This window comes from Drosophila navojoa, chromosome 3 (genome assembly GCF_054131105.1).
Source record: "Drosophila navojoa isolate 15081-1374.11 chromosome 3, UAZ_NAV_1.0, whole genome shotgun sequence".
Lineage (NCBI taxonomy): Eukaryota > Metazoa > Arthropoda > Insecta > Diptera > Drosophilidae > Drosophila > Drosophila navojoa.
Window position 1 is genome coordinate 30289570 of NC_142891.1, and position 288358 is coordinate 30577927.

A 288358-nucleotide genomic window follows, 5' to 3' on the forward strand; every position below is an offset into this window, starting at 1 on the left:
GAAAAACACGAAGTTTTCAGATTGAGGCCACAAATAGTCAAAGATTGGCCCTGTGATTTGTTGATCGTCATGGCGAAGGCAAGACGAATCGGGAATTGAATTCGTTTAAACTCAAAGGGCATATCTGTTGGGATCATCGGAGTCCTAGGAATAAGAACTTCCTCATCTTTAAATTTACCTTTGAGTATCGACGCGTGAATCACATTGCTCATAAGTTTTCATTTCACCAAACGCGTTCCATTGCAGTTTTGGTTGGTTTAAATTTCTAAGCATGATAACTACCGAGCCAATCTTCAGTTGTAAATTGTGCGGTGGTAAACCAAGCTTATCCAAGGAGTTCAAGAATTCAGTTGGATAATTAGTGGCTTCTTCTTCGTTTGTTACACAGTCAATAGATTTGAATGAATATAGAGTACCAACGATTTTATTTTGAATTATAAAATTAAGGTCATCCACATCTTTATTTTTAGCCTCCAAAATTGCTCGCTCGCTTAACCATTTAGTATTTTTGTGGAAAGCAATGATATTCGGAAATACTTTGATGATAAGCTCATCTTTTAATGAGACGAAATTGCAAAAATTAAGGCCCTTCTTTGCTGGGTACTAACGCGGCGACTTTCTCGGGCTATTTCTCGTTCTTCGTCAAATCATTGACTTGCGTTATTCCGTTGCCTAATTGCATCATAGTAGTAATAGTATTAATAGTAATATGAATACCTGAACTTTCGAGATATTTAGCTTCTGGATGCACGCGTATTATTTTTATCAAATGTGTTTTTATACCCTGAACCCATTGAAAATGGGAAATCAGGGTATAATGGTTTTGTTAAAATGTATGTAACAGGCAGAAGGAGGCGTGGCAGACCCCACAAAGTATATATATTCTTGATCAGGGCGACGAGTTGTCTGTCCGTCCGTCCGTCCGTCTGTCCGTATGTATGAACGCGTCGATCTCAGAAGATATAAGAGCTAGAGACTTAAACTTTTTTTTAAAATGTCCGTACATATCACGCGCATATCGAGTTTATCACTAAATAACGATAACTCATTCCGATATTTTTTTATCGATAAAAACCCTTATCGAAGATCAGTTAAAAAATTATATCTCCTACATCTTTCAGGCTAGAGTCTCCAAATTTAAAATGTATATTAAATTAATTTTATACAATTTCGGTTTTTGTTAAAATTTACCCACCACCCCTAAATCCACCCCCTCACCCTCAACTTTGTAAAAGTCGTATATCAAATACTAGTGACTTGTGCTTCGGTATACACATACATTTAAACATTATAATTATGTTCGAAAGTTTCATTTCGATCGTACGTCTAGAAATTAAATTATTCAACAAATAAGTTCTGATTATATTGCCAACACTGCAGCGCAACCCAAGCGCAATCGCCTGTATATGTGCTCGTGTGTGTGTGTGCTTGTGTTTGTTTGCTGCCTGTGTGTATGTGTGTGCTTGTGTTTGTTTGTTTGCGTATGTGTGTGTGCGTGTGTATGTGCGAATTATTATTGAAATATCAGTTGCTCGAAGGGTTCAGGGGATCTCGTAGTCGAGCAGTCTCGACTAGAGCTTTCTTACTTGTTTTTTTATGAATAGTCAGGTTCGCCTGAGGCTGTGCCGTAGACTGACTGACTACATTTGTTTATTTACTTCTATATTATTGTATATAATATGAGAGCAGGACCGAAAACTGTCACTGTTATCAAGCCTACTGAGTATCAATAGAAATTTGAATCTTTAGGGAAAAAACCGCGTTTTTCAAGTATTCGTGAAATTTTTACAGTATTTTTAAGATCTACTATCCTACTCGTAGCGGAGACAAATCCAACAAATCAAAAACCATGAAAATTGGTCCAGCAGATCTCGAGTTATAAGTGTAGGAACACTTTTCACAACTCTCTATTATATATATAGATTTCAAATATTTTATTATTTAATTTTATCACTTTCTTTTCATTGTTTCATTAGTACCATATTTGGCTGTGAATTAGGGCATAGCTGGTTGATAAAAAAATATTTTTTATTTTGTGAACGTAGTGTTCTTTTATTAAACTCCAAAATCGAACTGATTACAAGATATGATCTTATGCTGCAAGTCAGCTAATGCTTATGCTAAAGCTTCCCTTATTAAAGCTCAAAGCTCAAAGGTTGGCTTACGTGATTTTATATCGGAATTGTGAAATTAAGAATTGTTTACAGCTGGGTTGCTGGCTCTATGGCTCATGCTTACTCTGTGGGAATAGTGCAAGAAGTTTTTATATCTGGGCTGAGTGACGTGATACTATAGGGGGAATTATGTTATTTAGTTGTTTACATTTGTCATAAGATTTGCCTGAGCAGCGTGGTGATAACTTGTATGCTGTGGGCGCAACGTACCCAGCGACCTCGAAAGCTACCAAAGACTTACTGCACGGCGGTTCATGGAATACCCAGTGGTGCAAGAGAGGGGGGCAATAGCGTCATTGTTTTGGCGTCAGGGCTTTTCTCTTTCCTTTTCTTTTTCAAGCGCGAAAAGTTTTGTCACTAGGCGTCACACTTGCGCAATTAATAAAAATCAGGTGCATTCGCTCTAACAGCTGTTAGTAGTGCTGGAAATTGCAGCGGACAATCAGCTGCTCACTAAATTTGGTGAGTTGTTAAGTCTTAGCAAAGACAGCAACCTAACATCTGGAGTGAAGACGCAGTTACTAAAAGTAGTGCATACTTTTGGGCTCTTGCTGTAGTTAAGTTGAGTTTAAGATACTGAGTTAAGCTACTGACTGCCTTATTTGGGGGTCAGCGGCATATTAATGCCCTAATGAGAGAGGAGCTGGCTAGGCTGGTCAATCTCCATAAGACGGCCGAAAAGCTCTACAACCGACCGGTTAAAAGCTGCAAGGTGCAGACCATGCCACTCCAGAAAGTAGTGGAGAAAGCGAGCACTAGCGCGATCTCAGGTAGCAATACGCCCAAGCGGTCGAGGGAAGTTGCCACCGATCAGAGGAAAACACCTTCAAAAAAGCCGAGGCCCAATAAAGGCGCAGAGAACCCAAAAGAACCAATGGCTCTACGGGCTACAGCTGAAAATTAAATCAGGCAGGTCGACAGACAAACTCGAACAGCTGGTCAGTCGTTAAAGGACGCAAGCCCATGCAAAAACGACCCAGTAGTGACGCAATCCCGATTTCAGGCGTGGGTAGTTGCAGCTATGCGGACATGCTTCGTGTAGTCAAGACCGACGTTCAAGGCATTAGGAAGACAGTTAAGGGGGACCTTTTGTTGCAACTGAGCAGAAAGCCGGAGCATAGTGCTGAGGCCCTTCACGAAGCTGTAGGCAAGGCCTTGGGTGACCGAGCGGTTGTTAAAACACTTACCGAATCGGTTCAAATTGAGATTCGTGACGTAGATGAGTTATCGAGCAAAGAGGAGATCTTGGAGTTAATTAGGGCGGAGTTGAAGGATAGCTCACTCCCCATTGAGGCTATCAAGTCGCTTCGACCAGCTTTTGGTGGACAGCAAAGAGCTACAGTTGCTCTTCCAATTGGAAAAGCCAAAACTCTGCTCGAGCTGTCCAAAATCAGAATTGGATGGGTTGTATGCCGTATCCGCGCCGTGGATCAGCCCAAACTCTGTTTCAAGTGCCTTGATTACGGTCATATGGCAGCAAACTGCGGCAGCGACTGTGACCTAAAGGGCGCCTGCTTCAGTTGTGGAGAGATGGGTCACAGTGCAAAAGCATGCACTAAGCCACCAAAATGTAGCCTCTGCATCCGGAAAGGGGAAAAGCAGACGGACCACTCAGCAGGCAGCTACAAGTGCCCACTCTACCGCGAGGCTGCTTGTAAAATGAAATGTTAAGGTTCCTCCAGCTTAATTTAAATCATTGTGTTGCTGCCTAAGATCTTCTAGAGCAGACCATAAGGGAAAAATGTATAGACGTAGCATTTCTCAGTGAGCCTCACCACAGTAGAACTAGCTGCCCTAAGACATGGGCAACAGATGCTAATGGCAAAGCGGTGTTGTGGGTATGTGGCAACACAACGAATGTTCTTTCGAATATTAAGTCATTTAATGGGTTCGTACGTGGCCAATACGGTAGCCTATGGCTCTACAGCTGCTACCTAGCCCCCAGCATGCAGCTCAGTGATTTCACAACGGCGCTTGACGAGCTTGCCGAGGATGCTAGAGGTGGGAAGGCCATTATAGCAGGAGTTTTGAACTCATGGGCGTTAGAATGGGGCACGCACAACAAATGCCAGAGGCCGTATCCTACTGGAGGTCCTCGCAACACTTGATGCTGCATTGCTCAACACGAGTTCTCTTTCAGTCGGGCTGGATACGGATATGTTATTGGCATTACTTTTGTCGCTTCATCCCTCTTTCGGGAAGCAACATGAAGCCACTGCGATAGCGATACAGGCAGCGATCATACGGCACTTCTGTTCACAATAGGTGAGGCACCTATCAGGGCGTCAACCTTGTGGAGAGAATCGTATCGGCTGGATACTTTTGATCCCCCGGCTTTTTCAGAGGCTATTCAATCTCTGAGAACAATTGGTAATGCTGAGGCCGGAGCATGCCAAATGGTGGTCCAAATACAGAGTGCCTCCAATAGCAGCATGTTACGTCGCGACAACAGGAGCCTATGTATTGGTAGAATGTAAAAATAGGTGACATTCGACGCAAATGCATCCAAGCGAGAAAAAGCCACCAACGGGCTCGCGGTAGGTCTACGTTTTTTTAATAACAATTAGCTTACCATGCAGCTAGAAGACAGTTGAAGAAGGCCATTCGGGCAAGCAAAAGAGAATGCTTTCTAGAGTTGTGCGACTCAGCCGAATATGACCCTTGGGACAGGGCATAAAGGACAGTAGTTAAAAGACTATACGCAGGTAAAAGGGTGCAGCCGACGGATCGTCTGGAGCTTAAATGGATTGTGGAAACGCTATTTCCAGAAAGATTAAGCTCCATTCATGCCCCGGAGTCCGAGTCTGCAAATCAGGGCTCAACGAGCATTTAATTAATTACAGACGAAGAAATCTTAGTAGCTTTCAGAGGTCTTAGAACCAACACAGCTCCAGGGCCGGACGGGATCCCAAATCGTGCGCTAAAGCTAGCCCTCGCCTTGCACCCTAGTACGTTCGCCGAATTATTCAACGAATGGAAAGACCCAGAACCTGGTATTGTTATCCAAGGCTGGCAAACCACCAGACGAGCCATCTTCATACAGACCGATCTGCCTCCTAGACACCATAGGAAAGGTGTTTGAGAAATTTATCTGCTCTAGACTGGAGACTGCTATTGCTAGCGCTGGAGGCCTATCACCAAATCAATTTGGATTCCGGAAGGCCCGGTCAACAACAGATTCCCTAGAAAAAGTTGTTGGCCTGGCAACTTCCGCCATCCAAGGCACCAGATGGAGACACGGGACGAAGCAATACTGCATCATCGCGACCCTGGATGTTAAGAACGCCTTCAACACAGCTAGTTGGGATATTATACTGAATGCGCTGTCACAATATAATATCCCTAAATATCTAAAAGAGATAATAAAGAGCTACTTCAGAGGAACACTGGTATACAACACGAGTGAGGGTCCCCAAACTCATACAGTGTCAGCTGGAGTACCCCAAGGCTCAGTGCTGGGGCCTCTCATATGGAATATCCTGTTCGACGGCGTACTTCGCTTGGAAGTACCAGCAGGTGCGCACACCATTGGCTTTGCTGATGATGTGGCTGTCGTCGCCATAGGCAAGGAGCTTAAAGATACAGAGGATATGTGCAGCGAAAGTATCAAACGCATACGAAGCTGGTTGACAGGAGCTGGGCTCGAGCTTGCGGCGCACAAGACGGAAGTCGTTCTAGTTATCAGTCGCAAGAAAGTGGAGACTGCCAATATTAGGATAGGCAGCGTCAGCATCGTGTCAAAGAGGGCGATTAAGTATCTTGGCGTCATGTTAGACACAAGATTAACTTTCCGCGAGCACTTAGAATATGTGCATAAAAAGGCAGCTGATTAATGTAGAGCTCTCTCAAGAATTATGCTTAACACGCGGGGACCTAAACAGCAACGACGTCTTCTTCTAATGAGCGTCATAAGGTCCATCATCCACTATGCTGCGCCAATATGGTCAGGAGCGATGGCAACGCCGAGCTACAGCCGGGACATTTGCGCGATCTACAGACTGAGCGCAATCAGAGTCTGCTGCGCATTCAGAACAGTCTCTGACGTCGCGGCGCTAGTCATAACCAGCATGGTGCCTTTGGAGGACTTAGTCACCGAATCCGTGGAACGGAGCTTATTCGACGCAACGATATTAGAGCGAACAACATTGCACGATGGCAAAGAAGGTGGAACAGCTCAACTAAAGGGCGGTGGACACATACTCTTATCTCTGAGCTTGAGCCATGGATAATCCGCAAATACAGCGAAGTTAATTTTAATCTTACGCAGATTGTATCGGGACATGGATGTTTTCGGAGCTACTTGAAGCGCTTTGGCCACGATGAAACCGACGAATGCTCTTGGTGCGGACGAGGTCTGGTGGAGGACGCCAACCACGTCTTATTCGAACGTGGACGCTTCCTAAAGGAGAGGCGTTGTCTGGAAGAAGCATTGGGCCGCTCCATTAGAGCGGACAACATGGTCAACGTGATGTTGACCGGAGGTAGCTTGGAGACTTATAAGCACCTTCGCGACCACAATCATGATGGAGCTTCGCAGAATCGAGCGAAGACGAGCTATCTCAAGCTTAGGGAGTGCAAAGTGCTTGCGAAGCAATGCTTTACGGCCGTCCCGCAAGCATCGTGCTCTATCCTTAGCCACCTAACACACTCATATTGTAAAAGTTGTTAATAATATATAAAAAAAAAAAGACACACACACACACACGCGCTCATACACAGGCGACTGCGCTGCAGTGTTGGCAATATTATAAGAATTTATTTGTTGAATAATTTCATTTCCAGGCGTACAATCTTAATGATACTTTCGCGTTTATACACACGGATAAACAGACGGACGGACGGACAGACAGACATACAGACAGACAGACGGACAGGACCAAATCGACTAAGCTCGTCACCCTGATCAAGAATATATATACCTTGTGGGGTCTGCCACACCTCCTTTTGTCTGTTACATACATTAAAAAAAAAAAACATTTTACCCTGATCCATTTTAAATGGATTCAGAGTATAAAAAAAAGATGCCGAAGCGTAAGGCGTCAAAATATGGCACGACAAAAAATGCACTGCGAGCGCTCAATTTTACATGGTCACATTTTCATATCCTATGAAGTGTTTGCGTTACTCTCGCCCAATTACTCTTTCTGTCTCTTTATGGTCTTAACTCTATGTGTGAAAACAAGCAATTTCGCATAAAGATTTAAATCTGTTAGCGACAAGCATCCACACACATTATAATCCTACATGTACATATCCGAGAGAGTTCTCAGTGAGAGTGTACGGTCGTTTTTATTTTTCTGCTCAGCAAATTTGCCTGATTTTTATAATTTATCGTTTTTATTAAATTGTTCACACAAATGCGTTCGGTTTGTTTAAATATTCCTGTGCAAGGTTTGAGCCGTGGTTTGCTATGTCTCTTTTAAAATTGCTTTTTAATTTGTTGAAGTTTGGTGCAGCGTCGTATTTGTTTGCATTTATTTTTCACTTTGCTATACTTTTCTATTTTCTGACGCTCTCCCTGTTTTTACACTTTACACGTTAGTTAGTGTAAGTTTAAGCATACTTGCTCTCTCGATTTCGTTCGTCGTGCTAACTCTCTGTGTTTCTTTCGTTACGCTCTGTAACGGCTATTTGTTGTTGACTATCCCTCTCAACATAATCTTTCGTTCTGCTCTTCAACGGCTGATTATTGTTGGACTCGCTCTGTGAACATATTTTAAACTCTCTTTGTTTTTCATTTCTGCTGCTTTTCTTTAATTTCTAATTTGATCTCAATTGCCAATATGAACTGCTGCTAAAAATCTTTCACGTCCAGGCAGGCAGTGGACTCTGCACAAGCGCAATTTTTCAATTGCTTTGGTTGTGCGATAATATGATGCATATTAAATGTGCAGGTCTCACTGGTCGTGATTATGACAAGATTATGTCCACGGCAAAAATTGGGGGTGTTCGCTGGTCTTGTTCGATTTGTTTTGGAAAACAGATCATTTTTTCTAAAATGTACAGCGCTGTAAGGGCTAAGTTTTTAAAACTGAAAAAGCAGTTATCCAGTGATAACCCAGTATAATTTCGAGAGTCCCCCTTCTTACTTGGAGTCTTCAACGTTGTTGGTACCTCCCTCTGTACCAACACCGTCACCTAATTTGCTTGCCCCTTCTCAACTTGCGCTTCAGTTTTGTCATCCGCTCCTAATTCACTTGATCCCATGTCACCTGTTCCTGAATATATTGGTTCTTCTGTCGAGGCTATTGAACCTCAGGTCTCTGTTCAAAAATTGGAATCTTCTCCAATTGTTGTTCAAGCCATGAGTGTCAATAATTAGCCACTTCCTACATTTCCTTATCTGTCGTCTCTTCTCGAAAGCAAGTTTTCTTATCTAGGCTTTCATCTGATACGACCTGTGAGACAGTATCTGCTTTTATTGCAGGCAAGACTTCGGCTAATTGTTTTTTTAATGAAGTGTAGTTTCGCAACTCCGCGTGAAATTGCCTCTTTCAAGATAAAGTGCCGGTAGAAATTTTTAAAACTTTAAGTGATCCAAACTTCTGGCCACCTCATGTAGTTGTTCATGAATTTAGACCTAAAAATCGTAACAGATCGACTCCTATTTCTTTAAATCTACCTTCGGTGCAATCGTCATCAAACATTGTACCAAAAACTAAATACTTTCCAATCTTCTTCGCAGCTGTCTCTGATCTATCAAAATGTACGTGGCTTAAATTCTAAACTGAAAATTCTATTTTTACACAGCTTTAGTGTAAAATATGATATTATTGCATTCACTGAAATGTGGCTATGTAATAATATTCATAATAGTGAAATCCTTTCAAATAATTTCACTATTTATAGACTCGATCGTTCAAAGCGCAGAGGGTGGTGTGTTAATTTCGGTTAAATCCAGTATCCTCTCCGAAGTGTTTACCTTTTCGTCCCTTCATGATGAGGAGATTTTAGGGGTTAAATTAACTCTCCCAACGCGCTCATTGTTTATCACATGTTCTTATATCCCTCCCTCTTTTGATGTACAAGCTTGTGCTCAACATATTTATTATATTAAAGAAATTTACGAACATGTGAATGCTAGAGACTTGCTTCTTGTGTTGGGGGATTTTAACATTCCCAACACTTGTTGGTCAGCAACTTGTAATACAAATTACTTTATTCCGACAATTGATCACTATCTTTTTGATGAATTGTTTAACCTGTCTCTGTTTCAGATTAACTCTATTTCTAATCATCTAAATCGCACTCTTCATCTTGTGTTTATTAGTCATGATTCGCTCTTTAATGTCGTGAGATCGACTCCTTTCTGCACACCTAAGGATATACATCACCCCACTTTAGAGGTATTATTAGCTGTTGATAATCATCTCAATTATACTCCTTTGCCTTCTAAACCAAGTCGTTGTTGTCGCAAATGCGATTTTGTTTTGCTTAATGAATTAATTAATTAAACAGACTGGTCTATTTTATATGAGTCGAATGATATTAATTTGGCAGCATCGTTTTTTTATTCTACCCTAAACTCTATTCTGGATGTTTGTGTCCCTCTCTGCCGTATATCGCCAGCTTCAAATGAGCCACCTTGGTTTACCAAGACTCCTTTGAACTTGAGAAACATTAAAACTAAATGTCTTAGAAATTATAAAAAGTCTGGTTCAAGTGTTGACTGGTCCAAATATTCCATTGCAATGGAGATGTTGAATTTTAGGGAGGGTGTTGTGGAATAATCTCGAAAAACTCATCATTAACATCATCAAGTAAGCATTTGACCTAACGGTAAACACAATCGTCGGCTGATCGCACATTTGTCTCTAGAATAAGAAATCGAATGTTATGGATTATGTACATGCATACATTCCATATGAAATGGACGTAAACATAGAAGCATAAGGAGACATCCATAACAAAATTTGTTCCTTACTCTTCATTCCTAATTTCTCTCTTAGATATAAAAATTTGGGCTTTGGCAAAGCTTTAGTAAAAATGTCAGCGATTTGTTCTTCACTCTTTACATATTTTACATCTATTTCACCTTTTTCAAATAAATCGCGTATAAAATGATATTTAACATCTATATGTTTGCTTCGTTGATGAAATTCAGGATTTTTTATTAGCTTAATCGCACTTATATTATCTATAAACAAGATGTAGTTACTTAAATTAATGTTACAATCAAAAAACAATTTCTTTAGCCATATCATTTCCTTACTTGCTAGAGCTGCACTTACATATTCGGCTTCTGTTGTTGATAAAGCTACACATTGTTGTTTTTTACTTTGCCACGTTATTGCAGCATTCGCATATTTACACAAAATTGCAGATGTAGATTTCCGAGTTTTCTTATCACCTGCATAATCAGCATCACTATATGTCTCAAAAATATTATTATTTTTATACCCTGAACCCATTGAAAATGGGAAATCAGGGTATAATGGTTTTGTTGAAATGTATGTAACAGGCAGAAGGAGGCGTGGCAGACCCCACAAAGTATATATATTCTTGATCAGCACGATGAGCTGAGTGGATTTGGCCCTGTCCGTCTGTCTGTCTGTCCGTCCGTCCGTCCGTCCGTCCGTCCGTATGTTTGAACGCTTCGATTTCAGAAGATATAAGAGCTAGAGACTTCAACTTTTTTTTAAAATGTCCGTATATATCGCGCGCATATCGAGTTTATCACTAAAAAACGATAACTTATTCCGATATTTTTTTTATCGATAAAAAACCTTATCGAAAGTCAGTTAAAAAATTATATCTCCTACATCATTATAGCGTCCAAATTTTAAATATATATTAAGACGTATTTTATACAATTTCGGTTTTTGTTCAAATTTACCCACCCTGTGCAAGGTTTGAGCCGTGGTTTGCTATGTCTCTTTTAAAATTGCTTTTTAATTTGTTGAAGTTTGGTGCAGCGTCGTATTTGTTTGCATTTATTTTTCACTTTGCTATACTTTTCTATTTTCTGACGCTCTCCCTGTTTTTACACTTTACACGTTAGTTAGTGTAAGTTTAAGCATACTTGCTCTCTCGATTTCGTTCGTCGTGCTAACTCTCTGTGTTTCTTTCGTTACGCTCTGTAACGGCTATTTGTTGTTGACTATCCCTCTCAACATAATCTTTCGTTCTGCTCTTCAACGGCTGATTATTGTTGGACTCGCTCTGTGAACATATTTTAAACTCTCTTTGTTTTTCATTTCTGCTGCTTTTCTTTAATTTCTAATTTGATCTCAATTGCCAATATGAACTGCTGCTAAAAATCTTTCACGTTCAGGCAGGCAGTGGACTCTGCACAAGCGCAATTTTTCAATTGCTTTGGTTGTGCGATAATATGATGCATATTAAATGTGCAGGTCTCACTGGTCGTGATTATGACAAGATTATGTCCACGGCAAAAATTGGGGGTGTTCGCTGGTCTTGTCCGATTTGTTTTGGAAAACAGATAATTTTTTCTAAAATGTACAGCGCTGTAAGGGCTAAGTTTTTAAAACTGAAAAAGCAGTTATCCAGTGATAACCCAGTATAATTTCGAGAGTCCCCCTTCTTACTTGGAGTCTTCAACGTTGTTGGTACCTCCCTCTGTACCAACACCGTCACCTAATTTGCTTGCCCCTTCTCAACTTGCGCTTCAGTTTTGTCATCCGCTCCTAATTCACTTGATCCCATGTCACCTGTTCCTGAATATATTGGTTCTTCTGTCGAGGCTATTGAACCTCAGGTCTCTGTTCAAAAATTGGAATCTTCTCAAATTGTTGTTCAAGCCATGAGTGTCAATAATTAGCCTCTCCCTACATTTCCTTATCTGTCGTCTCTCCTCGAAAGCAAGTTTTCTTATATAGGCTTTCATCTGATACGACCTGTGAGACAGTATCTGCTTTTATTGCAGGCAAGACTTCGGCTAATTGTTTTTTTTTTTAATGAAGTGTAGCTTCGCAACTCCGCGTGAAATTGCCTCTTTCAAGATAAAGTGCCGGTAGAAATTTTTAAAACTTTATGTGATCCAAACTTTTGGTCACCTCATGTAATTGTTCATGAATTTAGACCTTCAGTGCAATCTTCATCAAACATTGTACCAAAAAAACTATTAATTGCGGTTAAATCCAGTATCCTCCCCGATGTGTTTACCTTTTCGTCCCTTCATGAAGCGCAGATTTTAGGGGTTAAATTAACTCTGTCATCATGCTTGTTTATCACATGTTCTTATATCCCTCCCTCTTCTGATTTACAAGTTTATGCTCAATATTTTAATTGAATTAAAGAAGTTTATGAACATGTGAATAATAGAGACTTGCTTTAACACTTCTTGGTCAGCAACTTGTAACGCAAATTACTTTATTGGTACTGGTCTATTTTATATGTGTCGATTGATACTAATTTGGCAGCATCGTATGTGCGTACATTTTTATATTTTTATACCCTGAATCCATTGAAAATGGGAAATGTAACAGGCAGAAGCAGACGTGGCAGACCCCACAATATATATATTCTTGATCAGGGCGATGAGCTTAGACTATTTAGCCCTGTCTGTCTGTCCGATCGTCCGTCCGACCGTCTGTCCGTATGGTTGAACGCGTCAATCTCAGAAGATATAAGAGCTAGAGGCTTGAATTTTTTTAGAATGTCTGTATATTCAGCGCGGATATCGGGCTTATCTCAAAATATCGATAACTTATCCCGTTATTTTTATCGATTTCAAACCCTATCATAAATCATAAAAAATATGTATATATTATATATGTATATATTATATCTATGTATATATTGTATATAGTAATACTAGCTGGCCCGGCAAACGTTGCATTGCCCTATCCATTATTTCTAGGTAAAAAATTGTTGAAAGCTATGTTGTTCAGGTTGGGATACACTCTGATTAATTTATTAATCGGATTTTCATTCAAGCACCTTGTGGTAAACAACATTCTTTGTTTTTTGGTCAGGTGCAAGAACAAAAAATGCGGATGGTTTGCCAACACGTTAGCATGCCACGTACAATTGACCATGAGAAAAACACGAAGTTTTCAGATTGAGGCCACAAATAGTCAAAGATTGGCCCTGTGATTTGTTGATCGTCATGGCGAAGGCAAGACGAATCGGGAATTGAATTCGTTTAAACTCAAAGGGCATATCTGTTGGGATCATCGGAGTCCTAGGAATAAGAACTTCCTCATCTTTAAATTTACCTTTGAGTATCGACGCGTGAATCACATTGCTCATAAGTTTTCATTTCACCAAACGCGTTCCATTGCAGTTTTGGTTGGTTTAAATTTCTAAGCATGATAACTACCGAGCCAATCTTCAGTTGTAAATTGTGCGGTGGTAAACCAAGCTTATCCAAGGAGTTCAAGAATTCAGTTGGATAATTAGTGGCTTCTTCTTCGTTTGTTACACAGTCAATAGATTTGAATGAATATAGAGTACCAACGATTTTATTTTGAATTATAAAATTAAGGTCATCCACATCTTTATTTTTAGCCTCCAAAATTGCTCGCTCGCTTAACCATTTAGTATTTTTGTGGAAAGCAATGATATTCGGAAATACTTTGATGATAAGCTCATCTTTTAATGAGACGAAATTGCAAAAATTAAGGCCCTTCTTTGCTGGGTACTAACGCGGCGACTTTCTCGGGCTATTTCTCGTTCTTCGTCAAATCATTGACTTGCGTTATTCCGTTGCCTAATTGCATCATAGTAGTAATAGTATTAATAGTAATATGAATACCTGAACTTTCGAGATATTTAGCTTCTGGATGCACGCGTATTATTTTTATCAAATGTGTTTTTATACCCTGAACCCATTGAAAATGGGAAATCAGGGTATAATGGTTTTGTTAAAATGTATGTAACAGGCAGAAGGAGGCGTGGCAGACCCCACAAAGTATATATATTCTTGATCAGGGCGACGAGTTGTCTGTCCGTCCGTCCGTCCGTCTGTCCGTATGTATGAACGCGTCGATCTCAGAAGATATAAGAGCTAGAGACTTAAACTTTTTTTTAAAATGTCCGTACATATCACGCGCATATCGAGTTTATCACTAAATAACGATAACTCATTCCGATATTTTTTTATCGATAAAAACCCTTATCGAAGATCAGTTAAAAAATTATATCTCCTACATCTTTCAGGCTAGAGTCTCCAAATTTAAAATGTATATTAAATTAATTTTATACAATTTCGGTTTTTGTTAAAATTTACCCACCACCCCTAAATCCACCCCCTCACCCTCAACTTTGTAAAAGTCGTATATCAAATACTAGTGACTTGTGCTTCGGTATACACATACATTTAAACATTATAATTATGTTCGAAAGTTTCATTTCGATCGTACGTCTAGAAATTAAATTATTCAACAAATAAGTTCTGATTATATTGCCAACACTGCAGCGCAACCCAAGCGCAATCGCCTGTATATGTGCTCGTGTGTGTGTGTGCTTGTGTTTGTTTGCTGCCTGTGTGTATGTGTGTGCTTGTGTTTGTTTGTTTGCGTATGTGTGTGTGCGTGTGTATGTGCGAATTATTATTGAAATATCAGTTGCTCGAAGGGTTCAGGGGATCTCGTAGTCGAGCAGTCTCGACTAGAGCTTTCTTACTTGTTTTTTTATGAATAGTCAGGTTCGCCTGAGGCTGTGCCGTAGACTGACTGACTACATTTGTTTATTTACTTCTATATTATTGTATATAATATGAGAGCAGGACCGAAAACTGTCACTGTTATCAAGCCTACTGAGTATCAATAGAAATTTGAATCTTTAGGGAAAAAACCGCGTTTTTCAAGTATTCGTGAAATTTTTACAGTATTTTTAAGATCTACTATCCTACTCGTAGCGGAGACAAATCCAACAAATCAAAAACCATGAAAATTGGTCCAGCAGATCTCGAGTTATAAGTGTAGGAACACTTTTCACAACTCTCTATTATATATATAGATTTCAAATATTTTATTATTTAATTTTATCACTTTCTTTTCATTGTTTCATTAGTACCATATTTGGCTGTGAATTAGGGCATAGCTGGTTGATAAAAAAATATTTTTTATTTTGTGAACGTAGTGTTCTTTTATTAAACTCCAAAATCGAACTGATTACAAGATATGATCTTATGCTGCAAGTCAGCTAATGCTTATGCTAAAGCTTCCCTTATTAAAGCTCAAAGCTCAAAGGTTGGCTTACGTGATTTTATATCGGAATTGTGAAATTAAGAATTGTTTACAGCTGGGTTGCTGGCTCTATGGCTCATGCTTACTCTGTGGGAATAGTGCAAGAAGTTTTTATATCTGGGCTGAGTGACGTGATACTATAGGGGGAATTATGTTATTTAGTTGTTTACATTTGTCATAAGATTTGCCTGAGCAGCGTGGTGATAACTTGTATGCTGTGGGCGCAACGTACCCAGCGACCTCGAAAGCTACCAAAGACTTACTGCACGGCGGTTCATGGAATACCCAGTGGTGCAAGAGAGGGGGGCAATAGCGTCATTGTTTTGGCGTCAGGGCTTTTCTCTTTCCTTTTCTTTTTCAAGCGCGAAAAGTTTTGTCACTAGGCGTCACACTTGCGCAATTAATAAAAATCAGGTGCATTCGCTCTAACAGCTGTTAGTAGTGCTGGAAATTGCAGCGGACAATCAGCTGCTCACTAAATTTGGTGAGTTGTTAAGTCTTAGCAAAGACAGCAACCTAACATCTGGAGTGAAGACGCAGTTACTAAAAGTAGTGCATACTTTTGGGCTCTTGCTGTAGTTAAGTTGAGTTTAAGATACTGAGTTAAGCTACTGACTGCCTTATTTGGGGGTCAGCGGCATATTAATGCCCTAATGAGAGAGGAGCTGGCTAGGCTGGTCAATCTCCATAAGACGGCCGAAAAGCTCTACAACCGACCGGTTAAAAGCTGCAAGGTGCAGACCATGCCACTCCAGAAAGTAGTGGAGAAAGCGAGCACTAGCGCGATCTCAGGTAGCAATACGCCCAAGCGGTCGAGGGAAGTTGCCACCGATCAGAGGAAAACACCTTCAAAAAAGCCGAGGCCCAATAAAGGCGCAGAGAACCCAAAAGAACCAATGGCTCTACGGGCTACAGCTGAAAATTAAATCAGGCAGGTCGACAGACAAACTCGAACAGCTGGTCAGTCGTTAAAGGACGCAAGCCCATGCAAAAACGACCCAGTAGTGACGCAATCCCGATTTCAGGCGTGGGTAGTTGCAGCTATGCGGACATGCTTCGTGTAGTCAAGACCGACGTTCAAGGCATTAGGAAGACAGTTAAGGGGGACCTTTTGTTGCAACTGAGCAGAAAGCCGGAGCATAGTGCTGAGGCCCTTCACGAAGCTGTAGGCAAGGCCTTGGGTGACCGAGCGGTAGTTAAAACACTTACCGAATCGGTTCAAATTGAGATTCGTGACGTAGATGAGTTATCGAGCAAAGAGGAGATCTTGGAGTTAATTAGGGCGGAGTTGAAGGATAGCTCACTCCCCATTGAGGCTATCAAGTCGCTTCGACCAGCTTTTGGTGGACAGCAAAGAGCTACAGTTGCTCTTCCAATTGGAAAAGCCAAAACTCTGCTCGAGCTGTCCAAAATCAGAATTGGATGGGTTGTATGCCGTATCCGCGCCGTGGATCAGCCCAAACTCTGTTTCAAGTGCCTTGATTACGGTCATATGGCAGCAAACTGCGGCAGCGACTGTGACCTAAAGGGCGCCTGCTTCAGTTGTGGAGAGATGGGTCACAGTGCAAAAGCATGCACTAAGCCACCAAAATGTAGCCTCTGCATCCGGAAAGGGGAAAAGCAGACGGACCACTCAGCAGGCAGCTACAAGTGCCCACTCTACCGCGAGGCTGCTTGTAAAATGAAATGTTAAGGTTCCTCCAGCTTAATTTAAATCATTGTGTTGCTGCCTAAGATCTTCTAGAGCAGACCATAAGGGAAAAATGTATAGACGTAGCATTTCTCAGTGAGCCTCACCACAGTAGAACTAGCTGCCCTAAGACATGGGCAACAGATGCTAATGGCAAAGCGGTGTTGTGGGTATGTGGCAACACAACGAATGTTCTTTCGAATATTAAGTCATTTAATGGGTTCGTACGTGGCCAATACGGTAGCCTATGGCTCTACAGCTGCTACCTAGCCCCCAGCATGCAGCTCAGTGATTTCACAACGGCGCTTGACGAGCTTGCCGAGGATGCTAGAGGTGGGAAGGCCATTATAGCAGGAGTTTTGAACTCATGGGCGTTAGAATGGGGCACGCACAACAAATGCCAGAGGCCGTATCCTACTGGAGGTCCTCGCAACACTTGATGCTGCATTGCTCAACACGAGTTCTCTTTCAGTCGGGCTGGATACGGATATGTTATTGGCATTACTTTTGTCGCTTCATCCCTCTTTCGGGAAGCAACATGAAGCCACTGCGATAGCGATACAGGCAGCGATCATACGGCACTTCTGTTCACAATAGGTGAGGCACCTATCAGGGCGTCAACCTTGTGGAGAGAATCGTATCGGCTGGATACTTTTGATCCCCCGGCTTTTTCAGAGGCTATTCAATCTCTGAGAACAATTGGTAATGCTGAGGCCGGAGCATGCCAAATGGTGGTCCAAATACAGAGTGCCTCCAATAGCAGCATGTTACGTCGCGACAACAGGAGCCTATGTATTGGTAGAATGTAAAAATAGGTGACATTCGACGCAAATGCATCCAAGCGAGAAAAAGCCACCAACGGGCTCGCGGTAGGTCTACGTTTTTTTAATAACAATTAGCTTACCATGCAGCTAGAAGACAGTTGAAGAAGGCCATTCGGGCAAGCAAAAGAGAATGCTTTCTAGAGTTGTGCGACTCAGCCGAATATGACCCTTGGGACAGGGCATAAAGGACAGTAGTTAAAAGACTATACGCAGGTAAAAGGGTGCAGCCGACGGATCGTCTGGAGCTTAAATGGATTGTGGAAACGCTATTTCCAGAAAGATTAAGCTCCATTCATGCCCCGGAGTCCGAGTCTGCAAATCAGGGCTCAACGAGCATTTAATTAATTACAGACGAAGAAATCTTAGTAGCTTTCAGAGGTCTTAGAACCAACACAGCTCCAGGGCCGGACGGGATCCCAAATCGTGCGCTAAAGCTAGCCCTCGCCTTGCACCCTAGTACGTTCGCCGAATTATTCAACGAATGCTTACTACAAGAGACGTTCCCTACAAAATGGAAGACCCAGAACCTGGTATTGTTATCCAAGGCTGGCAAACCACCAGACGAGCCATCTTCATACAGACCGATCTGCCTCCTAGACACCATAGGAAAGGTGTTTGAGAAATTTATCTGCTCTAGACTGGAGACTGCTATTGCTAGCGCTGGAGGCCTATCACCAAATCAATTTGGATTCCGGAAGGCCCGGTCAACAACAGATTCCCTAGAAAAAGTTGTTGGCCTGGCAACTTCCGCCATCCAAGGCACCAGATGGAGACACGGGACGAAGCAATACTGCATCATCGCGACCCTGGATGTTAAGAACGCCTTCAACACAGCTAGTTGGAATATGATACTGGATGCGCTGTCACAATATAATATCCCTAAATATCTAAAAGAGATAATAAAGAGCTACTTCAGAGGAAGAACACTGGTATACAACACGAGTGAGGGTCCCCAAACTCATACAGTGTCAGCTGGAGTACCCCAAGGCTCAGTGCTGGGGCCTCTCCTATGGAATATCCTGTTCGACGACGTACTGCGCTTGGAAGTATCAGCAGGTGCGCACACCATTGGCTTTGCTGATGATGTGGCTGTCGTCGCCATAGGCAAGGAGCTTAAAGATACAGAGGATATGGGCAGCGAAAGTATCAAACGCATACGAAGCTGGTTGACAGGAGCTGGGCTCGAGCTTGCAGCGCACAAGACGGAAGTCGTCCTAGTAAGCAGTCGCAAGAAAGTGGAGACTGCCAATATAAGGATAGGCAGCGTCAGCATCGTGTCAAAGAGGGCGATTAAGTACCTTGGCGTCATGTTAGACACAAGATTAACTTTCCGCGAGCACTTAGAATATGTGCATAAAAAGGCAGCTGATTAATGTAGAGCACTCTCAAGAATTATGCTTAACACGCGGGGACCTAAACAGCAACGACGTCTCTTTCTAATGAGCGTCATTAGGTCTGTCATCCTCTATGCTGCGCCAATATGGTCAAGAGCGATGGCAACGCCGAGCTACAGCCGGGACATTTGCGCGATCTACAGACTGAGCGCAATCTGAGTCTGCTGCGCATTCAGAACAGTCTCTGACGTCGCGGCGCTAGTCATAACCAGCATGGTGCCTTTGGAGGACTTAGTCGCCGAAGCCGTGGAGCGGAATTCGCACGTGCATGTGCGACACAACGCTACCAGGGCGAACAACATTTCACGATGGCAAAGGAAGTGGAATAGCTCAGCCAAAGGGCGGTAGACGCACAAGCTCATCCCGGAGCTCGAAACATGGGTTAACCGCAAACACGGCGAGGTTAACTTCTATCTTACGCAGATCCTCTCGGGCCATGAATGCTTTCGGAGCTATTTGAAGCGCTTTGGTCACGAGGTAACTGACGAGTGCCCCTGGTGCGGGCGAGGACATGTGGAAGACGCCAACCACATCCTTTTCGTATGTGGAGAGGCGTCGTCTGGAAGAGGCACTGGGCCGCTCCATCAGAGCGGACAACATAGTCAACGCCATGCTGGAATCGGAGGAAGCATGGGAACTAACAAGCACCTTCGCGGCCACAGTGATGATGGAGCGCAGGGTCGAGCGAATAAGAAGACGAGCTGTACCAGGCTAAGGTAGCGCATAGTGCTTGCGAAGCCATGCTTTACAGCCATCCCGCAATCATCGCGCGCTATCCGAGCTAACTAACTCTTTCAACTTGTAGTATAATAAGTTTGTAAATAAACAAATAAATAAAAAAAAAAAAAAAAAAAAAAAACACACACACACACACAAGATGGATTTGTGGGTGTGGGGATTAAAGTTGATGTAGTGCGTTTAGCTGCAGAAAAAGTTGTAGGGTAATAGTTGTCGTTGGCTGCGTCTGGCCAGTTTTTGCAAAAGATGTTTGCGATTTCCGATCTGACGGTAGTGTGCTGTGATGAGGTTAAGTTGAGGATGCAATGGATGTTTTTGGAGGGATTGAGGCCGCAAAAGCGCCGAATGTTGAGCCATATTTTTTGTGATGAGGTTTGTGGATTAACTTCTGCAGTAAATGTGTTTGTGCTTGCTTCTTTTGCTATTTTTAAGGTGCGTCGGAATATGACATTTTAACAGGGACCGTAACGATTATGTTTATGGCAAAAAATTAAAAAAAAAAAAAATAATTTTTTGATAAATAAAAAAAAAAATTATATTTAATTATTATAAATGATTTTTATGATAAAAATCAAAAATAATGATTACAGAACAATTTTTATATAAAAATCAAATCATAACTCTTATTTTTGATTTTTATTATAAAAGTCGAAAAAAAGAGTTATGATTTGATTTTTATTATAAAAATTGAAAATAAAAATTGAATTGAAATATCCTTTGAACTAAAGGAGCTAGATCATAATAATATATGTATGTGTGATCTACGCATTAATACCTTTCATTTGATATATGATATATATACATGTACTTTTATAATAAAAATCAAAAATAAGAGTTATGATTTGATTTTTATATAAAAATTGTTCTGTAATTATTATTTTTGATTTTTATCATAAAAATCATTTATAATAATCAAAAATAATTTTTTTCAAAAAATTTATTGAATTTGCAGTACAAAATAACTTATGTGTGTTTTTCCCTCTCTTCTTGGGGCTTCCTAAGGGCCTCAATTTTTTTTTAAATTCATAACTCTTATTTGTGTTAATGTTGTGTTTTAGTTTTCTCCACGATCGTACCTTGTTGTTGCTATTATTTGTGTTTGTTCTTGTTTGGAAGTTTAGTTTTTAATTTTGTTAGAGGGAGCTTAGAGGGTTTAAAGTGAGTCATTAGGGTGTTAGCCTTATGTTTTGTGAATATTTCTTAGGTTTAGATCTTCGATAGGTTGTGAGGTATACGGTGATTTTCCCATATTGGAGAGGTTAGCGTCGGTTTCCATGTCTTCTTGTGTCGTTTGATGTAGTTGTTGTTGTGGGTTAATCGTTGGTCGGGTTGTAGCTGGTTGTGATGTCGCTGCGTTCTGTCTCAGGAGCTTGGGTTGGTGTATGGCACTAGTTTGAGTGTGTATATTGTGCAGTGGATGGTGCTTGGGTATGTAAGTGTGTTGTTGGCTGTGCAAGCGTTTTAGCATAAATATTTTTCAGCTGTGTGTTATGTCTTTTGTAGTATATATCAGTTGCCGTTTTGTGATTTACTTTTTCTGTTATTTTTATTGCTGTCACTTCTTCTTGTTTACGGAAAGTAAAGCAATTTCGATCAATTTGGCTGTGTTGGTGGTTAAGCCCTGTGTTATTTTTACAATTTATGCAGCTTTGTGCATTGTTGCATTGTTCCCCATCGTTAATATGTTTACTATCTTAGAAGTTTTAACGTGTTTCTTGGCTTTTGCAGATGCTAGTAGGGTGTCCAAAGCGGAGGCAGTTTTGCAACGTAGTGGAAGAGGGATGTAAGGTCGCACATTGACGGATTTGTATCCAATTTTTATTTTTTCGGGCAGTTTGTGTGATTCGAACGTAATTATTCGCTTGCCTGTTTAAGATTTTACGTTCTTCAGTTCCTTTTTGTGGTTTCAGCTTTTGTTGGATTATATTTTCACTTATGCTACATAAGTCATTAAAGTATATAACGCCTTTAGAAAAGCTTAATGTTTCATGTTCTGCTGCTGTACTATCGATGTCAATCATTTTGGTGAATTTGAGTAGTTTTGAGGCTTGCAAATTGTTTTCGGTTTTAATTAGTAGGCAGCCGTCCGTTGTATTTTTGCATGTTTCCGCTTCCCCTCCGCATGCTTAGTCTATAGTTTTTTTTTAATGATGAACGGTGAAACTTTTCCGAGCGATTCGTTGTCATTTTGTTTTAGAACAATGTATTTTGGTTCGCTTTTATGTGTGTTTTTATACCCTGAACCCATTGAAAATGGGAAATCAGGGTATAATGGTTTTGTTAAAAGTATGTAACAGGCAGAAGGAGGCGTGGCAGACCCCACAAAGTAAATATATTCTTGATCAGGGCGACAAACTGAGTCTATTTGGCCCTGTCCGTTTGTCTGTCTGGACGGACCGTCTATCCGTGTGTATAAACGCGAAAGTATCATTAAGATTGTACGTCTGGTTAAGTAAAAGAAGGCTCGTACACTACTCAGCCGAGCAACAAAGAATTGAAGGATTGGGAGTATAAGTGCGAGTAACATGAGTTGATAGGTTCGCACATATACACAAAGATGGTATTATATTTATTTATTTATTTCTTAAAGCAATTACAAAGACGAGAGTCAATTTAAATTAAAAAAAAGCCTAAACAATGTACAGGATATAATATCAATAGTAACACCGACCCGATGGGGGTATTTTATTTGCCAGTCCGGCCAGCTATACCCACCTCTCATAGCCAAATATGGTCAGTGAAACTAATGAAGCTATAAAAAGAGAGTGTTAGTAAGAAAGCTTAGAAAAAAATATTAAATGTAGATTTACGAACTATATCTAGCACGTTAAATAATGAATAATTCTTGAAATACAAAAAAATAAAAACAAAAATAATAAACAACCAGTAAGAAGGCTCTAGTTGAGACTGCTCGACTAGGAGATACCCTGAACCCTCCAAGCTGATATTCTTATCATTCTGCACTTCTTTAATGCACGCACACATACATCTTCTGAGATCTCGGCGTTCATACGGACAGACGGACGGACGGATGTACGGACGGACGGACGGACAGACGGACAGGGCTATACCGACTCAGCTCGTCGTGCTGATCAAGAATATATATATACTTTGTGGTGTCTGCGATGATTCCTTCTGCCTGTTACATACTTTTTCACAAAAACATTATATCCTGATTTCCCATTAAAAATGGAAGATCTGATATTCCCAACTATAGAGGCATTGCGAAATTATCTGCCATTCCGAAGTTATTTGAGAAAATTATAAAATCGGCCTTGCAGAATTTTTTCAAATCGATTATTCAACCATCTCAACATGGTTTTGTTCAAAATCGATCAACGTCTACTAATTTACTTGAATTTACTTCGCTTGTCAATGACAGTTTTTCTACAAAAATGCAAACGGATGTTATTTATACTGACTTCAGTAAAGCATTTGACTCAGTACATCATCACATACTAATTCTTAGGCTTAAACGCTTAGGATTTTCGCCTAGACTTGTATCTTGGATTTCATCCTATTTAATTGGTAGAACCCAAAGAGTCTTGCTCAGAACAGCTATGTCTAAAGTTATCTTTGTTTCGTCTAATGCACCTCAGGGTGGCCATTTGGGTCCATTACCCTTTTCCCTTTTTATTATACCCTGAGCCCATTGAAAATGGGAAATCAGGGTATAATGGTTTTGTTAAAAGTATGTAACAGGCAGAAGGAGGCGTGGCAGATCCCACAAAGTATATATATTCTTGATCGATTTGGCCCTGTCCGTCTGTCTGTCCGTCCGTCCGTCCGTCCGTATGTATGAACGCGTCGATCTCAGAAGATATAAGAGCTAGAGACTTGAAATTTTTTTTCCTAGGTCCGTGTATATCACGCGCATGTCAAGCTTATCACTAAAGATCGATAACTACTCCCAATATTTTATTATTGATTAAAAACCTTATCGTAAGCTAGTTATTTAATTATAGCACCTACACCTTTAGAGCTAGAGCTTCCAAATTTTATATGTAGATTCATGTCTATTTTATATAGTTTCGGTTTTTGTTAAAATTTACCCCCCAACCCTAAATTCGACCCCTCACCCTCACCTTTGTAAAAGGCGTATTTCAAGTAGTAAGGACTTGTGCTTTGGAATGTACATTAATTTGAACATTATGAGTATGTTCTGAAAGTTTCATTACGATTGGACGTCCAGAAAATAAATTATTCAACAAATAAATTCGTTTAATATTGAACACACTGCAGCGCAGCCCAAGCGCAATCGCTGCTTACTGCGCAGAGCGCGATCTAATACGTGCGTGTGTATGTATGTGTGCCTAAAAAAGGTGCAGAGTGATTGGAATATCAGACTGGAGGGTTCAGGGTATCTCCTAGTCGAGCAGTCTCGACTAGGGTCTTCTTTCTTGTTATAAATGACCTTCCTAGTTGTATCTCGTATTCTACTACATTTATTTATGCTGATGATGTAAAAATTTGCCTTCCATACTCCAATGCAAAAGGACATCATCACCTTCAAGATGACCTAAATGCATTTCAACTTTGGTGTGTGGCAAACCAGCTGGACTTAAATTGCTCAAAGTGTATCACAATGACCTTCAGTCGTACCGTTCCTTTAATTGTTGATTCTAAAATTAGCAATATTTCCTTACGACGCATCCTTACAGTCAAAGATCTTGGTGTTTCCTTTGATTGTAAATTAAATTTTGTTGTGGAATTATCTCGAAAAACTCATCATCAACATCATCAAGTAAGCATTTGACCTAACGGCAAACACAGTCGTCGGCTGATCGCACATTTGTCTCTAGAATAAGAAACCGAATGTTCTGGATTATGTACATGCATACATTCCATATGAAATAGATCCAAAACATTCGATACGTAATAGAAGTAAGTATATAAGCATGATGTAAATCGAGCCAGAGTTCATTCTGTAAGTTCATTGTGTAAGATCAATGTCAGTGTGTCGGCTCGGTACGTGAAGTAGTGTACTTTTTACTGAATATTGTTGTGTTAAATAAACTTATTGCGTTAAACCTACATATACCGTGTTTCATTTAAGATAACCCTCAACAGGTTATGGGCCCAGACAGTGCTAAACGTGTAATGTAGTGTGAAATCGAGTGCAAGTACAAAAGTGAATTAGTGGCAAATTTGTAACTGAATAAAGACAATGAAAATGGAGCCATTAAATATGAGAATTGAACGATTACGCGACAAAGACAATTGGCATTTGTGGTGTTTTATGATTCGTAAGCTATTGCAAGAAGACGACGATGTTCTTGCCGTTTGTGAAGGTAGTTTGACGTGTCCGACACAGGAGTCTGCAACATACGAGAGTGACTCGAAAAGGTTCTTGAAAGCTGATAAGACTGCAAGGAAAATAATTATTCATTCTATCGAGAGAAGACCGATGGAATTGATTGTGAGCTGCAAAACAGCAAGAGAAATGTGGATAAAATTTAACTCAGTGTATGATATGAAATCAGAAGAAATTTATCGGCTATTCAGAAACAGTTTTTTGATTTCAAATGGATTGAAAGTGAGAGTGTGGACTACAATATTTCAAAGTTGGAAGTTTTGTGGAGCAAGATGAAAAATCTTGGAAGTGCTGTGCCTGAAATAATGTTAATGTCGCGAATCCTGTCATCTTTGCCTCAAAAGTTTAACTATTTTCATAGTGCGTGGGATTCGGTCGAAAACAGCAAAAGAACATTGAACAATTTGACGACTCGTTCAATGACAGAAGAAATGCGGTCAAAAGAACAAGAAGTGGTACCTGAAGAGTCAACAGCGTTAGTTGCCGGCAACGGAAAAAATAAAAGAGAACATGAAAATAAGAAGAAAATTATGAAGTGCTATAACTGCGGCGTGATGGGACATCTGAAGAAGGACTGCTACAGGTGTTATACATATATGCAAGAAGAAAGGCCACAAGAGCAACACCTGTCACCAAAGGAGAAATGCAGGAAGTCAAGCGGAAAATAATCAAGGAGAATCGAGTGAATCATCGAGGAAAGGATTGATTGCGAGCAGGGACGGCAGAGAAGATGACGTGTGGGTGATCGACTCAGGAGCTTCTGATCACATGTCAAGGCGTCGAGATTGGTATTCTACTTATGAAGAATTTTTGGAGCCCCTGAGGATAGGCGTAGGTAACGGTAAATATATCACGGCGCACGGAAAAGGTAATATTGATATTAAAACTTATGTAAATAATAATAAAAGGGCGACGACAATGTTTGATGTTTTGTATGTTCCGGAAATAGTTTACAATTTATTTTCTATTATGTCAGCTGCAAAAAGGGGTGTTGATTGTCTTATTAAAAATAAAGGAACACAGTGTTTGTTGAGACGTGATAATAAAATAATTGCAACGGGTTCTAGGTTCGGAAACTTATTAAAATTAGATGCGAATGTTTTGATGCCAAAATTGTGTAATTTAACAAGAAAAGTAGAATCGAAAGAAAGTGATTCTTTACAAGTATGGCACGAGAGGTTTTGTCATCAAAACGTTCGACATGTTCGCGATTATTTGAAAAATAAGAATATTGATTTTCTAGAAAATGATTTCTTTTGTGAAGGATGTGCTTATGGGAAGCAGCATCGGCTAACATTTCACAAAAATATTGACCGTGCAACAAAGGCACGAGAGATAATTCATACTGATGTTTGCGGTCCGATAGAGGTAGAGTCTATTGGTAAAAAGTTGTATTTTGTTAGCTTTAAAGATGATTATTCAAGTTATCGGGAAGTGTATTTTATACGTCATAAGTCGGAAGTATTTGAAAAACTCCAAATTTGTATTCAGGCAGTTCAGAATCAATTTCATGAAAACATTAAAGAAATTCACAGCCATGGGGGTAGAGAATATATTAATAAAGAAGTTAAATTGTTCTTTAATAAGAAGGGAATAAAACATATTGTTAATGCTCCTTATACACCTGAACAGAATGGAGTTGCGGAACGTGAGAATAGAACTATTATTGAAGCTGCAAGATCAATGTTGCATTCTAATTCTGAGTTACCATTATTTCTATGGGCAGAAGCAGTAAACACTGCAGTTTATGTAATTAACCGCACAGGTCCAACAAAACATGGGAATAAAACTCCATATGAGTTGTGGTTCAAGAAAGAGCCAGATATCGGAAATCTTAAAATTTTCGAGACTGAATGTTTTGTACATGTACCAAAAGAAAAAAGGAGAAAATTAGATAAAAAGTCTATTAAAGGATTTATAGTAGGATACGTTGAAAATTGCAAAGGATATCGTGTATATGTTCCAAATATGAGAGATGTAATTATAAGTAGAGATGTATGTTTTAAAACCGGAAAAAAAAATTGAAGATGAATCAACTGAACATAATAATAGTGAAATGGGTCGGCAATTGCGAGATAGATCACAGATTCGTATGACAGATTTTTATGGTTGCCCTGTTACATTTATTACACAAAGCTTGCCTTTAAATTATAATGAAGCGTTAAAGTCTGATGATAAAGAGTACTGGCAAACTGCGATGCAAGAAGAAGTTAATTCTTTACATGAAAATAGAACTTGGGTTCTTGTTCCAAAACCTGAAAATAAAAAGGTTATCAATAGTAGATGGGTTTATACAAAGTAGCTCAATCCAGACGGCTCGGAAAGGTATAAAGCGCGTTTAGTTATTAAGGGTTATTCACAAAAGGAAGGGATCGATTATAAAGAGACTTTTAGCCCTGTAGTTAGATTTGATACCGTGAGATTCCTGTTAAGTGTAGCTGCTCAAGAAAATCTATTTCTTGGTCAGTTTGATGTAAAAACAGCCTTTTTATATGGTACTCTTAAGGAAAATATTTATATGCATCAGCCAGAGGGTTTCTCTTCTGTTTGCAAATTGTTGAAGAGTTTGTATGGGTTAAAACAAGCTCCGAGGTGCTGGACAGAGCATTTTGCAAATGTTATTAAAAATCTGGGATTTACACAAAGTATTGCAGATCCATGTTTTTATATATACTCTAAAAATAATGACAGAATTTTGTTAACGATTTATGTAGATGACGGGTTAATTGCTGCATCCAATGAATTTTTAATTGATAATCTATTTGAGAATTTGAGCAAGGAATTTAAAATAACAAATACAAAAAATGTAACATGCTTCTTAGGAATAGAAATACTGAAGCAGCCAAATGGTTCTATCTTCATATATCAAGGAAATTATATAAGGAAAATTTTAGAAAAATTTAATATGATAAATGCGAACATTGTCTCCACGCCAGTTGAATGTAATTATGATGAAAATGTATCTGAACAAAATAATTGTAATGCACCTTACCGCGAAGCAATAGGAAATTTAATGTTTTTACAAGTTGTTTCAAGGCCAGATATAAGTTTTTCTGTTAATGTAGTTTCCCGAGAGCTAGAAAACCCGAAGCAGCATCACTGGACGTTAGTTAAGAGAATATTTCGTTATTTGAAAGGAACGATGGATTTGGGAATTTTATACAGTAACAAGTAAGAAAGCTCTAGTCGAGACAGCTCGACTAGGAGATCCCCTGAACCCTACAGGCAACTGATATTTCAATAATAATTAGCACACACACACGCACTCACACATACAAATACACGCACACACAAACGCATGCAAACAAACACACGCGCACATACACACTCACATATACAGGCGATTGCGCTTTGGTTGCGCTGCAGTGTTGGCAATATAATGAGAACTTATTTGTTAAATAATTTAATTTCTAGACGTACGATTGTAATGAAACTTTCAGAACGTAATCATAATGTTTAAGTGTATGTGTATACCGAAGCACAAATCTCTAGTATTTGATATACGACTTTTACAAAGATGAGGGTGAGGGGGTGGATATAAGGGCGGGGGGTAAATTTGAACAAAAACCGAAATTGTATAAAATACGTCTTAATATATATTTAAAATTTGGACGCTATAATGATGTAGGAGATATAATTTTTTAACTGACTTTCGATAAGGTTTTTTATCGATAAAAAAAATATCGGAATAAGTTATCGTTTTTTAGTGATAAACTCGATATGCGCGCGATATATACGGACATTTTAAAAAAAAGTTGAAGTCTCTAGCTCTTATATCTTCTGAAATCGAAGCGTTCAAACATACGGACGGACGGACGGACGGACGGACGGACAGACAGACAGACGGACAGGGCCAAATCCACTCAGCTCATCGTGCTGATCAAGAATATATATACTTTGTGGGGTCTGCCACGCCTCCTTCTGCCTGTTACATACATTTCAACAAAACCATTATACCCTGATTTCCCATTTTCAATGGGTTCAGGGTATAAAAATAATAATATTTTTGAGACATATAGTGATGCTGATTATGCAGGTGATAAGAAAACTCGGAAATCTACATCTGCAATTTTGTGTAAATATGCGAATGCTGCAATAACGTGGCAAAGTAAAAAACAACAATGTGTAGCTTTATCAACAACAGAAGCCGAATATGTAAGTGCAGCTCTAGCAAGTAAGGAAATGATATGGCTAAAGAAATTGTTTTTTGATTGTAACATTAATTTAAGTAACTACATCTTGTTTATAGATAATATAAGTGCGATTAAGCTAATAAAAAATCCTGAATTTCATCAACGAAGCAAACATATAGATGTTAAATATCATTTTATACGCGATTTATTTGAAAAAGGTGAAATAGATGTAAAATATGTAAAGAGTGAAGAACAAATCGCTGACATTTTTACTAAAGCTTTGCCAAAGCCCAAATTTTTATATCTAAGAGAGAAATTAGGAATGAAGAGTAAGGAACAAATTTTGTTATGGATGTCTCCTTATGCTTCTATGTTTACGTCCATTTCATATGGAATGTATGCATGTACATAATCCATAACATTCGATTTCTTATTCTAGAGACAAATGTGCGATCAGCCGACGATTGTGTTTACCGTTAGGTCAAATGCTTACTTGATGATGTTAATGATGAGTTTTTCGAGATTATTCCACAACACCCTCCCTAAAATTCAACATCTCCATTGCAATGGAATATTTGGACCAGTCAACACTTGAACCAGACTTTTTATAATTTCTAAGACATTTAGTTTTAATGTTTCTCAAGTTCAAAGGAGTCTTGGTAAACCAAGGTGGCTCATTTGAAGCTGGCGATATACGGCAGAGAGGGACACAAACATCCAGAATAGAGTTTAGGGTAGAATAAAAAAACGATGCTGCCAAATTAATATCATTCGACTCATATAAAATAGACCAGTCTGTTTAATTAATTAATTCATTAAGCAAAAATCGCATTTGCGACAACAACGACTTGGTTTAGAAGGCAAAGGAGTATAATTGAGATGATTATCAACAGCTAATAATACCTCTAAAGTGGGGTGATGTATATCCTTAGGTGTGCAGAAAGGAGTCGATCTCACGACATTAAAGAGCGAATCATGACTAATAAACACAAGATGAAGAGTGCGATTTAGATGATTAGAAATAGAGTTAATCTGAAACAGAGACAGGTTAAACAATTCATCAAAAAGATAGTGATCAATTGTCGGAATAAAGTAATTTGTATTACAAGTTGCTGACCAACAAGTGTTGGGAATGTTAAAATCCCCCAACACAAGAAGCAAGTCTCTAGCATTCACATGTTCGTAAATTTCTTTAATATAATAAATATGTTGAGCATAAGCTTGTACATCAAAAGAGGGAGGGATATAAGAACATGTGATAAACAATGAGCGCGTTGGGAGAGTTAATTTAACCCCTAAAATCTCCTCATCATGAAGGGACGAAAAGGTAAACACTTCGGAGAGGATACTGGATTTAACCGAAATTAACACACCACCCTCTGCGCTTTGAACGATCGAGTCTATAAATAGTGAAATTATTTGAAAGGATTTCACTATTATGAATATTATTACATAGCCACATTTCAGTGAATGCAATAATATCATATTGTACACTAAAGCTGTGTAAAAATAGAATTTTCAGTTTAGAATTTAAGCCACGTACATTTTGATAGATCAGAGACAGCTGCGAAGAAGATTGGAAAGTATTTAGTTTTTGGTACAATGTTTGATGACGATTGCACCGAAGGTAGATTTAAAGAAATAGGAGTCGATCTGTTACGATTTTTAGGTCTAAATTCATGAACAACTACATGAGGTGGCCAGAAGTTTGGATCACTTAAAGTTTCAAAAATTTCTACCGGCACTTTATCTTGAAAGAGGCAATTTCACGCGGAGTTGCGAAACTACACTTCATTAAAAAAACAATTAGCCGAAGTCTTGCCTGCAATAAAAGCAGATACTGTCTCACAGGTCGTATCAGATGAAAGCCTAGATAAGAAAACTTGCTTTCGAGAAGAGACGACAGATAAGGAAATGTAGGAAGTGGCTAATTATTGACACTCATGGCTTGAACAACAATTGGAGAAGATTCCAATTTTTGAACAGAGACCTGAGGTTCAATAGCCTCGACAGAAGAACCAATATATTCAGGAACAGGTGACATGGGATCAAGTGAATTAGGAGCGGATGACAAAACTGAAGCGCAAGTTGAGAAGGGGCAAGCAAATTAGGTGACGGTGTTGGTACAGAGGGAGGTACCAACAACGTTGAAGACTCCAAGTAAGAAGGGGGACTCTCGAAATTATACTGGGTTATCACTGGATAACTGCTTTTTCAGTTTTAAAAACTTAGCCCTTACAGCGCTGTACATTTTAGAAAAAATGATCTGTTTTCCAAAACAAATCGGACAAGACCAGCGAACACCCCCAATTTTTGCCGTGGACATAATCTTGTCATAATCACGACCAGTGAGACCTGCACATTTAATATGCATCATATTATCGCACAACCAAAGCAATTGAAAAATTGCGCTTGTGCAGAGTCCACTGCCTGCCTGAACGTGAAAGATTTTTAGCAGCAGTTCATATTGGCAATTGAGATCAAATTAGAAATTAAAGAAAAGCAGCAGAAATGAAAAACAAAGAGAGTTTAAAATATGTTCACAGAGCGAGTCCAACAATAATCAGCCGTTGAAGAGCAGAACGAAAGATTATGTTGAGAGGGATAGTCAACAACAAATAGCCGTTACAGAGCGTAACGAAAGAAACACAGAGAGTTAGCACGACGAACGAAATCGAGAGAGCAAGTATGCTTAAACTTACACTAACTAACGTGTAAAGTGTAAAAACAGGGAGAGCGTCAGAAAATAGAAAAGTATAGCAAAGTGAAAAATAAATGCAAACAAATACGACGCTGCACCAAACTTCAACAAATTAAAAAGCAATTTTAAAAGAGACATAGCAAACCACGGCTCAAACCTTGCACAGGGTGGGTAAATTTGAACAAAAACCGAAATTGTATAAAATACGTCTTAATATATATTTAAAATTTGGACGCTATAATGATGTAGGAGATATAATTTTTTAACTGACTTTCGATAAGGTTTTTTATCGATAAAAAAAATATCGGAATAAGTTATCGTTTTTTAGTGATAAACTCGATATGCGCGCGATATATACGGACATTTTAAAAAAAAGTTGAAGTCTCTAGCTCTTATATCTTCTGAAATCGAAGCGTTCAAACATACGGACGGACGGACGGACGGACGGACGGACAGACAGACAGACGGACAGGGCCAAATCCACTCAGCTCATCGTGCTGATCAAGAATATATATACTTTGTGGGGTCTGCCACGCCTCCTTCTGCCTGTTACATACATTTCAACAAAACCATTATACCCTGATTTCCCATTTTCAATGGGTTCAGGGTATAAAAATAATAATATTTTTGAGACATATAGTGATGCTGATTATGCAGGTGATAAGAAAACTCGGAAATCTACATCTGCAATTTTGTGTAAATATGCGAATGCTGCAATAACGTGGCAAAGTAAAAAACAACAATGTGTAGCTTTATCAACAACAGAAGCCGAATATGTAAGTGCAGCTCTAGCAAGTAAGGAAATGATATGGCTAAAGAAATTGTTTTTTGATTGTAACATTAATTTAAGTAACTACATCTTGTTTATAGATAATATAAGTGCGATTAAGCTAATAAAAAATCCTGAATTTCATCAACGAAGCAAACATATAGATGTTAAATATCATTTTATACGCGATTTATTTGAAAAAGGTGAAATAGATGTAAAATATGTAAGGAGTGAAGAACAAATCGCTGACATTTTTACTAAAGCTTTGCCAAAGCCCAAATTTTTATATCTAAGAGAGAAATTAGGAATGAAGAGTAAGGAACAAATTTTGTTATGGATGTCTCCTTATGCTTCTATGTTTACGTCCATTTCATATGGAATGTATGCATGTACATAATCCATAACATTCGATTTCTTATTCTAGAGACAAATGTGCGATCAGCCGACGATTGTGTTTACCGTTAGGTCAAATGCTTACTTGATGATGTTAATGATGAGTTTTTCGAGATTATTCCACAACACCCTCCCTAAAATTCAACATCTCCATTGCAATGGAATATTTGGACCAGTCAACACTTGAACCAGACTTTTTATAATTTCTAAGACATTTAGTTTTAATGTTTCTCAAGTTCAAAGGAGTCTTGGTAAACCAAGGTGGCTCATTTGAAGCTGGCGATATACGGCAGAGAGGGACACAAACATCCAGAATAGAGTTTAGGGTAGAATAAAAAAACGATGCTGCCAAATTAATATCATTCGACTCATATAAAATAGACCAGTCTGTTTAATTAATTAATTCATTAAGCAAAACAAAATCGCATTTGCGACAACAACGACTTGGTTTAGAAGGCAAAGGAGTATAATTGAGATGATTATCAACAGCTAATAATACCTCTAAAGTGGGGTGATGTATATCCTTAGGTGTGCAGAAAGGAGTCGATCTCACGACATTAAAGAGCGAATCATGACTAATAAACACAAGATGAAGAGTGCGATTTAGATGATTAGAAATAGAGTTAATCTGAAACAGAGACAGGTTAAACAATTCATCAAAAAGATAGTGATCAATTGTCGGAATAAAGTAATTTGTTTTACAAGTTGCTGACCAACAAGTGTTGGGAATGTTAAAATCCCCCAACACAAGAAGCAAGTCTCTAGCATTCACATGTTCGTAAATTTCTTTAATATAATAAATATGTTGAGCATAAGCTTGTACATCAAAAGAGGGAGGGATATAAGAACATGTGATAAACAATGAGCGCGTTGGGAGAGTTAATTTAACCCCTAAAATCTCCTCATCATGAAGGGACGAAAAGGTAAACACTTCGGAGAGGATACTGGATTTAACCGAAATTAACACACCACCCTCTGCGCTTTGAACGATCGAGTCTATAAATAGTGAAATTATTTGAAAGGATTTCACTATTATGAATATTATTACATAGCCACATTTCAGTGAATGCAATAATATCATATTTTACACTAAAGCTGTGTAAAAATAGAATTTTCAGTTTAGAATTTAAGCCACGTACATTTTGATAGATCAGAGACAGCTGCGAAGAAGATTGGAAAGTATTTAGTTTTTGGTACAATGTTTGATGACGATTGCACCGAAGGTAGATTTAAAGAAATAGGAGTCGATCTGTTACGATTTTTAGGTCTAAATTCATGAACAACTACATGAGGTGGCCAGAAGTTTGGATCACTTAAAGTTTTAAAAATTTCTACCGGCACTTTATCTTGAAAGAGGCAATTTCACGCGGAGTTGCGAAACTACACTTCATTAAAAAAACAATTAGCCGAAGTCTTGCCTGCAATAAAAGCAGATACTGTCTCACAGGTCGTATCAGATGAAAGCCTAGATAAGAAAACTTGCTTTCGAGAAGAGACGACAGATAAGGAAATGTAGGAAGTGGCTAATTATTGACACTCATGGCTTGAACAACAATTGGAGAAGATTCCAATTTTTGAACAGAGACCTGAGGTTCAATAGCCTCGACAGAAGAACCAATATATTCAGGAACAGGTGACATGGGATCAAGTGAATTAGGAGCGGATGACAAAACTGAAGCGCAAGTTGAGAAGGGGCAAACAAATTAGGTGACGGTGTTGGTACAGAGGGAGGTACCAACAACGTTGAAGACTCCAAGTAAGAAGGGGGACTCTCGAAATTATACTGGGTTATCACTGGATAACTGCTTTTTCAGTTTTAAAAACTTAGCCCTTACAGCGCTGTACATTTTAGAAAAAATGATCTGTTTTCCAAAACAAATCGGACAAGACCAGCGAACACCCCCAATTTTTGCCGTGGACATAATCTTGTCATAATCACGACCAGTGAGACCTGCACATTTAATATGCATCATATTATCGCACAACCAAAGCAATTGAAAAATTGCGCTTGTGCAGAGTCCACTGCCTGCCTGAACGTGAAAGATTTTTAGCAGCAGTTCATATTGGCAATTGAGATCAAATTAGAAATTAAAGAAAAGCAGCAGAAATGAAAAACAAAGAGAGTTTAAAATATGTTCACAGAGCGAGTCCAACAATAATCAGCCGTTGAAGAGCAGAACGAAAGATTATGTTGAGAGGGATAGTCAACAACAAATAGCCGTTACAGAGCGTAACGAAAGAAACACAGAGAGTTAGCACGACGAACGAAATCGAGAGAGCAAGTATGCTTAAACTTACACTAACTAACGTGTAAAGTGTAAAAACAGGGAGAGCGTCAGAAAATAGAAAAGTATAGCAAAGTGAAAAATAAATGCAAACAAATACGACGCTGCACCAAACTTCAACAAATTAAAAAGCAATTTTAAAAGAGACATAGCAAACCACGGCTCAAACCTTGCACAGGAATATTTAAACAAACCGAACGCATTTGTGTGAACAATTTAATAAAAACGATAAATTATAAAAATCAGGCAAATTTGCTGAGCAGAAAAATAAAAACGACCGTACACTCTCACTGAGAACTCTCTCGGATATGTACATGTAGGATTATAATGTGTGTGGATGCTTGTCGCTAACAGATTTAAATCTTTATGCGAAATTGCTTGTTTTCACACATAGAGTTAAGACCATAAAGAGACAGAAAGAGTAATTGGGCGAGAGTAACGCAAACACTTCATAGGATATGAAAATGTGACCATGTAAAATTGAGCGCTCGCAGTGCATTTTTTGTCGTGCCATATTTTGACGCCTTACGCTTCGGCATCTTTTTTTTATACTCTGAATCCATTTAAAATGGATCAGGGTAAAATGTTTTTTTTTTTTAATGTATGTAACAGACAAAAGGAGGTGTGGCAGACCCCACAAGGTATATATATTCTTGATCAGGGTGACGAGCTTAGTCGATTTGGTCCTGTCCGTCTGTCTGTCTGTATGTCTGTCTGTCCGTCCGTCCGTCTGTTTATCCGTGTGTATAAACGCGAAAGTATCATTAAGATTGTACGCCTGGAAATGAAATTATTCAACAAATAAATTCTTATAATATTGCCAACACTGCAGCGCAGTCGCCTGTGTATGAGCGCGTGTGTGTGTGTGTGTCTTTTTTTTTTTATATATTATTAACAACTTTTACAATATGAGTGTGTTAGGTGGCTAAGGATAGAGCACGATGCTTGCGGGACGGCCGTAAAGCATTGCTTCGCAAGCACTTTGCACTCCCTAAGCTTGAGATAGCTCGTCTTCGCTCGATTCTGCGAAGCTCCATCATGATTGTGGTCGCGAAGGTGCTTATAAGTCTCCAAGCTACCTCCGGTCAACATCACGTTGACCATGTTGTCCGCTCTACGCCTCTCCTTTAGGAAGCGTCCACGTTCGAATAAGACGTGGTTGGCGTCCTCCACCAGACCTCGTCCGCACCAAGAGCATTCGTCGGTTTCATCGTGGCCAAAGCGCTTCAAGTAGCTCCGAAAACATCCATGTCCCGATACAATCTGCGTAAGATTAAAATTAACTTCGCTGTATTTGCGGATTATCCATGGCTCAAGCTCAGAGATAAGAGTATGTGTCCACCGCCCTTTAGTTGAGCTGTTCCACCTTCTTTGCCATCGTGCAATGTTGTTCGCTCTAATATCGTTGCGTCGAATAAGCTCCGTTCCACGGATTCGGTGACTAAGTCCTCCAAAGGCACCATGCTGGTTATGACTAGCGCCGCGACGTCAGAGACTGTTCTGAATGCGCAGCAGACTCTGATTGCGCTCAGTCTGTAGATCGCGCAAATGTCCCGGCTGTAGCTCGGCGTTGCCATCGCTCCTGACCATATTGGCGCAGCATAGTGGATGATGGACCTTATGACGCTCATTAGAAGAAGACGTCGTTGCTGTTTAGGTCCCCGCGTGTTAAGCATAATTCTTGAGAGAGCTCTACATTAATCAGCTGCCTTTTTATGCACATATTCTAAGTGCTCGCGGAAAGTTAATCTTGTGTCTAACATGACGCCAAGATACTTAATCGCCCTCTTTGACACGATGCTGACGCTGCCTATCCTAATATTGGCAGTCTCCACTTTCTTGCGACTGATAACTAGAACGACTTCCGTCTTGTGCGCCGCAAGCTCGAGCCCAGCTCCTGTCAACCAGCTTCGTATGCGTTTGATACTTTCGCTGCACATATCCTCTGTATCTTTAAGCTCCTTGCCTATGGCGACGACAGCCACATCATCAGCAAAGCCAATGGTGTGCGCACCTGCTGGTACTTCCAAGCGAAGTACGCCGTCGAACAGGATATTCCATATGAGAGGCCCCAGCACTGAGCCTTGGGGTACTCCAGCTGACACTGTATGAGTTTGGGGACCCTCACTCGTGTTGTATACCAGTGTTCCTCTGAAGTAGCTCTTTATTATCTCTTTTAGATATTTAGGGATATTATATTGTGACAGCGCATTCAGTATAATATCCCAACTAGCTGTGTTGAAGGCGTTCTTAACATCCAGGGTCGCGATGATGCAGTATTGCTTCGTCCCGTGTCTCCATCTGGTGCCTTGGATGGCGGAAGTTGCCAGGCCAACAACTTTTTCTAGGGAATCTGTTGTTGACCGGGCCTTCCGGAATCCAAATTGATTTGGTGATAGGCCTCCAGCGCTAGCAATAGCAGTCTCCAGTCTAGAGCAGATAAATTTCTCAAACACCTTTCCTATGGTGTCTAGGAGGCAGATCGGTCTGTATGAAGATGGCTCGTCTGGTGGTTTGCCAGCCTTGGATAACAATACCAGGTTCTGGGTCTTCCATTTTGTAGGGAACGTCTCTTGTAGTAAGCATTCGTTGAATAATTCGGCGAACGTACTAGGGTGCAAGGCGAGGGCTAGCTTTAGCGCACGATTTGGGATCCCGTCCGGCCCTGGAGCTGTGTTGGTTCTAAGACCTCTGAGAGCTACTAAGATTTCTCCGTCTGTAATTAAAACAATTTGAGTGCTCGTTGAGCCCTGATTTGCAGACTCGGACTCCGGGGCATGAATGGAGCTTAATCTTTCTGAAAATAGCGTTTCCACAATCGATTTAAGCTCCACACGATCCGTCGGCTGCACCTGTTTACCTGCGTATAGTCTTTTAAATACTGTCCTTTATACCCTGCCCCAAGGGTCATATTCGGCTGAGTCGCACAACTCTAGAAAGCATTCTCTTTTGCTTGCCCGAATAGCCTACTTCAACTGTCTTCTAGCTGCTATTGCAGGCACTCTGTATTTGGGCCACCATTTGGCATGCTCTGCCCTCAGCATTACCAATTGTGCCCAGAGACTGAATGGCCTCTGAAAAAGCCGGGGGATCAAAAGTATCCAGCCGATACGCTATGTGACGATATGCTACCATATTGGCCACGTACGAACCCATAAAATGACTTAATATTTGAAAGCACATTCGTTGTGTTGCCACATACCCACAACACCGCTTTGCCATTATCATCTGTTGCCCATGTCCTAGGGCAGCTGGTTCTACAGTGGTGAGGCTCACTGAGAAATGCTACGTCTATACATTTTTCCCTTATGGTCTGCTCTAGAAGATCTTGGGCAGCAACACAATGATTTAAGTTAAGCTGGAGGAACAATTTGGTAGCTTGGTGCATGCTTTTGCACGGTGACCCATCTCTCCACACCTGAAACAGGCGCCCTGTGTGTGTGAATGAAACGATTACAGGGTATTTTACAATATTCCACGCCTCTAAAAAGGCGCATCAATTAACAGAGTTGCCCACATTTACATGTGTATGTGTTTTTTATGAGCATGAGTACAATAACAGCATTATACGCAATGGAAATTTGTTTTTTGATTTTCAAATTACTCAAAACCTTTTGTTATTTTATTTTTGAGTTGACATCCTGTATATGCTCTTTTATTTAAAACAAGTAAGAAAACTCTAGTCGAGAGCGCTCGACTAGATACTACCCTGAACCAAACTAATAGAAAAACACATTTAGTATGGTTCAAATTTCAATTTCGATGTATTTAAAAATATAAATGAATAGAAAACTCATTTAATTAAATATATAAAAATTTTGAAACAATTAAAAAAAGAATTACGACACCCTCTGGGTTTGAACCCGAGACCTCGTGATCAAGGGCCGCGCTTTCTACCTTGAAGCCACCCTTCTGTTCTGATTTTCAATGTCAAAACTGAAATAGATTCACTGCTACAGCGCCATCTAGCAAATCTAAGCCAAACTAACTGCTGATGTGACTTTAAGAATGTGCAAGAACAACCAAACTAATAAAAACGTACATAAAGTATGGTTAAAATTTCAATTTCGATTTTTGAAAAAATATAAGAGAAATTTAATCAAATATATAAAAATTTTGAAGCAATTAAAAGAAAACTACAATACGCTCATCAGCAGGATTTGAACCAGAGACCTCGTGATCGAGCGCCGCGCCCTCTACCATGACGCCACTCCTCTGTTATTATTTGCAATGTCAAAACTGAAATAGATTCACTGATGCAACGCCATCTAACAGAACTAAACGAAACTAACTGCTGATGTGATTCTAAGAATGTGCTAGAAGATGTTTGAATGTATGTGTGCACACGTATTGGAAAACTGCTGTTGCTGCAGCACGTGCGTTTGTTAATTGGCCAAACATTTTGTTATTTTTTAACGTCGATTGACTAAACCGAATTTCATGAAACTTTCAGCATATGATCTACATATTCTATTGAATATTTGGCATTTAAAAAAAAACATGTCAAATCATTCACAATTAGCTATACTAGCATCTGACCTTCACTGGGGATTCTGGTGAATTTGGAGCCGGTATCCAAAATATAACAAAAACCGAAATTGTATAAAATGCATTGGAATATATTTTTAAAATTTGGAGACTATAGCTCTAAAAATGTAGGAGTTATAAATTTATAACCTATTGCTCTTGGGTTGCGCTGCAGTGTTGGCAATATTATGAGAACTTATTTGTTGAATAATTTAATTTCTAGACGTACGATCGTAATGAAACTTTCAGAACGTAATCATAATGTTAAAATGTATGTGTATACCGAAACACAAGTCTCTAGTATTTGATATACGACTTTTACAAAGATGAGGGTGAGGGGGTGGATTTAGGGGTGGGGGGTAAATTTTAACAAAAACCGAAATTGTATAAAATGAATCTTAATATACATTTTAAATTTGGAGACTCTAGCTTGAAAGATGTAATCAAATCTTCGATAAGGTTTTTTATCGATAAAAAAATATCGGAATGAGCTATCGTTTTTTAGTGATAAACTCGATATGCGCGTGATATATACGGACATTTAAAAAAAAAGTTGAAGTCTCTAGCTCTTATATCTTCTGAAATCGAAGCGTTCAAACATACGGACGGACGGACGGACGGACGGACGGACGGACAGACAGACGGACAGGGCTAAATCGACTCAGCTCGTCGCCCTGATCAAGAATATACATATATACTTTGTGGGGTCTGCCACGCCTCCTTCTGCCTGTTACATACATTTTAACAAAACCATTATACCCTGATTTCCCATTTTCAATGGGTTCAGGGTATAAAAAAACACACTTTTAAGAATATCAGACGATACAGAAGCAGCCCCACGCCATAATGTTTCCATCGCCATTCTTCAGATCCTTCCCAAATGATGCTATAAGCACAATTTTGCATCATCATACAATTTTTGGTGCGCATTAAACCATTTTTTCGATACAACCTGGTAGTGTAGCCATATGTAGTCATCTCCTAATTGAAGTCGCATAATTAATACTATCCATTACAGATGCAATGACCAATGACCCTTGCGTTCCTTGCAATTCCTTTAATGCGTTCTGGTTTGGTCTTCGATGGACATTTACGTGTTTCCTTTTTATTGTGCACCTTTCAAGCATTTTGCACAAAGTTAAGAGATTAAGATATTATCAGAGTCACAAAGATTTGCGTTTCCTTTTAGGGCTTTTAGAAACTCTCCGTTCCTCACATGAACAATGAATATTTCGACCAATACGATATTAATAATTTTTTTCCTACTTTCAACATACATATGTAGGAAAAATACCTTTTAATTGTAAAACAATAAAATAAACATTTCGTAATATAAACTTTTCAGGCTGAAGAATGAGCAATTATTTCAGCAAGCTCTTTACAATAAATTGTAATTACTCTAAATTTAGGAGGGAATGCAAAACTTTTTGTTGGCATACATCACATTGCCAGATTGCATTCTTAAAGTTACCATCCATTTTTTTGTTTTTTTCTTTTTTTTTTTTTAAATACCAAAAATAAATTAGTTATGACAAACAAAATTGTTGGTGTACTTATTATTTTCATCATGATCAATTATTGTTTAATTATATAATATTTTAATTGACTTTTCTATACAAATGAGTATACTCGTTTTAATGGGATGTAGAGTATATGAATGGGCGTTCCTATTTTGTACTTATATAAGATAATGAAAAAGATGGCAATAGCTTTAGCCACACACTAAATATTCTTATTTCATTTCGACTCAAGCTGTAAAACCGGATCTTGACTGGAGACTTGAGTAAAATTACGTCTTCGACAGTAGTTATGAATGGAAGTAGTAGTTGTAGGCCAAGTGTTTGCACCTGCTCCATCCAGAAGTCGAAAGAAACTCTTTGAGTGTAACTCAGTAGGCAGCCACTTGTTGTCGGTATGATGTTAGAGTGAAAGAGATAGAAGGGTGGGTCGAAAAGAGCTCAGCTCTATTCGGCTGAATTGAGTTCTCTCAATGGTCCTGAGTAGTTGCCGCTCACCCCGAAATTTCATTCAAAGCCTCCAGCTATAACCCTAATCGGTATGTAGAGTTTAACACAACTACAATAATACTAAAACAGCAACAACAACAAATGAAGGGAATGTAGCAATGCTGTAATGATAACAAGCCATTCGCTTACCTTACACTGCAACAGGTGATGAACGACAAAAGCCGTCTTCGGCTTAGAGTAAAGTCAAGTTGCTACCTGTTAGTGCATACATACATATGTACATACATATGTGTATGTACATCAAAAGATGCCTATAAACTAATACATATGAAAAAAAAAATATATTTAAGTGTAGTAGTACACATATGTATATATGTATGCGTGTGGCCAAAGGCGTACAGGTGCTCATACCCGTGCCCGAGCGTTCAAGACGAGTTTGTTTGAGATCAATTGATAGTCGTAGCGTTGTGTAATGTTGATCTTGTTTTGGTAACGTAGTGGAGCATTGAGTTAAATAAGCCTGACTCTTATTTTTTCTGGATGTCTGCCGGTCTTGTCCGCAAGACAACTTTTAGTATGAGTATGCTAGTGTGTTTTGTGAGTATGTTATATCTGAATGGTATTGGTATTTCAAGTGTTTGCAGTTTTTCATCAAGAAGGTCATGGCCGATTCAAGCGATCCTGATCCCGCAGTATTTCTTGAACAGTGAACGAAATGGGTGCGCAGAGTCACTCGTGAAATATTAAAATAATTTATCAGTTTACATTTATTCTCTTCGCTCAAAAACTGAATGCTAATTATTTTTTAAAATGGAATCATGCGTTTTGATACCAAAAGAGTTATCTTTAACCGGAATATCCCTACCAAATATAACAAACGAATTCGTATTAACTGTGTGCGCAACTACTAATATCAAAAAAGGAACTCTATTTTGTCCGTTTCAAGGTACTATTCGTACCGATAAAATTGAAAACTTAAAGTCTCCTGATGAAAATGACGTAAGTGCGCTTTTTAAAAAATTAAATCTTGTGCCAACTATTTTATTCATTAAACTTGAATTATCATGTAATTAAATTTTTTCTTTAAATGCAATAATTAATTTACATGATAAAGCTTGAAATTCATTTAAAAACAGTATTGTAATGTAATGTTTTAAATTAATAAAAAAAAAAGCTAGGAATTGTAATTACACTCCGTACTATCGATAATGAAAACCACGCGTTTAAACATGCGGACAGATAGGCAGAACTAAATCGACTCATCTTGTCCCTGATCAGGGTACGCCACGCCTTCTTCTACCTGTTACATAAAATTAGCCCAAGAATCAAATAATAACGTTGCAGTCGGGCGTTACCGACTGTGGAATTCTCATTCACACCCCATCAGCAATTTATTAGCTAAGTTTTGCTCTAATACTGTAAAAAACTAAATTTTTACTCGATTTTCCACGCCCCTACTGTTCGTAAACACTTTATTTTTGGCAAGCTAACGATAACCTAACTGCAAAATTTGGATGCTTACGTTCCAAAAATTAAGAAAAAATTACAGGGTATTTTTGATATGCCACGCCCCTAAAGAGGCGTAACAATATTAGTTGGGGCCTTAGGAGGTAAGCCCGAGTATATTCATTTGAGATCTCCAGCATCAACAGTGTCCAAAATATAGCAGAATTTGAAAAATTACTATATCTCCGGTCTGGTTTTCCACGCCCTTAAAGGGCGTAAACAGATCATTTTTTCATTAATATTGATAGAATCATAACATTAGCTTTAACGTTCTAACTTAAAACCTCTAGCAGATACAGTTTTATCCGATTTGCCACGCCTCCAATGGGCGTAGATGCATCCGCTATAGCACGTGGTCTTGGGTGGTCGATGCGGATCTACGTTCCAAAATTTAGCATTCTAGCTCTTCAACTATAATATAACTATATATAATTTCTGGCATATCGGAAAACGCATTTTCCACGCCCTTAGTGGGTCGAAAATTTTAACACTTTATAAATCGGAGATATACACGAGTATGTACTCCAAATTTTAAGTCTCTAGTCTTCAATACTCATAAATATAAAAATTCAAGTAACGTCATACAACTTCAAAATTATAATGTAAGCCTAAGCCTTTAGAAATCTGAAAAGAGGCATGGGCAAAAATCATTAAGGATTATTCTGGAAAACTAGTACTACCAATGCCTAACCCACTAAAAGCTGTTATAAACAATAAAGATTATTCTACAACGCTTGAATAATATAACTTTTTTGAAGCTCTGCATTTTTTTTAACGTTTAGCCCTATCTCCTAACTAAATATACATATATACATATATATATATATATATATATAATAAGAACTCAAGAACACAAGTTCATTTAGATTTAACTATATCGAATTAAATGCATCAACATTTTTTAAGTCCATGGGGTGATTACTCTCCCATGACGTTGGGAACTTTTAAAGATGGGCACAATGAATTTTAAAGAAGTTCTCACAGTTTTCTTTAATGCTTCAGCAGCTATTTACCACAACCCTGTGAAGGTACTGAATTATTATGTATATGTATGTATGTATTGGGATATACATATGTATGTTTATGAAAATATTTTGCGAAGCGGCGATGCATGAACATAATTCTTCTAATGTTAAGCAATGTCTGATAAAATAGTATATGGTATGATAATATTCGCCGTTGTGGTATTATTTCAAGTTCTGATTTCTAAATGAACTGTATTATTGGGATTTAATATAATTGGGATTTATCAGGGATTTAATAGTAGGAGTTGAAAATGCAAATGTTCACTTAATGTATTTGCAGAAAATAATTTATAGTAATTTCACGAAATAATGCTCTATATTATACTCTATCATGAAATTTAGTGAGTATATTGTTTTTGTGTAAAGATTGTCGTCTGCCCATAATAACGCAAAATATTTCGATATTAAATTTGAAATATATACTCGTGTGTATAGGCGGCACATATAGTGGCGTGCAAGATAGTAATTAATAAAATAAGAGATCAAGTCGGGTAGGCAAACGTGTCTTCATTAAATCTATAATGGACCAAAAGGCTTTAAAAGAAAATTTACACAATAGTTGCACAATACATGCATACATATTCGTCACTCCATTCAGCGTATTTAAGTACTACTCAGCAATTTTTTGATTATTTGGAGCATGCTCGTCCCAAAAAATGGCCAAACATTATGACATTATTATTATCGGAAAATTACATTAACATTATTATCGGAAAATGCATTTTTCGATATGCCAGAATTCATATTAGTTGAAGAGCTAGAATGCTAAATTTTGGAACGTGGATCCGCATTGACCACCCAAGATCACGTGCTATGACGAATATAAATACGCCCATTGAGGGCGTGGCAAATCGGATAAAATTGTATCTCCTAGAGGTTTTAAGCTAGAACGTTAAATTGCACGTGGCGCTAATGTTATGATTCTATAAAAATTGATGAAAAAATTTTATGTCTACGTCTACTAGGGGCGTGGCAAATCGAACCTGATTGTCATTTTTTAAATTCTGCTATATTTTGGACACTATTGATGCTAGAGATCTCAAATATATATACTCGGGCTCACCTCCCAGGACCAAAAAGTTTTAGTGGACATATATTCGCCCACAGAAGGCGTGGCAAACCGCAAAAGTTTATATTCCCAAAGTATCAGAGCTAGAAGCTTCAAATTTAGATAGTTTAGTTACTAGTAACCTCTTCTATCGATTCCCCAAAAAATATTGGTATGCCTGGGCGTGGGATATCGTAAAATACCCTGTAATTTTTTCAATTTGGAGCATGAGCATCCAAATATTGCAGCTAGGTTACCGTTAGCTTGTACCATGAGCTGGCCAATAATAAAGTGTTGATGTATAAATAAGTGCTGAAGGAGTGTGAATGAATATTCCACAGTCGGTAACGCCTGACTGTAACGTTCGCACTGGTTTTTCTAACATTTGCCAAATATACACTATTGAATTTAGATCATGACTTTGGAGGTGTTTTAATAGATGTGATGTATAATATGCCAAGAATACATTTTCCGATATGCCGGAAATTATATTAGTTAAAGGGGTAGAAAGCTGAAAATTGGTATATATTTTCGGGTTGACCCAAGACCAAAAAGCGGGCTCGGATAACATTAAAAGTTTTTATATCCTACAGCTCAAAAGCTAGAAGTTTAAAAAGAAAAACTCTTTTAGCTGTCTGCAAACCGGAAAAAGCTGGATTTTCTGGAGTATTAGACCTACAAACTCTAAACTTAACGATTAAATTGCGGTTAGCATCCTCTATTATCATCTATTATATTTTGGATATGGGTATGGTATTTTAGCATTTTCTAGGAATTGCGATTGATTTGTGACTCTCTGTTGTGATATCGTGTTGTCAAATCATGAACCCATAGAAAGCGTTTTTTTTTTTTTCTTTTTTTTTTTAAATATAATAGTTATAGCTAAAAGGAAGAATCGCTGACCCAATAAAGTACATATATGTACATATAATATTGATCAGAGCGACGAGCTGAATCGTTATAGCCATGTCCATCTGTCCGTCCGTATGAACGTCGTATACTCGTGTGCGAGCCCACCATATTTTTTCGATAGCCGATTTTTAACGATAATAATCGATAAATAGTATTCGTTTATTAAAGATATTCTGAATACTCTTAAGCCTAGCAACTTGGGATTACCTGTGCTTATATACTTTAAATTTCATAGTGAAAATATACACCAACTTTTTAAAATACTAAAAACGTGTGCTTTGGAATATACACACATTTGAACATTGGGATCACTTTTCGAAAGTTTAATTAACAGTAACAGTACGCAGTACGAGTTTATCATATATTTTCGATATTCATCCGTTTATCTGTTTTTTGAGCCTCATTACATCACTAATAGACGTAGAGACTTCAGATTTACTGTGTATATACATATTATACATATTAAATACATTTTGTAATAAACCGATTTTTTATACCACGCTCCCTTCGCCAGCAATTTGTAAAAACGTACTTCAAGTACTAGAGACTTGTGCTTTGGAATGTACATATATTTACCATATGATAACGCTCTAAAAATTGTATTAAGATTGTATGTCTACAAAAGAAGTTATTCAACAAATAAATTCTCATAATATTGCCCACACTGCAGTACTGCGCAGTTAGCAGAGCATGGGATTATACGCGAGTGTGGATGCATATGTATGTATGTATGTGTGCGTGCATAAAAGAAGTGCAGAATGATTAGAATATCATATAAATATTTATATATATAAATTTATATTATACATATTCATTTTATTTTTCAGTTAAGATATCGGTACGGATTATATCATGAAATTTCAGACAATTATGGAAAGCGCGTTGTTCATTGCAATTGGATAAGATTTCTTAAAATTGCCAGTTCTATCGACGCTAATGTAAATATAATTAGTTCCATGGTTAAAGGAGATCCATTGTATGAAGTTATAAAGCCAATAAAAATGTATGAAGAATTAGTTGCTTATTATATTCCGGAACCACCAGAGGACAGTATATTTCTGACTTTTCGTTCCACGCTTTATAGAAAAGCTATGGACTCGATTCTAAAGGGTATTTACAAACGGGGAAAATAAAAAATTGTTTTTAATTGCTATTTTACTTTTTCAGATACCCCCCTAGATTTGTCACTAGCATTAATGTATAAAACACCAAATTTTCCACTATCTCCTCCAGTAAGTGAGGACGAGCAAAAGTCAACGTTGAGTGACTCCTCTGGATCTTTATTATCACTTCATGACAGCACAATTGACAACTCAACTACTTCTTCATCTACGTCGATGGAAGAAATAAATAAATATGAATTTGAAGATATCACTTCAATCTCATCTATAAATAAAATTTACTTTAAAGCCTATCAATACGGACCAGAGAAAAAACGAATGGGTAAAAACGAAAGATCTTTACTTCCCTGTGAAGTCTGCAGAAAAGCATTTGATAGGCCTAGTCTATTAAAAAGACATATGAGAACACATACAGGTAATTTTATATATATATATATTGAGATTTTTTTTAATATCTGTAATATTCAGAAAATCTTGCTTATTACAACCACTGACCAGTTAACACATAGACTAGACATGTAGGATAAAGTTTTTCAACACCGAAAAATTTGTCTCGTAGGTCCCAATCAACTTCGTATTCGTTGCCACTTCACTTTCAGGTTCAGGTTACGAAAATATACGAAAGAACAATCATTTCGCTTCATGCGCTCGACCGAGATGGTCAAATGTTGATGTTTCTATGCTCAATTTTTGTTCTAGCTCTCTCGCTCTCTCTGCTCTCTGCTCTCTCAAATATGTACATGTATGTACATATGCATGTAAGCACAAACAGCAGCTCATGAAAATTGAAATTTCTTCTGTGTGAAGAGTATACCGAACTTATCAAACCGTTTGCCAAGCTCGTACAAAATCTGTGTATGTGTTTTCGATATTATTTGTGGTAAGGGTATGAAAGCGTTGGTGCTCATAGAGAAAATGCTTTCGCGACGAATGTGCACACACACACTCTCCCTTGCTACATGTATGACCATTAGTATGCCTGTGTGCGAAGGTCTTGCTGCCTGCGGCAATTTTAAGGCCCTAGCATTTGAATTTGGTCGATCTTGAGGAGTGCTCGCATGGCCGCACTCATAACCTAGCAAAATAGAGTCAATTCGAGATGAGACTGAGTGAGTGAGTGCGAGGCAGAATATGAGTTGAGTGAGCTAGAGTGTGCATGGACTCTATGACTCATAACCCTCTGCCTTCAGTATAATGAATAAGAATAAATAAGACCTAAAGAGGAATACAAAATTTATCCGAAGCATATAGGCGTCGAGTGACTCAAGTCTTTGAGTGAATATATCTTATTGTCAACACTTTGTATTTGCTCAGCTCCGTCGCTTGAGGCTCGATTAGTGAAAAAATCTCATACCAAAATAAGTGCGCTGCGAGCCCTCAAACGAAAATCATGCGTTTTTATATGAAGCTTAACTGCGCGCCTATTTTTTCACAATTTCTATTTTTCATAAAATTTCTGATTTGGCCTCGGTGCCGCTCAATTCTATATGAGCATTGTTAATTCGACTAGGTTTTTTTTTTTGGCACTCATGCAGTCCTCTAAAATGTATGTACATATGTACATATATAAGGTTGATTGTGTGGGTACGCATGCGATGCGATGCTCACAATTATAGAATAGCACTTGTAGAAGCGAGTGTGTGCTTATTTGCGTTTACATGTTCGTGTGTGTATGTGCATGTGTGTAAGCATGGGACGTGAACATTAGATGCCTACCTTATTTAAGAATTGTATGGACGATTTGATAGAGTCATTAATATATTATAATATTTAATATTATAAAATTATAAATCTTAACGCAAAAGTATTAGTAAAGAAGAAGGAAAGTAGTACAGATATTGCAAGAAATAGTGAAAAGAGCAAAGAATAAGAAATAAAAGTACATGAGTTAAACGAGAGACAAAAAGGAATATAGAATATAATCGAGAATTCACTATACAGCATTGGCAACGAAATGTATACCAGTGCTTATGCCTCGGCATTGCGAGTGGTTTCCCTAAGGTAATTTAATAGATAAGATTTTTTTTTAGAAAGAGAGAGCTCTAAGGAAAATACGTGATAATATTTATTGAAATTAACATATAGAACATAAAAAGCACTATGCAAAGAATAATCCGTAGTGCACACAGGTAAATGAAGCGGACGATAAAATTAAGACGCATCAACAAAGAGGACTGTCCCAACTGAGATCCCTTAAGGCAAAGAGAAGAAACTGTATTTGGACCGGTTCGATACGATCCTGATGCAGTTTGTGTTTAGGAGACCATCAACTGAACAATATCTAAGATAGGACGCACAAGCGAAATAAATAATTGCTTTGTAATAAACGGATCTTCAAATTCCTTAGCCCAACGTTTAATAAAGCCAAGCACACTTTTGGCTTCATTTATGATGGTAGAAATATGAAGAATAAAACTAAGTTTACAGTCGAAAAAAAAACCAAGAACTTTGACTGTAAAGATGCGTTTTAAGTAAATGTTATTAATTTTATAGTAAACAGTATAAGGAATTGTACGACTGAAAGTCACTGTCATACACTTTGAGCAATTTAAGTGCAGCTGGTTTGCCACACACCAATGCTGTAATGCGTTAAGGTCATCTTGAAGGTGTAGAACGTAATCATGATGAATAAATGTATGTGTATACCGAAGCTCAAGTCTCTAGTATTTGATATACGACTTTTACAAAGATGAGGGTGAGGGGGTGGATTTAGGGGCGGAGGGTAAAATTTAACAAAAACCGAAATTTTTAAAAAAAGTTGAAGCTCTTATATCTTCTGAAATCGACGCGTTCAAACATACGGACGGACGGACGGACGGACAGACAGACAGGGCTAAATCGACTCAGCTCGTCGCCCTGATCAAGAATATATATACTTTGTGGGGTCTGCCACGCCTCCTTCTGCCTGTTACATACATTTTAACAAAACCATTATACCCTGATTTCCCATTTTCAATGGGTTCAGGGTATAAAAAGAGAAAAGAAGAGAGAATGACCACCCTGAGGTCTACCAGACGAAAAAAAGATGAGTTTAGAAATAGCTGTTCTCAGCAAGACTCTTTGCATTCTTCCCATTAAATAGGATGAAATCCAGGACATGAATCTAGGGGTTCCAGCTTTAGAATTAGTATTTGATGATGTACGAGTCAATTGCTTTACTGAGGTCAGTATAAATAACATCAGTTTGCATTTTTTTAGGAAAACTGCCATTGACAAGGGAAGCAATTTCTAGTAAATTAGAGGACGTTGATCGATTCTGAACAAAACCATGTTGAGATGGTCGAATAATCGATTTGCGAAAATGTTGCAAGCCCGATGTTATAATTTTTTCAAATAACTTCGGAATAGAAGATAATTTTGCAATGCCTCTATGATTGGAAATATCAGATCTTCCACCTTTTTTATATAGTGGAATAATGAAAAATTCTTTCCAAATTGAAGGGAACACAGAGGTTTCCAAAGACAAATTAAACAATTTTAGTAATGATGACTGAAGAGACTGCACTCTTTAATCACACAATTTGGAATATTATTGGCACCAGGAGAGAAAGATGACTTCAATGTCCTAATGGCTGCAGCCAGAGAGGTAGCAGTGACCTTAGGAGCTTTAATAGACCCATATTCAGGAAGTCAATATGGATATGAGTTGTTATAGGGATCAGTAGAAGAAAGTGGATTGAAAAAAATCTGCAAGTAGATAAGAGGACCATGACCAGGATGACAAGTTTTTTCAGCGCCAAGCACAAATGTAGACGGCAAACCAGAAGACTTGCGCTTTAAGTTTACAAATGAGTAAAGTTGTTTAGGATCTCGAGAAAACTGACGTTTGCGCCGTATGAGATAATTCTCACAACAACGAGTATTTAAGAGATTGAAATTAGACTTGGCTATGGAATATCTGGTCTAAACCAGTCGACACTAGAACCAGACTTTTTATAGTTCTTAAAAAATTTAGATTTAATGTTTCTTAAATTCGAAAGAGTCTTAGTGAACCAAGACGGTTCGAAATACGGCAGAGAGGGACGCACACATCCAGAATACAGTTTAAAGTTGTATAAAAAAGCGATACTGCCAAATTAATATCAACCGACTCAAATAAAAGATGATTAGAAATAGAGTGAATCTGAAACAGAGACAGGATAAATAATTCATCAAAAAGATAGTGATCAATTGTCGGAATAAAGTAATTTTCATTACAAGTTGCTGGCTAAGAAGTGTTGGGAATATTAAAATCACCCAACACAAGAAGTAAGTCTCTATCATTTACATGTTCATAAACTTCTTTAATACAATTAATATGTTGAGCATAAACTTGTACATCAGAAGAGGGAGGGATACAGGAACATGTTAATTTAACCCCTTAAATCTCCGCATCATGAAGGGACGAAAGGTAAACACTTCGGAGAGGATACTGGATTTAACCGAAATTAACACACCACACTCTGCGCATCGAACGATCGAGTCTATAAGTAGTGAAATTACTTGAAAGAATTTCACTGTTATGAATATTATTACATAGCTATGTTTCAGTGAATGCCATAATATCATATTGTACATTGAAGCTATGCAAGAATAGACTTACATTTTTATTATTATTATTATTATTATTATTATTAAGAAGTTACAATTAATATAAAATTAACTCTAACTTAAGGCTAAGCACTGGCAGCAGGGGCCTTCGGCAGGATGGTGTTTATTGTGATTATATCTTATCTTAAATTAGTATATACAGATTTTATTTATAATAGCATTATTTCTATATTATACATTTCATTTTATTTTTATTTAATTTTCTTCATATGAGGTGGTATGTATTAGATTTTTTAAGAAACTCAATTATCTTACGGATGTTAATCTCGGTTGGGTTTGCTAAGATTGATAAGGGGCAGGTGTTTTGGAAGATTTGGGTATGCAGGTTAGAGGTTGCGGGGCAGTCGCAGAGAATGTGTATAATATTAAGGTTTGTGGTTGTGTGACAGTTGGGGCAAGGAGGGGTGTTGTCAGGGTTGTTATAGTGCTGTTGTGTCATTCTTGTGAGGCCTAGTCTTAGCCTTAGATGGCTAGGGATCCAAAGCAGTTTTATTTTTAAATCAGATTGGGTAAGCAGGGTTCTAATAGTTATGGGATAAAAGTTATTGTTATTAATATTGCGGATGGATTTTAAGGATGCGAGAGAGTCGGAGCAAATTATGTACTTTCCAAGTCTGTTTTTGATCAGATTTATTGCATAGAGAATGGCTATGGTTTCAGCTGATAGGATGGATGAATAATGGGGGAGGATGCATCTTTTCAGGATTTCGTTTTCGGTCGTAATTGCAAAAGTGGCTGTGTTGTTTTGTAGAGATCCGTCTGTGTATATGAATTTATGGTTGTTGTATTTCTCTTTGATTTCAAGGAATTGTTGTCTGAATGTGCTTGGTGGTGCCATTGGGGTGTGGTGGTTTTGCTTGGGAGGGGAAGGTAGGGAACGTTGGTTTCTTTACATAATGCTATGGTTTTTTCTATTGTTGACGTCAATTTGTTTCTTTTTTGGCTGTCCTCCTGTTTAGTGTATATGTGGAGCGGTGAGTTTGAGCTATGTAGGAGTGTTTTGTATGCTTTGGCTGTGTTCAGGTCTCTTTTTTGCTCTATTGTAGGTATGTTTTACGCTGTTGAGCGTAGTGCCCCCAGTGATATGCGGATTGCGGCATTAAATAAAGTTTTGAGTTTATTGAGGGTTGATTTGGGAGCATACCCGTAGATGAGCAGTGCGTAGTCGATTTTCGGAATTACTATAGATTTTGGTGGTTAGCTTAGAGCTTGCTAGGCATTTAATGATGTTGAGCTTGTTGTTTAAGGCTGGCAGAATTTGTTTGATGTGCGCGTCCCATCTATATTTATTGTTAATGGTGAGTCCTAAGATCTTTATTTCGGTGACTGCGGGGATAGGGGTGTTGTTGCATGATATGCTGCAGATGCAGTTTTGCTTGCGGCAAACATGAAGGTGTTGCCACTTTTCTACTGATAGTGCTGCTCCTGAATATGAACACCACTCACATATGTTGGAAAAGAGTTGGTCGAGGTTGTAGGATTGATTTTTTTGTTTGCTAAGAGGGATGATAAGGTAAAAGTCGTCGGCGTAGGCGGTGAAATGGATTTCGTTTTGTACGCTGATTATGTGGGAGAGTCTGTTGTAGGCGATTAGGAAAAGGATAACGGATACTGGCGATCCCTGGGGGATGCCGTTTTGAAGAGGATAGGGATTACTTTTGACATTTTTTATTTTAACTACGATTTTTCGGTTTGCTATGAAATTCCGTATAAACTGTATGATTTTAGGTCCAACTTTCCAGCGGTTTAATTGGTCTATTATTGGGTGGACACCGACTCTGTCGAAGGCTTTTGAGAAGTCAAGGGCAATGATAGAGGCGTGCTTCTTACTTCTTAACGACTTCGTTATCAGGTGGTCTGCAAAAACAGAGCGTCTGTAACGGATTTGTCGTACTTGAAGCCTGTTTGGTTGTTATGGATGTAGTTGTTTTTCGATACCAACCACCAAAGGCGCTTGGCTATTATTTTTTCTAAGGTTTTGGATATGCAGCAGTTAAGAGAGATGGGTCTATAGCTTTTATTATAGGAATGACAAGGCTGGTTTTGTAGGATTGTGGGATGGTGTTGTTGAATATAGTATTGAAGAGGTTTGTAATTCTGGCTTTAAGAGGTATTTTTTATCATAGGATAGGAGATTCTGTTTAGGCCGGGAGTTGTACCTTTGAGGGTGTGTAACGCTGCTAGTAGTTCAATCAGTGTGATGGCAGATTCTATTGCTTGTGCTCTAGGGCTGGGTGAGTAATTGATAGAGTTGTCAGCATATTTGCTGGTAATGAAGTTATTGCTAAAGTTTTGGTCGCTGGAGCAGTCGGACCAATGTTGGGCAAACAAAAGGGGGTGTTGGGTTCTATTTTGGATGTGAAGTGGTAGCTTTAGATTTGGATATTTTAAGTTCTCTCCGGAAGAGGGCGTTAGCTCTTTTGTAGTTGAGAAGGTTGTCGGTGGTGCTATTGCGTTTGAAATTTCGCCAAGTTATAAATTTGTTGGACCTGAGTTTGGTCAATGTTTTATTCCACCAGGGGGTGTTTTTGTTGTGGGTGTGGGGTTATTTGTGGTATACTATGGTGAGCGGATCGTAGGATTATTTTAATAATTATTGCAGCTTCTTTATTAATGTTAGAGGTTCTAGGTGTAAGTTCGTTTAGGTCGTTAGTTAGTTTGGTGAATAATGGCCAGTTGGCTTCTTTTATTTTGATGAGGGGACGGGAGAAGTTGTCTGATTGGGGCTGTGGGAACAAGGATAATAAAATTGGAAAATGATCGCTGTCATGAAGGTCATTGATTATTTTCCAATTAGTGAAGGGAGTTAGTTGAGGGGAGCATACTGAGATGTCAATATGTGTGAAGGTATTGTAAGTGGAAAAGTGTGTTGGTGATCCGTCATTAAGTATAGTGAGATTGGCGTTTTGGAGGAACTTCGATAGGGTACGTCCTCTCCGGTTATCTTGGGCTGATCCCCAGCTGTGATGGTTGCTGTTGAAATCGCCTAGGATAATTTGGTTGGTGCTGTTAGTGTGTGGTATATCATTAAGTGAAAATGTTTTGGTGGGAGGGATATACACTGCGCGTCATCAGGTTAGCCCCCCCCTTTACACTCAAAGCTAAATAAAATCTAAACCATCAGAGCTCCATCTTTGAAATTTTTTTATATTATACTCCATTTATTTCTCTTTAAAATACAAAAAGAATGGCTACTGTAACAATAAGGATTATTTTTTAATAATTTTTTTTGTAAAATGTACCAAAAATATGCAACAAAAATTTGGTCATCAGATTAGCGCCCCCTTTATTAAATTCAATTTATTTAAGCTAATGACCAAAAATAACACCGGTATTTTAAGCTATTGTTATTTTTAAGTAATATTAGTAGTGCGTAGTGCCGCCATTGTTTAAAATTACTTAAAAAATTCGATTAGGAATGGAATTATAAAGTTGTTCAATATAATTCAAGGATATGGTTGACCAAGCGTGTTCAATACCTTTGATTAACTCTGTCCTTGTACTATATTGCCTTCCGGACTCATATACTTTCCTGACCAACCATCCCCAGACATTTTCGATGATATTAAGGTCGGGTGAGTATGGTGGCCACTCCATGAGATCAACTTTTTGGCCCTGGATCCAGTACTTCACGGACCGGGCGGTGTGAATTGGGGCTTTATCGTGCTGGAAAGTCCACTGCATGTTTTGAAAAATGTTTTGGAAATGTGGAAAAGCAGTTTTTAAAACGATGTTATGGTCCTGTGCGTTCATACGCGATGTCAAAAATTGAAGCTTGCATGTGCCGTAGTAAGATATTGCTCCCCAGACCATAACCCCCAACACCCGGCTGTGTAACCGGTCCAAGTGATGTTCTTCTTTGCGTAGGTCATGGAAATAATAATTATAGCCATCAGGTCCTTCCAAATTAAATTTTTTTTCATCTGAAAAAACAACATACTGCCATTGGGTAGACCACGTCATGTGCGCTCTGGCAAAACTAATGCGAATTTTTTTTCTCAGCATATTGAGTGCTGGTTTTTTTTTTAATTTCAGTCTCTTTATGTTATTAGCTTTCTTAATTACTCTTTGGACCGTTGATAAGCTCGCCTTAACACCGGTTTTTTCCCTAATCTTAGTGGTTGAGTCATGGGAATTCGAAGCTTCCCGAACTATTGCTCTTCTATCTGCTTGTGAAATCACTTGATTATTGCCGCCTTTATAGTTTTTTCCATAGTTTTCCTTATTTTTAAGAAAATTGCCAATTGTTTTCCTGTGTCTTCCTGTTTTTTCAGCAATTTTATGGAAGGATAATCCAGAATCAAAGTATGCCTCAATCTTTGATTTTTCATCAAAAGATAAAACTGTTTTTTTACCCATACTGTACATTTATTTATTTAAAGATATTGAATACTATGAGCTTCCCAAAAAAATTGGTGACTGTACTTGGCAAAATAAGCAAGATAACTAAAATTGCATTTGGGGGCGCTAATCTGATGACGCAAAATAAATGCACGCATTCTTTGCGAAAATAAAGAAGAATAGAAAATAAAATATAACGGTTCTTCTCTCGCGCTTGATTTTATTATGAGAGACATCTCATATGTTGACAACAAAATCAAAACAAAAACTACGAAGTTGCGTGCAATAGGAAAAGAGAAAAAAGCAAAAGAAGATGAGTGTGAAGGGGGGCGCTAACCTGATGACGCGCAGTGTATATAGAAATAATGTTAATTTTCTTATTAGACATAATTTCGATTCCTAGCGTTTCTATGTGTGTAGGTTGAGCTAGTGTCATGTTCTATGGATTTGTGAACCAATATGGCTACACCGCCAAATCGGTTGGAAGCTGTATTTGTGTAAATTTGAAAGTTTACTGGAGTAGGGGTGGGGATAAATGTATTGTAAAAGTGGGTTTCTTGGAGACATACTATGTGTGGTGAGTATTTTTTTATTATAATTAGCAGTTCGTTATAGTTGTTTCTGTATCCTTTCATATTCCATTGTATTATTTTAAGCATTTCTATATTTTTATGACTTGGGGTCTTGGGTTGAGTATTTGGGTTTGTTTTGAGTTAAAGGTTAAAGTATAGAGTATGAGTTGGTATAAAGTTTGTTTCTATTTACTTGATTTGTTTTAGATGGATTCGCTGTCACTATTGTTTTTATGAAGGTTTTTGTTTGTGGATTTTGGTTTTGTTTTTGTTTTAGAGGGCTTAAAGTTAGTTGCTAATGGCAAATATTCTTAGTTTTAGATCTTCAGTTGACTGTGATAGATATGATTTGTTTTCCGTGTGGGGAAGGTTACCGTCTGTTTCCATATCTTCTGTTACCGTGGAGTTAGGTTGATGTCTTTTATTTATTTCTGTGAGTACCTTCTCCAGGGGGATGATCGTAGATGGAGTGCTTGCTGTTTGCTGCATAGTAATGGTTTGTGTATGTGAGCATTGTGTATTGGTTGAATTTTGTGTTGATGTTGATGTGTTTGGCGTTGGTTGTGCAAGAGTTTTAGCATAGCTGTTTCTCAATTGTTGATTCTGCCTGTTGTGATATATATCCAGTGCGGTTTTGTGATCAACTTTTTCGGTGGTTTTTATTGCAGTTAGCTCTTGTTGTTTGAGGAAGGTGGGGCATTTACGGTGGAGTGGGCTGTGTTGGTGGTCAATTTGTGGGTTATTTTTGCAGTTTAGGCAGTTAAGCGTATTTTTGCAGAGTTCCCCTTCATTTGTGTGTTTTGCTTCTGAGCAGATTTTGCATATTTCGGAGCTCTTGCAGATAGCGGTAGGGTGTCCAAAGCGGAGACAATTTCTGCACCGTAGCGGGAGGGGGATATATGGTCGTACACGGACGGTTTCGTAGCCAATTTTTATTAATTCGGGTAGTTTGTGAGTTGAAAATGTAATTGTTATGAGACCAGTTTTGACAAGTGAGATTAGTTCGTGGTTTGCGTTGTTTGTTTCTTTTTTTATAATTTTGCGCCCTTCAATTACTTTCTGTGGTTTTAATTCTTCAAGTATTTCGCTTTCAGATATATTTCGTAGTTCGTTGCAATATATTACGCCTTTGGTTGTATTTAAAGTCTTGTGTTCTGTGGCAGTGATATCGAGATTATTCATTTTTTTTTTGTCCAATTAGTTTCTGTGCTTGCAGTTTGTTTTTAGTTTTAATAAGCAGGGAGCCGTCTCTTGTTTTTTTACATGTTTCTACTTCTCCTCCGCATGCATAGTCTATATTCTTTTTTATGATAAACGGTGATACTTTTTCGAATGATTCGTTGTCGTTCCGTTTTAGTACAATGTATTTTGGCTCGCTTAGTTGTGCTTTGTAGGTTTTGCTTCTATCGGCTGGTTCGTTCATGGTTGTTGTTTTTGGGCTATTGCCCGGTGTAACTGTTTATGGTGTGGGTTTGTTTTTGTTTCTGTTTGCTTTTGCGATTGATTTTTGTTAGTCGCGCGTTTGCTGATAAGCTTTGCGTTTGCGTAGCGGGGTTTTGTTTTTGTTTTTTGATGCAGCACGTCTTATCTCTTGAGAGGTTGAAGTGATACTGTACATTTTTATAAATCAGAGACAGCTGCGAAGAAGTTTAAAAATTATTTAGTTCTTTGGTACAATGTTTGATGATTTACGGAAATAGGAGTCGATCTGTTACGATTAATGAACAACACGAATTCATGGACAACTACGTGAGGCGGCTAGAAATTAGGGGCTTGAGTTTCAATAGCAGCCTCGACAGAATAACCAATAGATTCAGGAACAGGTGATATGGGATCAATGAAGAATGAAGATAAAGTCTCCAAATGAGAAGGGGGACTCTCGAAATTATACTGGGTTAATATTTCTTTAACTGCTTAAAAATCTTCTTGAGTTCTAAAGATTGAGTCCTTACAGCGCTATACAGGTTAGAAAAATTGATCTATTTTTCGAAACAAATCGGACAAGACCAGCGAAATACGTCTTTTACAAAGGTGAAGGTGAGGGGGTGGATATAAGGGTAAATTTTAACAAAAACCGAAATTGTATAAATATACCTTAATATGTTTTAAATTTGTCTAGCTTTAAAGATGTATTAGATAAAATTTTATATTTAATTTCCAAAAAGTTCGGGACTAGAGGTTTCTAACTTGTTTTCTCTTGAAGAAGAAGACTTAAGAGCGTGGTTAGTGATAGTACAGGGGTGTGTTTTGCGATTTCATGTGAAAGAAAGTGTTAATAAACTTAAAGTTAGGCTATCAGACAAGATTTCCAAATATAGTTGACTTTCATACAAAGATTAACGCGGGATAATATGTTTTGTATGATTAATGATATCATTAATAATTAGTTACTGATTTTAACATGAATATGAACATTTGTTTTGCAGGGGAGAAACCTCATATTTGTTTGGTTTGTGGAAAAGGTTTCAGTACTTCGAGCTCTCTAAATACTCACAGGTAAAAACATATTATAAAGTACAAAATAAATTAAGTAAATAATATCTATAATATTATTATAGACGGATTCACTCAGGTGAAAAGCCCCATGAATGTCAAGTATGCGGTAAAAAGTTTACTGCCAGCAGTAACTTATATTATCATAGGATGACACACATAAAGGTAATAATTCAATTGTTTCAATAGCTTAATATCATAAATAGACTTAAAAAAAAAAAAAAAAAAAAAAAAAAAAAAAAAAAAAAAAAAAAAACAAGTAAGAAAGCTGTAGTCGAAACTGCTCGACTACGAATTCTTCTGAGCCTTTCGGGGAACTGATATTTTAGTAATTTCTTGCATCTTGCTGCTTACGTAAGAAACACACACATAGGCACACACATAGCATATATAAAGATTTATAGGCTGCGCCGTGTGCTTACTACGGAACTTAATTTATTAATGAGTTTTATTATCGATGGAAACTTTTAGAGAGTTCATTGTATTTTTGATATGTATGCATTTGCCAAAACACAGCTGCTTAGTATAAATAATACGCCTTTTACAAATTTATATTCGAGCGTGTGGGTAAATTATAACGAGAATCGAAATTCATCAACCGAGTTGACAATTAAAATATGCCAACTCTAGCTTTAAAGATTTAGGAAATATAATTTTGTAACTGATTTTTGATAAAGATTTTAATCGATAACAAAATAACGGGAAAACTTATAGATATTTTGAAAATAATCTCGATTTGCGCGTGATATATGCACACCGACCTAGAAAAACCAAATTTTAAGTCTCTAGTTCATATGTTCTGAGATCAACTCGTTCATACATACAGATAATTTTGGAATAAACTTTTTTCTCTCATAAAAAAGGAAAAACCTCATAAGTGCTCTTTGTGCGCCAAATCATTTCCAACTCCTGGCGACTTAAAGTCTCACAAGTACGTCCACAGTGGAACCTGGCCATATAAATGTACAATTTGCTTCCGTGGATTTTCGAAGCAGACGAATTTGAGAAATCATTTGTTTTTACACAGTGGTAAGTCAAAATATAATTAAATCAAGTGAGAACAACCCACCCATAATTTGGATCTTGGGTGCTCAACGCACATATACACTCAAAATTTCTTCGACTACAATGATTTCTGGCATAACGGAAAATGTATTTGTTAATGTAAATTAATTTAATATTTTCAAATAATTAAATAAGAACGTTGTGAGTAAGCACTACCAGCTTCAACATACCTGGCTCGGAGTCTGCCAGAACCGTTATATTATTTTTGTGAAAATCAGTAGATTTCAATATAGTCGTTGTACAAAAGAAATTGTCCCCAGTTCGTCACGGCTGACAAGTATACATACGAGCCCCAACCACTAATAATTCGAACAGCATGTTTTTTTTTTGCAGTGTGCAATGTTTAACATACTATATTATCAATACTACTAAAAACAACACGTACCAATGCATTTCGTCTTAAATAAATTTTTATTCTCTTCACGATGAAAAAAAGTTTTGCCCTTTTTCGAAGAACAACAAAAATATGAGTAATTTATTCAAACGGTTTACTTAAGAGATAAGAAGTAATTGACCACTATTAATTCGAACGCTGCGTAATGTGATTTACCATGATACTTAAAGCAATAATTAATATTAGAATTGTGTAACGTCGCCTTTGGCCTGCATTCGCATTTAACTCGTTTTGGCATTGATTTAAACAAATTTTTGCAATGCTCTTGAGTCCCACATCTCTTGCAATTTAATTTTCAAGTCAGAAATATTCCTTTTTGACTCATTTCGAAGCTGGTTTTTCATTATCCACCAAATATTTTATATATGATGGCATCCCAAGACATCCTTTGCCCACTGCAAACGCTTCTTTTTTTGACGAAGCGTAAGCAAGGGGTTTTCCTTGGCCTACGAGTAAGATTACGAGTAAGTTTTTGGGTACGATGCACAGGTAATACGTAAATAAGTGAGCGTACATTTTTAAATACTTAGGGGAAATGCTTAGAAAAAGTACCAAGAGGAAATAGACGAAATATGTAGAGAAAATACTTTAAAAACTTTTTAGAAAAAATCATAAACATACTTGAAGAAATACCTTCAGGAAATATTTAGAAGAATTACTTAGAGGAAACAATTGAAAAAATACTGGCATGTACTACTTGGAGAAATAAAAATATAACAAGTAAGAAAGCTCTAGTCGAGACTGCTCGACTACGAGATCCCCTGAACCCTACAAGCAACTGATATTTCAAAAATAATTAGCAAACACACACGCACACACACACACACACGCATACATACAAATACACGCACACACACACGCATACAAACAAACATTCGCATATACACACACTCACATATACAGGCGATTGCGCTTGGGTTGCGCTGCAGTGTTGGCAATATAATGAAAACTTATTTGTTGAATAATTTAATTTCTAGACGTACGATCGTAATGAAACTTTCAGAACGTAATCATGATGTTCAAATGTATGTGTATACCGAAGCACAAGTCTCTAGTATTTGATATACGACTTTTACACAGATGAGGGTGAGGGGGTGGATATAGGGGCGGGGGGTAAATTTTAACAAAAACCGAAATTGTATAAAATACGTCTTAATATATATTTAAAATTTGGACACTCTAGCTATAATGATGTAGGAGATATAATTTTTTAACTGACTTTCGATAAGGTTTTTTATCGATAAAAAAGTATCGGAATGAGTTATCGTTTTTTAGTGATAAACTCGATATGCGCGCGATATATACGGACATTTTAAAAAAAAGTTGAGGTCTCTAGCTCTTATATCTTCTGAGATCGACGCGTTCATACATACGGACAGACAGACAGACGGACAGGGCCAAATCGACTCAGCTCGTCGTGCTGATCAAGAATATATATACTTTGTGGGGTCTGCCACGCCTCCTTCTGCCTGTTACATACATTTCAACAAAACCATTATACCCTGATTTCCCATTTTCAATGGGTTCAGGGTATAAAAATGGAAGAAATACTTAGACATATTCCTACAGGAAATACTTAGATGAATTTGTGAAGAGCTATATAGGTGTACAATATTAATGTATATGTACGTATTTGCTGTGCGTTTATACCGATCAGCCTTACCGGCTCGCTTCGCACGCACGACGTTTATCGATGACCGTTAGCCGGAGTGCCGGTCGGGTCCAGGTGATAGTAGTGGACACTTTCACTTGCAGGGCAGCAACGGTACTTCGGCCAATGGAAGGTTACCACGGAATTTGGCGGGAATGTGGCGTCACAGTTTTTTTGAGCACGAGCGGCAGAAAGGCTTCGCTCCAGAGCCAAAGGAGCTCCATTAGAGCGCGAAGCAGGGGCTGTCGCTGGACTTTAAAAAGCCACCGGAAGCTCCAAAGGAAACCTTTTCAACGCCTACCAAAGTTAGTATAACAAAACATACTTTATAAGGACCATATCCAATATTTTTTAATTGCAGTCGCGTCCACTCTCGCTTGACAGTTTTGCCAATTATCTGCGACCACTCAGAAGCCAAACTTCGTAAGGATTGGCGACGATCAGCCTTAACAATTTAGGCCAGTTGTCCTTTGTCGCGGGGTGTTATTGCTGATGTTTGGCCTCTATTCGCAATATTATTTTCAGCATTCCCATTTTTTTTTTTTTAATTTGACTTAGGCAAATTTAATTTCTTGCTTATCTCCGTAAGCGTCTTTCCAGATTTAAAATAATCCCTAATCAATACTTTGATTTCTTTACAAATAGGTTTACCACGCACTATCGTTGTTAAACTTTCACTGTATTGTGACATTATTTGCAGATCATAACTAGATAGTGATTCCGTTACATTAGTTGCTTTTGTTTTGCTTTTCTTGAGATTAAGGTAAGCTTACGCAGCGTTCGAATTAATAGTGGTCGATTTTTTCTTATATCTTAAGTAAACCATTTGAATAAGAGCAAAACTTTTTTTCATCGTGAAGAGAGTAAAATTCTTTTAAGACGAAATGCATTGGTACGTGGTTTCTTTAGTAGTATTGATAATATAGTGTGTTAAACATTGCACACTGCAAAAAAAAAAACATGCTGCTCGAATAATTAGTAGTTGTGGCTCGTAGTTACAATGCACTGTAGTGAAGGAAAAAAGTCAACATACACTATCCATTTTACTATATTTCGGGGTTTCGAAATGAAAATAAACAAGTAAAAAGACTCTAGTCGAGACTGCTGGACTAGGAGATACCCTGAACCCTCCAATCTGATATTCCAATCATTCTGTACTCTTATGCATATACATACACTGCTAACTGCGCAGTAAGCAGCGACTGCGCTTGGGCTGCGCTGCAGTGTGGCCAATATTATGAGAATTTATTTGTTGAATAATTTAATTTCTAAATGTACGATCTTAATGAAACTTTCAGAACGTAATCATAATGCTCAAAAGTATGTACATTCAAGTCTCTAGTATTTGAAATGCGTTTTTTACAAATGGAGGGGGCGAAGGGAGGGGGGTGGTTGGTATCCAAAATCTGTAAATTACAAAATGTTTGTATTTATCATATGTACATATATACACGGTAAATCTGAAGTTTTCAGGTCTAAAAGTGTTCAAATGAGACTGAAAAAATAAAATCAATTTTTCGATGATTCTCGATAAAAAAGTTATCGGATGCTTTATCGAAAAAATAAAGGAAACGCGTACTGCGTATGGTATACACGAGTATGCATGCCAAATTTCAGCTCTCTAGCTTTTGTATCTTCTGAGATCGACGCACTCATACAGTCGGACGGACGGACGGACAGACGGATAGGGCTATATCAACTCAGCTCGTCGTCGTGATCAAGAATATATATACTTTATGGGGTCTGCGCTGATTCCTTCTGCCCGTTACATACTTTTACACAAAACCATTATACCCTGATTTCCCATTTTTAATGGGTTCAGGGTATAAAAAGTGGGTATAGCCATTAATAGTAAACATTATTTCCACAAACAAAATTTAAAACAAGTAAGAACGTTGCAGTCGGGCGCTACCGACTGCGGAATACTCATTCACAGTCCGTATACATGATGCTATGTTTACAAAGGGGTATTTATTCTTATTTCAAATTTAATTTGGCTTTTAAAAAATTTGGTACAAAACAATTATGCTTTTTGATTATATTGTAGCTTTTGGTAATTTTTATCGAGTAATCGATAATTATTATATTGATCGTGCACTTTTTGAGTACAAATGTATGGTAATTTTCGTTGATAGCTTTCGGTCACACCTATTGCAGATTCTTAAGCGTTTGCTTACATTACAAAAGCGCGCTTTTTAGCATTCTAAGAATTGCGACTGATTTCAGGATTTTCTAGCTGTTATTGTAGTTTTGTCAGATGACGCTCTGTTATTACCTTATTGTATTGTAGCTACCAGATTGTCAAGCAAAACGATAGCGTGGGTGATAGGGGCGTCGCAAGTGATGTTACAGCGGCGGAGGTTCAAAGCCCCTTTAATGTTGTTTGTTTTTTTTCATACATATTTCGATTTTTATAAAATAGATACTTATTTTATTCTTTTTTCTAATTGAAAAATTTTATAAGTTTAAATTTGTTTCTTCTTAAATAGCCCTCATATATGTATGTACACATTCATGCGTGTATTTGTATGTGTGTATGTATGTACACATAAATGCATACTCTAGCGTTGAAATGAGACTGATTTGTTTTTGCTTTGTTCTTGAATTCCGCTACTCTCATAACAAGAATCTTATTTTTGGATTTCATTTTATTTTTTAATTACAATCGTTGACAGTAGGTGGTGGCGCTGTCAGCAAAGGCGCCGGTTCAATTTGTTTTTGTTCTTTTGACAAACATGACTTGGGTGCGAGTTCAAATCCCGCGGAAAACTCTTTTTTGTAAATTGCAAATTTTGTTATTTTAGCTTCTTTTATATTTTTTAAATATTTAAATTTTATTTTTAAATTTTATAAAAATGTTTCCTTCCGTGTTATCAATGCTTATTAAGCCTCTTTGTATATACATGTACTTACATAGGTAGCTCAAGCATATAAATGTCGCAATTTGATAATACAAATGCCGATTGCCACGCCCCTAGTAGCCGTGGACACCTCATTTTTGGCCAGTTCTTAGAAAGAGCTAACGGTAACGTAAATGCGAAATTTGAATGCTTACGCTCAAAAAATGTGAAAATTACAGGGTATTTTTCGATATGCCACGCCCTCAAAAAGGCGTGGCAATTATTTTTGGGGCATCGATAGAGGAGGTTACTAGTAACTCAACTATCTAAATTTGAAGCTTAGATATATCCACCATAGCTTTTTGGACTTGGCGGATCTACATACCAAATTTCAACTTTCTAGCTCTTCAACTAACATGATTTCTGGAATATCGGAAAATGCATTTTCCGATTTGCCACGCCCCTAGTGGGCGGGTCGGGAAAATTTTAACACTTTATGAATCGGAGTTATACACGAGTAGGTTTTCCAAATTTCAAGTCTCTAGCTTCAATAGCGGCGAAATGAACTGCGTTCATGTGGACAGACGGACGGACAGCAAGACGGACATTGCACAAAACCAATATACTAATTCACTTCGTGAATGAGTATAACAATACTGCGGAATACTCATTCACACCCCATCAGCAATTTAGTAACCAAGTTTAACTCTAATACTGTAGAAAGTTAAGTTTTTCTCGATTTTCCACGCTCCTACTGGGCGTAGAAACTTCATTTTTGCTCAGCTCATGTAACAGGCTAATCGTAACCGTAGCTGCAAAATTTGGATGCTTACGCTCAAAAACTGAAAAAATTACAGGGCATTTTTTGATATGCCACGCCTCTAAAGAGGCGTAAAAATATTATTTGGGGAATCGATAGAGTAGATTACTGGTAACTTAACTATCTAAATTTGAAGCTTCTAGCTCTTAAGCTGTATGATATACATACAAACTTTTGCGGGCCGAGATAAATCCATCATAGCTCGTTGGACTTGGGAGGTCAACCTGCGTATATACACACAAATTTCAGGTCTCTAGCATCAATAATGCCTAAAATATGGCAGAATTTGAAAAATCACTATATCTTCAGGTCCAATTTGCCACGCCCCTAGTAGACGTAGATCTATAATTTTTCCACCTCTCTTTAAAGAATCGAAACAGCATTCTAGAGATACAGTTTTATCCGATTTTCCACGCCCCCAATGGGCGGAGATATATTCGCTATAGTTGGTGATCTTGGGTGATCGACGCGGATCTACATACCAAATTTCAGCTTTCTAGCTGTTCAACGAACATGATTTATGGTATATCGGAAAATGCATTTTCCGAATTCCCACGATCCCTAGTGGGCGCATTGGGAAAACTTTAACACTTCATAAATCGGAGATATACACGAGTATATGTTTCAGACGTACAGTCGGACGGACGGACAGATGGACGGACATTGCACAAATACCAATATACTCATTTCATAACAAGTAAGAAAGCTCTAGTCGAGACTGCTCGACTACGAGATCCGCTGAACCCTTCGAGCAAATGATATTTCAATAATAATTCGCGCACACACACGCACACACACTCAGTCACATTCACAGGCGACTACGTTTGGGCTGCGCTGCAGTGTTGACAATATAATGAGAATTTTAGTTGAATAATTTTCTAGCCGTACAAACTTAATGAAACTTTCAGAACCTTATAATAATAATGTATGTATGTATGTTCGGAAGCACAAGTCTCTAGTATTTGAAATACGCCTTTTTCAAAGGTGATGGTAAGGGAGTTCAGTTTGAAGTGCGGGGTAAATTTAAAAAAAAAAAATGTATATTGTATAAAATGCATCTTAATATTTGTTTTAATTGTGGAGACTCTAGCCTTAAAGATGTGGGAGTTATAATTTTATAACTGATTTTCGATAAGGTTTTTTATCGATAACAAAATAACGGGATTTTTAGCTATAAAGTCTCTAGCTCTTATATCTTCAGGAATCGACAAGTTCAAACATACGGATTGGACAGACAGGCGGGCAGGGCTAAATCGACTCAGCTCGTCGCCCTGATCAAGAATATATACACTTCGTGGGGTCTGCCACGCCTCCTTCTGCCTGTTACATACATTTTAACAAAACCATTATACCCTGATTTCCCATTTTCAATGGGTTCAGGGTATAAAAATCACATTTTTTTTAAATACAAGCTATCTTTAAAAAAGACTTAACTAATTTAATTAATGGCATAGACTGGGCAAAATCAAATACAATAAACTCAATAATATTAGCAGATATTATCAATAATATTATCAGAGCAGATACTAGAAAGAGAAAAAATCGTGTTTTTAAATGCAGAAGAATTGCTAGAATTCAGTCAAAAAACAATTTCAAATAACGGAAAGAATAATAAAAACACGACGTTATTCTTTGAAATTTTCAATTCAACTGAACTTGCAAATGAGTGTCACTTGCAAGCAGTGCAAACAAAAACAAAAAATGAAAACACGTGTAGACATTAATGCAATATATTGCACTAAATAGCCATGCAAAAGTTTGCGTGCAAAACAAAAATTGATTGAAGCAAGTAATTTGCATGCAATATTTGCATTGGTGTGAACATTTGTGCAAACTTTTGCTGCAAATTATTTTTAACTTGCTGCAAATTGTTTGCATCGTGTGTGCCTAGCTGTAGAGTCGCATGTTTTCTGTACTTAGTCGTTTTCTTCAATTTTAGAAACATTGTTTTTATACCCTGAACCCATTGAAAATGGGAAATCAGGGTATAATGGTTTTGTTAAAATGTATGTAACAGGCAGAAGGAGGCGTGGCAGACCCCACAAAGTATATATGTATATTCTTGATCAGGGCGACAAGCTGAGTCGATTTAGCCCTGTCCGTCTGTCTGTCCGTCCGTCCGTCCGTCCGTCCGTCCGTCCGTCCGTCCGTATGTATGAACGCGTCGATCTCAGAAGATATAAGAGCTAGAGACTTAAACTTTTTTTTTTTAAATGTCCGTACATATCACGCGCATATCGAGTTTATCACTAAAAAACGATAACTCATTCCGATACTTTTTATCGATAAAAAACCTTATCGAAGATCACTTAAAAAATTATATCTCCTACATCTTTCAAGCTAGAGTCTCCAAATTTAAAATGTATATAAAGATGTATTTTATACAATTTCGGTTTTTGTTAAAATTTACCCCCCACCCCTAAATCCACCCCCTTACCCTCATCTTTGTAAAAGTCGTATATCAAATACTAGAGACTTGTGCTTCGGTATACACATACATTTTAACATCATGATTACGTTCTGAAAGTTTCATTATGATCGTACGTCTAGAAATTAAATTATTCAACAAATAAGTTATCATTATATTGCCACACTGCAGCGCAACCCCAGCGCAATCGCCTGTATATGCGAGTGTGTGTGTGTGCGTGTGTGTTTTCTAATTATTATTGAAATATCAGTTGCTGGTTCAGGGGATCTCGTAGTCGAGCAGTCTCGACTAGAGCTTTCTTTCTTGTTTTATTTTGTCAATTTCTGGGCTCCACCACTATATGTGATGATTTTTCTTTCTGTTAGGATTGGATGTGGTTATGGCCTTGTTAGCTGGTGCATGACTATTTTGAGAAATTTGGCTGATTCATTAGTATCGTGTGTTATGTTAGTCTTGTGTTAGTACATCTATATTTTCCTGAAAAAATTCCCAGTTCGCTGAATGAAGTTTATATCTATGTACCCTGAACCCATTGAAAATGGAAATCAAATATAATGGTTTTGTTAAAATGTATGTAACAGGCAGAAGGAGGCGTGGCAGACCCCACAAAGTATATATATTCTTGATCAGGGCGACGAGCTGAGTCGATTTAGCCCTGACCGTCTGTCTGTCCGTCCGTCCGTCCGTATGTTTGAACGCGTCGATTTCAGAAGATATAAGAGCTAGAGACTTCAACTTTTTTTTTAAATGTCCATATATATCACGCGCATTTCGAGTTTATCACTGAAAAACGATAACGCATTCCGATACTTTTTTATCGATAAAAAACCTTATCGAAGATCACTTAAAAAATTATATGTCCTACATCTTTCAAGCTAGAGTCTCCAAATTTAAAATGTATATAAAGATGTATATTATACAATTTCGGGTTTTGTTACAATTTACCCCCTACCCTCATCTTTGTAAAAGTCGTATATCAAATACTAGAGACTTGTGCTTCGGCATACACATACATTTTAACATTATGATTACGTTCTGAAAGTTTCATTACGATCGTACGTCTATAAATTAAATTATTCAACAAATAAGTTTTCATTATATTGCCAACATTGCAGCGCAACCCAAGCGCAATCGCCTATGTATGTGTGTGTGTGTGTGTGTGTGTTTGTTTGTATGCGTGTGTGTGTGCGTGTGTTTGTTTGTATGCGTGTGTGTGCGTGTGTGTTTGCTAATTATTATTGAAATATCAGTTGCTTGTAGGGTTCAGGGGATCTCGTAGTCGAGCAGTCTCGACTAGAGCTTTCTTACTTGTTTTTAATTTTAGCGGTCAATTCTTTTTTTGTGGCAACGCCTTAAAGTCAGCTGATCTGTGGAAGCTATCAAGTATGAAAATTGGCGCGAAAATTTTTCTGCTGCTAAAAGTGCTCTAACTATTATTGTTTTCATTTTTAATATAACGATTAATATGGAAAACAAGTTCATGGTATTTGTAATGTGTAACAAAAATGATATGTTCATAAATATTTGTGTTTTTAATTGTCCAGTGTTATTGTTGATTGTATTTTTTGCAAATAATCTAACATATTAATTCTGTTCCTTGGAGTATTACTTAAAAAGTGCATATCAAAACATGCAACTAATAATGGCAAGTTACTCTCCAATATGTCTAGTTTATGGTAATAAAAACCTTTTTTGCTCCTTTTGAGAAAAAACAAGTAAGAAGACTCTAGTCGATGCTGCTCGACTAGGAGATACCCTGAACCCTCCAAGCTGATATTCTTATCATTCTGCACTTCTTTTATGCACGCACACATACATACATACACATGCATCCACCCTCACGCGCCTGTGCTCTGCTAACTGCGCAGTAAGCAGCGACTTCGCTTGGGCTGCGCTGCAGTGTGGGCAATAGTATGAGAATTTATTTGATGAATAACTTTTTTTGTAGACATGCAATCTTAATGAAATTTTCAGAGCGTAATCACATGGTCAAAATGTGTGTACATTCTAAAGCACAAGTCTCTAGTACTTGAAATACTTTTTACGAATTGGAGGCGAATGGGGCGTGGTATCCGAAATCTATTGATTAAAAAATGTTTGTATTCATTATATATATATACACAGTAAATCTGAAGACTCTATGTCTAATAGTACTCCGATGAGGCTCAAAAAACAAAATCAATTTTTCGATTATTCTCGATAAAAAAGTTATCGGATGAGTTATCGAAAAAATAAAACAAACTCGTACTGCGTATGGTATACACGAGTATGCACAAAAAATTTCAGCTCTCTAGCTCTTATATCTTCTGAGATCTCGGCGTTCATACGGACGGACGGACGGACAGACGGACAGGGCTATATCGACTCAGCTCGTCGTGCTGATCAAGAATATATATACTTTATGGGGTCTGCGATGATTCCTTCTGCCTGTTACATACTTTTACACAAAACCATTATACCCTGATTTCCCATTTTCAATGGGTTCAGGGTATAAAAATGCACCTATTGTTTGCTTTGCGTTCACCAACTGCACGCTTTTTGGTATTTGGAGCAACAACAACCGTAATGCTGATGCTGTCATAGCGTACATAGTTAAGGAAATTAATAAAGAAAGTTTAAGCAAATCAAACGTACAACGAATTAAAGCCAAATTGACAAATTTCGTTTATTATATAAAGCGTTATTTACGCCATTACAATGGAAATCTTGAACGATTTAAGTCGATTCACACAAAATGGCTTGCAAAACATATGGAAATAAAAATTGATGTGGAGGATTTAATAAAGCCATCACCATCCAAGATAGGTCGTCCAAAATTGGAATATGCAGAGGCCGGGCCTAGACTACGAAGGCAAATGGATTCACAAGTTGCCGTTGAAAATGACTGCTCTACTGCCTTACTTCTGCATGCCGTTTCAGCATCTGCGCGTAAAAGTAATGATACTAAAATGGTTGACGCACTGTAAAATGTTATGGCAGATAAAAATTTTGAAAATCACGATATGACAAAACAACCGAGGCAAGACCATATCTCTAATAATGAAGCATTAGCCTTTTTTTTATACCCTGAACCCATTGAAAATGGGAAATCTGGGTATAATGGTTTTGTTGAAATGTATGTAACAGGCTGAAGGAGGCGTAGCAGATCTTACAAATTATATATATTCTTGATCAGGGCAACGAGCTGAGTTGATTTAGGCCTGTCCGTCTGTCTGTCGATTTCAGAAGATATAAGAGCTAGAGACTTCAACTTTTTTTTAAAATGTCCCTTATTATAAGCTATGGGTTTGACGGATCGGCGGGTCAAAATTTGTATAAACAAAATTTTGATTCAGATGAGCCCGATTTCTTATATCAATCGCTATTCGTATCAACTGTAATATGGGTAAATAGAAATCCACAGTCAATTAGGTTTTGCAGGCCTTTAAAATACGCGAAAAGAAAGCTGCGAAAAAATCTTAGAAGAAAAAGAAAATTTACATATGCAAGTAGCGAAATTGGAAAAGTTCAAATGGCATCCTAAAAATATGTCTGTTGATTTTGAAGCATAGAATGATTGATGGAAAAGTCTTAAATGTAATAACTGTCACAAAATCTAATCAATCTTGTCCAATCTATGCTGTAAGTCCTAAACGCATGATCGACATCGCAAACTTTAATTCTGAAACCTTTCGACCTCAGCCTAACACCTTAAAGTACGGCGTCAGTCCATTGGATGCCTGGATTAGGTTTATGGAGTTTGTGTTGAGGGGGCTTGGCATATCAAGGGCGAAGATAAAAATAAAATATTGATAAGAAAGAAGGAAATTCGGAAACAAATATGGAAGAAAATGGGTTTGCATATTAGCGTACCGAAACAGAACGGAAGCGGTAACAGCAATGTGGAAACACAGCGAGACGAATCTTTACAAATACAAAACTCATTGCATCCATTACATCATTTTATGAGGTCATATTGAACAAACTATACTATATATTGATAGCAATATCGTGTGAGTTCGAAATCGACTCAGAAAAGTATATCCAACTGTACATAAAATATTAGTTCATGGAGCAGATATTATAGATCTGGGTATAGTTGGATGTTTAGGAGAAAATGCTTCGGAAGCAAGAAATAAACATTATAAAATGGACAGACGTTCTCATGCCAGGAAAAACTCTAGATTGAATAATATGGCTGACGTGTTTGATAGAGCTATGGATACATCTGATCCATTAATATCAAGCTACCACATAAATAAAAGACTAAAAAATTTGAAAAGAAAACCCCTCCTGATAAAAGTTATAAACCTATTGGAGATTCCAACACCAGAGTTGAGCGCATGGAATTTTTTTAATACTAATGATGATGAACAAACGGAGTCGGATGACGAAGCCGAAGGATGAGGAAGTTTTTTAACTCTAAGTTTTTATTAAAGTTTAGTTAAGTTATATTGTTAAAACATATCTTGGAAATATATTGAAAAATATATCAATTTCTTTTCTTGTTTTATTAATAATAATAATAAAAATTAAAAAAAAAGAAAAAAAAAATTAAATTTACATATACTTGAAAAGGGGCGAAAAAGAACGCGTGGTCCAATTGACGGGAAAAATCCGAAATTCTAGTAAAATATTAATAAAAAAATAAAAAAAAAAGGTTCTAAAAATTTATATCTCCCTAAAGTATAAGAGCTAGAAGTTTCAAATTTGGATAGTTAAATTTCTAGTAACCTTTTCTATCGATAACGAAAAATACCCTGAAATTTCATTCAAATTTTTCATTTAGGGTACCGTTAACACGTTCTAAGGACAGTCCAAAAAATAGGTGTCTACGCCTAGTAGGGGCAAATCGGGGAAAACTGAATTTTCTCCAGTATTGGAACTAAACTTAGCTACTGAACTGGTGATTGGATGTGAATGAGTATTCCGTAGTCGGTAACCTCCGATTTGAACGTTCTTACTTGTTTCTCTTGGATAGTTTGAGGTTGATTCCTAAAGAGAATGCCAGACGTTAAAGTCTCATAGCAATAAGACTGGCTTACTAAAACAGTCTATAAGGTTGTGAAGGTCTTGTCTCTGTGAATTTGCCCATAGGAGAAGGGTAAATATTAATACAAACGGTGATTTAGTTCGAATCGCGGTATATATAGCTAAGATGTTTGACTGTTGATGCTATTACATACTTTTAACAAAATTATTATACCCTGATTTCCCATTTTCAATGAGCTCAGGTTTAAAAAAATCTGTAAAATTACATTTTTCGACATACCATCATATCGCGGCAATGCGTTATTAAAATACAAATACAATTCACAAATGTATTTTAGTACATTTTTTTGCTTATAGTTTGAATTAAATACCAATTGTATATTAATTTATATTACATTTCTCATTTTATTAGGGGATAAACCGCATGGCTGTGCATTATGTGAAAAAAAGTTTGCATTAGCGTGCAACTTGAGAGCACACATGAAAACCCACGATGGTAAGTGAATATACAAAAATAGGACATAAATAACAAGAAAGCTCTAGTTGACTGCTCGACTACGAAATCTTCTGAACCCTTCTAAGAATTGATATTCCGAAAATTCTTTACATTTTTTCGCTTACACAAGAATGAAACATAAAAGGTGTCGAAAATATAATTTTTATAACAATTTCGATAAGGTTTTTAATCGATAACGAAAAAACGGGATGAGTTATCGATTTTTGGTGACAAAATCGATATGCGCGCTATATATACAGACATTACAAAAATTGTAGTCTCTAGCTCTATCTTTTGAGATCGACGCTTTGAAAAAAAAGGACAGACGGACGGGCCAAATCGACTGAGCTCGTTGCCTTGATCAAGAATATATACACTAAATGGGGACTGCCACGCCTCCTTCTGCCTGTTACATTTATTTAAAAAAAAAACACCGTTATACCCTGATAGTCAATCTACAAGGAAAGTTATTAAACAATTTAGTTATACATACGTGCTTGGCTATGTGTGTCTGTGAGAAAGAGTGTTTCTCGTGCGAGTACAAAGACGAAAGAAGTAATTCATATATAAAATTTTTAAAAGGGCTTAGGGGATTTCGTAGTCGAGAAGTCTCGACTAGAGCTTTCTTACATGTTGTTTTAAGCTTTATATTGATTTGCTTTAATAATTTTTGTTTTCAGGTAATCCCCAGGAGGACTGTATTAGAAGTGAGAATCCGATTATTTCTGAAATAGTTTACATAAAAAAAAAAACTTGCAACAAATGAAATAATCTGAACGAATCAACATGTGCTGGAATACAAATTTCTTTAGCATCAGTAGGTTTACGGAACAAGACGCTTCCGTAGAATACAACGATAAATAATTTGTACTCGTAGTTTTTATTTAATTTAATGAGGAACTAATTTATTTAAATTTATTATTCATTCCTTAAATTATTGCGACCAAATATTAAAAATGTTACAACTAAAAAACTCAATTTATTACTGGTTTAAACATTTTAATATTCCTCAAATAGTGCGCTCGGTAGAGAAGCATAAATTCACTGTTATAACTGTTTTTCTTAAGTTATAATTTTACGCAGCATTTTACTTAAATCTCGGATTTTACCCTTGTCAATTTTTTCACGGCTTTTTTCCGCCCTTATTAACCCTGAACCACCATTGTAATAACGGCTTGCAATGAATTTGTTACCGAGCATGGCGAATAGAAAATCAACTCAAATCTGGTCCAACGCTGACCAGGTGGAAGGTATACTCCAGCGAGTGCGACGGGACCTTTTGCTGTTTGCTGCTTTTATCGCGGGAGATGGCAGGCTGGAGGCAATGGTGGGGCGCACAATGCCTGTGGCGCGGTAAGTGGAATTTTTCAGGTAGCATTGGCAAGATCGACCAACTGCAAATGCTGGGCTTTAAAATTGCTACAGGCAGCAAGAGCTTCGCACACAGGCATACAAATACTCGTACTACATGTAGCAAGGGAGAGTGTGTGCGTGCACATTCGTCGCGAAAGCATTTTCACTATGAGCACCAACGCTTTCATACCCTTACCACAAAAAATATCGAAAACACATACACAGATTTTGTACGAGCTTGGCAAACGGTTTGATAAGTTCGGTATACTCTTCACACAGAAGGGAAGGCATGGGTTCTTGCTGCGAAGAAATTTCAATTTTCGTGAGCTGGCAGCTCAGAGCTGCTGCTTGTGCTCACATGCATACAGCACAAGTCTCTAGTACTTGAAATACGTTTTTTACGAATTGGAGGCGAATGGGGCGTGGTATCCGAAATCTATTGATTAAAAAATGTTTGTATTCATTATATATATATACACAGTAAATCTGAAGACTCTATGTCTAATAGTACTCCGATGAGGCTCAAAAAACAAAATCAATTTTTCGATTATTCTCGATAAAAAAGTTATCGGATGAGTTATCGAAAAAATAAAGCAAACTCGTACTGCGTATGGTATACACGAGTATGCACAAAAAATTTCAGCTCTCTAGCTCTTATATCTTCTGAGATCTCGGCGTTCATACGGACGGACGGACGGACAGACGGACAGGGCTATATCGACTCAGCTCGTCGTGCTGATCAAGAATATATATACTTTATGGGGTCTGCGATGATTCCTTCTGCCTGTTACATACTTTTACACAAAACCATTATACCCTGATTTCCCATTTTCAATGGGTTCAGGGTATAAAAATGCACCTATTGTTTGCTTTGCGTTCACCAACTGCACGCTTTTTGGTATTTGGAGCAACAACAACCGTAATGCTGATGCTGTCACAGCGTACATAGTTAAGGAAATTAATAAAGAAAGTTTAAGCAAATCAAACGTACAACGAATTAAAGCCAAATTGACAAATTTCGTTTATTATATAAAGCGTTATTTACGCCATTACAATAGAAATCTTGAACGATTTAAGTCGATTCACACAAAATGGCTTGCAAAACATATGGAAATAAAAATTGATGTGGAGGATTTAATAAAGCCATCACCATCCAAGATAGGTCGTCCAAAATTGAAATATGCAGAGGCCGGGCCTAGACTACGAAGGCAAATGGATTCACAAGTTGCCGTTGAAAATGACTGCTCTACTGCCTTACTTCTGCATGCCGTTTCAGCATCTGCGCGTAAAAGTAATGATACTAAAATGGTTGACGCACTGTAAAATGTTATGGCAGATAAAAATTTTGAAAATCACGATATGACAAAACAACCGAGGCAAGACCATATCTCTAATAATGAAGCATTAGCCTTTTTTTTATACCCTGAACCCATTGAAAATGGGAAATCTGGGTATAATGGTTTTGTTGAAATGTATGTAACAGGCTGAAGGAGGCGTAGCAGATCTTACAAATTATATATATTCTTGATCAGGGCAACGAGCTGAGTTGATTTAGGCCTGTCCGTCTGTCTGTCGATTTCAGAAGATATAAGAGCTAGAGACTTCAACTTTTTTTTAAAATGTCCCTTATTATAAGCTATGGGTTTGACGGATCGGCGGGTCAAAATTTGTATAAACAAAATTTTGATTCAGATGAGCCCGATTTCTTATATCAATCGCTATTCGTATCAACTGTAATATGGGTAAATAGAAATCCACAGTCAATTAGGTTTTGCAGGCCTTTAAAATACGCGAAAAGAAAGCTGCGAAAAAATCTTAGAAGAAAAAGAAAATTTACATATGCAAGTAGCGAAATTGGAAAAGTTCAAATGGCATCCTAAAAATATGTCTGTTGATTTTGAAGCATAGAATGATTGATGGAAAAGTCTTAAATGTAATAACTGTCACAAAATCTAATCAATCTTGTCCAATCTATGCTGTAAGTCCTAAACGCATGATCGACATCGCAAACTTTAATTCTGAAACCTTTCGACCTCAGCCTAACACCTTAAAGTACGGCGTCAGTCCATTGGATGCCTGGATTAGGTTTATGGAGTTTGTGTTGAGGGGGCTTGGCATATCAAGGGCGAAGATAAAAATAAAATATTGATAAGAAAGAAGGAAATTCGGAAACAAATATGGAAGAAAATGGGTTTGCATATTAGCGTACCGAAACAGAACGGAAGCGGTAACAGCAATGTGGAAACACAGCGAGACGAATCTTTACAAATACAAAACTCATTGCATCCATTACATCATTTTATGAGGTCATATTGAACAAACTATACTATATATTGATAGCAATATCGTGTGAGTTCGAAATCGACTCAGAAAAGTATATCCAACTGTACATAAAATATTAGTTCATGGAGCAGATATTATAGATCTGGGTATAGTTGGATGTTTAGGAGAGAATGCTTCGGAAGCAAGAAATAAACATTATAAAATGGACAGACGTTCTCATGCCAGGAAAAACTCTAGATTGAATAATATGGCTGACGTGTTTGATAGAGCTATGGATACATCTGATCCATTAATATCAAGCTACCACATAAATAAAAGACTAAAAAATTTGAAAAGAAAACCCCTCCTGATAAAAGCTATAAACCTATTGGAGATTCCAACACCAGAGTTGAGCGCATGGAATTTTTTTAATACTAATGATGATGAACAAACGGAGTCGGATGACGAAGCCGAAGGATGAGGAAGTTTTTTAACTCTAAGTTTTTATTAAAGTTTAGTTAAGTTATATTGTTAAAACATATCTTGGAAATATATTGAAAAATATATCAATTTCTTTTCTTGTTTTATTAATAATAATAATAAAAATTTAAAAAAAGAAAAAAAAAATTAAATTTACATATACTTGAAAAGGGGCGAAAAAGAACGCGTGGTCCAATTGACGGGAAAAATCCGAAATTCTAGTAAAATATTAATAAAAAAATAAAAAAAAAAAGGTTCTAAAAATTTATATCTCCCTAAAGTATAAGAGCTAGAAGTTTCAAATTTGGATAGTTAAATTACTAGTAACCTTTTCTATCGATAACGAAAAATACCCTGAAATTTCATTCAAATTTTTCATTTAGGGTACCGTTAACACGTTCTAAGGACAGTCCAAAAAATAGGTGTCTACGCCTAGTAGGGGCAAATCGGGGAAAACTGAATTTTCTCCAGTATTGGAACTAAACTTAGCTACTGAACTGGTGATTGGATGTGAATGAGTATTCCGTAGTCGGTAACCTCCGATTTGAACGTTCTTACTTGTTTCTCTTGGATAGTTTGAGGTTGATTCCTAAAGAGAATGCCAGACGTTAAAGTCTCATAGCAATAAGACTGGCTTACTAAAACAGTCTATAAGGTTGTGAAGGTCTTGTCTCTGTGAATTTGCCCATAGGAGAAGGGTAAATATTAATTCAAACGGTGATTTAGTTCGAATCGCGGTATATATAGCTAAGATGTTTGACTGTTGATGCTATTACATACTTTTAACAAAATTATTATACCCTGATTTCCCATTTTCAATGAGCTCAGGTTTAAAAAAATCTGTAAAATTACATTTTTCGACATACCATCATATCGCGGCAATGCGTTATTAAAATACAAATACAATTCACAAATGTATTTTAGTACATTTTTTTGCTTATAGTTTGAATTAAATACCAATTGTATATTAATTTATATTACATTTCTCATTTTATTAGGGGATAAACCGCATGGCTGTGCATTATGTGAAAAAAAGTTTGCATTAGCGTGCAACTTGAGAGCACACATGAAAACCCACGATGGTAAGTGAATATACAAAAATAGGACATAAATAACAAGAAAGCTCTAGTTGACTGCTCGACTACGAAATCTTCTGAACCCTTCTAAGAATTGATATTCCGAAAATTCTTTACATTTTTTCGCTTACACAAGAATGAAACATAAAAGGTGTCGAAAATATAATTTTTATAACAATTTCGATAAGGTTTTTAATCGATAACGAAAAAACGGGATGAGTTATCGATTTTTGGTGACAAAATCGATATGCGCGCTATATATACAGACATTACAAAAATTGTAGTCTCTAGCTCTATCTTTTGAGATCGACGCTTTGAAAAAAAACGGACAGACGGACGGGCCAAATCGACTGAGCTCGTTGCCTTGATCAAGAATATATACACTAAATGGGGACTGCCACGCCTCCTTCTGCCTGTTACATTTAATTAAAAAAAAAACACCGTTATACCCTGATAGTCAATCTACAAGGAAAGTTATTAAACAATTTAATTATACATACGTGCTTGGCTATGTGTGTCTGTGAGAAAGAGTGTTTCTCGTGCGAGTACAAAGACGAAAGAAGTAATTCATATATAAAATTTTTAAAAGGGCTTAGGGGATTTCGTAGTCGAGAAGTCTCGACTAGAGCTTTCTTACATGTTGTTTTAAGCTTTATATTGATTTGCTTTAATAATTTTTGTTTTCAGGTAATCCCCAGGAGGACTGTATTAGAAGTGAGAATCCGATTATTTCTGAAATAGTTTACATAAAAAAAAAAACTTGCAACAAATGAAATAATCTGAACGAATCAACATGTGCTGGAATACAAATTTCTTTAGCATCAGTAGGTTTACGGAACAAGACGCTTCCGTAGAATACAACGATAAATAATTTGTACTCGTAGTTTTTATTTAATTTAATGAGGAACTAATTTATTTAAATTTATTATTCATTCCTTAAATTATTGCGACCAAATATTAAAAATGTTACAACTAAAAAACTCAATTTATTACTGGTTTAAACATTTTAATATTCCTCAAATAGTGCGCTCGGTAGAGAAGCATAAATTCACTGTTATAACTGTTTTTCTTAAGTTATAATTTTACGCAGCATTTTACTTAAATCTCGGATTTTACCCTTGTCAATTTTTTCACGGCTTTTTTCCGCCCTTATTAACCCTGAACCACCATTGTAATAACGGCTTGCAATGAATTTGTTACCGAGCATGGCGAATAGAAAATCAACTCAAATCTGGTCCAACGCTGACCAGGTGGAAGGTATACTCCAGCGAGTGCGACGGGACCTTTTGCTGTTTGCTGCTTTTATCGCGGGAGATGGCAGGCTGGAGGCAATGGTGGGGCGCACAATGCCTGTGGCGCGGTAAGTGGAATTTTTCAGGTAGCATTGGCAAGATCGACCAACTGCAAATGCTGGGCTTTAAAATTGCTACAGGCAGCAAGAGCTTCGCACACAGGCATACAAATACTCGTACTACATGTAGCAAGGGAGAGTGTGTGCGTGCACATTCGTCGCGAAAGCATTTTCACTATGAGCACCAACGCTTTCATACCCTTACCACAAAAAATATCGAAAACACATACACAGATTTTGTACGAGCTTGGCAAACGGTTTGATAAGTTCGGTATACTCTTCACACAGAAGGGAAGGCATGGGTTCTTGCTGCGAAGAAATTTCAATTTTCGTGAGCTGGCAGCTCAGAGCTGCTGCTTGTGCTCACATGCATACACACATATACACATTTGAGAGAGCAAAGAGCATCGAGAGAGAGAGCAAGGGAAACTTTTAGCATAGAGGGATCTCTTGTTCAACCATCGACCATCACGGTCGAGCACATGAAGCGAAATGGTTGTGCTCTCATATATTTTTGTGGTCCGACCCCTAAAAGTGATGAGCCGAGCAAATACGAAGTTGAATGGGAGATTACTCTCGAAAATAAGTGTGCAAAACACTTTACACTACGTGTCCGGCCTATGTGTTCTCTGGTTAGTGCTCTAGCTTTAAAGATGTAGGAGATATAATTTTTCAACTGACTTTCGATAAGGTTTTTTATCGATAAAAAAATGTCGGATTGAGTTATCGTTGAACCCATTACCCTGAACCCATTGAAAATGGGAAATCAGGGTATAATGGTTTTGTGTAAAAGTATGTAACAGGCAGAAGGAATCATCGCAGACCCCACAAAGTATATATATTCTTAATCAGCACGATGAGCTGAGTCGATATAGCCCTGTCCGTCTGTCCGTCCGTCCGTCCGTCCGACTGTCCGTATGAACGCCGAGATCTCAGAAGATATAAGAGCTAGAGAGCTGAAATTTTTTGTGCATACTCGTGTATACCATACGCAGTACGAGTTTTGCTTTATTTTTTCGATAACTCATCCGATAACTTTTTTATCGAGAATAATCGAAAAATTGATTTTGTTTTTTGAGCCTCATTGGAATACTATTAGACATAGAGACTTCAGATTTACTGTGTATATATATATGATGAATACATACATTTTGTAATCAACAGATTTTGGATACCACGCCCCTTTCGCCCCCAATTGGCAAAAAACGTATTTCAAGTACTAGAGACTTGTGCTTTAGAATGTACACACATTTTGACCATATGATTACGCTCTGAAAATTTTATTAAGATTGCATGTCTACAAAAAAAGTTATTCATCAAATAAATTCTCATACTATTGCCCACACTGCAGCGCAGCCTAAGCGCAGTCGCTGCTTACTGCGCAGTTAGCAGAGCGCGGGCGCGTGAGGGTGGATGCATGTGTATGTATGTGTGCGTGCATAAAAGAAGTGCAGAATGATAAGAATATCAGCTTGGAGGGTTCAGGGTATCTCCTAGTCGAGCAGTCTCGACTAGAGTCTTCTTACTTGTTTAGTGATAAGCTCGATATGCGCGAATTACCAGTCCAGTCCTGTGAGTCTCTGGCTTCCTGGGTTGTCCCGAGTGTGAACATGGTTTGTAAGGGTTTTGTTATATTTTTAAGTAGATTTGACTTTACACTTGTACTGTGAGGAAAAAACACTTGAATAAAACACGACCGTTCTTTCTGTGAGTTCGCTTCCAAGTTAAGTGTGGTTTATTCAATCTTGCTTTATATATGCCTACGCAGAGGCTATGTATAGTAATGTACATTATGTATGAATTGAAGGGCTATGTAATGTGGGACCGCTGATTCGGTTTATTGCCGGATGTCGAGTCCCAGATTCAGAAATTGTTTACATCAAGTCTTTAGTTCGATTTCTGTTGCATCGGCTAAATATTGTCAAGTGCTGTAAGTGGAGCGGTCAACAATGTAAGAGTTCGATGACATTGTTGGTTAAGTCAGAATAGTACGAGCGGGTTTCGGAGGGGGCGATGTAGAGCCGTTGGCGATAACTCCTCCCCCCTTAACTTGGAACGAAGGCCATAACGACGGCATTTCCAAGATCGTTGTGGCTGGAGTGACAATTGGGTCCTGGATGGAGGGCGAATACATAATGGTTTTATGTTTATACGTTAATGTTGCAGCTATTGCTAATCCGATGATAAGTATGTAGACGGTTGTCAGATGTGTGTTAGCTTGATTTTTTATTTGAAGAAATATCTGGTCGTTTTGTAGGTCGTATAGATGTAGGTTGTGCAAGCTCAAGTTTTTTGTAGAAGTATTTATTGTCAAGTTGCTGATCTGTGGTAAGTTTATTTCAAGTTTATCTTTGACGGTGGTGGCGGCATCTACATACTTGATGCCATCCACAGTTATTGGACAGTTATCATAGTAGATGATCATGGAACCATCAAGAGTTTTATCTGGTATGCAAGTTGAAGTGAGGTTTATGTTCTTTGCATTAAATATTAGCAGCAGTCCTTTTATTGGTGTGAAGATTTGTTGTAGATGGCCAACGTCGACGATGTTGCGAGTTGCCATGCTATTGTTGAGTAGATTTGATAGGCAGAGCGGATTCAGCGGTACAGTAGGGGTCTCACATACATATACTTTGCCCAACTTAATACAAGGTGAATTTATTTCTTTAATTGTTAGCTCATTTCTAATAATGTGTTTTGGTAGTGTAACAAATTTCGTGTTATTAATTGGTAGGGCTATTGATTGGTCATATTCATAATGTTCTTTTGACAGTATAGGAATTTTTATCTTAAAAATAAGTGTTTTATTTTCTGTTACTGATTCTAGAGACAGAACATTGTACATTTCGTGATCTAAGTCTATTGTCACATTTTGTTGTTGAAGGATATATTTTATTTTTATAATTTCTTCTGTATTCAAGATATACTTAGGGATTATGTTTAATTTCGTGAACAATTTTATTCTGATAGTTATTAATAAAATCGCTATTCGTTGCGAGTTCTTTATTTATATGATCCGTGATATTCTTGAATCTAATAAATGTTTCTTTTTGAAATGACTGTGTAAGTTCGATGTTCTTGTGAAGGTCTATTAGTTTTTTATTTATATTTGTTTCGTCTTCAGCGTCCAAATTCCCGGTAACGAATTTCACTACACTACCTAGTCCGTTAATTAAACCTCTCTTAGACCTGTTGCTGTTAGGGAGTAAGGTATCTAGTCTATCGAAAACTTGTGTTATTTTTTTATGAAGTATGTCTTTTAGTTCGGAAACTTCTAAGTCATCGGGTAATGTTTTTATTACGTCTGTTATTTTGTTTGCATTTATTACATAGTCGTTTAAGTTTATTACGTGGTTTATTATTTTGAATGAATTCACTACCCTAGCTACCCCTATGTTAACTTTAACAAAAGGTTGGTCCTCGTCCAAACTGTTGATTACTAGGCGTTGTGAAACGCCTACAGACAACCTGTAAGTATTCAATTTATTGTAGGGTTAGTTACTGGTGGCAGGCTATGTGTTCGTGTGTCGCTTAAATTCTTTGTTATTTTCCTTATTTTCTGTTTATGTAGTTTTTTTCTTTTAGCTGTTCTGATTGTTTTACCGTTGTCCAGTATTATTTTATGTTTGCTGAATCTAGGTGTAAGTTTGTTTCTTCTATTTTCCTTACTAAATACTATATTGCCCGATGGTATAGAGGGAGGTTCTATCCTTGTCTCGTTCAATTTCTCGGTCCGTTTTGAGGTCTGTTGGTTGAGAAGTGCCTTGATAGCCGGGTATAATGTGTTTTGATACTGATTTAATTTTGTTAGATAATCGTGTTCGTTACTAAATTGGATAGTCTTGTCAAAAATATGTGTCCGTCCACTGAATAGTTCATAAAGAGTAAGATTAGTGCTTGAGTGAATGGCATTATTATAAGTTATGATAGTTTCGATTATTCGATTATTTCGTCGTGGTCTAATGTAAGTTTTAGTTCTTTTCTCTTATTGCTTGTTGCTGCTAGATTGTTGGAAGGAAGTAATGTGAAGCTCAATATTATATTGATCTATAAAGTCCTTAAACATTGCTCCTGAAAATTCGGCCCCCTGGTCAAGTATGATTTTCTTAGGTAATCCGAATTGCTTTATGAAAGTTTTAAGAGCTTTTACCACACTAATACAGTTCCTATTGGTCAGTTGGGTAGTTGTAGTTATTGTTTATAGTATAAATGTCGGTTTGGATAATATCTAACGGACCGTTCGGTATTTCTGGTAAAACAAAGGGTGGTTTCTGTGGTTGTCTGTCATACTTAAGTGTGAGACATATTTCGTATTCTCGAATAACCTGTGAGATTTTGTCCTTTAACAAAGTGTTCGTAAGTTTCATCAATTCCCCTGTGATTGTTATTAATGTGGTAAGTTTTGATTAGATTTGTAATCTCCTCTGGGTCCATGGGTTCCGATAAGAAGAGTAAACATCTAACTACTTTATAAATATTAGAGTCTGTAAAGTATTTCAGATAAGCTTTTTCTATTACTTCAAAGATTTCGTCTGGGGCATGAATTGCTAGGGTTTTGTTAGGTTTTAGCAAGGTCTTCAGGACATTGCTAGCCAATTCTAGTGTGAAATTTGCTTCCGATATGCATGTGCGTATTTTATGAGTAAACGTGGTAATTTTAGTAATGGAATTCGTTGAATCTATCTTAAAAACAGCTTGGATAGAGAAATAGTTTAGCGTTTAAGTTTTGGGACTCTTTTTTATATACTATGTCGTAGTCATATTCGGACAGCGTTAGTTTCCAGCGAAGAAGTTTTGGATTCTGGCCTTTGAAATTACCAAGCCACAGCAAAGGTTTGTGATCCGTGACTATCCTAAACTTGTTCCCATATAAGTATGGGCGGAAATATTTCACAGCCCAAATTATAGCCAACATTTCTTTCTCTATGGTTGAGTAACGGGTTTCAGTGTTTGTTAGGGTTTTGCTTGCGAAACAGATAGGTTTATCGGAACTGTCTGGGCCCTGTGACAGTACTGCGCCTATAGCAAAATTGCTAGCATCAGTTGTGAGAGTAAAAGGTTTTATGAAGTCAGGGTATTGTAGTATAGGGTCATTGGTAAGGAGTGTCTTACACATGTCGAAGGCTTGTTTGAATTCCAAATCTATTATAATAGATTTACCTCCTTTTAGTTGTTTTGTTATAGGTTTTGTGATTCTGGCAAAATCTCGGATGAATTTTCTATAATAGCCGATTAATCCCAAGAATGATTTTATTTGTTTCGTATTTTAAGGGTAAGGGAATTCCTTAATTGCTTTTATTTTATCGGGATTTGGCGTAATGCCCTCTTGTGTAACTATATGTCCCAAGAAGTCGATTTCCTTTCTGAGCAAATTTGATTTAGCTACATTTATTTTTAAATTTGCCTCTTTTAATTTTTGAAAAACGGAAGTCCAGTCTGTTGAATGTTCTTGTAGGGAAGCGGAGAAAACGATAATGTCGTCTAGGTAGACAAGGCAAATTTTTCCTATTAATTCTCCTAACACATTATCCATTACTCTTTGAAATGTAGCGGGTGCATTTTTCACTCCGAAAGGCATTCTTGTAAATTCGTAATGCCCACCTTCGACCGAAAATGCTGTCTTAGGCATATCCTTAGGGTGCATTTCTATTTGATGAAATCTACTTGCCAGATCTAGGGTAGAGAAGTATTTTGCCCTACCAATATTATCTAAGAGGTCATTTATGTTTGGTATAGGATATCTGTCAGCGACGGTTTTGTCATTTAGTTTTCTAAAATCGATTACAAGTCTCCATTTCTTCTCGTTGGACGAGTCGGTCTTTTTTGGCACTACCCATACGGGTGCTCCCCAAGGAAAAAACTATTCCTGATGATGTTTTGTTCTAACATTTTTGCAATTTTCTTGCGAACCTCTTCCTTGTGTATATATGGGTATCTCTATGTTTTAACATGAATTGGTATGTTGTCTGTAGTTGGGATTTGGTGTTTAACTATATTAGTAAAAGTCAATGCTGAACTATCATCATAGAAAAGGTTATGGAATTTTTTGCAAATTTTAAGCAAAATATCTTTTTTCTCTTTGTTTAAATGATTGGTTTGAATAAGGTCATGTAGGCGTGAGCCCCTCATGGTTGGTCTGGGCTTAGAGTAATGTTCTGGAGTTGGTCGTATGCTTCCTCGTTGTAGGGAGTTACTTCTAAGAGTTGGTCTAGGTTTGCGATTCTTCAGAGGTATTTATAATTTCAACGGGACTGAAGCCATCTGTGGCAGTGTACAATCCTCCAGAAATGGAGAGATTGGAGTCAATGATGAAAAGGTTACAGAGAAAATCTCCTTCATTAATGTTAACTGGAAGGTTGATTCTGTTTCTGGTCTGTGGAAGTATTAAGAGGGAGTCTGACGTACGATTAATTTCTGTATATATGTCTAAGGAAGCGAAAGATGTTTCGAGTTTGAAATTTTCTATATTTAGCCTTGTGTTTTGTTAGGAAATCCATTCCCAATAATCCATTAAAAATTGGGTGAAATTTGAAAAGTAAGATGTTTAATTGTCCTGTCTCTTGGCAAGATAATCTTGTTTTTTATTGTATAACTATGCAAGACTGTTGTTATAATGACGTTATCGTCTAAGTTTGAAATGCTGTTATTGTCCGCTAGGCTTGGGTCCAAGAATGAGAAGGTTGACCCAGTATCTATCATAAATTTTAAAGGTTTATAGGTATCGAAAATATTGAGAAGTACATATGGAAGTGTTTTCCCATGGTTTTTCCTATGGTGGTAGATTCAGGAGTTTTCTCCGGTAGGGTTTGAATTTCCCTAATGATCATAGGCTCAGTCTTCTTGCAAGCGTAGACTCGGCTTAAATTTTCTTTAATATTGTCCCATTCGAGTCGAGTACCTAGGTTGCTTAATGCCATGTCTGCTTTGCCCCTAATCTTATTACGAATTGTTCGCAGTAAGAGTTGCCCATATGGCGTTTGGTCGGTACCACGAATTAGCATTATTATCTCTTCTACACTAAGTATGAACCTGTCAAGGGTTTCGAAGTCCCCATCAAATGTAGGTAATTGCTTGACGAAAGCCAAAATGTCAGTTGGGCTAAGTGTCAAACTAAGGGAAGTGTTTAAAGAAGAACTGGCGGTCTCACCAATGGGTACTCCGCCACCAGCGGGGCTATTATTCCTAGATGGATAAAAAATATGTCTGTCATGTTCACGTTGCGTAAAATTTCGTTTTCTCTTTTTTCAGGCAGGCTGGTGCTACTTCTAAGACCTAATCTATAATCTATACTATGCTACTTTTAATATTTTTGTACATCTGCAGTGAAACCTATTATTCGTAAAAAAAAAATTTTTGTTCTGTGTAGTATTTTTACATAGAATAGTTTTTCTTTATGGCAACTACGTATTTTCTGTAGTGTAAATCTTTGTATATATATATATATATAATTAATAATTGTGTAATTTAATGTGGATAAATTTATGAATGGTGGGGCTTAATTTATTTTGTATGTTTAAACATTGATATTTTTCTTTTGTGTGTAATATAATTATAATTGTGTATATGTATAGTACGATATAGAAAAAAAATATAAAAGTGTTTGTGTGTTGTGTTTTTTTAGATTTACAAGGTGTCTTGTTCTTCTATGTTGTATCACTAACCAGAGAACACATAGACTAGACAACTAGTGGAAAGCTTTTTGCACGCTTTTTCTTGGACTTTAGCACCCCAGACTGCTTTGAATTCGCTCGGCGAATTACTTTTAGGCTCGAGCAACGAAAATATACGAAAGCACAATCATTTCGCTTCACGCGCTCGACCGAGATGGTCAAATGTTGAACAAAAGATCCTTCTATGGTCAATCTTTCCCTTGCTCTCTCTCTCTCGATGCTCTATGCTCTCTCAAATGTGTATATGTGTGTATGCATGTGAGCACAAGCAGCAGCTCTGAGCTGCCAGCTCACGAAAATTGAAATTTCTTCGCAGCAAGAACCCATGCCTTCCCTTCTGTGTGAAGAGTATACCGAACTTATCAAACCGTTTGCCAAGCTCGTACAAAATCTGTATATGTGTTTTCGATATTACTTGTGGGAAGGGTATGAAAGCGTTGGTGCTCATACTGAAAATGCTTTCGCGACGAGCGTGCACACACACAGTCTCCGTTACTATATGTATTATGAGCATTTGTGTGCCTGTGTGCGTAGCTCTTGCTGCCTGTAGCGATTTCAGAGCCCCGAATTCGCATTTGGTAGATCTTGTGAACTACTCACGCATGCATACATACATATGTTTGATTGTGTGTACGCAGAAGCCGCGATGCTCACAAATGATGGGGTGATCATTGTAGAAGCCTTTGACTGCCTTTGTGCCTTTATATGTGCGTGTGTGTATGTGCATGTGTGTAAGCATGGGACATGAGCATTGGCGTGTGCCTACCTCAACTTAAAATTGTGCGAACGATTTTGGGTTTTGAATTGAAGAGGCGCGCTTATATATCAGTAGCTGACTGACTACACTGACGAGTGCACTTGCATTTTTTACACTTTTTTTTACTTGCATGCACCTGTAAATTTATGTACATACAAATATGCAAGGGATCGATTATCGCATCCCATTTCGCCCACTGATCAGATACTACATTTTTTAAAAATGCATTCTGATAGGCTAACTCACGATCATTTAAATCAGGTGCTTAAATACATACATATGTATGTATATACCGCGAGTAACTTGGCTGTCCCTATACCACACACATATACATACATACATACATACATACATACACATGTGCGTGAGTTACTCTTCGGTCACAGTGCCACAAAGTATTGGGATGTGACAAGTGACAAGTGTGTTCTCTGGTTAGTGATGCTACATATGCGTGCAGACTTATGTACATACATATACATGCATAAATGCGTACATACATATATGAGGGCTATTTAAGAAGAAACAAATTTAAACTTATAAAATTGTTCAATTAGAAAAAAGAATAAAATAAGTATGTATTTTATAAAAAACGAAATATGTATGAAAAAAATACACAACATTGAAGGGGCTTTGAACCTCCGCCGCTGTAACATAGTAACTTGCGACGCCTCTATCACCCACGCTATCGTTTTGCTTGACAATCTGGTAGCTAAAATACAATAAGCTAATAATAGAGCGTCATCTGACAAAACTACATAACAGCTAAAAAATCCTGAAATCAATCGCAATTCTTAGAATGCTAAAAAGCGCGCTTTTGTAATGTAAGCCAACGCTTAAGAATCTGCAATAGGTGTGACCGAAAGCTATCAACGAAAATTACCATACATTTGTACTCAAAAAGTGCACGATCAATATAATAATTATCGATTACTCGATAAAAATTACCAAAAGCTACAATATAATCAAAAAGCATAATTGTTTTGTACCAAATTTTTTAAAAGCCAAATTAAATTTGAAATAAGAATAAATACCCCTTTGTAAACATAGCATCATGTATACGGACTGTGAATGAGTATTCCGCAGTCGGTAGCGCCCGACTGCAACGTTCTTATTTGTTTAATTAATCATTGTTATTAAATTGTTCACACAACTGCGGTCGGTTGGTTTAAATATTCCTGTGCAAGGTTTGATCCGTGGTTTGCTGTGTTTCTTTTAAAATTGCTTTTTAATCTTGTTGAAGTTTGGTGCAGCGTCGTATTTATGTTAGTAGCTGTATTGACTAGCTAAAGCGACAAGTGCATGTGTGTAGTATAGTGACTGGCGAGTAACTCGCGCTTATATTTAAGCACCTGATTTCATTTCAATGAATACATTTTTTATATATGTAATACCTTATTAAGCTCATTAAGCTAATGGAATGCAATACCTTGCACCTGTTATTATATATACATGCATGCAAGTAAAAAAAACTTTTAAGCTGTATTGATAAGTGCACTTGTCGCTTTAGCTAGTCAATACAGCTACTATTATGCATACATACATACATACATAAATACGCGCGCCTCTTCAATCGAGCCCAAAACCGTTCACATCATTCTAAGTTGAGGCAGGCATACGCCAATGTTCACCTCCCATGCACACATGCACATACACACACGCACATATGAAATCACATAGGCATACAAATGCTTCTACAAGTAATCTCCCATAATTGTAAGCATCGCAGCCCATGCGTACACACAATCAAGTGTATATATGTACATACATACGTATGTATGTATGTGAGCACTTCACAAGATCGACCAACTGCAAATGCTGGGCTTTAAAATTGCTACAGGCAGCAAGAGCTTCGCACACAGGCATACAAATACTCGTAATACATGTAGCAAGGGAGAGTGTGTGCGTGCACATTCGTCGCGATAGCATTTTCACTATGAGCACCAACGCTTTCATACCCTTACCACAAATAATATCGAAAACACATACACAGATTTTGTGCGAGCTTGGCAAACGGTTTGATAAGTATACTCTTCACACAGAGGGAAGGCATGGGTTCTTGCTGCGAAGAAATTTCAATTTTCGTGAGCTGGCAGCTCAGAGCTGCTGCTTGTGCTCACATGCATACACACATATACACATTTGAGAGAGCAAAGAGCATCGAGAGAGAGAGAGAGAGAGAGCAAGGGAAACATTGAGCATAGAGGGATCTTTTGTTCAACCATCTACCATCCCGGTCGAGCGCATGAAGCGAAATGAAACCCCTAAATGTGATGAGCCGAGCAAATACGAAGTTGACTGGGAGATTACCCTCGAAAATAAGTGTGCAAAACACTTTACACTACGTGTCCGGTCTATGTGCTCTCTGGTTCGTGGTATAACACTTTTTTCGTTATATATGTAGTGTTTCCATTACTAAACAATGATCTGCACTAGATCTTTGTCATAGCAATAATAAAGGAATATTTTATATATATTTTTCTGTAGAGTATAACACTTGTTTCGTTATATGTATATGTATATTTTTTTTCTCTATATATATATATATATATATATATATATATATATACCGTTTCCATTAGTACTAGGCACTGATCTGCACTAGATGCTCGCCATAGCAATAATAAAGGAATATTTTATATTTTTTTTCTTTTTTGTAGAGCGTAACATTTGTTTCGTTATATATGTATATATTTTTTCCTGTCTTTTTTTTTGTGTTAAATATATTGTTAAAAATAAGCAATGATGCCTGCCATACAAATCATTTTTACTCTTTTTATACCCTGAACCCATTGAAAATGGGAAATCAGGGTATAATGGTTTTGTTAAAAGTATGTAACAGGCAGAAGGAGGCGTGGCAGACCCCACAAAGTATTAATATTCTTGGTCAGCACGACGAGCTGAGTCGAGTTAGCCCTGTCCGTCTGTCTGTCTGTCCGTCCCTCCGTCCGTCCGTCCGTCGGTCCGTATGTATGAACGCGTCGATCTCAGAAGATATAAGAGCTAGAGACTTCAACTTTTTTTTTTTTAAAATGTCGGTATATATCGCGCGCATATCGAGTTTATCACTAAAAAACGATAACTCATTCCGATATTTTTTTATCGATAAAAAACCTTATCGAAAGTCAGTTAAAAAATTAGATCTCCTACATCATTATAGCTAGAGTGTCCAAATTTAAAATGTATATTAAGATTCATTTTATACAATTTCGGTTTTTGTTAAAATTTACCTCCCGCCCTTATATTCACCCCTCACCTTCATCTTTGTAGAAGCCGTATATCAAATACTAGAGACTTGAGCTTCGGTATACACATACATTTATACATCATGATTACGTTCTGAAAGTTTCATTACGATCGTACGTCTAGAAATTAAATTATTCCACAAATAAATTCTCATAATATCGCCAAAACTGCAGCGCAACCTAAGCGCAATCGCCTGTATATGCGAGTGTGTGTGTGTGTGCGTGTTTGTTTGTATGCGTGTGTGTGTGCGTGTGTATGTGCGAATTATTATTGAAATATCAGTTGCTCGAAGGGTTCAGGGGATCTCGTAGTCGAGCAGTCTCGACTAGAGCTTTCTTACTTGTTTTTTCTTTTCTTTTTTTTCTGTGTTATTCTTTTGCCAAATGAGTCTTCTTTCCCTACTCTTTGCCACTAGCTCACCTGTCTTTACATTATTTATATCATGGTGATTCCGAGCAGCATCCTTGCGATCCTTTGTTCTGAATGCCGGCTGCGCCAATTACCAGTCCAGTCCTGTGAGTCTCTGGCTTCCTGGGTTGTCCCGAGTATGAACGTGGTTTGTAAGGGTTTTGTTATATTTTTAAGTAGATTTGACTTTGAACTTGAACTGTGAGGAAAAAACACTTGAATAAAACACGACCGTTCTTTCTGTGAGTTCGCTTCCAAGTGAAGTGTGGTTTATTCAATCTTGCTTTATATAATCCTACGCAGAAGCTACGTATAGTAAAGTACATTATGTATAAATCTAAGGGCTATGTAATGTGGGACCGGACACATGATGCAATTAGGCAACGGAATATCGTGAGTCAATTATCTGACAAAGACCGAGAAATCGCCCGAGCAAGGCGCGTTAAAATTGCCATTCATTTTGGCAACTGTACGTGCGAGATCCGAAATTGCGCTAGCAATTGCTTCTGGAATACCGGCCACATTGTTAGACGGATGGCGTGCGGCTCACTCAGCATTCAAATTGCCATTAAATCTTCAAGCTACTGAACAACCGACATGTAACATTTCAAAACACTGCAATGGCCAAAGTTTTAGTAGCATCAAAAATTATCATGAGACGAATGCACAATGGCGCACAAACGCGCATTGGAAGCAGTAGACCGAACATTAAAAGATCTGCGCAATGACTCGAGATGTTTTGGTGGTTCAATGATTTTATTATCTGGCGATTTCCAAAAAACACTACCAGTAATTCCAAGATCTACTGCTGCCGACGAAATAAACGCTTGCCTCAAAGCATCAAATCTGTGGCGATATGTAACCAAACTTCAACTGTCTGTAAATATGAGAGTTGCATTGTTGAACGATCTATCTGCTGATGATTTCTCGAAGCAATTGCTGAATATCGGTAATGGCCGTATTCATGTTGACGAATCGAGTGGATTGATTTCATTTCCTCAAAATTTTTGCAATTTCGTCTCATTAAAAGATGAGCTTATCAACAAAGTATTTCCGAATATCATAGCTTTCCACAAAAATGCTAAATGGTTAAGTGAGCGAGCAATTTTGGGGGCTAAAAATAAAGATGTGGATGACCTTAATTTTATAATTCAAAATAAAATCGTTGGTACTCTGTATTCATTCAAATCTATCGACTGTGTAACAAACGAAGAAGAAGACACTAATTATCCAATTGAATTTTCGAACTCCTTAGATGTGCCCGGCTTACCACCGCACAATTTACAACTGAAGGTTGGCTCGGAAGTTATCATGCTTAGAAATTTAAACCAACCAAAACTGTGTAATGAAACGCATTTGGTAATAAGAAAACTGATGAGCAATGTGATTCACGCGTCGATACTACAAGGAAAATTTAAAGATGGGGAAGTTGTTATTCCTAGGATTCCGATGATCCCAACAGATATGCCCTTTGAGCTTAGACGAATTCAATTCCCGATTCTTCTTGCCTTCGTCATGACGATCAACAAATCATAGGGCCAATCTTTGACTTTGTGGCCTCAATCTAGAAAATGCGTGTATTTTTCATGGTCAATTGTACGTGGCTCACGTGTTGGCAAACCATCCGCATTATTTGATCTTGCCAGGTGGTCAGGACCAAAAAACAAAGAATGTCGTTTACCACAAGGTGCTTGAATGAAAATCCGATTAATAAATTAATCACTGTATCCCAACTGGAACAACATAGCCTTCAACAATTTTTAACCTAGAAATAATGGATAGGGCAATGCAACGTTTGCCGGGCCAGCTAGCTATTTAATATTTTCTCAATATGAACCGGGCGGTGAGCCCGCCACCCTTGGTCTCCATCCATGCAGCGTTTTTTTCCAGCTCTGATCACCATTCGTAACGCCAAAGCTCCCGCCAGCATACTACTCCCGCGTCGGGCCAAGATATTTTCCGTTGCAGCGCTGATCTCTTCGGTGATGGCGGCGTTGGCTCCGATGCTTAGCGCTGCAGCGTCGGCCTGGCGGGCAACCGAATAGGCTGCCATATCTCTTCGGTGTTCGCCGGCGACTCCAGTGGCATTTGACCTATGACTTGGTCCAGCGATCGCTGAAATGTTGCTGGCGCAGAATAAAGTTCAAATGCATCACCATCCACTGGTACAGCCCCTTTACTGGTACCGTGAATGCCGTCAGCGGTCTGCTAGCCTTTTCCATTGGTATCTGCTAATATTCATCCTTCAGATCCAAGCTGTAGCGCGCCTCTCGCAGCTAATCCAGAATGTGATGCACCCGCAGCAATGGGTACGCATCTTTAATGGATCCATTCTTCTTGCGAACCATGACAATCGGCGCGCTATATGGACTCTTCGAGGGCTCAATGCAGCCTTTGGCCAACAGTTCATCCACCTTTCTGTTGATCTCCGCCTGTATTTTCGAGAAAGTAGTGCTGCTTTATGGGCTTGTTGTCCTGCATCCTGATCCGGTGTTCCGTGATGGTGCCCTTCACATGCTAGAACTCAAAAAATCGTCCACCTCTGGGTCCTTATGCATTGGCTTTGGCTGCTCCATGCTCGCCTCCGATGGCCTCTCGGGTCCACTTCCACGCAGGCCACAGCCACTGGCAGCTTCTCCTCTGACTGTTCGCTCGACTGTGGGATTCTTGGCTCGATCCTCAGTGTCAAGCTGCCGCACACCAGTGTGGTGCCCATGCCGTCCAAGAAATCCCAGCCCTGCACCAGACCGTCGATCACTCCTGGCAGGATCAGCAACGAGATTTGGATTTGCTGATTCCCCAAGCTGATCGTCGTCTTCAGTTGCGAGTCCACACGACTGCAAGCGTATGCGCCGTCGTATAGCATTCACGCCCTCTCCTCGGAGTCTGTCAGCAAATTTTCCGCTGATAAAGTTGCTTGTGGCTCCCATATGGCTCTCTGTTTAGTGGCTCCAATGGCCACGATAGCCGTCATCTGGCTGACCTCGTCCATGGCCATCAATCGCGTCAGAATAGGTCGTGGCTGCTGCCGCAATCTCTCCCGATCACAAAAGAAATTTATTTTATTTTCTAGTTAATGTGGCAGGGAATAGGGGAGGGGGAAAATAGCACAAGCTATGACTCACGGTCACCATTTTTCTGTCGAGGGTCCGCCAGTTTTCGTCTCTTTCTTATTGTCCTCTTCCGCCGGTTTTCCGCATCTTCTCTTATTGGCCTCTTCCGTTAGTTTTCTGTTCTGTTCTTCACTTCACTTTTATTTCTCTTACTACTATTTCTATTATACTTCAGCTCACAGTTTTATATTCACATTAGTTCTTCAATTTTCAGCTTATGCCGAATTTCAATTATGTCCGCTCTTCGCGGCGGCCAGTTTTTAACTCTTCAATTTCAATTACGTCCGCTCTTCGAGGTGGCTACTCACTAACTACCAATCTACTCTTTTCATTTGAGCTTTGGCAGCCCTTTTAAATAAGCATTTGAAACTTTTCCCTCCTCACGGTTACCAACGATAAACTATGAATAAAAAATTTAAGCCTTCTTACAGCTACCAATTCTAAAGATTTTTAATCCTCTTCTTACAGCTGCTAACTATAAACTATAAATAAACATAAAGTATATTATTTTGAATAAATTTATAATTTGACACTTATGACTTATGGTACAATTATGTGAAGACTCGCATTCGCAAGGCAAACCTGCCACATGATGCCGGCTATGTGAACTTACTCACTGCTGTATCTGCAGGCCTCACTTACGCTGCTGCTGTTGTCCTCGTCCCCAGCAATGTTCTCGTTAGTTAGTGCCGCTGACGATATCCTGTTTGCCTCTTACTCATAGTACATGTAGCAAGGGAGAGTGTGTGCGTGCACGCTCGTCGCGAATTCATTTTCATTATAAGCACCAACGCTTCCATACCCTTTCCACAAATAATAACGAAAGCGCAAGTATTTTGTACGAGCTTGGTAAACGGTTTGAAGAGTTCGGTATACCCTTCACACAGAAGGAAAGACTTAGGTTCTTGCTGCGAAGAAATTTAAATTTTCGTGAGTTGCTGCTTGTGATCACATGCATATACACATACATTTATATTTGAGAGAGCAGAGAGAGAGAGAGAGAGAGAGAGAGAGAGAGAGAGAGAGAGAGAGAGCAGAGAGAGAGAGAGAGAGAAAGCAAAAAAAAAATTGACATAGAGGGATCTTTTGTTCAACATTTGACCATCTCGGTCGCGCGCATGAAGCCAAATGATTGTGCTTTCGTATATTTTCGTAGCCCGAGCCTAAAAGAAGAAGAGCCGAGCAAATACAGAGTGAAAAAAGTGGGCAAAAAGCTCTACTTTACTTGTCCGGTCTATATGTTTTAAAGAAATTTTTCTCTGGTTGGGGTAGAACTCTCGGCCTTCTCCAGGGTCTTTTACAAGAAAATTTAGTGAATAGCTGGGACCGAGGGATGAGAGTGAATAATGGGCCGAGATGGCCGAGCTATCCGTATATGGAGCACGAAATTTCTTGCTGGAAACCAGCAGTTTTCTATAATTAAGCCGCAATAACTACAATAGTTGCTGTTATGCGTCAGGGCATAGCCAAGTGAAGCTGCCATGACTCCACTCTGGCGTATAACGCCCAGACCCGAGTCACGTCGCACCACCCGGGTCCTCAAATGGGTGGCTTATCTGGCACCCAGCCCACCAGCCATCGTCGTCACGACTCAGTTCGGGCATATAACGCTCGGAACCAGTTCGCGCAACTCCTGCCGGGCTATGGCGAGACACCTGTCACCAAGTCAAAAAAAAACAGTGTGCCGCCTGTTTCCAGTGAAGCCTCTGGCGTAGAGCTCTCGGAGTCTTTGTGTGATGCACGCTGAGTCCCAAGTTGGCGGATCGCTCACCTCACCGTATCTGGCAAACTAACACCCGCCACCCGATGCGCAGCCAAGCGGGCCGTTTTCCTGTTACTGTCCGTTTGTCGTTGTTATTCTCCGTTGCTGCGGCGTTTCGTTACTCGCCGTTGTTATTGTTGGTGTTGCCTATATTGCTTAACGCAACTACAAAGGATCTTTTGGGGAGCAGGAAGATATGTGACACCTCACAGTATTCTCTGGTTAGTGATATTAGACTTGGGTAGCTCATAAGTGAGTGAGCTGAGTGAACTGAACTGAGCCACTGAGCTTGTTCCTTCAATATGACACATTTTGGTTTACTAGCTCGTTTTGGCTCACTAGCTCGTTTTTATACCCTGAACCCATTGAAAATGGGAAATCAGGGTATAATGGTTTTGATTCTGTTACAACCGGCAGAAGGAGGCGTGGTATATATATTCTTGATCAGGGCGACAAGCTGAGTCGATTTGGCCCTGTCCGTCTGTCCGTCCGTCCGTCCGTCCGTCCGTCCGTCCGTCCGTCCGTATGTATGAACGCGTCGATCTCAGAAGATATAAGAGCTAGAGACTTCAACTTTTTTTTAAATGTCCGTATATATTACGCACCTTATCGAAGATCACTTAAAAAATTATATCTCCTACATCTTTCAGGCTAGAGTCTCCAAATTTAAAATTTATATAAAGATGTATTTTATACAATTTCGTTTTTGTTAAAATTTACCCCCCACCCCTAAAAACACCCCCTCACCATCATCTTTGTAAAAGTCGTATATCAAAGACTAGAGACTTGTGCTTCGGTATACACATACATTTTAACATTATGATTACGTTCTGAAAGTTTCATTACGATCGCACGTCTAGAAATTAAATTATTCAACAAATAAGTTTTCATTATATTGTCAACAGCGCAATCGCCTGTATATGTGAGTGTGTGTATATGCGTGTGTTTGTTTGTATGTGTATGTGTGTGCGTGTGTTTGTTTGTATGCGTGTGTGTGTGTGTTTGCTAATTATTATTGAAATATCAGTTGCTGGTAGGGTTCAGGGGATCTCGTAGTCGAGCAGTCTCGACTAGAGCTTTCTTACTTGTTCTTTACTAGCTTGTTTTGATTCACTAGCTCGTTTTAGCTCATTCGCTCATTTTGGTTTACTAGCTCGTGTTTGCTTACTCGCTCATTTTGGTTTGCCGCGAAATGTATTTTTTATTAAACTTATCATGTCTTTAATAAGAAAGTACAGTGAAATGTGGAATCAGTTTGAGGAAATGGAATTGCAACAGGCTAAATGCAAGATTTGCAAAAATTGCTTCCGATCACTATTGGCTCATAAACTATCAGCAAGTGAGCCTGTGTGCCAAATTAGTGAGTTGGCTCACTTCACAAAAAAGATCGAGTGACCCGACTCACCTCAATGAGCTGTTTTTACCCAAGTATATATGTATATATGTATGTAGGCATATGCTTTGTATGTGCATCACTACTGTTAGGTTCGTCAACTTGAATAACATTGCAATGCTACAATTTTAACAATGCATTGTTGACGCAAAACGTTAGGCAATCTACGCTGCCTGCTGTAAAGTCACAAAAATGTAAGCGCTCAATATGGAGCAACTATATTAAAAGTACAGTCAGTGCTTACGCTACAGGATGTACTCTTTATTGTGAAAATTACAGATTAGGCACTTACCATAGAACACATAGACTAGACATCCAGAACAAATTTTGCTCTTCGCGGCGGCCAGTTTTTAACTCTTCAATTTCAATTACGTCCGCTCTTCGAGGTGGCTACTCACTAACTACCAATCTACTCTTTTCATTTGAGCTTTGGCAGCCCTTTTAAATAAGCATTTGAAACTTTTCCCTCCTCACGGTTACCAACGATAAACTATGAATAAAAAATTTAAGCCTTCTTACAGCTACCAATTCTAAAGATTTTTAATCCTCTTCTTACAGCTGCTAACTATAAACTATAAATAAACATAAAGTATATTATTTTGAATAAATTTATAATTTGACACTTATGACTTATGGTACAATTATGTGAAGACTCGCATTCGCAAGGCAAACCTGCCACATGATGCCGGCTATGTGAACTTACTCACTGCTGTATCTGCAGGCCTCACTTACGCTGCTGCTGTTGTCCTCGTCCCCAGCAATGTTCTCGTTAGTTAGTGCCGCTGACGATATCCTGTTTGCCTCTTACTCATAGTACATGTAGCAAGGGAGAGTGTGTGCGTGCACGCTCGTCGCGAATTCATTTTCATTATAAGCACCAACGCTTCCATACCCTTTCCACAAATAATAACGAAAGCGCAAATATTTTGTACGAGCTTGGTAAACGGTTTGAAGAGTTCGGTATACCCTTCACACAGAAGGAAAGACTTAGGTTCTTGCTGCGAAGAAATTTAAATTTTCGTGAGTTGCTGCTTGTGATCACATGCATATACACATACATTTATATTTGAGAGAGCAGAGAGAGAGAGAGAGAGAGAGCAGAGAGAGAGAGAGAGAGAGAAAGCAAAAAAAAAATTGACATAGAGGGATCTTTTGTTCAACATTTGACCATCTCGGTCGCGCGCATGAAGCCAAATGATTGTGCTTTCGTATATTTTCGTAGCCCGAGCCTAAAAGAAGAAGAGCCGAGCAAATACAGAGTGAAAAAAGTGGGCAAAAAGCTCTACTTTACTTGTCCGGTCTATATGTTTTAAAGAAATTTTTCTCTGGTTGGGGTAGAACTCTCGGCCTTCTCCAGGGTCTTTTACAAGAAAATTTAGTGAATAGCTGGGACCGAGGGATGAGAGTGAATAATGGGCCGAGATGGCCGAGCTATCCGTATATGGAGCACGAAATTTCTTGCTGGAAACCAGCAGTTTTCTATAATTAAGCTGCAATAACTACAATAGTTGCTGTTATGCGTCAGGGCATAGCCAAGTGAAGCTGCCATGACTCCACTCTGGCGTATAACGCCCAGACCCGAGTCACGTCGCACCACCCGGGTCCTCAAATGGGTGGCTTATCTGGCACCCAGCCCACCAGCCATCGTCGTCACGACTCAGTTCGGGCATATAACGCTCGGAACCAGTTCGCGCAACTCCTGCCGGGCTATGGCGAGACACCTGTCACCAAGTCAAAAAAAAAACAGTGTGCCGCCTGTTTCCAGTGAAGCCTCTGGCGTAGAGCTCTCGGAGTCTTTGTGTGATGCACGCTGAGTCCCAAGTTGGCGGATCGCTCACCTCACCGTATCTGGCAAACTAACACCCGCCACCCGATGCGCAGCCAAGCGGGCCGTTTTCCTGTTACTGTCCGTTTGTCGTTGTTATTCTCCGTTGCTGCGGCGTTTCGTTACTCGCCGTTGTTATTGTTGGTATTGCCTATATTGCTTAACGCAACTACAAAGGATCTTTTGGGGAGCAGGAAGATATGTGACACCTCACAGTATTCTCTGGTTAGTGATATTAGACTTGGGTAGCTCATAAGTGAGTGAGCTGAGTGAACTGAACTGAGCCACTGAGCTTGTTCCTTCAATATGACACATTTTGGTTTACTAGCTCGTTTTGGCTCACTAGCTCGTTTTTATACCCTGAACCCATTGAAAATGGGAAATCAGGGTATAATGGTTTTGATTCTGTTACAACCGGCAGAAGGAGGCGTGGTATATATATTCTTGATCAGGGCGACAAGCTGAGTCGATTTGGCCCTGTCCGTCTGTCCGTCCGTCCGTCCGTCCGTCCGTCCGTCCGTCCGTCCGTATGTATGAACGCGTCGATCTCAGAAGATATAAGAGCTAGAGACTTCAACTTTTTTTTAAATGTCCGTATATATTACGCACCTTATCGAAGATCACTTAAAAAATTATATCTCCTACATCTTTCAGGCTAGAGTCTCCAAATTTAAAATTTATATAAAGATGTATTTTATACAATTTCGTTTTTGTTAAAATTTACCCCCCACCCCTAAAAACACCCCCTCACCATCATCTTTGTAAAAGTCGTATATCAAAGACTAGAGACTTGTGCTTCGGTATACACATACATTTTAACATTATGATTACGTTCTGAAAGTTTCATTACGATCGCACGTCTAGAAATTAAATTATTCAACAAATAAGTTTTCATTATATTGTCAACAGCGCAATCGCCTGTATATGTGAGTGTGTGTATATGCGTGTGTTTGTTTGTATGTGTATGTGTGTGCGTGTGTTTGTTTGTATGCGTGTGTGTGTGTGTTTGCTAATTATTATTGAAATATCAGTTGCTGGTAGGGTTCAGGGGATCTCGTAGTCGAGCAGTCTCGACTAGAGCTTTCTTACTTGTTCTTTACTAGCTTGTTTTGATTCACTAGCTCGTTTTAGCTCATTCGCTCATTTTGGTTTACTAGCTCGTGTTTGCTTACTCGCTCATTTTGGTTTGCCGCGAAATGTATTTTTTATTAAACTTATCATGTCTTTAATAAGAAAGTACAGTGAAATGTGGAATCAGTTTGAGGAAATGGAATTGCAACAGGCTAAATGCAAGATTTGCAAAAATTGCTTCCGATCACTATTGGCTCATAAACTATCAGCAAGTGAGCCTGTGTGCCAAATTAGTGAGTTGGCTCACTTCACAAAAAAGATCGAGTGACCCGACTCACCTCAATGAGCTGTTTTTACCCAAGTATATATGTATATATGTATGTAGGCCATCAGAACCATCACTACTGTTAGGTTCGTCAACTTGAATAACATTGCAATGCTACAATTTTAACAATGCATTGTTGACGCAAAACGTTAGGCAATCTACGCTGCCTGCTGTAAAGTCACAAAAATGTAAGCGCTCAATATGGAGCAACTATATTAAAAGTACAGTCAGTGCTTACGCTACAGGATGTACTCTTTATTGTGAAAATTACAGATTAGGCACTTACCATAGAACACATAGACTAGACATCCAGAACAAATTTTGCCCACACCAAAAAATCTGTCGCGTAGGTACCAATCAAATTTGTATATGCTCGCCTCGGTATTTCTTGGCTTGGGTAATGAAAGATAACACGACGAAATTACTGCGCTGCAAAAACTCAAAGGAAATGGTCCCGTTCTATGCGCTTTGCGTTTTTTGTCCTACTTTCTCTCAGACTCTATCTTTCTTCTCTTTCTCTCTCTCTCTCTCTCTCTATGGGCTCTCAAATCATCAAGCTTAGCAGCGCACAAAATGATCTAAGCTCTTTCTTTTTGAATGAAGGGTATACCGAAATCTTAAAAGTGTTTTCTAATTATTTGTGGGAAGGGTATAAAAGCATTGATGCGCACTTGCAGCCTTACTATATATATGAGCATTTAGGTGCCTGTATGCGTAACTCTTATTGCCTGTGCAGATTGTACATTTATACATTTGCCGACATTTGTCTTGCGGACTGTAATAGCCACTTCATACCGTTGTATGTATATACGTACATTTGTGTTTTTATTATACTCATCCACCACCGTACATTTGAGTGCATTTTTTTGCACTCATTTACGAAAGTGAATTAGTATATTGGTTTTGTAAAATGTCCGTCTTGTCCGTCAATCTGTCCGTCTGTCTGTATGAGCGCAATTTTTTTCCACGCTATTGAAGCTAGAGGCCTGGAACACATTTATAAAGTGTTAAAATTTTCCCGATTCGACCACTAACGGCTTGGCAAATCGGAAAATTCATTTTCCGATATGCAAGAAATCATATTAGTTGAAGAGTGGATCCGTATCGACCACCCAAGATCACGTGCTATGTCGGATATATCTACGCCAATTGGGGCGTGGCAAATCGGATAAAACAGTATCTCGTGATGATTCCATAAAGATTAATAAAAAATCAAGTAAGAAGCCTCTGGTCGAGACTGCTCGACTAGGAGATACCCTGAACCCTCCAAGCTGATACTCTAATCATTCTGCACTTTTTCTGTGTACACATATGTACATACACATGCATACGCACGCATGTATAAAAACGCGCTCTGCTAAGCAGCGACTGCGCTTGGGCTGCGCTGTAGTGACGTATAGACGTACAGTCTTAATGAAACTTTCAGAATCATAATGGTCAAATGTCCCATACCCTGAACCCATTGAAAATGGGAAATAAGGGTATAATGCTTTTGTGTAAAAGTATGTAACGGGCAGAAGGAATCATCGCAGACCCCATAAAGTATATAAGTTAACGACAGACCCTACAAAAGGGCATTGCACCGGCCCAATTATATCGTAGCTCCAGTGCATGCACTTTTGACACGTGCGCTTTGTCAGCAGAATACAACAGCAACGCAACCGCAACCGTGGGAGCCTATCGTCAGCAATATTAATAAGATCAATGCACTTGGCCAAAACACATGCTGGTCAACGTGAGCATTTCCGCCACGAGCGCCGAGTCAGCGCACTGATCAGCACCACCGTGAGAGCCATCGTGTCACAAGACACCTAGCAGCAACAACAGCAGCGACCACGGCAGCAGCGACGCCAATAGCAGCAGCGGCAGCTTTAATATAAATAGTACTGTATAATTATTCTTAAGTCAGTTCTAATAAAACTCCGAAAGCGAATAAACGTTTTTTTTATATAAAAACCGCTTTCGCATATTTAATTGGCGCCCGAGCAGGGACCCGCGATTGTTATCCTAGAAAGTTTGCGCGTCGAAAAACGTAGTATAAACTATTGTTCGCGAGAGCACCTATAACGAAATATAGCTGCTAGTGAACGCGACGAAAAAATCCTTAGTGCCTAATCCGCAACTATCGAAACGTTAGTACCTAATCCGTAGCTAACGGGAGCATTCGAACGATCCGTAATAGTGCCTAATCCGCAGCTACACCGTGTTCGTGAAAGAGTGACTCTAAATACGTAAACGAGGTACGGTCGTGGGTCAAAAACATTGTTGCCACCCTATAAGTGTCCGCCCGTAGGGTACCGCGTAATCAGTGTGCGTCGCAGGATCTTTAGTAACGGAGACACCACTAATACTGGAATCCGACGAAAGAGAGCAATCCGGACCATCATCGCGGGAGTCAACGATGCTGATGATTATATTGTAAGCATAGTGAATAAGTTTTGAAAAAAGAAAAAAAAAAAAACAAATAAGCAACAAAAAATTAAAAAGAAAAACAAGAGAAATATTGAACCTTAACACCTAGCATTTAAGAAAACTCTGAAAATTGTACTACTGAGCGACATCTAGTTGCCCGGTATAGCGTATGTCCCATAAAGCCATACAATAATAGCCAGGAAGATCACTGCGTTGATCGCGTAGGAATTTACTAACATAAATTAAGATTCCAAGAACATATTCTGAAAACAAACCACCACCATTTTTCGATTCGATAAAAACTCTTTAAGTCTGTCCGTGACCATTGACGAACTAACGACCGCATTCTCTAAAATAAACATGCCACCACCAGAAAATTCACTCCCATCCACCAGTACAGGTGCCATAAAACCAACTTACTTGACCGAACCAATTGAGAGTACGATAGAGAGATACCTTAGGAAGATATTGTCTGAGAAAGGTGACGAGTTACTTAACCCAGCTACGACCGTCTCTGTCGAGCAAGATCAGACGATTCTCCCAGAATATATGGGACGAATCAACGAACTAGACAAGTTACCAGACGTTGTAAGAGTTTTAAAAGACTTTTCTGGGAATAGAGCAGAATTCACTTCATGGCGCAAAAGTGTAGACAGGATATTTGAGGCCTACTCTACTGTACAGGGAACACCAAAGCATTATGGTATCTTAATGGTAGTAAGAAGTAAAGTAGTTGGCGAAGCCGATGCAGTGTTAGAAGCATATAATACCCCACTAAATTGGAAAGCCATATCCCAATGTCTCACTGACCATTTCGCAGATCGCAGAGATCTTAAGACACTGGAGTACCAACTCTATACTCTTAGGCAAAATGGGCGATCAATAGACGAATTTTACCAAGCCGTTTATTATCATCTGTCTCTAATATTGAATCAGATAAATAACCATGATTCATCTGCAGAAACAGTAAGAGCTATTACCAAGATTTATAGGGACAAAGCATTAGATACGTTTATCAGAGGTCTCAACGGAGACTTACCAAGGTTATTAGCCATCAAAGAGCCAACCGACCTTAAACATGCCCTTCACCTGTGCCGACTGATCGAGAACCAGTCGATTAGGAATTCCGTTAACCCTATAAGAGCCCCTTCGCTTCCTCCGAGGAACAATCATCAAAATAGAACTACTCAATCTTCATTTCGACACAATAGCCCACACGTCTTAAATCAAACCAACTTTAATCCGAATCTGTATTATCCACCAAAGCCTAAGTTTAACCCCCAGAATTCAGGTTTCATACCTAGACCCATACACCAACAACCACTACAGTTCTTTAACGCACCACCAAGACCAATAGCCCCTAAACCACAACCGGCTCCACAACCAATGGAAGTCGACTCGTCTATCAGAACCAGGAATGTGAATTACATGAATAGGCCAAATAATAACCAATTCACTGGGAAGAGACCCTTATCCTCTAGGGCAGAAAACCCATTCAAACAACAACGACAATTTCATATCAATACTGGGGAAACCCAAGCGCAGAACGTAGATGACGAAGCTAACGCTTACGCAAACGCATATGCAAACGCATACGCCACCGAAGCTTATGCCGAGGCATACGAACAGTGTATGAGTGAACAGGCCTACTATGCTGCTGCAGAGGAGCAAGGTATCGTCGAAACACCATACGAGAATGAAGCAGCGACAGAAATTGCTGATATGTCTGATGTCAATTTTTTAGCTTAAATCGTTCCTCGTTACCCTACTTCCAATGCAAAACGAGGGACGGACAGGTACTGAACTTCCTCATTGATACAGGTTCCAATCAGAATTACATACAATCTTCCCTAGTAACCAACGCAAAAAAGAACAAAGAAACTTTTTTCGCTAATTCTATAGGCGGGAAAATAGCCATAACTCATCATGTATTGCTCAATCTTTTTAACCTCAACACTCCAATCAGATTTTTCGTATTACCCACTCTAAAAACATTTCATGGCATTCTAGGCAATGATACAATGAAACAACTCAATGTTGTTATCGACGTCAGGAATGATATCCTAATAGTAAATGGCAGTAATAAATTCCGAATCAAGCAATTACCTGCACAAGCAGTTAACAATATAAAGGTCCGAACAAATCATATGTCCGATAGCCAGAAAAACATAATAGATCGACTAATTCAAGAAGCTAAACCGTTATTTGCAGACCCAGAGCAGAAATTAACCTACACGACTAAAGTAGTAGGAGAGATCCGAACCAATACCGACACTCCGGTTTACAGCAGGCATTACCCATATCCTATTGCTCTAAAGCAAGAAGTCGAAAAGCAGATATCAGAAATGCTTGACGACGGAGTCATTAGACCCTCTAGATCACCGTATAACGCTCCAGTATGGATCGTACCAAAGAAAACCGATGCCTCAGGAAAAAAGAAATACCGACTTGTAATTGATTATCGCAAGCTAAATCTGGTCACAATCTCCGATCGATATCCCATGCCAGAAATAGGGGACATCATAGCCCACTTAGGGGATAATAAATTCTTCACGGTCCTCGACCTCAAAAGTGGTTTCCACCAAATTCCTTTGAAGGAGACAGACATAGAAAAGACAGCATTTTCTGTTAACGGAGGGAAGTACGAATTTACAAGACTACCTTTTGGTCTCAAGAATTCCCCTTCAATATTCCAAAGAGCCTTAGATGATATTCTAAGGGATCATGTTGGAAAAATCTGCTATGTCTACATTGATGACATCATTGTTTTCAGCAAAACTGAAAACGAACATGCCCATCACCTAAAACAAGTCTTCACGACTTTACTTAACGCTAATATGAAAATCCAAATGGACAAGTGTGAATTTTTCAAAAAAGAAGTAAATTTCCTAGGATTCACCATTTCAGACAGTGGCGTTAAGACAAATCCAGAAAAGGTTGAAGCGATTTCCAGATTCCCCATACCCAAAACACTTAAAGAACTACGATCGTTCTTAGGCCTCTCCGGCTACTACCGCAGATTCATAAAAGATTATGCAAAACTAGCTAAACCCCTTACAACTCACCTCAGAGGTGAAGATGGTCGTATATCAGCAAAAGCATCAGATAAAGTACAGATAAAGCTAGACAACAAGGCAATAGAAGCATTCAATAAAATAAAGCAAACTCTTTGTTCTAATGACGTAATTTTAAAATATCCAGACTTCTCCAAAGAATTCCACTTAACAACCGATGCTTCGAATTACGCAATCGGTGCAGTCCTTGAACAAGAAGGCAGACCCATTACTTTCATATCAAGAACATTGTCAAAAACAGAGGAGAACTATGCAACAAATGAAAACGAAATGCTAGCCATAGTTTGGGCATTGCAAAACCTTCGAATTTATTTGTATGGAACTGCCAAAGTTATTATATTCACAGACCACCAACCAATAACCTTTGCTCTAAGTAATAAAAATCACAACGGAAAACTGAAACGTTGGAAGAGTTACTTAGAAGAGTTCAATTACGAGTTAAAGTATAAACCAGGAACCACTAACGTAGTAGCAGACGCTTTATCAAGGAACCCAATAAACGAAGTCAATAGTACAGAAACCACAGTTATGAGCGATGAAAGTTCATCACACAACCTCATCCCCACAATAGAAACACCTATTAATGTTTTCAAGAATCAGCTATTCATAGTAATCGGCGAAAAGTACGATTATAAATTCGAAATTCCCTTCCCTACATACCATAGGCATACAGTAACACAACCCCACTTTACTGAAGACGAATTAATTGACATTTTTAAGAAACGACTTGACCCAAGACTTATTAACGGCTTATTTACTCCAGAACATATAATGGGCAAAATACAGGAATTCTACCCACTTCACTTTTCCAATTATAAAATACGATACACTCAAAGAAAGGTAGAAGACATTACGAGCGTCGATGAACAGTACAAAATTATAACACAAGAGCATAGACGAGCACACAGAAATGCATCGGAAAATAAAGCACAAATTCTAGAAAAATTTTTCTTCCCACAACTACATAAAAAAGTTAAAGAAATTACAAAATCATGCTTAACATGCAGAGAGTCAAAATACGATAGACACCCTCCACATCCCGCAATTCAAGCAACACCAATTCCCAAATTTCCAGGCGAAATCATTCATATAGATATTTACATAACTGAAAATAAGACTATTTTAACTAGCATTGATAAATTTTCAAAATACGTTCAAGTTAAGATTTTAAATTCAAGATCTGCAGAAGATATAAAAATCCCATTAAGAGAAATCCTAATTGCATTCGGCATGCCCAGAACCGTAGTAATCGACAACGAGCGAGCTTTAAATTCAGCCTCTATAAAGTTCTTGCTGCAAGACCAACTAGGTATCGAAGTTTATACTACCCCTCCCTATAACTCAACAAGTAACGGACAAATAGAGAGATTTCACTCCACCCTGTCAGAGATAATGACTTGCCTAAGACAAGACAATAAAGATATGAGTTTCACAGATACACTTTTCAAAGCAGTACAGGAATATAACGCCTCCTACCATTCAGTTACTAAAAGAAAACCAATAGAAATATTTTTCGGCACAACAGTTCAGGATAACCCTGAAAAAACAGAAGAGAATAGGAAAATAATATCCAACACACTACTAGATAAACAAAAATATGACTTAAATTACCACAATAAAGAGAGACAAGAAACTAAAACTTACGAACAAGGGGAGATAGTCTATGTAAAAGTAAACAAGCGCCTAGGTTCAAAACTCACACCCAAATACAAAAAAGAAATTGTAGCAGAAAACAGAAATTCAACCATTAGAACAGTTTCAGGAAAAATTATCCACAAAAATAACATTCGAACGTAACTTACAGGATATTCGCACCGCTATGTTTGGGTATAACCACAATCCTCGACTACTCACACTCTCAACTAATTCCGATAGAGACAGGAACTTCAGCAATACAGAACGGAACTTTCAAAATTATTCACATATTTGACATTTCAGAATACGAAAAAACCTTCGGAACTTTCGAAGAAACCCTTAACAATATAAGTACCTCACACCAGATGTACCCACTGCTAAATTATGAATTAAATAGCGTCAGAAATGACTTGCGTAGACTCAAACCCTCCATAAGAGTGGCAAGAGCAATTAATGCATTGGGAACAGCATGGAAATGGCTGGCCGGTACACCGGACCACAGTGACCATGAGGTTTTAATTTCAAAAATAAATGAACAATTAGAAAATAATAATAGACAAGTAGTCATTAATCGAGTATTGCAAGATAGAATCAACGAAATCACACAAACCTCAAATAACATAATGAAAATTGTAAAAGATCATTCTAATATTCAAGAAGAAAGAATCACGTTTTTTAAATACAAGCTCCAGATCTTTAAAGACGATTTAACTAATTTAATTCATGCCATAGACTGGGCAAAAACAAATACAATAAACTCAATAATATTGTCAGAATCTGAAGTTAATATAATAGAACAGATACTAGAAAGAGAAAAAATCATGTTTTTAAATGCAGAAGAATTGTTAGAATTTAGCCAAATAAAAATTGCAAGTAATGGAAAAAATATACTCTATATAATTAACATACCTTTAATCTCAAATGAAGTTTGTACAACCATGTTAATTAAGCCAATTAAAAGAAAAAACTATATTAATGAAATAAAATTCGAAAATATTGTAAAATGCGAAAATGCAATCTATGCTATAAGAGACTCATGTGAGTCACACAATGAAAAAACAATTTGTAATAAAAATAAGTTAGTCGATTTAAGAAATGATACTTGTACTTTTCCACTATTGAAAAGCCAACCTCCAAACTGCCGTGCTATCAACAATCAACACGTACCCAATCACGAACAGCTGTTTGTCGGAACAATATTGCTCAACGATTTCAATGGACCAATCAAGATCGACGAAGAAGAAGTAGAGCTCCACGGTACCTTCCTGGTACAATTCGAAAACTCCACGATACGCATCGAAGATGACGTATACGAATCAAAAGTAATGTCCTTCGCAGAAGCCACCCCACCGCTATTTCAAATCATGGCGGAAACAAACAAGATCGATGAAGTCCTCTCATTGCAAATGCTCAAGGAAATAAATCTAAACAACACAAGAAAATTAGAAACCCTAAAGAGCAGCAACGATACAAGAGCAGCAATCAATATAACACTCTCTGGAACTCTACTGATAATTATGGCAGTAGTTGGATACTTGCTGAAACGGAAGACCCCAGCCACCACAGGCCAAGTCACAACACCCGAAGCAGAAAAGAGAGAAAATGCTCAAGTTTTCTATATTGCGACCGAGGACGTCCGCATCTAAGGGGGGAAGAGTTAACGACAGACCCTACAAAAGGGCATTGCACCGGCCCAATTATATCGCAGCTCCAGTGCATGCACTTTTGACACGTGCGCTTTGTCAGCAGAATACAACAGCAACGCAACCGCAACCGTGGGAGCCTATCGTCAGCAATATTAATAAGATCAATGCACTTGGCCAAAACACATGCTGGTCAACGTGAGCATTTCCGCCACGAGCGCCGAGTCAGCGCACTGATCAGCACCACCGTGAGAGCCATCGTGTCACAAGACACCTAGCAGCAACAACAGCAGCGACCACGGCAGCAGCGACGCCAATAGCAGCAGCGGCAGCTTTAATATAAATAGTACTGTATAATTATTCTTAAGTCAGTTCTAATAAAACTCCGAAAGCGAATAAACGTTTTTTTTTTATATAAAAACCGCTTTCGCATATTTAATTTATATATTCTTGATCAGGACGACGGGCTGAGTCGATATAGCCCTGTCCGTCTGTTCGTCCGTCCGTCCATCCGTCTGTATGAGTGCGCCGATCGCAGAAGATACAAAAGCTAGAGAGCTGAAATTTTGTGTGCATACTCGTGTATACCATACCACTGACCAGAGAACACATAGACTAGACATGTAGAACAAATTTTTCTACACCTCGACACTGTTAAGTTGAGGTACCACTATTCTTCGTATTTGCTCGGCTCGGTCGCTGGAGGTTCAAGCAGTGAAAATGCTGCACGTCAAAAACAGTGCGCTATGAGCAATGGTCACGATTCCGTATGAAGCACAGCTATGTGCCATTTGTCCTACTCTCTCTCAGTCCCTCTCTCTCGCTCTCTATGGTCGCTGAAATCATCACTCTCAGCCACGAACAAAAATTTCAATTTCAATGAGCATCAACGCTTTCATAGCCTTTTTAGAAATTATCATGAAAAAGCTAGCATTTTGTATGAACGTGGCAAACGCTTTACAAATTTCGATATACCCTTCACACAAACGGAAAGAGCTGGGATCGTCGCGAACAAAAATTGAAATTTTTGTTCGCGGCTGAGAGTGATGATTTCAGCGACCATAGAGAGCGAGAGAGAGGGACTGAGAGAGAGAGAGTAGGACAAATGGCACATAGCTGTGCTTCATACGGAATCGTGACCATTTCGATTGAGCGCTCATAGCGCACTGTTTTTGACGTGCAGCATTTTCACTGCTTGAACCTCCAGCGACCGAGCCGAGCAAATACGAAGAATAGTGGTACCTCAACTTAACAGTGTCGAGGTGTAGAAAAATTTGTTCTACATGTCTAGTCTATGTGTTCTCTGGTCAGTGACCATACGCAGCACGAGTTTGCTTTATTTTTTCGATAACTCATCCGATAACTTTTTTATCGAGAATGATCTAAAAATTGATTTTGTTTTTTCAGCCTGATTTGAAAAATATTAAACCTGGAAGCTTCAGATTCACTGTGTATATACATATGGTGAATACAAACATTTTGTAATCAACAGATTTTGGATACCACGCCCCCTTCGCCACCAAATTGTAAAAATCGCATTTCAAATTCTACAGACTTGTGCTTTGGAATGTACATTCATTTGAATATCATGATTATGTTCAACAAGTATCATTAAGATCGTACGTCTAGAAATTAAATTATTCAACAAATAAACTCTCATAATATTGCCCACGCTGCACCGCAGACCAAGCGCAATCGCTGCTTACTGCGCAGTTAGCAGAGCACGTTTTTATACATGCGTGCGTATGCATGTGTATGTACATATGTGTACACAGAAGAAGTGCAGAATGATTAGAGTATCAGCTTGCAGGGTTCAGGGTATCTCCTAGTTGTGCAGTCTCGACTAGAGCCTACTTACTTGTTTTTCTTTTTCAAATTGGTGGCGAAGGGGCGTGGTATCCAAAAAATGTTAATCACAAAATATTTGTATTCATCTTATGTATATAAACCGTAAATCTGAAGTCACCAGGTCTACAAGTTTTCAAATGAGACTGAAAAAATTTAATCATTTTTTCGATTATTCTCGATAAAAAAGTTATCGGATGATTCATCGAAAAAATATGATTAACTCGTACTGCATAATACTCGTATGCATGCCAAATTTCAGCTCTTTAGCTTTTATATCTTCTGAGATCGAAGCACTCATACGGACGGACGGATAGACGGACAGGACTATACCGACTCAGCTCTTCGCCCTGATCAAGAATATATATGGTTCATGGGGTCTGCCACACCTCCTTCTACCTATTTTATACTGTTTCACAAAACCATCATATCCCAATTTTCCATTTTCAATGGGTTCAGGGTATAACATATAAGAGCGTTCTGGTCGGGCGTTACCAACTTCGGAACAGTCATTCACATCCCATCAGCAAATTTTTAGCTAAGTTTAGCTCTAATACTGTAGAAAATTCAGTTTTTCTCCTTTTTGGCCACTTCATAGAAAAATCTAATGGTAACCTAAATTAGGATGCTTGCGCTCCAAAAACGAGAACATCATAGAGCATGCAACGCCCCTAAACAGTCATAATAATAATTTTTGGTGATTTGATAGACGAGGATACTAGCTAGATACTTGAAGCTTCTACCTCTTATACTTTAAAAGATAATAACTTTGTGGTTTGCCCCCTATGGGCGGACATATGTGCTAATGCTCTTTATACCCTGAACCCATTGAAAATGGGAAATCAATGGAATTCTTGATAGGGACGAAAAGCTTAGTCGATATAGGTCTGTCCTTCAGTCCGTCCGTACGAACACGTATATCTCAGAAGTTATAAGGGCTAAAGGGCAATTCGGTATGCATACTCGTGTATACCATACGCACCATAGGATATATCATTCGATATCTTTTTTATAGAAGATAATCGATAAATTGGTTAAATCATAAACGTCCATTTGACAAACACTCTACAATTTACAAAAAGAGACAATTGTCCTCCCATTCCATACATACATACACATATGCATGTGCCGACTTCACAAGAGCAACCAACGGCAAATTTTGGGCCTTACAATCTGCACAGGCAGCAAGACCTTCGCACACTGTCATACAATTGCTCATACATGTACCAAGTGGGCAAATGTGTGTGTGCATGCTCGTCGCCAACACATATTCTTTATGCGCCCTTCCTAAATAATAAATGAAAATAATCATGAAAAGATTTTGTATGAGCATGGCAAACGCTTCTAAGATTTCGGTATACTCTTCACTCAAAAGGCAAGAGCTGGGATCGTCGTGGACGAATTTCAATTTTTGAGAGGAGAGGTAGAGTGAGAGAGAGTAGGACACATAGCGCACAGCCGTGCATCATATAACAACGGGACCATTTTTCAGAGCGCTCGCAGCGCCTCAGCGCCTCGCAGCCTCAAGAGACTGAGCCGAGCAAATACGAAGTTGAGCAGTCTCTCATCGACATATTTTCGGCGCTGAAAACGTTTGCTCTACATGTCTCATCTGTGTTGTCTGGTCAGTGCTTGAACACATTTAGAACTATAGACTTCAGATTTACTGTGTATATACATTAGATGAATACACTTTGTACTTTACAGATTTTGGATACCACGCCCTCTTCGCCCCCAATTTCAAGTACTAAGGACGTATGCTTTGGAATGCACATACCTTTGAATGCGTTTTTCATGTTTTGTCTCTTTCTATGCCCTTTCCTTTTAGAGAGTATATGTAACTCTTGAAAGGGGTTGCCATGCTCATGTATGTTAGTGTTTTCATTTCATTATCTTATATATCGATCTATACATAATTTTATTAACTTCTATATTAATTATGATTGCTTTATACAATATATAAATAATAATACTTTTAACGAGTTTATTGCATAACAAAATAACATTGGCTTCGTTTGCTCGTTATTTGTGTGAAGGGTATGAAGGCGTTGGTACGCATAAAGAATATGTATTCGCTACGAAATTGTAACGGCAAATTTGCCGTTGGTCGGCCGTCTGGCCTGCACACACACGATTACATTGCTCTTCGTTTTTTCGCTAATTTTTTTCTCTGCTAGCAGCGACGCCACTCATTAACTCAGTGAAGCAACTCATATACCCGGCCTCATATTTATTCGACCCTTTCTCGTTTAATAGAATATTGTGCCTCTGAGTCATATATGATATCTTGCTGTCACTCACAACAATGTACCGTTTTCTTGTCACCCAAGTATTTTTCGTCAACGCTTGCCGGTCCCACTTACACTTACAGCGAACGTAGAAAAAAAGCGTGAGTGTGAAAAGAGCAATGAGTAACAAGCACAAGTAGACAAAACACATGTATGACACCCAAGTGTTTTACAGGCACCATGGTGTAAGTGTCAAAGTAACGGTTGTTTTGATTTTGCTCTAGCTCCTTTCTTAGCTTCCTAGTTTACTTCGTGTTTTGATTTTGGCATCGAAATGACATCTGAAGAAATTAAAATTAAAATAAATCGTGGTGTTTATAAAATAGCCGGAAAACTTAAAGCATAATCTGGTCAATTTTGTATGATATATATAAAGAAGATGAAAGCGTCCTCGAAGGTTGGGTTTTTTTGCAACAAATGCGGAAAAGTCTTAAAATTTGTTGCCAACCAAACATCAAATTTGTCGCGGCACAAATGTTGTCTCTCAGTTTCAAACTTGGACAATATCACGGCAACAAAGAAGTGTCTGGAATGGGTAGTTCAAGATTGTCGGCCTTTTTCTGCAGTGAAAGGGATTAAATTTTTTGTGAAAATCGGTGCTACTTATAGAGCAAACGTCGACATTGACGACCTACTGCCCGACGCTACAACATTGAGTCGAAATGCGGAAAATGATGCAGAAGAGAAGCGAGCCATAATATCCAATAATGTTAAAGAAGCAGTAGATAATAATGCAGCATCGACTACCATTAATATGTGAACTGACCAATATGTAAATAGAAATTTTTTAGGTGTCACTCTGCATTATTTAAAAGATTTTAAACTGAATGACATCATTTTGGGCCTAAAATCGATGGATTTTGAAAAGTCGACAGGGGAAAATATATTTAAAAAATTGAAATCTATTTTCACACAATTTAATGTCGAAAACATAAACAACATTAAATTCGTGACAGATTGGGGCACCAGTGTAAAAAAATCTTTGGAAAACAATATTGGATTAAATTGTAGTAGTGACGAAGCATGTGAGCTTAAAGACATATTACACGCCTGCAAAAAAATAGTTAAATATTTTAAAAAAGCAAGTTTGAAGCACAAATTAAGCACAACATTAAAAAGTCCATGCCCTACTCGATGGAATTCCAATTACAATATGGTCAATTCAATAGTGAGTAACTGGTCAGCAATTAATAATATATTAAGCGAGACAGAGAGAGGTCAAAAACTTATAGTCGTAAATATATCCACTTTAAAAACAATATTATTACTTCTTGAAGATTTTGAGAGAATTTTTAAGGAATTACAAACGTGTAGCTCTCCTTCATTGTGCTATGTTTTACCCTCAATAGCCAAAGTAAAGCTTCTTTGTGAGCCAAATGCTGAAGATGTTTCGTCGATATCTGTTCTTAAATCAAGAATATTAGTAAATGTGAACACGATTTGGAAAGAAAATTTAAGTATTTGGCACAAGGCGGCTTTTTTTTATATCATCCAGCAGCAAAAATGGAACATGAAGATTTATTAGAAATTAAAAGCTTTTGCATTGAACAAATGAACAATTATGTTCGTTTTTCAAATCAACCTTCGCAAAATAATTCTTGTACATTAGAGTCAAACCACTAACCAGAGAACACATAGACCGGACACGTAGTGCAAAGCGTTTTGCACACTTATTTTCGAGCATTGGTTCCCAGACCGTTCGTATTTGCTCGGCTCCTCACTTTTTAGGCTAGTGCTACTAAAATATGGGAACACAAAATCATTTCTCTTCATGCTCTCGACCCTCTATGCTAAATGTTTCCCTTGCTCTCTCTCTCTCTCTCGATGCTCTCTGCTCTCTCAAATGTGTATATGTGTGTATGCATGTGAGCACAAGCAGCAGCTCTGAGCTGCCAGCTCACGAGAATTGAAATTTCTTCGCAGCAAGAACCCATGCTTTACGTTCTGTGTGAAGAGTATACCGAACTTATCAAACCGTTTGCCAAGCTCGTACAAAATATGTATATGTGCTTTCGATTTTATTTGTGGAAAGGGCATGAAAGCGTTGGTGCTCATAGTGAAAATGCTTTCGCGACGAGCCTGCACGCACACACTCTCCCTTGCTACATGTACTATGAGCATTTATATGCCTGTGTGCGAAGCTCTTGCTGCTAGTAGCAATTTTAAATCCCAGCATTTGCATTTGGTTGATCTTGTGAAGTGCTCACATACATATGTATGTATGTATGTATATACATTTGATTGTGTGTGTATGAATGGGATCTGAATCGAACAATTATGGGATATCACTTGTAGAAGCATGTGTATGCCTATGTGCTTTTACATGTGCGTTTGTGTGTGTGCATGTGTGTAAGCATGGGACGTGAACATTGGCTGCCTACCTCAACTAAGAATTGTCTGAATGATTTTGGGTTCGAATTGAAGAGGCGCGCTTATAACTAAAGTGACAAGTGCATATGCCAATTCTTTGTGGCACTGTGACATTTACCCAATATAAATTGCCCAATATATTGATATTTATCCATGCTATGGGTGCTAAGGAAGTTATGGAAGTTAAAAGAGGATTATTACAATATAATTAAATGAGTATTTTCCCTCTTTTTATACCCTGAACCCATTGAATATGGGAAATCAGGGTATAATGGTTTTGTTAAAATGTATGTAACAGGCAGAAGGATGCATCTCAGACCGCATAAAGTACGTATATATATTCTTAATCAGCGCGACAAGCTGAGTCGATTTGGCCCTGTCCGTCTGTCTGTCCATCCATCTGTCCGTCATACGTACGCGCATATCAAGTTTATCAGATCCATTTTACAACCATTATTGCCAACAGCTTCAGTGTCATACAAATCTGATGGTACAGTTTGAACCTACCACGCCTGTGCAATGCATTGCAATGGCACACGATTGGTAATTAAAAAATTCACCATTATCCGTTTTGAATGGTAAGTTTCAAGGCGAAAATGCATTGTTACCACGAATCCCTATGATACCCAATTAGATTGGCATACGCGATGACAATCAATACGTCACAAGGCCAAACGTTGCCTGTATGTGGCTTAGATTTGGAAACATCAGGTTTTTCCCACAGACAACTATATGTGGTATGTTCTCGCGTCGGGAAACCATCCAGTTTGTTTGTGTTGGCTAAAAATGGCCCAACAATTCGCTGAATTTCTTTGCTGAATTATTTCTTTTGCAGACATACAATCTTAATGAAACTTTCAGAGCGTAATCATATGCTGAAAAATGTGTACATTCTAAAACACAAGACTCTGTATACGTTTAAAGACGTTCATTTTGCAAATTGTTGGTGAAGAGGGCGTGGTATCAAAAATCTGTAAAATACAAAATGTCTGAACTCATCATCAACCAGAGAGCACATAGACCGGACACGTAGTGTAAAGCGTTTTGCACACTTATTAGCACTTGTCACTTTAGTTTGTCAGCTACTTAAATATAAACGCGCCTCTTTAATTCGAGCCCAATATCGTTCACACAATTCTAAGTTGAGGTAGAGACACGCGAATGTTCACGTCCTATGCTTACACACATACATATACACAAGTGCACATGCCATAATTCCTTCCGCCCGTTAAATACTTTTTCACAAAACCATTATACCCTGATTTACCATTTTCAATTGGTTCAGGGTATACAAATTTCCGTGGTACACTAATAAAATTAAATGCTAGCTCACTATAAGAACTTGAAGTAGAAAATAATACACATAAATATGTATGTATATCATATTTAATCAAGATGTACTCTGTATTGTGAGACAATTATACAATTATTCAATTTTTGTGCGTTGCTGAGTTGGATGATTTGAGAGACCATAGACAACTAACGCGTAGCTGTGCTTCATTTAAAAACGAGCCGCTTTTGTTAGAGCTTAAGCAGCGCACTGACTTTGTCGTGCCTTATTTTCACTGCTCCAGCCTCAAGAGACTGAGCCGAGCATATACGAAGTTGTCTGGTCTCCAGAGCATTGAAAAAAAAATTGTACTACATGTCTAGTCTATGTGTTCTCTAGTTGGTGTGTGTATATACATACATATGTACGTACATATATTTGATGAATACAAAGATTTTGTAATTTACTAATTCGCCCCTTATTTGTAAAAAACGTATTTCAAGTACTGGAAACTTTTACTTTGGAGTGTATACAAATTTTAACCATATTGCTGCATTCCCGCGAAATGAACACATATGTAAATACTTGCAAAAATTAAGAACTCAATTCAGCTGGAGGGATCTAGAGTCTTCTTACTTGTTTTTGTCGTGCAGTTTTTTCACCCGAACCTCCAGCGACCGAGCAAATACGAAGTATAGTGTTCCGCCAACTTAACAGTTTCCAGCTGTAGAAAAGTTTGTTCTACATGTCTAGTCTATGTGTTCTCAGGTTAGTGGTCGGATGCAACGTTAAAAACATAATTTTAATCGAATCGACTTTGCACATCACTTGCATTTCATTTTTTTTACAGAGTGATTGTTTTCTTGTGATTGGTATTATTGATAAGAAGTTGTAAGGCTATTAAAGTTTCTATCTCGCATAAGGTTGTATTTGTAACATCAATGAGCCTTTAAAACGAACTCAAGTTAATATTTTTCTTGTTCTACTTTGATTTAGCCAAACTCTAAAATTATAATTGATAAATAAATAAACATTTTTCCACAACAGGTAAACATATCACGCTAATCAACTTTCTATATTTAACATGGGTAAATTTTTTTGATTATATCTTTAGCTTTCAAACCGTGACACATAAACTTATAAAATTTACTATTTCGAAAGGATGATGACAGAAAAAATTGTACCCGGTCACCCAAGTTTGCTTAACAAAGGGTTTGTATATATTTACTCCATTTAAATATATGTATATATTCAATTCTTGCACCTCAATAAATAAATTTTTTGATTATACCCATGTACATACATATATTGTCCCTTACAAGTTATACAGAAAATAATTGCTTATTATACATACATACATATGTACCTTCTTTATGTGTTATTATTATAGTGTTATTATTTTATAGTTTTTTAGGTATTGTTAACTGTTGCTTTTTAACGTTTTAGTTTGTATTAGAGATTATTTCAATATGCAATTAGAAAATGTTAAAGTTAAAGTCAAAAGAAGAAATATTTAATCAACGTCCAATTAAATGAATTGTGAAATTGATTGATATTTTAAGATTCACTAAGCCATAAATATATTTTTAGAATGCTAAGTGATCATCAGACTGCCAATAACTTAGCCGACGACATGGGATGGAAATCGAAACTGAAGCTTCCTCCAAAGGACAATCGATTTAAAACAACAGTATGTATATTTTTATCTCATCAATAAAGTAGGCTGACTGGCGTATGGATGCTAGAGTCAATAATTTGTTTGCAAATATAATAATATATATTTAGGAAAATAATTTATAAATCCACTCAAATTATATTGACATGACATTTATGAATACGTACTAATAATAAAATATTTTCAATTGTGGATTATTTTATGCAACTTTCCATTTCTTGTATTAATGGTAAAAATTGTTTTTCAGGATGTGACAGATACTCGCGGCAATGAATTTGAAGAATTTTGTCTAAAACGAGAACTACTAATGGGAATTTTCGAAAAGGGTTGGGAACGTCCATCGCCAATTCAAGAAGCTGCTATACCTATAGCTTTAAGTGGTAAAGATGTTTTAGCTCGGGCAAAAAACGGCACTGGGAAAACTGGAGCATACTGTATTCCAGTTTTAGAACAAATAGACCCGACTAAAGACTATATTCAAGCATTAGTAATGGTTCCTACTCGAGAACTGGCGTTGCAGACATCTCAAATCTGCATTGAACTTGCTAAGCATCTTGATATTCGTGTAATGGTTACTACAGGAGGTACAATTTTAAAGGATGACATTCTTCGTATTTATCAAAAAGGTATTTTCCTCAAAAATTAAGCTTTAAATTATATTATATTATACTTTAAACTAATTGCATAAACATTTTTAACAGGGCTAAAAATCGAATTTATGTGCATTTTATGAAGTATTTCATCTAAGCTGTGAAGACAAATAGGGTAACTTCTATAGAATGGAGAAACTTAAGTTAGCTCCTCCTTTCTAGACTAGCGTTTTCTAGACTCGAGTTTGGCAAATACACATATATAACTAATATTGCCATATTAACGAGAAATGTTATTGAACAAATAGGTTGCCGTTATAGCCAATAATGCTATTTCAATATTTCCTCTTCAGATAGGATTTGGGCATAATAGTTTTAATCAAAGTATGTTGCAGGGAGAAGGAGGCTTGGTAGACCCAACAAAGTATACATATTGATCGGGGCGACAAGTTCAGTCGATTTAGCCCAGTCCAAACGAAGGATGAATGGCAAACCCCACAAAGTATATACATATATACTTGTTCAGAGCGATAGTCAATGTCCGTAAATATAGCGCGGATATTGATTCGATAACTCTCCGTTATCTTTTATCGATTAAAAACCTTATCAAAAATCAGTAATCTGATTATATCTGCTACATCTTTAAAGCTAGAGTCAAATTTTAAGCATATGTACATATATTCATTTTTACAAATTTCGATTTTTTATATAATTATTTATTGATTCATTTTTTATTTCGAACACTAGAGACTTGTGCTTTAGCCAATATAAGAATTTTAATAATATAATCACAATCATAAAGTTTCATGAAGAAAGTACATCCACAAGAAAAGTTATTAAACATTTATTATCCGCATGCAGTTCATGCGTGTATTCGTGAGTATGTGTGTGTGAGTGTTTGTATTTCTTGTGTGAGCAGGAAGAAGCAAAGAATTATTTAAATAAAGTTGAAGGGCTCAGGCCATCTCATAGTCGAGCAGTCTCTCGAAAAAATTGTATGTAGCAAGATGTAATTCACAAAAGTCTGCTTTATAAATAATTTTTAATTCAACTGAAACCTACCAGTAAAGAGTTTAAATTAAGACAATACTAACTTGTTAAAATATAATAATAAAACCTCTTTCATTTTAGTACAATTAATTATTGCAACTCCGGGAAGAATTTTGGATTTAATGGATAAGAAAGTAGCAGATATGTCCCATTGCAAAATATTAGTCTTGGATGAAGCTGATAAGCTGCTTTCATTAGATTTTCAAGGCATGCTGGATCATGTTATTTTAAAATTACCCAAGGATCCACAGATACTACTGTTTTCTGCAACATTTCCATTAACCGTAAAAAATTTTATGGAGAAACATTTGCGTGAGCCCTATGAGATAAACCTTATGGAAGAGCTAACGTTAAAAGGTGTCACGCAATACTATGCGTTTGTGCAAGAGCGACAGAAAGTACATTGCTTGAACACTCTGTTCTCAAAATTGCAAATAAATCAATCAATAATATTTTGCAACTCTACACAACGTGTTGAGCTCCTAGCAAAAAAAATAACTGAGCTCGGCTATTGCTGCTACTATATTCACGCTAAAATGGCACAAGCACATAGAAATAGAGTATTTCACGACTTCCGACAAGGTCTTTGCCGAAACTTGGTATGCTCTGATTTGTTTACTCGTGGAATTGATGTACAAGCTGTAAATGTTGTTATTAATTTTGATTTTCCGCGAATGGCAGAAACTTATTTGCATCGAATTGGTCGTTCTGGCCGTTTTGGACATTTAGGTAAGTAATTATTACTTTTCTAAAACCTTTTTTAGAACTCTATGTAAACCTACCTCAAAAACGCAATGTATGTTAAATAGCATTACATATATGAAATTTTAAATTCAGTCTTTGAATATGCTCCTAGATAGGAAATGCTAGATACAAATATTTGGAGAGGTAGGTGGAAAACCCCACAAAGTATATATCTCTTTGATGCGGGCGACTATCTGAGTCGATTTGGCTGTCCGTCCGTATGTATGAACGCGTCGATCTCAAAAGATATATATATATATATATTTAAGAGCGTATTTGTATTTCAAAGACTTGCGCTTTAGCACATGCACGCATTTTGTCATAATCATGGTCTAAGAGTTTCATGAAGTCCACCCACAAGAAAACTTATTAAATATTATTTTGCTCGAAGGGCTCAGGGGATCTCGTAGTCGAGCAGTCTGGACTAGAGCTTTTTTACTTGTTATACCCTGAATCCATTGAAAATGGGAAATCAGGGCATGATGGTTTTGTGAAAAAAATATGTAACGGGCAGAAGGAATCATCGTATAGTATATAATATATATATTCTTGATCAGGATGACGAGCTGAGTCGATTTAGCCCTATCCGTCCGTCCGTATGAGTGCGTCGATCTCAGAAGATATGTATCGATGAATCATCCGATAACTTTTTTATCGAGAATAATTGAAAAAACTATTCAATTTTTTCAGACTCATTTGAACAGTTTTAGACCAGGAGACTTCAGATTTACGGTGTATATACATAAGATGAATACAAACTTTTTTTGATTTACATTTTTTTGATACCACGCTCCCTTCGCCACCAATTTGAAAAAAAAAAAAAAAACATTTCAAGAATTAGAGACTTGTGCTTTGGAATGTACATACATTTGAACATTATGATTACGTTCTGAAAATTTCATTCATAAATTCTCATAATATTGCCCACACTGCAGTTAGTGGAGCACGTTGTTATACGTGCGTGCGGATGCATGTGTATGTATGTATATGTGCATGAAAGAAGTGCAGAATGATTAGAATATCAGATTGGAGGGTTCAGGGTATCTCCTAGTCGAGAAGTCTCGACTAGTTCATTCTTACTTGTTATAATATTATCTTTAAAAGATGTATATATTATTAAATTTGTTCTAGGTATCGCCATTAATTTAATAACCTACGAGGATCGATTTGACCTTCATCGCATTGAAAAAGAATTGGGAACGGAAATAAAACCCATACCAAAAGTAATAGATCCAGCATTGTATGTGGCAAATATTAGTGGGTCTTCAGGAGAAACATGCAACAATAGTGATCTTAATAATTCTACAAACGAGGAGGGGAATGTTAGTAAATAGATAATTAAAAAAATAATTTGAAAAATGAAAGTTTTGAAATATCCAAAAACATGAAAACAATAAACGAAATCAAATATGTCAGTAAATTTGAGTTTTATACTTTAATATTTAGTTGTTTTTTTTTTTTTTTTTTTTTTTTTTTTTCAAACCTTAAAGCCACTAGAACTACGTAAATATAAGTATATAATATAATATAAATAAATTTAACAGATGATAAGTGCGTCTATCTCGACAAATGTAATAATATGTAACCTGGCGGAAGTAATATGATGCTAAGGTTCTTAAGCTGGTTTTACGAAATCATTTAGAATTAAAGGATTTCTACTGGGTGAAACTAATCAGAGAATGTATCCCTTACCGCCTCTGTCCATATTCAAATTTATCAGTTTATCATAACATTTATTAATTTGATTGTCGCGCAGTAGCTGGCATAACTAGTATTCGTTTTGGCTCAGAAAAATCCATAATTAACTAGCAATTTATGACATTAGAAAGGCTTCCTATGATATCAAAGAGCCGCCTAGAAAAAAAAGGGTACATAATATTGATCGGAAGAATAAAGTGCTGCGGAAACTATATTTGAAGTATAAACTCAGCTCTGGCGTTCAAATGTATATATGTACATATGTATGTATGTGAACACTTCACAAGAGCGATGGGCTTTAAAATTTCTACAGGCAAAAAGAGCTTTGCACACAGGCATTATGAGCATCCACGCTTTCATACCCTTTTTATCTAAATCTAGCATGTTTTATGAACGTGACCAACGCTTTAAAAACTTCGGTATACCCTTCACTCAAAAGGAAAGGGCTGGGATCGTCGCGAAGAAATATTGTGATGATTTCAGCGACCATACAGAGCGAGAGAGAGGGACTGAGAGAGAGCGAGTAGGAAAAATGGCACATAGCTGTGCTTCATACGGAATCGGGACCATTTCGATTGAGCGCTCATAGCGCACTGTTTTTGTCGTGCAGTATTTTCACTGCTCGAACCTCCAGCGACCGAGCCGAGCAAAAACGATGTATAGTGGTCGAACAACTTAACAGTTTTGACCTGTAGAAAAATTTGTTCTACATATATATAATAAAAAGACCGACGTTATAGTTTAAATAATAAAAATATTTATTTCTTAAAAAAACTTATAACGGAGTACAATTATTCTTACGCGATGTAAGAGTGGTCTTAGATCTGAATTGAAACTGTACTACTGATTGAAAATTTGTTTGTCTTATATAGCTAGAAATGTATATCGATGGTGGCGTGATTTTGGTGAAGTGAGTGGCCTGATCGCTGCCAAATATGCTGAATATGCAGTTCCCACGAGAAGGGCTCGATGCGTTGGAGTGCGACTTGTTTATATGAATGGATGATCGGATGATTGTTTCTAAGCGGACGCTTGGGCGATTTGTTTATAAGTGGCCGATTTGTTTATGAGTAGTTGCTAGGGCGATCGTGGCTTTGGTGTTGTGTTTAAGTGTGGGTGAGTGCTGATAGATATATTACATATATATTTAACGTAGGAGAGTAATCTTATACTTTCATAGCAGGCTCATACATTTAAAACTGCATTACATATTTTTTTGGAGGGAATAGAAGATGCCATCAATGGAAAATATTTTATTGCAATTTTGAATATATTAGGATAGGTACCTTTCATACCTTTCCAAAAACAAAAATGGTTGCTTTCAAAAGGGGGTTAACTGTATTTGCAAAACATCGATGCCTCGCTCAACATCGGTATCAGCACTAACCAGACAACACAGACCGGACACGTAGTGTAAAGTGCTTTGCACACTTTTTTTTGGAGATTACGACCCACACAACTTCGTATTTGCTCGGCTCCTCACTTTTAGGTTCAGACTACGAAAATATTCGAAAGCACAATCATTTTGCTTCATGCGCTCGACCGAGCTTGTCGTTGGTTGAACAATGTTTCCCCTGCTCTCTCTCTCTCTCCCTCGGTGCTCTTTGCTCTCATAACTATGTATATGTATGTATGCATGTGAGTACAAGCAGCAGCTCACGAAAATTGAAATTTCTTCGCAGCTAGAACCCATGTCTTCCCTTCTGTGTGAAGAGTATATCGAACTTATCAAACCGTTTGCCAAGCGCGTACAAAATATTTGCATTTTCTTTATTATTTGCGATGGTTTTTCCCGATCTATCGATAGTTATGGACATATTGAAAAATTTTGCAACATTCCTTTCATTAAGAAATGAGCTTGTTAATATGTCGCAACTTTTTTAAATAATAATTTTTTTATTTTAATTCCGTTTGCGTTGGTGAAGAATAAGGGCAATTAGATTATTTATTTATTTAAAATCAAATCTTCCAATATGTTTGCAAACGTGTTATTTACATACATACATATGTACATACATAAATTGACATACATATTTATGTATGTTAATGTAATGTAAGTTAACGACAGACCCTACAAAAGGGCATTGCACCGGACCAATTATATCACGGCCCCAGTGCATGCACTTTTGACACGTGCGCTTTGTCAGCAAAATACAACAGAAACGGAACCGCAATCGAAAAGCTTCCTGGAAGGCAAGCCATGTTGATATATTCTATTGTTACAAGAAAATGACTGGATTGATTAAAAGTGCTTAATTCTATTTTTTGTCCTGAAAATATTTAATGCATCTTATTAGTTTGATATACATATATAGTTTTTAATTTATTAGAAGTTTGATGTGCTTTGTATTTTTTAAGTGTTTTGTAGCTTATAAGTTTTTTGGTTATTTACTTTGTTATAAGGTTCAACGAATGAATTAAATGTTGACTACTTCTAATTTTTATATAACCTATCCGATTCGCCTTGTGTTAAATAAACCACTAACAAGAGAATACATAGACTGGACATATAGAACAAACTTGTTCACAGTTGGAAACAGTTAAGTTGGCGGAACACTATACTTCGTATTTGCTCGGCTCGGTCGCTGGAGGTACGGGCAGTGAAAATACTGCACGACAAAAACAGTGCGCTGTGAGCGTTCAATCGGAATGGTCCCGATTCCGTATGAAGTCCCTCTTTCGCTCTCTATGGTCTCTGAAATCATAGCTCTCAGCAGCGCACAAAAATTGAAATTTTATTTGCGACGATACCAGCTCATTCCTTTTGAGTGAAGGGTACACCGAAATTTGTAAACCGTTTGCCACGTTCATACAAAATGCTAGTGTTTTCATGATTATTTCTAAAAAGCGTATGAAAGCGTTGGTGATCATAATGAAAAAGTTTTCGCAACGAGCATGCATACACACACTCCCCCTTGCTGCATGTACTATGAGCATTTGAATGCCTGTGTGCGAAGCTCTTGTTGCCTGTAGAAATTTTAAAGCCCTTCAGTTGCATTTGGTCGCGCTTGTGAAGTGCCCACATACATACATATGTATATACATTTGATTGTGTGTACGCATGGGATGCGATGCTCACAATTATGGAATAGCTTTTGTAGAAGCATTTGTATGCCTATTTGCCTTTACATGTGCGTATGTGTATGTGCATGTGTGTAAGCATGAGACGTGAACATTGGCTGCCTACCTCAACTTGGAATTGTGTGAACGATTTTGGGTATATATAACAGAATATAGCTGCTAGTGGACTCGACGAAATCCTTAGTGCCTAATCCGCAACTAACGGAAACGTTAGCAACGAATATTAATAGTGCCTAATTCTCAGCTAGAGATAGTTTTAGCAACGTCAGAACATTCGAACGAACAACGTTAGTGCCTAATCCGCACCTACGTCGAATTCGTTAAAGAGTGACTCTAACTCCGCAAGCGTGGTACGATCGTGGCCCAAAAAGACATTGTTGCAACCCTATAGGGTACCGCGTAATAGGTGTGTGTCGCAGGATTTTCAGTAACAGATAGACCACTAATCCTGGAGTCTGAGGAACGAGAGTAATCCGGACCATCATCGCGGGAATCAGCAATGTTAAAAATCATTTTTTAAGCTAAAAAAAAAAAATAATTTAAAAAAAAACGAAAGAAACTAAAAATAAAAAAACTAAGGAAGTATTAAAACGAATAAAGAGAAGAATTAAAACAAAGCAAGAAATAGTAAAGATTAATACTTAGTAATTAAGAAAAATTCTAAATTTTACTATATAATAATATAAAGTAAGATTTCAATAATATTTTCTGAAACCAAACTACCATCATTTTACGATTTGATAAAAACTCTTTAAACTAACGACCGTATTATTGAAAATAAACATGCCACCACCAGAAAAAACACTCCTATCTACCAGTACAGTTACAACAAGACAAACTTACTTGACTGAACCAGTTGAAAGTACGAATCAACGAATTAGACAAGTTGCCAGACGTTGTAAAAGTTATAAAAGACTTCTGGAAATAGAGCAGAATTCACTTCATGGCGCAAAGGCGTAGACATGATACTTGAGGCATACTCCGGTGTACAGAGAACACCAAAGCATTATGGTATTTTAATGGTAGTAAGGAGGAAAGTATTTGGTGAACCCGATGCAGTATTAAAAGCTTATAACACCCCACTAATTTCCTATTGGAAGGCTATATCCCAATGTCTCACAGATCACAGACCGCAGGGATCTTAAGACATTGGAATACCAACTTTATACTCTCAGCCAGAATGGACGGTCAATAGACGAATTTCGTCAAGACATTTATTATCATCTGTCTCTAATTTTGAATCAGATAAACAACTATGATTCATCTGTTGAAACAGTAAGAGCCATTACCAAAATTTATAGGGACAAAGCTTTAGACACATTTATCAGAGTTGTCAACCGAGACTTACCCAGGTTATTAGCCATCAAAGAGCCAGCCGACCTTAAACATGCCCTTCACCTGCCTGTACCGACTGATTGAGAACCAGTCGATTAGAAATTCCGTTAATCCCATAAGAGCCCCCTCGCTACCTCCGAAGAACAATCATCAAAATAAATGAATTTCCTCATTGTTACTGGTTCCAATCAGAACTACATGCAGTCTTCCCTAGTAACAAATCCAAAAGAGAACAAAGAAGCTTTTTTCACGAACTCCATCAGCTGAAAAATAGCCATAACTCATCATATATTTCTCAATCTTTTTAATCTCAACACTCCAATCAGATTTTTCGTATTGCCCACTCTAAAAACCTTTCATGGCATTCGAGGCAACGATACAATGAAACAACTCAATATTCTTATCGATGTCAGGGACGGACAGGTACTGAAACGACAGTAATAAATTCCGTATTAAGCAATTACCTTTACAAGCAGTAATATAAAAGTCCGAACAAATCATATGTTCGATAGCCAGAATATAACAATAGATAGACTAGTTCAAGGAAGCCATACTATTATTTGCAGACACAGAACAAAAATTAACGTATACTACTAAGGTAGTAAGGGAGAGTTTCGAATCAATACCGAGAATCCGGTTTACAGCAGGCATTTCCCATATACTATTTCTATAAAGCAAGAAGTCGAAAAACAGATATCAAAAACGCTTGACGACGGAGGTATTATACCTTGTAGATCTTCATATAACGCTCCAGTATGGATCGTTCCAAAAAAAATCGGAAGCCTCAGGAAAAAATAAATACTGACAAGTGACTAACTATCGCAAACTAAATTTGGTCACAATCTCCGTCCGATATCCCAGGCCAGAAATAGGTAAGAGCCTTAGATGATATTATAAGGGATCACTTTGGAAAAATCTGCTATGTCGACATTGATGACATCATTGTTTTCAGCAAAACTGAAAACGAACATGCTAATAACCTAAAACAAGACTTCACTCAACGCCAATATGAAAATACAAATGGACAAGTGTGAATTTAAAAAAAAGGCAGTCAATTTCCTAGACAGTGGCGTTAAGACAAATACAGAAAACGTTGAAGCAATTTCCCAATTTCCCGTAACTCTTAAAGAACTACGATCGTTCTTAGGACTTTCCGGCTACTACCGGAGATTCATCAGAGATTATGCAAAATTAGCTAAGCCCCTTACCACTCACCTCAGAGATAAAGATGGTCGTATATCAGCAAAAGTATTAGATAAATTTAGATAGCCAAGCAATAGAAGCATTTAACAAAATAACAACCGATGCTTCGAATTAGGATATCGGTGAAGTCCTTTAACAAGAAGGAAAATGCAAAACCTTCGAATGTACTTGTATATGGAACTGCCAAAGTTATTATATTCACAGACCACCAACCAATAACATATGCTCAAAGTAATAAAAATCAAATTAAAACGTTCGAGAAGTTACTTAGAAGAGTTCAATTACAAATTAAAATATAAGCCAGGAAACCCAATAAACGAAATTAATAGTACCGAAACGATAGTTTATAGCTATGAAAGTTCGTCACACAATCTAATCCCTACAATAGAAACACCCATTAATTTTTTCAAGAGCCAGCTATAGTAATCGGTGATAAGCCCGATTATAAATTCGAAATTACCTTCCCATACATTTTTAAGAAACGACTTGACCCAAGGTTTATTTACTACAGAGCATATCATGGGGAAAATACAAGAATTTTACCCACTTCACTTTTCTAATTATAAAATGCTATAAAATCGATGAACAGTATAAACTTATAAAACAAGAACATAGAGTCAAAACATGATAGACACCCTCCAAATCCCGCAATCCAAGCAACACCAATTCCCCAATTTCCAGGCGAAATCATTCACATAGATATTTACATAACTGAAAATAAGGCCATTTTAACACGCATTGATAAATTCTCAAAATACGTTCAAATCAAGGTTTTAAATTAAATAAAAATCTTAATTGCATTCGGCATGCCCAAAATTGTAGTAATCGACAATGAACGATCTCTAAATTCAGCCTCAACAATGTTCTTGCTGCAAGATCAACTAGGTATCGAAGTTTACACAACCCCTCCACAACCCCTTCACTCCACTCTGTCGGAAAGAAACGACAGTAAATATATGAGTTTCACAGATATCTTTCTATATATATACTAGCTGGCCTGGCAAACGTTGCATTGCTCTATCCATTTCTAGGTAAAAAATTGTTTAAAGCTATGTCGTTCAGGTTGATATTATCAATTTATTAATCGGATTTTTATTCAAGCACCTTGTGGTAAACGACATTCTTTGTTTTTTGGTCAGGTGCAAGATCAAATAATGCTGATGGTTTGCGAACACGTGAGCATGCCACGTACAATTGACCATGAGAAAAACACGCATTTTCTAGATTGAGGCCACAATCAAAGATTGGCCCTGTGATTTGTTGATCGTCATGGCGAAGGCATATCTAAAAGGGCATATCTGTTGGGATCATCGGAATCCTAGGAATAACAACTTCATCTTTAAATTTTCCTTGTAGTATCGACGCGTGAATCACATTGCTCATCAGTTCTTATCACCAAACGCGTTCCATTGCACAGTTTTGGTTGGTTTTAATTTCTAAGCATGATAATTACCGAGCCCACCTTCAGTTGTAAATTGAATAATTTCCGCATAAATTAAGTCATTTGGAAACAGGCATTGTATATTTAAGTGTTTTGAGTGTATTTGTCGTGATTCTAGTGCTTCGCCATAAAGCATGCAACGCAATGGCTCTGGACGCGGGACCACTAATGGCAATGTCACTTTACCACGAAGGTAGCACAAACCGAGCGTTTCACCAGCAAACTTCAATGCGCCACAATGCTCGCAAACAACGTCCATTGAACCAATGCAAACTAAACGATTCAAGCTGTAGTCAATGGTGCAATCATATCGAAACGCTGCTCGGTTCAAATCAATCCTTAAACCAGTTTCACGGGCTGCCTCTCTTTGAGAAGCACGAATTAAAGCCCTTCGCTGGGTACTAACGCGGCGCCTTTCGCGGGCGATTCCTCGTTCGTCGTCAAATAATTGAATCGCGATATTCCGTTGCCTAATTGCATCATGGGTCCGCCGGGAAAGATTAGATCTTCTAGGACACGGCATTTTTATTAATAGTAATACTGAATATGCCCTCGCACAAAACCTCATAAAACAATAGAGAAAACAAATACCTGAACTTTCGAGATATTTAGCTTCTGTATGCACGTGTATTATTTTTATCAAATGTGTTTTTTTTTTATGAATAGTCAGGTTCGCCTGAGGCTGTGCCGTATAATATGAGAGCAGGACCGAAAACAGTCACTGTTATCAAGCCTACTGAGTATCAATGGAAATTTGAATCATTAGGGAAAAAATGTGTTTTTCAAGTATTCGTCAAATTTTTTCAGTAATTTTAAGATCTACTATCCTACTCGTAGCGGAGACAAATCCAACAAATCAAAAACCATGAAAATTGGTTCAACAGATCTCGAGTTATAAGTGTAGGAACACTTTTCACAACTCTCTTTTATATATATAGATTATCTTATTAATATAAAAGGTAGTAAGATTATGGATAGATCATCCATAGATAAATGGATAGATCATCCATAATCTTATTACCTGTTATATTAATAATAAGTGCTTTATATAAAATATCAAATTATGTAAATAATAATACTGCTAACGAGTTTATTTAAGTATTGCATAACAAAATTACATTCGATTTCGGTTGCTCTTTATTTTTGGGAAGGGTATGAAGCGTTGGTACGCGTAAACAATATGTATTTGCTATAGAGAGCTGCATGAATGCTAAAAAAACATACTCGAATTAACAATGCTCATACTGAATTGAGTGGCACTGAGGCCAAATCAGAAATTGTATGAGTGAGTGAGTGCGCTCGTATTTGATTCAGCATATATACAACGCAATAGTGGCACCGGTCTTTACTTATGCAATGCCTTTATGGGGGTCTGCTGCAAAAACCCACATAAGCAAAATTCAAGTCATACAAAACAAAGCACTAAGGACTTGGACCGGAGCCGAATGGTACGTCAAAAACGAAACCCTGCACACCGACCTCGAGATGCCGACAATTGCTGAGTTCATTGGCCGACACAGCACAAGGTACGCGGACAGATTATCCGGCCACCCAAACCAGCTTGCTGTCAACTTATTAACGAACACCATCAACAGAAGGCTGAAAAGACCACACCCCCTGGACCTGAGAAGCGACCTCAATTAAAGTAAAATCTAGTAATAACAGCATAAAGCCAATTTAATAGTTACGGTACCCTTATACATGCGCTATAGAGTCAACAACAAAAGCTGCAATAAAACTATAATAGAAGAAAAAAAAAAAAATCAGATTAATAAATTAATCAGTGTATCCCAACCTGAACAACATAGCTTTCAACAATTGGATAGGGCAATACAACGTTTGCCGGGCCAGCTAGTTATATAAGTTAACAATTGCTACTGTCGTTCTAAGGATCGACAGTCGCAATCCAGGGTTCGTTGGCTGTGCCATCGCCATGTTACACGGGCGATGTCCACATCTTGGTAAATACTTATTAAATGAAGCTGGTTGGGATGAACATGATTGAAAGAATAAGAACTTCAAGTAAACGTTATAACTTTTAATAATCAAAGGGTTGTTAGTTTTTTGTTAGTTCGATCTGATTGATTCCGCGAGTCGTCTGGAACTGATCTTCCAGTTGCCCAATGGCTAACTCCTCAGTTCTTCTCTGGGCCATGGCGAGCTCGTCGCAGTGGCAGAGCAGCAGCAGAGGAGCAGCGGCGGCCGCAACGTCAGCGCCCTATTTCGGCTGTGTCGCATCAAACAACGGCGTCAGCGTTAGAGCGGATGTCGCACCAGCGGTTCTTAGCTGGCCGTCGCTGACCTCTTGGCAACAGTGGCGCGGGCGTAAGTGGTTTCCAATAGATGCCGCTGAGACTGCGCATTCGTTTCCGGTGTCGACTTGGTATTTTAAGTGTCAGCGTAACTGCAACTATGTTGCAATAGCTGGGTCGAAGTGGCGCAGTTGGTTAGATGTTAGCATAATTTGTTGTCAAGTGGGTGATCGAGGCGTGGGGCGAAGTCAAGTGGGTAATCAAGGCGTGGGGTCTGAGTGATCTGAGATTTGAGACGTTGAGGGCAGGGGCAGGGGATAAGAAGCAGTGCTGCGCACTAGCTGGTGTTAACTTATATAATATAAGATAATGACATGAAAACACTAACATTTTGCCTGAGCATGGCAAACCCTTTCAAAAGTTACATATACCTTCTAAAGGGAGGTATGAGGTTTGTTCACTGATCGAGCCTGAAGCGACGGAGGCGAGCAAATACGAAGTGTTGACATGAAGATATATGCAATCAAAAACTCGAGTCACCCGACGCCTCTATGATTCGGATAATTGTTTTATTCCTCTTTAGGTCTTATATATTCTCATTAATTATACTGAAGGCAGTGGGTTATGAGTCATAGAGTCCATGCACAACTCTAACTCTAACTCACTCAACTCATATTCTGCTTCGCACTCACTCACTAAGTCTCATCTCGAAGGGACTGTATTTTGCTAGGTTATGAGTGCGGCCATGCAGCCCTCTAATACATACAGTTTTGCAAGAAAGTGTTTTCACACGGAAAAAATTTTAAATTTTTGTTTAGAAGCGAAATAAAAACAGTAAGAATATTCATTTTCAAAAAATTTTTAATGCAAATAGGTAAATTAAACTATATACTGTATTGGTAAGTAAAAAAAAAAAAAAATAACAATATATTTTTATTATCAAAAGAAAATAACAAAAAACAAAAAAAATTAAGAAAAATCAGCTGACAAGTAAGTGTTTACACAACTCGCTTTTTCGTTTCTTTTTGTCGCATATTCTAAATTTACCGTTGTTTCCCGGAATTTTCCGATCGACAGCGATGACAGCTAAATTTTTTGTGTGGTTTCGTTATTCGTTGAAGCATTTACTCCGATAATAACATTATTTTCACTAAATAAAAATGCCAGGCAAACGTGTATCATTTGATATGTTGGTGTATTATAACCACACATGGGGTGGTTTTGATCTCTCAGAAAACGGTATATAATATACTAAACCGTGCAAAAAAAGAGAATAGGTTCGAGTCAAAGCCCGCAACAGGTCGGCCTCGCCTATTAACACCCATGACAGAGCGGATTATGTTGAGAAAAATCGAGAAACCAACTATTTCGACCAGGAAGCTTGCCAGTGAGCTGCAGGAGGAATGTGGCATAACCATTTCTCGGGAAAGTGTCAGAAGTGCACTAAAACGTAACGATCTATCGTCCCAAGCAGCGCGTAAAAAACCACTGTTGTCGGCAGATCACGATCAAAGGCGTCTAACATTTGCTAGAATGCATGGAAATCAGCCAGATTCATATTGAGATGATGTTATATTTTGCGATGAATCCAAAATGATGCTATAGCGATGGTCCAGCTAGAGTGTGGCGCAAGCCCCTAAAAGGCCTTGATAATAAAAATATTACACCGACTATAAAGTTTGGAAAACTTTCGATAATGGTCTGGGGGTGCATCTCAAGCAAAGGAGTTGTGAGATCTATGTTTTATTGAGAACACTATGGATGCTGGACAGTATTTGAACATTTTGCTCACACATTTAGTAGCCAGTGCCAACAAATTTGGGTTCTTTGCCAATGGTAAACTAACTTATAGGTTTTATCAGGACAATGATCCCAAACATAAGGCAAATCTTGTTAGGTGCTGGCTACTTTATAATTGTAAGAATGTATTGGATACGCCAGCTCAAAGCTCGGATTTAAACCCCATTGAGAATTTGTGGGCTTATTTGAAGAAAAGAAACGCCAAGAGGCATCCAATGAATAAAAAAGAGTTGAAAACCATTGTTTTGGAGGAGTGACAAAATATTCCACTGGAATATGTAAGAAACCTGGTCCACTCAATGAATACACGCTTGGGATAGATATAGATGCTAACGGTGGTCACACAAAATACTAGCTTTAACTACAAAGTAGTTAAAACACTATAATGAATAAATAGTTTTAGTTGTGTAAACACTTTCTTGTCAGCTGATTTTTGTTACTTCTTTTGTTTTTTGTTATTTTCTTTTGTTAATAACAATATATTGTTATTTTTTATACTTACCAATACTGTATATAGTTTAATTTACCTATTTGCATTAAACATTTTTTGAAAATGAATATTCTTACTTTTTTTATTACGCTTCAAAGCAAAAAATTAAAGTTTTTTCCCTGTGTGTAAACACTTTCTTGCCAAACTGTATGTACATATGTCAATGAATGTATGTATGTATGTATGTGCATAACACATTTGCAAACATATTAGACGTGATTTTAAATAAATAAATAATCTAATAAATAAATAATCTAATTAATTGCCTTTATTCTTCACGAAAGTTAAATTTAAAAAATGATTTTTTAAAAAAGTTCGACATATTAACAAGCTCATTTCTTAATAAAAGGAATGTTGCAAAATTTTTCAAAATGTCCATAGCTATCGATATTTTGAACGAGCTTGACAAACAGTTTTATGAGTTAGGCATACTCTTCATACAGAAGGGCAGACATGGGTTCTTGCTGTGAAGTAATTTCAATTTTCGTTAGCTGCTTCTTGCCACTAACCAGAGAACACATAGACCGGACACGTAGTGTAAAGTGTTTTGCACACTTTTTTTTTGACATTACGACCCACACAACTTTGTATTTGCTCGGCTCCTCACTTTTAGGTTCAGGCTACTAAAATATATTTTTTTTTTCACTATGACCGGCGAGTAACTTATACATACATATGTATGTGTGTAGAATAGTGACTGGCGGATAACTCGCGCTAATATTTACCTGATTTCATTTCAATGATCGTGGGTTACCTATCAAAAGGTATTTTAAAAAAAATGTAGTACTTGATTAAGCTCAGTATATAAAATGGGATGCGATAGTCGATTCTCTGCAGCTGTTATATATACATGCGTATACAGGAGCAAGCAAATAAAAAACCTATAAAAAGTATTGGCAAGTGCACTTGTCACTTTACTTAATCAGCTACTCAAATATAAGCGCGCCTCTGCAATTCAAACCCAAAATCGTTCAGACAATTCTAAGTTGAGGTAGGCAGCCAATGTTCACGTCCCATGCTTACACACATGCACACACACAAACGCACATGTAAAGGCACATAGGCATACAAATGCTTCTACAAGTGATATCCCACAATTGTGGGCATCGCGTCCCCTTCGTACACACAATCATACATACATATGTATATGTGCGCACTTCTCAAGATCAACCAAATGCAAATGCTGGGACCTAAAATTGCTACAGGCAGCAAGAGCTACGCACACAGACATACAAATGCTCATAATACATGTAGCAAGGGAGACTGTGAGCATGCACATTCGTCGCCAAAGCATTTTCATCATGAGCACCAACGCTTTCATACCCTTTCCACAAATAATATCGGAAACACATATACAGATTTTGTACGAGCTTGGCAAACGGTTTGATAATTCGGTTTACTCTTCACACAGAAGGGAAGGCATGGGTTCTTGTTGCGAAGAAATTTTAATTTTCGTGAGCTGGCAGCTCAGAGCTGCTGCTTGTGCTCACATGCATACACACATATACACATTTGAGAGAGCAAAGAGCACCGAGAGAGAGAGTAAAGGAAACATTGAGCACAGAGGGATCTTTTGTTCAACCATCGACCATCTCGGTCGAACGCATGAAGCTGAATGATTGTGCTCTCGAATATTTTAGTAGCCTGATCCTAAAAGTGAGGAGCCGAGCAAATACGAAGTTGTGTGGGTCGTAATGTCAAAAAAAAGTGTGCAAAACATTTTACACTACGTGTCCGGTCTATGTGTTCTCTGGTTAGTGTTCTTGCGCTCACATGCATACACACATACATATGTACACACATTTGAGAGAGCAGAGAGCTTCGAGAGAGAGCAATCATATGTTCAACAGTCGACCATCTCGCTCGAGCGTATGAAGAGAAATGATTTTGATATTTTCGTAGCACTAACCTAAAATTGAGGATCCGAGCAAATACGAATGGTCTGGGGACTATTCCTCGAAAATAGGTGTGAAATTAGTGATCACTCTTAAATATAACTTGTCGCCGATACCTTGATTCAAATTTTAGTGGCTCTCACATTGATTCCACGCCATAAAAAGCAATTTTGTGCAAAACTCAATACAAAAGTTATGTAGCAAACAGCATTTGAGCGTATGTGTCAGCCATATTGGCTATGGGAATCGTTGAAGGGAATTAATAAATAAAACAAACTATTTCTAGTATACTATAAGCGGACAATATCAGCTAAAATTTGTGCTATTAATAAAAAGTTTTAACAATTGCCATATTAGTTGAATTCATTACTTTTTTTCTGTGCTCGTAAACCAATTTTCAAAAGTGTACAATTTTTTTTGCTAAGCTGTGTATTTTTGGTGTGTATTAGCGCTGTTACATACATATGTATGAGAAAATAATAAATGGCTGCTTTGTGAACAGAAAGTGTACGAAGTGCATATATAAATATATATTATTATACATACATATTTACAGTAGATTGATGTCGGATCTACGTACATACATATATAGCATATCCCTACGAATTAGAATAATCAAGTTGTGTATCAGTACTACTTTCCCTTACAAAATCATGTTATGATTAGCTAGCTAAATATCTTTTGATTAATTTTGAAAATTGAAGATTAAATAGATGTAAATCACTCATTATTATATTACAGCTACATACAATCGGTCATTTATATATATTCCCAGTAATTGCTGATAAATTGAAGAACAATTATTGTGTCTCTCTCTATAATGGGGGACCGTGACATCCCAAGTGTTCCCGTCACAACATTAGCTGGCCTAACCAGCACGTCTGATTGTAAGTAAATTTCGGACTAAAATGTTTCTTTTTTTCCTATTTCATAATATGTTTATAAATTTGTAATGTAGTGCTCAGCGAGTTGCCTGTATCCGATTGTCTACAGAGCGCTACTTCTTTTAATAAATCGCTTCTGTTCCATTCGCTAGTGGCCAACGAATCCAATAATCTTCTATCAGTCCGTGATGAAAATTTAGTAAAACAGTTAGTAAATGCCATCGAGCAAACGAATTCTGACAATATGTAAGTATAATTCACGTTTGAAATACATAAACCATAAATGATATTATTTCATTGTAGAGAACTTAAGCCTCAATATGCCATACATCAACATGGTGCTAATATTAGTACGTACCCTGAATTACTTCAGGGTATTTACAACTATCGCCCAACTGTATTTAACACTCCAAGGCGGAACGGTAATTTGCTGTGCAATAATAACTAGTTACAAAAGAAATAAAAACTGCGGTTTTTTTTTTTTTTAGCAATAAATGATCACACTTTTGAAAAACACCTCACGGAACACTTAAAGAAAGAGCATCCAACGCATTCCAAGCAAATGGGTCTTGTGAATAATGTGAGCGATATTTGTCAGGAGGCATATATTTTAGATACTAACCATCAGCAACCCCATATCAAAGAATATGTTCATCAGTCAATCAGGTAAGAAAAAAATCGTTTACATGAAAGTAAAAATAAAATATATAACCATATTATGTAAATATAAAAAGTCGATAATCAAATCTCTAATCTGAATACTACAAATTAAAATTCAGTTAAATTCTTTGGTAGACACAAAAAAAAAAAAAAATAATAATAATAATAATAATAATTTATGCTTTTTAGCATTTATGAAATAGATGGATATTTCGAATTAAATCTGTGTTTCTTATTTATTTTCAGTGCTGTAGCTACAAGCAAATTAGCTGATCAACGTGATTCTACATCAAGAGTCCAGGTTGAATCCATGGCAAATATGATGATAGGACAAAACGTCGTACCAGAGACCGTAGTTTCCAGAGAAAATTTAGTAATGCAGGAGAAACAGACGTCCGGAATTCAATCATTAAATAGCAATCATCATGGAGAGCAACTCCAAGCGTACTATCATCAATGCCAACATAAAAACCCCATTGATCTACCAAAAAGCAAAACTACAAACTCATCAATTGACAATCACCAATTACATCAGAACACATTTCAAACTTCGTCAACAAATACATCGACAATACAAGGAAATTTTCAAAATGTATTGAACCTACAAAGACAGCAGATTACCGTTGGAGGAGTCGCCCAGCAACAATACAGCAAACCTCCTTCACCATCAACGTCGCTAATAATTGTGGCAAATAATAGTACATTTTCAAACGACTTTAACAAATGTACAAATCTTACATCAACTGCCACCTCAGCATCTACATCTTCAAGCGGCAAGTCCCAGGTTCGGGTATGTATAAATCGTCTTAACGTTGAGGATGCTCGTCTTATGCAACAGAGTATTAAAAAGTTTGTACAAAAGTCACCAGAAATGGCTAGAAATATGGGGTTACTACAAGAAACAAGCAAGCATCCTGTTAATGAATATCTGTCATTGGCTGGTATTCCGAAGACTGAGTCTACAGTCGCGAGCTCTCCCTCATCAACTGCAGATATGTTTGCTGTTATTAAAGCTGATGAGAAACGCACTGGAACTAAAAGAAAATTGGCCATTTCCCTCGGAGATATCCCTCCAGAGCAAATATGTAAGCATATATTAAATATACTTAATGACAGTTCATTGAATTCATGAAAATTTTCATTTTAAAAATCTATAGTTTCGAAACCCAAGCTTCGTCGAGTTGAACGCATAATGACCCTGCCATCACCAAAAGGAATAAAAGAAGAAGTAATTCGCTCCCAGACATACCAACAGTTTATGAAAAATATGGAACAAATAATTGAAATGCTAGATGATACGGAATCCCCAAACTTCGATACAGGTAGCAAATAATTCAATAATATAAAATAGTCCAAGGATCTGTATTAGTCTTTCTCAAAATTAATTAATTGTATGTATTTACAGAAGATGTAGATGATAATATAGAGTGCATTTCGCCAAAACTTCTGAACACAATGAGTGATGATGTGGCGAAGTTAAAAGCCAAGCAAGCATTGGATTCAATACCAAAAAACAAACTGACTCTTCTTATCAACTACGCTATGAGAAACGTTTATTTAGCAAGAAACTATTCTGCTGGACAGGTATGAGTTTTTATTAATGGTTTAATAACCGAAATACATACACTTATTTATTTGTTTTGTAGGAAGACGAAGATGATATAGTTGATGACGAAGTTATAGAAAAAATATTAAACGCCATGGATGCGTGCTTACTCATATGCAATATTTATTCAACAGTGAGCGACTTAAAGTTTTTGCAAGAAGATAATATATCACACATAATTAAATTTGCTCAATTCCAACTCCGTGAAACAATATTTCCATTACACGATCCTGTTTATACTGTAAAAAGTGTTAAGAAAACTAGTCAACGCAAAAAAGCTAAATCCCATCAAACTCACCATAGGAACTTGCAACTTTGTTATTCTAAAGTTGTTGAGCTTTTAAAGGTATTCGTGACACTCTTTGACAAATGTATATTTGTCGATACTATCGTTCTACCGTTATCAACGCTTGCAATCGAGCCATTTTTTGTAGACAACATCGAAACATTGCAGTTTGTTTGCTTGGAGCTGGTCACAACAGTAAGTAAACTTTTTTATTATTCAAAAAGCTGAATCGATTTTGCCCTGTCCATCTGTCCGTCCGTATATATGAAGGCGTCGATCTCAGAAAAGAGAGATATGAAAAATTATCTTCTCATGTTCATCTATATCACTCGAAAATAAAGATTTTCTTTCTAAAATGGAGGACAAACATAAGCTTCAACCGCTTATTTCTGCATGCAGGGTGAGATAACGGTACCAATTATATTTTTTAGAGAGAGCAAACATAAAAAGCTATAAATTCCCAAAATATTGCATTGATAAGATAACTCATTCTCTTTCCATAACTATTTGCATGGCAGATCGTCATTCTTTGGCTGAACAAAAGTATTTTGACATTAATATTTATTTAAAGTGAGACAAACACTTAACAATGGTGATAGTAACAAAAATATTTATAGGAACTAAACCTTCCTTTAACATCCGCTAGCGTCAATGGATCGATCTAACCAAATTTTGTAATGTTTCTATTGAAACATCCTGCTAAAGTCCTCAAACCTCAGCAATCCGTCTCCTTTGGCGTTCTTGATAAGTCTAAGCTACGTATTATTTTTGCTCTGAAGTGGCCAATCTAATGTATTGACTTAAATATTCCCCGAAAATTCGGCTATAATATGGACATTGTGGCATGGAGAATTGTCCTGTTGGAGTATACATGATCTTCCAATGAACAGCTAACCGGAATTCGATGCGTCGTCATTCAGGACACGTAAATATTTATCCTTCTTCATTTTTTCATTCATTAATATCAAATAGGAGAGGCTATTGACACCATGTGACACCCGTTCGCACACAGGCCTCTTCTTTGCTAACATTCTTTGGAAACCTGCTATAAATCGCTTTTTTTTAACCATGATATTCAAAAGAACTATCGTCCATAATAACTTTCCCCAGAATAAATGCGGCTTGCCTATGAATGTTTTAGCAAATCGTTACCTGTTTGATTTATTTTATAGTGATATTAAGGGTATTGCAAGATCGATAACCTAGAAAAATTGGCCTTCTTTCGCCGACTTGTGATAGTTTTCTACGTATTGAAAATTTATGATTTTTAAAAAATTTCAGTTATTCAAGGTTTTTGCCCATAATTTACCGAAAACTATGATCAAATAGTAGCTATTATTAAAGAGGACACCAAAAATAACTTAAAAAGTAAAAATACGTAATGTAATGCAAGCGAATTACCGAAAATGAATTTGACAAGGAATGTCAAAATACTTTTGTCCAGCCAAAGAATGACAATCTGTCATGCAAATAATTATGGAAAAAGTATGAATTATCTTATCAATGGCATTTATAGCTTTTTATGTTTCCTCTCTCTTCAAAAATATAATTGGTTCCGTTATCTCACCCAGCATCCAGAAATAAGCGGTTGAAGTTTATGCAATGTGTTGTCAAAATACTTTTGTCCTCCATTGTATTATCGATCAAAAGTGACGAGCTAAGTTGATTTAAGCCTTTTCTAACTGTCTGTTACTCCTTATTTCTTAACGCGACGATCTCAAAAGATTTAAGAGCTACAGTCTGTATATATCACGAGCAAATCAAGTTTGTTTTCAAAAATGTTTTTTTTTTTTTGGTATCGATTAAAAATCTTGTATTTTAGGATTTCGAATATATTCTTTGAAAAAAAAAAAAGTTTATTTATTCAATTATATTTAAATATATCCTTATTTATTTTCTAGATATTTAGAAAGGAAAGATACGATAAAATACGGAATAGTATTTTGAGCGATATTCTATCATCTATTGATCGTTTACCTTCATCAAAGAAGAATCTGCGTCCATATAAACTTACGAATAATGGTGGAAATATTCAAATGGTTACTGCACTTGTGCTCCAGTTAATTCAGTGCGCAACTATTTTGACGGATTCACTTTGGGAGAGCGGTAAAAGTAGTACGCAAATAATACATCTTATTGATGATGATGATTTACCAAGCAGTGCTACACAAATTGTTAAGCCTAATCAGGATATCCTTGTTCTAAAAAAATACGATGTCGCAGTTAGTATTGGTGGCAACTTTTTAACAACATTTTTAAATAAATGCAAATCTCGCACCAACGAAACTGACTTCCGTCCGCTCTTTGAAAATTTTATCCATGATCTATTGTCCACTGTAAATAAGCCAGAATGGCCAGCTTCAGAGTTATTGCTTTCCTTATTGGGAACAATGCTAGTGCGTTACGTATCTGATAAATCTATAGAACAGAGTATTCGCCTTGTTTCTTTGGACTACCTTGGCATCGTAGCAGCTCGTTTGCGGAAAGATACTGTTGAGTCCCGCTGTAAAGTAAATATCATTGACTCTATGATAAAGTCAATTAAAGCTGAACAAGAAAAAGAAGGTGATTTACCTATAGCAAACGTATGTATTACAATATTATTAATATTTATAATCATAACCAAAAAAGAAATTTAATAATTGTAGACAAAAATCGAACTTCATCCCGAAGAGCAGCGTACGGAGTTTCTTCAAAAAATTCTTCTGGATTTTCTAGCTGTAAATGCTCAAGAGGAGAATTTAATATGGGACTATGCGCGACATTTTTATTTGGCTCAATGGTACCGGGACATAATCTATCAACGACGCAGAATTAAAGAAGGCGACAAAGGATTCGCTTCAAAGAAACCAAAGTCTCGTTTAAAACAACGAGCAGGTAAGTGTTGCAAAATATACTGGTAATTATTCAATTCATTAGAAGATTCCTTTCATATAAACTGAGCCCATTGAAAGTGAGATGGCAGGGAATAATGGTTTTGTTAAAATGTATGTAACAGTCAGAATGCGTTGTTACAGACTTCAAACCCAGTGTTATTATTTGTGCGTACATGTGTGTGTATCTTGTGTATGCAAAAAATGTTCGGCTGCCGAGGTGCAACACGACCATGATACCCTGTCTTATTCCAGACGCCACAAACAGAACCGTACACAAAGCTTATATATGTATATATTCACGATCAGGGCGACGAGCTGTGACAACATAGTCCTGTCTAAACCAACGTCTAGATATCAGAAGTTATAAGAGCTAGAGACTTGAAATGAATTTGCATGCATACTCGTGTACGAGTATGTACTAGTAGTAAAGTATAATCGATAGCTCATTCGATTTCTTTATAATGTAAATAATCAATAATTGATTTTGTTTTTTTAGTTCTGAAGATTTTAGACTTAGACTTAGACTTACAAAAAAGCGGTAGGCAAAGCCCTCATAAGCCATGGCTCATGACTACAGCTCGAGAGTAGCCCTTGTCATCAAAAGCAAATATAGAAAGCGCTTATAGCGCTTAAATCTTTCTGTTAACATAGTTAGTCACTCCGCAGAATATTGGGATAAAACCACAATCTGAAAATTTCATGAAGAGTGTCTATCCACATGGAAAGTTATTAAACAATTAAGTTAAGCCCAATGCGCATAAGCGTGCGTCTGCCCGTGTGTGTGCATGTGCGAATGTGAAGAGGATCTCTTTCATTCCGCAAGGCCTTCTACGGGGCTTTCTCGCTGAGCTGACGACTCCGAAGCCAAGTGATGTCTTTATAATCCGTGAATATTTATAGATGCTTCCTGCATTTTTTCTCCATATTTTTTCCCCCGACTCCAAATTCACTGAAGGTCAGATGTAACTGATTTGGCATATTTTAAATCTAAATATTTTTTTCAAATATTCAATACAATGTGTAGATAATATGCTGAAAGTTTCATTAAATTCCGTTAAGTCAATCGACGCTAATAAATTAACAAAATGTTTGGCTACAACATTCAAACTTATTCTAGCATATTCTTAGAATCACATGGCGAATGAAGTGTTAGAGTTCTCAGTAGTTAGTTTCGCTTAGATATGCTAGATGCCTCTTATCAGTAAATCTATTTCAGTTATTCCATCATACTTTTAAAAAATTGAAGTGGCGTTGTTAATAGCAGCGGGGCACTCGATCGGAAAGTCTGGGAAAGTCTGTCGACTCCAGAGCGCGAAATTCCTGTTTATTTTAATTATTTCAAAATATGTAATTTTTCAATTGCAATTAGTAAGAGCACGTCATGTCATTTGTTTTGAAAATGCATGAATTCCAAAAAAAGTGTTTGAATTAAAAGTTCGCAGTATACATATGAAAGCATGTATGAAAGAGTGCGCTCATATATGACTATACGCAGAACATTCAGCCAAGGAAAAGAGAACTGAAGGAGGGGAAGTATGGCTCCGAGTACAAGAATTGATAAGTTCGCATACAGGCACAAAAAAAAAAAAATACGAAGTAGAAAATGCTTGCAAAAACTCGATTGATTCGACGCCTTTACATTTGGAATCTTTTTCATTCAATTTTAAGGCTTCATTTATTCTTGCTCATTTTATTGAAGATATGACGGCATGAGCTCGCTCCAATGTAAACTCACTCAATACGTTATTGACCTATTACGCACTCGTTCACTTTTTCTTTAAAATTGGAAGTCAGGGTATAACGGTTTTGTCAAAAGTATGTAAGGGGCAGAAGAAGGCGTGACAGTCCCCACAAAGAATATATATTCTTGTTCAGGTGGACGAGCTGAGTTTATTTAGTCCTGTCCGTCCGTCCGTATGAGCAAACCGATCTCTGAAGTCTTAAGAGCTAGAGTGTTGACATGCATAATCGAGTATACCATACGCAATATAAATTTTTCTTATTTTTTTGATAGCTCATCCGATATCGTTTATATCGAGAATAATCGATAAATTGATGAGATTCGCGTTATATATACATATGTATATTCCTTGAATATGAATATTTTGTAATTTACAGATTTTGGATACCACGCCCCTTCGCCCAAAATTGGTAAAAAACGTATTGCAAGTACTAGAGACTTGTGCTTCTTCGGAATATACATACATTTGAATATTATGATCAATATGAAAGTTTCGTGAAGATAGTCTTACTACAAAAGAAATTATTCAAAAAATAAATTCTCATAATATTGCCTAAACTGCAGCGCAGCCTAAGCGCAGTCGCTGCTAACTGCGCAGTTATGCGTGCGAGTGGATGCATCTGCATGTATGTGTGTACAAAAAAAGGGCGAAATGATTAGAATATTAGCTTGGAGGGTTCAGGGTTTCTCCTAGTCGAGCAGTCTTGACTAGAGTCTTCTTACTTGTTACTATTTTTAATTAAAATGGCTGTTCAGTTCAGAGAGTCAATATAATAAATTGTTTAAATCTATCTAATTTATAGTTTATAGTTGCTAAAGTGGTATTTTAGCGAGTATTCAGGAAAAGGAATTTAACTTTAGTGTGAATTTTTTCGTAGGTTTTATTTATATATTTTACACTGTATAAGTTGAGTTAATGAGTTCTTTATTTCATTTATATTTTAAGGATGGAGAAATTGAAAATTAGAACCGTACTAAATGTGCGTTTTTATTTATTTGGTTCAGTGCAGTGTTTTTCTTACTTGTTAGCAAAAAAAACTTTCTGCACAATATTATTGGCATGTAACGCTTTAGCTTTAATAATGGCTAACAAGAGGTGTGACATCGTAAAAAATTTTTTTTATTGATGTCTTCATTAATTTTTTGCTATTCTTCAATAAGAACTTGTTTTAGGTCCTTGTTTTGTTATTGCTCGTTTTGAGATGCGCTTATCAAATTCTTTGCACAAGTGTGCAATCGGATTTAAGTCTGAAGATTGTGGTGGGTGCGGTAACATATGGACGGTATTATACGCCAGCCAAATTTTGACGATATGGACATAATATGTTGTCATGTTGAAATGTGAGCAAACTTGATAAGTATAGCTTTTCGGCACTTTTTTAAAGGTTGTGCCTTGATTGTGAAAATGCAGGGTAGTTTTCTCTTGAGCTACTGATGTTTCTTTTAGCATAGGTGTCATTATTAAGAAAAGTAAATCCCTAGAACATTTCTTTAAATAAAGGAATAACATATGGTAAAATATTAAGAGTGTCAATAATTTCTTCAACAAAATCGAGACATGAGCATTTTTCCTAGATCCATGTATACCACGCCCACATCGAGTTTTTCTTTGAAAAACAATAATTTGTCTCGTTATTTTTATCGATTAAAAACATCGAAAATCAATAATAAATTTATATCTGCTACATCTTTGAAGCTAGAGTCGCCAAATTCTTAAATATTATATGTAAAAAAAAACAAAATCAATTTTTCGATTATTCTCGATAAAAAAGTTATCGGATGAGTTTTTGAAAAAATAAGACAAAGACTGCGTATACACGAGTGTGCAAGCCAAATTTCAGCTCTCTAGCTCATATAACTTCTGAGATAGGATTGCTCATACGGACGGACAGGGCTATATCGACTACATACTTTTCACAAAACCATTATACCCTGATTGCCCATTTTCAATGGGTTCAGGGTATGAAAATCCATAAAACTCTGATGTTTTCCATTGAAAGCGTATGATGAAATAGTGTATGAATTTAAATAGTAAATATATAACTGCAGTAGCTATGCGGAGTGTTTTTTAATTTTTTATTTAATTTAAAGATATTGACAAAACTAGAGTGAACTAAAATTAAATAGCCTATAAAAAGTACAACACATGACAATAGTATCACCAACCCGATATAGGTATTTTATTTGCCAGTCCGGCTACCTATGCCCCACTTCACAGCCAGTGGTCAGTGATACTATTGAAACTATGCAAACACAGTGTTAAAACGGAAAACTTAAAATAAGATATTAAAAGAGCTTAAATATAGTTAATCTAATTAAAATTATAATAAATCATAACGTAAAAGTATTAGTAAGGAAGAAGGAAAGTAGTATAAATATTGCAAGAAATAGAAAAAAAGCACAAGAAATAAAAAGAAATGAGTTAAACAAGAGAAAAATAGAAGGAATATCGGATGAGATTGAGAAATCACTGCACAACGTTGGCAACGAACTGTATACCAGTGCTTGTCTGAGCATTGCGAGTGGTTTCCCTAAGGCAATTTAATAGTAGAGATTTTATTTTAGCAAGAGAGAACTCTAAGGAAAATACGTGATAATATTTATTGAAATTAACATATAGAAGATAAAACGCACTATGCAAAGAATACTCCCTAGTGCACACAGGTAAATGAAGCGGATGATAATGTATAGTTGTTCGGGACGGAGCCGAAAAATTAAGACGCATCAACAAAGAGGACGAATCAATATAACAGTTAATCAATTTGAGCAGAACATATGAATCTTTGAATTCCTTAGCCCAACGTTTAATAAAGCCAAGCACACTTTTGGCTTCATTTATGATGGTAGAAATAAGAAGATTAAAATTAAGTTTACAGTCGAAAAAACACCAAGATCATTGACTGTGAAGATGCGTTTTAAGGAAATGTTATTAGGAGTTGTACGACTGAAAGTCATTGCAATTTATGTGCAACTGGTTTGCCACACAACAATGTTGAAATGCGTTAAGGTCATCTTGAAGGTGTACATGACCATTCGCACTGGAGTATGGAAGGCAAAGTTTTACATCACCCGCATACATAAATAGCTTAGAATAAGAGATATAGCTAGGAAGGTCATTTATAAAGAGGGAAAAGAGTAATGGACCCAAATAGCTACCCTGACGAAATAAAGATATATATTATTACTACAGTATATGTATGTTATTTATATTTAGCATTTCAGTTGCAAATCTATATCCTTCAAAATACAAATAATTCAATATATGATTTCATTTCTTTATTATGTTATTATTAGTATTGTTATTATATTATCTATTATGTTATTATTTAAGGTGACTATTCTGATACATCAGATTCTGGATCCTGTGATGAAAATGATCCTGACGACTCTAACAAAAATGGCAATCGACCTGTCGATGTTGTTGACTATGAACTAAATCTTGAAATTTTTAATGTATTAGAAGAACGAAAACGGTACTTGATTAGTAAAATTAAACCATATCCAGTGGGCGAGCAAAGTCATCAACATATAAAAACTTATATAGATTATAATAATGCACAGTTGATAGCTCAATATTTAGCTACGAAACGGCCATTTAGTCAATCATTTGATGGATGTCTTAAAAAAATTATTTTAGTCGTTAAGTAAGTATGCTTGGTCTACTTTAACATAATAACTGCAACCTTAACCTTCTGCCTAGTGAACCATCAATCGCTGTGAGAACGCGAGCAATGAAATGTTTAGCAAATATTGTTGAAGTTGATCCTCTGGTACTAAAGCGAAAAGATATGCAAATGGGCGTTAATCAAAAATTTCTAGATACAGCAATATCTGTGCGCGAAGCTGCGGTTGACCTAGTAGGAAAATTTGTTCTTAGTAATCAGGAATTAATAGATCAATACTACGATATGCTTTCGACTCGAATATTGGTAAACATCTTTTAAAGTGATAATATGAATCAATTATATATAAATATATTTCCTTGCAGGATACTGGTGTTTCAGTAAGAAAGCGTGTAATAAAAATTTTGCGTGATATTTGTATTGAATATCCTGATTTCGAAAAAATACCTGAAATTTGTGTAAAAATGATACGCCGCGTTAACGACGAGGAAGGCATTCAAAAGCTGGTTACGGAAGTTTTTATGAAAATGTGGTTCACACCATGTGCCAAGAGTGACAAGGTCTTTTTATAATATTTTTTAAAGGAATTTATAAATTAAATTTTTTTTGTTGTTCTTGTAGTACGGTATACAACGGAAAATTAATCAAATCATTGATGTGGTGAACAGTGCTCATGACACTGGTACATCGTGGTTGGAGGGTCTTCTAATGAGCGTATGTGACAAATAATTAGGTATATTGTTCAATCATTTTGTTTAATATTTTATTTTTTTTTTTTAGATTTTCAAGCCAAAAGAAAATATGGTTAAGCTTGATGGAAGTACTCAGGAGACTGTAAAAAAAAATACAGAGCCACCACAAGATATTGTATTAGCTTGCCAGCAATTAGCTGATGGTCTTGTGGACAGGCTAATTGAATTGGAGGACACCGATAATGCACGTATGCTTGGCTGCATAACTACACTTCATTTGCTAGCTAAAGTACGGCCTCAGCTGTTGATCAGACACGCTATGACAATAGAACCTTATTTAAATATTAAATGCCATTCAGCTTCTGCAGCAAAATTTATTTGTGCAGTGGCTGATATTCTCGAAAAGGTTGTACCTCTAGTTAACAATGCGAGCGAATCGTTTTTGGCATCTTTAGAAGAACATCTGATGCTGCTAGTAGTATCACGAAATCAAGCTGAAGTTACAAGTTGTGTTTCTTGTTTGGGAGCACTCGTAAATAAGATTACAAAAAATTTTAAATTGATTCGCGATTGCTTTCAAAAGTAAGTCTAAATGTACTTCAAATAAACATAATTTTTAAATGCATTTCTTATAGGTTTTACCGTGTTCTGGAGCTGTCTAGAAATCAAGTAGAACAAAATGCTTTTAATATTGACAATATTTACACCCCTAGCTTTCGGAGAAGTCTATTTACCATTGGTATTTTGATGAGATATTTTGATTTTAATTCCCCAATAGCATTAGGTAAATATATTGTCTCTTAAAAACTCCTTTAAACTAAACTTGAAAATACTCTTAGGTGATGCAAATAACGGACTTCCTCCAACAATATGCGATAACGTATTTGAGTGCTTAATGTTCTTTTGTGGTTGCTCCAATCACGAAATTCGCAAACAAGCACTTATATCACTTGGCTCCTTCTGTGTTATGAACGATGATTATCTAACTCGTTCAGAACTTAAACAATTTTACTGTGATTTACTGAGGTCATCCTCAAATGATGGCGGGATTAAAATAATTTGTATGCGCAATATTTGGATTTATTTGACTGAATCTGAAATGTTCATGCACAACAAAGAGAAAGAGTGTTAGTACAATATAATACAAATGAATAATAATTTTTCAATATTAAAAACAATATCTTCACAGGGGAAAAGCAATCAAAGAACGAAGACTTAAAAGAAATGAATGATGTTTCGTCTGGTATGGCTAGCCGCATCATTCAGCTGTATTTGGAAGAAATTCTCGACTGTTTTCTAAATCGAGATGATGCAGTTCGACTGTGGGCAGTCAAAGTCGTACAAATTGTTCTTCGCCAAGGCTTAGTACACCCAGTTAGAATGGTACCTTATTTGATATGTTTAAGCACTGATTTAAAGGTTGAGGTAAGTTAATGACCCTGCAAATAAATTAGTGATAAACTTGTATTATAAAGAATTCAAATTTTAGTCAGCCCATAGAGCAGATGCCTTGTTGAAAGATATTGATAAAACATATTCAGGGTTTGTGAATATGAAAGTTCAATTCGGACTTCAACTTTGCTTTAAGCTACAGGAAATATTACAAAAGAACAATAAGGCGAAAAATGAAATAATACGAGGTTATGCGTGAGTACATGATATATATAAAAGTGTGATTTACAAATTGAATGAAACCTTTTTTGCTCAGAAAACGAGGACCTGATCAAGTAACGACAGCTTTGAATGACTTTCTGTATACATTACTCCGAACCACAAAACCACAGAGACGCGCGTTGGTTCAAACAGTTACGAAACAATTCGACGATAATAAAACATCATTACAGCAAATGTTATACATCGCCGACAATCTTGCATACTTTCCATACGTGGTTCAAGATGAGCCTCTATATTTAATCCATCAAATTGATTTACTTATATCGATGGCTGGTACACATCTTTTAACTACTTTTAAAGAGCACCTTAGACCAAGTGACAAGGGTGGAGACGTTCTTGAAGACGATGATGATGAGGAGGACCCACATGTTCTTTTCAGTCGTCTTCCTGAGGATATGACCGAAATAAAAAAATGTATAACTTCTGCACAAGCGTGTATGCTATTACTTGTACTAAAAGAGCACCTAAAAGAAATGTATGGCTTAACTGACGGAAAAATATCACGTTATTCGCCTTCTGAGCAGAAGCTATATGAAAAGGCCGTAACGCGTAGGATCGTCGCAGACTTTAATCCAAGAACTACAATCGATGTGATTAAAAAGCAACCTCAAAATTTTACAAGCACAGATACTGACTGTTTTTCTAGAGAATTATCGGATGAGGAAAAATTAGATCTTGTTATAAAATATTTGGACGTAAGTAACCCTAAACTTCAGCTTTTCATTTCAAACTAATATATTTTAAATCGTAGTTCAAAAAGTTGATGCTTAAACTAGATCCTGAAGACGCCGATTCTGATGCAGATGAATCTCGAGACAAGACAAAATTAATTAATTCAGGGTTGACAGAAGATAGTTCACTGAATCCAACAACTCCAAGTCAAATTATTAATGACAAGCCAAACTCCGTATCTATTCCACCTGTGACTTACTGTAAAATCCAAACATCATCCACTACATTAATCACTGTAAGCTGATAATACTTTTATATTATCCACATATATAAAAAAATCTATAATATAGGAAACATCAAATATCGATACATTGACCTTTCGTACAGCGAAATCGGCACACTCTCCTGTGAAGATAAATGCGCGAAAACAGAATCAACAACGCAATAAAAAGAAACGACGCAAAATTATGTCATCTGACGAAGATGATGAATACAGCGGTAATGACTATTCGTGAGATGTTTTAGTCTTATTGGTTAAACCATATAATACAAAAGGGAACAGCAAATATATAAACGACTATTGAAGTTTAGGCTTAAAGAATCTTAATTAAGGCATATAATATATGTATGTATGTATAATTTATTGTCTAATGTTTAGTGTACAATAGTAAGTAATTAATAACTTAAAAGTTGAATCGCTTAAAGTAATCAAATTTCGTTTGTAGAATTCTGATATCATCTTAATGAGTTCTGTTGCAGAAAATAATTAAATAAAATACAGCTCATGTATATTTTTAGAATCGTACTAGAAATTTAGAAGCTTTCAAATATTATATGATTCGGCATAATGCAATAACTTAAGCTTTCGTAACAATTAACTATTGTATAATAATTTCTCAACAAATCAGTGGTGTAACAAGAGTATTGCAAGTAGGGGAGGCGCAAAGTGACATCTCAACTTTGTATATTCAATAAATATTTAAAATGGATAAAATTCTGGTAGTTCTTTAAGAAATTACCGAAGATAAGGATTAGTGGAACAAGAATGGATGACCAATAATTAAACAACTGAACGATTGCTTGATTTTTTCGGGATGTCGGAATGAATTACTAATTTACATTGACCTCGTTCAACGGTGCAGCAGTTTGGAACATTCTTCAACATTATTTCAAACAAGAAAGCTCTAGTCGAGACTGCTCGACTACGAGATCCCCTGAACCCTACAAGCAACTGATATTTCAATAATAATTAGCAAACACACACGCACACACACACACGCATACAAACACACGCACATACACACGCAACAAACAAACACACGCACACACATACACATACAAACAAACACACGCATATACACACACTCACATATACAGGCGATTGCGCTTGGGTTGCACTGCAGTGGTGGCAATATAATGAGAACTTATTTGTTGAATAATTTAATTTCTAGACGTACGATCGTAATGAAACTTTCAGACCTTAATGTTTAAATGTATGTGTCTCTAGTATTTGATATACGACTTTTACAAAGATGAGGGTGAGGGGGTGGATTTTGGGGTGGGGGGTAAATTTTAACAAAAACCGTAATTGTATAAAATGCATCTTAATATACATTTTAAATTTGGAGACTCTAGCTTGAAAGATGTAGGAGATATAATTTTTTAAGTGATCATCAATAAAGTTTTTTATCGATAAAAAAATATCGGAATGAGTTATCGTTTTTTAGTGATAAACTCGATATGCGCGCTGTATATACGGCCATTAAAAAAAAAGTTGAAGTCTCTAGCTCTTATATCTTCTGAAATCTACGCGTTCAAACATACTGACAGACGGACGGACGGACAGGGCAGGGACAGGATCAAGAATATATATACTTCGTGGGGTCTGCCACGCCTCCTTCTGCCTGTTACATACATTTCAACAAAACCATTATACCCATTTTCAATGGGTTCTGGGTATAACAAGTAAGAAAACTAGTCGAGAGCGCTCGACTAGGTACTACCCTGAACCAAACTAATAGAAAAGCACATTTAGTATGGTTCAAATTTCAATTTCGATGTATTTAAAAATATAAATGAAATAGAAAACTCATTTAATTAAATATATAAAAATTTTGAAACAATTAAAACAAGTAAGAAGGCTCTAGTCGAGACTGCTCGACTAGGGTCCCTCCAAGCTGATATTTTAATCATTCTATACTTAATTTATGCACATATACATACATACACATTCATCCGCACTCACGTATAAAAACGCGCTCTGCTAACTGCAGAAGCAGTAAGCAGCGACTGCGCTTGGGCTGCGCTAGAGTGTGAGCAATAGTATGAGAATTTATTGGGATGTGACAAGTGACAAGTGTCAGTGTAGTCAGTCAGTTACTGAAATATAAGCGCGCCTCTTCAATTCAAACCCAAAATCGTTCGCACAATTTTAAGTTGAGGTAGGCACACGCCAATGTTCATGTCGCATGTATACATACATAAACATACACACACGCATATATAAAGGCACAAAGGCAGTCAAATGCTTCAACAATGATCACCCCATCATTTGTGAGTATCGTGGCCCCTGCGTACACACAATCAAACATATGTATATATGCATGTGTGAGTAGTTCACAAGATCTACCAAATGCGAATTCGGGGCTCTGAAATCGCTACAGGCAGCAAGAGCTACGCACACAGGCACACAAATGCTCATAATACTTATAGCAACGGAGACTGTGTGTGTGCACGCTCTTCGCGAAAGCATTTTCACTATGAGCACCAACGCTTTCATACCCTTCCCACAAGTAATATCGAAAACACATATACATATTTTGTACGAGCTTGGCAAACGGTTTAAAGAGTTCGGTATACTCTTCACACAGAAGGGAAGGCATGGGTTCTTGCTGCGAAGAAATATCAATTTTCGTGAGCTGCTGCTTGTGCTCACATGCATACACACATATACACATTTGAGAGCATAGAGCATCGAGAGAGAGAGAGCAAGGGAAACATTGAGCATAGAAGGATCTTTTGTTCAACATTTGGCCATTTCGGTCGAGCGCGTGAAGCGAAATGATTGTGCTTTCGTATATTTTCGTTGCTCGAGCCTAAAAGTAATTTGCCGAGCGAATTTAAAGCCGTCTGGGGCGCTAAAGTCCCAGAAAAAGCGTGCAAAAAGCTTTCCACTAGTTGTCTAGTCTATGTGTTCTCTGGTTAGTGGTATGGTATACACGAGTATGCAAAAAATTTCAGCTCTCTAGCTCTTCTATCTTCTGAGATCTCGGCGTTCATACGGACAGACGGACAGGTCTATATCGACTCAGCTCGTCGTGCTGATCAAGAATATATATATTTTATGGGGTCTGCGATGATTCCTTCTGCCTGTTACATACTTTTTTACAAAAACATACCCTGATTTCCCATTTTCAATGGGTTCAGGGTATAAAAAAGAAATACGACGCGTTTTGGGTTTGAACCCGAGACCTCGCGATCGAGCGCCGTGCCTTCTACCATGACGCCACCCCTCTGCTCGAATGTTCAATGGCAAAACTGAAATAGATTCACTGATGCAACGCCATCTAGCAGAACTAAACGAAACTAACTGCTGATGTGATTCTAAGAATGTGCTAGAAGATGTTTGAATGTATGTGTGCACACGTATAGGAAAACTGCTGTTGCTGCAGCACGTGCGTTTGTTGATTGGCCAAACATTTTGTTATATTTTAACGTCGATTGACTAAACCGAATTTAATGAAACTTTCAGCATATGATCTACATATTCTATTGAATAATTGACAAATTTGAAAAAATTAAAAATCATTCAGAATTAGCTATAGTGGCGTCTGCCTTGATTAATAATGTTTTTGATCGATAACAAAATATCGGGAATAGTTATCGATTTTTAAAGATAAACTCGACATCCGCGCTGTATATACGGTCATTTAAAAAAAAAATCAAGTCTCTAGCTCATAAGATAAGATAAGGTTTTTAATCGATAATAAAATATCGGGAGTTATCGATTTTTAGTGATAAACTCGTTATGCGCGTGATACACACGGACCTAGGAAAAAGTATATATATTCTTGATCAGGGCGACGAGCTGAGTCGATATAGACCTGTCCGTCTGTCTATCCGTCCGTCCGTTCGTATGTATGAAAGCGTCAATCTCAGAAGGTATAAGAGCTAGAGACTTGAAATTTTTTTCCTAGGTCCGCGCATATCAAGTTTATCACTAAAAATCGATAACTACTCCTGATATTTTATTATCGATTAAAAACCTTATCGAAAGCTAGTTATTTAATTATAGCGCCTACATATTTAGATCTAGAGCTTTTATATGTAGATTCATGTGTATTTTATATAATTTCGGTTTTTGTTAAAATTTACCCTCCACCCCTAAATTCGACCCCTCACCCTCACCTTTGTAAATGGCGTATTTCAAGTAGTAGAGACTTGTGCTTTGGAATGTACATTCATTTGAACATTATGAGACTGAAAGTTTCATTAAGATTGGACGTTTTGAAAATAAATTATTCAAAAAATAAATTCGTATTCTATTGCCCATACTGCAGCGCAGCCCAAGCGCAGTCGCTGCTTACTGCGCAGTTAGCAGAGCGCGTTGTAAAACGTGCGTGTGTATGTATGTGTGCCTAAAAGAGGTGCAGAGTGAGTAGAATAGTCGAGCAGTCTCGACTATACTTTTTTTACTTGTTATAACCTGAACCCATTGAAAATGGGAAATCAGGGTAAAATGGATTTGTATGTATGTAACAGGCAGAAGGAGGCGTGGCAGACCCCACAAAGTATGTATATTCTTGATGAGGGCGACGAGCTGAGTCGATTTGGCCCTGTCCGTCTGTCTGTCCGTAAGTTTGTGCGCGTCGATTTCAGAAGATATAAGAGCTAGAGACTTCAATTTTTTTAAATGTCCGTATATAGCGCGCGCACGTCGAGTTTATCACTAAAAATCGATAACTCATCCCATTATTTTGTTATCGATAAAAAACCTTATCGAAAATCAGTTATAAAATTATATCTTCTACATCTTTAAAGCTAGAGTCTCCAAATTTTAAATGTATGTTACCACCCCTTTACCCTCATCTTTGTAAAAGTCGGATATCAAATACTAGAGACTTGTGCTTCGGTATATACATACATTTAAACATCATGATTACGTTCTGAAAGTTTCATTACGATCGTACGTCTAGAAATTAAATTATTCCACAAATAAGTTCTCATAATATTGCCAACACTGCAGCGCAACCAAAGCGCAAACGCCTGTATATGTGAGTGTGTGTGTGTGCGTGTATTTGTTTGCAGGAGTGCGTGTGTGATTGCTAATTATTATTGAAATATCAATTGCTTGTAGGGTTCAGGGGATCTCGTAGTCGAGCAGTCTCGACTAGAGCTTTCTTACTTGTTTCTTACTACTTTATTGTATGAACGTAACTGCCTTATATACTATTTCTTAGGTGGTAGGTATCAATACAAGATTAAGTATTTTAACTTATTCCATAAACCTAAATTAATATATAAAAGGTTTTATTACGGTCCGAAAAGGCTATCTTATAACGGATAGCCCAACCTAGCGATAATGATGGGTTATGTGCTTGTTTGTTTGGTACTGCAGATAACCATTTTATCTAATATCATAATTTTAGGATGAGTTATGCAGATTGTTGATTGTACATTGTTGGGTGAACACAAACTCAGACATACTCCCGGCCGTTGAACGATGGATCGATGTCGATCCGGAAATCATCTTGTCCAATTGCTGGGGCCGATATCCCGTCTGGTGTACTGGGTGTGGGTCCTGTTTGATTAAGCCATCTGTTAAAATATATAGCAATATACGACATGATGACGGAATGATTCATCTGTGAGATCCATTGTGGTAGTTGGATTTCAGTTGCTGGTATTAAGTGCATATTTTTAAGGTTTTTTGCCTCTAGTTGCTCTCTTGACTTATTTAGCGATGGATTTTGATGAAGTGGTTGTAGGCTTAAATTAGCGCATGTAAGGGTTAATAATCGCATGTAAGATGAATAAATGGTGCTTGTTGATGTGCTATGACCCGTTATGATCATATTAGCGTTACGGATATTACACCCTAACTTCATGATAAGGAGTCCAAACGGACAGGGCTATATCAACTCAGCTCGTTGCCCTGATCAAGAATATATATATTTTATGAGGTCTGGCACGCCTCCGTCTGCCTGTTACATACATTTTGACAATACCAGTATACCTACATTTCACATTTTCAATATAATTGAAAATAAACAAGAAAGAAAGCTCTAGTCGAGACTGCTCGACTACGAGATCCCCTGAACCCTCCAAGCAACTGATATTTCAATAATAATTAGCAAACACACACGCACACACACACACACTCATACAAACAAACACACGCACACACACACGCATACAAACAAACACATGCACACACATACACATACAAACAAACACACGCATACACACACACTCACATATACAGGCGATTGCGCTTGGGTTGCGCTGCACTGTTGGCAATATAATGACAACTTATTTGTTGAATAATTTAATTTCTAGACGTACGATCGTAATGAAACTTTCAGAACGTAATCATAATGTTAAAATGTATGTGTATGCCGAAGCACAAGTCTCTAGTATTTGATATACGACTTTTACAAAGATGAGGGTGAGGGGGTGGATTTAGGGGTGGGGGGTAAATTTTAACAAAAACCGAAATTGTATAAAATATATCTTTATATACATTTTAAATTTGGAGACTCTAGCTTGAAAGATGTAGGAGATATAATTTTTTAAGTGATCTTCGATAAGGTGTTTTATCGATAAAAAAGTATCGGAATGAGTTATCGTTTTTTAGTGATAAACTCGATATGCGCGTGATGTATACGGACATTTTAAAAAAAAGTTGAAGTCTCTAGCTCTTATATCTTCTGAAATCGACGCGTTCATACATACGGACGGACGGACAGACAGACGGACAGGGCCAAATCGACTCAGCTTCTCGCCCTGATCAAGAATATATATACTTTGTGGGGTCTGCCACGCCTCCTTCTGCCTGTTACATACTTTTAACAAAACCATTATACCCTGATTTCCCATTTTCAATGTGTTCAGGGTATAAAAACAAAATCAATTTTTCAATTATTTTCGATAAAAAAGTTATCGGATGATTTATCGAAAAAATAAGAGAAACTTGTACTGCGTATACTATTCGCACTATACACGATACATTCCAAATTTCAGTTTTCTAGCTTTTGTATAGTCTGAGATCGACGCACTCATACTAACGGACGGGTGGCCGGACGGACAGGTTATATCGACTAAGTTCGTCACCTTGATCAAGAATATTTATACTTTATGGGGTCTCCAACCCTCCTTCTGGCCGCTACATACATTTTCACAAAACCATTATACCCTGATTTCCCATCGATATTTGAAGTTAAGCTCTTGCCTTATATATTCTGAAATCGGATAGACACACAGTCGGACAGGCTGAACTCGTCGACCTGATCAGGAATATGTACAGCTGCGAAAAATAAAATAGCACCACTTGCATATTCAGAGTTTGAGGAGTTCTCCTGGACACATTTATCAATGTATTGATGTAATTTTTTCACTCAGATAAGCAGAAATTAATTAGTTATTACGGCAAAAAAGAATTATCACAAAAATATTCATAGTTTTTATATAATTCAAAAAATTCTCAAAAAAGCCGAAAAAATGCCGAAAAAAATAATAGCACCACTTTTTCATTTTGCGCTAAAAATTATTTAAAAAATTAAAATGAGTAAAAACTTTTAATTTATAGTTAATGACAAATGAAAATAAATATACTCCCTTAAGTTTAGCATTTATTTGATTTGCCTTTGCTAGCAATTAGGGCTGCTCAACGCCCAGACATGGATTCAACCAAGTCCTGACATCGTTTAAAGGGAATTTTAGCTCAGGACTCCTAAGCGACTTCCCAAAACTTTTTTGCATTGCTTGTATTACATTCAGAAACTATTTTCTGTCATCTGCCCACAAATTTTCGATTAGATTTAGGTCCGCCGGCTGTGCAGGTTAGTCGATTGAGTTCTCCTGGAACCATTCCTTGGCTTTCCTTCCGGTGTTTTTGGGATCATTGTCTTGCTGGAAGACCCATTTTAGTGGTATATTGTATCCAGCATCTCTTATTCCAATATATCAACATAAACATGTCGGTCAGTTATGGTTTTGATCCAATGAATTGGGCCTACACTATAGTACAAAAAGCAACACCATACCCTTACATTTGATCCTCCACCTTTAATGGTTTTTGTTGTACGTCTAGGGTTGAATTGCAAGTTCTGTGGACTTCTAACGTTGGACCGCGATCCCTTTCCACCAAACATTATCATCTTACTTTCATCAAGCCAAAGAATGTTGCTCTATTCCTGCGCAGACCAATATTTGTGATCCTTTGCCAATGCCATCCGTTTAGAAATGTGTTTTCTATTCAAATATGGTACTTTTCTTGAACGGAAAGCATTTAAATCGTAATGTTTTAAGTATTTCCGTACTGTTTGGTCTATTGCTGATATGTTTAGGTCCTTTTTCAGTTGAGTAGCCGACTTAAAAGGAGCTTTTTTACTCACGCGAATGAGTCAAGTCATCTGTTGCTAGGTCATAACTCAACGCTGTCCGCACTTTTCACCAAATTTTGTAAATTTTTTAATTAAAATAGATATATAAACAACAAATCTCATAAATAAGTGCTTTTGAAGATATGTAACTCTGCTAAAAATACAGGTTTTCACTCGAAAAGTAGTAGTGGTGCTATTATTTTTTTCGGCATTTTTTCGACTTTTTTGAGAATTTTTTGAATTATATAAAAACCATGAATATTTTTGTAATAATTCTTTTTTGCCGTAATAACTAATTAATTTCTGCTTATCTGAGTGAAAAAATTACATCAATACATTGATAAATGTGTCCAGGAGAACTCCTCAAACTCTGAATATGCAAGTGGTGCTATTTTATTTTTCGCAGCTGTATACTTTGTGGGGTCTGCCACGTCTTCTACATAGAATCCAAGAAAACCAATTGTTATTTTCAACGGGTTTGGCTTATAAAAATCGCAGACTATAGCTTTAAAGATATATTAGATACATAACGGATTTTCATATAGGTTTCAATCGATAACAAAATGACGGGAATAGTTGAGAGTCTTGGGTCAAAGATGGTGGTGTAGCGTGGGACCATATGAAATATGTCAGGCTGACGTCAGAGTAGCTGCGAAAAGCGATGCGATGCTATAAGCGAGAATTATCACAGCGATCTGCAAGGCTATGATTGCGAGTAAAAGATTTCCGCAAAGAGTTAAACATTGCGATGCTCTAATTTTAATCCCAATCGCAATCATAACCGCAATGGATTCAAATGAATAGATTTTCATATCAGCAGAGGTAAATGTTTTATAGAAAAAAAAGAAAAAAAAAAACAAGTAAGAAGACTCTAGTCGAGACTGCTCGACTAAGCGATACCCTGAACCCTCCAAGCTGATATTCTTATCATTCTGCACTTCTTTTATGCACGCACACATACATACACATGCATCCACCCTCACCCGCCCGTGCTCTGCTAACTTCGCAGTAAGCAGCGACTGCGTTTGGGCCGCGCTGCAGTGTGGAATTTACTTGGTGAATAACTTCTTTTGTAAGCACACGATCTTAATGAAATTTTCAGGGCGTAATTATATTGTGTGAGGAGCAATATAGGTATGCACGTATTAGTGTATATGAACGTACGTATTTGCTGTGCGTTTATATGCATATACGTGCATATATATGTTGCTCCACACAGCGACGCGAATACTGTAGGAGCGACTCTCGCACTGGAAAGGGGGTCAAAGTCCTGTTAGAGGCGGTCTCTTTCGCTCCTACAGATTCAGCAATGGGTTCGCTATAAAACCTAAATTCACAAGTGACTAATTATTATCGCAGGGGCTTCAACAAATAAATTTGTTGGCACGAGTCCACAGTCAGCTGAAACTAGCCCAGCTTAGACTCGGGATAAACCGAAGGTTCGTTACAACTGGCTATATTGCTCCTCACAACGCACACACATACACATACAAATAAACACACGCATACCCACACACAGGCATATACAGGCGATTGCGCTTTGGTTACGCTGCAGTGTTGGCAATATAATGAGAACTTATTTGTTGAATAATTTAATTTCTAGACGAACGATCGTAATGAAACTTTCAGAACGTAATCATAATGTTAAAATGTATGTGTATACCGAAGCACAAGTCTCTAGTATTTGATATACGACTTTTACAAAGATGAGGGTGAGGGGGCGGATCTAGGGGTGGGGGGTAAATTTTAACAAAAACCGAAATTGTATGAAATGAATCTTAATATACATTTTAAATTTGGAGACTCTAGCTTGAAAGATGTAGGAGATATAATTATTTAAGTGATCTTCGATAAGGTTTTTTATCGATAAAAAATATCGGAATGAGTTATCGTTTTTTAGTGATAAACTCGATATGCGCGCTGTTTTTACGGACATTTTAAAAAAAAAGTTGAAGTCTCTAGCTCTTGTATCTTCTGAAATCGACGCGTTCAAACATACGGACAGACGGACGGACGGACGGACGGACGGACAGACAGACGGACAGGGCTAAATCGACTCAGCTCGTCGCCCTGATCAAGAATATATATACTTTGTGGGGTCTGCCACGCCTCCTTCTGCCTGTTACATACATTTTAACAAAACCATTATACCCTGATTTCCCATTTTCAATGGGTTCATGGTATAAAAACAAAACTATGTTAATAAATAAATGAAAATTGTTATAAACAAGTAAGAAAGCTCTAGTCGAGACTGCTCGACTACGAGATCCCCTGAACCCTACAAGGAACTGATATTTCAATAATAATTAGCACACACACACGCACACACACACACACACACACACACACGCGCATACAAACAAACACACGCACACACATACACATACAAACAAACACACGCACACACACACACATACATAGGCGATTGCGCTTGGGTTGCGCTGCAGTGTGGCAATATAATGATAACTTATTTGATGAATAATTTAATTTCTAGACGTACGATCGTAATGAAACTTTCAGAACATAATTATAATGTTTAAATGTATGTGTATACCGAAGGACAAGTCTCTAGTATTTGATATACGACTTTTACAAAGATGAGGGTGAGGGGGTGGATTTAGGGGTGGGGGGTAAATTTTAACAAAAACCGAAATTGTATAAAATTCATCTTAATATATATATTAAATTTGGAGACTCTAGCTTGAAAGATGCAGGAGATATAATTTTTAAACTGATCTTCGATAAGGTTTTTTATCGATAAAAAAGTATCGGAATGAGTTATCGTTTTTTAGTGATAAACTCGATATGCGCGTGATATATACGGACATTTTAAAAAAAAGTTGAAGTCTCTAGCTCTTATATCTTCTGAAATCGACGCGTTCATACATACGGACGGACGGACGGACGGACGGACAGACAGACGGACAGGGCTAAATCAACTCAGCTCGTCGCCCTGATCAAGAATATATATACTTTGTGGGGTCTGCCACGCCTCCTTCTGCCTGTTACATACTTTTAACAAAACCATTATACCCTGATTTCCCATTTTCAATGGGTTCAGGGTATAAAAAAAACAAAAACTTTTCATCCACTAAATAAAAGCCGCTTGAAAGTAGAATTTCATGATGTGCAAATTTAAAACTTTGTCCTGAAAAATTTTTAATTACACTGGAATGTCCATCAATACATTCGATTCTTTTTTAAAGAAAATTTATAAGTGTTGGACAAATTTTGTTGTTAATCCCATAACGCCGTTTGAAAAACTTTATAATGAGATAATTTATAAACATTTATTTATTTTATCAGTAATTTTTTCAATTTATTTCTTAATAATTATTTTTTATTTTCTTGATCTTTTTGCTCTGCGTGGTGCAGAAAAATGGGAAAGAACAACCTTTTGAAATTCCATTCAGCAAATCAATTTTTTTTCTAGTCCATCGTGTTCATAAATAGGAGAAGGCTCTCAAAAAAAAAAAAAAATAAATAAAAAATAATAATAATAATAATAAAACAAGTCAACAAGGCCTTTGGTGCATTATTGGGTCTTTTTAAAACAATATTGACTCAAAATAAGGCTACGAAGTTTATGTACCAGTATCTGGTGCTCAATCTCTTCTTTTCAAGCGACCTTTACTTGTACCCGTTTCGGGACTGGCCCCGAAGATTTTTATATTATCTATACACTGAACCCATTAAAAATGGGAAATCAGGTTATAATGGTTTTGTTAAAAAGGCATCCGTTGGGGTCCGTGTCGCAAATATCCGTTGATTTTTAAAAAACATATTGACCCAACTGAGCGAGTGGTTTGTTGTTGAAGTTTTACAATTATCTGACGTTTTGTTGAACATGAGGAATTCACAGCATTGTTTCAATGTGATAACATATGTGTTCATATGTGTAAGGATCAGAATCCATCTTGATGAATTTTAATTGATATTTTTGTGATCAAGTTGTACACCTCCAGTATTTCTGTGGATATAATATATATATTGAACACAGCGTGAATGTTTACAATGGCTCCTTCGGCTTGCATCATTTTATATAATTGGAGTACATTTCCATTCGTACTAGGAGCTGGTTGTCCTATTTTTAAATGATTCTTCATTTGCTCCATTTGATCTCGGAGTTGGCCTGGTGATAGTAACAATGGGCTAAATGTGTTGTGTCGAAAATCCGTAAGTACCTTTATAAGTTCCCTTCGCATTCGTTAATGTTAGTTGCGTTTTCAGAAATATATATGTCGGAGACACATTTATTTTATTCGAACGATCTGTCATGATGACACTCTAAGAATGTAGCGAATCCCAACTTGCGCGTAACACTGTATGAGCTCAACTAACTCTTATTCTCGCATCAGTACCTGCTTGTGTTGCTTTTCAAACGCAAGTTGGACTACACTCAGCGACAGCGCGACACCGCCGTCGCCTCGCTCAAAGGGCGCCACCGATATTCATAATTCTTGGAATTTCTAAATAATTTCATAATAGACCAAATATATTGCACAGCAGCAGGCCAATCTTTCCAGGTTTTGCAAAGGTTGAGTCCGCCAGTGGTATGTTGCTTGGTACCCAAAATATGTTGTTTATTTTGTGGTTTGGTTGATCCGCCACAATATGTGGTAACACGAATGCCTCTACTCGTGTCGTGTAACTTTCGATTTGAGATTTTAGGAGGACTTCGACCCTGGATTTTATTGAACTAGGGTTTCCTCTGATCCCTTCGATTCGCATGGTTGAGTTTTTGATTGCAAGTGGTAATGTTTTTACAGCTTTTTCAGAAATCATGTTTATTTGAGAGCCTGAATCCAGGAGTGTTCTAAAGCTTCCATATTGGCCGTTGTTTCCATGCACTTCGACTCGAGCAGTGGCGAGCAACACATAATTATCTTTTGTACTTTGTGCTGCAGCGGTTATTTTTAACGTCATCTTTGTTCTCCAGATGTAGCAACGTATTATGTATTTTGTCGCACTTCATGTAGTTGCGTAGGAAGCATGATTTTGCCATATGATTGGGCCGCAGACAGTTTAAGCAGTTTACCTTTTTCTGTTGAGGCAGACGCACATATCCTTTGATTTTCTTTATTGATGTATTGCTTCCCTCCTATCACTTCCAGTGCCAATAATCTCTGTTCCAAGAAGTCTAGGAATTCCTTGATGGGTTGTAGTTTTCTTTTGCCTTTGATGGATTGCAAATATAGTACATGAGTAGTCCTTTCCAATTTTTCCGCCAGTAGCACTAGCAAAGGTGGATCCCAATTGCTGACTTCTATGCCACCATTTCTCAACGTTGCTAACGTTTCTTGAATAATGTGGTGGAAACTCTTTATAGATGATGCATGTCACTGGCGGTTGATCCAAAAGTTTGTGCAGAGTCGTTGTCGTCAAGACTCGCTTGTTGTCAAAGCGCTCTTCAGCATAGTCCAGTCGGTTTCATCGTTGGACTCTGTGAGATCCAAATGTCTGACCAGTCTTTCAGCATCTCAAGATATATTTGATTTTAAATACTACATTTTTGTACCCTGAACCCGTTGAAAATAGGAAATCAGGGTATAATGATTTTGTAAAAGTATGTAACAGGCAGAAGGATGCGTGGCACTAAAAAACGATAACTCATTCAGCTAGAGTCTCCAAATTTAAAATGTATATTAAGATGCATTTTATACAATTTCGATTTTTGTTAATACTCCTATGTCTACCCACTCACCCTAATATTTGTAAAAGGCGTATTTCAAATACTAGAGACTGTGCTTAGGAATGTGCATACATCTGAACATTATGATTAAGTTTTGATAGCTTCATTCGATCGTATGAACTGAAAATTTTTTAAAAATGTCCATGTATAGCGCGCGCATATCGAGTTTATCACTAAAAAACGATAACTCAATCCAATATTTTTTATCGATAAAAAACCTTATCGAAAATCAGTTAAAAAATTATCTTTAAAGCTAGAGTGTCCAAAGTTTAAATATATATTAAGAAGCATTTTATTCAATTTCGGTTTTTGTTAAAATTTACCAACTATATTCACCCCTTCACCCTCATCTTTGTAAAAGTATATCGTATATCAAATACTAGAAACTTGTGCTTCGGTATATACATACATTTAAACATTATGATTACGTTCTGAAAGTTTCATTACGATCGTACGTCTAGAAATTAAATTATTCATCAAATAAGTTATCATTATATTGCCAACAGAAATAAGTTCTCATTATATTGCCAACACTGCAGCGCAGCCCAAGCGCAATCGCCTGTATATGTGCGTGTGTGTGCTTGTGTTTGTTTGTATGTGCATGTTTTTTTTTTTTTTTATATTCGTTTATTGACAATTTTAATACAAGATGCAAGTTGCGTGGTGGCTAGGGTAGTGCGCGATGCTTGCGGGACGGCCGTAAAGCATTGCTTCGCAAGCACTGTGCGCTACTTTAGCCTGGGACAGCTCGACTTCTCATTCGCTCGACTCTGCGGAGCTCCATCATCACTGTGGCCGCGAAGGTGCTTGTTAGTTCCCAAGCTTCCTCCGATTTCAGCATGGCGTTGACAATGTTGTCCGCTCTGATGGAGCGGCCCCCTGCCTCTTCCAGACGACGCCTTTCCTCCAGGAACCGTCCACATTCGAAAAGAATGTGGTTGGCGTCTTCCACATGCCCCCGCTCGCACCAGGGGCACTCGTCAGATTCCTCGTGGCCAAAGCGCTTCAAATAGCTCCGAAAGCATCCATGTCCCGAGAGGATCTGCGTTAGGTAGAAGTTTACCTCGCCGTTTTGCGGTTGATCCATGGTTCATGGTTGTGCGTCCACCGCCCTTTAGCTGAGCTATTCCACTTTCTTTGCCATCGTGCAATGCTGTTCGCCCTGATAGCGTTGAGTCGCGCAGGCGCGTGCGAATTCCGCTCCACGTCTTCGGCGACCAAGTACTCCAGTGGTACCATACCAGCTATAAAGAGCCCCGCGTCATCGGAGATAGTTCTGAAAGCGCAGCTGACTCTAATTGCGCTCAGTCTGTAGATCGCGCAAATGCCCCGGCTGTAGCTCGGCGTTGCCATCGCTCTTGCCCATATGGGCGCAGCATAGAGGATGACGGACCTAATGACGCTCATTAGAAAAAGACGTCGTTGCTGTTTAGGTCCCCGCGTGTTAAGCATAATTCTCGAGAGAGCTCTACAACAATCAGCAGCCTTTTTTTGCACATACTCTAAGTGCTCGCGGAAAGTTAATCTTGTGTCTATCATGACACCAAGATACTTTATCGCCCTCTTTGACGCAATGGTGACGCTGCCGATCTTTATATTGGCAGTTTCCACTCTTTTGCGACTGCTGACTAGGACAACTTCAGTTTTGTGTGCCACTAGCTCGAGCCCAGCTCCAGTCAACCAGCTTCGTATGCGATTGATACTTTCGCTGCACAGATCCTCTGTATCTTTGAACTCCTTTCCTATGACTACGATAGCTACATCATCAGCAAAGCCGATGGTGTGCGCACCTGTTGGTAGTTCCAAGCGCAGTACGCCGTCGTACATGATATTCCATAGGAGAGGCCCCAGCACTGAGCCTTGGGGTACTCCAGCTGACACTGTATGAGTTTGGGGACCCTCACTCGTATTGTATACCAGTGTTCTTCCTCTGAAGTAACTCTTTATTGTTTCTTTAAGATATTTAGGGATATTATATTGTGAAGCGCATTCAGTATCATATCTCAACTAGCTGTATTGAAGGCATTCTTTACGTCCAGGGTCGCACTAATGCAGTATTGCTTCGTCCCATGCTTCCATCTTGTGCCACGGATGGCGGAAGTGGCCAGACCAACATCTTTGTTTAGCGCATCCGTTGTTGACCGGGCCTTCCGGAATCCAAATTGATTTGGTGACAGGCCTCCGGCGCTAGTAATCGCAGTCTCCAGTCTAGAGCAGATCAATTTCTCAAACACCTTTCCCATGGTGTCTAAGAGACAGATCGGTCTGTATGAAAATGGCTCATCTGGTGGTTTGCCAGCCTTGGGTAGCAACACCAGGTTCTGGGCTTTCCATTTTGCCGGAAACGTGTCTTGTATTAGACATTCGTTGAATAATTCAGCGAATGTATTAGGGTGCAGGGCGAGGGCTAGCTTTAGCGCACGATTTGGGATAACGTCCGGCCCTGGAGCAGTGTTGGTTCTAAGACCTTGGAGAGCTAATATGATTTCTTCCTCTGTGACCAAAACAATTTCAGTGCTCATTGAGCCCTGATCAGCAGACTCGGACCCAGGGGCGTGAATGGAGCTTAAACTTTCTGGAAAGAGCGTTTCCCCAATCGTTTTAAGCTCCAGACGATCCGTAGGCTGCACCTGTCTACCTGCGTATAGTCTTTTAACTACTATCTTATATGCCCTGCCCCAAGGGTCATATTCGGCTGAGTCGCACAACTCTAAAAAGCAACTCTAAAAAGCATTCTCGGAATGGCCTTCTTCAACTGTCTTCTAGCTGCCTGGTAAGATAGTTGTTTCTCAAAAAACGTAGACCTACCGCGAGCCCGTTGGTAGCTTCTTCTCGCCTGGATGCATTTGCGTCGAATGTCACCTATTTGTGCATTCCACCAATACGTAGGCTCTTGTTGTCGCGTGAACTGCTTGCGGCGTAACATGCTGCTATTGGAGGCACTCTGTATTTGGGCCGCCATTTGGCATGCTCTGGCCTCAGCATTACCAATTGTGCCCAGAGACTGAATGGCCTCTGAAAAGACCGCGGGATCAAAAGTATCTAGCCGATACGACTCCCTCCACAAGGTTGACGCCCTGGCAGGTGGCTCACCTATTGTGAATAGAAGTGCCGTATGATCGCTGCCCGTATAGCTATCGCAATGGCTCCATGTTGCTCCCCGAAAGAGGGATGAAGTGACAAAAGTAATGTCGATAACAGATCCGTATCCCGCCCGACTGAAGGTGTACTCGTGGCCAGTGCTGAGCAGTGCAACATCTAGTGTCGCGAAGATCTCCAGTAGGATACGACCTCTGGCATTTGTTGTGAGGCTACCCCATTCTAACGCCCAGGAGTTAAAATCTCCAGCTGTAATGGCCTTCCGACCCCTAGCATCCTCGGCAAGCTCGTCGAGCACCGTCGTGAATTCACTGAGCTGCATGCTGGGGGCCAGATAGCAACTGTAAAGCCAAAAGTTACCATATCGGCCGCGTACGAGCCCATTGAATGACTTAACATTCGAAAGTACGTTCGTTGAGTTGCCGCATACCCACAACGCAGCTTTGCCATTAGCGTCTGTTTACCATGTCCTAGGGCAGCTGGTTATACAGTGGGGGGGCTCACTGAGAAAGGCTACGTCTATACATTTTTCCCTAATGGTCTGCTCTAGAAGGTCTTGGGCACCAATACAATGATTTAAGTTAAGCTGCAAGAACCATAACATTTCATTTTACGAGCAGCTTCACGGTAGGATGGGCACTAGAAGCTGCCTGCTGAATGGTCCGTATGCTTTTCACCTTTCCGGATGCAGACGCTACATTTTGGTGGCTTGGTGCATGCTTTTGCACTGTGACCCATCTCTCCACACCTGAAACAGGCGCCCTTTAGGTCACAGTCGCTGCGACAGTTTGCTGCCATATGACCGTAATCGAGGCACTTGAAACTGCGTTTAGGCTGTTCCACGGCTCGGATACGGCATACTACCCATCCTATTCTAATTTTGGACAGCTCGTGCAGAGTTTTAGCTTTCCCAATTGGAAGAGCAACCGTAGCTCTTTGCTGTCCACCAAAAGCTGGCCGATGCGAAATCATGTTAGTTGAAACTCGAGTACAGCTACAAGAAGTAAGAAAGCTCTAGTCGAGACTGCTCGACTACGAGATCCCCTGACATGCACCCAATTGGGGGTACATGTCATAACGCCCAGTGTCATAAGGTCCATGGGCGCTAAGACACACATTTTTGCGACATAAAGCCCATGGGCGCAATGACACTTTTAAATGTGAACTAGCGCCCACTCCAAAAGCGAAATAGCGCCCGAGGGCGCTATGACACAATTGAAGAGTGTCATAACGCCCGAAATTTCTAAAAACTTGCAAAGCGCATTATCAATCGATGAAAGAACCGTACCAAAAGTACCGTTTAATATGTTATCTCTTCTGTTTTGGTGTTTTACACGTTCTTGGCGCATTTGCTACGAATAATTGGCATCAGTTTGTCAGTAATCTTCAGGCAAAGTGCACTTAAAATGGAATATGAATATAATTTTGTTGGTGGCTTGCGAAAAAATTCGAAGCTATTGCTTCTACCAAGCCAGCAACAATTATTTAAAATTAAAAGTACTTCGAGGAATAGTTCGCGGTATATTTGCTATATTAAAGATTGCAATGTGACCGTGAGCTTGTCCAATGCTGGCGCTTGCACTCAACTGAGTCTCGAGTGCAGCCATAATCATTCGTCTCCTCAAGATTTAATAAAAAAGCTCGAGCTAATCAATAATATAAAAAGCCAATGTGAGCTGTAGTATGCATACATATTCAATATCTACTGTAATAAGAGTACTTAAAGAGTACACACTGTAACACTTTGTTGCTGTGTTTATGTAAACAGAAACCCGGTCTTTAACCCATGACCGAAATATGGGTCGGTCGTCGCTCTCCCAGAATATGCAAGTGTCAGCATTCTGCTGAGACGCGTCGACCACTTGACAAAACTCAAGTGTATGCATATGCACAATCGCCCAACCTCAAGAGAGCATAATTATACATATAACACATACACATTCAATATACATATATAAGAAATATACATAACAGTCTCTCCGCTGCCCAAACCTATGTTTTCGCGGCAACGAGACTTAGGCTTATTTAAAACCTAAGTAGAATGTTTAAGGCCAGAAAGAACCAAGCGTTGGAAGCGGCAACACAGCTGCCTCCTCAAAGAATAAAATATATACTTTACATGGCGACCGTGACAGTTGTCACTATCGTGCCTGTTTTATATTTTGATTTAAAAACTATAAGTGCTATGTGACTGCATACCTTTTGGCTGTTCTCGGTGGACAAAATGGCTATAAAAAAAAAAAAAAAAAAACAAACAAAGAAAAACAACAACAGCAACAACAAAAACAAAAACAACAACAGCAGCAACAGTAGCGCAATAGCGACAAAAAGAGCAACACAGCTGCAGCAATAGCGCAATAGTGACAACAAGAACAACAGAAACGGCAGCAATAACAACAACTACAGCAGCAACTGCTAAAGCAACAACAGAAACTGAATAACAATAACAACCACAACAGCAGCAGCAGCAACAACAACTACAGCAGCAATTGCTAAAGCAACAACAGAAACTGAAAAACAACAACAACAAGAAAAACAACAACAGCGACAGCATCAAAAACAATGAGCAACAGTAACAACTGACATCTATATTCACCTATAATCATCAGCATCTATAAATAGGAAAAAGCCTGTGCGAAGACCTGCACTGGCCACGCCTAGCGCGCCAAGCTAGGCCAACGGATCTTCAAGGACCGACAGTGCTATAAAGAGCACACAACTTATGGACCGACAGCGTTTCCGAGGACGCCCAACAATATTTTTTTTTTTTATTAAATGAAAAATGCACTGCGCTGCATAATCTCTAAATTATAAATTGTAAAATTGTACTACTGAGCGACGATTGCGTTGCTCGGTATAGAGCATGGCCCGTAAAGCCATGCAAATATTAGCCAGGAAGACCACTGCGTTGGTCGATTAGGTATGAAAAGCTATTCAAGAAATACCAATTTAAACCAAAAAAAATTATGTCTTATTTGATTTATATTTGCACAACTCTGTTTTGATCCTTTTTCATTTGAAATTTTGTGTTCTTGCTGACTCGATATTGTCGATTTCAGCCCTGAACTTATTATCTATTTTGTCATAAAATATCTTGGCATAATAGCTACAATGGATATAATAATATCCAACATACAAAACAATTATGATTTAATATGTAACTAAAGCCAGACTAAGATCCAATTTGACAACTATTAGAGAAGAGTTCGACCTAGATATATCAATACCTAATATTCTCAATACCTCAGTAACAATTGAAACTGGTAAAGTACCAGAATCAAAAGAAGTTATTAATATCGACCAAAAGGATTTGAAAGCAGAAGAAATAAATAATCTCACTATCCCCGCTATATTAATGTCTGAGTTGGACGACTCCACAGATTCAGACACTAGCTCGAGTATAGTTGAAAGAAAATTGATTACAATGGCGCAGTCAAATACTGATTTTATTAACACTGCATCAAAACCCAGTATTTGATGGTAAAGCAGAAAACCTAGCAAGTTTTCTCGACGCATTAGAAATTATAGAATCAATAAAAGGCGAACACGAACAATTGGCTATTTCAATAATAAAAACAAAGCTAAAAGGTGTCGCCAGAAACCTAGTCGGAAATGAGACAACAATATCAGAAGTCATCTCCGGACTAAGAAGCAATGTCAAAGGCGAAACTGCAGAAGTATTATCAGCTAAGCTGATGAACCTACAGCAACGCAACAAAACTGCTAACCAATATACTTCAGAGGTTGAGCAGATGACACAAGCTCTAGAAAGTGCGTACATAACGGACGGACTACCCCTTGCATTAGCCAGAAATTATTCTACACAGGCTGCAGTTAGGGCAATGACGAAGAATTGCGCAATTGATAAGGTAAAACTTATTATGCAGGCTGGCACCTTCAACACCATGTATGATGCCATATCCAAATTCGTAAACAGTTGCACGGAAGCAACTGGACAACCAAATACTGTCCTTTATTATAGAAATTATCCTCAACGTAGTAGAAACCGCGGACGTGGAAATTTCAGAGGTAACTATCGTGGTCGTAATAATAATCACAACAACTACAATGGTACCAACTATAATAACAATAATGGACGAGGCCAATATAGAGACAACTCAAGAGGCCGTGGCAACTCGACAAGAGGCCACAACAATAACGTAAGAATTGTCAATGAAGCATCGGGAAACTCCCAAACGCCTCCAGATACTCAAAATTAACTAAAAACATTTTTACCGTTAATTTAAGTCTCAATAACTTTGTGTCATTTAAAAATGTTGCAACAAATAAAAACATAACATTTTTGATTGACACAGGTGCAGATATCTCAATTGTTAAAGAAAATTCGGATGTTTTTCAAGATATCGAAACCAATAGAATCATAGACATTCGTGGTATAGGAGAAGGAATAATAAATTCCAAGGGACTAGCCTCAATTGAACTACAAACAGACAAATTTATTATTCCATACAAATTTCACATACTTCGTTCCGACTTCGCAATCCCATGCGATGGAATAATAGGACTAGACTTCATTAAAAGATTTAATTGCAGATTAGATTATAATAGCTCAGAGGATTGGTTTATAATTAGACCACAAAACCTAACGTATCCCATTTATGTTCCAATAACATTTAATTCTGGCACTAACTCAACCCTTCTACCAGCCAGATCCCAGGTGATACGCAAAATAGAATTATCTTCAGTCGAAGAAAATATTTTAATTCCCAATCAGGAAATTAAACCGGGTCTATGTTGCAAATACAATTACAACAGCCCAGAATGCTTATGTCCGAATATTAAATACAACCAGTACATACCAAATAGTAAACATAGATAAATTGAAATTTGAGTCACTTTCGAACTATTGTAGTTCAAAATTCAAAAGATAATAGAACAGAGTCCGTACTTAACATATTTATTTAAAGAAAAACTTGAGAAAATTTGCACCCAATATAGTGATGTTTTCGGACTTGAAACCGAGCCAATCACAATAAACAACTTTTATAAACAAAAATTGCGACTTAAAGACGATGAACCAGTATACGTGAAAAATTATCGATGTCCGCATAGCCAGATAGAAGAAATCCAGCGCCAGGTTGGAAAGTTAATTGAGCAAAATATTGTTGAGCCGTCTGTTTCATCCTATTATTATACTTTACTTACTTTTATTAGTTCCCAAAAAGTACCTTTTATATCCCATTTGAATGGACAACGGAATGTGAAAAAGCATTCCAATATCTAAAAAATAAACTTGTTCAACCAAATCTACTACAGTACCCTGATTTTAGCAAAGAATTTTGCACAATCACAGATGCAAGCAAACAAGCATGTGGTGCAGTTTTAACTCAAAACTATAATGGACACCAGCTCCCAGTTGCATATGCATCAAGAACATTCACTAAAGGTGAAAGCAATAAGAGTACTACAGAACAAGAACTAGCAGCAATACATTGGGCAATAACACATTTCCGACCATATATTTATGGCAAACACTTCACAGTTAGAACGGATCACAGGCCTTTAACATACCTATTTTCTATGGTAAAATTAACACGCATGCGACTCGAATAAGAAGAATACGATTTCACAGTAGAGTATCTGAGAGGAAAAGACAATTTCGTGGCAGATGCCTTGTCAAGGATAAAAATATCCGAATTGATTGATATGAACAGAAAAGTCCTGAAAGTCACTACCAGGCAACAAAGTAGACAAAAAAATTTCTGCGCAGATAATAAAGAGAGACTGTTGCCAAGGCAAAGTCTGAAACAAGCTTCTAAGCCCAACGTATACGAAGTCATCACAAATGACGAGGTACGAAAAGTAGTGACCTTGCGAATAACAGATTCTACATGTTTATTAAAACATGGAAAACAAGTTATAGCAAGAATTAAAGTTAGCGATTTATACTCCAATGGAATCCTCGACTTAGGTCAGTTTTTCCAAAGGCTTGAACGACAAGCCGGGGTATCTAAAATCAGCAAACTAAGAATGGCACCGAGGGAAAAGATCTTTGAATCAATTTCAATAGAATCTTTTAAAAATATGGGCAATATTTGAGAGTAGCGCTACTCAAGCCGGTGACCACAATATATAATGAAAAAGAAAAAGAAGCAATTTTGTCTGCATTACATGATGATCCAATACAAGGGGGTCATACAGGCATAACGAAAACGCTAGCGAAATTAAAGAGACAATATTATTGGAAAAACATGACTAAACATGTAAAAGAGTACATAAATAAATGTCCAAAATGCCTGAAGTCGAAAACAACGAAGCACAATAGATCACCCATGATTATAACCGAGACACCAATAGAGGCTTTCGACAGAGTGATAGTGGACACTATTGGTCTACTACCAAAATCAGAAAATGGAAACGAGTATGCAGTCACTTTAATATGTGATTTAACAAAGTATTTAGTTGCCATACCTGTTCCGAATAAAAATGCTAATACTGTCGCTAAAGCAATATTTGAATCTTTTATTCTGAAGTACGGTCCAAAGAAGACGTTCATTACGAACATGGGTACAGAATACAAGAATTCAATTACAGACAATTTGTGCAAATATTTAAATATTAAAAATATTACATCTACAGCACACCATCACCAGACAATTGGAACAGTAGAAAGAAGTCATAGAACTTTCAATGAATACATACGCTCTTATATATCGGTTGATAAAACTGATTGGGACGTATGGCTTCAATACTTCGTTTTCTGTTTCAACACTACACCCTCAATGGCACATAATTACTGTCCATATGAGTTAGTGTTTGGTAAAACAAGTAATTTACCAAAACAATTTAAGAGTATAGATAATATAGAACCCATATATAATATAGATGACTATGCTAAAGAAAGTAAATATAGATTAGAAGTAGCATATAAAAGAGCTAGAATAATGTTAGAGAAAAATAAGGAAAATAATAAAATACTATATGATCAGAAAGTAAACAACATAGATATATCAGTAGGAGATAAAGTTTTGTTAAGAAATGAAACAGGTCATAAGTTAGATTATAAATATACTGGTCCGTATAAAGTAACGGAAATAGGAGATAAAAATAACATTATAATAACAAATAATAGAAACAAAAAACAAACAGTACATAAGGATAGGTTGAAAATCTTTATTTCATAATAGTGTTCAGTATGGCCATGCTTAAACAAAAACGCTATTTTAAATTTGAATATTATTTGTAATTTCATATATACAAAAAAAATGAATAAAAAAAAAAAGAAATAAAAACAAAAATTTACTTGTTAATTAAGAACTAATTTCTTAAGTAAAATAACTCCATAGATTACGTTATTTTTCAAAAGGAGGGAGATGTAGTATCCATACACATTGAATATCTACTGTAATAAGAGTACTTAAAGAGTACACACTGTAACACTTTGTTGCTGTGTTTATGTAAACAGAAACCCGGTCTTTAACCCATGACCGAAATATGGGTCGGTCGTCGCTCTCCCAGAATATGCAAGTGTCAGCATTCTGCTGAGACGCGTCGACCACTTGACAAAACTCAAGTGTATGCATATGCACAATCGCCCAACCTCAAGAGAGCATAATTATACATATAACACATACACATTCAATATACATATATAAGAAATATACATAACAGTCTCTCCGCTGCCCAAACCTATGTTTTCGCGGCAACGAGACTTAGGCTTATTTAAAACCTAAGTAGAATGTTTAAGGCCAGAAAGAACCAAGCGTTGGAAGCGGCAACACAGCTGCCTCCTCAAAGAATAAAATATATACTTTACAGAGCAAAAAAACTTAAAAAGAAAAGGAGTGCGTGAAATCTTTTATGAGGAGTGTCAAAAAAGTGGAGAAACTGGACATTCAGTTGCTTATCAGAAAATAAGACGGCAATTGTTTATACTTCGGAGTGAAGTCACGCAGAAAGGTCCAAATTCACCAATTGAAATATTTGACGATACCGAATTTCGGCAAGAATATGGCACTTCAAAGCACAACCAGCAACCCTTTTATAGGACAACAATATTGGAAGAAAAGTTAGCTTATTGTATTTTTTTATCGCCAAGCATTGCAAAGATGATTGAAAGCAGAGTAGGAGAGCGTCACTTTTTGATAGATGGAACGTTTATTATAACCCCTTCATGCGGCTTTAAACTACTTATTGTTCATTATCAATACAGAAACCACGTAAGTACATAAATACTTGTTGTGCTATATTCAAATTAGTTGCTCTCAATTAACATATATCTTTCTTCATGTTACAGACCTTTCCATTTATATACATTTTGATGACAAAAAAACAACTGATGCTTACGAACACCTTTTTGCATTTTTGAATGCAAACTACTTTAAGTTTCAGCCAAAAAGCTTTACAACTGACTATGAGATGGCCTTAAGAAAAGCGTTGAAAACTGTTTTCCCAATGGCAACATTTAATGGCTGTTGGTTTCACTATTGTCAAGCATTGAAGCGCAACAGTTGAAAGATATCAAATTTTCGAGCAACGATGAAAAATAATAGAGACTGTTATAAATGGTACAGAACTTTTCTCAGCCTCCCATTAAGTCAGCCTTGGCAAATTTCTGATATGTTTACCATTTTGAAGGACCAAATGCTTGAACTACCAAAAAGTAAGCATGATATTCTCAAACGGTTCTTGAAATATTTTGAAATGGAATGGATGGTCAAAGTAAGAATAATAACTTCGTTTCATCACCCTTTGTACGTTTTTTATCATTCACCAAAATATATTTTTCCAGATCGCACCTGATGTTTTCTCTGTGCGCTCACAGATTATGCGAACAACTAGCTCTTTAGAATCCTTCAACGCGGTATTATCGAGAAAATTACAGAAGAAGTTATTCGAGATGAGGACTATGCTTCGTCCGTTATGCTAGCTAGTGCTATTGATGGCGATATAACCGCTCTTAGCACAAAGCGCAAGAAACAAAAAGCAAAGGAAAATAAAATTGAAGACCTTCTCAAGGATTTGGAGAGCAAAAACATTTCCGAAATAGAATTTTTTAGTTGTCTCTTAAACGAAAATAATTACCTAATTAAGTGGGACACCAGCTTCGAAAATGAAGAGTTATCTTCAGATTCTGAAGAGGAGGATATTGATAGCAATTTGCACTTCAGTCAAATGACTGATGTATTAAAATGCATAATTTGGGTTTAGTTTAGTTGGGAATTCGTGTCAAATCGCCAGTCAAAATGTTTATTGCCATATTTGTTTGTTTCACTTCGAAGGCAGTGCATCTTGAATTAGTCACCGATTTAACCTCAAATTCATTTCTTATGTGTTTATCCAGGTTCGTTGGTCGACATGGGCTTGTCCGGAAGCTGTATTGCGACAATGCCACCAATTTCGTGGGTGCTGCACGCACGCTGGACCTCAAGGCAACTTTTCATGGCAACACAGCAGCTATGGAAACGTTTGCTGCGGAGCGGGGCATGGAGTTTGTTTTCATCCCTCCTCGAGGGATGCTGCTGAAAGCGATGGGCAGCGCACGATTACGGCAAGACGAGGTGGCCACCGTGCTGGTCGTACTCGCGGCCAATGATCGCTCCCAGCAGCAATCCCAACGACGGCGAAGTGCTCACGCCAGGGCACTTCCTAATAGGGGGAACGCTCGCGCCGCTGCCACTCGTGTCCACAGAACCAGTCGACGACGCCAAGCTGACACTCTTAAAAAGATGGCAGCTGATATCCAACATAAGCGTCGGTTTGGATCGACTGGTCAATGGACTACCTGCTCAGCCTCCAGCAGAGGTCAAAATGGACGAAGGAGAGGCTCGTGGGAGACGACAACGCTCCTCCACAACAGTGGATGCTAGGCGTGGTAACGGAAGACATAGCCGGAGGAGATGGTAGAGTGCGCGTAATTGTCGTGAAGACAAAAAATGGCACATACAAAAGGGCAATTCATCGTGTTGCCCCACTGCCACTCAACTAATACCCCATATTATTGAGGCCCTGCGGCCTTTCAACGCGGCCGATGTTGAGGCATTTGGATATGCCCTCTTTAGTATATAGAATTAGAAAAAAAGATAATGAAGAAATTGAATTATTCAAATTGTATAGGTTAAGAATGGGAATGCAACCACTGTAAAGTAGTTGTTGTTGTACGCGCTAGCACGGGAGTGTCGCTCACCACACAACCGCTGCTCGTGCTTAGATGAACCCTCTGCTGTGCAAGCTGCGCTTGTGTTACTGTTAAAATTCAATAAAAATAGTACAAAATTGAACACCAGCACTTCGTTCGTGCCTATTTCATAGAGACCGCAAGTTGCAGTCTGTATTTCAAAATATATTATACACTGGCCCATCGACGGACCAGACTCCTTTTGGAAAGACAATGCCAATCATTGAGTGATAGGCGTTTATCTCAGTATTGAAGATAAGGAATTTCGTTTTAGTCCTCGGAATGACCTTTCTTCCTTTAAGTACAAGTGGTATGGGTACTGCTTCGAAGAGAGTGGCATGCTGATTTATGTATATTAGTAGCACGTTGGAGGCGGCCACGTAAGACCCAATCACCATCCAGAAATGGGTTAAGCGCCTGTAATTTACTCTTAGCTTTCAGTGGTTTCTTCTCTTGCCCAAAATCAAGCTATTGCTGCAATTTTACGATGACGAAGTTCCTCGACAGATAGGTATGTCGGCTGATGCTTCTTTTCTCTTGATTTTGCTATAAATCGTAATATGTATGCCATCACACTTATTGGCTTATTTCTTGATAGGAAATTTGTTAATAGTGGGCTCAGGAAGTTTTCTTTTGTTGTTATAGTTGCTACTATAACAGTTTCTGGCTCCTTAAATTGTGGCCACTGATGTGGTTATTTTGTCAACCACTCAGACCCTTACCACCATATGCTGCAATTCCTCTTGAGGCAACATCTGCTGGGTTGTCTGCTGATTTCACGTATTTCCATTCGACGTTCGACAGTCTTTTGTTTATCTCTTTTGACAAACTTATATTTGCTACGCTTGTTCTTTATCCAAGCAAGCGCAATTTGTGAATCACTCCATGCTAGCGTTTTGATGTGATTTCATAATATGCTGGAATTTTGTGTAATAGTTTGCATAGTATGTGGGATGCACATTGTTCCGATTTGGGGATTGTCTTATTGTTTTTTATGGTGTTCACTTTGCTTTTCGCTGCTAGCGAAGTGCGTATTCCTGCCAATAATTGACGAGACTAGGCACCAGTTCTTCGTCGCAAGTTAGCGGAAATTTCCATGGCTATTGTATGAAGCATTTTCCTTGCAGCGTGACTGGTGTAAGCCTTCCTAGTAGATTAAAGACTCTTGCCAATTGCGACAAAATTAGACGGTTTGTAATGCGCTCTAATTTTGCAATCGGTAACTAAGGTAAAGACATCCTTTTTGGGGTCCCATTGTAGCCCAAGGGTTTTGACAGACTCGTCTTCGTTTATGATTATTTTTTCGGTTGAGCCGCCATCTTCAATTCCAGCAATGATTCTGTCATTATTTGAAACCCATTTTATTAGATGCATGCCTGCCTTTTCTATGATATCCAAGAGTGCTTTTTTAGGGGTTGATGCAGTCCTTTATCAAGTTGCCACCAGATGTGAGGTCATCCATGTAGAAATCTTCTTTTATTGTTCTTATTAGCTGATTGTTTTCTTGGCAACGTTGGTTTGCTAATTCCTGAAGACAGCGAACAGCTAAGAATGGTACGGCTGCAGTCCCGTATGTCACTGTGGTTAATTTGTACTCCTTTATTGGCATTTTTGGGTCATCTCTCCAGAGTATGTACTGATATTGCTGATCATCTTTGGCGACCTTAATCTGGCGGTACATTTTATCGATGTCAGCTGTCTCACATACTTCCATTGTCGCCATTTTATTATTTGGGCCCGACTAGAATCCATTAGAAGTCTTTGCTGACTCTCAATTTAGTAATCAGACTGTTTGGTCTGATTACTGCTTATTGTGGCATATAGTATTTGGCATGGTCGATAGTGTATATCGGTATATGACATAGCTTTGGGTATTGATCCATGAAGTCTTTATATTCCGTAAGTATTTGGGTATGCTTTTTGAATTTTTCCTCCATTTGCATTAATCGTGCCATAGCCTGTTTGCGCGAGGTATTTCGATGATCACCTTTTTGTTTGATGATCTAGCCTGAAACAATCCATCCAAGTTCCGTTTTTTGTCCCAGGGTTTCGTTGACTTTTTTAACATTTCCCAACATTATTAAGGGAAGCAAATGAACGCCAATGATTACATCGATTTTGCTGGATTCATTGAAATGTGGGTCTGTTAGTTCACAGCCCATCCAGTCGTTATTGACATGCATGCCAATTTTCTTGCTCGGTAGAGGTCTTTGCAGTTTTGGCATCACAAGTGCCTGCGTGGTGGTGACAAATTCTGCGCGTCATCCTTGGATTGATTGTCAAGCAAACGCTGTTTCTTAGAATTTTAACATTTTGTGAAATTCCTTGTGTTGTGGAATAATCTCGAAAAACTCATCATCAACATCATCAAGTAAGCATTTGACCTAACGGTAGACACAGTCGTCGGCTGATCGCACATTTGTCTCTAGAATAAGAAACCGAATGTTCTGGATTATGTACATGCATACGTAAACATAGAAGCATAAGGAGACATCCAGAACATTCGATACGTAATAGAAATAAGTATATAAGCATGCTGTAAATCGAGCCAGAAGTTAGTCTGTAAGTTCATTGTGCAAGATCAATGTCAGTGTGTCGGCTCGGTCAGTTCAAATCGTCGCGGTACGTGAAGTAGTGTACTTGTTACTGAATATTTTTGTTGTGTTAAATAAACTTATTGCGTTGCACCTACATATACCGTGTTTCATTTAAGATAACCCTTAACAGGTTATGGGCCCAGACAGTGCTAAACGTGTAATGTAGTGTGAAATCGAGTGCAAGTACAAAAGTGAATTAGTGGCAAATTTGTAACTAAATAAAGACAATGAAAATGGAGCCATTAAATATGAAAATTGAACGATTACGCGACAAAGACAATTGGCATTTGTGGTGTTTTATGATTCGTACGCTATTGGAAGAAGACGACGATGTTCTTGCCGTTTGTGAAGGTAGTTTGACGTGTCCGACACAGGAGTCTGCAACATACGAGAGAGACTCGAAAAGGTTCTTGAAAGCTGATAAGACTGCAAGGAAAATAATTATTCATTCTATCGAGAGAAGACCGATGTAATTGATTGTGAGCTGCAAAACAGCAAGAGAAATCAGAAGAAAATTTATCGACTATTCAGAAACAGTTTTTTGATTTCAAATGGATTGAAAGTGAGAGTGTGGACTACAATATTTCAAAGTTGGAAGTTTTGTGGAGCAAGATGAAAAATCTTGGAAGTGCTGTGCCTGAAACAATGTTAATGTCGCGAATCCTGTCATCTTTGCCTCAAAAGTTTAACTATTTTCATAGTGCGTGGGATTCGGTTGAAAACAGCAAAAGAACATTGAACAATTTGACGACTCGTTTAATGACAGAAGAAATGCGGTCAAAAGAACAAGAAGTGGTACCTGAAGAGTCAACAGCGTTAGTTGCCGGCAACGGAAAAAATAAAAGAGAACATGAAAATAAGAAGAAAATTATGAAGTGCTATAACTGCGGCGTGATGGGACATCTGAAGAAGGACTGCTACAGGTGTTATATATGCAAGAAGAAAGGCCACAAGAGCAACACCTGTCACCAAAGGAGAAATGCAGGAAGTCAAGCGGAAAATAATCAAGGAGAATCGGGTGAATCATCGAGGAAAGGATTGATTGCGAGAAGGGACGGCAGAGAAGATGACGTGTGGGTGATCGACTCAGGAGCTTCTGATCACATGTCAAGGCGTCGAGATTGGTATTCTACTTATGAAGAATTTTTGGAACCCCTGAGGATAGGCGTAGGTAACGGTAAATATATCACGGCGCACGGAAAAGGTAATATTGATATTGTAACTTATGTCAATAATAATAAAAGGGCGACGACAATGTTTGATGTTTTGTATGTTCCGGACTATTTTTTTTTTTATTATTTTCTATACAATTTATTTTCTATTATGTCCGCTGCAAAAAGGAGTGTTGATTGTCTTATTAAAAATGAAGGAACACAGTGTTTGCTGAGACGTGATAATAAAATAATTGCAACGGGTTCTAGGTTCGGAAACTTATTAAAATTAGATGCGAATGTTTTGATGCCAAAATTGTGTAATTTAACAAGAACAAGTAAGAAAACTCTAGTCGAGAGTGCTCGACTAGATACTACCCTGAACCAAAATAATAGAAAAGCACATTTAGTATGGTTCAAATTTCAATTTCGATGTATTTAAAAATATAAATTAAATAGAAAACTCATTTAATTAAATAAATAAAAATTTTGAAACAATTAAAAGAGATAATTCCGACACGCTCCGGGTTTGAGCCCAAGACCTTGTGATCAAGCGCCGCGCTTTCTACCTTGACGCCACCCTTCTGTTTTAATTTTCAATGTCAAAAGTGAAATAGATTCACTGCTACAGCGCCATCTACCAAATCTAAGCCAAACTAACTGCTGATGTGACTTTAAGAATGTGCAAGAACAACCAAACTAACAAAAATGTTAAAATTTCAATTTCGATTTTTGAAAAAATATAAGAGAAATTTAATCACAAATATATAAAAGTTTTGAAGCAATTAAAAGAAAACTACAATACGCCCAGCAGGATTTGAACCGGGGACCTCGCGATCGAGCGCCGCGCCCTCTACCATGACGCCACTCCTCTGTTCTCATTTGCAATGTCAAAACTGAAATAGATTCACTGATGCAACGCCATCTAGCAGAACTAAACGAAACTAACTGCTGATGTGATTTAAAGAATGTGCTAGAAGATGTTTGAATGTATGTGTGCACACGTATAGGAAAACTGCTGTTGCTGCAGCACGTGCGTTTGTTAATTGGCCAAACATTTTGTTATTTTTTAACGTCGATTGACTAAACCGAATTTAATGAAACTTTCAGCATATGATCTACATATTCTATTGAATATTTGGCATTTAAAAAAAAACATGTCAAATCATTCACAATTAGCTATACTAGCATCTGACCTTCACTGGGGATTCTGGTGAATTTGGAGCCGGTATCCAAAATATAACAAAAACCGAAATTGTATAAAATGCATTGCAATATACTTTTGAAATTTGGAGACTATAGCTCTAAAAATGTAGGAGTTATAAATTTATAACCTATTGCTCTTGGGTTGCGCTGCAGTGTTGGCAATATTATGAGAACTTATTTGTTGAAAAATTTAATTTTTAGACGTACGATCGTAATGAAACTTACAGAACGTAATCATTATGTTTAAATGTATGTGCATACCGAAGCACAAGTCTCTAGTATTTGATATACGACTTTTACAAAGATGAGGGTGAGGGGGTGGATTTAGGGGTGGGGGGTAAATTTTAACAAAAACCGAAATTGTCTAAAATACATCTTAATATACATTTTAAATTTGGAGACTCTAGCTTGAAAGATGTAAGAGATATAATTATTTAAGTGATCTTCGATAAGGTTTTTTATCGATAAAAAACTATCGGAATGAGTTATCGTTTTTTAGTGAAAAACTCGATATGCGCGCTGTTTTTACGGACATTTTAAAAAAAAGTTGAAGTCTCTAGCTCTTATATCTTCTGAAATCGACGCGTTCAAACATACGGACGGACGGACGGACGGACGGACGGACAGACGGACAGGGCTAAATCGACTCAGCTCGTCGCCCTGATTAAGAATATATATACTTTGTGGGGTCTGCCACGCCTCCTTCTGCCTGTTACATACATTTTAACAAAACCATTATACCCTGATTTCCCATTTTCAATGGGTTCAGGGTATAAAAATAGAATCGAAAGAAAGTGATTCTTTACAAGTATGGCACGAGAGGTTTTGTCATCAAAACGTTCGACATGTTCGCGATTATTTGAAAAATAAGAATATTGATTTTCTAGAAAATGATTTCTTTTGTGAAGGATGTGCTTATGGGAAGCAGCATCGGCTAACATTTCACAAAAATATTGACCGTGCAACAAAGACACGAGAGATAATTCATACTGATGTTTGCGGTCCGATAGTGGATAGACTCTCTATTGGTAAAAAGTTGTATTTTGTTAGCTTTAAAGATGATTATTCAAGTTATCGGGAAGTTTATTTTATACGTCATAAGTCGGAAGTATTTGAAAAACTCCAAATTTGTATTCAGGCAGTTCAGAATCAATTTCATGAAAACATTAAAGAAATTCACAGCCATGGGGGTAGAGAATATATTAATAAAGAAGTTAAATTGTTCATTAATAAGAAGGGAAAAAAAAACATATTGTTAATGCTCCTTATACACCTGAACAGAATGGAGTTGCGGAACGTGAGAATAGAACTATTATTGAAGCTGCACGATCAATGTTGCATTCTAATTCTGAGTTACCATTATTTCTATGGGCAGAAGCAGTAAACACTGCAGTTTATGTAATTAACCGCACAGGTCCAACAAAACATGTGGTTCAAGAAAGAGCCAGATATCGGAAATCTTAAAATTTTCGAGACTGAATGTTTTGTACATGTACCAAAAGAAAAAAGGAGAAAATTAGATAAAAAGTCTATTAAAGGATTTATAGTAGGATACGTTGAAAATTGGATATCGTGTATATGTTCCAAATATGAGAGATGTAATTATAAGTAGAGATGTATGTTTTAAACCAGAAAACTTTACAGCTCAGTTTAAAAAACCTGAAATTTTAGTTGACAATTCTGAAAGTGAGACTAATGAAAGTGAATACGAAAATAATAAAATTGAAGATGAATCAACTGAACATAATAATAGTGAAATGGGTCGGCAATTGCGAGATAGATCACAGATTCGTATGACACATTTTTATGGTTGCCCTGTTACATTTATTACACAAAGCTTGCCTTTAAATTATAATGAAGCGTTAAAGTCTGATTATAAAGAGTACTGGCAAACTGCGATGCAAGAAGAAGTTAATTCTTTACATGAAAATAGAACTTGGGTTTTTGTTCCAAAACCTGAAAATAAAAAGGCTATCAATAGTAGATGGGTTTATACAAAGTAGCTCAATCCAGACGGCTCGGAAAGGTATAAAGCGCGTTTATTAAGGGTTTTTATTAAGGGTTATTCACAAAAGGAAGGGATCGATTATAAAGAGACTTTTAGCCCTGTAGTTAGATTTGATACCGTGAGATTTCTGTTAAGTGTAGCTGCTCAAGAAAATCTATTTCTTGGTCAGTTTGATGTAAAAACAGCCTTTTTATATGGTACTCTTAAGGAAAATATTTATATGCATCAGCCAGAGGGTTTCGAAGATGGTACCTCTTCTGTTTGCAAATTGTTCAAGAGTTTGTATGGGTTAAAACAAGCTCCGAGGTGCTGGACAGAGCATTTTGCAAATGTTATTAAAAATCTGTGATTTACACAAAGTATTTATATATACTCTAAAAATAATTACAGAATTTTGTTAACGATTTATGTAGATGACGGGTTAATTGCTGCATCCAATGAATTTTTAATTGATAATCTATTTGAGAGTTTGAGCAAGGAATTTAAAATAACAAATACAAAAAAAGGAAACATGCTTCTTAGGAATAGAAATACTGAAGCAGCCAAATGGTTCTATCTTCATATATCAAGGAAATTATATACGGAAAATTTTAGAAAAATTTAATATGATAAATGCGAACATTGTCTCCACGCCAGTTGAATGTAATTATGATGAAAATGTATCTGAACAAAATAATTGTAATGCACCTTACCGCGAAGCAATAGGAAATTTAATGTTTTTACAAGTTGTTTCAAGGCCAGATATAAGTTTTTCTGTTAATGTAGTTTCCCGAGAGTTAGGAAACCCGAAGCAGCATCACTGGACGTTAGTTAAGAGAATATTTCGTTATTTGAAAGGAACGATGGATTTGGGAATTTTATACAGTAAAAATAATAATATTTTTGAGACATATAGTGATGCTGATTATGCAGGTGATAAGAAAACTCGGAAATCTACATTTTGTGTAAATATACGAATGCTGCAATAACGTGGCAAAGTAAAAAACAACAATGTGTAGCTTTATCAACAACAGAAGCCGAATATGTAAGTGCAGCTCTAGCAAGTAAGGAAATGATATGGCTAAAGAAATTGTTTTTTGATTGTAACATTAATTTAAGTAACTACATCTTGTTTATAGATAATATAGGTGCGATTAAGCGAATCAAAAATCCTGAATTTCATCAACGAAGCAAACATATAGATGTTAAATATCATTTTATACGCGATTTATTTGAAAAAGGTGAAATAGATGTAAAATATGTAAAGAGTGAAGAACAAATCGCTGACATTTTTACTAAAGCTTTGCCAAAGCCCAAATTTTTATATCTAAGAGAGAAATTAGGAATGAAGAGTAAGGAACAAATTTTGTTATAGAGATGTTGAGTTTTAGGGAGGGTGTTGTGGAATAATCTCGAAAAACTCATCATTAACATCATCAAGTAAGCATATGACCTAACGGTAAACACAATCGTCGGCTGATCGCACATTTGTCTCTAGAATAAGAAACCGAATGTTCTGGATTATGTACATGCATACGTAAACATAGAAGCATAAGGAGACATCCAAAACATTCGATACGTAATAGAAATAAGTATATAAGCATGCTGTAAATCGAGCCAGAAGTTAGTCTGTAAGTTCATTGTGCAAGATCAATGTCAGTGTGTCGGCTCGGTCAGTTCAAATCGTCGCGGTACGTGAAGTAGTGTACTTGTTACTGAATATTTTTGTTGTGTTAAATAAACTTATTGCGTTGCACCTACATATACCGTGTTTCATTTAAGATAACCCTCAACACCTTGAACTACCACAGTTTTAGCTATTGTGTAGCTTCTTTTATATTAATGTTCTTCGCGAACCTCCATCGATGAGGGCCCTTAGCTGCTCGTATTTTCCGGACTTATTTTTGATCCAAATAAGTGCAGTTGCCAGCAACGTATCTTGTCCGTTGCTTTCTTTAAGACAATTGCTGCTGAAGATCTCGTTTTTATTCGCTTCCTTGCATGACAAATCTCTTTCATGTAATGGGCTCCTAGGCATTTAAAGCATAGAGCGTTTTTTAACTGGCTCTGCTTTAAATTTTGAGTACCTTGTGATGTCTTGGCTATTCAGTTTGCAAAAACGACATCTTTTGTAGCTCGTTTTCTTTGTTTCCGTAAGCGTCTGGACGGCCCTTTTCTGTACTGCTATATAGTTGAATAATATACTCTAGTACATTTTTCCAGGTTTGAATTTCTCTGGCCCTCTTTACATGTTGCTCGTAAAGTTGTAAGACTACTGTCGATAATCTTCGTAGCAAAATCTGAGAGTTTAGTACATCAGCATCGTTACCAATTTGGGATACATGTTTGGCGATATGAATACATTCATTTGCTTTGTCCTAAACTTGGCGGATCCTGCTTTCATCATTGTTTTCCAGTAGTTCCATGTCCACTAGCTGGTTGACGGTGTTTGCAGACAATCCATTTAACAAATGGCTCACTGCCATTTGGGCATCTCCTTTGAGTCATGATTTTAGGTAGTTCATTTTCCATGTGTCATTGATATCCATCCTTTTGTAAATAATGTTGGAGAATTTGGCCAGTCATTTAGAATTCCATTCTAGAACGTCTTCTTTCACACTGTGAAAGACACATTATCGACGGCATAGGCGCTTTGGAAGTTAAAGTCCACACATTGTCAAAGAAACTTAACAGAAAGTTAAGTGCTCACATTCCACTTCTAAATCTGAAAGCGTTGACTAGACTTTGTTCCATAGGAACTCTAGAGTTTCTTTGCAGTCTAGAGTTTTCTACTGGATTTTTAGCTTTATATTGGCATACAACACTTCAATGTATTGCTTCAATGCTAGAGCTTTTTTATCCACAAGTTCTACCATAATAATACACTGCAATATCTAAGGAACGCATAAGATTCAAGATAGTCGGGCAAATGAATTCACAGAGTCTCTCGCGTAAGTTTTTTTTTGTTTGCCGAGCACACTTTTGACTTCATTTAGATGGTAAGAATATTAAAATAAAAATTAAGCTTACAGTCAAACAGAACACCAAGACTGTAAAGATGCGTTTTATTAATTTGAAAGACAACAACATGAGGAACGGTACGACTGAAGGTCATTGTCATACACTTTGTGCAATTCAGGTGCAACTCGTTTGCCACGCACCAAAGTTTAAATGTATTAAGGTCATCTTGAAGGCGTAGTTGCCCATTTACACTGGAGTGTGGAAGGCAAAGTTTTACATCATCGGATAAACTGAGTCAAATGCTGAAGAAATACTAAAGTCTCATTGATAAGGGAAGAAAATTTTAGTACATCAGAGCAGGTTGATCCAAGCTATGTTGAGATAGTTGAATAATCCATTTGCAAAAATGTTGCAAGGTCGATATTATAATTTTTTCAAGACATTTAGGTTTAATGTTTCTTAAGCTCGAAAGAGTCTTAGTAAACCAATGTGGCTTATCTGAAACAGGCGAAATAAGACTGAGGGGGATGCACACATTCAGAACAGAGTTTAAGGTAGTATAAAAAAAAGATGCTGCCAAATTAAGATTAACCGACTCATAAATATATAAAAGAGACCAGTCTGTTGAATTAATTAATCCGTTATACAAAACTAAATTGCATTTACGATAACAGAGATTTGATTTAGAAGGCAAAGGAGTCTAAGAGAGAGGTATTATCAACAGTAAATGAAACCTCTAAAGTGGGGGATGTATATTCTCTGGTGAGCAATTGTCGGAATGAATTAATATGCATTACGAGCTGATGGTCAAGAAGGTTTCGGAATATTAACACAACATGTTCATAAACTTTAGAGAAGAATATAAGAACATGTGATAAATAATGAGGACGATGGGAGAGTTAATTTAATCAAAGGCGGCTTCAACCTCGGTGCTGAAGAGCTGCGATAGATATAGGACTATGTACAACAATAGCCATCATGCGGCTTTTTGCAGATGTAGTCAGTCTTATTTGTTTCGAAAATTAACTGATTTCTAAAGACATTAATGGGGGCTTCGATATGTGGAATGAGGTCGGATGCGCCTTGCAAAGCGCTGCGTACCGTAGTGACAGAATCCGTGTGTCCGTCCGTCCGTCCGTCCGTCCGTAGCTGCCATTCATTAGTGGTTGAAATATGTCGTCGTGTATGATAGAACATCAGCAGCTACGTTAGATTTCCCTGGTTTGTATATCAACTGACAATTATAATCTTTAATACTCCCAACGTTTCAACTTAGCATTTAAGTTCCTATTCCCCATCGCAAAGGTAAGCGGCTGACGATCCGTCTATACTTTAATAGACCCGGCACCGTAATGATTGTCTAGGGCCCAGAGGATCGCGAGAATTTCTTTTTCTATGGTTGCGTAGTTCTCTTCTGTTCGCTTTAGCGAACGAGAAATCTATGCAATGGGACGATCACTTGCGGTGTCAACCTGCGACAAGACAGCTCCAATAGCGTAGTTGTTGTGCCAGTAGTCAAGTGGAACGATTTCGTGAAATCAGGGAACACCAGAGCTTCGGATGAAGAAAGCATCTTTTCCAAGCTATCGAAAGCTTCTAAGCCCTCGTCGTCTAGAGTATTTGGCATGTTTCTCGATCGACTGCTCTTAACCATGGCAAATTCATTTTTTAACCCAAAAGGAACACGAAGGAACTCGAATTTACCGTTCAAGGTTGAGAAAGCTGTTTTCGGGATGTCAGATTCTTTCATGTGAATGTGATGGAAGCCCAAGGGCACATTGTGAATTTTATTACCTTACCTAAGCTAGACAAGGTCGAAGTAATGTCCGGTATGGGATACTGGTCAGATATCGTTACGGCTTTCAAGCGTTTACAATTCTTTATTTACCCAAATATGGGAGTTGTACGAGTTTTTGGAAGGCCTGATAATTCCCTTGCGCAAAAGATCTTCGATTTGCTTTGACCGGATATGGATAGTTTTTGGTGTAAATAGGGCCTTGCGTGTTCTGCTCTAACTTGAGTTTCATACGCAATACCTGGCGCAAGTGCCTTGAAAATCTGAGAAAACGCGTTGATCAAAATGTTTAATAGTCTTCTGGATGGCCGTTTCCAAACAACTGAGTGTCCCCAATGGATTCTTTTGTTAACATTGGTATCTTGATATCGGGAGCTATAACTGAACAGTCAATCAGCGCTTTTAATTCTTTCAGAGTGTCGTCTCCTATAATTCATTCACAAGATTCTAGCCCTGATAGTACATAAGACGTAAGATTCGCGGGATCGCCCACAGGAAAAAAATTTCGCAATGTGAAATGTCTATATTCATCGATTAGATCGAATGTAGCCTGAGTGGCAGTAGAGGAGGGGACTGTGCCCAAAGAATACAGCCTTTGAGCCTGGTGGAAAGGGTTGAAATTGGAAGAAGCACTAGAGCTTCTCTTAAAACCAATGTTGTCCGCCTTTTGACGACCGCAGCCGGGATTGACCTAACAAGTTCTAGGTTTCCTAGCTTTCCTTCTGGGAGTCGTTAGGCTGGCGTGGGCCCGACTGATGGGGATATACCTGGACATGATTTCGTATCAATAAAAAGGGTGAGGTGGAAAATGCCATGAGCCAAGAATTTTTCAAATCTCCATTCAACCCCTTTATGAAGACGTGGAATGAGTAATTCCTATGTCTCTATTAAAGCTTTCACTACTTTCGGATCATGGCCAGTGGCTAACTTACATATAGAATTGAGCCAAGCTGTAGCTACCTTTTGTCAATTGACTCATCTGGCACTCTAGAGTGTCCCTTTAATGTCAAGCTGGAACTCGCTATTGGACACCCAAACCAAGTCGTCGGTGCCTCTTATCATCTGCAACTTGCTCAAAGTTTCCTTTATTTCCTCCCTCTTCCCACTCAATCGGTCAATATTGATGTTAAAGGGATAAAGGAAAGGTAGGCTATCGTTAAAGATTCTTCTGCTAAACTAGTATTTATTATTTGTATGTTCAATTAAAAACCAAGTAATAAAACTCTAGTCGAGACTGCTCAACTAGGAGATACCCTGAACCCTCCAATCTGATATTCTTATCATTCTACACTTTTTTTATACATACACATGCATCCACCCTCACGCGCCCGCGCTCTGCTAACTGCGCAGTAAGCAGCGACTGCGCTTGGGCTGCGCTGCAGTGTGGGCAATAATATGAGAATTTACTTGGTGAATAACTTCGTTTGTAAACATACGATCTTAATGAAATTTTCAGGGCGTAATTATATGGTCAAAATGCGTGTACATTCCAAAGCACAAGTCTCTAGTACTTGAAATACTTTTACAAATTGGGGGCGAAGGGGGCGTGGTATCCAAAATCTGTTGATTACAAAATGTTTGTATTCATCATATGTATATACACAGTAAATCTGAAGTCTCCACGTCTAATAGTATTCCAATGAGGCTCAAAAAACAAAATCAATTTTTCGATTATTCTCCATAAAAAAGTTATCGGATGAGTTATCGAGAAAATGAAGCAAACTTGTACTGCGTATGGTATATGTATGCACACAAAATTTCAGCTCTCTAGCTCTTATATCTTCTGAGATCTCGGCGTTCATACGGAGAGACGGACGGACAGACAGACGGACAGGGCTATATCAACTCAGCTCGTCGTCGTGATAAAGAATATATATACTTTATGGGGTCTGCGCTGATTCCTTCTGCCCGTTACATACTTTTACACAAAACCATTATACCCTGATTTCCCATTTTCAATGGGTTCAGGGTATAAAAACGGAGAACACACAACATAGAATAATCACATTTTTGTGAAATGTCATATAAAATGACTTTAACTTAAATTTTAACCAAAATATACATACTTTTAATTCCATTAATTGTACAAACAATTAGTTTAGAAACAAATACATGCATTTTTCTTCGTGCGTTTCTGTTTTGGTTGCGTTCGTTCAATGTGAGCACTTGTTCTGTGTTGCGGAGCTATTATTAGAGTTTACCGTTATATTTGCAGCAAAAGCGAGATATACTTGAAAAATTAACACGCCCAAGCGTGTTTATGCGTGCAAGCTAATTTTTTCGTTATATAATTCAGCGAACCTACTTGGGTGGAAGGCGAGAGCAAGCATTAGCGCACGATTTATGATCCCTTCCGGCCCTGGAACTGAGTTGGATCTAAAACCTCTGAGAGCTACTAAGATTTCCTCGTCTGTAACTAAAACAATTTCAGTGTTCGTTGCAGCTTAATCTTTCTAGAAAGAGCGTTTTCTCAATCGATTTAAGCTCCGTACGTAGGCTGCACTTCTGTTTTATTTGCTCTGCCCCAAGGGTCATATGCTTCTGAGTCACACAACTCTAGGAAATATTCTCGTGCTTGCCCAAAGTGTCTTTTTTAACTCTGTTCTAGCCTCCTAATAAGCTAATTGTTTTCTAAAGTACGTGGGCCTACCACGTACCCGCTGATAGCTTCTTCTCGCTTGGATGCAGTTTCGTCGATTGTCACCTATTTGTATATTCCACTAATACATAGGCGTTTGCTGTCGTGTGAGCTGTTTGCGGCGTTGCATGCTGTTACTGCAGCCACTCTGTATTTGAGCTACCATTTGGCATGCCCATTTACCATCATTTTAACAGAAGTGCTGAATGATCGATGCCCATATGGCTATCACAATGGTTCCATGTTGCTTCCCGAAAAAGGAATGAAGTGACAAAAGTATTGTAGTGGCCTTCCGACCCCTAGCATCCTCGGCAAGCTCGTCAAGCACCGTTGTAAATTCACTGAGCTGCATGCTGGGGACCAGGTATCAACTGTAGCAATTGTTCGGCCACGTACAAACCCATTGAATGATTTAAAATCCGAAAGTACTTTCGTTGAGTGGCCACATACCCACAACACAGCTTTGCCATTTGCGTCTGTTGACCATGTCCTAGGGTAGCTGGTTCCACAGTGATGAGGCTCACTGAGGGACTCTGCTCTAGAAGATCTTGGGCAGCATCACCATGATTTAAGTTAAGCTGCAGGAACCTTAATATTTCATTTTACGTTCAGCTTCACTGTAGGATGGATGAAGCTGCCTCCTGAATGGTCCGTCTGCTTTTCGCTTTTCCGGACGCAGAGACTACACTTTGGTGGCTTGGTGCATATTTTTGAACTGTAACTCATCTCTCCACACCTGAAACAGACGCCCTGTAGGTTACAGTCGCTGTCACAATTGGCTGCCATATGACCGTAATCGAGGCGATTGAAACAGCGTTTAGGCTGGTCCACGGCTCGGATACGGCATACAATCATCCATGCTATTCTAATTTTGGACAGCTAGAGCAAAGTTTTGGCTTTCCCAACAGTAAGAGCAACCGTAGCTCTTTGCTGTCCACCAAAAGTTGGCCGAAGCTACTTCAACGCCACCCTGATTGCCTCCAAGATCTCCTTATTGCTTTTTAAGTCATCTAGATCACGGATGTCAATTTGAGCCGATTCGGTAAGTGTTTTAACTACCGCTCGGTTACCCAAGGCCTACGTATTCCTACTCAGTTTCAACAAAAGATGTTTTAAGGTGGGGTCGGTCTTGACTACGCGAAGCGTGTCCGCATAGCTGCAACCACTTACTCCTCAAGTCTCAATTGCATCACTTCGAGGGTCGTTTTTCCAAAGGCTTGCGTCTTTTGAAGACCGTCCAGCTGTTCTGGTTTGTTTGTCGATCCGCCTGATTTGAATTTTCAGCTGCAGCCCGTAAAGCCATTGGTTCTTTTGGCTCGACCCTCGACCGTTTGGGTGTATTGATAATATTATCGCACTCATGCACGCTGCTTGGCCTTTCTCGCCAACTTTCTTGAGCGGCGTGGTCTGCATGTGCAATACGACTATGATGCACATTTCTCCGGTTCGTTACTTCACTGGACTGAGCGAGCTTATGGACTGAGGCGTGTGCTAAGAGATAAGCGTGGAAAAGGAGTTGGAGAGCTGGCCCGGCAAACGTTGCGTTGCCCTATCCATTATTTCTAGGTAAAAAATTGTTCAAAGCTATGTTGTTCAGGTTGGGATTAATTTATTAATCGGATTTTCATTCAAGCACTTTGTGGTAAAAGACATTCTTTGTTTTTTGGTCAGGTGAAAGAACAAATAATGCGGATGGTTTTCCAACACGTGAGCATGTACAATTGACACGCATTTTCTAGATTTAGGCCACAAATAGTCAAAGATTTGCCCTGTGATTTGTTGATCGTCATGGCGAAGGCAAGACGAATCGGGAATTGAAATCGTTTAAACTCAAAGGGCACATCTGTTGGGATCATCGGAATCCTAGGAATAAGAACTTCCTCACCTTTAAATTTTCATTTGAGTATCGACGCGTGAATCACATTGCTCATCCGTTTTCTTATCACCAAACGCGTTCCATTGCACAGTTTTGGTTGGTTTAAATTTCTAAGCATGATAACTACCGAGCCAACATTCAGTTGTTAATTGTGCGGTAGTGAACCAGGCACATCCAAGGGGCTCAAAATTTCAGTTGGATAATTACTGGCTTTTTCTTCGTTTGTTAGACAGACGATAGATTTGAATGAATACAGAGTACCTACGATTTTATTTTAAATTATAAAATTAAGGTCATCCACATCTTTATTTTTAGCCGCCAAAATTGCTCGCTCACTTAACCATTTAAAATTTTTGTGGAAAGCAATGATATTCGGAAATACTTTGTTGATAAGCTCATTTTTTAACGAGACGAAATTGCAAAAATTTTGAGGAAATGAAATCAAGCCACTCGGAATACAGCCATTACCGATATTCAGCAATTGCTTCGAGAAATCATCAGCAGATAGATCGTTCAACATTGCAACTCTCATATTTACAGATAGTTGAAGTTTGGTTACATATCGCCACAGATTTGATGCTTTGAGACAAGCGTTTATTTCGTCGGCAGCAGTAGATCTTGGAATTACTGGTAGTGTTTTGCGCAGATCTTTTAATGGTCGGTCTAGTGCTTCCAATGCGCCCCATTGTGCATTCGTCCAATATAATAATTTTTGATGCTACTAAAACTTTGGCCATTGCAGTGTTTTGAAATGTTACATGTCGGTTGTTCAGTAGCTTGAAGATTTAATGGCAATTTTAATTAATAATTTTCTTTAATTTCCTCTTCTTAGAAAGTTGCGTGAGTTGATTTTTCGGCATTGACCATTATATTCCACCTAGTCAACCATGTGTTGACTAGGTCGAGCTGCCTTTGCAGTATGTTGGAAGTGATTTGTGGTGATGAGTCGCTGGCTAGAAAGGCTGTGTCATCAGCGTAGGTGGCGGTTAGCAGTCCGGGACGATGGGCATGTCAGCGGTGTAGAGCGTGTAAAGCACTGGGCCCAATACGCTTCCCTGGGGGACTCCGGCTCTAACCTCTCTGATGTTGGATTTTTCGTCAACACATTTTGCGCAAAAATTTCTGCCGATAACAAAAGATTTAAGGAGCACGTAGTGGGGTGCGGGGAGAGCTGCCTTGAGTTTAAAGAGCAGTCCTGCGTGCCAGAATCTGTCGAAAGCCTGTTTGACGTCCAGAAACACCGCAGCGCAGTACTTCTTTTCATCGTATGCTTCCAGTATTTTCTCAACGATCCTGTGGCATTGCTCTGGTGTTCCGTGACATTCCCTGAAGCCAAATGGCGCAAAAGTAGTCTCTCAACTACTTTGGAGAGTACCGCCAATAAACTTATCGGACGATATGAGGCGAGATTAGCTCCAGGTTTCCCAGGTTTTCGGATCAGGATAACTTCGGCGCATTTCCACTGGGTGGGGAAATGCCCTAACTGAAAGCATTTGAGGACAATGTTGAGGAGAACTTCTCGACCAGACTTTAATGGGCTTTAATGGCAGGTACATCGACTTCATCATATCCGGGCGACTTGGATGCTTTGAGCTTTCGGATCTCTGATGACAGCTCTTCTGTGGTGACTGCGGGAATTGGGGGAGCCATCTGGCAGGAAATGTCAAGGAAGTCCACTGTCATGTTTTCATCCTCGTTAGAGCACCTTGTAAAAGGGGTGAATGCATCGTGTAGATGGTTGGCAAATGCCGCTGCTCTTTCGCTGTCAGATCTGCACCACGTTCCATCTGCTCGTTTAACTGACTCTTTTTTGGTCGTTAGCCTTTTGATGTTTTTAGTGACGCTCCAAAGGTCGTGTTGGGGGTGACCTGGCTCCACTTCTTCTAGGAACTGGTTAGGGATCGCCTTCTTAGGTAGTATAGCAGCTTCTTGAGTGCTTTTGAAGCTCTGTTGAACTCTGTTTTGTCCCTGGGGTTGCGAGAGTTGTGCCAGTTACGACGGAGACGCCTTTTCTCGGCGACCAGAGCAGTTACTTCTGGCGACCAGAGGTGGATGTCCCTATGAGGTACTCTTTTGTGGGATCTGGACGGAGGAGTGACGTGCGAAACGGTATTGTGAATTTCAATGTTGAGTTTCTCGACGGCGCAGTCCAGGTCGGCGTTATTTGTTATTGCGAGCTCTGGATCTGTAACCACTATTTGTATATCTGTATATTAGTATTACGTTTGAACAGTCTACTACTCTTGGAGTGGGTGCAGGCAGGCATATTGACCAGTAGTTTTACAGCATTGTGGTCAGAGCACAAGTCGATTGCTTGGCCAGTGGCGATTTTGTGTTTCGGGATACCTTTTGAAATGGCTATTCCAGCACATCTGGGATCTTGTCACTGTCGGTGGGCCAGTAAGTAGGTTGGCCATCAGAGTGGGTGTCGAGAGAGCTCTCTATTATGCACTTGTACAGCGCTCTGCCTCTGGGACTCGCAGTGCGAGAGCCCCACCATGTGTGCTTGGCATTGATGTCGCCTCCAACTATAAATTTCGGACCAAGGTTGTCCAGGAGATTACGGAATAGGCCTTGTCCGATGTTATGTCTTGGTGTACAATATGCGGCAGCTATTGTTATGTCACCAGTTGGGCAGATTACTCTGATCTTGGCGCACTGTACCCATACCTCTTGTTGAGCTGGCAGTTCAAAGTACTTAATACCGCTTCTTATTATAACAGACGCTTCTCCGCGGGCAGTGTCATTTGGGTGGTTGACAGATATAACGTCGTAGCCGTTTAGGGTGAAGTAGGATTTGTGGGAAAAGTGGGTTTCACAGACGAGGAGAATGTCCACGCTTCTAGTTTTCAGGTAGTGCTCTACCTCTGGTCTGCTTTTGCACTGTCCGTTTGCGTTCCAGATGATAATATGGAGATTTATTTGCATTGCTGGGCCACAAGTGACGTGAGCAGTTGCGTTATGGCTGCAAATTGGTCAATTGGTCCATCATGGCCTCCAGTCAGTCCAGTCTGGAATTGGTTCGGGCGGAAGAGGGTGTGTGTGAGGCGTGAGGTATGCCTTGCTGTTGTGGAAATTGTTGTGTAGGCTGCTGTAGACCACGGACTTTACTGGCGTACGACATCCCTGGTACAGTAGGCTTCTAAGTTTACAAAGAACATTGACATGGGCTTTTTATTGTTACGGCTGATGGGGTCTTTGATTTCGAGCCCACGAACAGTATGCCCTTTAGTGGCTAGGTCTTCCTTAATGCTTAATAGGTCTGTGAAGTGATGGAGCCCCTTTATGACGATGCGGTAAGCTCGCTCGTCTTTCGGTTGGAAGGTTTGATAGTTGACCATTAAGATAAGCCTTAAGCTTCGAAAAACTTTCCTTATCAGGAAGATTTATCCGGACACTGCTGTCCTTGCCAGCCTTATAGTCAAAATTGGTGTTGCCGATGGCCAGAGCAACATTCGGGATGAAAATTGGGGGCGGCTTGATCTGCTTGGCCGGTGCAGTCTGAGTGGCTGAGGTGGTTGGCAGTGGATCCGTCGTCGTTTTCATGTCGACTTCATCCAAGTCGTTATCGCTGAGGGCTGAGAACCGGTTCTCTCTGCTAAGGCTGTTGACATAGTTTAGAGGCGCGGATTTGCGAAAGGGTTCTTTCCTCCTGGTTTCCCCTGACTCCAAGCTGGAGTTGCTAGCTTCATCGTCCTTCATTTCCTTGGTGTGTGGGGTCTTGGTTGAGGCTTTCTCAACCTTTGCTTGCTTGGCAGTAGGAGCACTTTTCGCTCTTGGCGGATGTGGGATCCTGGTTGGCACTATCTGCCAGCTTGACTTGGAGGGCTCTGGATTGTACGGCCCTGGTCGGTCCATGTTGCCCGTAGCGTGCTACAGGTGGCAGAAGTTTGAGCTGGGCGGCTTAAATCAGTTGCAGGAGCTGTTATAATGTGCGCTTGAAATAATGCTAAGGATACTGGTTGCGCCCGAGGGTATGCAACACTTATTGCATATTATTAACTTACGACCTTAGGGTATACTACACTTAGGTGCGCAACTGCAACTGCAAGTGCAGTAACGGTGCTTGCTGATCGCTATAAGCGAGAATCGCGTTATAAGCGCTCTTAGCGTAGGTTTGTTTGCAAAAGTTTTGATCTGCTGTAAAGAAGCGGTAAATAGATATCACTTTGAACACACGACCGACTTTCAATAAATTTTCCGTGAGCACATCCATTCAGTTAGACTGTCTGTTTGCCACTGAAATTCGAAAATGAATCAGTTATTTTGACCATATAATTACGATCGTATGTTTCCAAAGAAGTTATTGACCAAGTAAATTCTCATACTATTGCCCACACTTTACAACTCTAAAAGTTGCACTGAGGCCAGTCCAGGCCTACAAAGGTATCTTGAAAGTATTGCTGCATGGTGTAAACGGTGGAACATGAAAATTAATCCGTCGAAAGCCACTAACCCATGTTTTACCCTTAAAAAAGCAATGCAGACGCCTCCAATTCACCTAGAGGGGTTGCCCTGGAGCAGTCGTCACAAGTAAAATACCTTGGCATCATTTTGGACAAGCGCCTCACCTTTGGGCCACATATCAAAGCTACAGCCAAGAAATATCGCCATAGACTGATGTAATTGCGCTGGCTATGCAATAAGAAGAGCACATTGCCGCTGAGATGCAAGCGAGCCGTATATGTGCATTGCATTTTGCCTATATGGCTTTACGGAGTGCAGATTTGGGGGATCGCTGCCAAATCCAACTACAAAAGAATACAAGTACTGCAAAATAGAGTACTTCGTCAGTTAACTAACTGTCCCTGGTATGTACGCGGATCAACACTACACAAGGATTTAAAGCTGCATACTGTCGAAGAACAGATTGGCCGGCATACAAGCAGGTACAGTGATAGACTGCAAAGGCACCGAAACCTACTTGCAAGAGGTCTATTACCTGCCAGACCTCTACGACGACTCCACACTTTAATATCCCCATAGCTCGGTTTGGGGTTCGGCTCATTTATTAATTTACCTCCCTGTGTTGTTATGGTCCTGTTTTTTGTTTGTACCGGCTCTACACTTAATAAAATTAATAAATAATAAAAAAAAAAAAACGCAGTCGCTGCTTACTGCGCAGTTAGCAGAGCACGGGCGCGTGAGGGTGGATGCATGTGTATGTATGTGTGCGTGCATAAAAGAAGTGCAGAATGATAAGAATATCAGTTTGGAGGGTTCAGGGTATCTCCTAGTCGAGCAGTCTCGACTAGAGTCTTCTTGTTTTTATATAATTTCGATTTTTTTGTTAATTTACCTCGTACCTTTGTCTCCATCCCCTCACATGCACCTTTGTAAGAGGCGTATTTCAAATACTAGAGACTTGTGCTTTGGCATATACACGCACATTAATGTTATATTAACGACTTGAAAGTTTCCTGAGAATAGAAAAACTATTAAGCAATTAATTTTCCATAGTGTATATGCTTGCATCCCTATGTTTTTCTGTGTGTGAGTATGTGAGTTTCTTGCGTAAGCAGAAAGACTCGGAGAGTTATTGTAAAATATCAATTCTTCAAAGAGTTCAGGGCATTTCGTAGTCGAGCAGTCTCGACTAGAGCTTTCATACTTGTTTACTGGTGTGTTTGGGGTCATTGTCTTGCTTGAAGACCCATATTAGTGGCATATTGTATTCCAATATATCACACATAAATATGTAGGTCCATTATGGTTTTGATTCAATGAATTCACCACGTAGGACCGCAATGCATTTCCACCAAGCATTACCATCTCACTTTCATCAGTCCACAGTATGTTTCTCCTTTCTTGTTTAGACACATTTTTTGTTTCCTTGGGAACGCCATCCATTTGGAACTGTGTTATATTCAAATGTGGTACATTTCTTGAACGGCGATCATGCAAATCGTGATATCTTAAATATTTCCGTACTGTTTGGTCCGTTGCTAAGCTGTTTAGGCCCTTATAGCATCAAATCTGTGGCGATATGCAACCAAACTTCAACTGTCTGTAAATATGAGAGTTTCATTTTTGAACGATCTATCTGCTGATGATTTCTCGAAGCCATTGCTGAATATCGGTAATGGCCGTATTCCTGTTGACGAATCAAGTGGCTTGATTTCATTTCCACAAAATTTTTTCAACTTCGTCTCATTAAAAGATGAGCTTATCAACAAAGTATTTCCGAATATCATTGCTTTCCACAAAAATACTAAATGGTTAAGTGAGCAAGCAATTTTGGCGGTTAAAAATAAAGATGTGGATGACCTTAATTTTATAATTTAAAACAAAATCGTAGGTACTCTGTATTCATTCAAATCTATCGACTGTCTAACAAACGAAGAAGAAGCCAGTAATTATCCAACTGAATTTTTGAACTCCTTGGATGTGCCTGGTATACCACCGCACAATTTACAACTGAAGGTTGGCTCGGTAGCTATCATGCTTAGAAATTTAAGCCAACCAAAACTGTGCAATGGAACGTGTTTGGTGATAAGAAAACTGATGAGCAATGTGATTCACGCGTCGATACTCAAACGAAAATTTAAAGATGAGGAAGTTCTTATTCCTAGGATTCCGATGACCAGACAAGCAAAGTAAAGCTTCATGCACATTCGCTTAATGCTCAAATTTTATACCCTGAACTCATTTAAAATGGAAAATCAGGGTATAATGGTTTTCTAAAAAGTATGTAACAGACAGAAGGAAGCATAGCAAGCCGATCTCAGAATGATTTTTCAAGTTCTGCTATATTTTGGACACTATTGATGCTAGAAACCTAAAATTTTGTATATATACTCAGGGTGACCTCTCAAGACCAAAAAGTTTTAGTAGATATATTTCCGCCCTCAGGGGGCGTGGCAATCCGCAAAAGATTATATCTCCCTTAGTATAAGAGCTAGAAGCTTCAAATTTAGATAGGTTACTAGTAAGCTCCTCTATCGATTCCCTTAATAATATTGTTACGCCTCTTTGGGGGCGTGGCATATCAAAAATACCCTGTAATTTTTAATTTTTTGAGCGTAAGCATCCAAATTTTGCAGCTAAGTTGCCGTTAGCTTGTTCTATAAGCTGGCCAAAAATGAATGTCTACGCCCAGTAGGGGCGAGGCAAATCGAAATAAAAATGATTTTTTTTACAGTATTAGAGCAAAACTTGGCTACTAAATTGCTGATGAAGTGCAAATGACTATTCCGCAGTTGGTTACGCCCGACTGCAACGTTCTTACTTGTTTTTTGTTTTAAACTATTACCAAATGTTAAAACAAGTAAGAACGTTGCATTCGGAGGTTACCAACTGCAGAATACTAATTCACACCGCATAAGCAATTTAGTAGCTAAGTTTAGCTCTAATACTGTAGAAAGTTAAGTTTTTCTCGATTTAAACTTTTGCGGTTTGCCACGCCCCATTTGGGCGGAGATAAATTCATCATAGCTCGTTGGATTTGGGAGGTCAACCTGTGTATATATTTAATGACTCTAGCATCAATAGTGCCTAAAATAAAGCAGAATTTGAAAAATCACTCTATCTTCAGGTCCGATTCGCCCCTAGTAGGCGTAGATATATAGTTTTCCCACCCATCTTTAAAGAATCGAAACGTTAGCTTACGTGCAAAATTTCAACATTCTAGATTTACAACTTTGGGATATACACTTATATCCGATTTGCCACGCCGCCAATGGGCGGAGATTATCCGCCATGGCTGATCTTGGGTGGTCGACGCGGGTCTACATGCCAAATTTCAGCTTTCTAGCTCTTCAACTAACATGATTTCTGGCATGTCGGAATGCATTTTCCGATTTTCCACGTCCCTAGTAGGCGGATCGGGAAAGTTTTAACACTTTATAAATCGGAGATATACACGAGTATATGTTCCAAATTTCAAGTCTGTAGCTTCAATAGCGCCGAAATAGACTGGGTTCATACGGACAGACGGACAGCGGATAGACGGACGGACGGATGCACAGCAAGACAGACATTGCAAAAAACCAATATACTCTTTTCACCTTCGTGAATGGTTATAAAAATGGAGCCGTAAACGAAGCTTTCGTGCAGAAAAATAAAGCAAATGAAATGACTATCGTATAACGTCGGGCGCTCTTTTAATTTACAAAATATTGAGAACCAAGCTTCTAATATATCTGTACCATCACCGATTCTACCTCATCATATCAATATTCTTATAGTGCTTTATCCCCATAAGACCCGAGCACTTTTTTTACATCAGAAAATATTAGTACATTTTAAAATTAAGTTAATTTAAGGCGCAGCTCATTAACGATTGATGAAATTTATCCCAAATTAATACGTATTAATTAAAAAAATTAACATTCCTGATACAGCTTGCTATCATCTTATGAGAAATCCATTGCGACTAAAATACTATTTTACCTATTAGCTTACTCGTAACGCAAGTAATTTGTCTTCAGCTTCGTCTCAGCGTGCATTATGCTTGCAGCCTAAAGTAATTGCATGAAAACAGTGAAATATAGCAAACTCTCCTCATAAATATGTATGTGTACATATATATGTATATACATACATATCTATGTATGGACATGTGGATTTTAAGAGTACAAAACTCTCTCTCTTTTAGCTGAATCAACCCCAATTTTTAGAAAGATGTACATACATACATACATATGTATGTTTATCTGACAGTTTTCCTCTAGAATTAAATTCCTTCCAAAAGGTACTGGTCGAGTAACCGGGTTTCAAACTTAGACAGCATTTATTTTTAGCATTTAGCTTATGTATTCACATCAACATTTTTTCGAGTGCAAACAATTTATAAGCCCGTGCTATTTTACAGAAATGATCAAAATCAAGCAATACATATGTAAGTACATAGTATGTACTTTTTTGTAACATTTTATATACTATGTATGTATGTACATATGTATGTGTGTGCGTGTGTATGAATACAGGATTCTCTTAAGTGCTAAAACATGCATATGTATATGTATGTATGTATGTGCATATTTACGTACAAAATTGTACCGAGCTCTGTAGGTGAAGAGTGCGCATATTATTGTTCTCATTGGTTTGCTATTAAGTTTCAATATACGGAGTGCGATTGTGAGAGTTACATATGTACATACATATGTATGTATGTAGAGTAACTCGTAAATTCTTATTTAGTCTTCGTGTCGTGCTTCGAATAACAGGACCTTTACGTAAAGATTCAAATTTAAATCACAGACTGAAACTGCTTTATATTAAGTGCATCATCGAGGAAAAAAAATGGGATGTGATTTAAAAAACAATCCAAAAACGTCCAAAACGAATGCACTTACATATGTATGTTTATATTATGCATTATGTACATATGTACATATGTTTATATTTATATATGTATGTATGTAAGTAAGAGACACATTTGAAGTTCATAAACTTGAGTATGTCAAGTGTGCAGCAAAGAATGCTTTAGTAAAATAAATATGAACATACATACATATGTATGTATGTAGTATTTATGTATGTAAGTAACATTCATAAATATTTGTGTGCGTATGTTTGTGTGTGTGTACTTACATATGTATGTATGTATGTACAGAGTTACATACAGTTTGTCAAGAAACACTACACACAACGAAAAAAGTATATGTATTTGAGGATACATACATACATATGTACATATGTAATTAAAAGAGTTAGGTGCTTATGTTTATACATTCATATGTACATTCATATGTAATGATATGTATGTATTAACATTTGAATGGATGTGTGTATTACGTTTTTTTGTGTGTATTACGCATATTAAAAAGTTTTATGTAAAACTGTATGTATGTATGCATACGCTATTGTTAAAGCTTAAGGTTTTCATTACTATGGAATAATTTAAATATTAAAACAAGTAAGAAAGCTCTTGTCAAGACTGCTCGATACGAGATCCCCTGAACCCTTCGAGCAACTGATATTTCAATAATAATTCGCACACAAACACGCTCACACACAGACACACACGCATACAAACAAACACAAGCACACACTCACACTTGGGTTGCGCTGCAGTGTTGGCAATGTTTTGAGAATTGAATTGTTGAATAATTTAAAATCTAGACGTACGACCTTAATGAAACTTTCAGAACGTAATAATATTGTTTAAATATGTGTATATTCCGAAGCACAAGTCTCTAGTATTTGAAGTACGCCTTTTACAAATATGATGGTGAGGGGGTGGATATAGGTGGGGTATATTTAAAAAAATATCCTGAGCCCACCGAAAATGGGAAATCAGGGTATAATGGTTTTGTTAAAAATATGTAACAGGCAAAAGGAGGCGTGGCAGAACAGTTGAGTCGATTTGGCCCTGTCCGTCTGTCTGCCAGTCCGTCCGTATGTATGAACGCGTCGACCTCAGCAGATAGATGAGCTAGAGACTTAAAATTTTACTCTAGGTTTTATTATCGGGAGTTAGTTATTTAATTATCGAAACCTAGTTATTTAATTATATCTCCTACATCTTTAGAGCTAGACCCTCCAAATTTTGTATTTTATATAATTTCGGTTTTTGTTGTAATTTAGCCTTCACCTATCACAACATCATATTTGTAAAAGGCGTAAGTCAAGTACTAGAGACTTGGGGTTTGGAATGTACATACATTTGAAAATTATCATTAAGTTCTGAAAGTTTCATTAGGATCGTACGTCTAGGAATTAAATTATTCAACAAAGGCCTCAAGAAGTAAATCTGTTGGCACGAACTCACAGTCAGCTGAAACTAGACCAGCTTAGGCTCGGGATAAACCGAAGGTTCGTTACAATATATTTGAAAATTTCTCTAGCTTCAACAGCGCCGAAAAAAAATTGCATACAGACGGACGGTCGGACAAGACAGACATTGCTTAACACGAATATCCTAATTCACTTTCGTGAATAAGTATAATAATTCACTTTCGTGAATGAGTATACAAAAATGTACAACTAATAAATTCCAATAGGGGAAGCCATATTGTAGCCATAGCGCGCTGTGACTGTATAAACTGCTTAGTTTGCAGAGTACGTGCTTATACATGGCGTAAAATGATTGGAAATTCAGTTCGCCGCAGCTATCAGGCTATCTCTTAGGCAAGCTGATTTTTTATACCCTGAACCCATTGAAAATGGGAAATCAGGGTATAATGGTTTTGTTAAAATGTATGTAACAGGCAGAAGGAGGCGTGGCAGACCCCACAAAGTATATATATTCTTGATCAGGGCGACGAGCTGAGTCGATTTAGCCCTGTCCGTCTGTCTGTCCGTCCGTCCGTCCGTCCGTCCGTCTGTCCGTATGTTTGAACGCGTCGATTTCAGAAGATACAAGAGCTAGAGACTTCAACTTTTTTTTTTTAAATGTCCGTAAAAACAGCGCGCATATCGAGTTTATCACTAAAAAACGATAACTCATTCCGATAGTTTTTTATCGATAAAAAACCTTATCGAAGATCACTTAAATAATTATATCTCCTACATCTTTCAAGCTAGAGTCTCCAAATTTAAAATGTATATTAAGATGAATTTTATACAATTTCGGTTTTTGTTAGAATTTACCCCCCACCCCTAAATCCACCCCCTCACCCTCATCTTTGTAAAAGTCGTATATCAAATACTAGAGACTTGTGCTTCGGTATACACATCAATTTAAACATCATGATTACGTTCTGAAAGTTTCATTACGATCGTACTTCTAGAAATTAAATTATTCAACAAATAAGTTCTCATTATATTGCCAACACTGCAGCGCAACCCAAGCGCAATAGGTTATAAATTTATATCTCCTACATTTTTAGAGCTATAGTCTCCAAATTTTAAAAATATATTCCAATGCATTTTATACAATTTCGGTTTTTGTTATATTTTGGATACCGGCTCCAAATTCACCAGGATGCCCAGTGAAGGTCAGATTCTAGTATAGCTAATTGTGAATGATTTGACATGTTTTTTTTTAAATGCCAAATATTCAATAGAATATGTAGATCATATGCTGAAAGTTTCATTAAATTCGGTTTAGTCAATCGACGTTAAAAAATAACAAAATGTTTGGCCAATTAACAAACGCACGTGCTGCAGCAACAGCAGTTTTCCTATACGTGTGCACACATACATTCAAACATCTTCTAGCACATTCTTAGAATCACATCAGCAGTTAGTTTCGTTTAGTTCTGCTAGATGGCGTTGCATCAGTGAATCTATTTCAGTTTTGACATTGCAAATAAGAACAGAGGAGTGGCGTCATGGTAGAGGGTGCGGCGCTCGATCGCGAGGTCTCTGGTTCAAATCCTGCTGGGCGTGATGTAGCCTTTCTTTTAATTGCTTCGAAATTGTTATATATTTGATTAAATTTCTCTTATATTTTTTCAAAAATCGAAATTGAAATTTTAACTATACTATATGTACGTTTTAATTAGTATGGTTGTTCTTGCACATTATTAAAGTCACATCAGCAGTTAGTTTGACTTAGATTTGGTAGATGGCGCTGTAGCAGTGAATCTATTTCAGTTTTGACATTGAAAATCAAAACAGGAGGGTGGCGTCAAGGTAGAAAGCGCGGCGCTTGATCACGAGGTCTCGGGCTCAAACCCGGAGCGTGTCGTAATTTTATTTTTTAATTGTGTCAAAATTTTTATATTTTTAATTAAATGAGTTTTCTATTTCATTTATATTTTCAAATACATCGAAATTGAAATTTGAACCATACTAAATGTGCTTTTCTATTAGTTTGGTTCAGGGTAGTATCTAGTCGAGCGCTCTCGACTAGAGTTTTCTTACTTGTTTATTATTGCACTTGTCTGAATTATGTTAGTAATTAAGTCGATAAATAGAATATATAGAGCCGTATAATAAATAATAATCATACATACAAATTTATTTTTTAATACAGTGAATTTAACATGCTTGGGAACCTGTAAACACTAATCCGGAAGCTGTTTACTAAGTAACAGTTGTAATAATGGAGCCGGAAAAATTACATATACAAATTTATTTGTGTCTACTATTGATCACATCATCATATTCAAGTAAGTCAAAATTCGTACATGTATGTATATTTTTATACCTTGAACCCATTGAATATGGGAAATCAGGGTATAATGTTTTTATTGAAATGTGTGTGCGTGAATGTTGTAATTATAATAATTATTGAAATATCAGTTGCTCGAAGGGTTCCGGGGATCTCGTAGTCGAGCTTTCTTACTTATTTTTTATATTCTGATCCGATTGAAAATGGGAAATCGGGACATAATGTTTGTTGTGAAAAAGTATGTAGCAGAAGGAAGCATCTCAAATCAGCGCGACTAGCGTAGTCGATATAACCCTGTTCGTATTAACGTCGAGATCTCAGAAGAGCTACATATTCATTGTGTATATTATATATTTATGCTAAGATTTTGTAATTTCGCCCCCAATTTCAATAAATCGTATTTTAAACACTAGAGACTTGTGTGTTGAAATGTACATACATTTAAATGTTATGATTACGTTCTGAAAGTTTAAGATTGTTCGTCTACAAAGAAATTATTCAACATATACCTTCTCGTAATATTGCCCACACTGCAGCGCAGCCCAAGCGTAGTCGTGCTTATCGCCTTTGCATACAATGTATGTGTGTACGTATGCATATAAGAAGTGCAGAAAGATTAGAATATTACCTTGGAAGGTTCAGGGTATCTCCTAGCTGAGCAGTCTTGACTTGAGCACTATTACTTATCTTTTATTATTTGTTGCACATTATATGTTTGTGTATAAATGTTCTGTAATCTTTCTTTTAGACTGATGTAGTGGTTTTGGTTTTTTGTGGTCAAAAGTTTTGAGCCTAGAAAATAGAGACTAGTTTGTTTCTTCTATTTTCTCTTCTGAATATAGTGTCTCCTGAGTTTGTAGCTGAGGGTTTCTGTCTATTCTGAATTTTGAATCCATATTGATTTTCATTTCTTCGGCTATTTTGGGATAGCCGGCGCATCAGTCAGACCGAAAGGTATTTTAAGAGATTCATAGTTCTCATCCGTTTTGCTTATACCTTTGGGTCTATAACGGAATAGATTCGAATGGATTGATCTGTCGTTTGAATTCTGTGCTTAACTTAATTTGGAGGATTTTCTTTTTAATGGAAGAGGTCTGGAAATTTTAGGCAGAGCTTTTTTAGTTCTTTAATTTCTTCATCGCTTAGATGATCAGTGTGGATAATTGGCTCAATGTTGATGACTTTAGCTTTGGTTTATACGGTTGTATTTACTTCTAAGAAGTATTGATCTTCGTAATTAGATACATTTTGCTGAGAATTTGATCGAAATATCTGTTCTTGATTTGAGAAATGGCTTACTTCCATTAAGATGACATTATTCTTTGCGGAATAAAGTTCGCCTGATATGAATAATTTTTTGGATATGGACGTAGGTTCGAAATAAAAAGTGCCGTCATCTAGGTCTTTCTGTATCGGTACTATTTTCTTTGTTCTATGGTATACAGAGTTGATGATATTTTGTTTTCTAGCTCGATTTATATGTTAAAGATTCTTGTGATAAGTTATCTTTGTGGAATGTTAACTATTGCTTCAAGCTGCTGAATGATGTCTATTCCGATGAGACCATCGAAATAATCGTGGGAGGCAAGGCTGGAGAATTCTTTAAAGGAAACAAGTTTGTTTTTGTGTTCTTAAAACTGTTTTGATGTTAACTTTAGGCATGTCAATACAGCTTATAAGTTTTTTTAATTACATGCATGTATATATAATATGCACTTGTCACTTTAGCTAGTCAGCTACTTTCATAAATACATATGTGTAAGCGCGCCTCTTCAATCGAGCCCAAAATCGTTCACATCATTCTAAGTTGAGGCAGGCATACGCCAATGTGCATCTCCCATGCATATACACATGCACATACACACACGCACATGTGAAATCACATTAGCATACAATTGCTTCTACAAGTGATCTCCCATAATTATAAGCATCGCAGCCCAATTGTACACACAATCAAATGTATATACATACATACGTACATACATATGTATGTTTGTGAGCACTTCACAAGATCGACCAAATGCAAATGCTGGGATTTAAAATTGCTACAGGCAGCAAGAGCTTCGCACACAGGCATACAAATTCTCGTAATACATGTAGCAAGGAAGAGTGTGTGCGTGCACGCTCGTCGCGAAAGCATTTTTATTACGTGAACCAACGCTTTCATATCCTTCGCACAAATAATAACGAAAACGCAAATATTTTGTACGAGCTTGGCAAACGGGTTCATAAGTTCGGTATACTCTTCACACAGAAGGGAAGGCATGGGTTCTAGCTGCGAATTTTCAATTTTCGTGAGCCGCTGCTTGTGCTCACATGCATACATACACATAAATATGTACATAGTTGAGAGAGACAAAGAACACCGAGAGAGAGAGAGAGAGATAGCAAGGGAAACATTGAGCATAAAGGGATCTTTTGTTCAACCATCGACCATCTGGGTCGTGCGCATGAAGCGAAATGATTGTGCTTTCGTATATTTTTGTAGTTCGACTCGGAGATTACTCTCGAAAATAAGTGTGCAAAACACTTTACACTACCTGTCCGGTCCATGTGCTTCATACAGGCGGAAACTGGCCAAAATCAAAAGAAGCGCAATGTCAGGCGCTTTCTTTTGATTTAAATAAACATGTATTGCCATTAGGCTCGATTTTGTTTGAGGTAGCCACACGCCAATAATCACATCCCATGCATACACACATGCATATACGCATAGGCTCATAAAAAGGCACACATGTAGGCATACACATAAATGCTTCTACAAGCGATATCCATTAATTTTGAGCATCGCATCCCACGCTTATAATCAAATGTATAAATGTACATGTATGTAGATACATACATATGTATGTGTCAAGAGTGTCAATTTTTGCCACCCTACTCACAAATTTGTGTGCCAGTGTCAGTCAACACTGGCTCAGCAAATCATAACCATCCAATCTGATATTCTAATCATTCTATACTTCTTTTATGCACGTATACATACATACACATGCATCCGCATGCACGTATTAGAATGCGCTCTGCCAACTGCGCAGTAAGCAGCGACTGCGCTTGGGCTGCGCTGCAGTGTAGTCATTATTATGAGAATTTATTTGTTGAATAACTTCTTTTGTAGACACACAATCTTAATGAAACTTTCAAAACATAATCATAATGTTCAAATATATTTTCATTCCAAAGCACAAGTCTCTAGTATTTGAAATGCGTTTTTTACAAATTGAGGGCAAAGGGGGCGTGGTATCCAAAATCTGTAAATTAAAAAATGTATTCATCATATGTATATAGGTCTCCAGGTCTGATAGTATTCCTATGAGGCTGAAAAAAACTAAATCAATTTTTCTATTATTCTCGATAAAAAAGTTATCGGATGAGTTTTCGAAAAAATTAAGCAAACTCGCACTGCGTGTGGTATACACGAGTATGCACACAAAATTTCGGCTCTAGCTTGTGTATCTTCTGAGATCGACGCACTCATATAGACGGACGGACGGATAGACGGACAGGGCTATATCGACTCAGCTCGTCGTCTTGATCAAGAATATATACTTTATGTGGTCTGCGATGATTCCTTCTGCCCGTTACATACTTTTATACAAAGCTATTATACCAGTGTGGACAGTGTGCAGTGTGGGCAATATTCAATGAATTTATTTGTTGAATACTTAATTCAGAACGTAATCATAATGTTCAAATGTATATGCATTCCAAAGCATAAGTCGCTAGTACTTGAAATACGCTTTTTACAAATTGGTGGCGAAGGGGGCGTAGTATTCAAAATCTGTTATTTTCAAAATATGTATATACACAGTAAATCTGAAGTTTCCACGTCTAATAGTATTCCACTGAGGCTCAAAAAACAAAATCAATTTTTCGAATATTCTCGATAAAAAATGAGTTATTGCAAAAATAAAGCAAACTCGTACTGAGTAGGGTATACACGAGTATTATATATATATATAGACTCGATCGTTCAATGCGCAGAGGGGGTGGTGTGTTATCCTCTCCGAAGTGTTTACCTTTTCGTCCCTTCATGATGCGGAGATTTTAGAGGTTAAATTAACTCTCCCATCGTGCTCATTGTTTATCACATGTTTTTATATCCCTCCCTTTTCTGATGTACAAGTTTATGCTCAACATATTAATTGTATTAAAGAATTTTATGAACATGTAAATGATACAGACTTGCTTCTTGTGTTGGCTGATTTTAATATTCCCAACAACAACTTGTAATGCAAATTACTTTATTCCGACAATTGATCACAATCTTTTTGATGAATGGTTTAACCTGTCTCTGTTTCAGATTAACTCTATTTCTAATCATCTAAATCGCACATTAGATCTTGTGTTCATTAATTACTAGCTGGCCCGGCAAACGTTGCATTGCCCTATCTTATTTCTAGGTAAAAAATTGTTGAAAGCTATGTTGTTCAGGTTGGGATACACTCTGATTAATTTATTATTTATTTAATCGGATTTTCATTCAAGCACCTTGTGGTAAACGACATTCTTTGTTTTTTGGTTTGCGGAAAGTTTGCCAACATGTGAGCATGCCACGTACACTTGACCATGAGAAAAACAGGCATTTTCTAGATTGAAGCTACAAATAGTCAAAGATTGGCCCTGTGATTTGTTGATCGTCATGGCGAAGGCAAGACGAATCGGGAATTGAATTCGTTTAAACTCAAAGGGCATATCTGTTGGGATCATCGGAGTCCTAGGAATAAGAACTTCCTCATCTTTAAATTTACCTTTGAGTATCGACGCGTGAATCACATTGCTCATCAGTTTTCTTATCACCAAACGCGTTCCATTGCACAGTTTTGTTTGGTTTAAATTTCTAAGCATGATAACTACCGAGCCAACATTCAGTTGTAAATTGTGCGGTAGTGAACCAGGCACATCCAAGGGGCTCAAAATTTCAGTTGGATAACTAGTGTCTTCTTCTTCGTTTGTTAGACAGTCGATAGATTTGAATGAATACAGAGTACCTACGATTTTGTTTTAAATTATAAAATTAAGGTCATCCACATCTTTATTTTTAGCCGCCAAAATTGCTCGCTCACTTAACCATTTAATATTTTTGTGGAAAGCAATGATATTCGGAAATACTTTGTTGATAAGCTCATTTTTTAACGAGACGAAATTGCAAAAATTTTGAGGAAATGAAATCAAGCCACTCGATTCGTCGACAGGAATACGGCCATTACCGATATTCAGCAATTGCTTCGAGAAATCATCAGCAGATAGATCGTTTGACATTGCAACTCTCATATTTACAGATAGTTGAAGTTTGGTTACATATCGCCACAGATTTGATGCTTTGAGGCAAGCGTTTATTTCGTCGGCAGCAGTAGGTCTTGGAATTACTGGTAGTGTTTTGCGCAGATCTTTTAATGGTCGATCTAGTGCTTCCAATGCGCCCCATTGTGCATTCGTCCCATATAATAATTTTTGATGCTACTAAAACTTTGGCCATTGCAGAGCGTTTTGACATTTCATGTCGGTTGTTCAGTAGCTTGAAGATTTAATGGCAATTTTAACGCTGAGTGAGCCGTACGGCATTCGTCCAACAATGTGGCTGCTATTCCAGAAGCAATTGCTACCGCAATTTCCACCATTTCCATCATCAATTGCATTAATCAGTGTATCATAGATTTCCATCTGCTTAGGATTCAACAGTGGTACATTCGTTTGAACTCATTGCTTTAGTTCATGTGGATATATGATCCGTCACGTTCACGTTCTAATTCTCCATTTAAGTGCGCTGGCATTCCTAACCTATCTAACAAACTGCCGCATATGAGGCAACACGTATCTAAGATTTCTTGAGTTGATACGACTATTTGTTCCCCAGGTCACGTGGTTTCGATGGGAAACAGGCATTGTATTTTCGAGTGCTCGCTAGAAAATGTCGTGATTCTAATGTTTCACCATAAAGCAGGCAACGCAATGGCTCTGGTGGCGGGACCACTAATGACAATGTCACTTTACCACTAAGGCAGCACAAACCGGAAGTTTCACCAACTTCAATACGCCACAATGCTGGCAAACAACGTCCATTGGACCAATGCAAACTAAACGATTCAAGCTGTAGTCAATGGTGCAATCATATCGAAACGCTGCTCGATTCAAATCAATCCTTGAACCATTTCTTATTGCCGTTTCACGGGCTGCCTCTCTTTGAGAAGCGAACGAATTAAGGCCCTTCTTTGCGCGGCGCCTTTATCGGGCGATTTCTCGTTCTTCGTCAGATAATTGAATCTCGATATTCCGTTGTCTAATTGCATCATGGGTCCGCCGGGAAAAAGATCTTCTAGGACGCGGCATTAATAGTATTACATATTAATAGTAATACTGAATATGCCTTCGCACAAAACCATATAAAACTATCAAGAAATATAAATATAAATAATTTACACAGCTTTATGTTTTAGACAATCAAGTGCCTGAACTTTCGAGATTATTATATTATCAAATGTGCTTTTTTTTAAGAATAGTCAGGTTCGCCTGAGGCTGTGCCGTAGACTGACTACATTTGTTTAGTTACTGCTATACTACTGTCACTGTTATCAAGCCTACTGAGTATCAATGGAAACTTGAATCTATAGGGAAAAAGCCGCGTTTTTCAAGTATTCGTCAAATATTTTCAGTATTTTTAAGATCTACTATCCCACTCGTACCGGAGACAAATCCAACAAATCAAAAACCATGAAAATTGGTCCAGCAGATCTCGAGTTATAAGTGTAGGAACACTTTTACACAACCCTCTTTTATATATATAGAATACATATTATCACGAATTTTCCTAAGAGCTCTCTCTTCCTAAAAAATCTCTTCTATTAAATTAATTAAATTAAGGAAACCACTTGCAATGTTCAGACATAAGCACTGGTATACAGTTCGTTGCCAAAGTTGTGCAGTGATTTCTCAACCCTATCCGATATTCCTTTTTATACCCTGAATCCATTGAAAATGGGAAATCAGGGTATAATGTTTTTTTTTATACCCTAAGCCCATTGAAAATGGGAAATCAGGGTATAATAGTTTTGTTAAAAGTATGTAACAGGCAGGAGGCGTGGCAGACCCCATAAAGTATATATATTCTTGATCAGCGCGACGAGCTGAGTCGATTTAGCCCTGTCCTGTCATACGTTGCCAGCGATCGAGGTGATTGTGATTGATACAAGATACGTCTGGTTCGGGGAAATCGGTGAGTGGTCGACTAACCAGAAAATGTCATAGAGTGAGAATTCCAAGATCATCGGGATTTTCTTAAATTGGAACATGAGGACGATAATTGATTATAGCCTGAAAATGGCATACCCACGTGCTTAGTTCGTCGAGGCCAAGAAGTGCCGATCCCATATAGCGTTAGAAGTATTTTTTAGCGGTCTTCACTGCTTGCTCCCAAAGGCCGCCAATATATGGTGAATGAGGAGGTATGAACTTTCAATCGAAGCTGTTGTTGATGGAGTAGTTGTGAACTTCAGTGCGATGCTCCTGGCTCAACAATAAACACCTCAGATCCGCCAACTCTATCCGCGCATCCACAAAATTGGTAGCGTTGTCTGACTAAAAGCATTTCGGAATGCCGCGCGTACTTATAAAACGCTTGAGGGCGCCCAAGCGCGAGCTTCAGCCATACAGCCTTAGTTCTTAAGCACACGGGCACGCACATTTAGGATTTTACTGACGGTCTACTTCGTCCACCGGGCTTGTAGTAAAAAGGATCACAATAGTCCACTCCAGTGTTTGTAAATGTTCGTGAGCTCTGTGCACGCTACTCAGGCAAGTCCACCATTAACGCTCAGCTAGACAACAGTTTTCATGCCGCCTGTGGGCCAAAACTGCAGTCCAAGCAAAGTCTGCGGTCCTGCATGATGATGCTTTTGATGACGATGGGAGATTATAGCGAAGGTTAAGGGATGGTTTTTGGATAAGATAAGTGGGTGGAGCGCATCGAAGCCGAAAGTAGAGTATCCCAAACGACCACCAACGCTTAGTGGATAAAAATCATCCATAAACGGAGATAGCGAAAGAATGACAAGAATGACGAATGTATATTTTTTCCATTCTATAGGGAAAAGCGACATAATAGGTTAATAGCATAGCCATAAATGCCATTTATTGTTCCGAATGAATTAATGCACTTGAATGACAACGAGATATGCTTTTTGACTTTGACGCATTTCAGGAAGGCATGCTGCAGCCAAGCAGTGCTTAGGCCAATAACTTATGTCCTTTTGCCAGAAAAAAGGTCCAGGCATCCATAATTTTGAGTGCAAGAGCTCCAATGGTGCTTCTCCGTTGGATAACATATACGCAGGATTCATCTCAGTTGGCACGTAATGCCACTCCATGCCGATCGTGAGCTGCTGTATGGCACAAATCTTGATAGCGACAAACACATTGAATTATGATGGATTTTCTTCTAGTCAAGACAAGACCACCATCTGACCAACCATGCAGCTCACATTCAAATGCAGCGCATAACTCAAGCTTAAGCACCGTGAGGGTCTTTTGGAGGGCGACTCTAGCCTTGGAACGGAGTAGCTGCACTTTAACAGCTTTATTCTTCGATGAACGAACATAAACACAAGAGCCATAGGCACGAGCCAAGGCATGTAATTCGGCTCTTGGCTTAAGCTGAAGTACATTGCTAACTTGATGAAAGTCCTTACCAAATTCGCTCCAAATCAATAAATATTAATTTTGGGCTCTAAAGTGAATACAAAGTTCTCCTTTCGAGGCTCCCAGATAAGTCGATGCCATCGCCAAGTTTGAGAAAAGTGTCTTGCTCAGTTTCTGAAACTCCGCGATTTATGTTGACTCAATTGGAGCACCATTTTCCCAATTTATAGTTTCCTCGTTTAAGATGATTTGTGGTGATAATGCAACAGCATTATCTTCTTCAACTGAATTCCCTCCTGAGATCAGATCATCAACATAGAAATCTCTCAAAACAGTTTTAGATCCTAGTGGGTTTGATTATGATTCATCCATTGCAAGTTGGTGCATTGCACGGTTAGCCAAAAAAGAAGCAGGCTTCGTCCCATAAGTGACGGTATTGGAGCACGGAATCAGGCACACACCTATACATTTTACCAATGTGACGTGTAAGTGCAATGGAAAATGTTCGAAAATGAACGAGTGTATGAAACAATGTTGCTTGAATAGTCGGTTTTGACATACGCAACTCATTTAATAAAAGCCCAGATGCGATAATAGCTGTGTCGTTGAATACAATGATGACGCTAGAAGTATTTCCATTAGAGATCTCTGCGCTGGTCACCAGTGACATGTGGCTTAGATCAATATATTCTTTCAAAAATGCATAGTATTTCTCCTTCATAGCATCATTTGAGTTCCAATGAAATGCTGCTGACAATGAAGCTTCTCGGTTGTTACCTTGGTGAAAGGCTCAAAGACGTGCTTCATTTCCCAAAATTAACGATCCAAATTATCAAGCCGTGTGCTGTGATTTGTATCATCCGATTGCTCGCCACCTGATATGATCCAGCCGAGTTGAATTTTCTGCAAAACTGGCATTCCAGGCGTAAACATAATTTGCCAAATGCACAGCAGCTCGAAGAAAAGACCAGCTCCGATGAAAAACTCAATCCCTTGTGACTGAAAGAACAAGGGAAGAGCTAGCTTTATGTTTGAGGGTGTGTTTCAACTACTATAACACGTTGAAATTCCAGGCTGCTTGTCGGGAGGCTGAGCAGATAGTCCCTTGACTAGTCTATCCAAAATCGCTTGCGGTGTTGAATTATGGATATAACTGCAAGAAATGCGAAACTTAATTCAGACTCAACGGCCACAACGTGTCAGAAAGCTGTAAGCTTTGAGCTCCTTAACTGAACATCCTCGAGATACAATCTGCTGGATTATCTTTCGTTGGTACATGACGTCAAGATACATTAGTTGTCAACTCTTGGATGGTTGCAACGCCATTACCAACGAATGTATTTAAGCTAGATGAATGCATTCGCAGCCAAAGAAGCACAGCCTCCGAGTCTGACCTAAAGGCGACTTGATTAATAGGACAATCAAGTAGTTTCTTTACTGCATCCCACAAGGTAGCTAACAGTAAGGCAGCACACAACTGCAGCTCGGAACATCACAAAGTTCAGCCCGTAGTCGCACATTGAGACAAGGCAATATAATCACAATGAATGGCTCTACGACATACAATTGGAATTATTTTTATGCGCCTTAATGTCTGTTTAATATGTCTTTGCAAAGTTGAATTTTATTTACAAGAAATGACATTTGACAACACTTGCTAATTTTACAAATAATTAATAGAAAAAGATCAAACATCAAATGTTATTTAAACCAATATAATCAACCTAATAATTCATATCCTTTTTAAATTTCCCAAAATTTGTATCTTGTCTTTGAATAACGACAATTTAAAAATCGGATACCAAAAAATGTAAGCTGAAGGCACGTGCTTTTCCAACATAACTTTAACAGCTGTTAGGCTTAACAGTGGACTGCCGTAGTGCAATGCCACTGATGGAGAACATCCAGAGACTGCACTCGACAACGCAACGAGTTTTGCACCAGTTTTTACTGCGGGGAGCAAGACCCAGCAAACTATTCGTGTTGCACTAAATACCAAGCGTTCCTACAACGGTTCAGACGCAGAACCGGACTAGGCGGCAGAAGCGTGAGCAAAGAACGACCACCACTAGCTATTCGTAGAGGGAGGCCGGTGGCCACTCCTCGAAGCGGCGTCACGCCGGAATGTTGCCCAATATCAAACGGACTCTTCCTGCGCCATATTTTGGACTGCTCAGGTCCCCTTGAGAGACGGTGATTCGCGGTGCGCTTTTATACGGCGCTATCCACAGAGTATGATGTTGCAGCTGGAGTACCACAGGGTAGTGTCCTTGGCTCCCTGTTATACTGCCTGTACAGCCACGACATGCCACAGCCTGATAATAGGTTGTATGGATCATCAATGCTGACCACCTTTGCAGATGATGTATGCATCACATACACGTCCCAATGCGAGTACGATGCAGCTGATGGCTTACAAGATTATGCAACAAAATTTGCGGGCTGGGCAAGGCGATTGAATATTGCAGCAAGTCGCGCAACTTTTGCTACACGCTGAGGCGGAAAACGCCGCCGACCGTGCTCCTGGACGGAGATCCAGTGCCGCAGGCGAATGATGCTAAGTACCTCGGCATAATACTGGATCGGAGAATCAAGCACGTCACGGCGCACACAATGCGCTTACGTTCGGCTGTGAAAAAGCACTATTCTCTCGCATAGTAAATTTTCACTTACCAACAAGGTTACCATTTACAAACAGATTATTGCGCCAATATGGAGATATGGGTGCCAAATCTGGGGACTGGCTTGTGATAGCCAAATTCGTCGTATTAAGGCCACCCAGAATAAAATCATGAGATTGGTTACCGGCTGTGGATGGTTCATAGGAAATATCATATTACATCGTGATCCGAAACTCTCCACGGTCTTTGACGAAATAAACAAGCACTCGAGCCGGTACAATGACCGATTGGAACGGCACAAAAACCGGCTAACAAACATGCTAACAAGAAGCCGAACTCCAAGGAGACTCAACAGAAGGCAGACAAGGGATTTAATCGTCCGATCTCCCCATAGGACAGTCAACAGAAACTGACGTAGAGCTGCAATCAGTATATTTTTATTTTTGTATAGTACTGTAAATATGTGTTTGTAAATATTGTTGTGCCAACGTAACGAGGTATATGCAATGAATTTAAATTTTAGTTACTGCCTCAAATTCTTGCCTAATTTGAACAGGCAATCGGTCATCCCACTCAAGTTTATGCAACGTTATTTCCTGCAAAAGGACTTTCGCAAGAGTCACGATCGGACTTAACAAACCTAAGTGGTTGTATAAACGTGCCACAAATGACAAAACGGATCTTTTGGTCGGTTGCACTTCTACCGAACAGCTCATGCAGTATCTAAAAATGTCTTGATGACCAATCATCGTTTCTTGCTGGCTGTGCTGCGAGTTGTTTACAATTGGACAACCATTTTGTGAGAGAAAACCCAAACGCTTGAAGAATTGATATCAAGTCTCGATGCAACAAGCGCAATTCTTCAACGCTATCTACTCCTGTCAACAAGTCATCAACATAAAAATCTTAAGCTAACTATTTTGCAGCAGCTGAATGAGTGTAGGCATGCAAGTCGCTTAGATGTTTTAAAGTGCGCAGAATAAGGCAGTCGCTATCCCATACGTTAATGTATTTAAACGAAAGATTTCGAACGGATCAGTGGGCAACAATAAGTTTAAAAATTTCGGTGGGACTCGTCAAGTTAAATTTGACGGTACATTTTAGCGATGTCTGCTGTAGCAGCCCAAGGACGAAGTCGATATCTTAACAAAGTCTCCCATAACTGCGGCTGGATGGTCGGACACACCATGAGCTTATCATTCAGCGACAAAACTCTACTCGAAGTTTAGTGGATGCGCTGTGCGGTCTTAGCACACATTGAAATGAGATAAAATAATGCGGCTCTCCCGGAATTTGATTATCAGTTGGGCTCATGTGACCCAAGGCCAAGTACTCTTTCATTAAGCCAATATACATTGGCCGAATGTCTTGTTGCTTGCCCATTCTTTCCAAGGCCAGAACACGTCGCTTGGCTGTGTCATAAGACGTACCAAGGCAATATGGGCTTGACTTGAATGGCAACGACACTGTGAACCGACCCGAGGTAGTTTGGCAAATAGTCTCTACAAATGACTTCTCGCACAGTTGTTGCTCTGGGGTATACAAATTCGAATTAATTGTATTTGGCTTTTCTTCCAACTCCCAGAATTTGCGAACTATAGAATCTATAGCTACGTCGCACAGTAGAGCCTTTGCCGACAGAGCGTGGCAAAAATCAAAAAAGGTACTTTAAGCGATTTTTAAAAAGTTGATGTCATATGAAAATAAATCGATCTACTGGTTTGTAGCCGAAAGAATTTTGAAAATCGGTCAATTTTAAGGGTAGTTATAGCCCTTCAAAATTTGGGAAAGTGGCAAAAATGTGAAAAGCAGCGAGTTTTTGTGAAAAATATCCCACTTGTCAATAGAATTGTAGGAAAAATCTTTCACCAATTTTTGCAGTGTTGGTTGCGATTTAAAGAATGGATTATTACTAATAGAATAAACAAAAAATTAAGTTAATACGACTTTTCATTGCAGAGCTGGTTTAAATTTACTAAACCTCTAAATTTGACCATTTTTGTTTACCTAAAGTAGTCTATATCTTTTGAGTTCCGCCGAGTTCCGAGCATCGATTTTGCTGCCACCAGGTTCCACCCTGGGTTTCTATAGCAAAAAACTAACCCTAAGTCGGCATGAAAAAGGTCAAATCTGCTTGCAGCTGCATGCCGTAGGTAGAAATGCCGACGGCAAAACTATTTACAGAAAATTTAAAAAAAAAAAAAAATTTTTTATTTTTTTTTTTCTATTTTTTAATTTGTTTTGTTATATTTATTGAATATAATTTAATAATTATAATTTACGTCGTCGAACAGTGGAGCCTTTGCTCATTTTGCGTTACAAAAATCATAACTTTTAAACCAAGCAAGATATTTCAAACATTTAAAAAGCATTCGACAGAGAATTCTTCAAGCTATAAAGAAACCAAAATACAGGGTTATGCGTTACAGTTTTACCTCAAACCTGAAAAATGTGATTTTTGTCCTAAAATGTATGTTTTTGTATGAAAAACTACAAATTTTTTTGTTGATATTGATTTTATTTAAATTATATTCAATAAATATAACAAAACAAATTAAAAAATAGAAAAAAATAATAATAATAAATAAAAAAAAAAAAAATATTTTTTTTTAATTTTCTGTAAAGTAGTTTTGCCGTCGGCATTTCTACCTACGGCATTCAGCTGCATGCAGATTTGACCTTTTTTATGCCGACTTTGGGTTAGTTTTTTGCTATAGAAACCCAGGGTGGAACCTGGTGGCAGCAAAAGTTTTATTTATATTAAAGAGGACATATTCAGAAACACGTGTGTATAAATCGATGCTCGGAACTCGGCGGAACTCAAAAGATATAGACTACTTTAGGTAAACAAAAATGGTCAAATTTAGAGGTTTAGTAAATTTAAACCAGCTCTGCAATGAAAAGTCGTATTAACTTAATTTTTTGTTTATTCTATTAGTAATAATCCATTCTTTAAATCGCAACCAACACTGCAAAAATTGGTGAAAGATTTTTCCTACAATTCTATTGACAAGTGGGATATTTTTCACAAAAACTCGCTGCTTTTCACATTTTTGCCACTTTCCCAAATTTTGAAGGGCTATAACTACCCTTAAAATTGACCGATTTTCAAAAATCTTTCGGCTACAAACCATTAGATCGATTTATTTTCATATGACATCAACTTTTTAAAAATCGCTTAAAGTACCTTTTTTGATTTTTGCCACGCTCTGTCGGCAAAGGCTCCACTGTGCGTCGTTTACGACGCTAATTAAAGCCGACGAACTAGTAGCTGCATTCAATGTTCGGCAGCGACCAGATGTAATCCAACCAAAGGCAGTCAATTGCAATGTTGGGCTGTCAGCAGGTCCCTTTATTTTGTTCTTTTAATATATCAAAAAAGATATCAGCCCCGAGCAACAAATCAATACGTTGCGGCTTGTGGAATTGAGGATTAGCTAATTGTACGATATCATGTATCTTGATCTCTCGTTGGTATGACGATATGGAACATAACACACCAAATCTGTTCGGATTTCTATGTCGTCTGTTTGGGACTCTATCGAAGTTTAAATGCCCAACAATTGAATCCCAGATCGTTGCCTTTTTTATTTTCGGAGCGAGCCGGAATCTAATAAAGCTCTAGCTAAATGGTAAGACCCAGATTGAGCTTTTATCATCACAACTGCAGTTGATAAAATAACTGGTTCAGAGGCAATCCGTGCGTGATTTGCAGATAAAATCGTTGGCGAAGTGAGACGAGACGCCTTAGAGCTATATCTATGCAGTATGGTATAGCGCGGCTTGGAGCACACACGACAGTGGGCTGATTGGCAAGCAGCCACTGAGTGTCCTGTTCACAAACAGTTTATACAGAGCGGATAGCTCCTTGCGAAGGCAAAACGTTTCTAACAGTGTATTGCTGCTAATGACGAACAATAGTGAACGAAGTGATCAATAGTGAACGAAGTGATCAGTTTTCCCAATTCTTCCTGTTATCCTAAGCTACCTTACGACTTGGACCAGATGATTCTTCAGCACTTAAATGCTGATGCCGTCTGTTTAAGGCAGCTTCACAATCTTGCCACAATGGAAGTTTATTATAGTCAAGATTCTCTTCCCACCTAGAGCGCGTGCCAGCGTCCGCTTTCATCATCACTAAATGTTTATCAGATCCTATCAATAATAAAGATTCATAAATGACACGTACGAGTCAATAAGCATACGCAAAGATGATGCTGATGGTTCAGACTTGTGTAGGAGGAAATAGTTTCGAAATGCTGTTAAAAAATATGAGACACTGATTGTCGTACACATTTTTTACCGCAGTTGACGCTTTTGGGTAATTAGCATCTGTCACCTGATATGCCTTGACAGTACCTAATGCTTCTTTGTCCAAGCATGACAACAAGTGATTTAACTTTTCTATATTTGATAGGCTGGCTCGTTGTCGACTAAACTGTCAAAAAGTCCAATAAAATTCTTATATTCCGAATATTCTCCGCTAAATTTTGACAACTTTATATTCGGTAGATTTTTAGAGTGTGACGCAGGGCTAATCATTGTAAAATTAGCGGGACTCAGACTATTAGGCTTGCTATCACTACTACGGTTCATTAGAAGTGAACACAAATCCTCAAACGTTTCTTTTTATCGGTTCAATATCTGAAGTCGACTTTCAATTTCAAACGGCTTTACTGGCTTAGTGTAGTCTTTCAATGATTTGTTTATGCGGGTTACATCGTTTGTAGCATTTTTGTATAAAGCTGTTGGCTTCGACACGCTCCGATGATGACTCGTTGAAACCAATTTCAATCGAAACAAATAAAATAAATGAAGAGAAACTCAAGAATGTTAACAAATGGGCGCGATCGTATATATCTCAATATATATTACGCTGGCAGTTTTAAACTATACTTGAGTGACTGTTACAGACAGCTGTTAACGATATAGCGAAGACAACAACCAGAATTTTGAGTGACTATTAGGGTAAGTGGTCTATTAAGCGATATTTAACTGTGTTGAGCGATTGAGTAAAATGCATTAACTCATACACATGCACAAGTGAGAACGCAACGATATTGCAAGCTAGAATGTCAAAAGATTACTGCAGATCGAGCGCATACGATGAGCGCAAAGCGAGAGTGCAAGTTTTGAGCGACAATAAATCCAAGTGACGAACGCAAGTAGTGAGCGCGCAACTCTAAGTGCAAGCGCGAGTGCAAACGATATTGCAAGCGCGAATGTAAATGAAGAGCGCAAGTGAAGGGCGCAATTATCTGTGTAAGCGAGAGCGAAATTTTATGTGTGAGCGTGAGCGCAAAGTGCGAGAAGAAAGTGAGCAAAGAAGTGTAAAATACTAACGGCGCTAAAGAAACCTTGGGTTACGCGAGGCAACAGAGATTAAATTCTTTGAAGATTTTTTATTCATTTTCAGTTTAAATAAGCTCAACACCATTTACATAGGCATAGACCAATTTTGCATACAATAATGTAATGCATTTATTTATTTATCGAATGCATTATATGCTCTATGTATGTATATTAATGTACTTCCCTGATTATTCACAAAGTCCAAACAGTAGAGAGCGCACGTATACGCATCTAAGCGCGAACAGCGGGAAAGTGATGGTTGGGAGAGCGACACTCCCGTGTTAGCACGTACAACAACAACTACTCTTTACAGTGGTTTATCTTCAAAATTAAATAATTTAATTTCTGAACCTATAAAATTTCAATAAGGCAGAGGGCATATACATATAATGCCTTAAAAGTATTCAACGCAGAAACTTTTAAGTAGGATCGAAGATGCTGGAACTTCTCAATAGCGCTGAGATCAGTGTCAGCAACTATAATCTATGTTTATAGAGAAAAAATTTTCCAACTCAGTATAGATTCCAATAAATTTTGGTGAGTATTTGTCAAGCTTGTATTAAGCGTCAAATACAACTGTTGATTTGTCCGACTTCCCAGTTCACGATAAAGCAAGGCCTGAAACTTCAGTAGAATTGATTCAAATTTCACAGAAAAATCTCTAAATATTCTTATAGGGTAGTGTGAGGCGCATCGAAATTCGACTCTAGTTTGGTGATAGAATCCAATATCACACGTAACTCACAAGAAACCATATGACTTAATTTATCCGCGTCCACTTCGAATATAGATTTTCAAGCGGTTTCGTTTTAAGCTTTAAATAAGTGCCCTGAGATGCAGGGACTCGATCAGCATTCGATTCTAAGTTATTCCGTTTATTTATTTTAGTCAATTATCATTATCACATCTAATTTAGCTCCACCTCTTATATGCAAGCCAACAGTACATATGTATGTTCGTATGTGTGTGATCGACACAGCTATTTTCGGAAGCAATGCTGACGCTGCACAAAAAAGGCGACTAACAAGCAACGAAAAGAAAAAGCTTAGCTATCATTTATTTATGTGCGTGGGTGTCTTCTACGATTGACACAATTCGCAACAATCCACCAATTCACCCCCTCACCCATAAATTTGACACTTGTGCTTTGGCAAATGCATCAGCTTCATCTAAAGTTTCGTGATCAGTTGCATCTACAGTTTTATGAAGATAGTCAATTCAAGAGAAAAGTTGTAAAACAATTATATTCCCATAGTAAGTCCATACTGCAGCCGATACGTGTTTATGCAAGCATGCCTATGTTTTTCTTGTGTCAGCATAAAGACCCTTAGATATACATATGAAAAAATATCAGTTTCTCGAAGCGTTCAGGGCAATTAATAGTCGAGCCGTTTCGATTAGAGATTACTAAATTTGTATACCCTGAACGCATTGAATATGGAAAATCAGGGGATAATGGTTTTGTTGAAACGTACATATGTATGTAACAGGCAGGAGGCGTGGCAGACACCACAAAGTATATACATATATTCTTGATCAGGGCGACGAGCTAAGTCGATTTGGGCCTGTCTGTCTGTCCGTCCGTCTCTCAGTATGTTTGAACGCGTCGATCTTAGAAGATATCGGCTATAGAGTTTTTCTCTAAATATCGATTACTGTTCCCGATATTTTATTTTCGATTAAAAACCTTATCGAAAGATCCCCTACGCTTTTAGAGCTAGAGCTTCCATGTTGAAAGTAGATAAATAAATAAAAAAAATAATTCTATTTTTGTTGTATTTTACCCCCACCTCTATATCCACCCCATGACCCTCACCTTTGTAAAAGGCGTATTTCAAATACTAGAGATTATTGCTTTGGAATATACATACACGCACTGCAATGTTATAATAACGAACTGAAAGCTTCATGAGCATAGCTCATTACTAAGAAAAGTCATTAAACAATTAAGTTTCCATAGTAAGCTCACACTGCAGCCAATGCTGGTTTATTGTTGCACCCCATGTTTTTCTGTGTGTGCGTGACTGTGTTTCTTGTGTAAACAGAAGGACTCTTAGAATTACTTTGAAATATGAATTCTACGAAGGGTTCAGGAAATTTCGTAGTCGAGCAGTCTCGACTAGAGCTTTCTTATTAGTTTTTATACCCTGAACACATTGAAAATGGGAAATCAGGGTATAATGGTTTTGTTGAAATGTATGTAACAGGCAGAAGGAGGCCTGGCAGACCCCACAAATTATATATATTCTTGATCAGCACAACGAGCTGAGTCGATTTGGCTCTGTCCGTCTGTCTGTCTGTCCGTCCGTCCGTCCGTCTGTCCGTATGTATGAACGCGTCGATCTCAGAAGATATAAGAGCTAGAGACTTCAACTTTTTTTTTAAATGTCCGTATATATCGCGCGCATATCGAGTTTATCACTAAAAAACGATAACTCATTCCGATATTTTTTTATTGATAAAAAACCTTATCGAAAGTCACTTAAAAAATTATATTTCCTACTTCATTATAGCTAGAGCGTCCAAATGTTAAATATATATTAAGATGTATTTTATACAATTTCGGTTTTTGTTAAAATTTATCCCCCGCGCCTCCACTCCACCCCCTCGCCCTCATCTTTGTAGAAGTCGTATATCACATACTGAGACTTGAGCTTCGGTATACACATACATGTATACATCATGATTACGTTCTGTAAGTTTCATTACGATCGTACGTCTAGAAATTAAATTATTCCACAAATAAGTTCTCATAATATCGCCCACACTGCAGCGCAACCCAAGCGCAATCGCCTGTCTATGCGTGTGTGTGCGCGTGTGTATGTGAGAATTATTATTGAAATATCAGTTGCTATTAGAGCTAAACTTAGCTAGTCGGTAACGCCCGACGATGGAAAATGTATGTATATAAATGATTAGCCATGTCCGTCTTGCTGTCCATCCGTCTGTCTGACTGTCCGTTTGTCCGTATGAACGCAGTTTATAGTGATTTCAAAATTCTGCTATATTTTGGACACTATTGATGCTAGAGACCTCAAATTTGGTATATATACTCGGGCTGACCTCTCTAGACGAAAAAGCTTTAGTGGATATATGTCCGCCCGAATGGAGCGTGGCAAACCGCAAAAGTTTATATATCCGAAAGTATAAGAGCTAAAAGCTTCAAATTTGGATAGTAAAGTTACTAATAACCTCCTCTATCGATTCCTTAAATAATATTGTTACGCCTCTTTAGGGGCGTGGCATATCGTAAAATATCCTGTAATTTTGTCATTTCTTGAGCACCCAAAATTTGCAGCTTATTAGCTTGTTCTATGAGCTGGCCGAAAGTGTGTGCTGGCTGAAGTGTCTACGCCCAGTAGGGACGTGGCATATCGAGAAAACCCGAATTTTCTACAGTCTTTGAGCAAAGCTTAGATTGCTGATAGGGTGTGAATGAATATTCCGCAGTTGGTAACACCCGGCTGCAACGTTCTTATTTTTTTTAAAATATATATACATATATTCTAAATATGAAATTTTCAGATGTAGGAAAATTAACTTCATCGCAAAATCATTTTGGAAGTACTGTGCCGAGTCAATTCAATACAAAAAATAATACTCGTGTCATCGCCCAAAAAGGAGGACTTGCAATACTGCCATGCGTGGTTAAAGTTAACTCCCCGGCAACGGTAAGAGCAATTCAATAATATATCTATAAAGTTAAATATAAAAATTTGTTAAAATTTTTCCTATTTACTTCAGTAAGCAGAAGTTCGTCGACAGAAAATTCATAAAAACATGTAAAACATGTTGAGCAGTATCAATTAAAGCTTTATTACGTGTATATCCAGAACTTATTTCGAAAGATGGATGTTTATAATTTTGCATATTATTTTTAAAATCTCTACATCATCATCTAAGGAAAGATTTATTAGTTTTCGACTCATGGGATATCAAACTTGAGCAGCATAAATTAAAGCATTATTTTTGTACATCCATAACTAATTTCGAAGTATGTATGTTTATAATTTTGCAATTTTGTTTATTTAATTTTGTTTATTTTTCTGGTCTGCAACTTTGTTTGTGTTCTTAGTTAAATGATTCCTGCACAAGGGATGATCCATGGTTCGCTGCGTCATTAATAAATTGCTTATTAATTTTGAAGTTTGTTGCAGCGTCGGTTTATTATTATACCCTGAACACATTGAAAATCGTAGATAATGGTATAATGGTTTTGTGAAAAAGTATGTGATGGGCAGAAGGAATCATCGCAGACCCCATGTTTATATAGCCCTGTCCGTCTGTTCGTCCGGTATGGTATACTCGTGTATACCATACGCAGTACGAGTTTATCATATTTTTTCGATAAATCATCCGATAAGTTTTTCATCGAGAATAATCGAAAAATTGATTTCGTTTTTTCAGCCTCATTTGAACAGTCCTGGAGTCTTCAGATTTACTGTGTTTATACATATGATGAATACACACATTTTGCAATTTACAGCTTTTGGATACCACGCCCCCTTCGTACCCAATTTCTTAAAAACGCATTTAATAACTAGAGACTTATGCTCTGGAATGTACATACATTTGAACATTGTGATTACGTTCTGAAAGTTTCATTAAGATAGTAAGTCTATAAATTAAATTATTCAACAAATAAATTCTCATAATATTGCCCTCGCTCCTTACTGCGCCGTTAGCAGAGTGCGGTGTTATACGTGTGTCTGGATGAAGAAGTGCAGACTGATTAGAATATCAGCTTGGAGGGTTCAGGGTATCTCCTAGTCGAGCAGTCTCGACTAGAGCCTTCTTACATTTTAATAAATTCTTCTTGGTCAGCACCACACGCTGACGATCAATTCAGTGGCAAACATTTTAACTATTCAATTTTACAACACGAGTAATCTCAAATAAGCTTCTACCAACAATTTCACAATTCGTCGCAACTGTCTCGACAACAAGATAGACAAGAAAATTCAACCGAAGCGGAATACCTACAGAAAATACATCTAACATGAATGCCCTTTTTTAGAAAATTACCATTCCCTAAAATAAATTCAATAACATCTATCGAAATGTTTTTCACCAAATTCGAAGGCTGGTTTGCGCTGCAGGGCATTCGCATGCATAAAGAGCACGAGAAATATACTGCCGTTATAACGTACGTATGATGTAGTAATGAATGAGCCAACTTCAAATCCAGGCACCACACTGAAACAATCAATTCTCGCCAAATTCGCAGAATCTAAAATGCGATGGGCGATGGACGCCTTAGCCATCTGTTAAGTCAACTACAGCAAACAAATGCCACTAATGAACGCTTACCACCTGCAGCTCGAGCTGTCATGGAATTCTTGAGAGTGCATCAGAAACCCCACTCAGCCAACTTGCAACCACAGCTGATGCTGTCATAGATTCGCTCAACTACTCAGGTGACAACATCCAAGCAGTAACATCTATCAATTTCGAAGATACGTCATTAGCATTAGTCGTTTAGAAAAACGGATCGACGAACAAGGGAAGTGTATCCAGGAGATAAGCAAGAAAATTTTAGCAAAGACTTGCCAGCAAAAACAATCGTCGATCTCGCAGCCGTGGTCGGTCATAAAACATTCAACCAACCGGTCATAATAAAACGCAATACTTCACAACAGAACAACAAAGCTGGTATCATAGCAAGTACGGCAGCAGCGCTCAATTATCAATTATTAAGCTCCATGCTACTTCAAGTGAAACAACAACGGGACAAAAAACTAATCACTCCCATCGAAGTTCAAAAGGCAGCGTCGATGGGCAACCCCCATATGCCTTTCTAAATAGCCTAAAACTTAAAATTGATGTACATAGCATTTCCATTTCTAATCGTTTGCATTCCGGATGCTAAGTCTGGTCGAAAGACACCAGGGTAGACATTTCCACCCTAACAATACTCACAGACAGTTCTTGATCGATACCCGTTATCCCATATATAGGACTGCACCCATATTTTTAATGGCAATAATCGATTTTCCGTTTCTTAAAGTAGCAAAGGAACTTCGACGCTTTCTGACAATGATCAACTTTTACAGAAGATTCTTGCGCAAAGCCATCGCACATCAAGCACCACTGGTACAGCTCATCGCGCTAAATAAGAATAACGATTCTTCACCTATATCGTGTACCGGAGATACCATCAAACATTTTGAGGAATGCAAACAGTCATTAGCAACTGCAACTTTATTGGTTCATCCATCACCAGACGCTAGTCTTTCACTCAGCACGGACGCAAGCGACACAGCAGTTTGCGCTGTTCTTCATCAAATAATCAACGAAGAACGCCAGCCATTAGAAGGACGAATATTCCATGTGCGTACAGATCACAAGACACTAGTTTTCGCTTTTACGCAAAAACCTGAAAGAGCTTCACTTCGTCAACTTCGCCAATTGGACTTCATAAGTCAATTTACAACATTATACACATACGTATATTATCTCGCATATCGACAGCAGAATCAAATATTATTGATTACAATAAAATCGCTCAAGCATAAATCAACTGTTCTGAACTAAAGATGATTCTCAAAGACAAGACTACAACTTTACAGCTCAACTCAATAAGCTTACCTCACTCTTCAACTCCAATCATATGTGATTTCTCCACTGCCACTGTACGTCCTCCATGCACACCGATATCAAAAGTTTCCTTAAACATTGCATACCATGCCAAAGATCAATAGTTACACGTCATCTTCACTCACCATTTCAACAATACGCACTAAAATCTCAGCGTTGGCACCGCACTCTCAAAGCTTCAATTAGGTGCCAAAATTGGAGCGGGTGGCCCAACAACAGGACTACGATCAGCATACAAGCCCGGTATTCAAACTACAGCCTCACAACTTTTCTATGGCACAACGCTACGCCTGACAGGAGAATTTTCCATAATTGTGAGCATCGCATGGCATGCGAACAGACAATCAAATGTATAAACATATGTCGATTACAAGATCGACCAAATGCAAATGCTGGGCTTTAAAATTGCTACAGGTAGCAAGAGGCATATAAATACTACATGTATGAGCAAGGGACTGTAGTTTGTGTGTGCACGCTCGTTGCGAAAACATATTCTCTATGCGCACCAACGCCTTCATACCCTTACCACAAATAATAAAGAAAACAAATATTTTGTGAGAGCTTGGCAAAGTGTTTGAACAGTTCGGTATACTCTTCACACAGAAGGGAAGACATGAGTTTTTCAATTTTCGTGAGCTGCTGCTGTATTTCATTTATGTATATTCTGTAGTATATCGAAATTGAAAACTTGAACCGTAACTAAATGTGATTTTTATACTTTTTATACGTGAGTGAAATGAGTATATTAGTTTTTTGCAATGCCCCCCTTGCTGTTCGTCCGACAGTCCGTATGAACGCAGACTATTTTGGCGCTATTGAAACTAGAGACTTGAAATTTGGAACATATACTCGACATATAAAGAGTTAACATTTTACGGATCCGCCCACTAGCGGCGTGGCAAATCGGAAAATGCATTTTTCGATATGCCAGAAATAATGTTAATTGAAGACCTAGAAAGCTGAAATTTGGTATGTAGATCCCCGTCGACCCCCAAGATAACCAGCTATGGCGGATATATCTCCACGTATTGGGAGCGTGGCAAATCGGGTAAAACTGTATCTCCCAAAGCTGTAAATTTAGAATGTGAAATTTTACAAGTGAGCTATTGCTTCGATTCTTTAAAGATGGGTGGATAAACTATATATCCACGCCTATTGCGGGCGTGGCAAATCGGACCTGAATAAATAGTGATTTTTCAAATTATGCCATATTTCAGGCACTATTGATACTAGAGACTTGAAATTTTGTATATATACGCAAGTTGACCTCCCAAGGCCAACGAGGTATGAAGGATTTATCCCCGCCCAAAGGGGGCGTGGCAAACCGCAAAAGTTTATATCTCCGAAAGTATAAGAGCTAGAAGCTTCAAATTTGGCTAGTTAACCTCCTCTACCAATTCTCCAAATAATATTGTTACGCCTCTTTAGGGGCGTGGCATACCGTAAAATACCCTTCTTTCATTGTTGAGCGTATCTTGAGTATCCTTATTTTGCAGCTCGGTAACCTAGTTGTTCTATAAGCTGACCAAAAATGAAGTGTCTACGCCCAGTAGGGGCAAATCGGGAAAAACTGAACTTTCTACAGTATTAGAGCTAAGCTTGGCTACTAAATTGCTTATGAGGTGTGAATGAGTATTCCGTAGTTGGTAACGCCCGACTGCAACGTTCTTACTTGTTTATTAGGTTGGTTCAAGGTAGGATCTAGTCGAGCACTCTCGACGAGAGTATTCTGACTTATTCGCATTTACGTTCAGAATGAATTAGGAATGTATTCTGCAGTTTACAGTCCAGAATCAAATAGATATGGCGGATCTGACAACTTTGGGCTGTGTAAGAGTATTCTATAGTCAGTAATGCCGGATTGCAATTTTCTTATTTGTTTTATATATAACATACAACTTACCATTAACACATTGAATTTTTGTAGGTTTCTTGGATACGGAGAAAAGACTTCCAGTTGCTTACAGTTGGCTTATCAACACATAGCAGTGACAAACGATTTTTAGTTGAGCATACTCGTCACATGGGTCATTGGTCGCTGAGAATTAAGGCAGTCAGGGAAGACGACAAGGGATTGTATGAATGTCAATTGTCGATTTATCCTACACAATCAATTTTCATTGAATTAAAAATAGTTGGTAAGTCTATATTAAAAAAGAACTATCGAAAATAAAACTTACATTTTTTTACAGAAGCAGTTGCGGAAATATCCAATACTTCTGATATTCTTATTGATGAAACTTCCACTCTTCAGTTGCAATGTAAGCTTAAAGGTGCTACAGAAAACCCATCTTTCGTATTTTGGTAAGTTTTAACGATACAGTTGAAAAGGTTACTGTTCACATTCAAAATATAACTACAAGATATATATATATATGTATATTTATTTAGACATATGTATGTTTAATCTACATGCATATCATCCATCCGTATGAAGGCAAAAATATAAAAGTTAAAGAGCTGAAATACATATACATATACATAAAAACACACAACTAAAAAAAAGGTTGATGATCTAAAAAATATAAGTTATTTGAAATATCCAAAAAATTTGAACGCACACACACACAGTTGCCTCCGAACAGAGGAAACCTCCATCAAAGAAACCAAGGCCCAATAAAACTGCAGCGAACCCAAAAGAGCCAATGGCTCTGCGGGCTACAGCCGAAAATCCAAACCAGGCAGGTCTACAGACAGCTGGACAGTTCACAAAGGACGCAAGCCTATGCAAAAACGACCCAGAACTGACGCAAGCAATTTCAGGCGTAGGTGGTTGTAGCTATGCGGAAATGCTATGTGTAGTCAAGAGCGATCCAAATTTAAAGCATCTGAGCGGCGACGTTCAAGGCATTAGGAAGACAGCTAAGGGGGACCTTTTGTTACGATTGAGTAGAAAGCCGGCGCATTGCGCTGAGGCTCTGCACGAAGCTGTAGGCAAGGCCTTTGGCGACTGAGCGGTAGTTAAGATACTTACCGAATCAGCTCAAATTGAAATTCTTTATTTAGATGAGCTAGCGAGCAAAGAGGAGATCTTGGAGGCAATTAGGGTGTGGTTGAAGGATAGCTCAAATCACTTCAACCAGCTTTTGGTGGACAGCAAAGAGCCACGGTTGCTCTTCTAATTGGGAAAGCCAAAACTCTGCTCGAGCTGTCCAAAATCAGAATTGGATGGGTTGTATACCGTATGCGCGCCGTGGATCAGCCTAAACGCTGTTTCAAAAGCCTTGATTACGGTCATATTGCAGCCAACTGCGTCAGAGATTGTGACTTAAAGGGCGTCTGTTTCAGGTGTGCAGAGTGTAAAACCATGCACCAAGCCACCGAAATGTAGCCTTTGCGCCCGGAAAGGCGAAAAGCAGACGGATCACTAAGCAGGCATCTTCAAGTGTCCTTCCTACCGTGAAGCTGCACTTGAAATGAAATGTTAGGGTTTCCTCAGCTTAACTTAAATTACTATGTCGCTGCCAAGATCTACTAGAGCAGACCATAAAAGAAAAATGTATTGACGTAGCCTTTCTCAGCGAGCCTCATCACCGTAGGTCGGCCTGCCATAGAACATAGGCAACAGACGCAAATGGCAAAGCTGTGTTGTGGGTATGTGGAAACTCAGCGAATGTACTTTCGGATTTTAAGTCATTCAATGGGTTCGTACGTGGCCGATATGATAACTTATGGCACTACAGTTGCTACCTGGCTCCAAGCATGCAGCTCAGTGAATTCACAACGCTGCTAGACGAACTACACACACACACACTTTCTTACTTTTTTTACTCATTCACGAAAGTGAAATGAGTATATTGGTTTTGTGCAATGTCCCCCTTGCTGCCCGTCCGACAGTCCGTATGAACGCAGTTTATTTCGGCGCTATTGAAGCTACAGACTTGAAATTTAGAACACGTATTCCTGTATATCTCCGTGTCGACCGTGTGATCAGCCAAGATCACGTGCTATGACGGATATATCTCCGCCCATTAGGAGCGTGGCAAATCGGATAAAACTGTATCTCCCAAAGTTGTAAATCTAGAATGCTGAAATTTTGCACGTGAGCTAATGTTTCGATTCATTAAAGATGGGTGGATAAATCATATATCCAAGCCTACTAGGGGTTGGCTACTCGGACCTGAGGATATAGTGATTTTTCAAATTCTGCTATATTCTGGACACTATTAATGCTAGAGACCTAAAATTTGGTATATATACGCAAGTTGACCTTCCAAGTCCAACGAGGTATGAAGGATTTATCTCCGCCCAAATGGGGCGCAAAAGTTTTTATCTCCTAAAGTATAAGAGCTAGAAGCTTCAAATTTGGATATATAAAAAAAAACGGTAATTTTTTCATTTTTTGAGCGTAAGCATCCCAATTTTGCAGCTAGGTTACGGTTAGCTTGTTCTATGAGCTGGCTAAAAATGAAGTGTCTACGCCCAGTAGGGGCGTGGCAAATCGACAAAAACTGAACTTTCGACAGTATAAGAGCTGAACATAGCTACTAAATTGCTGGTGGGGTGTGAATGAGTATTCCGCAATCGGGGTCGCGTGAGTGTGAATGCATATGTATGTATGTGTGCTTGCATAAAATAAGTGCAGAATGATAAGAGTATCAGCTTGGAGGGTTCAGGGCATCTCCTAGCTGAGCAGTCTCGACTAGAGCGTTCTTACTTGTTGGTCCTGTAGTTAACTATTTCTACATGTTTCTTGTTGGGATGCTCTTACTTGTTGGTCCTGTAGTTAAGTATTTCTACATGTTTCTTGTTGGGATGCTCCAGACCTAAAAGCTGCATTTTTATACCCTGAACCCATTGAAAATGGGAAATCAGGGTATAATGGTTTTGTTGAAATGTATGTAACAGCAGAAGGAGGCGTGGCAGACCCCACAAAGTATATATATTCTTGATCAGCACGACGAGCTGAGTCGATTTGGCCCTGTGCGTCTGTCTGTCTGTCCGTCCGTCCGTCTGTCCGTATGTATGAACGCGTCGATCTCAGAAGATATAAGAGCTAGAGACTTCAACTTTTTTTTTTAAAGTCAGTCAGTCAGCCTTATCGAAAGTCAGTTAAAAAATTATATCTCCTACATCATTATGGCTAGAGTGTCCAAATTTTAAATATAGTATATTAAGACGTATTTTATACAATTTCGTTTTTTGTTAAAATTTACCCCCCCCCCCCCCTATATCCACCCCCTCACCCTCATCTTTGTAGAAGTCGTATATCAAATACTAGAGACTTGAGCTTCGGTATACACATACATTTATACATCATGATTACGTTCTGAAAGTTTCATTACGATCATACGTCTAGAAATTAAATTATTCCACAAATAAGTTCTCATAATATCGCCAACACTGCAGCGCAACCCAAGCGCAATCGCCTGTATATGCGTGTGTGTGTGCGTGTGTTTGTTTGTATGTGTGTGTGTGTATGTGTGCGTGTGTATGTGCGAATTATTAGTTAGTTAGTTAGTGTGAGTGTGTACTTGCTCTCTCGATTTCGGTCGTCGTGCTGTGCAAATAACTCTCTGTGTTGTTTGTTGTTGACTATCTCTCTCAACATAATCTTTCGTTCTGCTCTTCAACGGCTGATTGTTGTTGGACTCGCTCTGTCAACATATTTTAAACTCTCTTTGTTTTTTATTTCTGCTGCATTTCTTTAATTTCTAATTTGATCCCAATTGCCATTATGAGCTGCTGCAAAAAATCTTGTACGTTCAGGCAGGCAATGGACTCTGCACAATCGCAATTCGTCAATTGCTGGTTGTGCGATAATATGATGCATATTAAATGTGCAGGTTTCACTAGTCGTGATTATGACAAGATTATGTCCACGGTAAAAATTTGTAGTGGGGGTGTTCGCTGGTCCGATTTGTTTAGAAAAACAGATCAATTTTTCTGAAATGTACAGAGCTGTAAGGCCTCAGTTTTTAGAAGAAATATTAACCCAATATAGTTTCGAGAGTCCCCCTTCTCACTTGGAGTCTTCTTCGTTGTTGGTACCTCCCTCTGTACCAACACCGTCACCTAATTTGCTTGGCCCTCCCTAACCTTGCGCTTCAGTTTTGTCATCCGCTCCTAATTCACTTGATCCCATAACACCTATTCCTGGAGCTATTGGTTCTTCTGTCGAGGCTGTTATTGAAACTCAAGTCTCTGTTGAGTTTACCTTTTCGTCCCTTCATGAAGCGGAGATTTTATGGGTTAAATTAACTCTCCCATCGCGCTCATTGTTTATCACATGTTCTTATGTCCCTCCCTTTTCTGATTTACAAGTTTATGCTCAACATATTAATTGTATTAAAGAAGTTTATGAATATGTAAATGATAGAGACTTGCTTCTTGTGTTGGGGGATTTAAATATTCCCAACACTTCTTGGTCAGCAACTTGTAATGCAAATTACTTTATTCCGACAATCGATCACTATCTCTTTGATGAATTGTTTAACCTGTCTCTGTTTCAAATTAACTCTATTTCTAATCATCTATATCACTCACTAGATCTTGTGTTTATTAATCATGATTCGCTCATTAATGTTGTGAGATCGACTCCTTTCTGCACATCTGAGGATATACATCACCCCACTTTAAAGGTTTTATTAGCTGTTGATAATCATCTCAATTATACTCCTTTGCCTTCTAAACCAAGTCGTAAATGCGATTTTGTTTTGCTTAATGAACTAATTAATTCAACAGACTGGTCTATTTTATATGAGTCGAATGATATTAATTTGGCAGCATCGTTTTTTTATTCTACCTTAAACTCTATTCTGGATGTTTGTGTTCCTCTCTGCCGTATTTCGCCAGTTTCAATAAGCCACCTTAGTTTACCAAGACTCTTTTGAACTTGAGAAACATTAAAACTAAATATTTTAAAAATTATAAAAAGTCTGGTTCAAGTGTTGACTGGTCCAAATATTCAATTGCCAAGTCAAACTTCAATCTTTTAAATTCTAGCTGTTATGAGAATTATCTTATACGTTGCAAACGTCAGTTTGCTCGAGATCCCAAACAATTTTATTCATTTGTAAGCTTGAAGCGTAAATCTTCTGGTTTGCCGTCCTCATTTGTCCTTGGTGGTGAAAAAACTTGCAATGACCAGGATTCCTCTGATCTATTTGCAGATTTTTTTCAATCCACTTATTCTTCTGCTTATCTCTACAACAACTCATATCCATATTCACTTTCTGAATATGGGTCTATAAATACTGCTAAAGTTACTGCAGCCTCTCTGGCTGTAGCCATTGGGACATTGAAATCATCTTTCTCTCCCGGTGCCAATAATATTCCTAGTTGTGTGATTAAAGAGTGCAGTGTTTCTCTTCAGTCAGTATTACTAAAATTGTTTAACTTGTCCTTGGATACTGCTGTGTTCCCTTCAATTTGGAAAGAATCTTTCATCATTCCCTTATATAAGTTAAGACTTTCGAAGATCTAAGCAGGATGGAGAGTCTAGTCAGACATTCAAGAGGAGAACCTAATGAGTAGAACAGATTTAGTTCAGTTTATATTCGGACTAGAGAGAGTTTAGACCTATTGTTCCAAATTATATAAAATATATTATTTCATTGAACACAAAGTTGTTATATATTCACAAGAACCTAACACAGCGTCCCCAATCACTAGTACTCTAGTGTGGGAGCGCTTAACTGGTGCCCGAGCAGGGACCCACATTCTTCACGGAAATAAAAGGAAATGGTGACGTGTCAATAATTCTATAAAAATAATATTTTAAAAAAGCAAGTACAAATAAATTGTTCCAATCCAATTGGGCAATTGTTGGCAAAATTACGAAGTACTTCTGCGATTTGCAAAGTAATGAGGCGAAAGTCCTTGCCATAACATAATACAATAAATAATAACATAATTTCTAGCAAGTGCACTATATACCTAGGTTCAAATCCTTGCCGAGGCGACTCTTAAAACGAAAATACAAGAAATTCGCAGGCATAATGGTGGTACGAGATTGATATTCGTATCGAGGTTCAAATCCTTGCCGTAAGACAAATGTAAAAAAAAAAAAAATAAACGTCACAATTTCCACCTGTGTTGAATGATAACTTTTTTATCGAGAATAATCGAAAAATTGATTTTGTTTTTTGAGCCTCATCCGAGTACTATTAGACGTGGAGACTTCAGATTTACTGTAAATGTACATATGATGAATACAGTTTGTAATCAACAGATTTTGGATACCATGCCCCCTTCGCCCCCAAAACGTATTTCAAGTACTAGAGACTTGTGTTTTGGAATGTACACATTTTATATATAACTACGCCCTGAAAATTTCATTACGATCGTGTGTTTACAAAAGAAGTTATTCACCAAGTAAATTGTCATACTATTGCCCACACTGTAGCGCAGCCCAAGCGCAGTCGCTGCTTGATAAGAATATCAGCTTGGAGGGTATCTCCTAGTCGAGCAGTCTCGACTAGAGTCTTCTTGTTTCTTTTTGTATTATTGTTTTTATACCCTGAACCCATTGAAAATGGGAAATCAGGGTATAATGGTTGTTCAGGCATGAACATATGAATATACGATGATCGTATACATGCCTCCGACGCACTCAGCGACTAGCAGGTAGTGCGCTTTGATAGCGATAAGGGCCACATGTACGGACTGCATAAATATACAAATGAAGACCAACCCTTGCAACCCCAGAGTCAGATTACGAAGGAGACGAGCGCTGAGCCTTACAAACTCAGCGATAGGATAAGAATAGCTAATAGACCAACGCGGAGTCTTACACACTCAGCGATGAGATAAGAATATGTAATAGCCCAATGCTGAGTCTTACACACTCAGCAATAGATACATTAGATTTAAGGGTTGAAATTATACATGAGTCTGGGTATATAAACCCAGGCTCAGAATAATAAAGATCAATACGAAACTAAACACCATCATAGTCAAGTGTATTCGTTCAATGGTTTTGTTAAAATGTATGAATGTATGAATTATTATTGAAATATCAGTTGCTTGGAGGGTTCAGGGGATCTCGTAGTCGAGCAGTCTCGACTAGAGCTTTCTTACTTGTTTTTTTTTTTTTAATTTTATTTGATTTTATTTTTTATTTTAAGAATTATTTATTATTTATCGTGTAAGATATAGTTAATAAATATACATATAATATTTTTGTTAAGTTTTCTTACTAACACTTTCTTTTTATAGCTTCATTAGTTTCACTAACCATATACCCCCATCGGGTCGGTGTTACTATTGATATTATATCCTGTACTTTGTTTAGGCTTTTTTTAATTTAAATTGACTCTCGTTTTTGTCAATAGCTTTAAGAAATAAATAAATATACAAATAACACACATACATATGTAAATGATGATTTGTTAATTGAATACTCCTTATTTCTATTCACTTAAACTCTGTACAGAAATAGTCTTCATTCCTCAACACCCACAAATTTGTCACTCTCGCATCGAAATAACTTTGCCTACACGGCATTAAATTAATAAATAATAAGTATTGGCTTGTATTTGTGCCTTCGTAAATGATTGGAGCCAGCATTGCCGAAATAGTAGCTCGGTAGCTTCCAGCATTTTGGTGACCCCAACGTGATTACTACACCCTCGTGCTCGTATAGTGCGTTATAAGTTATTACACCACCTCGTCGTCGCATAACAGTGAAATTTATGAACATTTGTGCAAGCTAGGTCATTCAAATTAACAATTTCATTGGGACACAACCTTGTAATACATTAACTTAACACACACAACGTACAATGGGCTTGCCTATAAAATGTGCAACTAAATTATATTTGTACTATCAGCTTGTACATTAATTTTATAATTGCAAGTTTTTTTTTTTTTCAAAAGTGAACATAATTGACTAAATTTATGACTATAATAAATAACAAGTAAGAAAGCTCTAGTCGAGACTGCTCGAAGCAACTGATATTTCCATGATAATTCGCACACACACAAACATACACACATAAGCACACACACACGCTTACAAACAAACACAAGCTCACCCACACGCACATACACTAGCAAATGCGCTTGGCTAGCGCTGCAGTGTTGGCAATATTTTGAGAATTTATTTGTTGAATAATTAAATTTCTAGACGTACGATCTTAATGAAACTTTCATAACGTTTAAATGTGTGTATGTTCCGAAGCATAAGTCTCTAGTATTTGAAATACGCCTTTTACAAACATGAGGGTGGGGAGTAGATATAGGGGTGGGGGTTAAATTTTAATTGTATAAATGCATCTTATATAGTATATTTAAAATTTCGAGACTCTAGCTTTAAAGATGTAGGAGATATAATTTTATAACTGATTTTCGATAACGTTTTTGATCGATAAAAAATATCGGAATGATTTATGGTTTTTTTTTGTGATAAACTCGATATGCGCGCGCTATATACGGACATAAACAAAATTGAAGTCTCTCGCTCTTATATCTTCTGAGATCGACGCGTTCATACATACGGATAGACAGACGGACAGGGACATATAATCTCAGTTTGTCGCCCTGATCAAGAATATATATCCTTTGTGGAGTCTGCCACGCCTGCTTCTGCCTGTTACATACTTTTAACAAAACCATTATACCCTGATTTCCCATTTTCAATAGGTTCAGGGTATAAAAAGAATAACTTAGAATCGAGTGCCTCCATCTCAGGTCACTCACTTAAAGCTTAAAACGAACGCACTCTTCGATGGAGTTGAATAAATTAAGTCATATGGATAAAATACTCATCCAGTGCTCGTTATATCAAATCGGTCGCGTTTGCTGCAGTTGAGGTGGGAAAACTTTTTCTCTATGTACAACACGCTAATAGATGCTGACGCTGCATTGGGGGAAGAAAATGCTGATTGTACCATCGTGCAATCAATGTTGCAGAAATTGGACAAGTACACTCAGTCTAAATGCGAGAAACGCTTATCGGTTAATGAGCTACCATCGTGGGACAAGTTGCCAACGCTCTTGCAAGAGCGGTGTCAAATGCTTGAAAATGTGGATCAAGTTTGGAAAAATGGTCAGATTGGTAAGTCAGGGAGGATCGTGAGCTCGCATTTAAGAAAATTATTTGTTGCACTGTCCAACAATTAAATGCTACACAGTTCTCTGCTATGGATGCAATGTCACCTTCTTTGCCTCAAGCTCTAATATCGCCTCATTCGTCTGATGTTATGCTTCTAGCTACTGCTATAATCTTTGCCAAGAACCGAGCTGGAACTTTCGTTCCGTGTCGTGTACTCTTAGACTCACGATCTCTACTTCACTTTTTCACCACTCACTTCGTATATCATCTACAGCTTCTAAAAATAAAGTCGCTTGCCGCAATTTCTGGCATTGGTGATGCCAACTTCTCAACCGAAGGATACTCAGTCGATCTCGTTCTGAAATCGCGGATTTCAGACTATTTAACTGTCATCACTGCAATCATCGCCCAGACGATTACTGATGATCAGCCTGGAATTTCATTGTCTACTATTAGTTGGAACATACCCTCAATACCTGTGCAATAAGTCACAGAGGATTGATCTTCTCATCGGAGCTAGTCTTTTCGTCGAGCTGCTGCGCGTTGGGCAAATTATGTTCGCACCTGGAATGCAAGTTTTGCAGAAAACTCAACTCGGCTGAATCATATCAGGTGACGGGCAATTGGCCCCCAAACTCTTGGGACTCATCGCAACTCAAAGAGCTTCAGATGATACCAATCATAGCACTCGGCTTGATGATTTGGTTCGTTTGGACGTTTTCGAGCCTATCGCCATAAAACCAAAAAATTTACAGGTAACATTGGTAAAATTTGTAGGTGTGTGGAGATTTTAGAGCCTGTTTCTATGCTTCAGTGCATCTTATGGCGAAACTCATGCGACGACGATATTCAGGTCTTCAAATGGAATATCGTCACTTACGGGACCAAACCCGCTTCTTTTTTGGCTTTCGTGCAATGCACATTGGGCCAGCGAGCCGATTTTTCGACGAAAATTCCATTTTTTCATGGAAAGCAAACCTATTTCAATTTAAAAACTTGAATAGTATATACTTTGACTCAGACGAATCGAAAGATTTTAATTGTTTTGATGCATCCATGAAATTTTGCCAGCTCTTCAAAGTCAGCTGTTTGATTGCATGCGTGTAAAACTAACAAGTAAGAAGGCTCTAGTCGAGACTGCTCGACTAGGAGATACCCTGAACCCTCCAAGCTGATATTCTTATCATTCTACACTTCTTTTATGCACGCACACATACATATATATGCATCCACCCTCACGCGCCCGCGCTCTGCTAACTGCGCAGTAAGCAGCGACTGCGCTTGGGCTGCGCTGCAGTGTGGGCAATAGTATGAGAATTTACTTGGTGAATAACTTCTTTTGTAAACATACATAAGGTCAAAATGTGTGTACATTCCAAAGCATAAGTCTCTAGTACTTGAAATACGTTTTGGGGCGAAGGGGGCGTGGTATCCAAAATTACAAAATGTTTGTATTCATCATATGTATATACACAGTAAATCTGAAGTCTCCACGTCTAATAGTACTCCAATGAGGCTCAAAAAACAAAATCAATTTTTCGATTATTCTCGATAAAAAAGTTATCGGATGAGTTATCGAAAAAATAAAGCAAACTCGTACTGCGTATGGTACACACGAGTATGCACACACAGCTTTCTAGCTCTTATATCTTCTGAGATCTCGGCGTTCATACGGACAGACGGACGGACGGACAGACGGACAGGGCTATATCGACTCTGCTCGTCGTGCTGATCAAGAATATATATACTGTATGGGGGCTGCGATGATTCCTTCTGCCTGTTACATACATTTACACAAAACCATTATACCCTGATTTCCCATTTTCAATGGGTTCAGGGTATAAAAAGCGCTGGAAAATTTTTGTTTACTTGCGAGCGTGACAAAATTATTGGAGCTTAAACAATTTTTACTAAAATTATGGAAAAGAAACACCAGGGTATGTGGAATATGTATATCAAAAAAGATTTTGCTCATGTTTGTTGATGTGTTTTTTTTGTGTGCGTTCATTTGTGCTGTCGAAAAGTAGAAAAAATCTAACCTTTTAGCCCGTCTGTTGTGGATTAAAACTAATTTTGTACCAAGTTGTGCCAAAAAGTAATTATATGTCATTATAGTGCTAAGTGTATATAAACTAATCTTGAAAAGCTTCTTTGCTCGTTTTTGCTCCGATGTGTAAAACCCCTAATATTGTAGCTGTAGTTAAGTTCGCCTATGGGCAGTTGCTTGAGATCTACATGCAAAAAAATCGTAGTGCATCTGCCGTTTCGAGTTGGATCTATGATGAGCTGAAAGAATTTGACTTAAATATAGAGAAGGATGAAATTGACACCAAACTGAGAAGCTTTCACATTTACATGCAAAAAACTTACTAAAATGCAATAGATATATGCCCAGATTTAAGACAAGGCATACTAAATGGCTATTGTGTAAAATGGCTATAACAGTAAGCTCATTGCTGTCTTCAAGTTCAAAGCCGTCAACATTAAGACCGGTTGGGTGCCCACCCGTTGAATATGTTAACGCCGGGCCTCGTCAGAAGAGAAAATTGGCAACCGATTTGGCTGTAAATCAAGGGCATAACACATCTCTCCTTGTGCATGCCGCCGCAGTTTCGGCCGAAAAATCAAGTGAGAAAGACAGCCCTTGTGTTAAAAAATACATTTCTTACTCAGAGTGACACCAATAAGGCTAGAAAAAATCTTTTTACTCAGAAAAATGACTCGGTATTACTAACGGAGGACGAAGTTTAGCATATCTGCTTGAATATTCATTGACTAAAAGTCAATACAACAACTTTCGTGAGCTCAGCAGTTCCCGATCTTGCGAACTTTTTCCTGCTTACAACATTTTTAAGTGTAAAATACTTATGGCATACTTATACTTTACTATTTATACTTAAAAAATGAATTAAAAACATTTGTTGAACTTACGAGTGCTAGTATTATTAATTACCGTACAAGTATCAATAAGAGGAAACTTATCTCATGTAAGCGGCTAGAGAAGATGTGGTCAGATCGGTCTGAAATTTAGATATATTTTTATGTGCATCGACACTATTATATGTACCTAATTTCAAGAACCTAGCGTTAAAACTTTAATTTTCGTCGAAAAATCGGCTCGTTGGCCCACAGTGCAATGCACCAACTAGCAATGGATGAGTCATTATCACACCCGCCAGGATCTAAAACAGTTTTGAGAGATTTTTTATGATGACGATTTGATCTCAGGAGGCAATTCAGTTGAAAAAGGTCGTGACATAATGCAATAAACCAAAAATCTTCTTGAGCGAGGCAACTTCAAATTGAGAAAATGGTGCACAAATTCAATCAACACTCTTCGCGGAGTTCCAGAAACTGATCAGGAGACTTTACTCAAAACTGGCGATGACACTTTGGGGCCCAAAATTACTATTGGCAAACACAAAAAAGGTTCAGTTCTATCAACCATTACGCGATGTTATGATCTGTAAGGTTGATCGGACTAACATGAACTAGGGCAAAATTTATCTTGCAACGCATGTGGAGAGACAAGCTGCAATAAGATGAGAGTCGTCTACCACAATCATTGGAAGGGATTTGGAGCGAATTCGATAAGGATTTTCATCAAGTGAACAATGCAACATTCCTCGTTATTCACTCCAACTTAAAACAAGATCCGAATCACATGCCTTCTGCGATGTTAGTCTTCAGGCCTATGGCTATTGTGTTTATGTTCGGTCATCGAAGAATATTGCTGTTAAAGTGCAGCTACTCTGGTCTAAAGCTAGAGTCGCCGCACTGGAAACCCTCACTGTGCCTAAGCTTAAGTTTAGCGCGGAATTTCTGCTTACGAATTTCCTAAGCGAAATAAAGAAACTGAACTTGTTCGAATGTGCGATGCATTGTTGGTCAGATTCAGCATGGACCTTGTTTCTTGCAAAAGGCTAAATGTTATTTGCATAGGCACTGGTTGTCTGAATCATGCCTTTGTGAAATTCGTCAAAGAGTTTAGTTCTCGGCAGAGCATATAGATATCTCGTTGTCATTCAAGTACATAAATTCATTCGCAATAATCAAGCGCATTTTCGGCTATGTTCATAAGTTTGTTCGGAAAATAAAACCACCTGAGCTGTCGTAGGACGATCTGCGTCAAGGATCGTTCCTATTAAGTCGGTTTTTTCAAAGAGCTCAGTTGCAATCGAAATCTGCCCTACAGAATGGAAAAAATATACACTAGTCAAGCACCATTTTTTCGCTATTTCCTTTATGGACGATTTTGGTTTCGATGCGTGGCACGTAAAAACCACCTTGCTCAAAAACCATCCCTTAACTTTCGCTATAAGCTCCTACCTTCATCAAAAGAATCATCATTCAGGACCGCAGACTTTGCTTGGAGCAATTCGACTACACTTTTGGCTCTCAGGCCGCATGACTGACAACGCTACCAATTTGTTGAAAGCACGGATCGAATTGCCGAATCGGAGCTTTTTATACCTTGAACCCATTTTCAACGGGAAATCAGGCAATATTGGTTTTAGTAAAAGTATGTAACAGGCAGAAGGAGGCGTGGCACACCTCACTAAGTATACAACCATCCGTATGTTTCAACGCGTCGATCTCAGAAGATATAAGAGCTAAAGACTAAACATTTTTTTGTAAATGTCCGAATAACTCATCCCGTTAGTTTTTGAGCGATGTTAATGCCAGATCCCCTTAACAAGAATTGCTCCTCCCGCGCCATATAATGTTATGCTATTAGCAGCACTCTGGGTACTGCGTCTCACACCCGCACCCACTGGTCACTTGCCTCTTCTGGCATATACATATATACATGACACTTTTTATACGAGCGACACAGCTGACATACTCCAAATAAAGATTAGGAAATTACAACCTGATTTTTTTGTATTTATTGAAGACGCCACCACTCCAACAAGCGAAAATCAGTTATAAAATTATATTTCCTATATCTTTAAAGGTAGAGTCTCCAAATTTAAAATATATATTAAGTACATTTTATACAATTTCGATTTTTTGGCAAAATTTACTTTTTGCCCCTATATCCACTCCGCACCTCTTATTTGTAAGAGACTTTTCAAATACTACATTTTTGTTTTAGGGTATACATATACATTTAAGAATTATGATACATTACAGAGCTCGCAAATGAGAGTTGACACTTTTTCGTTGTCTGCAAATAAATGTCTTTCACTCACACAATAGAAAAACTCAGACAGAAACTGATTTTATCGCGTCTGGCTTAGCTTGCTCGCGCTCCGAGCGAGACATTTATTTCTGTTTTCGTATCGCTCAAGTCAAACACTGATCGTTAAATGAAGCAAACTGTCTTTTGCGTTTGTATGGGTAATTACACGCTAGCTTGCATTCTTTTGCATTTATATGAATGTGTGTATTTGCATGTACACGAAGGCAAAGATAATTTCTGTTGAGTTTTTTAGTCAAACTGTCTTTGAGTCTTTGGGTGAGCGAAAATGTATTAGTCTTTACGTGATACTCATTTGAGAGTGTCACACGAAAAAGTGATTGTAATGCGTCTGACCGAAATCGAAATATAACCAAAACAAATAGAGCGGCTCTGAGCGAGATCGTGTCTGCATATACGAAAAAACGATCAATTCTCATTTCAGAGCTCTGTTAAATTCTGAAAGTTTCATTAAAAATGCACGTCAAGAAATTAAATTATTCAACAAATAAATTCTCATAATATTGCCCACACTGCAGCGCAGCCAAAGCGCAGTCACCTGTGTTTGTGCGTGTGTGTGCGCTTGTGTGCTTGTGTGTGTATGCGAGTTTGTGTGCGAATTATCGAAATATCAGGTGCTTGAAGCGTTCAGGGGATCTCGAAGTCGAGCAGTCTCGACTAGAGATTTCTTACTTGTGAATAAATGCTTTGCATCTAAAGTCTAAAAATGTATTTTTAACTGTTTATTCATCAACATTCTTCGATTTCCCATTTTCAAAGGGTTCAGGGTATAATAAGTAAAACATAAAATCGCAGCAAAATTGTATTGATTAGTTAATTAATTATTTTCTTTTATATAAATATTTAAATATTTATTTTTTTCTGGAAAAATTTACATGTTTTTATCCTCTTAATATTTCGTAGGTATCACGAAAATAAGATGGTCAACTATGATGCTCAAGGTGGATTCGTTGTTACTTCAGTTGCAGAAAATGAACTTCGCAGTGAAGAAAATGGACAAAGTTTTCAACCCAGAGCAAGTGGTGAAAAAAGTAAATCCTTTCGCAAATCAGCGAGTGGATCAATAGAAAGTAATGCTAGTACCGCTAAAGGAACTAATGATGAGGGCATTGCGATTGTCACTACACCCGTGACTCCGCTTTCAACATTTCAAGGTCAACAATATAAATCCCCATATATTCCCAATTCATCAATGAGTGTGCTCACGATAAAAACTGTAACATTTCATCATGCTGGTAACTACACATGTGCACCATCAAATGCTCGACCGGCAAGCATTACAGTTCATGTTTTGAGAGGTGTGTATTAAAAATAATTCTAATCTCGAAAATAATTTAAAAAAGTTTAATATTCAGGAGAGAAACCAGCTGCTATGCAACATGCAAACCGAAGTATTCTTGATGGGGAAAATTCGAACACCACTGTCAGTTTAACCATTTTAAAAGGGATTAATGGTACAAATAGTCTCCTGATTACTGTGCCATCAATATTTTTACCTGTACTATGTCTGTTAGCAAACTTCCCTTCCACGTTCCACTTACAAAAACATGCTCCAATGATATTTTTCTTATTCATGTTATGTAATTTTAATAGCTGAAACTGTTTATAATTAGAAATTTCTTTCAATTAATCATAGCAATTGTATTTATAAGAGTTGTATATACATAAATTCAAGCTTGCACGATAATAATACTAAGATACATATATACAGTGAGTAATATTAAAATTTTTATTTTTTTATTTTTTATTTACTAACTTCAAATGCCTATAAAACATATATTATTTGAAATTAAAAAAAAAAAAATCAAGTGAAATTAAATGGTAAATTGTAGATTGATTAAATCACCCTTCCGATGAGGAATATATCAAAGTAGTATATTAAACATAACAAACCAAGATTATACATAAACCATAAAAAAGTAAGATTTTCGTAACTTTAATATCTGGGGTTTTCTTTAATAACTGACCAGATTCGAGTTTTAATAAAAAACGGATCATGTCCGGTATCCATGCTGATTCTGATATTCTGTGACATTGGCAGTCTACTAGGCTCTATGAGTTGAGGTCTGGGGATTAGGGAAGTGTTTCGAAAAGCAACCGAGACTCGATTTGTGGGCTATATGCTTAGGGTCATTGTCCTGGGACAGCTTTGTCATCAATCAATCGATTTATTAATTTAAACAAGTGAGAAGAAGTCGAGACTGCTCGACTACGAGATCCCCTAGCTCTTCGAGCAACTGATATTTCAATAATAATTCGCACATACTCGCATACACAAAAACAAACAAACACACACACACACACAGGCAACTGCGCTTGGGCTGCGCTGCAGTGCGTGGGCGGTTGGGCTACGCTGCAGTGTTGGCAATATTTTGAGAATTTATTTGTTGAATAATTTATTTTCTAGATGTACAATCTTAATGAAACTTTCAGACCGTTATCATAATGTTCATATGTATGTATATTCCGAAGCACAAGTCTCTAATATTTGAAATACGCCTTTTACAAAGGTGTGGGTGAGGAGGTGGATATAGGGGTGGAGAGTAAATTTGAACGAAAATTGAAATTCTATAAAATGCATCTTAATATACATTTTGAATTTGGAGACTGTACTTTAAAATATGTGGGAGATATAATTTTTTAAAATGATTTTCGACAAGGGTTTTATCGATAAAAAAATATCGGAATGAGTTATCGTTTTTTAGTGATAAGCTCGATTATGCGCGCTATATATACGGACATTTAAAACAATTTAAGTCTCTAGCTCTTTTACCTTCTGAGATCGACGCGTTCATATGTACATACGGACAGACGGACAGACAGACGGACAGGACTAAATCGACTCAGCTCGTCGGCCCAATTAAGAATATATATACTTTTGGCGTCTGCCACCCCTTCTTCTGCCTGTTACATATATTTCAACGAAAGCATTTTATCTTGACCCATTTTCAATGGGTTCAGGGTATAAAAATAACGTACAATTCTTATGTAGTTATTTATAATACAACGAGGGCAACGAGCTGAGTCGATTCAGCCCTGTCTCTCTCTCCACCCATCCGTCCTTATGTATGTCCTTATGTATGAGCGCGTCGATTTCAGAAGCTGTAGGAGCTATGCATATGTTTTCGATAACTCATCCGATTTTTTTTATCGAGAATAATCGATAACATTTATTTTGTTTTCGAGTAATCTTAACAATTTTAGTTCTGACGACTGTGTATATACAGTTTGTAAATACACCGATATTATATTTTACAGATTTTGGATATCACATTCCCTTCGCCCCCAATTATACTTTGGAATGCACTGTGGGTAAAAAGTCAGATTATTTGGCATAAATCCAAATTTTTGCTTCAGTATCCGCCCACAGGTTTCATATTTACATTTAGAAAAATCCAGCTGACTTTAAAGCAATTTTTATCCAAATTTTGCGTAAATGGTATACAATATTTTTTATGGAAAAGATTCAGGAAGCTATGTTAAATAAGATGAGTAAAAAATTTGTTGTAATTTATCGTCCAATCGTGTAAAGTTAAGCTATTGTGCAGATAAAAACCAATATTCATATGTGCGTTTCGTCAGATATAACTTTCGATCCCTCAAAGATATTTGAGATTTTTTAATTAGATATTGTGTGTATATCTTTGTTAAACCCAGAATAAGAAAACCCCATGCTCATTTTTGCTCCTTAACAAAATAATTGACATGTTGCAGTTACATATGAGTTCTGCAATTCCATGCTGCTTAAAGTGTGGAGCAGCAACAAGCGACAACGAAGCGCATTAAAAGATTTTATCGTTAAGAAATAAGTAAAGAGAACATATCGGGCGATAAACTTAAATCAATGGAATCATAACCACTAATTATAGAACACATAGATTAGACATGTTGAACAAAGTTTTCAATACCGAAAAATCTGTCTTTCGGTGAGTGGGCAAATGAACTCCAAAGGAAAATTTAAAAAAAAAAAAAAAACGATCGAAAATCACATGCTAGAAAGTGCAGGCGATTATGTAAAAAGTGGCGTATTCAATAAAGCACTAGACTCATCAGACCCACTTATTTCTAGTCTCAGTTTAAAAGAACGAGCTCGCCGAATGAGAAAAAGAAAAACTGCCAACAGAAATTATTTCACTTCTAGAGGCATATAGCGTAACTCTATTTTAAAAACAAGTAAGAAAGCTCTAGTCGAGACTGCTCGACTACGAGATCCCCTGAACCCTTCGAGCAACTGATATTTCAATAATAATTCGCACGTACACACGCACACACACACACACACACGCATACAAACAAACACACGCACACACACACACGCATATACAGGCGACTGCGCTTGGGTTGCGCTGCAGTGTTGGCAATATTATGAGAACTTATTTGTTGAATAATTTAATTTCTAGACGTACGATCGTAATGAAACTTTTAGAACGTAATCATGATCTATAAATGTATATAAATGTAAAATAATATAAAATAAATAAAATAAATAAAATAATATAAAATAATATAAATATATAAATGTATATGTATATAAATGATGTATAAATGTATACCGAAACTCAAGTCTCTAGTATTTGATATACGACTTCTACAAAGATGAGGGTGAGGGGGTGGATATAGGGGCGGGGGGTAAATTTTAACAAAAACCGAAATTGTATAAAATACGTGTTAATATATATTTAAAATTTGGACACTCTAGCTATAATGATGTAGGAGATATAATTTTTTAACTGACTTTCGATAAGGGAATGAGTTATCGTTTTTTAGTGATAAACTCGATATGCGCGCGATATATACAGACATTTAAAAAAAAAAGTTGAAGTCTCTAGCTCTTATATCTTCTGAGATCGACGCGTTCATACATACGGACAGACGGACGGACGGACGGACGGACAGGCAGACAGACGGACAGGGCCAAATCGACTCAGCTCGTCGTGCTGATCAAGAATATATATACTTTGTGGGGTCTGCCACGCTTCCTTCTGCCTGTTACATACATTTCAACAAAACCATTATACCCTGATTTCCCATTTTCAATGGGTTCAGGGTATAATAAAAAATCCGAAATTATAAAAAATCGTCATAGTATATTTCATGCCTTTATCCTTCAGGGACTATTAATGACAAAAATTTAGGCTTTTTACCCATAGTGGTATGTACATACATTTGAATATTATGATTACGTTATGAAAGTTCCATGTTAATAGTCCTTCATATGTACATATGTGTGAATAAGGGAAATGCAGAATGATTAGAATATCAGCTTGGCGGGTTCAGGACATATCCACTAACCACAGAACACATAGACAGGATACGTAGTTCGAGCATTGCGACCCACACAACTTCGTATTTACTTGGCTCCTCACTTTTAGGTTCGGGTTACGAAAAGATACGAAAGCGCAATCATTTCGCTTCATGCGCTCGACGGAGATGGTCGATGGTTGAACAAAAGATCCCTCTGTGACATTTAAAACTAAAAAAAAATTAAAATAACTAGCCTTTTCCATGGTCACAGCTTATTTCGTGCACTTCACTTTTAATGGTTTTTTTACCCGAAAAGAGAGATTTTTGGCCATTCCTCCAATATGGCGGTTTTGGTTTATTTAATATTGACCATTTCCGAACGACACGTGCCCTATTTTGCCCACAAATTTTCTATAACGTTCACGTATGACCACTGGGCCAGTAGATTGACAACATTTGGACTGTTCCAGATCAACCAGGACTAGTCGATACCCGGTTTATGTTTTTGGTCGTGTGCCTGAAGCAATTGGGATAGCTTTTCCAGACCCAGTTTTTCGGCATTTTGGAGCAAGTTCTTTAAAAAGTATAGGTATATGTTATTGTTCATATTACCATCAATGAAAACTAAGTATCCAACTCCCTAACCCGACTTGCAGGCCCAACCATGCAACAGGCACTGCCATAGCTCTTTTTAGGTGCTGATCTTGGAGCTCAGTATTTGGTGGGCGCCAGGCATATTGCTTCCAATCCACATGAGTCGAAATTTAATATATTTACGTCGTATGGGTTCCAATATGATTGCCGCTAAGCAAATACCGAATTTTAGTTTTAAATGGTATTAATTATAATAGAAAAATAATAAATTGCGTTAATACATAATCTATGACTGATAAATAAGACCCCATTTAAATTTTTTTGGATATCTTTACTGGTTTAGCGGGAATACGGTTTCAAAGTTCTAATATGCTGCTGCACGAAATAAGGTGTGAGCCACTGTATGTATGCATGCATTTGAAATCTACAAACCTTTTGCCAAGGTCATACAAAATATTTGCGTTTTCGTTATTATTTGCGAGAAGGTTATGAAAGCGTTGGTGCTCATAATAAAAATGTTTTCGCGACGAGCGCGCACACGCACACCCCTTGATACATGTATGTCATGAGCAACGCAGTTTGGCAAATGGTTTGGTAAGTTCGGTATACTCTTCACCAGAAGGGAAGACATGGGTTCTTGCTGCGAAGAAATTTAAATTTTTGGGAGCTGTTGCTTGCTTACATGCATATATACAGACATATACACATTTGAGAGAGCATCGAGAGAGAGAGTAAAGAAACATTGAGTATAGAGGGATCTTTTGTTCAACAGTCGACCATTTCGGTCGAGCGCCTGAAGCGAAATGATTGTGCTTTCGTATATTTTCGTAACCCACGCTTGAAGTTAAGAGCCGAGCGAATAAAGCAAAAAGCTTTACACTACTTGTCCGGTCAATTTGTTCTATGGTTAGTGTCGTCATATATACTCGTAATTAGGAAAAAATTAAGTCACTAGCTAAATAGCTAGCTATATTCTGAGACAGACGCGTTCAGACGAACGGACGGAGACTTAAACGGACAGGGCTAAATCGACTGAGCTCGTCGCAATGATTAAGAATATATGTATATACTTTGTGGGGTCTAGCACACCTCCTTCTGCTTGTTACATACTTTTAACGAAACCAATATACCATTGAATATGGGTTCAGGGTACAATAATAATAATAGAATAGAAGACTGCACATTCTTCGACAGTATCCATATATCGCATTTTCCCATTCAAAACATCGAAAATATCGATAGTTTCCCATCATAACAGCAACGATCGCTGTGTTGAATGCGAATCTTTATTATTTCCATTTACACTTTCGTTTTTTATACCCTGAACCCATTGAAAATGGGAAATCAGGGTATAATGTTTTTGTGTAAAAGTATGTAACAGGCAGAAGGAATCATCGCAGACCCCATAAAGTATATATATTCTTGATCAGCACGACGGGCTGAGTCGATATAGCCCTGTCCGTCTGTCCGTCCGTCCGTCCGTATGAACGCCGAGATCTCAGAAGATATAAGAGCTACAGAGCTGAAATTTTTTGTGCATACTCGTGTATACCATACGCAGTACGAGTTTGCTTTATTTTTTAGATATCTCATCCAATAACTTTTTTATCGAGAATAATCGAAAAATTGATTTTGTTTTTTGAGCCTCATCGGAGTACTATTAGACATAGAGACTTCAGATTTACTGTGTATATATATATGATGAATACAAACATTTTGTAATCAACAGATTTTGGATACCACGCCCCCTTCGCCTCCAATTCGTAAAAAACGTATTTCAAGTACTAGAGACTTGTGCTTTAGAATGTACACACATTTTGATTGATTACGCTCTGAAAATTTCATTAGGATTGCATGTCTACAAAAAAAGTTATTCATCAAATAAGTTCTCATACTATTGCGCAGCCCAAGCGCAGTCGCTGCTAGTAAGCGCAGTTAGCAGAGCACAGGCGCGTGAGGGTGGATGCATATGCATGTATGTGTGCGTGCATAAAAGAAGTGCAGAATGATAAGAATATCAGCTTGGAGGGTTCAGGGTATCTCCTAGTCGAGCAGCATCGACTAGAGTCTTCTTACTTGTTTTTTTTTTTTGGTTACATTTCAAGCGCCGTATTTTTCATCACCTCTTTCGTCGTACAATTGCTGCATAATAGACTTGCTGACCACGCTTTCGACGCCTGTCCAAGCCTTCTGCCTTCTTGTCCTGTCTGAGTTGCATTATTTGATAATTTACATTTGTGACTTGTTACTGCAGTCTTTTAGTAGACTACTTATTCAAAAAACAGAAGAAGACAACAGAAGAATACTAACGGAAAAATTTGGATTTTTTTGGTTTATGTACATATAATGTTGGATAGTTTTGTTATATGTATGTATATATTTACATATGTATGTATGTATGTCTGTATATTCAGAAAAGATATGTAATTATCGTCTACATATATACGTATGTATGTATGTATCTACATATGTACAGACATACATACATATTTAAAATTGCGGCTTTTGAAGTTGACTTGGGTCTCAGTATTAAACTGTGATATAATTTAACGTGCTAAAAAAAAACACGAACAAAACACAAAAAAATAAGTAAATATGTAATTGCTTTTGTAATTTAATTCTACATTTAATTAATTATGTTCTTGTCAATTATTATGTTAACTTAATAATAAATATTTAGTGTATTCAGCCATGGCGGTTAAGGTATTTGTCAATGGTATCAATTTAAAATTAAGTGTTACTATAAGTTAAAATGACTAAAACCACTAACCATAGTGTCCCGTAGTTATTTTTTCGGCTCCTCATTTTTAGGTTCGGGCAACAAAAATTTGGAAACGCAAAATCATTTTGTTCATGCGCTTGGCCGAGAAGGTCGACTGTTGAACAAAAGATGCCTCTATGCTCAATGTTTCCCTTGCTCTCTCTCTCTCTCTCAATGATCTCTGCTTTCTCAAATACATATATAGGATTTTACATTTATTGAGTAAATTAAAAGTCAATTTAACGATTTCCTTTTAACTTTAAACTTTAACGAGTTTTACAACAAATGTCTACAGAATTATATTATATTATATTGTATTTTATTATAGAGATTAATTTTAGTTACACTTAGGTTATTTAATTAACTGTACGTGTTCATGATCTTTTCACTTCTTATGATCTCTATTTCACTTCTGTTCTTCTTTATCTTATTCGGTACTTTTACTTAGCGACACTTGATTCTGTTGTACGTCTTAGCTGCTTGACGGCTGCCTCACGACTCTTTGTCGACGACTGCATAACGACTCTTCTTCTTCTAAGAACGACTCTTGATCTAGTTCAAAAATTAACGTTTACTCCGATTCCCTGCGGTTCATCTGCCAGGGGTGTTGCAATTTTTACGAATCCCACATTCGGCCCTCCTGACAAGTCCTTCGACCCGAAGGAGTCCCACATTTTCATATACTCCGCTACTGTTGTTGTTCTACGTGGTCCTTCTCCGATTCCTACCTTTTCCACCTCATATCTGCCGTGATCTTTCTTTTCTAGTATCTTATACGGTCCTAAATACTTCCCTTTCAATTTTAAACCTGTGCCATATTGGGTGCGTCTAATAGCTACTAAATCATTAATATTGTATTGAGTTTCTGCCTTCCTCCTCAGATTGTAAGTTCTTTTGTTTTCTTCCTGTAACTTCTGTATATTTTCTCGAGCTCGGTTCCGTACTTCAGATCGCTCATCATTTAACTCATCGATTAAGCTTTGATCCATTAATTTCTTCAATTCGAGATCGTCAGGCAAACGCATCTGCAGGCCTGTTAGGATTCTAAAAGGAGACACTTTAGTGCTTCTTGGTGCCGTGTTATTAATTACTTTCTGGACTCTCGCGAGATGCTTGTACCAGCCTCCAGGACAATCGTGACTTAACTTGGAAAGCATTGGTACGATTATCTTATGCATTCTTTCTACCTGACCATTCCCGCGAGGTACACCGGTAGCTATTTGCATGTGTACAATTCTATGCTTTTGACAATAATCTTTAAAGATGTGCGAAGTATACGCCGTTCCTCTATCTGATACTATTCGCTCAGGGTTTCCAAACACAGAAGCTTGCCTTTCTAAACATGAAATAACTTCGTCAACACCTGTACTACGAGTTGGGTATAGCCATACAAACTTTGAAAAAGCATCTACCACGACCAGAATGTGGTTATAACGTTTGTTAGTCGACTCCATTGGCCCGACGTGATCAATATGATAAGTACATAACGGTCTATCACCTTTATCAATCTAGTACAAAAACCCCTCTCTTTTTCCACTTTTGGTATTCATTATTATGCATTCTATGCAGTTTTCAACAATGCTGACTATTTTCTCTTTTGATTTCGGAATGAAATAATCTCTTTCAACTAGATCCTGAGTTTTTGCGGCTGAAAAATGTCCCTGCCTATGTGCAATCTGTATGATTTCGACTTCCATCTGTGCCGGAACAACAATTAGTCTACGGTTTGGATCTTTAAACAATATTCCATTTTCTATGTAAAAGTCTTCATACCTTCGTTTTTCCACAATGCTTCTTATAATCTTAGTCCACTCATCTCTTAGTTGTGCTTCTTTTAACCGATGCAGTAAACTATCACTTAGCATGTAACATGATACACGACTCAGCGCATCAACATGACGCATTTTTGATCCAGAACGATGCTCAATTTTATAATCAAAATCTTGTAAGTACATTGCCCACCTAGCTACTCGCAAAGGAACATCTTTCTTTTTCTTGGTCATTGTAAATGCATTACAATCGGTTACAATCTTGAACTTAATGCCTAGCACATACACACGCCACTTCCTCAGAGCACACATGACGGCTAAAACTTCTAGTTCGTAAGAGTCATACTTTTCTTCGGCTTCACTAGTCTTCTGACTCATGTATTGGACGGGATGAAACAAACAATCTTCGGGGTCTCTTTGTAATAATACTCCCCTATACCCATACTTGCTTGCGTCTGTATGAATCTCAGTTTCAAACTTCGGATTGTACAATTTCAACACTGGCCCATTTGACAACGCTGCTTTTAACTGTTCAAATGCAATATGGTCTAATTCCTCAAATTTAAAGGCTACATCCTTCCGTAATAGATCAGTTAGCGGCTTCGCTATTACTGCATATCCTTCGACAAATTTTCGAAAATAAGATGTGAGCCCTAGAAATCGCTGGATAGCTTTCCTATTCTGTAGCACTGGAAAATTTGATACAGCTTGTGTCTTCTCCTTACTTGGACTTATTGTACCCTTTTGTATAATATATCCTAAAAAATTTACTCTTTCTTGCAATAGCTGACACTTCGACCAATTTATACGTAAACCACTTTTCTCTGCAACACTCAGTACCTTCTTGAGCTTCATCAGGCCCTCATCAAAATTAACACTCGGAATGATGACATCATCCATGTAAACGACGGCCTCATTATTCTGAATTAGTTCGCTCATAACTGACATTATGAATCTAGTAAAGACTGCTGGGGAATTCGAAATTCCAAAAGGTACATAAAGAAATATACTATAAATATATATAATATCATACTGCCCCTTCTGAGTTACAAACGAAGTGTACTTCTGCGAACCTGGTTCAACTGGAACATGGAAAAATCCATTAATCAAGTCTAATGTAGTGAATACCGACGCTTCTTGCAACTTATCTATCACCCATTCCATATTCGGCATTGGAAAATTATCTCTAATCACTTTCTCATTCAATTTTCGGTAATCGCAGCATAAGCGCTTTTTACCATTTTTCTTAGCAACTAAGACAATTGGAGAGGCATATTCTGAAACACTAGGCTTAATAATTTTCTCTGCTAACCACTCCTTTATTTGTTTATCGACGATCTGCTGATCGCACTCCGCCATTCGTCTCGGATGTTGATACACCGGCAAATCGTCAGTTAACAAAATTTTCATCTCAATCGAGGAGCTTGGCTTTTTTATCGGATGATAAGAATCTACTATTCGTCTCACGTCTTCTTGTTGTGATTTAGTCAAGTGTGGCAACTCTAAGTCTATTGTCTCACCATCTTGATCCAAACTAAGCATACACATGTTTTTAAACTCACTTAGCGCTGTTGAGCAAGAACTACTTTCAACGGATACTTTAGATTTTAATATGGTTCCACCTTCAGTCACTACTAAATCGACACACTTTAGAATTGTTCGGCCAAGAATGGCCTCGAAAACGATATCCTTGTCTGGTACCACATGAAATTCGATATTTTTCTTTATATCGTCTATTTTTACTTCTACTACGCAGCTTCCAAATGTCAAAATCTGACCATCACCTATACCATTCAAAGATTTACCAGGGCCAGACAATTCTCTTATTCCTAACTTCTGATATACGCGCTTTTGCATAAGACACAGATCAGCTCCAGTATCGACTAAGCCTTGCCAAATCACTGCACCACAAACTATATTCTTCAGTTCTAATCCAGAAGGCGTGAATGTACTCGACATCGTTTCGATTGAATTGCTTTTATTAACGAGATTTGCTGATTTCTTTGGTTCATTTACAATTTCACCTTTGCATTGTGCTGCACGGTGTCCTGGCTTACCGCATTTAAAACAGCAGAACTCTTTCTTAAGACAATCTTTCAGGGTATGCGAGTCAGCTCCGCATTTAAAACATCTTACAGCTTTTTTTCTGGAAAATCTCTTTTGACTGCCTTATTTCTTGCTATGAACGTATTAGGCGTTGAATTACAGAACTTCTGATAACTCTCTATCTGTACTTTTAACTGTTTAATTGATCGAGCTTGGTACAAAAGTGTCTTATTTATCCGAGAATCTGGTATCCCTTCAACAAAATACTCGATCAAACTCTCCTCATCTAAATCAATATTCTTTGCTATTTCCATCAAGGCATACAAATATTCTTGAAGTGTCTCACCTTTCTTCACCTGTCTCTTTCTCAACCTTCTGTGGATTTCTGCCGATGTGACTTTTACTTCGAATTCACTGATCAAGACTGTTTTCAATTTTTCCCAGTTATTTCTACCCTTCTGACTGCGGATAAACAACTTAGCAGCACCATCAAGTAATTGTTTTGCATACACGAACAACTGTAATTCTGACCACTGAACTGTAACTGCACATTCTTCGACTTCAGAGACCCACTGTTCTACATCCATTGAGCTTGAGCCATCAAACTTATTTACACTATCTTCGACATCTTTAAGTGTAAACCACGATCTGCTTTGCTCAATATTACGCGAAAACGGAACTATATTTACTGCTTCATCATCTGAGTCCTCTTCCTCTATTCCCAGACCATAATGTTCTAATAGCCTGTTCTGCAATTCTACTTTGCGTCCAGCCGTGCTCAATTGCAATTCTTCTAATTTACTTCTCAATTGGCCAACAACAAGCCCTAAAATCTCGCTTCGTTCCATTTTGCTGCTATTTATCAGTTTACTTAAACTATAAATTTCGACTTCTAGCTTTTCGTTATTTAAATTGTTCAGCAGCCCAATCAGCTGTGAATTTGCATATAATCGATTATGTTGTGTTAGGTGACGCTAGAATAATAATCGATTCTGTTATGTTAAGTGACGCTTCTAACTTTTCTCGCTTACAATTACTCGTTGCTATGGCCTTAGAGCTTCTACTTCTACTACACAATTTATTGATACATACAAACTTTTTGTCATGCAACCACTTAAAAGTTCGTTATGCAGCAATTCTTCTTCTTCTCTCACTGCTCGATCACAGCTCATCCAGCTTCTATGACCCTGTGTACGATTCCCTCGACGCACTTCGTCTAGCGCACAGACACCTGACATGCGCTCTTGATCAACTGCGTCCAGTTTTTCTATCCACCTGATAGTCCGCCTGTGATTCCAACGATGAATCTCAGTTCCACCTTCTGTGTTGATCTTAGCGCACAGCCACCTGACTTGCGCTCTTGATCAACTGCGTCCCACGACGAATCTCAGTTCTCGATTAACTTCGTCTCTTTACGCACCAGCTCATCCGCCTGCGTATCAGCAAAATTTTCATCTACCGACTTCTTCGATGTCTCTGCTCGCACTTTTGTCTTTGTCTTTTACTCTTTCTGCTTGCGCGCGTCGCTTTCCCAGAAAAGTGAATTTCATCAGAATTTGCAATCGTCACTGAGCGTCTCTTTTTGTCTCGCTCGCACCTTCGCAATAATTGTTCATTTCTCACTTTTCAGCAGCTTTGTCTTTCGTGATTTAATTAATTAAATTGTTTAAAGTGTAACTTGGACCAATCCCGGACGGGCCCCCAATTTGTAGGATTTTACATTTATTGAGTAAATTAAAAGTCAATTTAACGATTTCCTTTTAACTTTAAACTTTAACGAGTTTTACAACAAATGTCTACAGAATTATATTATATTATATTGTATTTTATTATAGAGATTAATTTTAGTTACACTTAGGTTATTTAATTAACTGTACGTGTTCATGATCTTTTCACTTCTTATGATCTCTATTTCACTTCTGTTCTTCTTTATCTTTTTCGGTACTTTTACTTAGCGACACTTGATTCTGTTGTACGTCTTAGCTGCTTGACGGCTGCCTCACGACTCTTTGTCGACGACTGCATAACGACTCTTCTTCTTCTAAGAACGACTCTTGATCTAGTTCAAAAACTAACGTTTACTCCGATTCCCTGCGGTTCATCAGCCAGGGGTGTTGCAATTTTTACGAATCCCACACATATGTATATACATATATGTATGTATGTATGCATACATTAGACTCCCATTTTTTCCCTTCTGTGTGAAGAGTATTCCGAACTCTTCAAACCGTTTGCCAAGCTCATACGAATGCTCATAATGAAAATGTTTTCGCGACGAGCGTGCGCACACACACTAAAGTCCCTTGATACATGTACGAGCACTTATTCATATGTACATATGTACATATATATGTATGCCAGTGTGCGAAGCTCTTGCTGCCTGTGAAAATTTTAAAGCACAGCATTTGCATTTGGTCGATCTTGTGAAGTGCTCACATACATACATATGTATGTACATATATACATTTGATTGTGAGTACGCATGGGATGCGATTCTAACAATTATGGGATATCACTAGAAGCATTTGTATGCCTATGTCCTTTACATGTGAATTAGCGTGTGCCTACCACAACTTAGAATTGTGTGAACGATTTTTGATTCGAATTGAGGAGGCAAGCTAATATTAAAGTTGCTAACTTAATAAAATAACAAGTGCACTTCAATACTTTGTGGCACTCATACGCGATATAGTGACTGGCGGGTAGCTCGTGCTTAAAACCTGATTTCATTTCAATGATCGTGGGTTTGCCTATCAGAAGAAATTAAAACAAGTAAGAAGACTCTAGTCGAGACTGCTCGACTAGGAGATATCCTGAGCCCTCCAAGCTGATATTCTTATCATTCTGCACTTCTTTTATGCACGCACACATACATACACATGCATCCACCCTCACGCGCCCGCGCTCTGCTAACTGCGCTTACTAGCAGCGACTGTGCTTGGGCTGCGCTGCAGTCTGGGCAATAGTATGAGAATTTACTTGGTGAATAACTTATTTTGTAAACATACAGTTAAAATATTTGAACGATGCTCTGTCTTGTATGTATAAATGATCTTAATATAATTTTTAATGTCAAAAAATAATACTGTTTAGTTAACAGATGCTATTAAAACCAATGGGTGGACAGGAACTGCATTCGGGTTCACAAGGGTCGGCTTGCAAAGCAGAAATTTGATAAAAAACCAAAATTAATTATATAAATAAATACGTAATATTACAAAATAAATGATTCTTATAAATTTAAATAAAAAATTTTACATTACTGAATCGTTTCTATATTTCCATTAGTAATCAATTATTTATGCAATTACATTTGCAAAGAAGTAAGCCATATTATATAGTGGGGAAATGGGTTGCGGGTATATTGTAATGTAATGTTTGCACATTACTAACCCATAAGTGATTTTAAAATTGTATACGGCGTTTTCTTCAGACTGCGGAATTCCTGCATTACAATATTTAAACAAGAAAGAAAGCTCTAGTCGAGACAGCTCGACTACGAGATCCCCTGAACCCTACAAGCAACTGATATTTCAATAATAATTAGCAAACACACACGCACACACACACACACACACACGCATGCAAACAAACACACGCACACACACGCATATACACACACTCACATATACAGGCGATTGCGCTTGGGTTGCGCTGCAGTGTTGGCAATATAATGAAAACTTATTTGTTGAATAATTTAATTTCTAGACGTACGATCGTAATGAAACTTTCAGAACGTAATCATAATGTTAAAATGTATGTGTATACCGAATCACAAGTCTCTAGTATTTGATATACGACTTTTACAAAGATGAGGGTGAGGGGGTGGATTTAGGGGTGGGGGGTAAATTTTAACAAAACCGAAATTGTATAAAATACATCTTTATATACATTTTAAATTTGGAGACTCTAGCTTGAAAGATGTAGGAGATATAATTCTTTAAGTGATCGTCGATAAGGTTTTTTATCGATAAAAAAGTATCGGAATGAGTTATCGTTTTTTAGTGATAAACTCGATATGCGCGTGATATATACGGACATTTTAAAAAAAAGTTGAAGTCTCTAGCTCTTATATCTTCTGAAATCGACGCGTTCATACATACGGACGGACGGACGGACGGACAGACAGACGGACAGGGCCAAATCGACTCAGCTTGTCGCCCTGATCAAGAATATATATACTTTGTGGGGTCTGCCACGCCTCCTTCTGCCTGTTACATACTTTTAACAAAACCATTATACCCTGATTTCCCATTTTCAATGGGTTCAGGGTATAAAAAGTATACGCTTGAGTAATGGAGAACCTCATTACTTTCTGCATTACAAATATTGAGCATAGAGGGATCGACCATCGACCATCTCACTCGAGCGCATGAGGCTAAATGGTTGTGCTTTCGTATATTTTCGTAGCCCGAACCTAAAAGTGAAGTTGTGTGGGACGTAACGCTCGAAAAAAAAGTGTGCAAAACGATTTATACTACGTGTCCGGTCTATGTGTTCTATGGCTAGTGGAAAGACTTTAAGAAAATTATGATTAAACCAATGTTAAAAAATATCCAAAAAATAAAAATTTTGTTGACAAAAAAGTAGTTATTATTTTTATATTTACAGTGGCGAGCACATATGGATACATGTTGGCTAAGTCGACGTTGAACTGCTTGTAAAAATGTAACAAAATGCATGAATCTGTTTGAAATTTTGGAATTAATTTAATTATTTTTATACCCTGAACCCATTGAAAATGGGAAATCAGGGTATAATGGTTTTGTTAAAATGTATGTAACAGGCAGAAGGAGGCGTGGCAGACCCCACAAAGTATATATATTCTTGATCAGGGCGACGAGCTGAGTCGATTTAGCCCTGTCCGTCTGTCTGTCCGTCCGTCCGTCCGTCCGTCCGTCCGTATGTTTGAACGCGTCGATTTCAGAAGATATAAGAGCTAGAGACTTCAACTTTTTTTTAAAATGTCCGTAAAAACAGCGCGCATATCGAGTTTTTCACTAAAAAACGATAACTCATTCCGATAGTTTTTTATCGATAAAAAACCTTATCGAAGATCACTTAAATAATTATATCTCTTACATCTTTCAAGCTACAGTCTCCAAATTTAAAATGTATATTAAGATTTTAGACAATTTCGGTTTTTGTTAAAATTTACCCCCCACCCCTAAATCCACCCCCTCACCCTCATCTTTGTAAAAGTCGTATATCAAATACTAGAGACTTGTGCTTCGGTATGCACATACATTTAAACATCATGATTACGTTCTGTAAGTTTCATTACGATCGTACGTCTAGAAATTAAATTATTCAACAAATAAGTTCTCATAATATTGCCAACACTGCAGCGCAACCCAAGAGCAATAGGTTATAAATTTATAACTCCTACATTTTTAGAGCTATAGTCTCCAAATTTTAAAAATATATTCCAATGCATTTTATACAATTTCGGTTTTTGTTATATTTTGGATACCGGCTCCAAATTCACCAGAATCCCCAGTGAAGGTCAGATTCTAGTATAGCTAATTGTGAATGATTTGATTTGATGTTTTCTTTTAAATGCCAAATATTCAATAGAATATGTAGATCATATGCTGAAAGTTTCATTAAATTCGGTTTAGTCAATCGACGTTAAAAAATAACAAAATGTTTGGCCAATTAACAAACGCACGTGCTGCAGCAACAGCATTTTTCCAATACGTGTGCACACATACATTCAAACATCTTCTAGCACATTCTTTGAATCACATCAGCAGTTAGTTTCGTTTAGTTCTGCTAGATGGCGTTGCATCAGTGAATCTATTTCAGCTTTGACATTGCAAATGAGAACAGAGGAGTGGCGTCATGGTAGAGGGCGCGGCGCTCGATCGCGAGGTCCCCGGTTCAAATCCTGCTGGGCGTATTGTAGTTTTCTTTTAATTGCTTCAAAACTTTTATATATTTGTGATTAAATTTCTCTTATATTTTTTCAAAAATCGAAATTGAAATTTTAACATTTTTATTAGTTTGGTTGTTCTTGCACATTCTTAAAGTCACATCAGCAGTTAGTTTGACTTAGATTTGGTAGATGGCGCTGTAGCAGTGAATCTATTTCAGTTTTGACATTGAAAATTAAAACAGAAGGGTGGCGTCAAGGTAGAAAGCGCGGCGCTTGATCACAAGGTCTCGGGCTCAAACCCAGAGCGTGTCGGAATTATCTCTTTTAATTGTTTCAAAATTTTTATTTATTTAATTAAATGAGTTTTCTATTTAATTTATATTTTTAAATACATCGAAATTGAAATTTGAACCATACTAAATGTGCTTTTCTATTATTTTGGTTCAGGGTAGTATCTAGTCGAGCACTCTCGACTAGAGTTTTCTTACTTGTTATACCCTGAACCCATTGAAAATGGGAAATCAGGGTATAATGTTTTTGTGAAAAAGTATGTAACAGGCAGAAGAAATTATCGCAGACCCCATAAAGTATATATATTCTTGATCAGCACGACGAGCTGAGTCAATTTAGCCCTGTCCGTCCGTCTGTCTGTATGAACGCCGAGATCTCAGAAGATATAAGAGCTAGAGAGCTGAAATTTTGTGTGCATACTCGTGTATACCATACGCAGTACAAGTTAGCTTTATTTTTTCGATAACTCATCCGATAACTTTTTTATCGAGAATAATCGAAAAATTGATTTTGTTTTTTGAGCCTCATCGGAGTACTATTAGACGTGGAGACTTCAGATTTACTGTGTATATACATATGATAAATACAAACATTTTGTAATCAATAGATTTTGGATGCCACGCCCCTTTCGCCCCCTATTTGTAAAAAACGTATTTCAAGTACTAAAGATTTGTGCTTTAGAATGTACACATATTTTGAGCATATGATTACGCCCTGAAAATTTTATTAAGATTGTATGTCTACAAATGAAGTTATTCATCAAATAAATTATCATACTATTGCCCACACCGCAGCGCAGCCCAAGCGCAGTCGCTGCTTACTGCGCGTGCATTAAAGAAGAAATGATAAGAATATCAGCTTGAAGGGTTCAGGGTATCTCCTAGTCGAGCAGTCTCGACTAGAGTCTTCTTACTTGTTTGGATTAATTTATATATTCAAATATGGGAGTAAAATCATTTGTTTCCCTTTTTTTCTCAATCACGAAAGTGAAATGAGTATATTGGTTTTGTGCCACGTCCGTCTTCTCCGTCCGTCTGTCCGTATGAACGCATATTTTTTGGCACTAGTGGAGCTAGAGACTTGAAATTTGGATCACATAATCGTGTATATCTCCGATTTATAAAATCGGAAGATGCCAGAAATCATATTAGTTGATATTATATATTAGTTTTGTATACATACATACTCGGGCTGACCGCCCAAAGCAAAAAGATTTGTTGGATATATGTCCTCCCACAGAGGGCGTGGAAAAGTTTAAATACCCGTCTGTACGTATGAACGCAGTCTTTTTTCGGGCGCTATTGAAGCTAGAGACTTAAAATTTGAAAAATATACTCGTGTTGTAACGAACCTTCGGTTTATCCCGAGTCTAAGCTGGGCTAGTTTCAGCTGACTGTGGATTCGTGCCAACTCTGGCGGTTCGCTCAGATATGCAGGCCTCTCCTACTATCCCACTCGCTCACAGCACAACACTAGCTTCGTTTTCACTCACAAACACTTCTCTTGCGCACGGCTACGTGAACTTACTCAGATGTGCAGGCCTCGCTTAAGCCGCTGATATGAACCGATGTCCTGATCGGTGCCGCTGATGCTGCTGATTGCCTCTTTCGTTGTCGCAAGGATTCCCACTGGATGTCCTTGCTGTTCCCACGATGTCCTTACTGTCCTTTGAAGTCCTGGGAGTCCTGATTTACCACTCGCGTTGACTTTTACTAATCACTTTTCACTCGCTTAATCGTCACTCAATCACCACTTAATCCTCTCAATCATCTGAATCCTCTGAAGCCCCGTATGGAGCCGCCGGTCGCCTTTTATAGCCCAGCCACAGGCCCTGCTTCGGGTGATAACGGGGCCCGTTCGGCTCTGGAGCGGGGCCTTTCAGCCGCTCGTGCCCATAGAAACGGTAAAGTGGCGTGATCCGGGTGACGCCACTTTCCCGCCAAATTGCGTGGCAGCCTCCCATTGGCCGAAGTACCGTTGGTGCCCTGCGAGTGAAAGTGATCACTACTATCACCCGGCACGAACGGCACCTCGGCTCCACAGCAACGGTAAAGTGGCGTGATCCGGTTGACGCCACTCGCCCGCCAAATTGCGTGGCCGCCTCCCATTGGCCGAAGTACCGTTGGTGCCCTGCGAGTGAAAGTGATCACTACTATCACCCGGCACGAACGGCACCTCGGCTAACGGTCCCCGATGATCGTCGTGCGTGCGACGCGAACCCATTGCTGAATCTGTAGGAGCGAAAGAGACCGCCTCTAACAGGACTTTGACCCCCTTTCCAACGCGAGGGTCGCTCCTACAGTATTCGCGTCGCTGTGTGGAGCAACATATATATGCACGTATATGCATATAAACGCACAGCAAATACGTACGTTCATATACATTAATACGTGCATACCTATATTGCTCCTCACACTCCCCTCTTCCTTCGGGAAAACACGAGACCATCGTGTTTGAATTTGGCGCCCGTCTCCGCTGCGCTGCTCCGTTTTGCGCTGCTCCATTTTGCGCTGATCGCCGCTGTTAACGCACTGTTAACGCCATCAGCTGCATTTCCGCTTACCGCTGGTAATGCTGTGTTCTGCCGGTGAGTGAAAAGTACTATATTTTTTAATTTTCCATAAAATTACCAAAAATATTATGTTTTCAGGCCGGGCATGTTTTCCTTTATGCCCCCTTGACCTGATGGCCTGCCGCTGCCAATGCCCACGCCGGGCGCTGCTGCAAAACTCGCCTGTCGGTTTTGCAGCCCCCGGTGGCATTGGCGCATGTGCGCGCGGCACTGGCCATTTCACCCATTTGGCGCATGTTGTCCCTCGCCGCTGGAGATGCTTTTCTGCTGGTTGCTGCTGCTCCTTGGACCCTTGGGGATGCTCCGATGGGGCACTGCAGTCATTCCATGTACTGCTGCTAGGAGATCGGGCCACAGACGTCGTTCGCAATTGGACACCGGTGTCGCGTCTTTGGTGCCGGTACGCTTGTTGGTCGATCCTCTTTCGCGCACAGCTCACAGCGAAGTCGCTGGCCAGTGCGCGAGGATCGGTTGCCAAGCTTTGTCGACACCCAAAGTTCCGGAGCCGGTGGAGCCAGTTGCGTGGCAGGCGTCTGCAACCACACTCTCCCAGCAAGCAGCCACATGCTCGACCGCATGCTCCGCGTCTATGGTTTGACGCCGCTGCCTCTGCCCACGCCGGGCGCTCCTACAAAACTCACCTGCTTAGTTGTAGTCCCCGGTGGCTTTGGCACTCGTGCGGCGGCCACCTGCCTTCCGCCATCCCTCGCCGTCCTCTCCGTTGCTGAAGGCGTCCACAACAGCCGCTGCTCTCCCTAGTTCGTGCTGTGTCTTCTTTGCGGCGCTGCAGACCAAATTTTGGATTGTTGGGAGTTGGCCACATCGCTATCGTTCGCAACTACCACCGGTGTCGAACTTTGACGCCGGCATTTTGCGGCCACTCCTCATTCGCGCACAGCTCGCAGCAAAATCGCTGGCCAGTGCGCGAAGATTCGGCCAGCAAAACGCGCCTACGCCCAAGCACGGACAGCCGGATGAATTCGCCGCGTGGCAGGCATCGACGGTGGCCAGGACTCCCAACGAGTATTTGTGTAGCTATGACAAATTTTACCTTTTTTTTTTTTTTTTTTTTATTCTCAATTTTTTTCTTTTTTTAAACCCATCAGGTTTTAACAGAATGCGAAAGCTCTGCACCCAGTACATGCCCGTCGCATCCGATGCTTCCTTCCATTTGCCCAGACGATGCGGGCGGTGCGCCCGCTGCCCTGGGCCTCCATCCGGGTGACGTGCTCCTCCACTTCCGGGGCCATTCGGCGCGCGGTAGCTCCCGCCACTGCGCTGCTCCTGCCTCGGGCACGGATGCCTGTCGCTGCAAGGCCGGCCTCCTGGGCGGTGGCGGCGCTGGCTCTGACGCCTGGCGCTGCAGCGTGGGCCGGCCGGGCAACCGTATGGGTCGCCACTCCTCGTCGACGTCCATCGCCGTCTCCGGTGGTGTGGGCGGCGGTGGCGTCGCCTGTTGTGGCGTCCGCGGCATCTCGGGGGGCGGGATCTCTTCCAGCGTGAACCCCGCGGGCTTCGGGGTGAGGGGCTCGCTGCAAGTAATAACGACCTCGGCGCGGTGCTCCAGCCGACCCCCCACCACCTTGGCAGCGTAGCTGGCACTCACCCGCGGGGGTTCAGTCATCTCCTCCTCCTCCGAGTCGGAGATGACTATCACCTCGTCCTCCGCCTCCCCGCCGACCTCTCCGTTCCACTCGCCATACTCCTCGACGATGACGACCGGCTCATCGTCGCTGTCGATGACGATGACCGTCATCCTCCGCGTACGCGTCGACTGCCTCCTCGTCGCTGCTCGGCATCGCCCGGTGCGGGGTGGGTGGACGTGGCGGGCGCCACAGCGGTCGCGTCGGCGAATAGCGGCCGTTGCGCACATAGCTGCTCACCAGCGACTCCTCCCACCGCTCCTCCTCCAGCTTCTCCCACGCTGTTGCCGGCATAGGTGCCGTCACGACACCGGGCGAGCTCGGGAGTGACCAGCGCGTGCCCTCGTCTGTGTCGCTGGTCAGACTGCCCGGCGACCACGAGCCAGACGTCGTCGCGCTCGCCTCCTCGCTGGATGACGGCTCCAGCTCCAGGTAGGGCCGATGTCGTCGTAGCCGTCTCTTCGGCTGCTGGCGCGGATGGGATGGCAACCTCACCGGCCGCAGCCGCGCCCTACCTCGTCGACTGGGCAACGGTGTGTCCACCCTGACTGCTCCTCGTGCCGCTCCAGCGTAGCCGCTGGCCAGCAACCGCGGATCGGCAGGGTGTACCCGGACGATGCCCTTGCCATCCGTGCTCCTTTCAACGAGTCCACTCTCCATCATGATGTTCAAAAATAGGCCGAGCCCAAGCTCCTCCCTGCCTATTTTATACCCCATGCTGCCGCGTCGCCGCTGCGCCGGCGGCAGCATCTAACGGATCCTGTGTCCTACGCTCAGCCCACTCTAGCCTTCGCTACCTTATTGCTGAATTCCAGGCAGACTACGGTACTGCCCAGATACCGTTTTTCCCACACTCCCATTGGCACACGCTTACATAGCCCTCCTAGCCGAACATCCAATGCAAGCTCTTCTGCCGCGTTGCATTGTTGTTGGCATCTCTTCGCTAGCGATCGTTTTATATGCCGCCGTGTGTTTTGTTGTTGGCGGTTTTAGTTGTCGCTGTGCGTTTTGTTGTTGGCGGTTTTAGTCGTCGCTGTGCGTTTTGTTGTTGGCGACTTCGTGCGCTAGCGATCGCTGAGCTTGCTCTCGCTCGCTCTCGCTTCGCTGTGGGTGTGGGTGTGCAGCAATTTTCGCCTGAAATGGGTGCGGTTTGTTTTTGTTTCCCGCTCTCGCTTAGAAATACATATAATTTCGGCTGCGCGCGCGCTGTTGCTAAGGGCGCCTACACTGCAGGTGGGTACTGCTTGCACTTGCACTGCTTTGTTGTTGTATCTGTGCATAGTGCATTGCATATGCACTGGCAGCAAATTGTTGTTGCGCACCCAATATACAGTAATTATCCCGATGGCAACTGTAGTTTTCCAGCCACAGATGCATTTCGCAGCCGAAATTATGCTTTTTGAGCAAAATTTTTGCTGTGTTTTTTTTTTTCTTCTTCTTTCTGCGCTTAAATTGGAAGCAATACACTTCGCTGTGTATCCACTCCCTTTTTTTTTTTTGGAAAAAAAAAAAAACGAAACAGCTTTAATGCTCACCCGAGTCTCCTCTCCACGGCTTGAGATCCGCCACATGCGTCCTGGTCCGCTTATCGGCCTCCGACCTGATCCGGCAGATTACCGGCGACACAAAACTGGCCACGATATAAGGGCCTCCATAGCGTGGTGCCAGTTTTGCTGCTCTGCGGCATTCGACAAGTGGCCTTCCTTTGCCCACACCTTGTCACCTACGGCCGGCTTCCACTGCCGCCTCCGTAGGTTATAATGCCGCGCCTGATCCTGTCCAGCTCTCTCCAGGTTTCGACGCACTATCTCAAACACAGCAGCTTGCAGCTGACTGGGCTTATATCGCTGACACACTTCGCAGCGCTGTAGGTATGATCTCGCATCACTGTACATACCTGGCCAGTAATACCGCGCTGCCACCCGAGCGATCGTTTTTCGGCTCCCAAGGTGGCCATCGGTGGCTGCGTCGTGGTTCTCCTCCAGAACTTGTTTGCGCCGGTCCGCCGGCACGCACAACTTCCATGCAGCCACATCCTCGTGGCCGCCTTGATGCGGGATGTGCCGATATAAGTTTCCAGACTCTTCCATATAGTCTGGAAACTTATGTGGCGCCTTCTTGATGTCCTGTAGTATGTTGTATGATATACATATATCCATATACTCACAGTATAGTAGTGTACACAATATATGATTTTACATATGCCCACAAAATAGCAACACTTTGTTGCTTTATTTATATTTTAACAGCTATACATAAGTGCCGTAATATGATCGGTCACTTATGTATAGACCGGCCTGCAGCGTGGGATCTGCAACGTAAGCATTGTTACGCCGCAGCTTAAACGCTAAAATGTATATGCCTTCTGCATATACATACAAACATATATACACACATACCACATGCTATATACTCCCATTCTGCCGCTGCTTTTAGCGACAGAATTCTTTATGTAAACTTTATGTATTTAAGCTAAGACGAAAACTCTTTATAATTCAATAAATCATTCGCTAAATGACAACATAACCGATCAGTTCATTTTTATTATTACATGGCGACCGTGACATGGTCACAAGCCTAGCATGTTTGTGCTAATAATATAAAGCAGTGAAAATCAAACAAAGCGAGATGAAATAAACAGAGACAACAAGATCGCAATCACTCAGCAATGTTATTTGATTGCAATGTGCAAGCACAGTGACATCTAATTACATCAGTCCATCAATCCAACAACTAATGAAGAACAAGAAGAATTGAATTGAACGTACGCTCCATGCACATCAAGTCTCCATGGGAGCACCTCAGCGTCAAAATTGTGTCACTTTCTTGGCCTCGCTGCTCAACGAAGAATCACCCATATGCCTGATTCAACAGCAGCAACAGCAGCAACAGTAGCGCAACAATAATAACAGCAACAGCTACAGCAACAGCTACAGCAGCAATTACTAAAGCAACAACAAAAGCTGATTACAACAAAAACAACAACAGCGACAGCATCAAAAATGAGCAACAGTAATATTCACCTATAATCATCAGCATCTATAAATAGGAAAGACTGTGCGAAGACCTGCACCGGCCACGCCTAGCGCGCCAAGCTAGGCCAACGGGTCTTCAAGGACCGACAGTGCTACAAAGAGCACACAGCTTATGGACCGATAGCGCCAAGCTAGGCCAAGGGATCTTCAAGGACCGACAGTGCTACAAAGAGCACACAACTTATGGACCGACAGCGTTTCCGAGGACGCCCAACAATATTTTTTTTTATTAAATTAAAAATGCACTGCGCTGCATAATCTCTAAATTATAAATTGTAAAATTGTACTACTGAGCGACGATTGCGTTGCTCGGTATAGAGCATGGCCCGTAAAGCCATGCAAATATTAGCCAGGAAGACCACTGCGTTGGTCGATTAGGTATGAAAAACTATTCAAGAAATACCAATTTAAGCCAAAAAAATTATAAGTTTTATTTGATTTATATTTGCACAACTCTGTTTTGATCCTTTTTCATTTGAAATTTTGTGTTCTTGCTGACTCGATATTGTCGATTTCAGCCCTGAACTTATTATTTATTTCGTCACAAAATATCTTGGCATAATAGCTACAATGGATATTATAATATCCAACATACAAAACAATTATGATTTAATATGTAACTAAAGCCAGCCTAAGAGCCACCCGTGTGGTCGCGGGGCTTTAGAATACAACCACAGTGAGAGAACGCTTGTCGTAAAAGGCGACTAAGAATCTCAACTGGCCAAGACCAAAATTTTATGAAAGTCCTGAAGTCACTACCAGGCAAGTAAACAGAAAAATTCCTGCAGGATATGTTCAAGATGATTTGCTTCAGCAATCTCTTAACAAACGCTTCTAAGCCCAACGTCATTTGTAATGACGAAATATGAAAAGTAGTGGCCTTGCATATAACAAATCGACATGTTTTTAGAAACATGAAGAAATTATAGCAAGAATTGATGTTAGCGATTTTGTACTCCAATGGAATTCTCGACTTAGGTCAGATTTTCCAAAGGCTTGCATGACAAGCCGGTGTATATATAATCAGCAACACAAGAGGCACCGTGCAAAAGATCTTTGAACTAGTTTCAACTGATTCTTTCAATAATATGGGCAATAACATATTTTAGAGTAGCGCTACTCAAGCCGGTGACCCTAATAATTAATAACGATCGATAAGCGATACTGTTTACATACAATTGCCAAAGCAATATTAAAAAACTTTTGTTCTAAAACATGGTCCAATGAAGACGTTCATTACGGACATGGAACCAAAGTAATAATACCACAATTAATGAGACGTGCGAATTTTTAAAGAACAAAAGCACAAAACAGACATTAGGCCCATATGAGGTCCATACGAGTCTTAGGTGATTACAAGAACAGTTCATAAATTCAAAAAATGATAAGATATAAGATTGGTCTGATCAACCAATTTAAGGATATATATATATATATATAAAACATATTATGTTCATTTTATTAATGCCATCATCTCTTGAACAATGAAATCAATTTATTTTTTTTTTTTTTTGTTGAAAAAGAAACAAACAAAAAAAATTTGAAAACATTGAATTTCTTTTATATAAAAAATAATAAAATAAAACATTTACAATATAAACATTTTTTAAATACATTGTATTTTTTTTTTGTAAAAAAAAAATTTAAAAAAAAAAAAAATATTATTTTTTATCATTAAAAATTTAATACACAAAAAAATGTAAAAAAAAAGAATGGTACAAAAAAAAAATTATTAAAAAAAAAAGAAGTATAATATTATGTTTTAAGAATACAACATAGCTATAAATATTTTTATTTTTAAATAACTACATTATATTACGTTATTTTTTTTAAAAAGGGGAGGTGTAGTATGTTGTATGATATACATATATCCATATGCTCACAGTATAGTAGTGTACACAATATATGATTTTACATATGCCCGAACAATATCATGCCCACAACATAGCAACACTTTGTTGCTTTATTTATATTTTAACAGCTATACATAAGTGCCGTAATATGATCGGTCACTTATGTATAGACCGGCCTGCAGCGTGGGATCTGCAACGTAAGCATTGTTACGGCGCAGCTTAAACGCTAAAATGTATATGCCTTCTGCATATACATACAAACATATATACACACACATACCACATGCTATATACTCCCATTCTGCCGCTGCTTTTAGCGACAGAATTCTTTATGTAAACTTTATGTATTTAAGCTAAGACGAAAACTCTTTATAATTCAATAAATCATTCGCTAAATGACAACATAACCGATCAGTTCATTTTTTATTATTACAGTCCTGCCGAAGCTTGGTGAGCCAGCGACATCCTGTCCCAGCTGGCATCTCCTTGCTCTTGACCAAACGGCACGCCTCCTCTCCCAGAGGCTGCCGTGAGAGCGCATCTGCTACCACATTCCGCTTGTCCTTCCTGTAGCGCTGCTTTATGGGCCTATTGTCCTGCCTCCTGATCCGGTGCTCCGTGATCCTGGTGATGCCTTTCGCCTCCACGCTGGCCACAGCCACGGACAGATTCTCCTCTGACTATCCGCTCGACTGTGGAATTCTTGGCTTGATCCTCAGCGTCAAGCCACCGCACTCCAGTGTGGTGCCCATGCTGGCCAAGAAATCCCAGGCCAGCACCAGATCGTCGATCACTCCTGGCAGAATCAGCAACGGGATTTGGCTTTGCTGATTCCCCAGGCTGATCGTCGTCTCCAGCTGCGAGTCCACATGACTGCAACTGCCGTCCGCTAAGCGTATGCGCCGCCGTGTTGTACGCACCACGCCCACTCCTCTGAGCCTGTCAGCAAGCTTTTCGCTTATAAAGCTGCTTGTGGCTCCAGTGTCGATTGTGGCTTTTTGTTGGGTGGCTCCAATGGCCACAATCACTGTCATCTGGCTGCCTTCATCATGAAGACGGCCCACTAGCGCCTGGGGGCTCCTGGCCGCTGCTCCCGCTCGCCCCTGGATGGCGGGTGCCGCTGCTCGTTTCCCGACTGGCAACAGGCAAACGTTCTCACTCCAATGCGCCCGCACTGCCAGCAGAAATCCAGTGCCTTGTTGCGGCACGTAAAAGCGCGGTGCCCCTCCTGGCCACACACTCGGCATGCCCTGGCTGGATTCGGGATGTGAGTCCTTGCTCCGGTTGCGCCTGTCCTTGGCGCAGGTGAAGGCTTCGCCTCATCCTCCATGCGGCGATACTCCACATCGCCTCCAGCGTCGTCCATGACCATAAATCGAGTCCGGCCCGGCCGTGGCTGCTGCCGCAACCCCTCGCGGTCTCTTTCCAGCTCCTCGAACTCGTCTGCGAGGTGCATCAATTCCACCAGATTATGGAACTGATACGGGCGGGCGTGAGCAAGCATATCGGGCAGGCTGTTGATGTAGATGAGCTTCATCTCGCGGTCTGCTCCATAGCGCAGAGGCCGCATGAGAGTCTGCATCTCAACCATGTAGACCTTGAAGCTCTCATCTACCATTTGCCTCCGGCGTTTGACGTCGTCCTCCAGCTTCTCCAGAAGAAGAAGAAGGCAAGAAGAACTCCTGGAAGCTGCGCACAAACGCCCACGCCGTCCAGTGCCTGTTGTTGGCCACGTACCACTTTAATGCCATGCCCTTCAGCAGCTCTGGCATTGCACGCGGGATCATATCCAGATCCAGGCCATATGTGTCCGCCGACCACTCCACCTGCTCCAAGAACTCCAAAGGCTTTGTGGTGCCATCAAAGCGGAAGCTCCACTCTCGCACTTGTTTGGCCACCTTTGGATATTCTTGGGCTGTGCTGCCGAGTCCTCGTGGCCTGATTTCTGGTTGCGGAGTGGATGTGGCCCTTATCTCACCCTGTCGCGTGTCCTGCAGCCGTGCCGCTGGCTACCTTCATTCCTCTCAACCCACTCGCCAAACTGCCTCCGCATAGCGTCCAGTGCGCCTGACAAGCTCACTCCGAACTCGTCACCATAACTCAACACTTCATCCTTTTTCAAGTTATATACCCACGCTCGCACCATAGTCACAGTTTCTAATAAAACACTTATCGCAGGGCCCCACGTTGGGCGCCAGTTGTAACGAACCTTCGGTTTATCCCGAGTCTAAGCTGGGCTAGTTTCAGCTGACTGTGGATTCGTGCCAACAAATTTATTTGTTGAAGCCCCTGCGATAATAATTAGTCACTTGTGAATTTAGGTTTTATAGCGTAAATATATATTCTCTTGAATAAGTGTAAAATGTACACGTCACTTAAAGTTATGCTGGCTCGCTGGTTGGCTTTAGCGGAGCACACCTACCGAGCGCTGGTTCAACGCACTCCGGCTGGGAGAGTATTGTGCTAAAAACACGCTAGCTTACCGGGACGATTCGGGAAACGCCAGGACTTCGGTCTGAACAAAACTCTGGCGGTTCGCTCAGATATGCAGGCCTCTCCTACTATCCCACATGCTCACAGCACAACACTAGCTTCGTTTTCACTCACAAACACTTCTCTTGCGCACGGCTATGTAAACTTACTCAGATGTGCAGGCCTCGCTTAAGCCGCTGATATGCACCGATGTCCTGATCGGTGCCGCTGATGCTGCTGATCGCCTCTTTCGTTGTCGCAAGGATTCCCACTGGATGTCCTTGCTGTTCCCACGATGTCCTTGCTGTTCCCACGATGTCCTTGCTGTCCTTTGAAGTCCTGGGAGTCCTGATTTACCACTCGCGTTGACTTTTACTAATCACTTTTCACTCGCTTAATCGTCACTTAATCACCACTTAATCCTCTCAATCATCTGAATCCTAGCCCAGCCACAGGCCCTGCTTCGGGTGATAACGGGGCCCGTTCGGCTCTGGAGCGGGGCCTTTCAGCCGCTCGTGCCCATAGAAACGGTAAAGTGGCGTGATCCGGGTGACGCCACTTTCCCGCCAAATTGCGTGGCAGCCTCCCATTGGCCGAAGTACCGTTGGTGCCCTGCGAGTAGAAGTGATCACTACTATCACCCGGCACGAACGGCACCTCGGCTAACGGTCCCCGATGATCGTCGTGCGTGCGACGCGAACCCATTGCTGAATCTGTAGGAGCGAAAGAGACCGCCTCTAACAGCACTTTGACCCCCTTTCCAGTGCGAGGGTCGCTCCTACAGTATTCGCGTCGCTGTGTGGAGCAACATATATATGCACGTATATGTATATAAACGCACAGCAAATACGTACGTTCATATACATTAATACGTGCATACCTATATTGCTCCTCACAGTGTATATCTCCGATTTATGAAGTGTTAAAATGTTTCGGAAATTGCATTTTCCGATAGGCCGGAAATCATGTTGGTTGAAGAGCTAGAAAGCTGAAATTTGGAATGTTGATCCACCAGCTATGGCGAATATATATCTCCGCCCATTGGGAGCGTGGCAAATCGGATAAAACTGTGTCTCCCAAAGTTGTAAATCTATTATGCTGAAATTTCGCACGTGAGCTTATGTTTCGATTCTTTAGAGATGGGTGGAAAAATTATATATTTACGCCTACTAGGGGTGTGGCAAATCGGACCTGAAGATATAGTGATTTTTCAAATTCTGCTTTATTTTAGGTATATATACGCTGGTATATATACGCAGGTTGACCTCCCAAGTCCAACGAGGTATGAAGGATTTATCTCCGCCCAAAGGGGGCGTGGCTAACCGCAAAAGTTTATATCCCTTAAAGTATAAGAGCTAGAAGCTTCAAATTTGGATATCAGTAACCTCTTCTATCGATTGTTTCGCCTCTTTATGGGCGTGGCATGTCAAAAAAACCCTGTAATTTTTTAATTTTTTGAGCGTAAGGTTACCGTTTGCCGCTAGGTTACCGTTAGCTTGTTCTATAAGCTGGCCAAAAAGATAGAGTTCTCAGTGAGAATTAACAGACGTGCTTACTTTTGTGCTCTGCAATTATTCTTGTTTTCTTAGTTAAATATTCTTATTGAATTACACATAATTGCGTTTCGGTTAAATATTGCAAATATCTATATTTTCCTGAACAAGGTTGATCCGTTGTTCAATGTGCTTTTATACCCTGAACCCATTGAAAATAGGAAATCAGGGTATAATGGTTTTGTTGAAATGTTTGTAACAGGCAGAAGGAGGCGTGGCAGACCCCACAAAGTATATATATTCTTGATCAGCACGACGAGCTGAGTCGATTTGGCCCTGTCCGTCTGTCTGTCTGTCTGTCCGTCCGTCCGTCCGTCCGTCTGTCCGTATGTATGAACGCGTCGATCTCAGAAGATATAAGAGCTAGAGACTTCAACTTTTTTTTTAAATGTCCGTATATATCGCGCGCATATCGAGTTTATCACTAAAAAACGATAACTCATTCCGATATTTTTTTATCGATAAAAAACCTTATCGAAGATCACTTAAATAATTATATCTCCTACATCTTTCAAGCTAGAGTCTCCAAATTAAAATGTATATAAAGATGTATTTTATACAATTTCGGTTTTTGTTAAAGTTTACCCCCCACCCCTATATCCACCCCCTCACCCTCATCTTTTTAGAAGTCGTATATCAAATACTAGAGACTTGAGCTTCGGTATACACATACATTTAAACATCATGATTACGTTCTGAAAGTTTCATTACGATCGTACGTCTAGAAATTAAATTATTCCACAAATAAGTTCTCATAATATCGCCAACACTGCAACGCAACCCAAGCGCAATCGCCTGTATTTGCGTGTGTGTGTGTGTATGCGTGTGCTTGTTTGCATGCGTGTGTGTGTGTGTGCGTGTGTATGTGCGAATTATTATTGAAATATCAGTTCCTTGTAGGGTTCAGGGGATCTCGTAGTCGAGCAGTCTCGACTAGAGCTTTCTTACTTGTTAATAATTTGCTTTGTTAATTTGTGAAGTTTTGTGTGCAGCGTCGATTCATTAGTTTCATAATTTGCATTTTTGCTTTTGTGTTTCTATTTGTTGGCGCTCTCCCCAGTTCACTCTTTCTAAGTTTGTTAGTGTGAGTATGTGCATAATAGCTCGCACTATCTACTGTTGTTGTATTTTCCTCTCTCGAATCTTTGAGTTTCGTGCTGTGTAAGTATACTCTCTCGCTGTGGACTTTCGATCTGCTCTGTAACGGCTGTTTTTTTTTGTGACTCGCTCTCTCAACATATATTTTCGTTGCGCTCTGTAACGGCTGTTTGTTGTTGGACTCGCTCTCAACACATTTATACCTCTCTTTGTTTTTACATTTCTGTTTACATTCAGTAATTTGTGATCTTTCCCGATTGCCAATATGATTTGCTGCAAAAAAAAGTTGCAGTTTCAGGCAGGCAGTTGATTCTGCACAAGCGCAATTTATAAGTTGCTGCCTGTGTGACAGCGTGATGCAGTGCAGGTCTTACTGGGCGTGAATATGACAAGAGGCGTACGCTAGTCTTGAGGCGCTAGGTGGAAGCGTACGCTAGTCTTGTCCGATTTGCTTGGAAAAACAGATAAACATTTCTAAAATGTATAGTACTGTGAGTGCTCAATTTTTATAACTGAAGAAGATTTCTATGCAGTTGACCAGCGACATGGCTGCTGCTGAAGAAATATTAAATCAGTAAGGCCTTGAAAGTCCTCTCTCTCAATTGGAGACTCCTTTGTTGTCGGTAACTCCTTCTGTAATAGTACCGTCACCTAATTCGCTTGCTCCTCACTCACCTTGTGCTTCTGTTTTGTCGTCGGCTCCTAACTCACTGCATCCTCCTTCACCTGGTCCCATATCTGTTTCTCCTATTGATGATTCTATTGAAACTCAAGCCCCTGTCCCAAATTTTGATTTTACTTCTATTGTTGCTCAAACAAAGAGTGACAATAAATCATCCACTCACCTTATCTGTCGTCTCTCCTCGAAAGTAAGCATTTTTATCAAGGCTTTCATCTGATACTACATGTGAGGCAGTATCTGCTTTTATTTCTAGCAAGATTTCAGCCAATGTTTTTTTTTATCGAAGTTTAGTTTCGCAATACCGAGACAAATTGTTTCATTTAAGATAAATATGCCGGTAGAATATTTTACAACAATATGTGATCCTAAATTCTGGCCACCTCAGAATCGTAACACATCGTTTCCTTGAATCAACCTTCTGTGCCATCAACATCGAAAAAAAACTGAATAGTTTACAATCTTCTTCTCATATGTCGCATGGTTGTGTAATAAATAATATTCAAAATAGTGAGATCCTGTCAAATAATTTCATTATTTATAGACTTGACCGTGCTATGCGTAGAGGGGATGGGGTGTTAATTGCTGTTAAATCCAGTATCCACTCCGAAGTGTTTTTCTTTTCGTCCTTTCATGATGCAGAGATTATAGGGGTTAAATTAACTCTTCCATCGTGCTCCCTATTTAACACATGCTATTACATCCCTCTCTCGTCCGATGTTTAGTTTATGTTAATGCTCAACATATAACTTGTATTAAAGAAATTTATGATTTTAATATTCCCAATACTTCTTGGTCATCAACTTGTAATGCAAATTACTTTATTCCGACAATTGATCACTATCTTTTTGATGAATTGTTTAATCTGTCTATGTTTCACATTAATTCTATTTCAAACCATCTAAATCGCACTCTAGATCTTGTGTTTGTTAATCATGATTTGCTCATTAATGTTGTGAGATCGACTCCTTTCTGCACATCTGAGGATATACATCACCCCACTTTAAAGGTTTTATTAGCTGTTGATAATCATCACAATTATACTCCTTTGCCTTCTAAACCAAACCGTTGTTATCGCAAATGCGATTTTGTTTTGCTTAATGAACTAATTAATTCAACAGACTGGTCTATTATATGAGTCGAATGGTATTAATTTGGTAGCATCGTTTTGTTATTCTACCTTAAACTCTATTCTGGATATTTGTGTCCCTCTCTGCCGTATTTCGCCAGTTTCTAATAAGCCACCTTGGTTTACCAAGACTCTTTTGAGTTTGAGAAACATTAAAACTAAATGTTTTAAAAATTATAAAAAGTCTGGTTCAAGTGTTACTGGTACAAATATTCCATTCCCAAGTCAAACTTCAATCTTTACATCCATACAGTCAAAGATCTTGTTGTGTTCTTTAATTGTAAACTAAATTTTAATCATCATATTTCTAACATCATTAATGAAGCCAAAAGTATGCTTGCTTATACGTTGGTCTAAGGAATTTAAAGATCCTTTTCCCACCAAGCGCTTATTTACTTCGCTTGTGCGTCCTATCTTAGAGTATTACTCTGTTGTATGGTCTCCGCAGCATAAACTGTATCAGGATCGTATCGAATCGGTCCAAAAAAAGTTTGATGGGACAGTAATTTCCGTCTTATCATAGTAGGCTCCAGCTTATTGATCTTCCATCGTTAACCAATCGCAGAACAATTTTAGGAATTGTTTTTCTGTATAAGTTGGTTAGTGGTGATATTGATTCGTCCTCTTTGTTGGGTCGTTTAGATTTTTCAGTTACGTCCCAAAACAACTAGACACTATCGTCCGCTTCATTTACCTGTGTGCACTAGGGACTTTTCTTTGCGTTAATTTTAATCAAATTTTCTTAGTGTTAATTTTAATCACGTTTTTTCCTTATAGCTCTCTCTTCCTAAAATAAAAAGTTTGCTATTAGCTTATCTTAGGGAAATCACTCACAATGCCCAGGGCATAAGCATTGGTATACATTTTCGCTGTCAATATTGTGTAGTGATTTCTTAATTCTATCCTATATTCTATTTTGGCTCTTCCCCTACTCTTTTCTTTTTATTATTTCTTATTTTTTGTATTACCTTTTCTTGCAATTTTTTTTAATACCTTCCTTTTTCTTTATCTATACTAAATCTTGTTTATTTTATTTTTATACCCTGAACCCATTGAAAATGGGAAATCAGGGTATAATGGTTTTGTGTAAAAGTATTTAACAGGCAGAAGGAATCATCGCAGACCCCATAAAGCATATATATTCTTGATCAGCGCGACGAGCTGAGTCGATATAGCCATGTCCGTCTGTCCGTCCGTCCGTCCGTCCGTCCGTCCGTCCGTCCGTCCGTCCGCATGAGATCTCAGAAGATATAAGAGCTAGAGAGCTGAAATTGTGTGCATACTCGTGTATACCATACGCAGTTCGAGTTTGCTTAATTTTTTCGAAAACTCATCCGATAACTTTTTTATCGAAAATAATCGAAAAATTGATTTTGTTTTTTGAACCTCATCGGAGTACTATTAGTCGTGGAGACTTCAGATTTACTGTGATATACATATGATGAATACAAACATTTTGTAATGAACAGATTTTGGATACCACGCCCCCTTCGCCCCCAAAACGTATTTCAAGTACTAGAGACTTGTGCTTTGGAATGTACACACATTTACGCCCTGAAAATTTCATTACAATCGTGTGTTTACAAAAGAAGTTATTCACCAAGTAAATTGTCATACTATTGCCCACACTGTAGCGCAGCCCAAGCGCAGTCGCTGCTTGATAAGAATATCAGCTTGGAGGGTTCAGGGTATCTCCTAGTCGAGCAGTCTCGACTAGAGTCTTCTTGTTTCTTTTTGTATTATTGTTTTTATGCCCTGAACCCATTGAAAATGGGAAATCAGGGTATAATGGTTTTGTTAAAATGTATGAATGATATATATTAAAATGTAAATCTACAACTTTATAGAAATATATAATAATTTATAATATTGAAATATCAGTTGCTTGGAGGGTTCAGGGAATCTCGTAGTCGAGCAGTCTCGACTAGAGCTTTCTCACTTGTTGTTTTTTTTTTTTTATTATATTTCATTTGATTTTTTATTTTAAGAATTATTTATTATTTATCGTGTAAGATATAGTTAATGAACCTACATATAATATTTTTGTTAAGTTTTCTTACTAACACTTTCTTTTTATACCTTCTTCTTCTTTTATACCATATTTGGCTGTGAGACGTGGGCATAGCTGGCCGGACTGGCAAATAAAATACTATTGAAATTAAATCCTGTACTTTGTTGAGGCTTTTTTATACCCTGAACCCATATGTAATTACAGGGTATTTTTTTATATGCCACGCCCTTAAAGAGGCATATCAATTGGGGAATCAATAGAGGGGTTTAATTTTTTAATTTTTTTAATTTGAAGCTTTTAGCTTTAACACTTTAGGAGATAGAAACTTTTGCGGTTTGCCAAGCCCCTGGTGGGCGGACATATATCCATCAAAGCTTTTTCGTATTGGGAGGTCAGCTCGAGTATATATACCAAATTTGAGGTCTCTAGCATCAATAGTGTGTGCGGTGCAGCGTTCTCAGATATAATTCTTTTTTTTTTTGAGATCCACTATCTATGGATGCTCTTAAATTAATATAGTTCCCCTTGATCGCTTTAGCTCAAATTATCGGCTAATTAAGCCTCTTTTTTTGTAACTACTTTATTAACTCTTTATCCATTTATTATTTGTCCAATTACTACAAAAGTGATTCGTATGTCTTAAACAATTTATACATAATTGTGTCTTAGCAGCATCTTGTCTTTCTCTTGGGATCATTGCTTTAAATTTCATGAATTGAGTGGTACTATTATCTACTATTTCGCATATTGGGCATTGTATGCGTAGTTTTTTTTTTTTTGCATTTGATGTGTATTTAGCTTTCATATAACTGAAATCTCTCTTTACTAACTTTCCTTAGGCTGACGTCAGAGTGGCCGCGAGAAGCGACGCGATGTTATAAACGATAATAATCGCAGCGGTCTTCAATGCGTGACATGACAGAGTGAAAGAGAGAAATATTGCTTGAATAGCCAAAAAGAATATATTTCACCTACTAGCTAACGGTTACTTAAGCTCAGATCGCAGCAAAAACACACGTATAAGAAAAGCTTTATTACGCGATAAAGTGAGAAAGCATTTCAGAAATGCTTTCTCTCAACTCGCTTTACTTGTCGCTTTAGCTCTCTTCTCGCTTCGCTTGCACTCTGACATGTTGTAGACGATTACATGTAAATCTCCATGTAGTGCGTTCTCGCATATTGTCGCTCAATATTATCGCATCGCTTCTCGCGGCCACTCTGACGTCAGCTTTAGTGTGAAAATATTTTATCAACTTGATAAATGATAGATAAATGACAGCTCGCAAATGTGATTTTTGACACTTTTTCGTTTCACACAATAAAAAAGACTTAGAAACTATTTTGTCGCGTCTGGCTTAGACAGTTATTTCTGTTTTAGTTTCGCTCAAGTCAAACTGTAAGGTAGTAAATTCACAGCTGGGGCAGACTCAGTCTACCCAGGGTGTACTCACAAGAAAATTTATTTGAAATGTGAGACACCGGGGGGTGTGGGACGATTATGTGTTATGGTCGGTAATAGGGAAAGAGGGGGAAAACTAAAATGGGGAACTGTCACTCACGTGTAACTCTTACTAAACCTTATTATCCTCCGTTATGTCGTCCGCCCGCCGTCGGATTATCTGCCAATCTTTCGCAATTTTTCTCGTTCCAGTTGTCGATTGCCGGTTATTTTCACAAATCACTTAACCTGTTTTAAAAACAAACCGCTATTTTAAAAACTAATCGCACAATTTTGATTCACTTCTACTCGCTGTCCGACGATTTTCGCTTCTTGACGCCGACTAACTCTCGCTTTTTCGCTCTCGCTCGCCCAAAGCGCTCGGCGTCGGCGACGCAACTCTCCACTCAAAGCTTTCCACGCAGGGTTGCGCCGCCGATCGCCGATAGATCATTTACGCTTTGGGCGGCCTTTTTTAAATGAAAATTTAAATAAACAAATACTATTCAATGGATTAACTTAAACTCTAATTACTATTTCTAAATATTAACCTTAACCTTAAATAATTCAACCTAAAAAATCTATAAATCCAATTCAATATTTCATGTTTCATATTAATTCAACTTAAAACCTACTTTCCGCTTATCGACTAATCTTACGAGGCGGTGATCGGTGAGCTGGCTCCTGTGACCGCCACCGTGACGTTGTAGACGCCGTTCTCTGACGACACATTGAAGGGCGTGCGGCGATGTCGTCGACTGCAGGCGCCAGTTTCTCTTTTTACTAGTTCCACAACCTCCTGTGCCAGATTCGTGCCAGCCGGGCGCACCGTCCGATTCCGCGGGATGGAAAGGAACGCCTCTCGTTCCGCGCCATCTTCGACGCTCGACCAGAACGCCTCGTCCGACAGCCACCCTTCGAGGACATCACCGAGACATCACCGAGGTGGTTTGATCCACCTATGCGGGAATCGTCCAGCTTTCGCCACTTCGGTTGCGGCTCCGTGAAGCTCGCCCGTCTCCTCCGTCGAGCGGTCCCACCATAGCTTGATGTTCCAGCGACGTTTGGGCATTCGTGGGATCTAGCATACTGGTCTCAGCGGTCCGCCCAAGGCCGTCCACTCGCCCGCTCCGACCGATAGCCTGACTCTGCCAGTCGACGCCTGTTCTCCACGGCCCCGGGAATGTAGCGAAATGCGACTCGCGTGCAATCG

At 38.3% G+C, this 288358-nt stretch overlaps 4 protein-coding genes, 4 long non-coding RNA genes and 1 pseudogene across 9 annotated transcripts; 8 read left to right on the plus strand and 1 right to left on the minus strand.

Annotated features, from left to right (window-relative positions):
- Positions 1-23612: 23612 nt before the first annotated feature.
- On the plus strand, positions 23613-157214 carry LOC149091999 (uncharacterized). The gene is made up of 2 exons (XR_016196435.1): positions 23613-23830; positions 157127-157214. It is a non-coding gene; the product is annotated as an uncharacterized LOC149091999 (long non-coding RNA).
- On the plus strand, positions 42436-75270 carry LOC115562874 (uncharacterized). Its single transcript, XM_089257678.1, has 8 exons — positions 42436-43062; positions 47382-47664; positions 47722-48090; positions 59605-59674; positions 59737-59836; positions 60535-60700; positions 74253-74336; positions 75017-75270. Exons 1-8 carry the CDS (start codon positions 42874-42876, stop codon positions 75100-75102), a joined length of 1347 nt encoding a protein of 448 aa, XP_089113804.1. The 5' UTR covers positions 42436-42873; the 3' UTR covers positions 75103-75270.
- LOC149092000 (uncharacterized) lies at positions 79332-80472 on the plus strand. Its single transcript, XR_016196357.1, has 2 exons — positions 79332-79513; positions 80195-80472. It is a non-coding gene; the product is annotated as an uncharacterized LOC149092000 (long non-coding RNA).
- On the plus strand, positions 103632-104860 carry LOC149092001 (uncharacterized). The gene is made up of 2 exons (XR_016196547.1): positions 103632-104023; positions 104437-104860. It is a non-coding gene; the product is annotated as an uncharacterized LOC149092001 (long non-coding RNA).
- On the plus strand, positions 119978-124441 carry me31B (ATP-dependent RNA helicase me31b). The gene is made up of 6 exons (XM_089257677.1): positions 119978-120009; positions 120077-120174; positions 120553-120652; positions 120885-121263; positions 122359-123006; positions 124153-124441. Exons 2-6 carry the CDS (start codon positions 120125-120127, stop codon positions 124353-124355), a joined length of 1380 nt encoding a protein of 459 aa, XP_089113803.1. The 5' UTR covers positions 119978-120009; positions 120077-120124; the 3' UTR covers positions 124356-124441.
- Positions 132004-132465, minus strand: LOC149092002 (uncharacterized). The gene is made up of 2 exons (XR_016196542.1): positions 132371-132465; positions 132004-132319 (listed from the first exon to the last, which is right to left on the minus strand). It is a non-coding gene; the product is annotated as an uncharacterized LOC149092002 (long non-coding RNA).
- Positions 138636-153726, plus strand: Nipped-B (Nipped-B cohesin loading factor). Of its 2 annotated transcripts, XM_089257587.1 has the most exons (24): positions 138636-138654; positions 138958-139103; positions 139175-139346; positions 139404-139522; positions 139589-139766; positions 140007-140550; positions 140623-140845; positions 140918-141082; positions 141166-141344; positions 141407-141847; positions 143554-144237; positions 144301-144529; positions 149601-149913; positions 149970-150198; positions 150258-150452; positions 150514-150606; positions 150673-151166; positions 151220-151368; positions 151424-151711; positions 151774-152009; positions 152074-152231; positions 152293-152953; positions 153010-153225; positions 153281-153726. In XM_089257587.1, exons 2-24 carry the CDS (start codon positions 139037-139039, stop codon positions 153443-153445), a joined length of 6198 nt encoding a protein of 2065 aa, XP_089113713.1. In that variant the 5' UTR covers positions 138636-138654; positions 138958-139036; the 3' UTR covers positions 153446-153726. The 2 variants fall into 2 exon arrangements, with proteins under 2 accessions (XP_089113713.1, XP_089113712.1); XM_089257586.1 differs by having other exon boundaries at positions 140007-140845.
- A 21899-nt stretch (positions 157215-179113) lies between the features above and the next one.
- On the plus strand, positions 179114-180573 carry LOC149092003 (uncharacterized; annotated as a pseudogene).
- A 28965-nt stretch (positions 180574-209538) lies between these two features.
- On the plus strand, positions 209539-250805 carry dpr19 (defective proboscis extension response 19). Its single transcript, XM_089257685.1, has 6 exons — positions 209539-209674; positions 229809-229954; positions 234808-235018; positions 235073-235184; positions 249983-250377; positions 250435-250805. Exons 1-6 carry the CDS (start codon positions 209608-209610, stop codon positions 250674-250676), a joined length of 1173 nt encoding a protein of 390 aa, XP_089113811.1. The 5' UTR covers positions 209539-209607; the 3' UTR covers positions 250677-250805.
- Positions 250806-288358: the final 37553 nt, after the last annotated feature.

Excerpts from the sequence above, each read along its gene's own strand:
- LOC115562874 (XM_089257678.1), top strand. The coding sequence starts at position 42,874 with ATGGAATCATGCGTTTTGATACCAAAAGAGTTATCTTTAACCGGAATA. Across the intron at positions 48,091-59,604 it reads ACATATGAGAACACATACAG|GGGAGAAACCTCATATTTGT; the intron begins GTAATTTTATAT and ends TTTGTTTTGCAG. Across the intron at positions 59,837-60,534 it reads ATAGGATGACACACATAAAG|GAAAAACCTCATAAGTGCTC; the intron begins GTAATAATTCAA and ends CTCATAAAAAAG.
- me31B (XM_089257677.1), top strand. The coding sequence starts at position 120,125 with ATGATGACAGAAAAAATTGTACCCGGTCACCCAAGTTTGCTTAACAAA. Across the intron at positions 120,175-120,552 it reads CCAAGTTTGCTTAACAAAGG|AATGCTAAGTGATCATCAGA; the intron begins GTTTGTATATAT and ends ATATATTTTTAG. Across the intron at positions 123,007-124,152 it reads TGGCCGTTTTGGACATTTAG|GTATCGCCATTAATTTAATA; the intron begins GTAAGTAATTAT and ends AATTTGTTCTAG.
- Nipped-B (XM_089257586.1), top strand. The coding sequence starts at position 139,037 with ATGGGGGACCGTGACATCCCAAGTGTTCCCGTCACAACATTAGCTGGC. Across the intron at positions 152,010-152,073 it reads GCACTGATTTAAAGGTTGAG|TCAGCCCATAGAGCAGATGC; the intron begins GTAAGTTAATGA and ends TTCAAATTTTAG. Across the intron at positions 153,226-153,280 it reads CATCCACTACATTAATCACT|GAAACATCAAATATCGATAC; the intron begins GTAAGCTGATAA and ends TCTATAATATAG.
- dpr19 (XM_089257685.1), top strand. The coding sequence starts at position 209,608 with ATGGAGCCGGAAAAATTACATATACAAATTTATTTGTGTCTACTATTG. Across the intron at positions 229,955-234,807 it reads AAGTTAACTCCCCGGCAACG|GTTTCTTGGATACGGAGAAA; the intron begins GTAAGAGCAATT and ends GAATTTTTGTAG. Across the intron at positions 250,378-250,434 it reads TACAGTTCATGTTTTGAGAG|GAGAGAAACCAGCTGCTATG; the intron begins GTGTGTATTAAA and ends TTTAATATTCAG.